Here is a 288,358-nt window from a genome sequence, read left to right as displayed (position 1 = left end):
TTTGCGTATACCCACTTCTAAATCCCCTCTGATGTGCATCATTTAGTAGCTAATCCAATCTCATGTGAATAAAAAACACCCAGTAAAGACAGTGATGCAGTGATCCCTTGATTCGCATGCACGCTATTGGGCTAGGTGGGTACCGTCAATCTGACAATGCCCAACACCACATGGGATCAGAGCACTGTTAATCACTGCCTGATTCGCTGCCTGGCATTTTGGCAATGCTCAACGCCATTTTTAAATATGGCCTTTAGAACATTTAATTAAAGAATTAATTAGAAAGATGAAGCGAACTACTCAAACAAAAAATTTGTTTTCCGAGTAACAAACGACCTCGCAACGCTACATCGGTGCTGTTAGCCAGCAGCTCAGCTAACGACAGCCAGTTGTTCTAAGAGATAGTGCACAAAAGAAATTACTGGCACAGACTACTTGCCAGGTGAGAGAATAGTTGTCCAATTTTCATGTGTGGATGGACTAAGAAATAGTCACTCAAAATTCATAATTATTTAGTTGTCTCTTCCTATAGTCTGTGGGCCCGTATTAATTGCAAAAACTGGACCTTTTCTGTGGCTAATATTAATTTTATAATGATCCTTTCTCCGTGAAGTCAAGCAGCAAAAGTTAAGTGATAATGTGCAAATACTACTGGCCGATTTTGGGGAGAACTAATATGCAAGACTAGTCTTAAATGTCACTTTTTATAACACAGAGCGTATATATACATACACACACTTAGTCCTCATGTGTGTGTGTGTGTGTTTTGTGTAATAAAAACAGGATTGAATGGCAATGTCTGACTTTATGAAAAACCTATAGATGTTTCACCTAATAAAGAGATGCTGTTTTAAAGCAATGATTTTCATGACACCTTAGAGAGAAGGCACACAGTGTGTCTACTTGAAATCAGAGAGTGACGTTCCATTTAATACACCTTGCCACATTCTCTGCATTACTAAAAGGTAGATGTGAATTTCACTGTTTGGCAGTGGCATACTAATGAACAGCAGAAAATCAAACAGCCGCAATACAGGAAATTGGTCCTTAATTAAGAAGCAGCTTCAACTGATACATAAATATGCATTTCAGATTCACATATTAAACTGCTATACAGCTTTATATCAGCCAGTTATTATGTGAATAATAGAGATTTTAATGAGGCACTGAGCGAAAAATGAGAACCAAGCTTCACAGTTATGTTGTGTGTGGAGAATAATATTGGCCTTTAATAAAATTATCTCAGTTTTCAAGCAGTACTCACAAATTGAAGGCACTCAAATCAAATACATCACACTAGTCTTTGATACAATCATCTCTTGTTTAATGAAGTACTACTTTGAGACAAATCTTTATTCAGTCCCCTACATATTCACCATGTAGTGTTAAGTAGTGTCAGCTTCTGTGAAGCCACAGGGCTTTGGCATCTCATGCACATCCAAAAAGTCACACAAACTCAACAAACTGCAGCCACGCTCCACACACAGGGCATGAAACTCACATCATGGTGACATTAATGGATACTGTGGGGACATCTTTAAAGTGTGCACCGTCACAGTCCAGCTCCAGGTCCCTGCACTGGCACTCAGCTGGGACGGTCCCAAGCACTGCGTGACAGAAAGGGAGAGAGAAAGAGAGAGAGTTTTAGATACACCACTTAGCATTTAAAAGCATAACAGCTTGATCTGCCATTTAAGCAGTAATACATAATATGCGAACCGTCATGCTGAACTAATAAGCACTAAATTATTGGTCTGTGTCAGCTAGTGTTAAGGATAAATATCAAAGAATCCCCAATTAGATTCATTTGAGCTCTCAAGAGAAATTTTATCTTTAAAGGTCAAGTGTATAATTCAATGTTAAAATCGCAGCTTAAGTAAACCATTGGTTTGGTGATGAATAAATGAATGAATGAATGAGGCATTTATATAGCGTTATACTAAATACTTGTGAACAACTGAAATGTTATAAACAATTGTACAATATTGGGGAAAGAAAAGAAATGGAAAAGAAAGAAATGGCAAAATCCCCAAATTCCCCAAATTAATTTAGTTAGTTAGAACTAGAAAATTTGTTAGAAAATTGTACTCAAAATAATGTTCCATTTATTTTTTTAAGGATATAAGCAGGGGGTTTCGCAGGAAAATTTATATTTGTGTATATTAAATTTTTCATTTGTAAAAGAATTAATTTATCATATGACTTCATCATTTTTATGTACAGTAATTTGATTTAGTGCCAAAGAAATTACATACTGCACCTTTAAGTTTTTCATCATTGATCAGTTGACTTAACTTAAAAAAAGTGAGGAAACGTGTTGCCTCAAAATCATTAAGTAAATAAACTTTGTATGTAATTGAAAAAAATAAGTTATGTGGAATTGTCAAGTTCACATAACTTAATTTTTTCAATTACGCTTGGTTTACTTAATTTTAAGGCCACGGGTTTCCTCACTTTTTTAAGTTGTCAACGGATCACTTTTTACACTGGTTAAAGATAGTTTAAAATAAAGGACGTCAAGTAATAAAAGTCTATTTTATGTGAAGACTGAAAACAAACGTGTAATCTGATGGTGTCAGCAGTTGGACAGTTCAATACAGTCAGCCAGACAGAATTAAGCACACAGAACACACAAAGTCTTCATCGCAGCTCAACAGAGCAAACAGTCGCCCTGAAATCCGGGGAATGGAAATGCCTCGCCAGGCCATCTGTGGCCCAACACATTGTTTCAATAGAGTCTTATCAGTGTTGAACATTGGAGAAGGAAGTAAAAGCACAAAGACAGAACAAAAGATGCAGGGAGGCGACAGTGAGAAAAAGAAATCAAATTCTGACATACACCAGGATGGCCCACAGTGACTAATTTGGAGAGAAAGGGGGAGTGACTAAGTCAATATTAGTTTGGAAAACTATAATTATGACATAAAAAGGTCAAAATTATGATACAGTAAGTCATAATCATGAGATAAAAAGTTGAAATTACCACATACTAAGTCATTATTATGAGATAAAAGTCATAATTACTATAATTGGTAACACTTTAGATTAGGTACAAATATTCACTAATAACTTTGCGTATTAGCATGCATATTACTTGCATATTGGCTGTTTATTAGTACTTATAAAGCACATATTAATGCCTTATTCTGCATGACCATATTCTAGATCCCTTAACCCTACCTTAGCAGTAATAAGGAGTTTGAGGAAAAACTCCTAGTTAACAGTAAATGATGTGTACCCCAATCTAAAGTGTGACTCTATATTTATCTTATTATTTCACATCATAATCTCTTTATGACTTAGTTTGTCATAATTTTGACTTTTAAAGCTTATCATTTTGACTTTATTTCGACTTTTTATGTCATAATTATAATTTACTGAGGGATGATATTTTTCTTATGTGGCAGAAATGGGCTTCCATATACGTTCATGCTGAAAACAGAAATGCATAAACTTCTAAATAACTTCCATTGATTATATTGCACAACATTTTTACATTACATATAAAACCCTGATATATCATTAGTTCATGTAAATTCATATGAAAACATCATTCAATTTCGATTCTCATATTTTTATATAAACAGTGGTGGTCAAACAATTATCTGGATATTAAGTCGTGTATAAATGTCATTGTATTAAATAGTAAAATTACAATTATTTAAAAGAACAATAGCATAGGCACACTTTTAAAGCAACACTAAAAAAAGGTAACACTTTATTTTACAGTGTCCTTGTTACATACGTTAAATGTAGTTACTATAATAATTACTTTTGTGCATAATTACGTGCAACTAAACCTAAACCACACCCTAATCCCAACCCTAACTCTATGTAGTTAATTTTTATTACTCAGTATAAATGTATAATTACACTGTAATATGGACACCTTAAAATAAAGTGTAACCAAAAATTATTAAATCATACAAGAATACACATATGGTTCCTAATTAAGACAAAATCAGTGCTTTGACACTTTCTGGTTGTTGAATGTGAGTGAACATGTCCATCGGGTCCATAATGTGATGATAATGTCTCCACCTGTGGTTCCTTTGCCTGCGTGTCTGTGTGAACTTGAGAGGAACTGACTTATGTCCACTAAAAATCCCCTTGAGACTAGCTGGTTAAAAATCACTGCAAAAATGGCTGGACACATATTGTATTGTCCAGTGTCATGTTTGTTTATTTGAGCTTTGCAGTGACACTGCAATATCACAGATTTTTTAGACACCCAAGCTCCATATGAACATGAATCTGTGATCAATACTGCCTATCACCTCCAACCATAAACCTATGAGCCTCAAGATATGAGCTGTCTAGGAGTTATGAGAGGTTGTCCTAATCTTCTTTCATTTCCTGCCCAAGTCTCAGAGTAATAAAACTTTGAAACGATCAAACAGCCTTTTATAACTCATACAAAAAATGCATTTTAACATTTTTCTTAAATGAGAGAGAACACTTTTTTTTTTGCACATAGGAGAAAAGTGAGTGATGTCCCAGCAATATACAGGCCGCGGCTGTCCATTCTAAGCTGTTAATCTTTCTGTCCAATCATGTTTTGGCATCAACAGAGCATTACAAATGAAATGACTCCAAACATCAAGCCTTAAAATCTCCAAACAGAGTAAATATTGATGACTGGAAAGGCTGTAATCACATAAAAGCACAACAGGGATTCATAATGTGATGTTTGGGAATGAGCAGGTGGTTTTGTTTGCTCTGAAGTAAATACAGCTAAAGTGACAGCATCTGACAGGAAAATGTTGTTTGACAGCAAGTCAGCCAGATAACAGAATATCAAAGTGGGACATGAATCGACTCCTAAAAGAAGAAAGAAGTGTTCAATTTAAGATTTATTTAACAGTTAGCATGAAAATCAACTATAGGTTGTTTGTTTTGAATCATAAAATTTGAGCCAATTCAGTGAGCATGCAAGCATTCCAGCATTCCAGCTATAATATTATGTATTCAGTGTACCCTTTAATTTCAAGACAATTGGCTGTTTATTAAATCTGGTGTTCAAGTGCTTGGATTTGCTAGAAAAAAAATATTTTATAGCTCTTGCAAACTATAGACTAATAAAGCTCTGGTCTAACTAACCAGTTACAGCTTATGAATACTAATTAAGCAATTTTATTCCCAGCAGTGCCTATTCGGGCAGTTGTGGCCTAATAGTTAGAGAGTTGGACTTGTAACCCGAAGGTCGCGGTTCGAGTCTCAGTCCCAGCAGGAAATGAAGGTGGGTGGAATGAATGAACAGCTTCCACTCTCAAGGCACCTAACCCCCAAAACACTCCCGGGCACCGCAGCAAAAATGGTGTGTGTGTTCAAAACTCACTGCTGTGTGTGTGCACTTGGATGGGTGAAATGCAGAGCACAAATTCTGAGTATGGGACAACATCATGTCATGTCATGTCTACTTAAAAAGTTTGGGGTCAGTAAGATTTTTTTAAATGCTTAATCCTTTCTATGCATTTATCTGATCAAAAATAGAGTAAAACAGCAATACTGTGAAATATAACTACATTTTAAAATAACTATTTTCTGATTTCAAAAGAACCGCTTTTTGTTTTTTATAGATTTGTGTAACGATGTAAAACTCTTCACTGTCACTTTTGATAAATTCAAAGAATTCTTGCTGAATAAAAGTAGTCATTTCTTTTCAAAAGACCCCCAAACTTTTGAACAGTAGTGTAAACAGTTTATAAATCAAAAAGATATCTCAGACAATCTTTTTTTACAACAAAATGGCTACACGTGCACTCGAGGGACTCTCTTAAACACCTTTAGAATGCTTATTTTAATAATGTGAATGGCAATATACATGTCAGACTGAATTTTGTTTTGAAAAGTGCGTGTATTATTCTAACAGTCCATCTCTCACTGTTGTTTTAACATGTGGAAGAACAAAATACAGCTGCCTAATGTGTTAAAACAGATTGTACATGCAATTGTACAAGTATTTCTAAAAGAAACATTCTCTACAAATTCTCTACAATGTTCAAATTCTCTGAACTGTTGCAGAGATTAAACCTCTGAAATATAAAAATGAGAGAATACTCACAGCAGGCGTTTGACTTAGTCCCAAGGTTATTACTGGGGATGCCAAAATAGTTATCAAAGAGATGTGGCCAACCATTATTGTCCCCTAGAAGAAAAAACAGGAAGTAAAGGGTTACTCAATGAAACACACGCTGCTTGTCATTGCAAGCAAAGCCATTTGCTGTGGCATAGGTGTTCACATGTGTGACAGAGTAATGGCACATTGATGGCACAGCAAAGACCACAATAGAAAATTCTAATTGCTAAGGACCATTTTACAGGGGCTTCGGTTTAACAAATGTGCCTCCACTCCTTCACTCTTTCACTCAGGGGAAGTTGCATAATACATAACAACACATTTGGGTTTGTTCTTTTTTATGAATCACGTTAACCTACTCAGCAACCCCTGTCAATCATCTTGACACTGGTTGGCAACTACAAAAGTTGTGGAGGAAATGAAGCAGGTGGCATGCAAAATAGGTGTGCTTTTCGTGGCGTTTCCTGTCTCCCGATGCCTCACACTTAACATCTCAAACAACCTTCCACCTTTCTCAATCCGCCTTCATCATTCATTGTCAGGGAGATCTCATTTGTATTCGTATTCAAACGCTGTGTACATATACACTATTGTTCAAGAGTTTGGGGTCAGTGAGATTTTTTTAAAATAGTTTTTCAAGAAATCACTACTTATTTTCAGCAAGGATGCATTCAGTTGATCAAAAGTGACAGTTAAGATTAAGGGCCCTACTTTTAATATCTAAGCGCATGGTCTAAAGTGCACGGCATAAGTGAACTTAGGGCGTGTTCGAATCCACTTTTGCTGGTTTAACGACGGTAAAAATGGCCTGCACGCCCGGCACATGGTCTAAAAGGGTTGTCCCTATTCTCTTAATGAGTAATGAGTGTGTTTTGGGTGTAACGTACAATTAACCAATCAGTCTTATCTCCCATTCCCTTTAAAAGCCAGTTGTGCTTGTGCCATGGATTTGCTATTTACATGGCGGAATTTGTAAGCGAAAAAACTGAACGCTTCATGACCACGAGCAGACCATCTACGGGACAAAGTGCACGCGCGTTGTGGACCCGCCTATAGGCGCACATTACTAATGCGCTCTTTAAATAACAAAAACAATATTGCGCCATTGACTTTAGACCAGGTTTTAGTTGGTCAATGGCACAGTCTATTTCAGTTGCCTCAAAATGGCACAGTCTATTTCAGTTGCCTCAAAATAGCAATGCGCCAACAATGCGCCTGAACACACCTCGTTTTCAGACCAGCTGCCCATGGGTGCACAAATGGGCGCAAATGCATGTGCTATTTAAAGGGATAGTTCACCCAAAAATGAAAATTCTATCATTGTTTACTCACCCTCAAGTTGTTCCAAACCTGTATGAGTTTCTTTGTTCTGCTGAACACAAAGGAAGATATTTGGAAGAATGTTTGTAACCAAACAGATCTCGGTCCCCATTGACTACCATAGTATATTTTTTTCCTACTATGGAAGTCAATGGGGACCGAGATCTGTTGATTACAAACGTTCTTCCAAATATCTTCCTTTGTGTTCAGCAGAACAAAGAAACTCATACAGGTTTGGAACAACTTGAGGGTGAGTAAACAATGATAGAATTTTCATTTTTGGGTGAACTATCCCTTTAAACAACTTGGCATAGGATGTGAAAATGATAACTGCGTCGGGCTGAAACTAGCAAAAAAAAACACTTGCTTCGCGCCTGGCACTGCATTGCGCTAGGTGTATGATAGGGCCCTAAGACTTCTACACTGTTAGAAATAAATGCTGCTCTTTTGAAATTTCTATTCATCAAAGAATCCTGAAAAAATATCAAGGTGCACAACTGTTTTCAACATTGATAATAAGAAATGTTTCTTGATCACCAAATCAGCAGATTAGAAATGATATTTGATGGATCATGTGACACTGAAGACTGGAGTAATGATGCTGAAAATTCAGCTTTGCCATCACAGGAATAAATTACATTTGAAAATATATTAAAATAGAAAGCAGTTATTTTAAATTGTACTAATATTTCCACAATATTACTGTTTTTACTGTATTTTTGAGCAAATAAATCCAGCCTTGGTGAGCACATTCAAATAATCAGGGATGGGTTTCCCGAAATGAACGATGGGTCGTTCTTAAGTTACACCTTAAGCTGTACCGTGTAGTTAATACGTGTTTCCCGAAACGTTCTTAGTTAAGTATACCTTCTGTAAGTCATACGATCGGAAGGTTGGTCTGGACCACTCTTAGCTTTACCTTATCACTGTTGCAGGGCTATACGAATATAATTCTGAAGTTTTAATATACCCAGACAGTGTTCAATTAGGCTAATTCAAGTGTTTTCATGCAAAGAATAAAATTGTCATTATACGGATTGTTGTTAGATTTTTAATTATATTATCCAAAGGTACATCAGCTGCCGAACCATTAAAGGCTTAATAGTCTATTTAAAGGGAATGATTGTGTTGGGGAGTTTGCTCAAACTATGGCAGCGATACAGCGAATAGTTGTTCTAAAAGACGGCGCGCTGCGGAGCGCTTTCAAAAACCAGTGAAAGCAGACTGTCAGTTAAGTCCTATTCGGACGCTAATTGTTGTAATTGTAAGAATGTATATCTTAAGCAGCTTTCTAAGGTATAGTTCGGGGAACACGCCTAGTAATGGTATACCTTTAGTTAAGTTATAACTTAAGAGTCTTCGTAGTGCGCTAAGAGACAATGTTATCGGGAAACCCATCCCAGTTTTATACATACATTGCAGACAGTAATGCATAACGCATACACTACCTGTAATAAAGAATGTAATGATGTTAAAGGTACAGAAGACTCAAGCTGGGTTCTTAACGTAAAATTTGTACAAAAAATTACAATTGATTTGTTGTGAAATTTCAGCCTGACCATCTTATTAATAATCCAGCTGCCTCATTGAGCATTGACATCTCAGCTCAAGTATTAGTACAGGAGGATACTGACCTACCAAAGGCTAGTGGAGCCACACTGTCCCTCTGCATTTAATTAAACACTTTCTGGGATGTATGAGGTGGGATTGTATGGATGGGATAGATGGGATGGCTAGATGGATGGATGGATGGACTGCATTTATATCCAGAGTTGTGCATTATTTGAAGACAAATTGAATAAACTAGTGACCAGTGTGATTTAACTGAGCATCGACCACTCAGCCCAAATGGTCAGCACAGGGGGATACTGACCTTCCAAAGGCTGGGGGAGCCACACTGTCCCTCTGCATTTAATTAAACACATTCTGGGGATGGATCGGTGGATGGATGGATGGATGGATTTATATCCACAGTTGAGCATTTTAAGAAGATAAATTTAATAAACTAGAGTGACCAGTGTGATTTAAAGGGACTTCAGTTCTTCAAGGTCCACAGGACCAAAGGTGCCCATATGGTGAATTTGAAAACAAATAAAAGTGGACTCTTTCAGATGTATAAAGGATAATTCTGTTCTGTTTGAATATTATAACTTCAGCCAAATTAGACATGGTTAAATGCAAGCAAACTGCCCAAGATAATGTCTTCTGGGGTCATTACCAATTAACATATTTAATTTTAACTATAGCGTTTAAGGATAAAGGAAATGTGATGCTGAAACATCAACACTTTGCTTGAGGAGCTCATTATCCATCAATTTTCTATGGCATTCCTTTCGTGTCATGCAGGTAATTGATTAAGCATGGGTAAAAATGCAAATGTTAATTAAACATCTAAGCTGTGGTACAAACATCTCAAACAGTCTTTGAGGTAAATACATTTTCCAAGAAAGTGAAAAATGTCGGGCAGACGATTTTAGATGACCCTATTTTAGATTACTTTTTATATTGTATATACTACAATATATAAAATATCATATAATCTTAATATTTCATCAACAGAAAAAAAAGTGTGTGTTTGTTTTGTTTACGTCATACCACAAGGGGTACCACATCTAGGGGTGTTCATAGTAAGTCAATCTCTCATTTTAAACTGAAATGCCAAAATGGCAGGCCTGATGACTTTCATAAACTGTAATGGAAAAAAATGGATCCATCTCAAACATTCATGAAAATAACGAGCAACCTGTCACCTTATAGAAATGCATTACTGCACTTTAAAACAATTTACAGGAAAAACAGAAAAAAACCTACAGAAATATTCAAATATCGCAGGACAAAAAGTATGCCATATTCAAATTGCATAAATGAATGATTTAGCATAATAACTCTTATCTGGTATCTCAATTAATATTCTCCCTTAATTATTACAGGTGTCTTACAAACAGGGTACAAAAGGATATTATTTGAAAAGATATGGAATGATTTGAAGCAATATGAGGGTGAATAAATACTGACAGAATCAAACCATTCGAATTAAACCATTCATTTGAGAGAAAATTTCTGTCCCTTTAATTTAGGGGTGGGGTATTATTAAAAAAACCTAGTAAACCCTTACATCTTACAATCTTTTCCTCTACTCTACCACTCAAAAAAAAAGCATATCTTTTAACATATCTTTTAACACTATACTGCACACAACATGAGTGAACAGCATTGCAATAAATGTAAATCCACCATTGACAGGAAATTTGTGTCCCAGCAAGGCTCTGCAAGGTGATTTCTTCCCCATCCAGCCTCATGTCACAATTACAGCAGCTCACACTGTTGATTATATTGAGCAGCCATTAGTAAAGACACCATAATCTTTCCTTACATGAAAAGAGGGGAAACCCGTCTGTAACTTTTGACCTCTTCATTGATTTTAAATGCACAGGGACTGTACACTTCTATTACTTCTAGTTTACCCCATTAAAAATAATGATACCCAATTGAGGGTATTTCCAAAGAAAGGCTCCCCACCACTAATATACTTCACTTTAATAATGTCTCTTAACACAACATGATTGATCTGCGATACTGTCATCCTTAAAAAGTGGATGCACATCAGTTTTTTTATAACTGGGTAATATCGATTTAGTGGCTTTGTGATGATAACATGTTACGTTAAAAACTGTAATGAAGATGCTTAAGAGTTTGCAAAACATGAACGCTATGGAGCTGTTACGTTTTTAAAATCTAAGCATCACCACACTGCATCCTCTGTGCGTCATTGCTGGTCTTTTCAGGTTTGGTAAAGAAAATGTAAAATGACAAGGAAGATTAAGTGCTGAGGTAATATCTCCTCCCTGTGTAAAATTTAGATGAATGGCCTTGTTTACACAGCTGGTCCATGGCAAATTGAACAAAATTATTACAAAAACTATAAAGATGACCACTGCATTCTAGGCATTCTACAAATAAACAGCAATCTAAAGAAATTAATGTCTACTTAATTGCTGCTATATATGGGAAGTAAATAAAATGAACGAAATAGGCTATATTTATTTATTTATAAATAATATAAATAAGTATAATAAGTATATACTGTATCTATATACAGTTTATACACACACACTCACCAGCCACTTTATTAGGTACACCTTGCTAGTACCGGGTTGGAATCTTGGGGTTTTTCAGAGGGAGCTTGCTGAGGAGGTTGAGAGAGTTGTTAATCTCTCACGCCCTTCTCAACTTCCTTTCGTTTTGCATTTACTTGATTTTCTGCTGATCGATTTTCCATCTTCTCAATCTTCTATTCTCGACATACTTAAACAGGTTTTTAGCGATGTAGGCGTTCCCCTCTCTGCAGAAAAAACACTCAGCCCTTCCACTTCGCTCGAATTTCTAGGCATTTCCCTCGATTCGGTAAAAATGCAAGCTTCTCTCCCTCACGAAAAGCTTTTAAGGATCAGATCTTTTCTGGAAACATTTTCCTCCCTATGTATCGTTTTGAAACGCGACATGCTCTCTCTGCTTGGTCACCTAAATTTCGCTATGAGTATAATCCCGCAAGGAAGGGCTTTTATTTCTCGATTGTTAACTCTAGCCCATTCTGTGCAAGATTTAAGTGATTTGCTCCAGCTAGATGAAGGATGTCTTTCTGACATTAAATTCTGGACTCGCTTGTTAAACGATTGGAACGGCATTTCTTTTTTTTACAACGATGCTTTCGAATCATCAGCAGATCTTCATCTATTCACCTATGCTGCCCCATCTATCGGATTCGGGGGGTTCTTTCAAGGGCAATGGTTCGCAGAAAAATGGGCAATCGAATTTCCCGAGTTTAATTCTGGCTCAGTTTCTTCCGCACTCTACGAGCTCTATCCTTTAGTTTTAGCCAGCGTAATTTGGGGTCCAGCGTGGTCAAGGAAACGCATTATGATGTTCTGCGATAACGAAGCCGTCGTTGCCATCATTAATAAAGGCAGATCATCCTGCAAGACGATTATGCCTTTCGTAAGACGTTTAATCAGTCTTCAATCAGTCGTTTTCAATTTCATCATTAAGGCTGCTCATATACCCGGGCACTCAAATGTTATTGCTGATGCGCTCTCTCGTTTTCGTTTTCAGACTTTCAGACGGCTTTTCCAATTTTGCTTTCGACCGTCTGCTCTTTTCTCGTTTTCAATTTCAAAAAACGCAATCTCAAACCTTCATCTATTCGTAGATTACTTGCAGGTATTCAATTTTATGCAAGATATTTTAATCCTGATTTTCCAAGTCTTTTCACTGCTCCTTCCATTCGCTTATTGCTTAAAGGCATAAGTAAATCCCTCTAGCAATTCTCCTGATAAACGGCTGCCTCTTACGTTGTCTTTATTGCAAAGATTAATCACTTCCATCCATAGTGGTCTCTTTTCCACATACTCTAATATTTTGCTAGAAGACGTGTTTTTAACTGCTTTCTATGGATTCATGCGTCCAGGTGAATTTACTTCAGCAACCAACCAATTTGTTTCCACCCACGGCCTTTCCTTCTCTGATTTACGCTTCTCACCTAATTTCTTTACACTATTTCTTAAGCACTCTAAGAACGATTCTGAAGGTTTTGGCGTCACACTAACCATTTCCAAAATTAACAACAATTTCTGTCCCTTCACATCTATGCTTAAATTCCTTAAAATTCGGCAGAGATCCTCAGATCATTCCCCTTTATTTATCCTTCCTAATGGAGCACCCCTCTCTAAAGCCTGGTTTAGGACTTATTTAGTTTCTGTCCTCAAAAGCTGCAGCTTATCTCGCTCCCGGTATACCGGTCATTCATTCAGGATTGGGGCAGCTACTACAGCAGCTGAACGCGGCATTTCTACTTCAGCTATCAAGATCCTGGGCAGATGGATTCGAGTCTTATATAAGACCCGATTCAAAAACAATCCTTGAAGCTCAGCAAGCTCTCCAGTAACTTCAGGTAAATTTCTAAGCAACTGGTGGTGGTGGTGCTATGCTCTATCTATCTGTAGATAGTCTTGGGTGTTACTTGTCTGTATGGCCAACATGTCATTGTCTCTATGTGGCTTAGTTGCCATCGTCTCTGCGTATTTCGTCTCTGTGTGGCTTCTAGTGGCCTCGTGGTATATTGTTACCTTGTCTTTGTGCTATACGGCAGTATGGTCCTCCGGGGCCTAGGTTTTATGTGGTCTCAACGGCCTTGTGGCATACTGTTGCCTTGTCCTTTGTGCCTATTGCTGGCGGTATGGTCCTTCTGGGATTAGGTTTTGTGTGGTCTAGTGGCCTTGTCTATAAGTGTTTCGTTTATGTGTGGCATTAGTGGGCCTTGTCTTTGTGTGGGTCTTCGAGGCCTTGTGGCATATCATTGCCTTGTCCTGTATGTAAAAAATGACCAGTGGTCTCGTGGCTCGTTCAGTGTGGCATAGTGGCCGTCGTCTCTGTTCAACTCGTCTCAGTGTGGCTCTAGTGGCCTTGTGGCATATTGTTGCCTTGTCCTTTGTGCCTTGCGGCAATGTGGCCCTCCGGGGCATAGGTTTTGTGTGGTCTCCATGGCCTTGTGGCATATTGTTGCCTTGTCCTTTGTGCCTATCGCTGGCAGCATGGTCCTTCGGGGCTTAGGTTTCATGTAGCCTAGTGGCCTTGTCTATGAGTGTTTTTCGTTTCTGTGTGGCATTAGCAGCCTTGTGGCTCAGCAGGCCTTGGTTTTGTGTGGGTCTTCGTGGCCTTGAGGCATACTGTTGCCTCGTCCTGTATGTAAAAAAGACCAGTGATCTAGTGGCCCTTAGTGGCATCGGTTCTATGTGGCCTAGTGGCCGTCGTTCTGTGTGGTTTGTTCTATGTGGCCGTTAGCGGCTTTGTGGCATATCATTGCATTGTCCTGTATGTAAAAAAGACCAGTGGTCTAGTGGCCCTTAGCGGCATCGGTTTCATGTAGCCTAAGTGGCTGGTGTATGTGTGGCTAAGCAGCCTCAAGGTATAGTTGCCTTGTCAAAAAATGGCCATGGTGGTCTTGTGGTCTTGCGGGATCATTTCTGTGTGGCCTCGCAGCCTTGTCCAGTCTACTTCGTCTTCCATGTGGCATTAGAAGCCGTTGTGGCTGATCGCCAGCCTTGTCTCTGTGGTCTAGTAGGCCGTGTGGCTGTACAGCCTCGTCTCTGTGGTCTAGCAAGGCCATGTGGCCGGGCACTGTGTGGCCAAGGTGGCCGTTTTATGTGGCCCAAGGTGGCCTGTTTTATGTGGCCAAGGTGGCCTGTTCAGTGTGCTCCATAGCGGCCTTGTCTCTGTATGATCCGTCACGGCCGGTCCATGTGTTCCATAGTGGCCTTACACAGTATGGGCTAACAGGTCATGTTCCTACTGGCTAATCCATGTACTAGTTAGCTTCATTATTCAACGTTCTCTTTTTCTCTGCGCTACTTCCATTAACCCTTTCCCTTTAGCTCATTTAGTAGAGCATTGGTTTTGTAGCTAAGGTAATAGGTTCCTTCTACTAGGAACTTGTAACGATAAGACTTAGCGTGTTTTGAAATATAGTTAAAGTCGCTTGGCCGGAAGCGTCAGCATCAGATAAACATTATATATTCAGCAGCATACTAAATGCATATGCATATTACACATCTCCGCATTATACCTTTCAGGTTCTCTGTCTAATTATGATGGAGCGGCTCATGTCATAGCCGATAGCTAATTAATAAATCACGTTCCATGTCTGGCTTATTATGTTAACTTTTTTCTCTTTCTTGTTTTAGGAACTTCAGGATACTCAACCGGTGGGTATACTTTATTTACTATTCTTTGGGGGTGGGCTCCGTCTCGGTGGGATTATCTCCCACCTATTTTTGGGGGTTGGCTGCGCCCCTGCCTTCGTCTTCAGGCAGGATATGCAGATCCGGACCCTCGGATTGCAAGCTACGGACGGGGCCTACGCCAAAGAACTTGATTGCTTGTTGGGCTGTTAATAAATGTTTAATTGTTACAGTATTTATTCTCCCGAGTCTTTCTGGTAGAACTGGATTTCTGGAACGCCGCCGCCTGCTTTTTTACTTCTTGAAACCTATCAACTCACCGAATAGGCCAGCAGGGGAAAGCGGGGCGTTCAGAAGGAAAGTTTTTTCTCTTTCTTTCATTCCTGAGAGGCTCAGCCAAAGATGTCTCTCCGTAGCCACCAGGGCTGCCATCAGGGGACACGTCCCCCGCACTTTTAGAAACAGGTGATTCTGTCTCCCGCATTTTTTTTTTTTACCCAGCGCCAATATTTCCGCCCGTGTTCTCTGATTTGTTACTTAGACTTGAGTGAACTAACATTCAGCCAATCACAGCGTGAATCATCTCTTGGGCGTGTCTGCCATGAGCTTCAAATCTCTTGTTGATTTTCGTTCGTCACTTTGCTGTTTGGCCGTCTGGGGTAAAATGCACCCCAGAAAAAAGCAGAGGACGATTACATCCTTTTTTCAAACACACACTGTAAGTATAAAGTGTTACAGTATGTCGCGATGACATGAATCACGTGTAAAGTTTCCTTGTTATGATTTAACCAACTGTAACGCAGTAAGACGTGTAAGACAACAGAACCCGTATGGACCTCGTCACGTCGCGCCGGTAGGGATGGGACGATTACCGGTTTCACTATAAACCACGATAAAATGTACTGACGGTTAGTATTATTGTTTAAAATTTAATTATCATTAAAACCGTATTTGATTATCGCGTTATAATGTTTTTTTTGTTTTTTATTCGGGAGGGAATGGCGGAAGGCAGTGACCGTGCTCAGAAGATTTTTCAGCCTTTTAAGAGGACCAAATCTGAGGTGTGGTCATATTTTGGCTTTTACAAAAGTCCTGAGTGAAACTTAATCGAGGATGGTCACTACAATAAACACTTCAAATCTGCCGAGTCGTCTTGTGTGACCATCACCCACTGTTCATAGCGACCGCAAGGCAAGTTAACTTTGACCTTAATACCAAAACTACGTCTGGGAAATAACTTAATTGGGCACAAAATGTTGTTTTGAGTTGAAATATTTTATCTCACTCACTTGAAATAAACGTGAAGCTTCCGCGAAGAAAAGTTCGCAACAAGTGGCTTTCAGCCAAAGACAAACGATCAAGTTCAAACAAGACTATTAAGAGTGACATTTAAGGGATAATAATGTATATCATTGTACACTTATTACACCGATTTTTATTTTTATTTTTTACCACATAATTACGGGATTACTGAATGAAATGGCAGCGGGCAGCTCAGACACGGCTAACAGGGCAAATGGACTACATGACAGATTCCAGCAGGGAAATGTAGTTCTTGGTCTTCTGCTTGCCTTAGAGGCTATAGAAGAATTGGAGAATCTCAACACATCTCTCCAAAGTCGAACACAGACCATCAATGGTATGCTTTCTGCTGTTGCTTATGTGAAGGATGCTGTTGCAAATAAAAGAAATTCAGAGAGGTTTCTAATTTTCTACACCAAAGCATCAGAAATGTGCCAAATCCTTGATCTCTCTCCAATTGCACTGCCCCGTACTCGTAATCCTCCTAAACGTCTAACTGGTCAGGCTTGTGCACATGTGCATTCATCTCCATCTGAATTTTACAAAACAGAGTTTTACAAAGTGCTTGATGTTGTGGATATGCAGTTCAGAGAACGTTTTGAGCAGGAAGGGTTGCTGATGCTAAGGAATCTGGAAAACATCCTCTTAACAGGGGTGGTTGATGATAATGTGGTACAAATGTACCCAGAACTGGAAAAAATATCCCTTAACACACAAAATGCAGCAAGCATCCTTCAGGGGATGTGTCCAGAAATCCGTTGCGAAACCCGAAGCTGAGAGAAGTTTCAGTGGTCTCAGGAGGCTAAAAACATGGCTTCGTAGTACCATGACACAAACACGGCTGAATAGTGTTGCTGTGTGTCATATACACAAGGAAAAACTTGATCAATTAGCGAGAAAAAAGATTGCTCAACAATTTGTGGCCTGCAAGGAAAGCTGAAAAACTCAGTTTGGAAGTTTTGATTAAAATCTCACTTAAATTTTGATAATATTAAAACCTTGTAAATACATTGATTTAGGTTTTATTGATATATTTTTATAAAATGTACAGTTATAAAATTACTGTAGATGTAATCTGTATACTCATTGAACACTTTTTTTTTTGGCCAACTGTTAAGAAGTATGATAAAAGTTATTGTTCAAGTGTAGTGTAACTGAAATATTGTAAATATCATAAAATATCTTTATTTCATAAAAATAAAGTATAGATGTCCACAGTGGTCTGAAAGTCCCAAGTCCTGCAGTATTTTTTTTTATTTTGAGTATGATTTCACAAAAATAGGTTGCTGTAAGCTATCATGGCATGTTCCCAAAATTGCCACTAGGGTGCTGTAAAATGCCAATTGCTATTCTATCTAGAATTTATGAACATCACCTTTGGGTCACATCACCATACAGCTTTTGTCCCCCCCACTTTTATAATGGCTGTTACGCCCCTGGCTGCCATAGAACGGCCTACTGACTTGGCCGTCTCCTTGATGGCACGGAGAGATAAATCTGCTGCCTACCCCCCTTCTCAAAGAGCGATCGGCGGGAGCGCAGCGTTCTTAATGGTAAACGCTCACAATGCTCACAATCACAGAGAGCTGACTGGGCATGCTGCACTCCCAAACAAACAACACATAGTTGTTGTTTCATCACCACATTTTCTTATTTAGTTCATAATCTGTCAATTGCCCCTATTATAATTTGCTTGATTACTTTATTTTGCCAGTTATGACAGTATGACCTAATGACAAATTCTGTCAATTATGAGTCTAGTACTTTGGGATAAAAATAGTAGGGCTACTGAAAATATGAAAGATACATCTTTTCCATAAATCTTGGTGGCTACTCAGCTTTGAGGGACTGAAACAAAAATCTATTTGACCATGTTATTACTTGCTTCGAGTGCTATGACTTCATTGCAATGGACAAAACGTTAGTCCTGTATAAAGAGTGCCAGCGGAACATTTCCAGTGCTACCAATCTACCAAACCTTTAATTCCATACCCTTGCTTACTATTAAATGATGAGTGAATGATGGGACCATTAGACAGCAGAGAGAAAATTAGGGGCCCTCCCTCAATCAGGGCCGATTTCAAACAAGGACATCTACTTTCTCTCCATTTCATGGGTTTCTAAGTTTGACAGATTTTTCATAGGGTCAACAAAAACAAACGGAGAACCATGAAATGGCAGATTTGAAAAAGATGAGATGAGAAAGATAACTATAATTAATATGCCAAGGAAAAGCCTCGACACGTATACGGTTCCACATAGTGAGGTTCAGACAAATTATGACAGTGTAAGTGAATGTTCACGTACGTGAGAAATGCCCCTGCCACTTTCCATAACTTATTTATTAAGCTACAGATCTGCGATATGGTGCCGCAAGACAGTGCCAAAGGCCATCAAAACCTATATCCTGTTATTATAGTTTTATGAGGAATATATCAAAAATGTATTATTTGACAAACTTCATAATAAACTCAAGTGAATACTAAAATTAAATTACTTTTTTTTTCTCTTCCTCACTCAAAACTGCATGATTTTGAAATGTATAGCGCACAAGTCATATGAACTACTTTATGACATTTTTATGTTCATTTTGGAGCTTGACGTTGTCAGTATTCAACCTTAAAATTATGATAAAATGTCCTAACATGTATTACTCTAGAGGTACCATACCATTCAAAAGTTTGGGGTTGGTAATTTTTTTTAAACATTTTTTAAAGATGTCTCTTACGCTCAGTGCTCACCAAGACTGCATTATCTGATCAAGAATACAATAACAACAGAAATATTGTGAATTATTACTACAAATTTAAATAGCTGTTTTATAATTGAATAGTTAATCATTTAAAAAAAGTAATTCATTCCTTTGATGGCAAAGCTGAATTTTCAGCATCATTACTCCAGTATTCAGTGTCACATATCATTCTCTTATTTGCTGCTCAAGAAACATTTCCTATTATCTTCAATGCTGAAATTAGTTGTGCTGCTTAATATTTTTGTGGAAACCGTGATTGGTTTCAGATTCTTTGATGAATACAAAGTTCAAAAGAACAACAATCATTTTGAAAAAGAAATCTTTTGTAATATTATAAATGTCTTTAGAGTTACTTTTGATCAATTTAAACAGTATTAATTTCTTTAAAAAAAAAATTATACTGACTCAAAACATCATGAACAGTAGTGTAAATTAAGTGCTATGAATTCTGAGAAATTTTTTTTTATGCTAGAACTGTGTCAACTTTCATTGTGCTAAATTTAACACATTAGCCTCATTCACGTATCATAGCAGACTTTTTTTCTCTCTTGCGATAAATATCAAAAGTCAAAGGCAACATCGCTGCCTGCTGCAGTTGCTATTCTGCGACCTCAGAACTTTTTCACAGCTGTTCCTTTAAAGTCACCATGAAATCAAAATTCTAAATTCTTTTTTTTTTTATGAAATATTGCATTATTTATTATAAATGATTTATCTGTGCACATCTTTTTTTTATGTATGTGCTCTCATAACCTTTAATCAAAATAACTTTCCCTCCCTCTTGCAGCAACATCTCTTCTCTGATGACGTTTTTCTTGGTGCGACATCGAGACATGCTTGCAATTCGATTATTTGTTGTTGTTGTTTTTTTACTTGACTGTTTGTCTGTCTTTAATAATATTTAAAATTATATATTAGTTAGGCTAGTAGTTTTAGTTGTGGCATTGAAATTGGAATGAAGAATTTTCACTGATATCTAAAATGTTTGTCATTACAGCCTGTTTTCACAGTGTGTGTTTGTGTGATTGGTGTTAATATTAGAATTAATAGAATTAAATATTATATACAGGATACAAAATCATTTGTACATCTCAAGTAAAAGTGTTTATGCTTTAGAAGCCTTTCATACATTTATATGTAACGTCACAGTATTAAGATGTATGTGTGCTATAAAGTTGTATGGCAAACTAATGAATACTAATGAGATCATGCAGGCTGCACACTATTATCAAGGATTTTAATTGTTAGAAACCTCTTCTTTTTTGTTTGCTGCAGAAGCACAAACTGCTTAAAACATTCATGGTATCATGTCTAGACATAGAAAGAAAAAAAGCTGTTTAGGTACAAAAACAATCATCATCATTACCGCCCATTAATCTCTCACAGATCTTTACATGTTTATTAAACACTTTCATCTTGATATGAACAAAATGGCCTTCCTTTACATCTAAGATACAGTCTTTGATACATATTTCATTAAAAATATCAAAAATTCCTAAACAAAGCTCTGGATGATAGGGTCAGCCACTTGTAGAGCCAAAAACAGCGGGGTTGGTGTGGCGCAATGGATAAGACACATGCCTTTGGTGTGAGAGACCCGGGTTCGAATCCACTGTGAGACACCAATGTGTCCCTGAGCAAGACACTTAACCCCTAGTTGCTCCAGAGGCGTGCGACCTCTGACATATAGCAATTGTAAGTCGCTTTGGATAAAAGCGTCAGCTAAATGAATAAATGTAAAATGTAAAAACACTGAGCGTTTGTGAACATGAAAAGATTTCCAGTGTTCCAGGTCTTACTATTGTAAGACTTTATGGCTCTATTAATGCCCACATAGCTGAAGTCATCATTTATTCATTAAATGCTAAATTACTACATTCACCAATTTTAGATAACAAATTTTACCCTGTGATCCTTAACCAAAGCCCCAAAAAAGTACTCTTTTTCTCAAAAGATTTCACTTTCTATGAAGAGCTGTGATGTCTTTGCAATGGCCCTTTGATCATTGCCATCTAACTCCCCAATCAACAAACGGCTCATTAATTTGACTGTGTTACATACCCCATTTGAGTTCATTTATGTCTGGTTTAATAAAAACAATAAGTTAAAGGGGTGGTTGAATATGATTTCACTTTTCTAACTTTAGTTAGTGTGTAATGTTGCTGTTTGAGCATAAACGAAATCTGCAAAGTTACGACGCTCAAAGTTCAAAGCAAACGAAGATATTTGCTTTTAAAGAAATAATTTTTTTAAGGACTACAACAAACGGCTGGTAGGGACTACACGACATTCCTCCCGGGTTAGTGACATCACTAACCCTAAAATGGATAGTTTATCATGACAGAATATGCTAATCAATGACTAGAAGATAACACATAAGCTACCTAAATTCATCAACTAACCATTCAGAAATGTCCTGTTGCATTCTACATGTTTGTCTGACTTCGGTTTGAACATAAAAGGCTAAAAGTTTTTGAAATTTTCAGTGCATGTCTGTGTGAGGTAAAAGGGCACAAGCTGTTGAAACTCCACCCTTTCGCATTTAAAGGGACAGACACAAAAACGGTGCGTTTTTGATCACCCTCAAAAAGTGACAATTTTAATATATAAAAATATCTGTGGGGTATTTTGAGCTAAAACTTCACATACACAATCTGGGGACATCAAAGACTTAATTTACATCTTGTGAAAAGGGCATTATCCCACCCCTTTAAATACTTGCAAAATGTATAATTATGCTGCTTCAACAAACTTTTAATACTGCTTCAAGGGTACGTGAGTGAGACATCTTTTTTGTAGCTTCCTGGTTGTTTCTTTAAGAGGATCTATTTTGAAGTATATTGCACTATTCACCTACTACTCTATATGAAGTACTGAATACTCAAGCACATCTAAATAATAATGTGTTTAGTTTTGTAAATGTTTAAGCACTGTATATGCATAACCTAATTATATAATTTATGTGATGTATTTTTTATCCATGTTGGATTATGAATATCCAAAACATGCAAACTGCATGAAGATATAACTACACATTTATATGTAAAAAGACACATACTTCAAAATGATATAGCTAGATAGACTCTTCTATCCGTGTGTGTTGTTGTGTTCTGTGTAGCACACGGTTTGTGTTATATCGGCCGTGTGCTTTCTTTTTGTCTTGTACTGTGTAGCACATGGCTTGTGCTTTCATGTTGTCATGTCTTGTGTGCCTTTGAGTGCTCTCATTGGCTGTGTGTTGGTGTCTTGTTTGAGCACATGGCTTGTGACTGTGTTCACTGGCCATGTGCTCTTGTTTTTGTTTGGTGTGAGCACATGGCTTGACATGTTTGTTTCTATGTGCCATGTGCTCTACTGTCTATTGTCTTAACCCGCCCTTCTTGTTACCTGAGTATTGGTTTATTGCTCCACCTGCTCTCCCTTGTTACCCTCCTGATTTCCTTCCATGTTCATTCTCCCTGTGTGCTCAGTCCTGTACCAGATCGGCATCTTATGTATGTCGTCTTTACTTGCTTCCTGCCAAGTCTAGCTGCTGGTTCTGTTTTCCCCCACAGGGTAGTTTTTGTTTGTTTTATTATTATTATTATTTAATTAATTAATAAACCCCATCAACTCCTCGGTCTCAGGAGTCCTCGACTCATCCCTTCCTCAAACCTGACAGTGCAAGGGCAAATGCCGCCAACCTTGTTTTACTAGTTTTATTTAATGGACCCTTTGCTGAAAAATCCTTTAGTTATACATTTCGATAATGGAATTGTAAATAAGTTATAAATAATGACTCTTCGATTGGGATGTGATGAATGGACGTTGAATCAATACACAGTGTGGCACCTTATTAACATTAGGCACCTTATTAACCTTATTGCATTTTAAGCCACGCAAACAAAATTGATGGGATTTACTTCTCGTGTCTTCCTAAAACAAAATGACATGTTAAGCATATGAGAATTAATTATAATGTGTGTTTTGAATCCTTTAACCAATCCATCAGAGATTACAGCATTTTCAGCAATTGCCTGGAGTCACATATCCAACTGTGCATCATGACCTTGTTGATAGGCTGTTCTTTTAAACTAGAAGGCCATTAATAAAATACTGAGATGGCTAATAGTGGTGGGGGAAAAAAATCATACAGCACATCTCTTTAAAGGTCCCATATTGTACACCTTTCTGGAGTTTTATTTTAGGTTTTGATGTCCTTAAGAATATATATTTGCGGTATAAGTACCAAAAACCATCTCAATATATTTTTACAGCTCCTTTCTCAGAAGCTCTGCTAAGAACAGGTCTATTTTGGCCTGCCTAATTAATATTCAAGAGTCTCTCTTCTGATTGGCCTGTTGTTTTCTGAGTGGCGCACGGCCAGGCCAACCACAGGTAACTAGGGTCATGTATGCTCTATGGCTGTAGCCTGCTGTGGCTTGGTGATGCTCACTCACAAGTAAGGTAAATAAAACACCTGTAATGATGGACATTGCTGAGGGAAAAGTTATCCAGCCTTATATGTTCGAGCCGGACACAGACCCCGAATCGGCGACAACAGGAGACAACCAACCACCTCCTCAAACGCGTGTACAAAAGGATTTTTCAGAATGGTTATTAAAGGGATATTTCACTTTGAAATTAATTTTTGATATGTTTTAGCTTACCTCAAGGGCATCCAAGATGTAGGTGTCTTTGTTTCCGCAGTAGTTTCAATTTTGATATTTTTAGGTCAAACCGTTCTTGTCTGTCAGTCATATAATGCAGGTCTATGGTCACTGGATCAAAACACAAGCACAGAGTCCAAATTAAAACAATTCCCCATCTTCCAAATGAAACAATTCCCCATCATAAGTACACATTGATGGCCTAAGACACGAAACGAGCGGTTTGTGTGAGAAAACGAACAGTATTTATATCGTTGTTATCTCTTGAAAACAGCACACGTCCAAATGATCTGACGGCGCGGGCGGGTATAGATATATACATAGATGTCGCCTTGGCTACTGCAGTTCATTGGAACGAAACCGTAGCCAAGCGACATCTAGTGTATATATATCTATACCCGCCCGCTGGCGGGTATAGATGTATACACTAGATGTCGCCTTCGCTACTGCAGTTCATTGGAACGAAACCGTAGCCAAGGCGACATCTATGTATATGTCTATACCCGCCCGCGCCGTCAGATCATTTGGACATGTGCTGTTTTCAAGAGATAACAACGATATAAATACTGTTCGTTTTCTCACACAAACCGCTCGTTTCGTGTCTTAGGCCATCAATGTGTACTTATGATGGGGAATTGTTTCATTTGGACGTGGGGAATTGTTTTAATTTGGACTCTGTGCTTGTGTTTTGATCCAGTGACCATAGACCTGCATTATATGACTGACAGACAAGAACGGTTTGACCTAAAAATATCAAAATTGAAACTACTGCGGAAACAAAGACACCTACATCTTGGATGCCCTTGAGGTAAGCTAAAACATATCAAAAAATAATTTCAAAGTGAACTATCCCTTTAAATTTGTTTTAATTTATTGTAAGAGTATTACAATTACCATTACATCAATGCTGCACGCAGATTTAATGTTAACGCTAATTTAAACTGTCTGTAAACAAACTCAGACTTTTGAAATAGCGTTAAGGTTACCCATGCAAGTACGTTAAGTTAGTAAACGTTAGTTTCTGTTAGCAAAACAAAAGGCACAGAGACTGAGTGAACTCAATCGCACCGTCTTTAACTCAATAAAAACAACAGGGCCGGTGTCTGTAACTTAAAAATATCTGTTGGAAACAAGACAAAATACTTTGTTCGTTTTCCTATCAAAGCTTGTGGCAACCATAGACTACAAAACAACACGCCACCATCAACTTAGCAACAAGTTAGTGTCGCATATCCGTTTGCAAACTTTCAGATTATGCTGGCTCCATAATGTAACATAAAATGTGTTAGAAGTTTATTTACGGGTTGCGAATTTGACGTCGGACCCAACAATATAGGGACTGCAGCATCTTTGATGAGTAACGTTAGCTTCTTTGAAAAACCGGTATTGAACTGTGACTGATTGATGGAGCAGTCACTTGTGAAATGTGCAGAACAGACGGTTAAGGTCGAACTAAATTGCTGTGGTATTTCTGAATAAATAAATATTAGCCACTGTTCTCTTATATTAATGTTGTTCGGAAGCCTGTGCAATGATGCTGGGCAGTGCTCGGGGTGGTGACTGAGTAGTTCTGACGTAACATTTTTACGGAAGTCACAACGGCTCGTGAAAAGGCACAGCTACTTTATGCAGGCTGTGTGCATTTGTCTGTGGATGGACTGTTTTGTAACTTATATGGTAGTTACATAGCCCCTAGACCTCTGTTATCATGAAAAAAGTTGTTCAGTTGTGACAATATGGGACCTTTAATATATCAATTGTTTCTTGTAATAAGAAAGCTCTTCTGGGAAAAAGACTCACAGCAATGTCTCAAACTGTGCTCAGATTTCCCAATCTGAAATGAAAAGTCAGGAATTTCAATATGAGCTCAAACTTTTATCATCAAATCTTTCCAAGACCAAATAACATGAGCTTTACCATAATTTGGACTGCCAAGTGTCTGAGACAAAGCTGACACTTAAATTAAACATATACAACTAAGAACTACATTAACTACATTATTTCTCATACTGTATGAAAGCGAAATTTTTGAGCATTAAAATTGTTCTCTGAGATAGTATTAAACTAGTATTGCTAAACTCATAAGCAAATACGTTACAAGTATAAAATACACCATATCTTGCTGAAGGTACTTTTGGCCTAATAAACAGGTGGGATGACATAGCAATTTGTTGGTTGACCAGATTAATGTAATGTTTTCTAGAAGAAGAAAATCCACAAAGTAGGAAAAAAGCTGACGCGGAGACAAAATATTATGTTGAATAGACTAAACCACAGCCATAGTGGATGATTGTCTGTGGTGCAGCAATTTATCTTCAGTTTCTAAGATTAACCCGATGCTAAATCAAAGCTACACACCATTAGTGATGACAAAATGTATATGAGCCCACAGATGAATACTGTTCTCCTGAGGGACTTGAATTTTGCAATCTGACAAAGCTCTTGAGGTTCAAAGCGTTCATGGCAAAAATGACAAATGGCTTTCTATGTGGCGTCACCCAGTCAAAATGTGTCTTTCATCCTCATGAGAGAGCAGATGAGAGAGAGACAGAATGAGATTGACTGCGGGTGGGCCCGCATCCCGCTTTCGTTTTATATTCAATTGTTTATACAAAACTTCATATCTATAAGATCTAAAAGGTACTATTTCTTCTCTTTCTCTTTCTCTTTCTTGACTATTTGAGCTCAAGTACAGCTTATCACTTCATCGATACCCAACTTTTCGAAGAACAGCGGGATAAAGCATCTCTATGCACGCCAGGTGCTAAGTCTGGATAATTCATTCCAACAGTTTACAGAGATATCCGTCAGTGACCTTTCTGGCCCTGAAAAAGCTTTGATAACTCAGTTACGACAATGTGAATGTGATAAGAAAGGTGGGAGTGGAATCTCAAACACTCGGAATACCAATCTCAGGGATTTGGAAAAGCATTAGAGGATTTCTCACTTCCTGTCTATCCTGTTCTGCTCGACTCAACACACAGGGCTAAGTAAATGTCTTAAGATATTATGTACAATGTGACATTTCCCTTCGCCCTGACCTTTTACAGTCTGGTGCCGATGCGAGGCCTTTTAATCTCCCCCTGTTCTCCATCGTACAAAGGCCGCGAAAGCGAGTAAGACAAGGTTAAACATGGTGCCCACTGCTGTAGGGGCCAAATGTTGACACTTAAGATTGAGTTTGATACAGTCGCTGTGACAGATGCTGTGATGCTTTGACAGTTGCCAAACAGCTGGGCATGCTCTGTTTCTGGCAAGTATGACATTATCAAAACTGCCTAGATAACATCTAGGGCCATTATAACATGTTGTGACATTGCTGAAGCAAATGATCACAGAGGAATCAATGGGAAATTACTACCCATTTACAGTGTCTCTTCACATGAAAAACAGCACTGTGCGTTTTCTCTTGTAAAAAATAAATGATCAGCAGGTAATTGTTAACAAGTCAAGCAATGCTATTTGATTTTAAGGTGGGAGGACAATTACAACTTAGTCGTTTCTTCATCAGTACTTTCTCAACAGATAACTTTGAGGACTATTAGAGGATAAACCTGCAGGGAAAAAAAATTAATTAGGGCTTGATAAACCATGATTTGTTTAACTGATAGGCTTGCCATTATTCAGGGAGATGGATGAGATAATAAATGAAATATGACAATTTGTGCAGATGTAAATTTCAGAAATCTTTGTTTTAATTTGACTGATTGTGTATTATAGTCAGCATCCAGCAATGAAAGCAAACTCAACTGGCACATGGTTGCACCTGACATAGAATGAAGAACAGAGAGAGGGGAGGAGAAATAGTCAGAATAGCACAAGAATCAAAGACAAGAAGCAAAAAAGAAGGATAGAAGATTAAAAAATCAACCTATATACTAGGAAGACCTCACACCTCATCTCTACTGCTGAAATACTAATACAAATATATATTTTTTCCCTTTCTCAATGCGTTTCATTCACTTGTTTCATTCATGAATGAATCAACATTTTTGAACGACTTGCTTGCAATGATTCAATGACTCATCAGTGTTTTTGAAAGAAACCACCAGCTGGAGTAACGATGTGTGGTAATAAAAATCTGTACAATGTAGCGTAAATATTGGTGTTGTAAGCTCAATACCACTGGCTTATAGCACAATGTAAAATAAATAAAAAAAGGTGAAGAATAGCACACAAAGTAAATGACAAGAGACAGACAGTAAGGAATCTGAACTAACCACAGTTCTCCTCGTCTGCCTGATTTCCACAGTCATCCACACCATTGCAGTGTAGTAGCTGAGGAAGACAGGTACTGAGGTTTCCACAGGGGAAGTAGCCAAGCGGGCAGTGAGCCGGATCCTCCGATACATTAAACATGGTCAGCACCACTTCAGAGGAGACAAATACAAAGGGGAAGAGAGAAATTGAGCATATTCAGTCTCAGGTTACACTTTTGAATTTGTGTTTCTTACGCTATGAGGTGTAATGTCTTTTTTACAAATATTAAAATATTTCTAATTTGAATTTGAACTATTAGTAATTAATTACTAATTTCAATTTTAATTTCAAATATGTTCAAACGTGTCAACTTAAAATGTCCCCTTTTCCTGCTTTAACATGATATAACATGTTTTCAAAGATAAATAATGGCAGTAATATGTAATAAAAATTAAAGATTTAATTGAAAGGCTCTGTAGGTTAAACACAATTTTGACAACTAGTACAAGTACAAGTACAACTAGTCACCTCTGTATAAAAACAGTCAATGACAAGATTGTTAAAGAAAGTTACAACAAAAGCTAAATTGCACATACATTAATATATGTACTGTACATCAAACAGTAGGATACTTCAATATTAAAATACACCCACTTTAAAGAATTAACATCACAAAGCTTCAGCACTACTTTTCTCATGATTGACAAAAATCTAAGAAAGGTTTTATTCTTATTCTTCACTCAGTGTTTCAACCTTTATGTATGACTCAGATTACTGCAAGTCATTCTCAAAGCAACCTATAGATATATGAATAAACATCCCAACAGAAGAAATAGATGTGTATCAACGTGAAGAATTGCTGTAGCGTAGCAGAAGCTTGGAGGCAGACCGTGCAGGGTTATTTATCATGCAGTAGCTTTTTTTCTTTCTTTCTTTCGTTTTGAATGTGAGTAAAGCAGCGTCTAGGCTGAATTTATTCAACAGAGAGAATTTATATATACTTCAAAGCATCTTATTGATAAAGACTGTGAAAAGTTTATAGAAAATACTCAACACTTTCAGCATAATGGATGATTCTCCACAGCATGTAATTCCTATCCACTAAAATACAAAATGTATTGCATTAATATTGTAAAAATTATTAAGAACTATTATACTTTTGAATGGATGCCTATGTATATCCAAGATTGTTTGTGAAGAGCTCTGTAAATGTTTCAGAGCTGAGGTAAGTGTGAAACTAAATGTTACTACAAATAACATAAATAATAACAATTAAAATGATCTTAATCAAATCCTAATTAAGATACTTTCAAAAAATAACATCGTTTTGAAAGGTAAAACCCTTTTTTGTTTGAGTGGCCTGATATCATGAAATTTTCCATTGAGATATTCTGTGTTGTGTTTAGTTAAACCAATAAATCAATACTGCCATAATGCACTGCTTCTCATAACATCAGTTCTATTTGCAAACCACACAAACGCACGTCCTGCTCCAGTTTTATATTAACTTTTCTTTTTTAGGCAGTAAAAATCCATGAATACATTTCTTTGAGGACCTGACTTTCGTTGCAGCTGTATTGTTGTGCTTGTATCAAGAAAATGGAGTTTATCTGTTTTTGAGTGCTTTTAAAGGGATACTCCACTTTTTTTTGGAAATAGGCTCATTTTACAACTCCCCCAGAGTTAAACAGTTGAGTTTTACTGTTTTCGAATCCATTCAGCCGATTTCCGGGTCTGGCGGTACCACTTTTAGCATAGCTTAGCATAGATCATTGAATCGGACAAGACCATTAGCATCTCTCTCAAAAAAAATGACCAAAGAGTTTCGATATTTTTCCTATTTAAAACTTGACTCCACTGTAGTTACATCGTGTACTAAGACCGACAGAAAATGTAAAGTTGCGATTTTCTAGGCTGATATGGCTAGGAACTAATGATATGACGCAGCGCCTGAAAATAGGTCTAATAGGTTAGACAAATTTAGTCCCGGTCACGTACGTTGGAAGTCACCGAGCTGGAGACTATTTTCAGGCGCTGCGTCATATCATTACGCCTGCTGCACTCATGGTACGGCAGCAAAGTTTCTTGGTTATTACGCAGGAATGAGAGTATAGTTCCTAGCCATATCAGCATATCAGTATCCCTTTAAATGTCACATCATAAATACAAATTGGCAAACATAAGACAAAAAAATTATAATTATTATTATTATACAAATAATAGATCACGAATAGGTATTCAAATACACATATACACATTTTATTTTACTTTCTACCACAATGGGACTTTCTATTGACTTCTATTGTTTATACTAAATTCATGATATTTCCCCTAACCCTTAAACTTAACTTTTTTTGCATTTTTAGATTTTAATTAAAACATTGTTTAGTATGTTTATTCAGCTGATTTCCTTGTGGTGACCGTTGGCTGGTCCCCTCAATGAAGGCAACATCTGACCTACTCACAGACTATACTCACACACAAAAAATGCATAACATTTGTGCAAACAAGGGTGTACATGAAAGGAAAACATGGGGTGTGTTTCAAAACCCATTAAGCTGCCTAACTAGACAGAATTTTGGGACATCACAGGTGCATACAATTAATTTGCAGAATTTTGTCACATGCAGCCAAATAAGATGTAGCCTACAGTAAGTAACCTGTAGGCAGGATTTGACATACCCTGTTCCTTATAATGCATTTTTAATATACGAGTGTAGGCGATAGAAATATTATAGCAATAGCAATATTATAGCGTACCTCGTTCATCCTCCTTCATAAACTTATTTTAATAACTGAATACTGGAAAGTATGTGCGAATTAAGACAATTAATTCAATTATAACGATATCAAATAAAGGTTTGGTGGATGCATAAAAAATGACTAATTTAAACGATTCTTTGACAACACAAAAGTCAGATTACAAGTCAAGTTAGACACGCGCTAAATATATATTCGCAAATCCCCTTTGCTTGAGGAGGTAACCATAGCAACAGCGACTTGATTAGGCTATATTGCCCGTATCGGAGGGTAGATTGACAAAACAAGTCCTCTTCTAATCACGTAATTATTAGGGATTTACATATCACAAATTTTGTTCAATATGTCTTCAAGATAAAACGTACAAAACGTCTCTAAGGCTCCAAGAAGAACCTCAAACGAATGCACGAAGAAAATAACTACATTGTCACGGAGTTATTCGCACGTGGCCGAAAGGGTAACAGTCAAATAAAATTAATCAATTTACCGGCAATGTACCAAAAGCAACGGAATAATCCATCAGTTTCCACAAGGGGCAAAAAAAAAAAAACTTGTTTTAAAACTATTTTTGAAATTGAAAGCAACGTTAAATGATAAACTGTTAATAGTGAAAGTTGATTTGAGTGTTAAACATCATGCTGCTTTCTCTATTAGAATGAATGAGGTGAAGCACAATAACTCACCCGACACTCCACACATCAAGAGGCTGGCGATGTGAACTTGCATGGCAACGGTGACTGACGATGTGATATGATATCCGACAACAGTTAAAACCCTCTATGTTCCCCTGACTGATACAAAAAAAGAGAGTTGTGCACTTCCTTGTTTCCAGCCTCCTCTAACTAAGAAAAAGAAAGTTGTGTGCGAATTGCACGATTTGGACAGGTCCGACTGTTCCGGCGAGATGCTCAGTGCACTCTTGTGCGCGCGCGGTCTGAGTACGGAGTGCAGAGAGCGCGCGCACATGCACAACGAACAGACACCTGGGGGAGGGACTTTGCAATGAACTATCGCTTTACTTCAAATTGAAAAACTCATGTAGGGGGTGATGCTAAATAGATCTGTGTTCTATGTGTTCTAAAATGTTCTATGTTCAATGTTCAAATTCTTTTTAAAAGTAGACACTGTCAGTAAACAAAAAAAATATATATATTGGGGGTGTAAAAAGGGGGGTGTAAAAACGACAGGATTTGTGCCCCTCCTTCATGTTGCTCTCAAAATGCTGTCTAGACGACCTTTCAGCAGGACAATCTTCATGACTCACCACTGCCATGTAAGCACTGCCCAGTTCACCCACATCTACATGACTTTCTATTCTATCATGAATGGCAGAATGGCATTACACCCTGTCTGAAGAAACATTGTGGCAGCTTGTCCTTGTGCAACAGCCAGAATTTGACCTTCACACAGTCAGGCCCAGTTTTGGGTCACCAGCTCAGTGAGAAAACTTTCCCATGTTCATGCCAGACATGGTGATCAAAGAGGACTGCATTAAAGCCACAGTGGAAAGCCTTTAAAAGAAAAACTGCAGGGTTTCAAGTAATGTGGAACATAATATAATAATGCTAATTAATGCTATGAAAAAGAAAGTTACCGAGAAGATAAAACTTGGGGTTCCCTGGGTCTGTAAAATCTTGACAAATCAGAAGAATATTAAATAAAATTAAAATTAAAATATCCAAGTGAGCCCTAAGTCCATGTTCTAGAGGTATTTAGGGTTGTGAACTACCCGCAGGCACTATTTTTTGTGTGTGTTGACCTGGCAACCCTGATCTCTTGCTCCATTTCCCCAGAGTTTTGCTACACACACCTAGGGCTGCAAGCAGAGAAAATTTTTTAATCAATAGCTAATTTACTGTCAACAGCCTGAATAAGTTTACAGGGAGCTCTCTATAACTTCCCTCTCCCTCATGACCCAGATACTCTGAGTGACACAGCCTTCTCATTATAGCAGCTCATATCTCTTGTGTACACAGTCAAGAATTAAAATATCATTTTTGCTTACATTTGTGTTTATCATTTTGCAAACAGCTGCTTGGGAACTAATGTACACAAAAAAAATATGGTTCTTTAAAGGTATAGTAACAGTTCTTTTTAGAACCATATAATTTTGAGAAACATAGGTTCTTCGTGTTGTGGAGGCACAAAACATTCTTTCGAAACCACCTCATTACAGATAGCTCAACCATCCAACTACACAAACGCACTCTCAACAGGTTCTTAATATCATTCTTAACAACACAAAAAGTGACGCCAAGGGGTCCTGGCCAAGCGTCCATATGTGACGAGTTGGGAGTGAGAATGTGTTGTTCTTAAAGTGTCTATAATTTTTAACTTTTCAAATTGTTTTCCTATCATGACTTTTTTCAGTTTTTTAACAGATAACAAGTGTGAGCTGCTCTATTCTCAACTAAAAAATAGAGATGATGAATTTGTGATCCATATTGTTAGAGTTTTCGATTATTACTGTCAAACACACACACACAAAAATTAAACACACATTAAAGCTATAGCATCATGACTTTTTTAGCACTTTTTCCTTTCAACATTGTGAAGGGCTCACATACTGCCCATTCACAATTGGCTTTAGCCTTCAATAAACTTAATTGCTTTTACTTAAATGGAAAAGACACCCTGTGACTAAACTCAAAAGTGCAACCAAAAGACCGAACTACTCTCCGCCTAATCTGACCTGAGTAAACATTATAGGAAGTGCTCTGGCCAGACGGGATTTAAACTTTGTCGGCTGAGGAAGACACCCATACACAAAAGAAATATATTTGAAATATATTTTCAGGATATATTTTGGAATATATGCATATATTTGAAATTGGCCCAATAAATATATTTCATACTTATATTTAATATATTTTTGTTATATTTCAGAATATATTTCAATGTATTTGGAATATATGCCACATATATTTTTGACACTTTTGGGGACCCATACAGAAAAAAATACATTGAAATATATTCTGAAATATAACAAAAATATATGAAATATAAGTATGAAATATATTTATTGGGCCAATTTCAAATATTTGCATATATTCCAAAATATATCCTGAAAATATATTTCTTTTGTGTATGGGCAGGTTTGGTGTGAAGATGAAAAACATACTTAGCACAATGTTCTCTCACCATTCCTGATTTCTAACATGCACTTCGGCTATGCTTAGACTTAGAGGCACGTGGTTGTCATTGGCATGTGCCAGTGGATAGTGGAAAAGTCTTTGATAGTGGCATGTGCCACTGAAACTTTTTTCTGTTTGCATTGACAGTTCAGTTGTGTCGTTTGGAATATTAAAAGATATTTTACATTAAAAAATGTAAACGTTCTAATTAAAGCAGCATAAGCATAAGTATAACCATCAGGGGTATATGCCAATCAGGTATTTCATATAGCCTAAATCTAAATAAAATATAGCATTAGAGAAAATGCCACAAACCATTATAAAGTGACACCTACCATTCCAAAATGCATTATGAAAACTGGTAAAAACCATTCAGAAGTGTGCTGGACCTTGACATTGGCTCTTCACAATGAAGAGTAATGTAGGTCTGTAGATACATATATTAAACTGTCTATAATGTGCCTACAGAAAGTCAAATACTTTAACAAAACATGCGGGCATCTCCAGAAAGACTGCATGTTCACACTTAACAAAACAAAACAAAAAGTTTTATTTCTCAATACATAATTACATAAAATGAATTGTGAAATATTAAAGCCTTATAAATGAAAACAACTAACCACATATTTATATGCCTATCTACATTAGATCAATGTCAGACTCTGATTACTTTTTAGGTAGTTTTTGTTACCGTCTACATCACACACAAATACACCACCTGTGGATCTTCCTCAACTGTTGTAAGTTTTGGTTTATCTTGCGCTGGCCAATGTTACACTTACTTATACACCTACCGGCATGCACGTATCATCATGCAAAAATAAAGGTTTACAGTGATGGATGCAACTGTTAATGCGGTATTCATAGTGAGCCATGATATATTTAATCTGTGTGTATTTTGGAATGGGCAATTTGCATGATCAACAACATACAGTAGCACTTGTATTACATAACATTCAGTGGCACGATCATGCAACACAAATACAGATGTGCCACAAACTGACTAAAATAAATTTTATTTATTTATTAAATTAGGCTATTTATTTAGATTTTTTTTGTTGTCACAATTACGTCAGTATAGCTGCTCAACTCATCTGTCAGTCACTACTGTAGGTGCCACAACATACGGCGGCATGTTCTGCAACATTGTCAGTGACACATGATGCAATCCATCACACAATGTGTCACAAATTTTAGTGACACATGCCACTATCCACTGGAACATGTCACAACTTCCCACTATCCGCTGGCACAAAACCGGACATGCCACTGGATATGCCACTAAGCAGCGGCATGTGGCTTCTGCCTAAGATGCCATGCCACTTCATGTTAATAGGCCTACTGGAGAAATGTCTCCCTCGTCTACTTGTGATCCAATCGGCCTTCATTACATTTATTTCCCTATGTAGCTTATTTAATCGTGTTCAGAGACAATCATCATTTCTTAATGAATTCAGCTAATAACTGTTAACCTGCTTGAAATGACTTTGTCAAAAAACAACAACAAAAAACTAACCCATAAAAGAGGTAAAAAGCACAATATTAATACATAATATATATAAAAAAACACTTTATTTTAAGGTGTCCGTGTTACAGTGTAATTATATATTTAAGTGCAGAGTAATAATAATTAACTACATGTACTTACTATAGGGTTGGGGTAGGGTGTTGTTTGGGGTTAGTTGCATGTAATTATGAAAAAAGGGTTCTGATATTGTTACACTCTCAGAAAAAAAGCAAATATTGTACCTTTTTTGCACTGGGCAGTACCCTTAAAGGGACATCTTTGAATTTCATAGTAGCACCCATAGATATCATATATAAAGGCTAGATGTCTCGTGCGCGCTGCTGGCCAATGGAGGTCGACGTCCGCACGTGGCGGCCATCTTGCCACAGTGCGCTCGCTCACTGTTTAATGGTGCAAATACTTTAAAATAACCATAACTTGCTCAATTTTCTACCGATTTTCAAACGGTTTGGTTTGTTATAAACGTCAGAGATGTAGTTATGAGACTACATTCATACACTGCATACATATGAAAAATTATAACATACATGTTCAAGCATTCGGAATTATAGCCACGTTAATAACGTTTGTAAGAAACCAAACCGTTTGTAAATCCGTCAATATTTCAGCGAGATAAGAGGATTTGTGTGCATGTTGATCATTCACCTTAATGCACAGAGCACTGACACAAGATGGCCGAACGGTGATGCCGGAAGTGACTGCGCCATAAGACATCTAGCGTTTATATATGATATCTATAGTAGCACCTACATTATTACTCTAAGGTACTAAAATGCACCTTTTAGCGGTAGATACGTTTTTTTTTTAAAAGCCTCAGTGACAGGCTGTTACACCCCTAAAGGTATACGATTTTTGCACTTTTTTTTCCTGACAGTGCTCAAGCCGAAGCACCCTATTCTGATAATGTTTAAAACCATTTTTCTTAAGAGTGCGATTGACACTCTTAAGTGGATCAAGAGGTGCCATTCTGGCAACCTGACACCTCGTTTATTTTGTCTCTCAATTGCTCTTTTCCAGGTAAACCAAAAAAAGAACAAGAAATAAAGAAACCCCCTCCTCCCGCTGATTGCGGTTTGACACTGACCCTATTTAAACTCTCACAAATGCAAACCAGAGAGCTGATTTTCCAGGGCAGCTAATCTCGGGGAGGGATGCATATTTCTAAAGGAGCTTCATCACTGCTGTGGTTTCTGGGCATGCAGAAGAAATTAAAATCTGTTTAAGGCAATTGCTTTTAGACACATCAATGAAAACTCAATTATGAGGAAGCAAATCATTGCTTTTTTGTGTGAGAATGATCATTTCAGTTTCTTTTCTATTAGCTGTGGTTGTTTAGCAATAGAGGATGCTCAAGCTGTGACACTAACACATCCTCCTTGTACCAACCTGTCCCGACATTTCCACCAGCAGACGCGATTTCCCAGCATGCCCTGCGCCTGACTGCACCTTCTCTCTGTTTTCCCTTCTCACTAGTTTTTTTTTATCAGATCCATTAGTCTTCATTAGACCAAAAGGTGAATAATGCTCGTTTAGTGTAATTGAAAGAGGCTTTATTACCGTTTTCAATAAATCCACGGTCAGATCCAGGTCTATGCAGTAGCTTTCGATAAAAGCACCAGCTAAATAAATGCAAATGCCGATTCATGAAACCAAGCATGAATACACACTATGTTCAACATCTAGAACTGAACTGACAATTTCTGCTTTTAAACTATAATTAACTATAAACTATAAGGAAACAGAATAAAAATTCTGTAGGTATAATTTTTAAATACATTTTCAGACTTAAGATATTTCTATCAAAAACATAAAAAAATTCTAGAGATCCCAATCTTTTGAATGGTAATGTACACAAATACACACAATATGTCTTCTCATAAATCAGATGCTGGAATGTCCTGCAGTTGTCACAATCACTTTTCTAAGCAGAGTGCCACGACTCATTTAGAACTAGAGTCAATTAATGTTTAACGTTAGCCTTTAATTTATGTGAAACACAGTGCGACACCTGAGTGTGTGTCCAAGTATGCCAGTATTAAGTAGTTTCAATGCAATTCTAAAATTGAAATAAGTCAAGACAAGCAAGACAATCTTCTGTTCTACTCTTAATACGCAAAAACATTCTTAACTCAGAAGTGCGACTGTTGAAACATTACTGTCTTGCAAGGACTTGCTCTTCTGTCCCATTGTCCCACTGTGAAAATAGCCTTTTGAGAAAGATTATACAATCATCCCACTGCAGCGCACCCTTAAGGTCATCTTCAATCAAAATGAACTTTTTTCCCTTCGTTTTTAAATGAATATCCGCTCAACATTGCAGAGGTAAATCAGGAAACCTAGCAGGAAAGAAAAGAGGGGAAAAAAGCTTTAAAGTACAATCAACATGAAGACCTTGGCTGAGTGACTTTCATTCTGCTAGGATCAAACTTTATGTGTCCATCAAAAGGCTTGGATAGAAATAGATGTACTTTAAGTTCTGATACACACATACAGGTGTTGAGGATTCTACATCCTCGATCAAGTAGAAATCTCACCCATTATCCAGAATGACACCGCTGTCATTGGCAGGTCAAAGAGAAATGTGACGATGATATGTGTCAATGAGTGCTGAGGGAGAATGAAAACAGACCTGTACTGTATCTCCACTGTCTCAATGCTTCACACTGACTCACTTTAAAGACACAGGACTGGACGGGAACATGTGAGAGAAAGAATTAAGAAGAACTGATTGGTTTGCTATTTACACACACTCACTCGCTACAATTCAGCTGCTTGCATTTCTCTTTTAGCATATATGATACAAATTAGAATTTATTTAAAGCAAATATTACTCATCATATATCACTAGCAATGTGCAAGTTTAATCAGATGAATATACACCATGCTCTCTTAAATAGCAGATAACAACTTCCTTAACAAGAGCTGATATATTAAGAGTGGCTTTGAATTTGTCTGGAGCTCATCAAACTGAGAACTATAGTGAAATTAGTACTCTCAAAAATCTATATCAGATGAGCAAACGGCAGGTTTGTTATCTTTTCCTATCACACTCAAAACACAATACATCTAAAAAAAAAAGACATAAAAAAATTTACTTTTCAATATATTTTCCCATGTGTGTTTCTTTGAACAGGCAAGAGAGACCGTGAGAGGAGTTTGATCAAGGGGGTCTCAACAATAACGTAAAAAATTGCCTGTCAAAATTACTCACCCAGCCTTGGACTTCTTCGTAATTTATTGAGTTACAGCACTGATGCATTTAACTGAGGCTTTTTGATAAATGTTGACTAATGGATCCATATCATGTCAATGTGAAACATTTCTATATTAAAACATAAAAAAGAAAGGAAGAAAATGATCAAATTTGCCTTTTCGTTTTGAGAGAACAAATAGCAGGTGCACAGCAGAACCCAAAATATATCATATGGCACAACAATCAATATTAAGTTGATGACGCACATTGAAAACAATGAAGACTCGCATGCTACCTCATCCAGAAATGAAGGAGGGGAAATGTCAGGAAAAACAAACAACATTAAAATAATAATAATAATAATAATAATAATAATTTTTTTCTATTTTATGGTTCTTGCACTTGTCTATTTGCAATCTTGTACATCTTGTCAACCTTGCACAGGCTGTCATTACAATTTTTTCTTGCCAATCTAATGAATGAAAATTATTTTGAAAAACCAATGGTAAATAATAACACTTGATTTTGTGGACAAAGAACATTACCTAAAAAATGGAAATAAATAAATAATGGTTAATTAAGATTTTAAAAAAAGGCAGCTGTGGTTGACAAATCACTGTAAAAATACATTAAAAATGATGCAATAAGCATTAAATAAACAGCATGAATGCAACTTCTGCTAAAATGCACATAACTGCTGATAAAGTCATATTTAAATAAAATGTCACAATAGTCTATTTTGCAATAATTTCAACAATAAGCTTTTGCTTTTATATAATGAATACACAAAGATTAGATAGATCACATTTCACTTAAAAATAGGCGCAACTGAAGAACACACATCCCACAGCTGTAAACCACGCTTTGCCACAAAGAACCAAAGACGACACCAGGAGAAAACTGACACTTACTTTCAACTTGTTCCCTTGCATCAGTCAAAGAAAGAGAGTAGCCTACTTAAAAATCCACTCTTGCAGGCACTTGTTGACAGGATGACATTGTGTTCGAATGTGAAGAAACTCTGCGCACCCTCCTGTCTTGCACATTTGACCTCACAATGTCTGATCTGCTGCCACGTCCAATCTAACACAAAATCTATGTCCACCTCATCAATGAAGCAGAGACAAACCTCAAAGCTAGCAATTAAGACACTTAATTGTTAAGTTTAAGTTAAAATGATGTCCAGATTGTTTAATCAAAGAAGAACTGGCTCCTAAAGTGTCTCTGAATTCTCCTGGTTTTTTGTCTCTTGATAACAGCAAAATGGAGCTTTTGGTTCCCTGCCACAGTCTACTCTCCTATGGCTTGTTCACTAGGTGATTAAATCCTTACGACTCTCTAACAGCCCCTGATTGAACTACTTAGCTCTAAAACTGCTTAATGTTACTTACGGCATTACAGACATTAACAGACTTTCTGTAAAGCTGTTTTGAAACGACGTTTAGTGAAAAGCGCTATCCAAATAAATGTGTTATGATAAAAGGACAGTGATGCCAGTGACTTAGATTTCATCTATGTCGATACAACCACATAAAATGCTTTGTTTTAAGAGCTACCAGATCATATTAATATGCACAAAACGATCACTTGCTATGATGGCTCCAGAATGTAAATAACTCAAAAGCATTTAAGAGTCATGACATGTTTCAGCTTAAAACGGGTTGTGATCCATGAGAACACTTTTATTTTTATACAGGACATTTGGGGAGTAGCAGCACTTGTCTTTTTGGTATGAAAGTGCAAAAGCGAGAAAGCATGGGTTGGATTCAAGCTCCAGAAACGGGATAAAACCAAAGAGGAAACCAAACAAAACTGTTCATGCATGACAACTTTTTTTTTTAAATAAAGCTACTTTTCCAATATAAATATAAATATAAATACAAATATAAATATTTCCCAAATAATATCACTACACATTCTGCTTAGATGATCACTGCATTTATCATTTCATTAAGTCTAATGTCACATGCCACCATTTCCAGGTCCAACCGTTCTATTGGATCCCAAAAGCCAACAACAAAGGCTGCTAATATACACTCACAGCATTATGATCCCAGTGCTGGGTAGTAACTGATTACATGTAAGGATTACGTAATCAGATTCCAAAAGTGAAGTACTTGTAATTAGATTATGTTACATTTTAAAATACTCGTAATTAGACTACAGTTACTTTTCTATTGATGACATGATTACATGTTATTCTCACAATGGCAGTGTGAGTTTCATACTTTGTTATATTTTTTGTTACTTGTAATTTTCCTTTCTGTTAAACCATACTGCTTATATGCGTTCAGAAGGTCTTCCAGGTTTGTGCATTTGCACATATAAACCATCCACTAGTCATGAGTCTATCACTGAAAACTGAGACCCACACAGCATTTGATCACTGGATTTACAGAAAATATTTCACTTTTAAGAAGTGTTTTCTCAACATTGCATAACAGCTCCTGACGTACTCCTACAATTTGTAATCTGCCCAGCACTGTATGATCCTAACCTAATGATGATCCTGACTTTATCTCGATAGTGGAATCTCATTTGGCCAATGATTAATTTTTTATGAATCATTAAAATATTGGTGTCTGGGTGGGATGCTGTGAGTCATGAGTTTTAATAAGCTTATCTTAAATGTGTGCTAGAAATAAATAGTGCTCTTATAAATGGCTTTCTTTAGCTACATCACTTATCACGTATATGGGGGTCTAGTAGGCTACTATATTGCATGCCACTGAAGGACTTTAAAATACTTATTACATCAAAAATAAAGTGTCTTTCTCAGGAGAAAACACATAAGATTACATTTATTCACATAGCTGACTCTTTTCTCCAAAGCATTTGCGGATCATATAATATAGTGCCATAGGCCTATATAATAAAATACATATTTTCTGAAGTATAAAAGTAAAAAAAAAAAAACAGAACATTGCATATATACATTTTCCTAATTTTTGACATATCACTAATACAGCAGGTGGCTGAGGATACAAATTAAGCTTCAAGCATCACCATCTCCCTATTGACATTTTTCCATTTCTTCTGCAAAATGACCATTAAAGACGAACCCCTGCAAAGACAAAATTACTATTTGATGAGCCATCCTTGAGAAATAAAGGGAAAAGACAATAATTGCAAGGCAGGAGGAAGAGAAGCCTTTTACATCAAACAAAGCAAGTCTGCTATGACAGCATATCACTTATCCAGTCCTTAGAAGCAGAATGTGAGGGAATGGGAAGTGGAAAGAAATAGAGATAAAAATAGCCAGAGAAGCTGCTTTAATAAAACATATCAGACATTCCCTTGCAATTAAAGCCTGGAAAATCAGAGAGGCAAATGATAAACAACTGGGTTTAACAGCCATCAGATATCTGATAAGCTGACTTCTGAGAAAAATGAAGGGAAGTAAATGAGCCAGATTATGTAAAGCAGTTTGGTATGTCTATATTGGTACATTGTATTAAGCTGGTCAATTAAGGGGAAAAATATGACCGATGATAGAGTTTGTTGCCAAGGATGCATTTAGCTCAAGTGCCCTAGTTAACAACAGCATTCATAAAACATTTTACTTCTGTAATCTGATGCATTAACAAGTGTTTTGCAAAATCACTTTATGCACTTTAGAATAGGCTACTGTCATACAAATTTGCCTCCTCTGGGAATTAGTTATTTCAACTGTTCATTTTTTGACTGCTTTATTGGCTGCAGTTCCCTTTGGGATTTAGAGCTGGTTTGGCTTTTAATCCCACGTTAACAACTCTGTCTCGAATGGAAATTTCCTTGTGCTCAAATAAACAGTGTAGACTAGCTTAAAAGACACAAAAAGGCTTGAGGAGTACACCTTTATATCCTTATAAAAAGAGAAAAAGCATTAAAAAAATCACAAGACATATCCATTGAATTAAATGATCAAAAGACCCGTCCATTGCAAACCACGCAAAGGTAAAAAAGATTCAGGAGCTTTTGTCAAATCCATTAGTTAAGCTAAATTATTCATCTGAGCTCCAAAATGAAATCTGCCTGCTTGTTAATGGAGAAAATCATATTACTGCATGCTTGATATAATTTTCACATTCTCAGCCATTTCCATTTTTGGTGTAAAACAGTGTAAATCTGATCAGTTGCATAAAACAGCAGTGCTTCAAAGTCCCTGCTCTTACTGGTTCACACACTGAAAACAGACCGTTTTGACCTTGTTCTGTTCACACTGATGGAATTTTAAAAGGGTTCACCTGCTGCACTGACAGGAAGACGAAAATTACACCAATGGAAAACTTATACATGCACACAAGCACATAGGGGAAAATATAGAGATGACACCATCTTCATTATTGAAGTGGACCAATCTTCATTATTAAAACATTATAAATAATTAGGCCTAAACCATAAATAAAACATTATAATAATAATATATATATGATATTGTACAATAATTGATATTATACATAAATTCATACATTTTTTGCATTTTAAAATAAAACTAAATAGTAAAATACAATTCTGCAACCGATGTTAGAGCTTTATTTATTTTGTCACAGCCTAAAATAATAATACCAAACGTATCTTATACTGTATATATGAATTAGTGTGAGTACTCTCAGGCTATCAGCTTGCTAGCTAGTCAACTAAATTAGCTAGCTAACTTGAGAGCTTGAGACATGACAATAACACTGGAGAAATATAACATTTAACTTCTTTTCGGACAGGACAGGTAATGGACAGGATGTGAGGATCACTGTACCTCTATCAAGCACTCGCACTACAAGTGAAATACTTCTGGAGATGCAATTTATGTGTCAAAATGTTGAATGTCTTTATTTTATAACTTTTATTTGATCAAGAGATCCTTTCACAAACAATGTGATCTGCACAAACTAACATATAGACATGCTGTTTCTTCTATAATGCAGCATATGTCAAAACATTCTGGATTGGATACACTGATAGCAAACCACCAGACTGAAGTGCATCAGCTTTGTCACCAGTTTAATTTTTAATGATGAACAGTGTTCATGAGCAGGTGATGTTCATTGCCAGTAATTGGATTCATGGCGCCTAAACAAACATGGACATTTGAATATGTAAATGTCACCAGCTATATAGACGGAAAGAGAATTTCTGTTTGTTTTGGGCGTGGAGAACAAACATGTCATTAGGTGAAAACAGGAGACGCCCCACTGCAGCTCAGTTAATATTCAGTCAGATGTATCTTTGATTACACAGATGTAAGAGCTCTCTGAACTCCTCTAAGCTCACCACCGCAGGAGAGAGATCATTTCATTACTCAAGCGTGTTTTGCAATTCCATTGCGTTCAATTCCAAGTGAAGGACCCTTGGCTAGGCTAAACAGGAACACCATCTTCTCAGATGATGAAATAACATAGTCTAGATTCCACAGAGCAAAGATTTGGTAACTCTGGTACTTTGAAAGTAAACTTTAAGCTGTCGGATTACTGCACAGCACCAATGAAAGTTATAAATGCTGATCTTGTGAGAAAATAAATAAGCTGGGAACCTTACGTGTTATATAAATGGCTCAGTGTAGCTTGTATATCACTGTACCTCAAGAAATGGATAGAGTGAAGAACTTCTCCTTGTCACACATCACATTTTTCCTGTAAAGGTAAACGACAGTTTATGATTTCCCCCTTAAATGGTATAAACAGAACATTTTGGTTTCCCCCACAGTTTTTGGAGATTCACTCAACCGCAGTACCTTTTTGAGTCACCCCATATTTCAAATTGTGTGTGCACTTTAAAAATGACATAAAAAAATAAATACAATACCATTCCAGAGTTTGGGGTCATTATGATTTTTTGTTTGTTTGTTTGTTGTTAAAAAAACTACTTTTATTTAGCAAGGATGCATTCAATTTGATCAAAGGGGACAGTACATACTTTTACATGGTTACAAAAATGTATATATTTCTAATAAGCTCCGTTCTTTTGAACTTTCTATTCATCAAATTACCCTGAAAAAAATATAGTTTTAAAATGTTCTTTTACGTTGTAATAATATTTCACAAAATTACTGTTATAACTATATTTTTGATTACATAAATGACTATCGACTATTATTATCATTTTTAATGCTTCATATGAATGCCTTTAAACCATTTCTGATATGTTAAACAGATTAACATATATCAGAACTGGAATTTCTAGAGACAACATAATTTTGATGAACATGTGATTAAAAAAACAACAAAAAACATGCCAAATAGGAACATGATAATCAAAAATTAGGAAACAATTTTTACTGAATGTGATAATCCAAAAATGCAAAAAGGTCTGCACTCTAAAAATATTTTATTGTAAACAGGAGATAAAGATAACAAACATTTCGTCTCTGACACTGACGAAGGCAAAGGTACATAGGTCTTAGCACCTATAATTAGCTGTGGTGAGTGTTTTGATACTGAATGTAGATACTGATAGACCAGTTCACACAGATAATCCTCACTGATTTACCTCTATTTTCCCATTTTATATGAGCTTCTCTTGAACAGCATGTGGTTTAGGCAGCTGCTTTTGTTGTCTTTTAAAAGCTTTGAGAGGAATAAAACCTTATTCTCTTTCATAGCCTTTCTTCTTTCATCCCATACATCCCGATTCCCAAATCCCATGCAGCCCCACTGTTCTAACTTGATGAGAGAAAGAAGAGGGCAACACCTCTGTTTCACAAGATTTGATTTAATCCACACGCTTTACTTACATAACACAACACGTTGTGGCATGTCTGCTGTGCCACTACTAACTGCTGCCTCACAGATAAGCAATTACGGCACTCTATCATTTGAGAAGTGTCTGCAGTGTAATTCCCCTCCCTTCTTTTCCAACCTTGAATGCACAAGCATTGGAGGTGTGCTCCCATCACACATCTGATGGCAGGAAAATTGATGTCAGGCATCATCCTGCCAGTCAGAATGGCAAACACTGAACAATAGTCTGTGCCCTCAGAATGAGTTTGCTGGAGAGTTTAATGACAGGACTTCCACAGCAGAACAGACTTGATAAAAAAGACTTTTTGCTCTTAACAGCGCAACTGGGATCCTACTTATAATCTTCTTTCCGTACTCTTTCAGTTTCTAAGCCAGTGCTATGGACCTTGTCTGACTTAAGTTGAAGATATAAATACTGAGCCGTGTGCAATCAAGTCCTGCTTCGACTAGTGATAGTCTCCTTTCAAAATGTATAAGCTCAGAGTCTTGCACCAAAGAGCTCTGAATGCTGAGTGCTTAAATGAATGTGATGGTTCGACTGAAATCTCACCATCATACTACAAAGGATGAAGATGCCAACAGCTTCTAAAGACATGCCATAGTGACTTAACTCTGATTCTTCTTGAGGAATGTGAGTTAAGGGTGACTGATGGGCCCACAGTGACTTGTTAGCTTTTGCCACGCAGACAGAGAAGAAGCCCTTGAGCTGCCCGACACCATCATTCCATCATTCCCTTTCTGTAATGGACAAGCTGTAATGCGACCTCTGTATAAGTTGAGGATAGGAAATTTTAGGGTGGTTGGGGAAGAGATCACGATGCTTGTCAAGGCAGTTGGATGGAAAAAAATTGTCAGTGGAAGTAAAATATTCACATCCATTCCCGGAGGGATAATGAACGAAGGGCTAAGCAGTATGGGAGGAAGCGGCATGCAAATCCCACTTTTGAATAATTCTGACAAACATCCTTCCACTGCTTTTTAAAGCAGATATTTTTTTCAAGTACTGTTTAATATCTACTATGTTTGCATTTTACCATGGCCTCAAATGGCTGCAGCACTTTAACTTTTTATTAACCAATTGATTAGGGATGCACGATATATCGGCCACCATATCGGTATCGGCCAATATATGACAATTTTTAATGTTATCGTTATCGGCCTGATGAGAAAATTCATCCGGTAATTTTTATTCAGATTTATCGGCCGATATATCGGTTATCCACTTTCAAATACAAAGAATCATCGGTTATCGGTCTCAACCAAAATATTTAGGGTTGGTAACATTTTTAAATGCTTTTGAAATAAGTCTCTTATGCCCACTAATGCTGCATTTATTTCATTAAAACAAAAAAACAAACAGTAAACACAGTAATTTGGTGCAATAAAATTCCAATGTAATTTATTTTAAAATGTAATTTATTGCTGTGATAGCAAAGCTGTATTTTTAGCATCATTACTCCAGTCTTCAGTGTCACATGATCCTTCCAAGATACTTTGATCAATAGAAAGTTCAAAAGAACAGCATTTATTTGAAAGTGAAATCTTCATAACATTATAAATGTAATATTAACTCGTTTTGATCAATGTAATGCATTTTTGCTGAATAAAAGTATTAATTTATTTTAAACGAACAAACTTTTGATAGGTAGGCCTAATACATGCCAAAAACTTAATTAAAATATTCCACATTTAATTGTTTTTCTGTATTAAAAGTAAATGTTAAAAAGAATGTCAGCTTTGCTCCTCCATTCAAGATGGGTTTTCTATTATTATAAAAAACTTGGATTAGATCAAAAGAGTGTTTGCAGTGAGTTTATGAAACTGTAGAAGCAAAAAGTATGATATTTTCCCCCGGAAATGTAATTAAGTGAACAAAATTCAATAGTACTTGATCAGATTATGTCTTCCCCAAAAATAATACTTAAGTATAGTAATGAAGTACATTCTATACTTTAAGAACTCCTAGACGTTATTTCTTATCACTGCATAAATCATCAAAAATGAGAGGTAAGCAGACAGGAGGAAGCAGCTATGTAGCACAATTACAGTTTTTTAAATCTGATTCCTATTTTTTTTTTTTTTTTTGGCTTTACAGTAGAAGCAGTGAACTAAATGTCTTCTACTGTTTCTGTGAATAGATAAACATAAAACATTTAACAACATAACATTTTCCTTGATCTTTTGACATGCAAGAGGTCATTGTACAATAGAAATATCCTGTAAGTTTCAGAACCCAAAACTTCCTTGTTATTCCAAAATCAGCTTTTATTGAAACGAAGCTCAGAAAATGACTAGTTTTGGATTGTCACAGTACATTAGTGCGACAAAAGACTTCCGCCTCTGCAGAAAAAACAAAAACAAAACAAAAACTATGCCTTCTAAATCACTGCCTCTTTAGCCCACCCAGGCGCCAACCGATTCACGCATGTCATGTAGTAGTAAATACGAAAGAGATGCAAAGACAGGATTACTGAGCAACAAAACCATGAAGATGCCTCTGAGGATTACAATACATTAAGTGCCAAGTTGTGGAAAAAAAAACAAGGTGCGTCCCAGCTGCTTCCTGTTCTTAAACTTTTCCAACTCATCTTAAGAAAACCAAAGGTAACATAAAATGGTACATTTTGGTGTATGTTAGTTCAACATCAATAAGGGAGGAGTTGTTTTGCAAAATCCAATCATTTGCTTGACTGCGGGTGTATATTTCTAGACACCTGTCAAAAATGAGATGTGATTATTTCACACCACACACATTTTCCTCAGTTACTTACACACCAAAATTGTGATTTGACATATTAAAAATTTAAAACGGCTTTTCTGAAATTTTTCTGACACATGAAAATGTCTGTCATTCATTATGAGGCATCATATTTATATCTACATCTGCCATGGTCACACATCCAGGTATAAGTGACACTACATTTCAAATTCGATCTGCAAGAGTCTTTTAAATGATGTTTGACTTCAATTAAAATAGATTTTTCAAGTTAAGGTGTTCCATATGTAAATGTTCTCTAGCATTCATAATGAGGCTGCTTTGGCAGGGTCCCTTAATGCACAGTTATGACAACTGGATATTAATGCACATATAGCCTACTTACAATTCTGTTGGCACACACACACAGAACGTTGAGATGCATGACGTTTTTTCCAAACCTCTGATTGGGATTCATTCAGTGGTAGCCTACAGTCTGTGGGGAGATGATGGCAATTGTGATATTATACTGTTACGTCCTTAGGGTCGTTTGGAGTGTTTTGGGGTGTTTTTCGTGTGTGTTTCAGGTTCCTTCTGTCTCTTTCTTGTACTTTCACACTTTAACAGGCGACGTGCTGAATACTTTCAACATAAACAACATAAAGAGAGAGAGAGAGAGAGAGAAGTGTGTGTGTGTGTGTGTGTGTGTGTGTGTGTGTGACAGTGTATGCGCACGCTGTTTGGTTGCTGTCTCTAAGCTATAGCCTCATTGATCTAGCCTGTGACGTGGTTGTGTATGATTTGGCAATGGGGGACATCCTATTCACCTTATTTTTAACGGAAATACGGACGCAGCCAGTTGACGGTATTTTGTGCGAGACTTCCGGTAAGGCACTTCCGGTCACTGGCGAGCGTTGTTCGTAACAACAAACTCATCGTTATGGCTTCGAGGAAGACCGGGATTGTTTGTGCAGTTAGAGGTTGTCATAATAACTGGCACAAAAGAAAGATTTACTTGGAGCAGGAGTGTTTTAATCATCGAATTATTGACATTTTAATAATCAGGCGCCCTATACGACCGGCGACACACTGGCTGCGTGGCGTTTCTGTTGCGTGGTTTTTTCTATGTCTTTGCACACCAGAAACGTCTCTGACGAGGCGTTGCTGCTGCTAGGTGACATGATAAGCCTCATTGGTAATATATTCGACATATGGGGAGAGAGTTGTGGAAGGCACTTAATGTTAAACATAAATATATAGCAGCAAAGACAACGTCGGCAGTATTGACGGCAAAATAGGCTACAGAATATTTCGTTCTGTATTGACAGGTGCAATATTTGAAAATCGATAATATATATATATTTTTACATTTAGGCTATATCTGCATTTATGTCAAAACCTAAATTCAAACATCAAAATGTCATTAATATGTATTCATATCAAAATGACATACAAACATATTTTCCTATTCTATTTTGCCTGGAAACGCTTCCGAAACGCTTGCGTGTCGCGTGAAAAATAGGCATCGATTCTATTTCTAGCATGCACGCGTTTTCCCTGAGACGCGCGTGTCACGCAGGCAGTGTGCAAGCTCTAAATAACCGGTTAACATGGGAGCCGAAATAACGGACACGCCACGCAGCCCATTTGAAGAAACGACCGTATGTTTGTTCTTTTCATTTCGTGAACACAAGACCTACAGAAGACCACCCGATACCAGAAAAGTGGCTGGGCTACGAAGTCTGAATAAAAACTCCAAGGAGAAACAAAATCATTATAGTAACCCCTGTATAAAATCTAGTCATCATGGCATGATCATCATGGCATTTATTTTGTATGATTTATAATTATTTATAGCCATCTATGATCTACTTATTGCTATCATGTGCTTTGGTTGCATTCTGATGACATTATTAATAAATTTGACATGACAAAATAGCCTACCTCCATAGATATATTAACTTAGTCCAGCGTTGGCTCGACCGTGTTTAGGGCGGTGCTGAAGGCGCCGGCGAAGTTTTGGCAATCTGCCAGCTAGATGCATGAGTGTTTTCAACCAGGTCCAGAACCCGACCTGGGTGAGGCGGGGCTTTAGTTCTTTGTTGTATTCATCTGCTACGGCATGTGTAACATTTTTCTGTCAACTCTGCATAATCCTTCGCAATCGATATCGTTAGTTAGCCCAGAGAATCGAGGAAACGGAAGTGCCGCACAAAAACCGGAAACTGGACCCATATTTACTTCCGCGTTCGAAAATAAGGTGAATACACTGGTGAAAATCGGCAGACTCCCCGAATTTTTTTAACATGTTTAAAAATGGTCGGGAGGTGCTTGTAACGTGCTCAGCTCGGCTCGTAATTCCTCCGATGGCAATCTTCAAAAACGCGATGCGTATTACCTGTTTAGTCTATAGGTATGTGCGTTTGAATATATGTGTGACCATAATACAGAATACATGTGAATACAGAATTTTTTGTCGCTTCCGCGTATCCATGTGAACTGGAATAATTTTGACCATGTTTTATCTGTGGTAAAAGGAATGGAAGGAGGCCTTCACAGGGGAGAGACTAGTTGACACTTCAGGACGGCTTTGTCGTCATGTCTAGGCGCAGGTCCTTCATCAGGTCTGGATATGGCCTGGATCCGCAGGACTGTGGTAAACCTCAGGATAAACAGAGAGACTAATATTAGCATAGACTCCATTCTTCTTATGATCTAACGAGTACATCAGGATTTATAGGAAGTGTTCCCGGTTGACCTAATCAATGCAGCCTAAAATTGAATTATAAAAATTGATAATGTGTGTGTATGCTAGGTCAAAGAGATGTGTTTTTAGTCTAGATTTAAACTGACAGAGTGTGTCTGCTTCCCGGACAATGTTGGGAAGACTGTTCCAAAGTTTAGGCGCTAAATAGAAAAAGGATCTACCATCAGCAGTCGATTGTGATATTCTAGGTATTATCAACTGGCCGGAATTTTGAGATCGCAATAATAATAATAATAATAACTCATTATTTATATAGTGCTTTTCTCTGCACTCAAAGCGCTTTACATTGAAGGGGGAATCTCCTCAACCACCACCAATGGGCAGCATCCACCTGGATGATGCGACGGCAGCCATATTGCACCAGAACGCCCACCACACACCAGCTTACTGGTGGAGAGGAGACAGAGTATATATATATACTAATATTAGCATAGACGCCATTCTTCAATTAGCCGAGATCCGCCCACAAAGTTTCTTGCGTTTCAGATCGTTAAAATAGGGCCCATAATGTTAAATTTCCATAAAGGTAAAAGTAGTAGTAAAGCTAGTTTCTTTTATAGATAGTTTCTTTCAAATGACTCACTTAGATCAGCAAGAGTCAGATTATCACTCTTACAATAATTATTTTTATTTATTTATATAGCACTATGTATACAAAAAGTGTTGACCAAAGTGCTTACTTTGCTATATTAAACAATAACACAAACATAAAATGACAAAAATTAACAACAAAAAAAGGGTTACTCACATAAAAATGGTAGCAATCGATAACCCTTCATGAAAGTCCCATATTATTTACAAGATCTGTTTTTAGCATGCCTTTCTAGGGACTCGTCAGATCTAACCAAAATTGACCAATTGGCCTATTTTGTTTAAGTTTCTAATAAAGTACAAGCCCATTTTCACATACATTTGAACTAGCTGTGAAATAATCTCACAAGGACATGCCACTGACATGCCCTTTCCCACCTAGCTTTATCGTCACATATTAGCACAACAGTGAGCAAGTGTGTTTTGATGGCAGACTTCAAAAACCATAGAAGCTGTTATCTCCTGTTGCAGACATTAGGATGGGAGCACCTCCTCAAGTCCATTCTTCCATTCTACCAACCTGGAGCCAATACCAAACCACTACACACCACAGGGTTAATTCCTCACACAAACCACCCTCTATCCATCGGCATGCGTCAGTAGCCTCTCCACTACTGTACATCATTTGACTGGGCTTGAATTCTGTCCTAGTATGTACACTAACAGAACCTGACATGTCTACATATTTGTTATTTGTTTGGGACTGTCAGTTTGGCAGTCAAGCTGTACTAGTCACAATATTTCCAAAACAGAACTAGGGAGACCGGGAGATTGTCATAGCCAATTTTGTTCCCCAGTTTGCATTCACAGTTTGCCTTTGTGAAAGAGTCCGTCTCCACATGTATAAAACTGCCAGTGCTGCATGAGACAAGTTTTCACAGGAGCCACATTGTTTTCCAGTTCCTGATAGCCTATTAGTTTAATGATTCCTTCCCTGAAGCCCATCTGTGAGGTTTTTCTGTAATATCTATGCAAGCAGTGTAAAGCTCGGTGTACGGTGTGTGAAGTTCTTGTCCTTTACGATTTCTTTTTATTTTTATTTTCTGGTCAGATAAGAGCCAGGTGAAAAGAAGTCAGACAAGTCAGCTTTAATAAATTAAATGCTTGTAAACATGCTCTACATCTATGGATATTCCTGCAGTATATGTAATCTAGTGTTGTCAAAAATATTGATTTATCCATACTGAAATATCTGAAATGGTTCCAATACTTTTTTCTGCAGAATCGATACACCGATAGCTGCACGTTCTTGCTCTCTTCTCTCGGATGGTGAATTGACACACATCCTCCAGTCACTCACTCGTTTCATTTGCTCCGGTTAAATAGTGCTTGTATTACGCATAATTTTACTCATTTCTGCAGTTTTTTTGCTCACAACACCGATCTATATAAGTGGCGCTCACATAAAGCCACCTCTCAAACAGCTCGCAAGTACCAAATTGACTTATTTTTCGTGGCTTGTTAAACGGTCAAATACATACAAAATTATGTCAAAAAGCCCGTCTTGCTGTCCGTCATCTTAATCAAAGAACAAAAGAAAAATCACTTGCTGCTCTTGACTGAATAACTTTTATAACTTTAATTGTAAGCATTAATCTGTATTTCATTTTTTTCAATGAAGACTATCAAGTGTTATTTTACATTTGATTACTATAATTTCTGTAGTATTTCTTGAATACTACTGTTAGACTCACCTGAAAAACTTAAAGCCATATTTTTTTCAAGTAAAGCCTCCCTGTCATGTGTGTAAGCTATTGCTGTCAGAGTTATGGTCTGTTTTGGTCATGTTTCTTTATGTTTTGATTCTGCCTTCCATGTCTGTTGACCCGTTTTCTCAGTTCGTTTGATTAGTCATTTAGTTCACTTGTCGTCTCATTAATTAGCTCATTTGTTCCCTTTGTTTGCTCCATGTATTTATACTCTGTGCTCACATTAATTCTCTGTCCGTTCTCATCAGTACTATGATGTGTTAGATTGGTGTTATTTCCCTTATCTCCAGAGCTTTTGTCATTAAAGACTATTTACTTTATTCACATTTGTTGTGCGATTCACACCAACAACCAACCCCTGACAATTGCAACCAAATTACCCAAATTATGAAAAAATCATGATATAACAAATGATCTGTTCGGTGGTATGGCGGTTTCCCCATGGTATTGAAAATATATATTTTCAAGGTATTTTATCGAAGTTGTAAGTTACAGTATCATGACAACTCTAATGTAATCAGCTTAAACCAAGACCTGTTTTCTTTTCCAGCCATTCTCTTCTGGAATTGCTTACTCTTGTCATTTATTATGCTGCTTTTCTGCAATTTTCTAATAATTCTCACATGTTCTCGACCCTCACAAATGCAGTCCGTGATGTTCTCTTTCATGTAAACAAAATGTGTTTAAAAAAATTACGATGAACACAAAACAAAACAAAAACTCAATGTTTTTGAGTGAAACATTTATACTGTACATCCAAGCCTCTCTTATGGAATAAAAGCAAAGAAAATCGGCTTTTGTTTGTCTGCTTTGCTCCCGTCAACCCTCAATCACAGATTTTTCCTGAAATGTAGCCAAACTTAAAATGATGTCAAATCTATTTTCCAAAGCACTTTAGTGTTCAGCATGTCATGGCTCTCTTAAAACAAGAAGAGATGTGGTTTAGTGGATCATGCTGATGGTCTTGTCAAAAACTAAGACAACAACAAAAAAAAAAATCCTTTTATATTTAAAGACAGCTGGTGTACAGTAATTTCCTTAAATTAAATTGAGGACAAAAAGCCTACCTCATTCCATGTGCTATTTCAAGGTCTTTGTGTTCCACCCACTTCTATCAAAGTTATTTTGCAAGCTTAAATTTGACAGTACCTTAAGGGAGAAGGGTAAAAACATAGAGATGTGATGTATTTATTGTGTCATTAGCCACACAGTGTCATATAATTTGGAAATGCTTGAAACTCAGGCTTATTCAACAGACTTGACAATTATATCTGAAGTCTTTTGCAATAAAATCCATTAAAAGGAATGTACATTGAATGTCAGATTTCCCACATTTGAAAGATCTTAATGGGATAATTTAACCAATGCATTAAAAAAAAAAAAAAAAAAAAAAACACACTGGTTACACTTTATTGCGATGGTCCACTTTAAACATTCTACTTTGCAACTGCATGTCAGCTAATGGTAATTTGAGTATTAGTAGACTGTTAGTAGACTGTTAAAGGACACCTATTATTTTTTTATTTTTTTTTATTTATCCTTTATTTTACCAGGATAGTCCCATTGAGATATAAAATCTCTTCTTCCAGGGAGTCCTGGCCAAAATGGCAGCACAGAAAGTTTCACATAAACAACATACAAACATAAAACTCAGAATCTTTCATAAAATTTTGTCCAGCACTCAAAATAACAACACAAGCTACTTAACCAAACATACACACGTTTCCCTTAAATTGGTCACTAAGAGATTTTTAAAAACTTTTAAAGAGGGGAGTGCTTCTATCATTATTATACTCTGCAGCTCATTCCATAACCAGGGAGCATAGGAAGAGAAGGCAGTTTTACCAAGCTCTGAACGTACTCTAGGAACCTTTAAAAGCAATTTAGCACTAGATCTAGTGCTATAAGTACAGGTGTAATACGATAAAAGACGACAGATATAAATTGGTAGTTTTCCTAACAATGCCTTAGCAATAAACATCAACATGTGTATTTTTCTCCTTTGAAACAAAGAAGTCCAACCCACCAATTCGTACAAGGTACAATGATGAGTGCGTGAAGAGGCACTCGTCACAAAGCGCAAGGCAGCATGGTATACACAATCTAACTTTTTTATAGAAGATGAACTTGCATGCATATAAATCACATCACCATAATCTAATACGGAGAGGAAACAACTCTGAATAATTCTCTTTCTTGCTTCAAAAGGAAAACATTTCTTTAAACGAAAGAGGAAACCCAGTTTTGGTCTAAGCTTTTTCAAAAGATTTTCAATATGTACATTAAAACCTAATTTTTCATCTAACCATATGCCTAAGTATTTATAACAATTTACTCTTTCTATACAGTCCCCTTCTAAAGTTAAAATCGGGCAATCTGTTTTAATGGAACCACGGGTGAAAAGCATATAATTGGTTTTTTTTGTGTTTAAAACCAATTTCAAATTTGACAAGGACAGTTGCAAAGACCGAAAAGAATCTTGCAGCAACTCTATGGCTTGGTTCAAAGAATGTGCTACTGTGTAAATGATTGTGTCATCAGCATATAGATGAATTCTAGCTGGGGTTATCCCACAACCTATGTCATTAATATAAATAGAAAATAAAATTGGTGCTAAAACAGAACCCTGTGGGACACCTTTTTTAATTGTTTGTTCTGCTGATATAAAATTTTCAACTGAGACACATTGAGTTCTTTCAAATAAGTAATTATTAAACCAGTTTAGAGCTGTTTCACTAAAACCCACACAACTAAGTCTCTGCAACAGTAGTTTATGATCTACAGAATCAAATGCTTTGGAGAGATCTACAAATAAAGCTGCACAATGCTGTTTACTATCCAAACTTTCAATAATATCATTAGTGACCAGCATGGCTGCAGTTATAGTACTGTGACCTGATCTAAAGCCTGATTGAAATTCATTTAAAATTTTATTTTCAGTTAAAAACTGTTTTACTTGATCATTTATAAAAGATTCAAATACTTTTGCCATCACTGACAACCTTGAAATCGGACGGTAATTATTCATCTCAGATGGATCACCACCTTTTAACAAAGGTAGAATCATAGCTGATTTCCATGCACGAGGAATAACATTTGATTTTAAACTTAAATTTAAAATTGAAGTGATGGGCTCTGTTATAAGATCTGCAGCAATTTTTAAAAAGTAAGGCTCTATTTTATCAGATCCCGCTGATTTTTTACAATCCAAATTTGATAAGGCTTTATAAACTTGTGTAGCTAAGATAGGAGTAAAAGTGAACAGCTGAGGACAACACGAAGCGTTTGCCACATTGCCTTCTACATTATGCTCCTTTAAATTACTGTAATCTGTAGTTAAGTCAGCATTGATAAAATGGTTGTTAAAAGCTTTTACAATATTATCTTTGTCCCGTATTACGCTCTCATTTATTTTTAAACAGTCCGGCAGACTGGTGGAGGTTTTTTTACCACCAATTGATTGGGTCAACTTGCAGAAATTAGTTGGATTGTTCAAATTTTCATTCATCATATTTATATAATAGTCACATTTAGATTTTTTTACCAATTTTGTACAATTATTTCTTATTGTCCTATAATTTACCCAATCCATATTATTATTTGTTTTCTTTGCTTTAGCCCATGCATTATCTCTATTTTTTATAAGAGAAGATATTGACTCATTAAACCAGGGATTATCTCTACTTCTTACTCTAAACCTTTTAAAAGGTGCATGTTTGTCACATATAGTCAAAAAAGTACATTTAAAATACTCCCATGCCATATCAACATCGGGTATCTGTGAAACAACATATAAATCACTATTATAAATATCTTGCAGAAAAGCTTGATCATTAAAATGTTTAAATTGTCGTTTTAAAATAAAACGTGGTTTACTCCTTGGAATCCTGCAATTCCTTACACATACTATTGCACAGTGATCACTTACATCATTACAAAAAACTCCAACCGCAGAGAATCTATGAGGAGCATTAGTTAAAATAACATCAAGTAGCGTGGATTTAACTAGATCTTTATGATTTAACCGGGTGGGTAAATTTATCAATTGATCCAAACAAAGAGAGTCGCAAATACCCTTGAGTGGGTCAGACATTTGTGATAACCAATCCCAGTTTAAATCTCCGAGTAAAATAAGCTCTGATTTAGTCCAGTTATGGAGAAGGTCCGTAAGTGAAGTAATAGCTTCACTTGAAGCCGAAGGGGGACGATAACATCCAACAACGATGATATCTGGACCATTAACAAAAACTAATTTAATTGCCAAAAGTTCAAAACAGTTTGGTTTGCTGATGGATAATATACAAGTGCAGTTTAGCTTAGACTTAATATAAACTGCAACTCCACCACCTTTTTTTGTTCGATCCGATCTAAAAACATTATATCCCTCAATATGTATCATAGAATTAGGAATTGACTTATTTAACCATGTCTCTGATAAAACAATAATGTCAGAGTTCGTTGAATCAGCCCATATTCTTATTAAGTCTATTTTGTTTACCAGACTGCGTACATTGAGGTGAAAAAGACGCAAACCATTACTAGACTTGAACTCAGCAGGAGTTTGAAGCTGCGCAAGTTCTGGGCCTGGATTAGGATGGATATTGCCCGATATTAAGAGCAAAAGAAAGACCAACCAGCTCTTCCGTGCTGCGCCGGCTGTCGAACTGTCCCTATAGATGAACGTCGCATAGGGAGACAGCTTTCCATTTCCACGCGCCCACAAACATCGCAGACCTCTCGATTCATCCCTCAGAATAAAAGGCGCCCGACCAAAAAGGCACCTCTCAACCCAAGGCCTCATGACAGGATCTCCACCAACCGGCTCCAGGGAGGTCACAGTGTTCGGAATAATCCACGAATACGGTGCAGGTGTATCTCTCCCCTCATTAGCATTTAGCACGCCGTCCATAGGGATCCACAGCATCAGGCAGCCGAGCAGATAAACAAGTGTAAAATATGCCCTCATTTTGGCAATGAATTAGTGATGGTAATAATACTAATGCAGATAGGAATCCAACGTAAACCTTAAAACAGTCTTTGATGTCCTTTTAAATTGGAAAGAAGCAGAGATCAACAACACACACACTACATACAGGCAGCCATTTGGATTTGGATTATGCCCCTTTTCACAAGATGTAAAATAAGTCTCTGATGTCCCCAGAGTGTGTATGTGAAGTTTTAGCTCAAAATACCCAACAGATAATTTTTTACAGCATGTTTCAATTGTCATTTTTTAAGGCTCAGAAAAACGCACCGTTTTAGTGTGTATCCCTTTAAATGCAAATTAACTGCTGCTGCCGGCCCAGGGGGCGGAGCCTCACGAGCTCACGCTAAGACCCAGGACAATCTCATCTGATAATATCAAAACAGAAACTCTCAGTAGTGGTGTTCATTTCGACTCGGAGTCGGACAATAATACCCACAGAGCCAGAGAATATATGCTGTATGGAGATAGAACAGGAATAATTTAGTTTAATTACGGTTATTTGTCATCTGCTTTTATCCACAATTAATACAAGCCTGCTGTAGCAGACCCCATCCGAATGATGACCAAAATATACTGATGAGTTCAATTAAGCTTATTGTTCCTCACACAAAAGATGAAGCCTTAGTTTTACTCCAGAAAATCACTGTAAGAGCGGAATAAACACAGTATATAAGTGCGCATTAAAGGGTTAGTTCACGCAAAAAAAAAAAAAAAAAAAACTTTATTCCACTATTCATTCATTTCATTTCCTTCACTATTCTTTTCTTCAGTTTTTTCACGTAGTATAACTGCGCAGCGCTTCTGTGTTGTACGTCACACGCATCACACACATGACCAGCGTCGGCCAATAGTGAGCCTACGTGTGACGTACAACACAGAAGCGCTGCGCTTAAACACTACGTGAAAAGACTCGAGGCCCAGAGAGAAGGAAATGAATAGTGGAATAAAGTCGTTATTTTTGTTTTTTTTTGCGCACAAAAAGTATTCTCGTCGCTTTATAAACTTAAGATTGAGCCACTGTGGTCACTTGGACTATATTAACGATATCTTTAATACATTTTCTGGGCCAGCAAGTTATAATGCCTTAGAAGCCTATGGAGGAGTGATCCAGCTCTCAGATTTAATAAAAAATATCTTAATTTGTGTTCCGAAGATGAACGAAGGTCTTACGGGGTTGGAACAACATGAGGGTGAGTAATTACTGACAGAATTTTCATTTTTGGGTGAACTAACCCTTTAAAGTCTTATCCATAAACTCTCTCTCCCTTTCATTATCATTGAACATACACAGCGAAATACACAAAACACTCGTTAGAACTAACAGTAAACAAATATATACACACCTTTTCAGTGGGTGCTTAATCAACTGGTAAACTGTATATCCACGACTGGATGAGCTGTCATAAAGTGCGCTCTCTCTTTCATTTTTGCCGTGATCAGTAACGTTAGGCCTGTCGCTCTGGAGACTGTAAGCTGGATCACCAACAGTACAGATCCATCCTCGAGTAACAACCAGAGTAAATGAAGACTGCTAAGTTCATTCTTACATCCAACAACAAAACACCTCAATTGCTTAGGAAACATTCTTGTCTACAGTTGCTCCAGCGTGGAAACAATGGCGGACTGTGTCCAGCTCACTCAGGGCGGGTCTAGGCTCAAACTGCAGTGTCAATCAACAGTCGTGGGAGGGGCCTGTGCAAAGTGACGTCACATTGCCCCGAATCTGAGAACAGCTCGTTCTGAGACAGCGCTTATGATTTATGGGGATTTAAAAAAAAGCACTTGGGTGGTTGTGTACACACACTGCCAACACACATTTATGTTCAAACACCATGTAAAAGTGAATTTTGCATAATAGGTGCCCTTTAAGTTAGGGCAGTGGTTCACAAACTTTTTTGGTTAAAAAATCCGGTGCCACATACCCAACACTCACGACACAAATCGCCCATGCTCTTTCAGCTATATTCTTAAGCACTAAAGAAAGCCCCAGGGGTCTCTGGATACAATTCTGTAATACAACTTACAGCATTAGAACAGCAGTGTGTTTTTCTGCTCAAGTCTGTTGTTGGTTGGCAATCCCATCAGCAGTTCTCGCCCTGGGGCAGCCTGTAGAGATTTCTAACATCATTGACTTATCTGATTCCTTTCACCTACTAGCAGATCATTCTATTAACCTTTACTACATCTCTAGCCACCATGAACAATGTTTTTCTGTATATTGTATTTGCAGTGAACAATGTGCCGTCAATGTCAAATATACACCAACTTTGTTTGCTGGTCTGCTTCATACTGTGTATAATTAGTTATCACTGTCCTTTTGCAAGATTAATGAAATAATGGGTATGTTCCCAAGACGCATGTTGATATTTATTAATCTTGGAAAATAAGTTGTGTGTGATATAATGGAACTCACTAGGGAGTTCTTATTTCTGAAATTGGTTTTTGGAATTGCTGTTAATTTCGGTTCAATAATCTGTCCATTATTATGGTAATCTGTTCATTTCAATGCATTCTTATGATAAATTACTTGTCACCTTTTAAGCTTTCTGTAGTTAGAGCCTTTTGTACTCCATCCTATATTCTCTCTCTGCCCTTTTCTTCTGCTTTCTCTTAACAATTTGCTTGGTAATTTTAAATGAGATTTCCAAACACATCTATGTTATCAGCAGGGGCTTTCTTCTCATAGCAGCTGACAAGAAAGAGTATGTATTATGCTGTGACGATCAGAATCAGGTCTTCAAAACACACCTACACCTGCAATTATGCTCAAAGTGTTACAAATTAAATTTCAAGGGTTTCAGTACTGTCTCATCAGTAACAGCAGTGTGGCTGTCTGTGCTGACTCTGGTAGATTCTGGCACGCCAAAGAGTGATTGCCTCTTGTGGCTTTAATGAATCTGTTTTAGTGGACACCACAGAATGAATGTCACAAGATCCTTTATAGCTCTGAAGATGTATGTTTTTAGTTCTTGTGTCTGGCAGGCAACATCATTGCCCAAAGATATGCATGTCTGTTTAGCAGAACATTTAAAAATGGGTAGAATGAGCTGTTGTCATTGAGCATCCATCATAATAAAAAAAAAATTAGTTGATAATTTAAAAAACTTCTGCTGCTGGTTTAATAATTGCTAAGTTGGAAACTCATGATTTGTTTATGACCTGTTCTTTCTATTGTTTTGCAAATGTAACCCACTCCTGGGTAAGTACTCTTCAAAAGGGTTCAGAGTCAGACTCCAGCAATGCACCATGAATGATTTCATTAGGCACTAAATGCATGAGTTGCATAAAATGCAAGGGAATAAGTAGTATATAAACAGTGCACACACATTAGGTTCATTTATCGAGTGAATAAATAATCCAGTTAAATACATTAATTTCAAGTCCTGTTTACTTACTTACTGCACAGAACATTTTACCAGGGAGTATCATTAGCAAAGCTGCTTACTGCTTACTTTTTCCTTCATCTCGCTATATTTGACAAGTTACTCATACTGGATAAGTTTTGTCCGATTAATGACGGTATGACAGGTAAATTAACATCTATTCTTCATTTTCCTAAAATACAACACAATGTTTAACAACTCAACTCAAATATTACAAATATAAAACGTTTCACCGATCATAACTCGTTCTCATCAGTGGCGTTTCATTCGTCAACAAATTTCCTTTCAAAGAGCATGACTGACACCTTTCTTTTAATTAATTTACTATAATGTGAGCCAATCGAAAGCGGGATGTAAAGGAGTATTCATTGGTGGACCTACTGAACAATTACGCCCCCTTCATTAACGGGACTCTGAGCACTAATGAGTTTCTTGGCATTCATTCAGTTCACTTTGAGATAGATTTCTATGCTAAATATCTGCTTTATTGTCATTTAAACGCATTTTCTCAAAATCGATTGAGTGAATGATTCAGTGACTCACAGTTAACACAAGACTCAATTAACATAACAATAAAACTTGAAGAAAGGTTCACTGAATTCATTGAGTTATGAAGCATATGTGAAATGTCCGCCTGTTGTATTATGTTCTTGTTCTTGTACATGCTATTTGCTGACAATACGTTCAGGTTCACTGAACAAATCTGTAAGGTAAATGGATTAAAAAAGATTCGAGCCACTGAAATCAATTAATCAAAATCTCTAACACTAGTTCATGGTGCTGCCTCATGCCACACATAGACAAGATGATAGACCCTTTCCACAATGGCATCAATTAACTTCCTTTCCGCAAAGCAATGTATCGGTCCTTCCCTTTTACCTTTGCACCGGAGACTTCTGTGGAAAATGCAGGATCAACTCGAACTTGAAACAATGTTTACATATTTACAATCAGGTTATTTTGGTAATGTTAAAGATTATTTCCATTTACATTCTGTAACTGCCTTAGATGGTTGGGGAAGTAAAGCTAACAGCAATGTTATCAATGGTCTTGTGTCACTAAATTGTCAGAGTTGTTTCACAATGATTACGTGTCCACACATATGCTATTTGGAATAACAAGAATATTGTATTTAAAAACAAATCTTTATTTAATTTTTTTTAGAAACTTAATCTGCAATAAAGACAGCAAACACTGTGTGAGAATCACTACAGAAATTAAAGACTGTCTGATTTGAGTGCTCCTGTGGCAAGCAGAGCAGGGTCGAGAGTGCCGCATCGGTCACGGAGGAGCTCCGGAAGGATAAAAGGAGGAGTGACAACAGTGAAGAACGAGAGAGGACCAGGCCTGGACTTTATGTTGTGTTTTATAATGTGCGGCAGTCATCCGTGTGGGGTTTTGTTGTTTCAAAGGTTTGCTGGTTCCCGCTTCCTCCTTCCTTGAACACAAACCTCATTAAAGCTCCATTTTTAACTTCTCTCCTGACTTCAAGCTGGAAATCTCGCCGATCGGAGAGTTTGTTTGAGATGCTAAACACCTCGCCTTGAAAGTAATCCTTTAGCAGTGTTTGTGGCGGATGTACAAGAGACTGGGTGAGCTTCATGCCGGTGGCACTAGTATTCCACTATGCTCGCGGAAGTAAACATACACCGCTTCAAGTCAGAACAGAAGTTATGTGACGTCATTTGAAAAGGGTCTATTGTCAAGTGGCTGGATGTTTACTTCGATTCTTTCCCAATAGGGGACATACCTTTATAAATATATTAAATTAATTTACATATTTTCAGCCGCATCTGGTCCGTATATCCAGATCAGACGCACAGACCCTATGGCCAGCTTCGGCTCCATATCGGCGCGATCAATTGATCTTCAAGCAAAAGGAACTGGATGAATATTTGAATGCTACTGATCCCGATCTGACCTCTGACTTGTGATGCAGCCTGAATCATAATGACACCATGTTCGTTCGTTGGCCAGAGGAGCAATGAGCCTGGTTTCTCCCAAGGTTTTTCCATTCTGTCACCTGATGGATTTTGGGTAGCCTCTGGCTTGCTTAGTTGGGGACACTTAATATTTAACAATATTATTGATCTGACTGTACTGACGCTGCTGTATGAGAACTGAACTGAGCTGGATTATGACATCATTTTTTGCAGAACTACTTCATAGATGAAATGAACTAATTTAATAATTGATGATCTTTACAATGGAGCTGAATCAACACTGAACAGACTTTAGCTGAACAACAGCCGAAATGCATCATTTTCCTATTATCACTGTAAAGCTGCTTTGAAGCAATCTGTATTGCATAAAGCACTATTATTGACTTGACTTATTTTTCCAATCCATAATAATTTTGTGTAGTAGATGGCTATCGTGGCTTTTAGTAAAAGTATAAAGTACAAAATAAGGAGAAGACAGATTATACCCAAAATGAGTTATTTCATTTTGTAAAAAAAAAAAAAGAAAGAAAGAAAGAAAGAAAAAAGTTGTAAGTGGAAAGAGTTTACTTTCTGTAATATATATATAAAAAAAAAAAATCTGGTATGGTCTTGCATTTACTCTTATCAGTACCGCCACAGCTGTGTGAGATGTTCCACTCTATTACTGTACATCAGAACCAACCACTCCACCTGGTGTAATTGCTACTCCAATTATTACCGGGCATGACCCATATAGGCCTAGATGTGGCTGTGTCCCTCAGCTGGGTTCAGACTAGGCAAGATTAAGATCTGTTTGAAATCATTTGAGATATTAATGCACTCCAGGGTGCTTGTCCTAAGAAAACAAGGCCACTGACAAGACATCAGTGCTTATACGCTGCAGAAGATGAAGTCTTGCCTCAGCACTGCAGTCCAAAGACATATGACAGATCCTCAATCCTTTATTCCTCTTGAGCAGGCGACAAGGAGCATATGTGTGGAATCATCTGACAGCCCACACAGGGGCCTCTAAGGTCTGTGAGTGGGAGGAGTTTAAAAGAGAGAAAAATCCTCTTCTCTCTTTCTCTCCCTCATCAGCGCCTGCTTCCTCCCAAGGAGCCGGTTTGGGAATGTAAGTGTTCACCAGGCACCCAGTTCTCCTGCTTTTTGCATTCTCCATTTTCATCAGTGCAGACATTCATGCCGACCTTGAACGCAGCGGGGAATTTCACAGTAGTTCTTTAATGATAGATAAATTAATTGGTCACACAGCCAAGGACGAGAGATGCAAGTACGGTGTCATACTGCTGGAACAAACTAAGACAGCAAGTCACACTCCTGCGGGCCAGCAAGGGGTACGTGCAGGAGCCACATGACTGCTGGGATGACTTTGATTACATCCAGACTTAGTGTCGAAAAAGGGTTAGAACAGCTAATGGACTTGCATTTGAAATTTCATCTATGTCATCTTAATATGAAAATAAACAAAATTTATATTAGGCTATAAGAAATGGTCCAGATATTTAACTTATTTGGAAAAGGGGCAGTAATAATTTTGTGAGAAACATGTTCACAGTCGAGAGTGTAATTGCGATGTGTTATAAAGTTTTTTATTTATTTATTTTGATTAATAAAAAATAAAAAAATGATCAGGGTAAAAATGTTCCTTCTGTACAGATGTGTTGTGTTGTATTCTGAAAAGTGTCGGAGAATCAATGAAAACTGTTAATCTGTTCATTTCATTGCACTCTAAGAAAGGGTCGTAAAAAAAATCCCGCCAATAATGTCTTGTCATAAAACACACAAGAACAATGATCTTTTATGTTACTAACATGCAGTCTGCCATGTAATGAATAAATATAATTAACAAAGCCCAATTAATCAAATAGACAACTTTGATGGTGCTTTAAGTGTTTAAAGAATCACGACATCAGGGTCTTGTGATTGGATCTAAATCATTCTGATTGCAGTTCTTTTTACAGATGCATAAGTGATATTTTCTCGCCAGCTGTGGGCTTCAAATGACCCATTTAGATATAGGCAGCCTATACATTCCAGGCAGACATTTAAGACATCTACTGCAGTGGGCACAGAAACATCTCTAAAGTATACAACACACTCCTGCTAACTATGCCTTTTGATGTGCTTCTGGAAGTATTTCCATCAGCCTCCACCTGGCTTCCCACCAATTCATGAATAAATTAATAAAATAAATAAAATATCTAAGGATCCTGTAAATCATAATGTGGTGATCTCAGCCTAAATCAGTATACATGTGTTTACATTGAACCAGGTTCTCATTTATCCCCATTGCCTGAACTCACAATGCTTTAACATTAAGACTGGTGATTTTAAAGCATAAGGAGTATATTAGCCATAGAAAAATATGTTAATATACAGTTAGCTACTTATTGACCTTGAGCCACATATCATTGTGAAGTTAGAAAAAACTTTTTTTTAAATCCCTTCCTTTATAAAATCAGCCACTTTCAGCATCTTAGTGCTTTATAGCTGTCAGCAAGATCATTCTCTGACTGTTAGGCATTAAAATATAGCCAACTTTTATGAAATACTATACAAGATTTAGAATGATGCAAAAGCGGTTTGGCTTAAGAGATGAGGAGGTAACACTTTACTTGAAGGGGTGTGCATAAGACTGACATGACACCTTCATAATCATGACATGGCAGATGTCATAAATATGAAGGAGGTCTTATGCATGTTTATGGCAAATGTCATTAAGTGTCATTCGCTCAATTATGACATTTTTAACGCAAATATGACATTGTTTGAGATGTCTTTGTTATGACAACTTGACATAAACCAATACATCATAACCTGTCAGTGTCTTTGTCATGACATCTTGACATTACCAAGACAACATAAATTGTCATAAATATGTCATAAACATGACATAGCAGATTAATTATCAAACTTAAGAAACCACTTAGCTTTATGGGTTAACATTTCATTAAACTGTCATGTGGTTGCTTTTGACATTGGCTGTCATGAGGCCATTATAACTGTCATGAATATATTTCTTGACCTCAACTACAGTGGTACAAATTTAATTTGTCATTAAAATGTTATAATGGCTTCATGACAGCCAATGTCAAAACCAACCACATGACAGTTTAATGAAATGTTAACCCATAAAGCTATAGTGGTTTCTTAAGTTTGATAATTAATCTGCTATGTCATGTTTATGACATATTTATGACAGGTTGTGTTGTCTTAGTAATGTCAAGTTGCCATAACAAAGAAATCTCACACAATGTCATATTTGCATTAAAAATGTCATAATTGAGCGAATGACACTTAATGACAGTTGTCATAAACATGCATAAGACCTCCTTCATATTCATGACATGTGTCATGTCATGATTATGACGGTGTCATGTCAGTCTTATGCACACCCCTTCAAGTAAAGTGTTACCAAGTTTTCCTTTGCTAAATGATCCCCGTTCACATGGATCCGTAAAAAAAGACAAAAAGCGCTGTATGCATGTCAGACCAGTAGTTGGCGTTGTCACTTGACAGACTGAACACGTGATACGCATGCTTATTTTTTTGCAGTTTACACGGTATCGTTTTCAAAAATTTGCACTTTGAATCCCATTGACGTGTAATGCAGAAAATGCCGTTGTCCTGTAAATGAACGTCCAAAACTGTTAGTGTAACATTTAGTGTAAATGGCCCCTTAATGACCTGTGTGAGTAGTAATTCAGCACTTGCGGGTAGTTCGGTATAATTAAATGTCCTCATTCCTTTATATCCGCGGGACTCGCGTGTGGCGCTGATATCTGTCTCTCATTAGCATTCGCGCCCTTCTTCATACCACAGTCATGTTAAAAAACATGAATGTTTTCACTCATCCATAAACATTATTAGATCATCAGCATGACGACAAGTTCCATGATTCTGCTTATCACTGCGTCATCAACCTACGCCTTTGTTATTGTAAGAGGCTAGCGATTCCTAGCAGCGAAAACAAATTACATAAAGCTATGTAGCTTTAAATGTTGATGTTAAATTCACAAAAAAAAAATTCATATTAAAAGCCCTTTTTTTAACCTTTTAAAAACCTTTAAAAACCTTTAACTCAAGTTTCTTGAATCCTTTTGAAATTACAAACAAATCTTCAAACCATTTCTTAGAACCAGACAGAAACATTTTCAGGAAGCTATTAGAAAATATCTGATGACATCTCCAAAGAAGAAATGCCATCAACACACTGTCACGCTGAGGCAAGGATGAAGCAGAGAGAGAATCCAAGTGCAAGCATACATTTAATAAAACAAACAGGTAATCCAGGCGGAACACGGAACTCAGGACAAGAACAGGTAACAGTACATTAAACAACGACCGACAACCAACAACTGAAGCACAGAGGTTTAAATACACCGACAAACAAGCTAAACAAGATAACAAGGGGGTGTGGCTAATTAGAAACACCTGGGAGAACTAATAAGCAAGAAAAACTACAAAGGACTACAAAAACATGACACAGAACAGGAAATAACAAAAGTGCACACAAGACAAGGGATACACAGGACAGGAAACATTACATAGCCCCCCACCTAAGGAGTGGATTCCAGACACTCCTCAGAAAATAAAAGTCCAGGAGGGTGGTGGGTCTGAGGCGGATCCGGGGGCGGGACGGGGGGCCAGGCCCGTGGAGCGGAAGAGGGCCTGAAGACTCCGGCAGGGCAGAAGGCCAGGGCGGAGCAGGCTGTGCAGGTGACCAGGGCGGAGCAGGCTGTGCAGGCGGCCAGGGCGGAGCAGGCTGTGCAGGCGGCCAGGGCGGAGGCGACCGTGCAGGCGGCCAGGGAGGAGACGATCCTTCAGGCGACCATGGCACAGGAACAGACACGGGCTCAGAGGAGACCATCTTGTCCGAAGACACAGGCGTGGTTTCGGCCATCTTGTCCGAAGACACAGGCGTGGAGTCGGCCATCTTGTCCAAAGACACAGGCGTGGAGTCGGCCATCTTGTCCGAAAACACAGGCGTGGAGTCGGCCATCTTGTCCGAAGACCTCTCGGGCGGCCACGGCGGTGAAGACCCTTCAGGCGACCACGGCGGTGAAGACCCCTCGGGCGGCCACGGCGGTGAAGACCCCTCGGGCGGCCACGGCGGTGAAGACCCTTCGGGCGGCCACGGCGGTGAAGACCCCTTGGGCGACCACGGCGGTGAAGACCCCTCGGGCGGCCACGGCGGTGAAGACCCTTCGGGTGGCCACGGCGGAGAAGACCCTTCGGGTGGCCACGGCGGAGAAGACCCTTCGGGCGACCACGGCGGAGAAGACCCTTCGGGCGGCCACGAACCTTCAGGCGGCCAGGGCGGATCGGACTGGTCCGGAGGTGTTTTGCCCCCCCCAAAAATTTTCTTGGGGAGGCTCCCCGGTAAAGAGTCCTGGACCAGCGATGAAGAGGGCTTTGAACTGGGCAGGACCAACGGTGAAGAAGGTTTTGAGCTGGGCAGATCCAGCGGTGAGGGCTCTGTGCTGGGCAGATCCAGCGGTGAGGGCTCTGTGCTGGGCAGATCCAGCGGTGAGGGCTCTGTGCTGGGCAGATCCAGCGGTGAGGGCTCTGTGCTGGGCAGATCCAGCGGTGAGGGCTCTGTGCTGGGCAGATCCAGCGGTGAGGGCTCTGTGCTGGGCAGATCCAGCGGTGAGGGCTCTGTGCTGGGCAGATCCAGCGGTGAGGGCTCTGTGCTGGGCAGATCCAGCGGTGAGGGCTCTGTGCTGGGCAGATCCAGCGGTGAGGGCTCTGTGCTGGGCAGATCCAGCGGCGAAGAAGGCTCTGAGCTGGGCGGAACCAGCGGCGAAGAGGGCTCTGAGCTGGGCGGAACCAGCGGCGAAGAGGGCTCTGAGCTGGGCGGAACCAGCGGCGAAGAGGGCTCTGAGCTGGGCGGAACCAGCGGCGAAGAGGGCTCTGAGCTGGGCGGAACCAGCGATGAAGAGGACTCTGAGCTGGGCGGGACCAGCGGCGAAGGAGACTCTGGGCTGGCGTGAAGTGCAGGCTTAGCTGGACTGGCGTGAAGCTCTGGATCAGCAGAAGCGACGTGAACCGTCTCTGGATCAGCAGAAGCGACGTGAACCGTCTCTGGATCAGCAGAAGCGACGTGAACCGTCTCTGGATCAGCAGAAGCGACGTGAACCGTCTCTGGATCAGCAGAAGCGACGTGAACCGTCTCTGGATCAGCAGAAGCGACGTGAACCGTCTCTGGATCAGCAGAAGTGACGTGAACAGTCTCTGGATCAGCAGAAGCGACGTGAACCGTCTCTGGATCAGCAGAAGCGACGTGAACCGTCTCTGGATCAGCAGAAGTGACGTGAACAGTCTCTGGATCAGCAGAAGCGACGTGAACAGTCTCTGGATCAGCAGAAGTGACGTGAACAGTCTCTGGAGCAGCAGAAGCAACGTGAACAGTCTCTGGATCAGCAGAAGTGCGCTCTGAGCTTGACGGAACCAGTGGCGGCGAAGATGCGGCTGAACTGGACGGGACGTGAAGATCAGGTGTTGACCTTGTGTGCCACGGGAGGAAGCTCTTCAGACATCTGGAGAGTGCCTCTCTCCAATCCAGACCGGAGAGATTGGGAAGCTCCCTTGGGTCAACCTCCCTAGCCCCCAGCCGGTAACACACTTTAATTGCCTCGTCACCCAGAGAGCAAGAGGCAGCTAGAGGAATAAATCCCCAGGTGTACTGGATCAGATCGAGGCTATCCAGGGCCAAGGCCGCGATCTGTCCAGCAAACTCCCGGGTCAGGCTGTGAAAATCAGGCATGACGTGAAGAGACTCAGGCTTTGCAGGCATGACACGAAGAGACTCATTTAATGCTGCTGGATTCATCGTTTGGTCGGTCGTTCTGTCACGCTGAGGCAAGGATGAAGCAGAGAGAGAATCCAAGTGCAAGCATACATTTAATAAAACAAACAGGTAATCCAGGCGGAACACGGAACTCAGGACAAGAACAGGTAACAGTACATTAAACAACGACCGACAACCAACAACTGAAGCACAGAGGTTTAAATACACCGACAAACAAGCTAAACAAGATAACAAGGGGGTGTGGCTAATTAGAAACACCTGGGAGAACTAATAAGCAAGAAAAACTACAAAGGACTACAAAAACATGACACAGAACAGGAAATAACAAAAGTGCACACAAGACAAGGGATACACAGGACAGGAAACATTACACACACAGTCTATATGTGTGCTCCTAAATGTCTCATCTTGCTATGTAACCTGATTTCTCAGAAAGACAGAGGTCTCCCTGGAAAGATCAGCTTGATTTTATGGAAGCGGAAATGGAAGAATTTGCAAAGTAACAAAAAAACGTAAAAAATTCTAGTGTAGACCTTGTTAGCAGAACACACTTCCACTGTCAGGAACGACATTTTATTTCCTGTATTAAAATAAATAAATAAAAAACCCGCAGGGCCCTGAAATAGGCTGTGAGGAAGTAGCTGCCACCACTATTAATCAGCATGAGCGAGCAGCCCTGATATCAAAGACCTCCGCTACATTATTACTAGTGCATCAAAGAAACCCACACTCTTATCAGCGGCGAACATCTGTAGTGGTTTGTTTGTTTATTCATTATTTTTCTAACTGTAAAGTCTCAAATCATTACACTATGCAAAACAGCTCGATAGGCTTCTGAAAAACCAATGTGCCACTGTTGAAAAACATGACTTCCATCAGAACCGAAAAAGACAGCATTCCCATAATCATTGTCTCAGGCATCTGTTGACCTAAAGGACTGGAGGTTCTTCGAGCAGTGCAGTGTCTGTGTTTGAGGAGAGGAGAGTGAGAAACTGTCCGTTCAGGAACAGACGCTGGCCAGCCTTCAGAACCAATTCTTTCAACACTGTCTGTTTATAGTAGATAACGTGTTCGCCTCAACATCAGAACCTCAGCAGCAGCCTCCTCTTTCTTCACAAATTTCAAAAGATTCTTCAAAAGGAGGTATCTTTTCCTTCTTTTTTAACAATTGGTTATGTGCATCGCACAATACTGAATGCACGGTTTCCAGACTCTTCACACAGTTGTCATTTCCATCTTGCAACTTGACATCTTTCTGCCAAAATGCACTATAATCAACAAAACAATTGAATATGGAATTATCTCTAAGCCACATTTTCTTATTAGTATACATTTAACAGTTACAAAACATGTAAATGTGGACAAAATATGTGTGCTTTTGTGGCAAGTGAGCAAAGAATTCATGAATTTTGTAAGATGAGGTCATGTAATGCATTTGGTATCAAAACAAAGATATATAAATATATAAACAGTTTTATTTGTCATAAAGTCATTTCAGAGAACTGAAAATAAAAAAAGGTGCGAGATCTGGCTAGATTTAGATTTATTGCAAGTCAAACAGATTGTCGGCTTTATATATGTTGGTATAAAGAGCTTTTGGGTTTTTACTTTATATGATTTACTTAGTGTAGCAATATTTGTCATAGCTGAGTGACTTGCAAAATCTCAATAAGCTGGAATAATGGGATATTATGATATTTGTTGTTTCTGGACATCTGTAAATTCCGACATTTATAAATATGTTAAGCTTATGATGTGCACAGCTGCATGGCCAAAAAAGGAAGGTACTTTTAGTTTGTGTTTCAGCAGTGTCTTTGTCTTTGTGTCTTCATCTTCAGATTCCTTTTATTAGATTTAATCAGCATCTAAATATGAATTCTGGCAGCTGTAACATCTCTTTTTCATCAAGCTGGCACCTGATTAGCTCCACTCATCACTGCAGGAAATGGATGTTGTTGTCTAAAAGACACATTCTTTCCAGGTGTCTTTTAAGGTATATTTCGATGGTGACACTTTAAAACTATAAATATAAAAAGGTATGAATATAATACAAAGTCTAAAACTATAACTAAATTGTAATACAACATGAAATAAACTAGTATTATTTTAAATGTAAAAACACACACTGAAAATTACTGAAAAATAATAATCAATACTCTCAAGATGGCCAGTGCATAGACATGTTACATTTAGATAGATGAAGCATCCAGAACTGGTCATTAACAGTCAGATCCAATTTACTCAAACCTTTCTCTTTTCTCATTCTAACGCCACTAAAGCAAATGGCAGAACGCCCTTGGCCATTCTCACCACAGCGTTTCACATGAAGACTCTCATTGTTTAAAGGAGGAACTGAATGAGTTCTTTTTGACCACCTAAATATTAAATAAGACTCTAAAGAATATTAAGCAATTATCACTGTGTTAAATACATTTATTTGTGTGCATGCATCCAAAATGTAGTAATAGTTTCTGAGAGGGATTTATACATTTCTTGTGAACAAATGGGACAGCGCTGCCTTTGTGGCTCATGGATTAAAGGTCAGTTTATGATGTATTACAAATAATATCCAAAATATGCTTTTTCAGACTGTTTCCATCATCGTGGCGTATTGTATTTAAAGGCATGTGACAGCAAGCCTCCTTAAATTGGAATGTTGTGGGTGGGAGAACTGAATATGGTGCATTTAATGGAATATCTCTCCCAATTACATGCCTTGCACCCATGGAGGAACCATAAAATCAGGTCTGAATGAAGATACAAACATGTGCGTGGATTGTGGGGAGCTTTTCTTCGCACATCCAGACATTGCAATAGAATCTGCCACAGGAACAGCCCACCTTTTGTCCACCACACACACACACCCATGGCAGGGGGTGTTTGTTATACAGATGGCTGTCCTGATCTATGAACAAACACAATTAGTCACAAACAGTTGCGCTCCTTTTGGCCTCTGGACAGTGAGAGAGAGCGTCTGTAATCCTACAGTATATTCATCAGCCAGGTCTAATCTGGTCAATTATAAATTCAATGTCTGAAAACGGGTCACGGATTTATGCTTCCGGTTGTGAGATCCAATTAATCCTCTTGTTTTCATTTTAGCCTGCAAAATGATGCGGCATTTCTCAACCATACTTTAAATAAAAACTCCCAAAACATCTTAATCTTCTGTACTAAACTTGTTCCTTTTGTGTTCCTTTCCAATCCTTTCTTTTTATTTTTTGTTTAGTATCTTTTGTTCCATTTTGTTTAGATTCTTTCCATTCCTTCCCTTTTTGTATGTTTTGTTAATTAAATTTCATTTTTTCCTTTCCCTTCCAGTTCTTGTCTCATGTTTTAAGAGAGTATTTCCTTTTAAACTCACTACCATAATACACAATAAAACAATTTTGAAAGCAACAGGAAAAAAATTTTTCATTGAGATCAAACTTTGAATAATGCTACTAGTGGTGTTTAAACTAGCTACTCCTCACATAATCATATAGCTAACTTTCAAAAAGTCGGTTGCTTGCCATATAATGCAAGGTTATTCTATAACCTAATAAGTCCAGTCCTGCCGAAAGTCTCATCAAAATGCAGGCCTGTAGCAGTAAAACACTTAAAGGGATAGTTCACTTTGAAATTAATTTTTGGTATGTTTTAGCTTACCTCAAAGGCATCCAAGATGTAGGTGTCTTTTTTTCCGGAGTAGTTTCAATTTTGATATTTTTAGGTCAAACCGTTCTTGTCTGTCAGTCATATAATGCAGGTCTATGGTCACTGTCTCAAAACAGCATGCACAAAGTCCAAATTAAACAATTCCCCATCGTCCAAATTAAACAATTCTCCATCGTAAGTACACATTGATGGCTTAAGACACGAAACGAGCGGTTTGTGTGAGAAAACGAACAGTATTTATATAGTTTTTGTCCTCTTGTAAACACACACACCCAAATGATCAGAGGACGCGGGGGCTTCGGTCTGCGCAAGCGCCGGAAAGCGACGGAAAAGGTCAGAGGGCGCGGGCGTTTCGATCTGCGCAAGCGCCAGAAATTATCTCTCGCGCGTGTACGTCACTCATTGTTTACACAGAGATTTAAACATCTTTTAGTCCGATGTATGCACCAAGGCACTCTGTTGTTTTCTCTTCATCTGACTCATGTTCTGTTGCCTGTTATGGTTCCTGTACGCTTTCCTAAAAAAATATTGCTTGTCATTACAAAGTCAACACTAAGTAGAGCTACACGAACATGAATCCACACTGTCTATTACTATTATTATTATTATTATTAGGCTAGTAGTAGTAGTAGTATCATTGACTGCACCCTTATGAGTAGTACACATAGTTTCACATTGGTTTGACTAGCAGCTGCTTAGTATAGGCTACACATATCTTCTCTTCTTATAACATATCTTATAACTCTCTCATGTAAAACCATTCTTACCAAATATATGGTGCAGAAATACATTGTATTGCTCATTTCATGTAATGCCAGCTTTACAAATACAAAGACGTTGTTCACATACCTCCGTTGGATGAGAAAACACCATAGGCACAGCTGATGATGTCAGTACTATGCGATCCTCTCCTTGGTTTATAAAATCATCAGGGGAAAAATGATCGCTGCAGACCCTCCTCAACTTTAGTACGTTTATGGGTGTGTTGATATCCAGCCGAAGAGCGATCAACCAGAACTTCAATAGGGAAGGATTATAAATTGGGAATTCGTGAAAACTCACCACTCCCGGATGAGTTCGCGCGAGCATACGAAATTGTTTTCTTTTACGTCGGTTTAAACATCCTGGATAAGCGCAAATTAGAACCATTTCGATTAGCCGTCTTACCTACAATCTCTGTTCTGTGTAAACAATGAGTGACGTACACGCGCGAGAGATAATTTCTGGCGCCCGCGCCCTCTGACCTTTTCCGTCGCTTGCGCAGACCGAAGCACCCGCGTCCTCTGATCATTTGGGTGTGTGTGTTTACAAGAGGACAAAAACTATATAAATACTGTTCGTTTTCTCACACAAACCGCTCGTTTCGTGTCTTAAGCCATCAATGTGTACTTACGATGGGGAATTGTTTAATTTGGACGATGGGGAATTGTTTAATTTGGACTTTGTGCATGCTGTTTTGAGACAGTGACCATAGACCTGCATTATATGACTGACAGACAAGAACGATTTGACCTAAAAATATCAAAATTGAAACTACTCCGGAAAAAAAGACACCTACATCTTGGATGCCTTTGAGGTAAGCTAAAACATACCAAAAATTAATTTCAAAGTGAACTATCCCTTTAAGAATTCAACAGCTTGTTAAAACACTAAATAGCCTATTAAAACTGACAGGACATTGTGTAGAACAGCTTTCTGTGCTTCTAAAAATGTAATTTAAATAGTAACAGGACACTTATGAGACATCATTATTCATAACCTGCTCGTGAAATAGGCTACCTGTCCTGTACAGAGCCAGATGCTGATGATGTTTGCTATTTTGTAAAATAGAGCCATCTGCTGGACTGTTGATGTCATAGTTGGCTAAAAAGGCCAATGAGGAATGATGTCTTGGAATCACTTAAAGGCCCCATTCACACCAAGGACGATAAATGTGCCGTGAAGTCAGACATACATCTTTTGTGACGTGATGTATAGTAGGGAAATATGCGATTTTAGAACATCAATGATCCCTGGTTTTCACTGTGCATTGTGGGTCTTTCTAGTGAGTTTCACTGGAAAGATTTTGCGACTTGCAATTGGGACATCACTTAAAATGGCTGACTTGATCTGGTTCTGGTTCTGGTTCTAGATCTGTGCCCTGACTGACTACTGAACTAGGGAGCTGATTGAGTCGCACACATTGACAGCCAATCAGAATCCACTAGCCTATTGGACAATCGTTTAAAACGACAGACGACATAACTGCAGCGCACACTTCCAGAACGATATTGTAAGTTAGTATGGACCCTAAAATAGTTATCGTTATAGTCAACTTTAAAAATCTCGGCCCTTAAAGGGACAGTTCACCCAAAAATGAAAATTCTGTCATCATTTATTCCACCTTAAGTTGTTCCAAAGCTTATGAGATTCTTTCTTCTGTTGAACACAACATAAGTTATTTTGATGAATGCTGGGTAACAGTTGATGGTAGCCATTGACTTCCATAGAAAAAAAAAAATACATATATACTATGAAAGTCAATGGCTACCGTCAACTGTCTGGTAACCAATTCTTCAAAATATCTTCTTTTGTGTTCAACAGAGGAAAAGAAATGTTTGGAACATGTGTTGGGAGTAAATGATCACAGACTTTTCATTTTTGGGTGAACTAACCCTTTAAATCTTTGAGGAAAAAAAAAACGTGTTACAGTTTAAGTGTGTACCTTTTGGGGTTTAAAAACTTTCTCTTTGGTTAATAGGCTATGCAAAGAAAACTAAGATTATTCAAAGATTATTCTTCTTTTCGTTTGGAGCGACCAGTCTAGTCCTACATAACAACGCTGACTTGACCAATGGCGAGAGTTGGGGGCGGGGCTAACTAGTTGATTGTTTGTTCTGACGGGTGGCAGATTCACGCTCAAGGAGCTCCACCAGTAGTGACCTGTTAACCAATGCATTTCTGCTCTGATAGTGGCGAAGATATTGCACCAGCTTTAAACTCAACAACCTACCTCAGAATGCAAGATCTTCTGCAGAGAAGAGAGAGGAAATTGTTCAGAGGTTGAACTTTCATAGCTCAGGAGTTTTAGTTGTATATCAACCTTGACTTCGGTGTTTCTCCTATAATTCCTTATACAATTTAGAAGAGATACAAATGAGACAATTGTCAACATATACTAAGAATATAGATCAATCGCTACAATTCATGTGGAAAACATAGCTCAGAATTAAAAGTGAAATATTCATATTAAAATATATGAATTTTGTGGATGTTGGTAGGCCTACCATGGCAAAGTTTTGAATTGTTCTCTTATGAAAAATATCTTATGAAACTCTAGGGGAAACACTAGTGTCTTTTTCTCAGCAGGAGACTTTAGCAAAGATTTGACCTCCATCTCTTTTTATTTGTGATTCTTAATTCATATGGGTCCTGTTTCTCACTGTTCTTAGTTCCTGAGTCTGTATGGAATGGATGTGGTGATTGGTCCATCCAGACTTTCACCTGTGGTGAGGACTAAAGCTAATGAAGTGAGGCGAAGCGCCCTTGCAGAGGTACATCGCTAATCTATTCTGTTCTAATTATCCCAGTTCTTTCTCAAGAAATCCTTCATGCAAAGATGTAAAATAATGAGAAGAGTGTGTGAGCTTTTTAAAAAAAGTATTTTTAAAGAATTTGTATAGTTAACTAACTTAATTAAACAGTTGTAAAAGTTTGTCCTAATTATTTAACGTGAGTTATATAAAACTTTTTAAGAGCAAAATCTGCAAAGAATAATAAATTGATAGATAAAATAAAAAAATGAAGGTGATACTGTATGTACGAATTCTAATGAAAAAGATATACACTTTAAATTGAAGTAACTATAAACATCTAAAAAGGTCTGTAAAAGCACAAGAAAATGTATAAGAAGAATGTGAAACTCTGAAACTCTTGCAATATAGAACATTTATTTCTGTTTTTGACATTTTCTTCTGCTTTTTACATAATGGAGTCTTTATGGCACACTCATAATCATCAATATCTCACAAAAAATATTTATCTTCTTGATCTGATTTGATAAAGTTTCAGCATAAGCTTGCATACTGGTGAAAGGAAATATAATTCACAAGCATAAAATAAAAATCTGTAAGTATTCACTATGGAGCATCCCTGAATTGTTCTTGTCAAATCACTCGCCAGTGAAAACAACTGCGTAATTTTTCTCATCACAGATACATGTAAGCCAAAACATTAGCCTTATAGCATAATTGCCTAAGTCCTTTTTTTTTTAAATAGGACGTAGGCAATTATGCTATGAGGCTAACGATATGAGACAGTGATATATTGAGTAATGGAAATGTCTTGACTGCATGTTGTCTGGCTAAATACGCACTTAACTCTGATTCACTTCTCTGGGGTAAATTAGTGCTATTCATTTTACATACTGAAAGAGCATTTACTGTACATTAAGTGGCTGCTGATTCACTTGTTGACCCTCATTTTTTCAGTATAATCACAATGTACTGGACTGCCATATTATCACCATGGGTTCCATATTTTCGACCCTGTGTAAAAAAATATATTTTTAATGATAAAATCTGCAGCTGAAACCAACATGTACAGTACATTTCAGACTGGTGCCAACTCAATAAAATAGTACACTATTTATATGCTACTGTAATTGACAGATAATACAGTATGTGCCTATTGTCTGTATCTGTCATTCAGCATATTTGGGCAAACGATAATTAATTTAATTTATTGTCATTTCGGGGCTTGATAGCTCCTCATTACCATTACCTCAGTTATCTGGTATGGAAAACGTTCTACATCAGGAAGAAAGTCATACAGGTTTGGAATGACATAAGGTTGAATAAATGATGACAGAATTAAAAATGTTGGCTGAACTAATTCTTTAAAATGATAAATCACTTTGAATGAGAATATCCTTCAGTTCAAAGACACTGTGCAAACACATGCTAGTGGTTTTGTTCTACAAAGATCAGTTTGCCATGTCATTAAAAGAGGGAAAAGCATCAGTTAATTCAATATTTTGGCCATTTTTCAGTTCTTGATCCAAGCACCAAAATAAAGTCTGGATTCAGAAGTAGCATTTGGCAGCTGTATCTCTATAAGAGAAACTGGACAGGGTTCAAACCCCCTGTGCTCTTTTCATCCGTCTCAAGAAGTTTCGCTTCTCCTCAAGCAGTTCCTGGATGCGCTTATTCCGTGTTTTCTCACGCAGAAACACGCGCCCTCTCCTGGGGATGATGTTATTTGGAGGAAACTCGATGTCCAACAGGATTACTCGATACGGCATATCAATAGCGTTGCTCTCGGTCGTCTCTTCCACGTTCTTCGGTCGTCTGCTTATCTTCTCTGTGCCGGATGCTGTTGTACTTGACTGTGGTGTACTGGAAGTTGTAGATATAGAGGTTGTTGCCATTGGAGCAGGTTCTTCAGTGGTTGTTGGCACCTCTGCTATAGATGTCACTGGGATGCCAAGGACCATCTTGCCTGAGGTTGTTAAATTATTTTCATTCACACCATACTCTGTTGTTGACTGCAGTACCGCACCGTTGTCCCCATTTGGAGCACCACTACTCCCATCAAACTCTTCAAACTGGACGGTGGTGCTGGAAATGAGGGTGGCGTCACTCACATCACTGAAAATGATGGGGAAAACAGTGCTAACAAGTAATTTGGTGCCCGAGGTTGTTAATTCATTTTCATTCACACCATATTCTGTTGTTGACTGCAGTACCGCACCGTTGTCCACATTTGGTGCACCACTGCTCCCATCAAACTCTTCAAACTGGATGGTGGTGCTGGGAATGAGGGTGGCGTCATTCGTATCACTGAAAATTATGGGGATAACAGTACTAGCAGGTAATTTGGTGCCTGAGGTTGTTAATTCACCATATTCTGTTGTTGACTGCAGTACCGCACCGTTGTCCACATTTGGTGCACCACTGCTCCCATTAAACTCTTCAAACTTGACGGTGGTGCTGGGAATTAGGGTGGCATCATTCACATCACTGAAAATGATGGGGACAATAGTACTAGCAGGTAATTCTGTGCTATTTACCATGTCATTTTCAGGTGCAGATGTTTTCTTAGTTGCTGTAGTAATGGCAAAAGATGTGCTCTGTTCTGGAAGGAAATCTGGAGTAGTGTGCTTAAAGACAGGAGTTGTAGTATACGGATAAATGGGCATTTTCGTGTATCCGTGAGTATCAGATGACGTTGCTAAGGCCGTATATAACCAAGGTGTGCTCACAGAAGTGCCACTTTTCCCATCTGTAGATGGCAGCATGGCTGCTGTGGTGGACTCTGTGCGTGTGGGACTTATGGTGGATCGTCCTTTAGAGGTTATTTCTGATTTGGATGGTGGCCTACTTTTGATCACAGTGATCTTTGTGGGATTGTCAACCTTGCAAGACTTGCAGCACATGCGCTGGAAGCCTGGAAGGGAACAATATTGCTGCAGCGCCTCCATGCGACATAATGCAGAACGGTCACCGTGACAACGCAGTCCTGCAAAACAGGAGAGGGACATAAGACATATGTATGTACACTGAAATCATACTGTAGCAACTAAAATACAAATAGGTTACATATAGAAGATCTTAATGACTATGTGTAAAGCTAAGCTAGATAAAACATGCCTTCTAAGCTTGTTCCGTGCTTTTGACAAGTGTGTTTGAGCAAGAAAAAAGCAGAAATGGGGAAATCTTCAGAGAAAAGCATGTTAAGGCAAAGGCAGAAAAGAAGTTATGAACTGACCATAAAGCAAATCTGTGAAGATAGGGATGTACACTCCTGGGCAAAAAAATGGGCCAAGCCAAAAATGGCAAAATATTTAGTGGTCTTTTAATGGTCTTAACCATTTTAATCACAAATCACTGGTCATGAAATGAGCAAGAATTGCACAAATACTGTAGATAACAGCACTTCCCCAACTTGCAGACAGCTGATTGTTCCACTTGAGGGTTTCAGACAGCTGTGAGAAGTTGAAAAATGCTTCCTAGTTTGTTTGTGTTTAATGTGAGACCAAATATTCACTATAGGGTTCAAATCTGGACTCTGATCAGGCCAAAACATGAGCCTGATGGACTTGTTCTCAAGCCACTTCTTGCTGTCTTTGAAATAATTTGTGGTTCAGACAATTAAAAGCTTAGTGTTTAGCCATTTTTTTTTGTGCCCAGGAGTGAAGCTAAGCAGATAAAATGTCTTCTAAGCTTGTTTCGTGCTTTTGACAAATGTGTTTGAGCAAGAAATAAGCAGAAATGGGGAAATCATGAGAGAATCACAAGTTTAAGCAAATGCAGGAAAGAAGTTATGGACTGACCATTAAGCAAATCTGGATGTAGATGCATACTAGAGGACTAAACAAGTTAGGATGAATGATTAGTTAACAAGCAGTTTTTCTTCCCTTGTGAATGTGATTATTTATGGACTATAAATGTGGTTGTCTATCCTTCTGAAAACGGATTCGATTTATTTATATATCCCTTATATCCTATCCGAAAATTGGTGGTCGTCAGTGATTTTCAGTTGATATCCACAGAGTCAATATGATGCAGATATATACATAATTCAACTTATGACATCTAAAGTGCAAAACAAAAGGTTTTCAGGGTAAAATTGAGCAAAATTGCGTATTGTGCAATTACGTCACAAAAATAAGTGTTATTGCCTTACCCAATGTACCATGGCAAGCCTACAATTATGATTTATATTTGCAGCACAACTGACATAAAGAAGAAAGCAAATTAACCCCACAAATTGGATTCATCCAACCACAAATAGCGATCGAGACTCCAATGTTCTGTAGTGTACCTTTAAAGTAAAAGGAAAAAATGCCACTTTCAGAGAAATAGAAAGCAGAGCACCAACACAGACAGGGAAAAGCCAGAAGAGAAGATTTCTGTTTTTATAACACTTTTTTTTTTTATTCCTACTTTTGCAGTTGATCATGACAGAAACTGAAACAATGAAATGCACTCCCACCCCCCTTTAAACATACAGATAGAGTTATCTTCTTCAGAAAAATAAATCAACTGTGTTGAAAGGTACAATGTCACAGTAACTTTGGTTAAACACTTGATTACTTTGAGAACAATTAATCCATTGGTAATTCAGATGAACAGGTAAATAAATAAATAAATAAATAGGTCATTAGATAAATAAAATACAGGATTTCCATGATGATGTAAAAACTGGCATGGCACATACAAGTGTCATATATTAAACATTTACAAAACATTAATAAAGTTTCCCTGATAAATCAAAGTGCATATAGACGCAGTGCACGTAAGTCCATCTGAATGTTCCCCAGACATTTCCCCCACAACAGCCAGCCAAGACGCAGTTAGGCCAGTGAAGTAACATGACAGTTACTCATAGTATATATAATATTAGCATTTTTTTCTTATAAGTAAGGAGATAACAGTCATAAATGTTATTATAAATACAGTAAACACCTATGTTTATTTACAGTATCTCACTGCAAGGTCTGGCTTTTCCTAGGGTTTTCTTCACGGCTTTGAGCATGAAATTTCGGATAGCTCGCTACATAGTCACAACAGAAATGTGTTTCACGATACAATGACACGTCTGAAGTGATAAAGAGATGCTGAGTGTAGGTTTCCATTAAAACGCTCTCCATATCCAATGGGTTAGCCACTGTTTTCGGATGTGTGTGACGATTGGTTGATCAGTTGGTTCTATTTCAGGTTTTGTTTGAAGCTGCCTCTGGTTTCTGTGCGCTAAGCCATCACTTTCACAGATAAATGCCGATACATTCAATTGTAGTGTAAGGCATTGTTCTTACGCTCTGTGTCTACCCTTTCCCGGCCCCGAAAAGAATGAGCTCAGATGTGGATGAAAGTTCATGAGGTATATTTATGTGTCGTTTGTCTTTTGTATGGCCACTGGTTAAAACACATGCTGGCAGACGTACGCGCACAAACACTCGCGTCGGAAACACTGAAACAAACGCCGCTCTCATCACCACATGGAGATATTTAATGCGCATGAATCCCTCTAGTTCAGGATGAATCTGTTTAAATGAAACCACTTCTCTCTGAAAAAACAACCACAAAAAAAAAAAAACAAGAGGCAACTGGCTGAGCGAGTCCTGCATAATATAGGTCTTCCCATTTCCCCCGAAACACTTAACTTCTGTTATTAAATAGCAATAGTTCTGTATTTATGTAAAATCAATAAAAAAATACACGTAACAGTCAAGAATTAAAGCGATCAATAGCAGTCAAAATGTTAGGCTAATAAGCTACAGCTTATTCATGGTAAAACAAATTATTAATATTTCATATTATTGGTACCCATATAGATTTATATATAAATACAAATATATTTATATGTTTGTTTAAAGTCTGCAAGCACAAATAAGCTGCATTTATTGAATTTGTTAACAGTCAAAGAGAGGATGGAGGATGAGGTGGTTATGGCATTCAAACGTGTGTAGTAAAGCGACCCTGTTTAGCAAGTTCCACCTCATGTTCACCATCAGCCACCAACACGTATATTGGCGGTTCAACAGTACATCCCATGTTAACATCGTAACTTGTTTGAGTGTTTGTTTTTGTCCCATCGGTTTTCGAGAATGAACTAGGATGTGGAATGAGCACTTAGCAAAGATTTCCTCATTGTGACAAGTTCACATTCACAATAAAGCTTTATTTTTTTTTTGTCTTTTGTTTTCCTTTTTTTAATCTTTTAGCCACTTTTCATGTTTATTTTTTTTCCCCTTCACACCTGCAGCTCAGGCGGGGCCTCTGTAAAACAGCGTCCGCCTCGAGAGCGTGAGCCATATAGAAACAGCTTGCAGAGGGCAGTGAATTCAAACAAACGCGTCGCCCCTGCGGAAACCTCAGCGCAATCATTAGCTCCGCAAGCTGCCCGTCCAACCACAAAGCCCCTCCTTTATCAAACATCCCCCAAATTTTGTACATGTTTTGTTTTGTCAACAATTTCTTACTGGCCAGCGTTCACAACACAGAGCTCCACAAAGGAGAGAGAGATAGAGCGAGAGACAGAGAGAGAGAGAAACAGAGAAACCTCCCCCTATCGGAAACGCCCCGTAAAAGAGGACCACCACCCAGGAAAAAGAGAAGCGTGCAAGCCTCGGAAGAGGGAGGCAGTCAGGGGAGTTTGCCTTGTAAAGCCAGGCAGAGTGACAGAGGGAAGGTCCAGCTCAGAGAGGTGAGACAGCGCAGCGCGACAACGTGGCTGGTGAGAGACGCTTTACTTGACATCCTCTGCACGGGGTATTTGGGGTCGTGACGCGACAACCACTGTATCAGGAAGTTGCCGTGCTTGTTGAAGTCGGAAGTGCTCCCTGTAGCAAGTGGGAAGAGGAGGGAGTGGGATCGGGAAGGAGAAAGCCCGGGAGACGGTGAGAGAGAAAGCAAGAGAAAACTCATCAGCTATATTAGAGCATTTGTTAATGTCATGAATTACCAGTACAGAAAATACAACTTTTATTAATAACATTAATAAGCAAGCATTAACTTTTATTAATAAGCAACTCGGAAGATGACACAAGGATAAAAACTGTACTGATAAATGAAGATGTTTCGTCACAACCAAACTGTGAACGATATGCAATGCTATTATTTTGAAAGTGTAATATTTTACAAGCTTTTCTTTTTTTGTTTTATGAGTTATGTAACTCAATTATGCATTCTTTTTTTTTGCTTAAAACATGTGATAACACATTACAATAAGGTTTACATTTGTTAACATTAGTTAATGCATTAGGTATAATTAACTAAAAATGAACCATTTTTACAGGATTTAATAATCTAGGTTTATGTTAGCAATTTAGAAATACACTATTGTTCATTGTTTGGGTCAGTAAGATTTTTGATCATAAGTGATGATAAAAAAACATTTAGAATGTTACGAAAGATTTCTATTTCAAATTAAATCTGTTCATTTTAACTTTATATTCACCAAAAAATCCTACACAAATTGTATCATGGTTTCCACCAAAATGTTAAGTAGCACAACAATTGATAATTAATAAGAAATATATTAGAATGATTTGTGAAGGATCATGTGACACTGAAGACTGGTGTCAGCTTTGCCATCACAGGAATAAATTACATTTTAAAATATATTCAAACAGAAAATATTTTGAATATAATGAAATATAATAATATTTCACAATATTACTGTTTTTACTGTATGTTTTTTTTTTATTAATGCAGCCTTGGTGAGCATACAGTAAGAACCTTCATAAAGTCAAAAACATAAAAAAAAAAAGAAAAAAAGATCTTACTGATTCCAAACTTTTGAACAGCAGTATATAATAATACATGTTATAAAAATATCATTATGTCATGTTAGATCATGTAAATAATTTTATTGTAAAATGTAACCAGTTATATACTATATGTGGCATGCATTTTCAAGTTGTAAGGATTACTTTTAACCGCTCCCACCAACCATCTGGATTCAATCTGGTGTGTTACGCCCACTTTAACCAATTCAGTCAATTCCCAAAGTATATTAAGTCTACATGTTTTTCAACTCTAATATCTTGTTTCAGTACATCAATTTACAATTACTTGTGAATTATGAGTGTACTGATCTGTTTGGGTTGTTATTTCAAAAAGTGTGATCACAAAATTGAATACGCACTTGGGCAGGGATCCATTCTGCAGGGTCTTAATGCAGCTGGCTTGGAGTCCAGACAGAGCCCAATGGTGTTGTCACGGGTGTGGCAAAGCACCTGCCTCTCCTGCGTGCCATTACCACACGTCACTGAGCACTACAACAGCACGCACACAAACAGAATGTCAAACTAATCCAGCGCTTGGATCTATACTGATAAAAAAACAAAAAAAACATGTTCATGTCTGTACCTGTGACCAGGGGCCAAGCCTCCACTCAGCAGGGCACAGGTTGCGATTGCAGTCTCTGCGGGATTCTGGGCGCTCATCGCTGCAGTAACGACTGCGGATGGATTTGTACTTGTCGTCGCCCAGAGGTTGGACGCAGCGTACAGAGCGTGTCTGAGTGCCCGTCTTCCCACAAGACTTACTGCATTCACCCCACTCTCCAGCCACCCAGCTAAATACATCAAATCAAGCACACAGTCACAGTTTATTCAGAAAAACATGGTGCAAAATTGTCATGTGTGATGCAAGATACAACAGTATTACAATGACATCTACTGGACATAGACTATAGTTGCAGAAAACTAGACCACAACATATGTCAATATGTGTAGTGCAAGGGAATGCTGGTTATAAAAGTAATGTGTTAGTTCTTGTGGTTTTATAGGATAAGGACTTAAAGGTGCCAACTGTGATGATAACAGCAGTTAGAATAATAGCAATAACAAGTAAAGATAAAATAATACTTTTTTTACTTCAGAAACATATTCTGATCTTTTTATTCACATTTTCATTTTTGGGAGTGACACAAGTTGTGTCACTCCCAAAAATGAAAATGTGAATAAAAAATAATAATAACTAGAACATCCTTGTAACTCATATACTGTAACAAATGTTTATTGTATGACTTTTAAAATGGGAGATGTGACTAAATGATGACTAAATGTGTCTATTGTATACCCTGAGGAAGGCTCTTAAGCCGTATTTTTTAGTTACTATTAAAGTTCCCCTTTCCACAAGTGTTGCTGGATTCCCTTTTGAACTCATACAACAATACACATCTCTGATTTGGAAATGAAAGCTATTTTGGTGCACAAACTCACATAGGCTGAGCACACTCTCTCAGGTAACAGTCTCTAAATAGGGGTGGAGGCGACTTGATTTTCTCACAGAATTTGCGATGGACCATCCTCATCTCTGTGTTTTTGCGGCAGCCATAACGCGTCACTTGAATGCCTGTCCATAAGAATGAAGTCAATGAAACATTCATGAACATGAAAAATAAAATTATTAAAATAATGTATGCTAACATTCTATTGGACTAAATTTTTAATAGTGGGTCAGGTTACATTTTCTGGAAAAACAATAAAAACAATAAAAAGGAAGTGAATTAAATTCTCATGAACATTAAAAGAAAAATATAAAAAAAAAACGAATGTAAGCTTACATTCTACTGGACCAAATATTGTCAAAATTGTTTTTACAGAAAGTTTTGTAAAAAAATAACAGGACAACATGAATAGAGTGTTCACTCTGAAACTCTAAACCCAGAATTAGCATTTTAGCACTTCCGGTTCCATTGTCCAGAAGTCAGTATGTTTTTAAATGTTATTTTAGAGTTAAATGCCTGAAGAAAAGGTCTGTGGATAACAGAAGCTCAAGACAGTTTCACTTTTTTCTATGACATAAAATACATCAGTAATACCCCCTTGTGACTTTTTTTAAGCTTTTACTTTTACTTGTCTTGAAAAACACGGTTGCTAACTAGTGGCTAAATGAGACTACAGAGGTTGTCAGGGGAATTAAACGTCATCATGCTGAACAGGTAAACTCATCTACTCACTAGTCCGCTTTCACAGCATCATTGTGTTTATTATCGCGCTACTGCAACTCAAACTATCAGAGACAATATTTTTTAAATAAAGAATGAAGGAGTTACTTATTGATGGTGATGTTGAAGTTGTGTGAGCGTGGTGTAGTTTGTTTATAGCCTTCGTTAAGCTATTTACTTTTTTTGTGATTGTATTTAGGCTTTAAAAATCATTTGTTCATTTCTTCAAATGTTCATGTGTGAAGATTTTCACAGTGAGCAAAAGAACTTTTGTTGGTCACAGAACTTATTTTATGCAATAATCCAAAAGCCAATGGAAAAATCCTATTGGGTTTTTGTCGAGGGATCCAGGGTGATGCTAACTTCCGGGTTGGCCTACAAAAATACATCATCACAGCAGCACTCTATAGACTTTCAGCTCTGCCTCCTGTTAGTTACTGTTGCAAGCTTGATAATATGGTGGACAGCAACAGTTGCTAAGGTAGGATTGGTCAGTTACGTTTTAAGGAGGGACTTAGCAAAGGGTCAGTTATAGTAGAAACTGATTAGAGATGTAGGGGAAACTCATCTGCCTGTATCTACATAAAAGTGAACTACCTTCTCCACAGGTCTTGGAACAAGGTGCCCATCTCTTCATCACCCAGGAATATGGCACTCCATAATCAGGGACCATGTTATTCTCATTGGCACTGTCACTCGGTCTGTCATTGTCAGTGATATATTTGATTGACACCTTCACTTTGGTCGATCCATGCATTCGGATCTAGAGCACAAATAAAGACAATCAGTTAAAACAAGTTAAAAGAGTGTGTGTCCATTCATGTGTGTGTGAATTCCCATGAGAGATTACCATGACAACCACATCGTTTTTTAGGGGGCCATTAGTTTGAATGGTGTCCTTGTTGTTTTTATTCTCATACTCCCATTCCAGACCTTTTTCAATAACTGAGCGCGTCTCTGGGTAGTCTCCATGTGCGTTGAGAAAGAAATCACTTGACGCTTTATTCCTGACAGCTATTCAGCGAAAAAAATCAAGAGAGAGCAGCAATTAAGCAAAAATAGTGACCACTTCAGTGCTTACTGTATGAGAAACTACAGGGTGAGATCAGGCTTTACCTAAAATGTGAGTAGTCCCATTAAGTTCCTGGATAAAGAGATGTCTCGCCCCTCTGGGAACTTCAAGCACCTTAATGACACCTAAACCAAATGCAAAACGTTTTCAAATCAATATTACTGCCACTATTACTATCCAACAATACTCTAATACACATAACAAAAGTGCTGAAATGAAAGTGAACCAAAAAAAAAAAAAAAAGTGCACAATGGTTTTATTTAGACCACAAACTATTTTTATTTCTCTTTTCAGTATTAAATGAAGTTTGAAACCAACATTTGTTTCTTGGATTTTTTCCACTAAGCTTGCATTTTTTTCTAAGCTGAACCCCTTAGATGTAAAATATTTTCTTAAAGTACTCTAAAATTTTTATGACACATTTGCATGATCACGGTTCTCTGGTGTCACTTAATGGTCACATGACATACTTTCATTACTGAAAGTAAACAGACAAAATATCTTTTTTTCATGTTTTTAATTTTGAAAATTATTTATATATAGTGTTGCAAGGAATTATATTGTGATTATTTATATATTTTCAACTGACATGAGATTTAATTTCATATGGAAATGTCTTATATTGCTACTGCTGAGGTATCAAATTATTAAGGGGACCTATTATATTGTTTTTCAAAGTTTTGATTTTGTTTTTGGGGTCAACTAGAATAGGTTTTTATGCTTGAATGTAAAAAAATAAATAATAATCTTTCTATAAAGCCCCTCCTTCCGAAAAGCTCAATGTGCTCTGACTGGTCGGCTGGACCACTGTGTTTTAACTGGTCAACCTCTTCTGGTGTGTTTCAGAAATATCACGTCCCTTATCATAACCGCGAGGAATATGTTTTGGTCGGGAATTATTTAAATGATATAAATTGTGACGTGTTCATTCCCGTAAGAAAACTCAAGACTACAATCGAGGCGTTTCAGGGAGTTCAGAAACAGTGTTTACTTATATAGAGAATATAGACTTTGTGCTTTGTTACATTTAATTCATTATTAGCTTTCCATCAACTCACAAACCCCCTGCATTTCACTCACAAACCCCCAGGGGTTAGAGAAACCTGTGTTTGGGAAACCCTGCGATATAGTATTGAATTTTGTAAATTTCTCTTGAATGTAAGATTTAAAAAAATAATGTAAAAATGCTTACCTCATCTAATCAAAGGTATCCAAGCCCATTTTATGGTATGAGACATAGACTCAGTGAATTAATCTGTGTTCAGTCATAACTGACATGACAGTAATAAAAGGCTCATAAACCCCCAGGGGTTTAAGTACCCTGCGTTTGGGAAACACTGCACTATGGTATTGCGAAGAATTTGGCCAAAAAGTATCTTGGGAGGCAGCATAATTATGTCTACGTTTGGAAGAGCCATTATATCTTGACTATAAGCCTGTGATGCCTTAAACTGTGGCCTCCGCAAGGTTTTGGGACTGAGCTTATATGTGTGCTGAGGAGACGTACCTTTCTTCTCTACAAAGGTGAAGTTAAATTTGTGAGTCTTGCACTTGGTTCCGTCTCCCCCACAGATGCCGCACTTATCTTCCTGCAGAGTTGATCCAACCACACTATCACAGCCCACTTTCTGAAGGGAGAGAGACACCATAAGTAAAAGGGAACTAAGCACACACATTTACAAGAGGTACACGCAGTTATTTACCTGACAGTCTCCGTACACACACACACTGTAGGGATCTTTGTAAGAGCATCGTGTTCCATCTTCCACCTGAGTCTGCATGTTGACTACAGCTCGCGTCTCTTTGGATTGACAGAACAATTTGCAGCGTTGCTTAGCTAAGGAAAACAAGACAAGAGAGATCCTTGAGAGATGGACTGAGATACAACAAAAAGATCAAGTGCATATTAACAAGGATTGAGAAGAGCTTGAATTCTTAAAAGGAAAACAGCTTCCATGTTTAGAAAAAAATTGCAATAAATTAAATCACATTAAATACCAATTTATTTTGATATTTTGAATTAAATTACAAAATATAAAAAATCCTTAGAAAATCTTTCCCACAACTGGTACATCTTGGTCCAACAGAGGATAGACTTAGATAATGGTTTATACAAAAAGAAAAAGAAAAAACCTTGATTAAATGTGAATGGTCTCCAGGTAGTCTTTACGTGGTCTATAAATGCATTGTACATTATATCATCCCAGACGGATTCCCAGCATCAGTGTGTACAATCCCAAAACTTGACACTTCTGTTCCAGAAGTACATTCTAAGTCCAGCTCAATTTCCCATAAAGACCAAAAGTAATCCATTAACAATGTGATGACTGTTGGATATCCTAGCAATTTAAAAGCATTTACTTGCACTTTGTGTGGAAAAAACAAGTACATTTTCCTGATCAAAAAGCAAGACAACTCAACAAATCAAGGCCAAAAGAGTACAATACTCATGAGTGCAAGATGTAAAAAACATCATGTAAAAATGATTACCTCATCTTTTTAAAGGTATCCAAGCCCATTTTACGGTATGAGACATAAACCACAAACATTCTTTCAGTCATAATTTACCGGACAGTAATAAAAGGCTCAAAAAGTCCCTCTTTGCATAAGCATTATTTTGGATGTACTTGTGTTGATCATAAAACTAAGGCAGATCTCCATAGCGCTAATGACTCAGGAGGGATTTCATATTTTCAGTAATATCATGAATGGTGTAGAAGTACACATGGAAAAAAGAGAGGGGTTTGAATGAAATCATATTTTCATGTGTGCCCACCGTGTAAGTGAGAGCAGCTGTGTGGAGAGATGGATTACATCAGCCTTGTTTGCAAACTGATCTTGATTGTGTAGAACAGGAGTGAGGAACTATTTGAATAAAATTTACAATTTAAAGGATTTAAGATATTCAAATTAAATTACAGTATATTATATAAAAAATACATATCATTTTCTTTTTTTATTCCAATAGTGTTCATTTTTTTTCTATTTGGCCTTCGCTTATTGTACAGAAATATACTTTCAGAAAGAAAAAGCTTGACACTAGGCCTCAAAAATACATATTTGTACCTCACCCATCCATAAAGGGTTAGTATTAGTACATTAAAATGATATATTTAGTACCTTAAGGTTTCAAGGTGGGTATTGTGGCTTAGTTGTCTAAATACATTTTTGGTGAATTGTACTGTTTTAGGGTACTCTTTTATTAAAATTTTCTATCAGTAGAGTGGCTGTTTGATGTAGTATTTGTGGCCAATGCTGTCTAGTTGTTTTGTAGCTCAGTATCTGTTGTCAACTCAGTCTGTGAAATCTGCCATATTACTTACAGTCAGGGTGTTCATAAGGCAGCCAGTGGTGCCAGGTGTTCTGGTACTCAAACTTGTTGTCCATCATGCTACATTGCTCGGCTCTGTAGTCATGGTACAGGTCCTTACACTCATGTGTATTACACATCTGGAACTGAAAGCTTGGGCCGGCGCAAGAACGTCCACCATTAACTGGACTGGAGGAGGTTAAAGGAATTGGAAAAAATAATTAGTTATATGTTAGATAGATAGATAGATAGATAGATAGACAGACAGACAGATACACACTATGGATTGTCACAAGCTCGGGTGCGAAACTGTAGTCCTCTTCCACAGGAGCGAGAGCAGGAGCCAAACTCACTCCATATCCCCCAGCCTCCATCCTTTTTTATGATGTCTGGAGTCAAACTCATACAGTGGCCTTTAAAACAGTGCTGAGAGAGGAAGAGAACAAAGCAAACACATAAACACAGAGGAAGCAAGTGAGTCTAATGCATCAGGACATATCTGCATTAAAAGCTGAGTGGCGGTACCTTCCCTCCTCCGCATGTGGTACCATCGATGGGTGGTCCTTTTTTGGTCTTGCAAAAGAAGGGGTTGTCTGGGTGAGCACACCAAAGCTGCTTACAGGGGTCAAAGGAGCGATACTGAGAAATAGAGGAACAGAGAGAAGAAAATTAATTCTCAACCTCTCACACACACTCTGAATGAGAGAAATTTTACAACAAGACGCAGCTGGTCAGATAGTCACAAGGCTAGGATCAATCTCAAGGATGGCAGATTGGGTAAATATAGTAAACTGTGCTTTCCAAAGACGAGATGAGTAAATATCCAATAATCAAAAAAAGATCCATTAAAGTGTGTCTCTATAATATATATATTTTTAATATATATACGTATATATTGTTCAGATAACCTGTTTGTTTTTATGAATTGTGAATTGTTTTTCTTTGTTTCTACAATATATACAGTGTATTTGTGTTACGCAAATGTGTTACACTTTGTTTCTACAATATATACATTGTATTTTATTCAATAATATAATATAATATAATATAATAGCAATGTCATGTCACAATTATTTAGGCAAGATGAAACACTATGATACATTTTCAATAATGGGCAGGTTACATTTATGTAACAAAGCAATCTCATGCAGGCAAAACAAAACAATGAAGAACAACTGTTTTAGTTATGATACAGCTTCTGACCAAGAGCACAGTTAGACAACAGAATGCTAGGCAGTGATGTGATATGGCCTCAAATGCTAAGCAAAATCTCTCTTTTTTCCCCTCCCTTGGAGAAGTGTAGTAGACAGGACCAGAATCTCTGGCTGTGGTACTAATGATGACACTCCATTTAGCAGGATCCTAAACCCAACAAGCGTTTCAAACACATCAAGACACTAAGTGCAAAATAATGGCTCGCAGTTTTCAGCAGTAGCCAGCTGGCTGCTCGTGTTATCTCAGTTTGAAGATTGTTTAGAGTTTGCCAAGCTAAATAGCGAAAACATTGCTGCACCTGAAGAGATTTTTAGATGTTTCAGGGAACTGTATTGTGGTTAAACTTGCTCCATTCAGCAATCTATTGATGGATATCTTTTCTGATGAATGTACTGTAGAAAACTCACTGACAAGTCACCAGATTGCAATGACCTGGTTAACTTATCATTAAACGGATGTTCAAAAAAAGTTTGAGCTCCGTTGAGCGAATCTGTAGCATGATTTCAATTACCACAGCAAACAGTTTTGTCCCTCAGAAATTGTGTTCAAATGAGTGTTTTTACAACTGAAGTCTAGGGCAAGGCATTCCAGAGAGTTTATAAGCAGAAATGTGTCACTTGTGTTTTTGCTGAAGCTCTAATATAACATTTTCCACGCAAACATGTGTAAATTTGTCTAAATCACCCTTTTAGCAGTGAGACAACTGTTCTGGGTGGATGACCTCCAGTTATGCATTATACTAATGTAATTCCTGTTTGCTGAGTTTGCTCATTGTACACATGCAGTATATAGACATCAATTTGTGCATTTATATAAACATTTATTTTTATTTTTGAGAAACTGAAGGACAAGTCAAACATATTTAAATGATTACATTTGTATTAATCTCAATACACTTCACGTCACACAGACTGTTAAAAAAACTGTGCCAATAAATTCCACAATAAGGTAAAGACGACTGTGGGTTTAGTATCCCGCTGTGTACATGACTGCAAAATGACAATGAGTTCAACACCAACCAATAACATGTAATGATTAACAATAAGACCATCTAAATTGAACCAAGTTCAAACGAAAGAGGCCACGTTGCGACTGAGGAGAACACCTTACCTGGGCTCCTGACGGACCCACCTTTTGCAGCTAAGGGAATGGTTTAACAAGACAGTGAAGTACAGTCCAAGCAGTGCTGTTCAGCTGGAATTTCATTTTTCTGAGCAGAAATGATTCTTGAAATCATTTTAATCCAGTTTTGTGAAAGCAACATCAAGTGATTTCAAACTCATGCCATCTGGTTTTGATTATCTGATCATTTTTTATTAATATAATACCTTGTTTCCTCAAAAAAGAATTGCAAACAATATAATTAGCCTCACATTTTCTCTCAGATAGATGTTTGACATCATTTTGAAATTTGGTGTTTATAAAACGTGTTTTGTTTTGAATCTGGATTTTTTTCTCTATAAAATAAAACCAGCTGATGTGCTATGAAAGATTTTAAAACCTGGTCCTTCTTCTTCAATAAAAGATTTGTTCACCCAATAATAAAGTAAGCTTTTTCCCTTCAGCATGTACAGACATCAAAACTCAGTCACTTAACACAACATACTGTGGTACATTCATAATGCATTATTAGCATGTATAACACATAATACTGGGTCACGGCGATCTATGGTGAACCCAATGACCACAAATGGTGATTGTTATGGCAAGCTGATGGTCAATTATACATGCTCGTAGTGATTTTACAATCTCATAAAAAATAATGCATTATTTGAATGAAAAGGCCGGTGAGGGAGTTCATTCAGGACTCACCGCTGTGCACATCATATATCCGGCCCCGAAGTCAAAGCGACACTGTTGGTCCATAGTGTAATGCAGCCCGGGCAGCTGTGGAAGCTCCTCCCACGTGTGCTCGTACGGGTCATCACGGAGACAATCATATGAACTACACAAGCAGAATGAGGTAGTATATAATCCACAGTTGTACTAGTAGAGTTTTGGTTGACTGGGTGTGAATGTACATCTAGTACTCACTGCAGGTAGCGGCCCAGTTCCTGTTGACTGCAGCGGGACCAGAGGAACCGGTGGAAAGCGGCCTGCACCAGTGGGGCCATTATGCTCCCCATTTGCACCTCATCTCCACAACGATTCCCCTGCCCATCATGCTCCATTCCCAACCTATAACACACACATACAGTACATATATTGTATATACAAACAATTAACATTTTTTGAGGACAATTTATTTTGGCATTTTTAGATTTTAATAATGCTACGAACAGATTTTAGTCAGGGAAGATACCATATTTATGGAAGTGCATAAATAAGTTCCTGAAATAATATTTTTTTAAATGAATTGTTTGAGTGAAGGAATCAACAAGTCAGTTTTATAGGCTTTGCTTTGTTCCTGAATGAATTTGTTTTTTTGAACAAATCGTTTGAGCAAATAACTCAATGACTCACTCATAAGACAGTGGCTGCATCTGAAATTGTATACTATATTAGTAAGTACTTTCTTTGAATAAGTAATTACTTCACGACTGTTAAAAAAGTATGTTCTGTATAGTATGAATGTAATTTGGATGCCCTGCATCCGTCATGTTGTCATTGTCATGTGACCAACCAGCATCAGTTGAATCACTTCACTGCCATTCACAAATACTCTCCCATGGCCTCGTGGGACAGTAAAATGAACATCGGATACACATTTCAGAATCACGGAGGACGTAGTAAGTAATCCGGGAACTTTTTCGCCAACTGTATGAAAACTGAATTTGGATATACTAATCTTTTCACCTACAATATAGTTGGGAAGTATGCAGTTTCGGATGAAGCCAGTCACTTGTTTAATTTCTAAATTAATCAGTGTTTTAAACTAATCGGTAGTGAACAATCCAATGATTTGCTGTTTCACTCACAGACAGTCACTTTTTACCTACAGGCATTTTAGTGTAACTTGCAGAAAGAGTCACTATAAAATCCCCACTACTAATACACTAATTAGCAATACAAAAAGTGGAAAGTCATTTGTTCGAATGCTGCTCAACTAATAAGATTCAAAGACCTGGGGCCGGTTGCATAAACCGCTAAGACTAGTCTTCCAAGTTAGACATTCATCTTTTTTCTTTAAGACCGTTAATAACTTTTTTAAATCAGTTACATAAAAATGTAGATTGGCCTAATCGGATACCAAAAAGTAAGACTGATTACCCCTTGACTAACTGTTAGTGGGTCATACTAAATAGATCTTAAGACACTGTCTTAACACAATGGCTATGTTTATGCAACTGGCCCCAGAATTACATTTTGTATAAATTAAAACATATGATAATATGTATGCTTTTGACATACTGATATTAGGTAAGCAGGGGTGCAGCAGGTACTCACACATGGCCGGTTTCATGTGCCACCACAAAAGCCGACGAGAAACCATCCTCATGGTTGAGAGTGCAGCTCCGTACGGGATGACACATGCCTGTGACAGGAGCGTAACCTAGCAACACATAAGAATACCTTACTGAGTTTGTCCTCCTCACATCTTCATCACCATACACATATTTTTAGTGCTTATTTTCCACTGATCTGAGGCCTGAGGTCATGATCATTTCAAGATCATTGTGGCATGTTCTTGTAGACATCCATTTTTCAAAGTGAATGTGTGTGTTCATGTTTGAATAATCATCTGCTTTTATTAGCAACATGTTTCAATCTCTGGAGGTAGATGATGCTGTGCTGGTGAGTGTGTCTGTGGATTTTACCCTGCATCCCCGTGGGTCCAAACTCTTGACGAGTGAGAAAGATGGCGTGATCGTGGTAATCTTTATCATTTGTGTCCTTCCTCTGCTGTTCGAAAGCCCATCTACACACATTCTCCAGACTCTGAGAAGGGTTGCCCAGCTCAATGAGACTCGCGGACTGAAAGCATACATGAGAAGGATGTTACGCTCAAAGCTTAATTTTGATTTTGCTATTGGCATCTGGTGGTGGTGTGAATCAATTTCAAACATCTAAATTAAGTTGTGGGTTTCAATACAAACTATTTACGGAACAGTTAATCAAAAATGTACATTCTATCACAATTTCTGACACAATCCATTGTAAAAATGTTGTGTTGCTTGCATAAACCTATGACTCCAGAAGGCCTGGAATACAGCACATGGGTTATATGGATGATTTTTATGATGCTTTGCCATCATTGGAAAAAAAGCAACTAGTATTGCAAAGCTTTCCATTTGTATTCCATCTTGTCATTAGGGTTTGGAAGGACATGAGGGTGAGAAACATTTGAAGGTAACTATATGAATACTGATGGATGTTACCACCAGACCAATAGAAGTATGTATAAAAGTTAAAAAATGTTCAAAAGTTTGATGTCGGTAAGATTTTTAAATGTTTCTGAAAAAAGTGCATTTCTTTGATCAAAAAGATACAAAGTATTTTCAACTTTAATATATTTTAAAATGTAATTTATTCCTGTGATGCAAAGCTGAATTTTCAGCATCATTACTCCAGTGTTCATTGTCACATGATCCTTCAGAAATCCCTCTAATATGCTGATTTGTTGCTCAAGAAATGAAAAAGTTATTTTCAATGTTTAAAACAATAATGTTTTCACAATTCTTGGGTGAATAGAAAGTTCAAAAGAAAAGTTTTATTTGTAATATTCTAAAGGTCATTACTGTCACTTTTGATCAATTGAATGCATCCTTGCTGAAAAATAAAGTATAATTATAATTCATTTAATTTTTGTAATTATATAATTATAAAAAAAACAACTTGTACTGTCCCCAAACTTTGAATAGTAGCAAATAACCACAAGACTTAACATTAATTGTGTTAACTTGAGAGTAGTGTGATAGAATTGTATAATAGCATTGCCCATTTTAATTCATATTAAATAACTCCCCATTAAATCACCATTTAACCTAGTAAATTTCATATAAATTGCACCTCACACTTGCCCATTAGACATCCATCAATTACTGAACAAGTGCTATTTGTTATTACACTGAGGGATGAATCTAAACAATTTTTTTGCAGTCAAATCACAGATGCTGAACCCAAGCTGTTCCTTTAATCAGAGGACAGACTCCTAAACAATTACATCAACACAAACTTCAAAAGCACGACACAATTGTTCATCAATCATTTAGTATCATTAACGTCCTTTGATGTTGAACAATCCAATCGATATAATTTGTGGTGAAACTGAACACGTTGACATGAAATGTTTATACAATAACAAAAGAAAAAAGTTGAAACCACGGCAGCCTTGACGCTGTTATTATTGCTTCATTTAACACTTGTGTGAACACAGACGTAAACATTGCTCTGTTTTTTCGCCGCATTCTGTGCAGGAAGATAAATGTGTGCAGAGAAACATCCAGACAGGAATGCGCGGCTGTGTTTTGATGACGTGGCCACGAGAGCCATTGGAAGTAGGAGATCCTTTCCAGATGTGTGTCCTGAAACTGCCTTATTCTCTCCCTCTGCCTTGCTCTCGTGCTTTTTACGTTGTAACAAGGTCATGAACTCTGAGAACTACGCTGCAATGTCTTCGTCAACCAGTAGAGGGAAGCTTCACCATTCCAATGCCTTGCTGTGCACCATGGAAAAGAAAGAGGGTGGTGGGAAATAACTCAACTCAGCATCACTCTCAGCACAAGTGCATCCAGCGCTTTATTCTCGCATTACACTTCATTTATTTGTGACTGATGATTTTTAAGCGGTAGGTTTGTGCGCAGGCAGCAAACTAATGTAAACTAGTTACTAAACACATGATTTATCTTCACTTATCTTCATTCCATCACTGAGATGTTTGTTGATAATGTCACAAAGGGTGTTTCTCGGGATTCTGTACACAGGAGACTTTATCTTGTTCTTGTTAACGGAATACATGACAGACGTTCAAGCATGCTCATTAAAAGAACGTCTGGGCATCTTTATCGTCTCTGTGATCCGCCGAACACACACACTCTTAGACACAAGCGCGCTCTGTGGATTGATGCTGGGTGTGTCGTGTCAGGGTCTCTTTATCTTTTTCGGCGCTAGGTGAGGGGAAGAGAGGAACAGATGTGCGGAAGAGACTGTGATGTTGAAACCTTGTTGGAGGTGCGCGGGGTCACTCGGTTGATCGTGCGTGCCGCTGCCGGCAGCAACGGTTGCCACAGTAATTGGGAATGATGGACAACCTGCTGGCAAGACGGGCGAGGCTGCATGCTGATTGGGGCTGAGGCGGCAGGGGAGAGGAGTGGGTGTGGAAGAACCAGGCGTTTGTGTATGAGCGAGAATAAGAGGGAGGGAGAGGTGGAAAGGAAAAGATACAGATGGAGAAAGATGTATATCTGTAGCAGAGCTATTGAAATAAGTGGGTGATCCTGGGAGATTTGAGAATGCGAGTGAGTGTGAATAAGAAAAGGCAGTTGAAAGGTTTACACACTGAAAGGTGAGTGAAGTTAGTGAAGTCAGGTTAACAAATCTGCAATGAAATTGCTAAAATGGAACAACTGCATTAATGTGCCTCTATTAAAAGGCACCTATTATGCAAAATTCACTTTTACATGGTGTTTGAACATAAATGTGTGTACACATTACAACCACCCTATAATGATAAAAATCCACCCAGTGCCTTTTCTTTTAAATCCCCATAAATCATAAGCACTGTCTCAGAACAAGCCGTTCTCAGATTTGGGGCAATGTGATGTACTTTTGCACAAGCCCCGTCCATGACTGTTGACTGACATTGCTGCTTTTAGCGTACACCCACCCTGACTGACCTGTACACAGTCCGCCATTGTTTTGACACCGGAGCAGCTGTAGACAAGAATGTCTCCTAAGCGATTGAGGTGTTTTGTTGTTGGATGTAAGAATGAACAGTCTTCATTTACTCTCGTAACTCGAGGATGGATCTGTACCAACTGTTCATGATCCAGCTTAGTCTCCAGAGCGATAGGCCTAATCTATCTATCTATCTATCTATCTATCTATCTATCTATCTATCTATCTATCTATCTATCTATCTATCTATCTATCTATCTATCTATCTATCTATCTATCTATCTATCTATCTATCTATCTATCTTTCTGTCTGTCTGTGTGTGTGTGTGTGTGTGTGTGTCTGTTATTCGCATATCTCTCGAACCGGTAGTCCGATGGATTTCAAACTTGACAGGTGTCTTGCTACGGGCAAGAGTAAGTGCAGTTTGGCGTTGTTTGAATTAGAAATGCAAAAGATATTGGTAAATATATCGGTAAAAGAAGCACACATTGGCTTTTGCCGCTCTAGCCGCTGGCCACTCCCCCTCTCACACTGCACACTGAGTGAGCACAGCGAAGGACCGGAGACAGAGAGGGTCGAAGAAAGCAGCGGAGCTTAAGTAGCGTTTTCTTGGAGTTCACTGTGTGTAGCCTGCTCCCTGAATCATTGCGCTTATTAATTTGTGGATGTTAACTGAATCTGTAAGTCAGCTACACTGTTTATTTCTGAATATTATATTTTATTCTGGTGCGCTTAACGTTATTGCTACTGTGTAATAGTATCCTATGCTATTCACCAACTAAACAAATCCTATTCAATGCGTTCACAGTCTCTTTCACAGCCATTGTAGAAGCCTAATCACAAACTGTTTGCTCAAGCAGAGTGTTTTCTCGGAGTTCACTGTGTGTAGCCTGCTCCATCAACCATGTAATTCAATTTTCCATATTTATTTTATGTCATTATGTCAGTATCAGTATTTGCTTTCTACCATGCACAAATAAAAATGTCACTGAACTTTTGCTCTATAATTGTAACAATGAGCACTCAAACACACCGAACCAACAATTACTTAAAACACACACAAAAACTGATTTTGCACGGACACTTTGCAGTGTTACTGATGATCAGTGATCACGGCAGAAATGAAAGTAAGCGCGCGCACTTTATTACAGTTCATCTGAGTCGTTTTATGGATATATTTAAGTTTACCAGTTTATTAAGCACCCCCTGAAAAGGTGTGTATATATTTGTTTACTGTTAGTTGTAATGAGTGTTTTGTGTAATTCGCTGTGTATGTTGATGATAATGAAAGAGAGAGAGAGAGAGTTTAAGTATAAGACTTTAATGCGCACTTCTTATACTGTATTTATTCACCTCTTACAGTGATTCTCTGGAGTAAAACTAACGCTTCATCTTTTGTGTGATGTACAATAAACTTCATTAAACTCATCGGACGCGGTCTGCCACAACAGGTTTGTACTAATAGTGGATAAAAGCAAGATGTAAAATAAGTTATAACGGTAATTAGTAATAGTAATAGACTGTACCTGTTCTATATAAAGTGACAATTTAAACATGCTGTAAAAAATTATCTATTGGGTATTTTGAGCTAAAGCTTCACATACACACTCTGGGGACATCAGAGACTTAATTTACATCTTGTGAAAAGGGGCATAATATGTGCCCTTTAAAAAGGAAGTAAAAAGATAATCTTGTACACATGCAAAAAAAGAAAAAGAAAAAAAAGTGAATGACAGTTTTATCATCCTAGGAAATCCCCACCCTAACCGTACATTGAGTTATGAAGCCATGAATTGAGTTCTCTGAGTGTGTGTATTTGCTTTAATTAAATAATATGTTTGGACAACTAGTTTAATAGGCTATTATTCAATTATGTTTAAAGCACTTATTTAGAAATTGCTGTCATGATAATCCTGTAAGAATGTGTTCATTTTGAAAAATATGCATATTCACTCAGATACATTCTTGAAATGTACTCGTACAGTATGAACATATCTAAAAAAAGGACTATGCCGGCCTAATAGAAATTAATGCTTGCTCTATTATTTAGTTTTTAAAAAATTAGAGAAAATAAATGGGATCTTGCATTAAAAAAGCTGGATGGATACCAACATGTGAATAACTTTTTTTTCATTCAGTAAAAAGACAAATAAACTACACCGGAAAATATGCATAAAAAAAGTCATGTGACTTAACATGCATTGCAGCGAAGAAAAAGAAAACATTTTTGCACAAATCCCCATGATAGTTTTGTTCTCTTGAACACATGGCATGGAAATGCTGGTGTATTTGTGAAATCGGATGGAAACCAGGGTTATAATCGTTAACTAAATCGATTAAAAACAAAAATATATAAACTAAAACAAAAACTGAAAATAAAAGTAAGACCTAATTCAAAATGTTAATAGAAACTTTAATAGTATGTAAATAATACTAAAATAACAGCGATGGAAACATTTTTGTAGCGACCTGAGTTTAAATCCTGCATGCAAATTTTCCATAAACTAGGTATCAGGAATACATTCAATAGCATTTAATTTGTGTCTATGTCATATATGCCAGAATCTGCTACTTGGGCTTGGTGTCAGAACATTTTTTCTCTTTAAAATCATTGTATATTTACTTTGTATCTAAATTGGGTTTCGACAGACAGCCCACAGGTCAACCGACCCACTGGGAATGTCCCTGTGCTCCCTGAGGCCACCACATCCCTGAATGGAGTTAAACAACATTTTAAGTCACAGTGAGAGGCAGACGAAGCGTGACCACCAACAGACTGAAGGAAAAAGACAGAATGGAAAGGAAACCAGAGGATGTATGAGCATAGAGACAGAGATGAAAAGAGAACTGACAAAGAGATAAACAGAGAGAGAGAGAGAGAGAGACCTGTGTGCTAACCGCCTGATGAGTTCATGTGGGACAGTTTGCATTTTAAGAACTTAATCCTGGAAAGACAAGGCCGGAGGGACAATCACCACAAATCAGCGTAGGAAACGCCATCTGCCTGACCCGCTGCAGACCTCTGTCTCTCCATCTCACCTGAAACTGCACGTAATCAGCATGTAACCCCACACACTATCTGTCACTGAGGAAAAATCACCATTTATCATAATGGCTGGGGGTGGTATAGTGTCTCAGTAAGAAGAGCAAAATTTGAGGGCACCATAGCGTTGTGAGCTATTCCTCCCGCTGGGTGAACTGACATTTGTGGTAATGGTAAGCTCCGTCGCAGAGATAGAGAGGTGATGGATTATCATGTTTAAGTGGCTTAAAAATATCTTCCTTATGGGTTACACATCCAGATAGCACTCCTGGAGAAAAGATCCTTTCTTCCTGAACCTGATACTGATTGAATAAATGGCATAGGTGTGCGAGCAGGAAGGTGACGTGATTGCTGATGAGCGACACCTGCGTGACGCACCGCGTCTCGTATCTCTCAAGGAGGAGCGGAAGCATAAAAGGAGGAGCGATGACAGTGAAGATCGAGAGAGGACCAGGCTTGGATTTATGTTGTGTTTCTGTTTTATTGTATGTGGCAGCAGTCGTCCGTGAGGGACTGCTGCCTTTACTTTCGTTTTGTTATTTGTTTATTTACTTATTATATAAGTTTGTGAACGTTCGCCGGTTCCCGTCTCCTTCTTCCCATAACTACAAACATTGCTACAGTGTTAACTTCACAATTGATTAAGATGCATTTTTCCAGACATCATATTATTCAGATTTTCCCAGAGGAAAATTGCTCTTTCAAATCTCAGCTGTGTTTGTCTCAGCATTGTTTCATATAAAGGTGAAGTATGAAACTAGTGGCACCAAACAGAATTAATGTCACAAAAACAATAATAACAAACATTCTTATCATCTGCCATTGTCAAAAAAAAAAAAAAAAAATGCTTTGCAGCTAACTCACATTATTAGTTGTCAATGTTGCTGTGTTGGGTAGGTGAAACAAAGAATGTTGAAAGGTTTTAACCAATGGGAATCTAACCTATGAAAGGCTTAATTAAATGTTAAACTGGTAAGAGAGAAAGTATTTAACAACGGCAACAATAAAATACACACTTGACCTAAAGTAGAGCTTTTGTACCTCCTAAAAATCCTTAGGAGAAATAAACCTAGAAACAAAAAAGACAGTTAAGCAATATCACATTAGCAAAAGTAAATATCTTTCAGCTAGATTGCAAGTGTGATATTGATTTTATTCAACAGTTCAATGAACTTAGTTAATATTGAGTAACTTACATTTTAGACAAAATGTTGCCAATTACTGTTCAAAAGGTACAAAACAACAGCAAAATTAACCATTTTGTCTCTGAGAAATGCACAATAGTGGCTTCCCTGAAAGAATTCGTGTTTTTGAACAACTTTGATGAATAAATGATTCAATGAATCGCCTCAGTTGCGTATGCAACCCTCGTTCCCTGAAGGAGGGAACGGAGACGTAGTCCACGTCAACTGATTGGGATCATGCCAGGGAGCCTGTCATCTTCGAGTACTATTGAACGGGCCAATGCAATTGCCGTGCGTGATTTGCATCACACACTCCGCCCCCGCGGGTGGGTATAAATACGGAAGTGGATGCACGCACTAGTTGCTTTTCGCTGAGGAGCCGAGACTAACTCGCCTGGACTAACACCTGGTCCCGTAGGAGAGGTAGGAACCTTTGGCACATATCCGGGCCAGGGTCTCAGGTGTCATGAGAATTAGCCGGCCCGAACTCCAGGCACAATTCGTTGATCGAAAATGTGGGCAAGTCCCTACCCTCTAGATAGAGACCAAACAAGCAGGAGAACTGTTTCTTTAAAAACAGAATTTTTAACTCACTGCCTGTAGGGCTCAAGTGAGGTCTCTGCAGTGCAGTAGCACCAGAGATAAGTCCCAAGAGGGTAAAGAGGAGATGCAAGGCGGTTATTCAGTCTCCTTGCTCCCTTCAGGAACCTGACGATCAAGTCGCACTTCCCACGGATTTGTTTCCACTGCATCATGATGTGCGTCAATACAGAGGCCACAACATTTTGAGGTGGAGGAGACAGCCCTCACTCCAACCGTTAGCAGGAAGGAAGCACTAAAGTGATCGAACACCTTCGGGATCTCCTCAGAGAGAGAAGACTCAATTCAACGAATAGGTTCCCCTTCTAAGGGGGAGCAAACCTTTTTTTGAGAGGGTGCTCTCACAGAAGTGATGGTCTCTACTGCATAAAAATGATTGCAGTAATAACCAGAACCTCCGCATCCCATTCTTTTAAGAACCAGACCTGGATCTCTCCAAGATCTAGACGCGGGTGCCATCATGCCCAATCCCTGAGAATGTACTCAGAGGAAGGAGTCAGAAAGGCTGTCAAGAGGAGAGGTTGGTTGGGCCAATAAGGGGCAACTAGCAAGACCTGCTCCATCTCTTCCTGATTTTAGCACCATAGTGCAAGAAGGCTCACTGGGGAACGCATTTCTGCGGGGGCCCCAGGGAAGAAACAACTGGCGGAGGGACGAGTCCGGAGGGGCAACAGATGTAACTGTGCGGCCCCGAAGTGGTCCCAAACAGCTGGCCAGCTGGGGACGGAGTCTTCACTCTCTCTGGGCCAGAGGCTGTCGTGAGGCTTGTCAGCGGCACGATTGAGCAGGCCAGCAATAATAAGTGGAATGAAGCGACCTTAGAAGCTTCTGACTCCAAGGAGGAGGTGGCGGGCAAGTTGCAACATGCGAGGGGAGCGTAGCTCAACGGTCACAACGTTGTCTTTTCAGACCGGTACATGCTCGCTGAGCAGCGGTGTCTCAAAGCGAGGAAATTGTAAGCAACTCGAGGCAATAAATGCCACTGCAGTCGGAGGGTGCCCAGACCTCTGTTACTGCATGCCCTTTATACGTGGCCCCTCAGCCGGTATTAGTGGACACTCGTTCTAGGAGCCATTGGCCCGGGGAAATGAAAGGTCTGTTTACAGGCTGAGGGTTTGGCGACAGGCAAGGGTGTTTATCACACGGAGTGTGTCGCTCTGCCACGGCCACCTCAGGACTCGGCCGTGAAGCCAGTGCTGAAGCGGTCTTCATATGGAGGAAGCCGTGTGGCTGCGTCTGCCATATGCCCCAGGAGCCTCTGAAAAAGTTTTAGTAGGACCCTTTCTCACTTCTGGAATAGCACTGAGCTGACACAACTCTATCTGAGAGATGCGCTGGACTGAGACCATCTCCATACTAGAAAAGAGATCCTCAACCCTTGGGCGAGTTTACTCTATCCCAGTTGACCTGAAGACCCAACTGGCTATGGAGCACTCGAAGGGTAGGACCATGCACTGATACTTTGTACCTTCAAACGCAAGAACACAGGAGGCCTGTGGAGCGGAAGGATAGAGATCTGAAGTACATGTCTTTCAGGTCGAACGCTGCAGACCAAGCTTGGGGACGGGGCATTTTTGAAAATGCATCTCTGTGTTTAGAAAGTGAACGGAGGTTTTGAAAAAGGGCCCATTTCAGCTGACACAGATCCAAGATGGTCGTAACCCACCACACATTTAGGGTACAATGAAGTACGGGCTCATGGATGCCAGACTTCATATCGGCTGGAGGGAACGGCTAGCTCGCGTCCTTCACCAGTAGGACTGCAACGTACACACACAGAACAGGAGCACTGCTCAACACCTAGGTGTGATGAATCTCACTAATTTTTAGGAGCATCTCTGCTCAACACCTAGGTATGATGAATATCACTGAGCCTGGGCGGAAGCTGAGCAAAATGAATCTGAAGATACTGTTTGGGGCCAGGCTGGACCGGTTGGAAGCATTTTAGGCTTCCATAAAACCAGGCCAGGGGCCAGGGAACCACAGACGTACCCAAGGTGGGCAGCGAGGTGGAGGACAGGGACCCGGCTCGAGAGGCCCGAAGGCGGGGTCTGCGTGTGCAGTGCAACACTTACCTGTCTCCACGAGACGGCCAGGGATGCGTGAGAAGGCGGATGACCGGGTCCTCGAACCGCACCCAGCTGCCGTGCTGGCGAACAAGAGGGGGCTGAGGGGTGCAAGGCTTTAAAGGGTCACACACCGCCAGACTTGCCCTCTTGGGACCCAGGAACAAAGGAATTTGCTCTTTCTTTGAAGTGTGGGTACCGCTTGCTCTGCCTTTTTTGGGAGCCAGCGGTGGAACAGACACACACACAAACAAAGACTCCACCTGGCCCTCATCCGGGGGGAGGGAGTGGATCGGTGACCAACTCCAAAAGCACCCTCCTCTATCCCTGATCGGCCCGCTCAGGAATGCTTTCGCTGTCACTTGCCTCCTGGCTTGGCAGCGCCTAGAGCGGGCTGGGCGTGCCTACTGCAGCCGGCTCTATGCTGAGGCCTGGCTAGAGGCTGCTGCGGAGGCCCAGCGGGAGAGGCGGCAGGGGAACACCCTCGGCGACGAGCAGGCGGAGGAACTGCCACCGGCGGCGGGGTGGAGGCAGCAGCGGGCCGCCGGGGCAGGATGTGCCGAATGGCCTCCGTCTGCGCTTGGGCGGCAGAAAACTGCTGGGCGCAGTTCTCCGCCGCATTGCCGGCCAGCCCAACCTGGGAAATTGGGGAGACCAGGAACCGAACCTTGTCCGCATCCGCCGTAACAACCAAGCTGAGCCAACGATGGCGCTCCTGGACCACTAACGTGGACATCACCAGACTGATCACGCACGCCACAACACTCGTGCCCCAGAGGGCAAGGTCGGATGTGGTGCGGAGCTCACCTATGAGCGCACGGTCTGGGCTACCCTCGTGCATGTCCACGAGTGCCCTGGCCTGATAGACCTGTAGCAACGCCATGGCATGCAAGAGGAGGCGGCTTGCCCACAGGCCTTTTAAGCTCTCACAGAGCTTAAAGAACTCACCAAGAACTCACAGGCTTTAGGGGGGAGACGAGGGGCCCCATCCAAAAAGCAGCGGCCGCCGGACGCAGGTGCACCTGACCACTCTATTGGAGGGACAGCTGAGTGGCCAGACCACTCTATTAGAGGGACAGCTTCGCAACCCTTCACCACTCCACCGTCAAGGGTAGTGAGGGGGGAAAAGCTTATTCGGGCAGTTTCTGGCAGAGAAAGGTGCCGTTTACAACCTGGTAAGCTCTCCATGCACATCGGGAAGGAAAGGCACTGGGGCGGCGAGCTGAGAACCAACGCGGCCTGTCCCGAGATACCAATCATCCAACCGAGACTGTTCAGGATACGATGGAGGATTCCACTCGAGCCCGACAGGCTCGGTGGCCCGATTCAGCATAGCTGATGTTTCTGGATCTGGCTTGGGCAACGCAGCCGAGTCATCATTTCCAGAGGTCAGCTCACCCTCCGATGCTGCAATCGGCATCCTGTCCTCTGGAGAGGCCCCAAATGAAATGAATAGTCGGTCCATTACAGAGGGACCAGCGAGCTCAATAGGGGGCTCCACCGGCTGCGATGTGATAGAGGAGTGAGGGGCCCACAGGGATTGGTTACCGGGCGGGGAAGCCTCACTATGATCCTCTGATCACCCATCCCACACGGCGCCGTAGCGGGGCATGGTAATGGGGACTCCACCTTCACGCATGAAGGCAAGTCTCGATCTCAACTCCACGATAGTCATATCCTCACAATGAGAACACAAACTATCCACAAAAGCTGCTTCAACGTGCTGCATATATACACATGCATTATATACACATATACAGTATATTATACATATACATACACATATATATATATATATATATACACATTCTACAAACACGTGATACAACTATTGTGACCGTCCATTTGGTGGGACAGGGAACGATCGCATCCAGAAACGCAAGGCTGGAATGGCATCTTGAAAAAGACGCAAACGCACCCGTGCTGCTCTTTCAGGAAATGGGACCCATCACCAGTGCCAGAGCATACAGGGGAATGACCGCGGCAACACTGAACAGTGAACTGAAACAGTGAAGCACTCATTTTTCCGTTCTCTAACCAGCCGTCAACAAACACAGAAATTTGATGCTGTTAAAACAGCAGTTGAGACCTCAAAGCTCACGATCACCGCTGCACTCGCGCTGTAGAACCACCAGCAACTGGGAGAGTCTTCATAGAAGAACACCGACACACTCGCTCATTGTATACAACAATACTCTTCATCAAAAACGATCGACTCCAAAGCAAAAAGCAACTAGTGCGTGCATCCACTTCCGTATTTATACCCGCACCGCGGGGGTGGAGTGTGTGATGCGAATCACGCACACCAATTGCATTGGCTCGTTCAATAGTTCTCGAAGATGACAGGCTCCCTAGCGTGATCCTATTCAGTCGACGTCGAACATGAACGACTGAAAGGGAACTCTCATAAATGATTGAATAAATCACTCACTCATTGATTCATGTTAATGAAACAACAATTTAATGATTTTGTTCCTGAATGTATCAGAATGTAAATAATTCAATGGCTCTCTCATAAAGGCAGTCACTTGTTTGTTCCTGAATGAATAAGTGTTTTGAGCAAATCGCTTGAATGAATGATTTGAATGATAGGAATAATGGGAAATAAGTCCATACATAGCCTTTTCATCTCCGTGCGTGCAGTAACTCTGTCTGACGCACCCACCACTAGCCTAGGTTAGCACAAAGACTGGAGGTAAACGGCTCCAGCTAGCATACTGCTCCCAATACGTGACAAAATAACGCCAACATTTTCCTATTTACATGTTGTGATTTGTATAGTCACAGCGTGTAGAAATAACAAGGTCACATAAGACACAACAATCTTAACCGTATACATACTGGGAACTATATTCTCAGAAGGCGAAGCACTGCTACTTCTGCGGAGTGATTTACTCCAACTCTGAGCGAACTCTCTGCTCCTCACCACGGGGCTTCTCAGGTGCTGTGAGCAAATCACTCTGCCCAAGTAGCAGCGCTTCTATACCAATATGTATACGGTTAGAAGATGTCTGTGTCTCATGTGACCTTGTTATTTGTACACGCTGTGACTATACAAATCACAATATGTAAATAGGAAAATGTTAGCGTTATTTTGTCACTTATTGGGAGCAGTCGGGCCTTTTTTTTTTTTTTTTTTTTTACAGATCAGGCTCGGGTCGGACTCGGGCTCATTTAGCTTCTCTCCTTTCATCGTGCCCATAATATACGTGCAGAGCGCAGGCTACTGTATGAAATATTTTATATTGATAATATTATAATGCAACGCAATATGCGATTACGCGAGTAACGCGACACGCGTGCAATTCATTAGGTGACAGTTGACCATGCAGACAGGGAGAAGTTGGAGCGTGGGGAGTTACTAAAAGTTCCCAATACTTCAGGAAAAGCTGCATTTTGAAAGTTTTGATTTGATTACCACAACAAACAATGAGCCTTCAACAGTGGATGTTATTCTTTTTCTTCACAACACTCGCGAATAAACAGTGAATGATGACCAACGTAGCCTACATGTAGCCTACTCAGTTCAATGGATTTTTATCATTTATTATATTTTTATTATTATTTAACGTTAGCCAGTTGGTGAAGAGTTCTTTCAAACGTTGTTCTTCAGTAAAGTTACTTAACATCAAAAAAAGGTAGGCCGTAAATCTTTATTTACTGCTGGATCACATTTGGCTATATAATATTCTCTACTGCATGCTTATGCTTCTCTACTAATGGACAGTCTGTATTAATATTTGTGGGCATAATTGTCAGTGGTGGTAGTTATGTTTGAGGCCTATAATAAAATGTTACCTCTTAGTAGCATGTGTTTGTATGTGTGTGTGTAGCAGAGACAGTGCGCATCAGAGAGCACGCGTCAGAGACAGCTTACAAACATGCCAAATATTTAAAAGAAAAGGATTACAATGTAAAAGATTATTATTGTGTACATAAAGATATGGTGGAATCCGGCTTGTCTCATAGATGGTCTGCTTGCGCACTTTTACCTCGCACACGTGCAGTTCCGTTTGCGCTCTGGAGACGCGTTCGGTCTTTCCACTATCAAATTCCGTCATGTAAATAGCGAATTTGCCATGGCGCGAGCACAACTGGCATTTAAAGGGAATGGGAGATGAGACTCTGATTGGTTTAACGCATGTAAATCCCAAAACACACCCATTACTCATTATGAGAATAGGGACAACCCTTTTAGACTATGCGCCTGGTGCGCCGACCATTTTCCCCGTCGTTAAACTAGCAAAAGTGGATTCGGACACGTCCTAAGTGAACTTGTGCCGTGCGGTTTAGACCATGCGCTTAGATCGTTAAAATAGGGCCCAATGACTCAGTCATAAGGCAGTCACTTGTTTTGTTCCTGATGAATTAGTGTTTTGAACGAATCACTTGAATTAATGATTCAATGTCACTCATAAAGATAGTCACCCATCACCACCAACTGGCATAAGGATGTAAAATATGGAAACAGTCACTGAAAAATCTCCTCCACTAATGCATATGTAATGCACACTATTGCTATTCATTTAATTAAATTTCTGTCTATGTGAGATACTGAAGAGAAATGGGATTTTCTAATTGAGGAACTGTGTCAGATGAAAGCTGAGCCTAGAACTGTGGTCACTATCAGGTCAACCACATCTGAGACGGTCTCTCTGATCTGAGATCAGCCTCTCCCTGATCTCCAGTTACAGGAAGAGCAGCATTTTATGGAGCTGTGTTTATGAATGAGGCAGGGTCATCATTGATTGTTTATCTGGCATTCTTGATTCTTCTTCCCAGAATCCTTTGCTCAGTCCCATAGGGGAGGTGCTGGTGTGTGTGTGTTTATGTGTTTTGGGGGGGGGTATTAGGAAGGCAATTGCATAACATCAGCACTCTGTGTGCTTTGGTGTTGAACTGTGAAGGCGTGTGACTTTGAAAAGACTCCCATGGGAAAGCTATGCTTTTAGTTCCCGTTTGCTCAGTCCGGTGGAATAACAGGCCCTAGGCCATGGTGAGCACCCAGCAGAAGGGGGTGGGAAAAGATGTGCATGTAAGCTAAGCTAGCAGTGTGTTTATGTGTTTGTGTTGGTGTAAGTGTAAGTGTGAGACAGAGGGTGGAAGAGAGAGAGATAGATACATGGAGTGTGTGTCTATACATGTTTGCTGTTGGTGCAATATGTCAACCTGTCATGATATAGAACTGCAAAGGTGCTAAATGGCTACAGACAGTGAAACTGATCATTTTGGAATTTTTGTACAAAGAAAAAACAATGTTTTGGGTTATATTAGTGCTCTATCAAGATGAAAACTAGAGTCTGAACATGAAATTAGTCTCAGATGAAACACCAACTATTAAAGAGAAGTGTGTCATTTCTCCACTTCTACTGGCTACACCAAACTGAATTGAAAATAAAGTTTCTCAATCAATACAATTGATTAAAAAAAAAAGATCATGCCATTGGTTGATCCACAGCTTAATGTGTGGGGCTCCTCAAGCAATGTTGAAGCTGTCACAAAACCACAGTTTACACTTTGGGAAGTCAGTCTACAAATTGTTTGCTAATATTTGTCTCTGAAGCATTAGCCTAACTAAAGGAAAGATTACACTAAATATGACTACAAAGATTTGTGATGTCAATTGAACAAGTTTTTTTTAATGTAAATAAAAGATGTACTGATTATGATAAAGATGTATAAAATTATGATAATGTATAATAAAACCAGAAGTGTGCAATAAAATAGCAAATAGGGCAATAATAATAATAATTTCATGCTGACTTAAATTTTTCATCTGATATTTGATGCATGATGTCATTAGTCATGATTCACACACAATGGTTCTTACTTTTTTGGCATCCACCAAAACAATCCGAACTAGCACCACGTTTATTCGTGCCCCGAGAGATTGGTCATGATAGATCTCGTTAACCTGTGAAGAGAGAAAAGCAGTGTTAGGTCCAACATTAAGAGCTTCATATTGAGACTGATATTGATATTGTGAGCGTAAAAAGTCTCACTATACAAAACACCTATTAAAGCAAATTATGTTCAATTTCATACTGAATATCTTTTCGATTCATGTTTAGATTAATACCTTTTAGACATGTTTATGTTAGAAAAAAAAAAGTGTGATGGAAAATGGCTAGCATCACTTAAAGCATTTTAAAACTAAACTGATTAAAAATATTAACCCTAACCCCAATTTTTTTTCTATTTGTACACTAATGTTCAAATGTTTGGGGTCAGTCAAATATATATATTTTTTTACTTTAATAGTTATGTTCAGCAAGGATGCATTAAATTTAAACATTAATAGTGTTACAAAAGATTTCTATTTTAAATAAGTGCTGCTTTTGAACTTTCTATTAATCAAAAAAAAAAAAAAAAAAACTTTAAGAAATATTAAGCGGCACAACTGTATCAACATTGCTGCTCTAGAAAAAGTTCTGATTATTATCAAAACAGTTTTCTGAAGGATCATGTGACACTGAAGACTGGAGTAATGGCTGCTGAAAATTCAGCTGTGCCATCATCACAGGAATAAATTCTAAATTTTCACAAAATTACTGATTTTACAGTATTTTTTGTGCCTTGGTGACCATTAGAGACTTCTTTCAAAAACATTGCAGGCATTCAAAGAGAAGTAAAAACACAAACTTTTGAATGGTAGTGTACATAAAATACATTTAGTCCCTATGAAGCTAATATACGTTTCAGCTTAAAACATAACTCTAGACTAGTCTGATTTGCTGGTTTTAGAGGGGTTTCGAGAAGAACATCTAACATATCACGCCAACTAAGACGAGAAAACCATCATTTTCATTGATGGTTTTTCAGGTTTTACCAAATTTTGGGGGTCATTTGGTCCCCACAGACACATGTAGAAACACACAGACAAACTGCAGAGCTGGACCCAATGATGGTCAAGAGAGCCTTTTTCATTTCCCATGATTCTGCAGTTTGACTTCTCACCCCGCGCCTCGGCCATCTTTACTTGTTCAGTTTGCTGAAGGATAGGCCTAATGCACTGTGGGAAACGCGGTTCCCAGACAGAGAGGGAGACAGAGGCAGACAAATTGGTACAGAAGTTCAGACATTGTGTCCTCTGCCGCTCTGGAAGCCTGCTAATGAGACACTGAGATGTATACACAGCCAACAATAATGAGATTTCTGATGGACAGACTGCGGGAGGGGGAGCGTGAATAAGAGACAAAGACAGACAAGAAGAAAGGGGCTTAAAAGAGGGCAGCAAGGAAGAAGGAAAATGTGGAAAAGGATTATACAACATGCTTTCCAAACCCGATGTGTCGCTGCAACGACTCACCTGCTCTTTTACATTGCCAAGCAACCGGCAAACTTCAGAATGGGGTGGAGCCCTGTCTCTCTAACTCTCTCTCTCTGTGTATTCCTGGCATTCCCTCTTCGTTTGCTGTCATTCTTTTTGACTGTCAGAATATGTTTTGGTTGTGCTGTCTGTCAGTGTTTCATTATGTTTCTGCAGACTTTGTCTTTACGATTCACAACTTTTCTGAATTCATCATCTCTTCCCCTTCAGTTTCAAATAGTATGTGTGTCTACAGCGGCCAAAAGCTTATCTTTCAAACTAGTGGATAGGCCTTTACCGTAGAGTTTGCCAAGATTTCTTCAGAAATTCTAAAGAGCACAGCTCTTAGGCTTGGTTGCCTTAGTAACCAAGTTAATACAGATGCCAGGTGACCATGACTCCAGTGTTCCGAACTTTAATGATTGTTAAATTGAGGCACGACTTTCATACGGCACACACTGTGCAACACCTCAGAACTCTGCATTAGGAGAAGCAGTGCATGATGGGATATGGCTACTGCCTTGTTTCCCGACTTCACTTCAAAGAAAAATAAATACATGGCTGGCAGTGAAAGTTTATTTCTCTCATATTATTACAGTATACGCTAGGGCTGAAAGGTATGATATATACTATAGTATGTATTGTACTATTATGTGAGAGTAGCAGTGTATAAATTGGCATTCTGCTGTCATTTGCATTTGTGCATTTTGGCAATCCAAAAAAAGTAACTTACGATGCAACCAAATGGTTTTAAAGGGCCCCTATTATGGATTTTTGAAAATGATCTTTCATGTAGTGTGTAACATAGCTCTAAGTGAATGAAAACATCCTGCAAAGTTTTAAATCTGAAAGTGCACCGTATATAAAGTTATTGTCTTTCAAAAGTAAGAGTCGACTCTTAAGTCAATGAAATGGAATTGTTTTTCAAACGAGTCATAAGCCGTTTCGTTGTGACATCAAGACGAAACATTAGGATATTGCCCGCCCACTTATTGCACGCGCAGACTAATCCTAAACTTTTGACGACTGCTTCTCAAATCTCGGAGTTCAATGCAGGACTCGTGAACTGCTTGCTCTTGAAAGATGATGTTTAAAATACTTAGTTTTGAGTTTTATATTGTGTAGGTCTCCTGCTAACTGGCTAACTCACGTTATCACTGTCTTACTTAAATACTTCTGCTAATCAGTTTGTGGGCCACTATTACCTATAACTGTGTCTATTAATGCAGATTGTCTGTCATTCTCACTACTTTGAGGAAAGATTAAGCATGGAGCAAGATTTGTTTTACCAGCGTTTATGTTACATCAGTCATTCATGCTAGAGCTTGGCTAATGTATACATTGCATACATGCACTGTTATTGATACAGTTTCCACGTGTTTACCGCAATATATTACAAAAATACTCAGTAAATAAATTAGTACAGGTAAATTAATTGGTTTGTTGATGGACATGCACGGTTTGGGTTGAGTAACTAGTTATTCCAGTATTTCATCATCGGACTCGCGCTCGCATTGATATGGTAAAATCAACGTCATTGTTTGTTACTGTCTTTAGTTTACGGTGTAGGAAGCCTCAGGACAGCTGACATTGTTATGGCAATGGGAATTTAGGTTTTCAACGCGCACGCTGTACGCGGTAAACCAATCACAACAGACTGAGCTGCAAAAAAATCCAAACATTGAGAAAATCGTCTTTAAAGTTGTCCATTTATGTCACAATTGTGCTGGATTCAGTCACAAAAATAAATGTTTTATATATTTACGATAGGAAACTTACAAAATATCTTTATGGAACATGATCTTTACTTAATATCCTCATGAATTTTGGCATAAAAGAAAAATCGATAATTTTGACCCATACAATGTAGTGTTGGCTATTGCCACAAATATACCCGTGCGACATGTGACTGGTTTTGTGATCCAGGGTCACATATATATATATCTCAAATTTGGATTTCATACATTCGTTTCTTATTCAAACAAAATCCTGTCATCCAGCAGTTTCCTCACTTCCTCATTTATTCTCTTCCTTTTCACCAAAAATATGTACAGATCAATACAGTACAAAGAACATGTAGGATGTTGTTGGAAAATAACAATGTCTTTTCTGTTAACCAATTGCTTTTTAATCTTCGCTATTGCTTCAATGCAAATGAACAAGCGCGCCATTATTTGTTGCGTAGTGACGCATGTTCAAGAAAGCCAGATATGCACAGATTTTGCGCAATATGCAATATTTAATAATCACAATGACTCACAAGTTGAGTATTTGTGCTAAATCCGCGCAGATTTGGCTTACACGAACTTCCCCAGCAAAGTGAGTAAACATAGTAACACGCCAAATTGGCTAGTGATTTGACAGCGTTACCCGCCACTGTTGGTTTTTAATGCGGGTGTTCATTTCAAATCCTGTATATATATACATTCTACTAACTATAAGTAACTTTGCGACTAATAACAACTAACTCTCATTCATTTGCAACTACAGATCAACTAACTCTCAATATAGTATTATTAGACTGTTAGGTTTGAGTTAGGGTTAGTAGAATAAGTTGACATGTACTTGCAAAGTTGCTTATAGTCAGTAGAATGACTATAAGTATTTGATGTGGAGCATCAAAATAAAGTGTTAGTAGATATTAAGCAGACAGTCTACTAATGCTGTAATGAATGATAGTTGACATGTTGGAAAGTTAGTTAGTAGAATGTCTAAAGTGGACTATTGAAATAAAGTGTTGATTCAAGTAATAACATTTAAAAAATATATTGATAACATTATTCAAATGTTGGTAACATTACTCAAAATTATGAGAATAAAGGACATTATTCTCGCAAAAGCTGTATTATCAAAATCTTAGATGTTTAAAAATTTGGTAACACTTTACAATAAGGTTCATTAGTTAACATTACTTAACTACATTAGTTAGCATGAACTAATAATGAACTGCAAGTATTTACAGTGTCCTTGTTATATACGTTACATGTACTTACCATAGTAATAACAGTAAATTATGCATAATTACATGCAACTAACCCTCAACCAAACCCTAATCCTACCCTAACCCTATAGTAGTTAATTAATATTACTCAGTACTTAAATATATAATTACACTGTAACAATGACACCTTAAAATAAAGTGTAACTGAACTACAGCATTTATTCATCTTTGTTAATGTTAATTTCAACATTTACTAATACTTTATTAAAATCTTGTTAACATTAGTTAATGCACTGTGAACTAACATGAACAAACAATGAACAGCTGTATTTTTTATTAACTAACGTTAACAAAGATGAAAAAATACAGTATAACAAACGTATTGCTCATGGTTAGTTAATGTTAACTAATGAACCTTATTGTAAAGTGTTACCAAAATTTTTAACATGCTACTAAAATGCTGTTGTGCTCAGCCCTACTACGCAAATGCTCACATTGTTGGAAAGCTTAATATTAATTAGAGTCACAAATCTTTATCAGCACCAATAGTGTTCTTCCTCAACCTCCTACAAAATAAAAACCCTATAGATTCCCCCCTCCCACCCATCTCTCTCTATGTTAATGAACGTGAGAGTGTAGGTCTCATTAGTACAGCCCTGGTTGCTGGCCTTGTTCAGGAGCACTGGGTTTCATCAGCATACAGGTAACTAATGGAGACCTAGAGGTCGGCAAGTCAGAAAATCATTAATATCCCATTAATAATGCAGCAGGGGCTAGCATTGTGGCTTCACCGCTTTAGAGGAAGGAGGGGATAGTGAAGAAAATAGCAGAGGGTGCAGATATAGGAAGATAGAATTAGAGGAGAGAGGGGGTTTTAACAATACACTGTCAAAGGAATAGTTCGCTCAAAAACCTTCAATCATAATAAACACCATTGTTTCTGGTATCTCAAGAAGCAAACATGACTGATGTCTATCTTGTGAAAATTTTCAGTGAAAACCTAAATTTCTGTATTTCTCACATGGAGTTATCATAAAGCTTCTCTTTTTTTGTATTTTTATGGTGCTTTCATGATAATTTTTTGTCTTTTTGGGAGCAGCACAGCATCTATCCTCATTCACTTTGATTACATTAAAAAGAGTGACCAGGAAATCCTTCAATAATAATATTTTTTGTTTAACTTACATAACTTTCATTTATATTTTCATTAATATAATGAGTTTTCATTTTGAGTTAAACTACTTCATTAAAGTTACCATGAAATCAAAATAGATTTTTTTTTTATGGAATATTGCAGTATTAATTATAAATGATTTATTCATGCACATTATTATTATTATTTAAGTCATTTGCCCTCCTAATCTTTAATCAAAATAACTTCTCCCTCTTGCAACAACACCTCTTCTCTGATGACGTGTTTACTGGTGTGAAGGCGGGACGACCTGTCACTCACATGAGATCATAGCAATAACAAACCACAACAATCCAATGATCCAATCAATTCGCGATGGATCGTCCTAAAAAAAACGTCTTGATCGAGAAGCCGTTTTACTCAGAAATACGTCAAAATGGGGAAGAAAATATTTTTCAACTTCCATTTCATGCCAACTATAAGAAGTAAATATAATACAAAAATTAATGAATATAATTAAAATAATGTAGAGTAATAATAATAATAATAATAATAATAATAATAATATATCCACTTTTGGGCTAATTGTCAACCTGTACTCATATTTTAAATGCCACAAAATGAACTACATAAAAAAAATTGGTGTAGGATTTACTTTTTTCACTCAGAAATTGCAGGAGTGGTAAATTGAATCGGTCTACTGTATATTCTATCGTAATTGTACAATATTACGCATAATCTACATGCGTCTTACGGTTTTATTGAAAATACATATGCTGCATCTAAAAAAAAATGTACTACAGACTTCTTGCCAGTGCAAACAAATTTTGACAAATCACTCCCAAACAAATCTTTCAATCCCCATACAACACTGATTTCACCTTGCATCCCACATATATATTATGCTGAATCATCATCATCCTGTTTTAGTCCAGGAGAGGAAAGTGAATGAGCACAGAAATCCCATTAGGCTCTTGGCTGGCGGTCCTCCCAATCTCCCTTTCATTCTTCTGTGATGTACAGGAATGCTCAGAGATATGAGGGTACGCATTGGTGGACAGTATTTGCTCAGACTCATTACTGAATCTCTGCCATTTTCACTTGACATTTTGGACCATTATTACCTGTCTGACATTTGAGGGCCAGAACAACATGTCCATGAAGTGCTGATTACATAATGGTCCGTCTGCCCACGTCTTGTTTACTCCTGAGGAGCGACTAATATAGAGGGAAGCAATTAATATTGTCGACTTTCAATTCACACAATTAATGCTACACCCAAAGGTCTCAGCTCCATTACACAGACTGGCTTCGCAGTGGGCACCGTCGAGAGGCTGTGATGGCGTGTTCCTGGATCTAATGTGGTACTTTCAGCTCTGTGCTAAAGGCAATCTTAGATCAGCATGTTCTGAGATTTCCCAAGATTGAAAACTAGAAAGAAGCATCAACAACAACAAACACTCCCATAAAGAGCTTCTGCATCAAATACTGGTCCATTATCTTGACTGCAACACTAAATCTGAAAGTCCCAGACTTAAAGGGGTGGAATAAAGGTGAAGAATTGCTGATTGGTGGATTGGAAGTGTGGGCGTAAGTCAAAAGGCCTCCAGATCTTTTGATCCCTGTCTGACGCATCGATTCCTCATCATTTCCCATGGACCTATGAAGTGAAGCCAATCAATCTTAGTGCATTTTAAAGAATTGTTTCACTCAGTTCTATAAATTGAGGGCAGACCATTTCTTCGGAACAAACAAAAATCCCATTCACAAATACATCAACTCCCACACAGAGATTAACGTATCGAATTAATTCAGGAAATCGCAAAACATTCACAAACACTTTAGGCCAGAATCAGAAATGAAGCAGGACAAAATGCAACATAATAAACAAACAGAAAGCTATATATTTAAAAGGTGTCAACTATCCATCCATCCATCCATCCATCGGCTCCTTTTACATCCATGAGCTGGAATTTGAATTGATAGGGCCTCATTTCTTAAATATAATGAAACATAACTATTAAATGTAAATATAACCTACATTTAATATGCATTTCTATAGGTGGCTTGTCAAACATAGATTATTATTCATTCATACTGAAACCTACAAATCTTCCAAACTACACTTGCAGCAGTTGCAGCAGACATGAATGTCTTTGAATTTTAAAAAAAATACTTTTAAAAAAAATTTTTTTTTAGTTCAAATCCAAATCAAATCCAAGAATTTAAAAAGCTTCGAAATTCTAAAGGCATTCTAAATTCATTTGTGAATGGCGCTCAAGCAAGCCTGCCGCCTACATACAGTCCCGTAGACAGATCCCTTTTCAAGCAGACAGACAGACGGCTCCCACTCTCTCCTCCTGCTGGATCATTCAGAAAGACCAGCCACTGACCAGGGGATCGTGAATGAAAGACTGCAGAGGATTTTTCTCTCTGAGCAAACACAGCAAGTGACATTTACGCACACACGCTCAACACACACACACACAAATCCAACACAACATAACAACAAACTCCGGTGCTACGCGTAAAACATCATCACACACAGCCCTTATGTGCAACAAACAGTAAAAGAGTAGCAGCAAAGTGGGGAAGTCAGGGAAAATAGTTGGAGGAAAAAAGGGCAAAAACCTGCTTTATGTCTCTCTCTTTTCTCTCCTTGACTCTCGGAGAGCGAGGGAGACATGCCTTCCAAAAGTGAGCAAAGTAAACTTTCAAGAAGAAAGCAGCAAGAACTCAACGCGTGGGAGAGAAAGACTCAATGTTATTTATATATTTCTGTTTATCTGTTTTCCTGTCATTTATTCAGAATGCAGCGTTTGAAACACCCCCTAGGATGAGAACGAAAGGAGAGGAAAGGAGATGGCAGCGGCACAGCTGCAGAAATTGTTCGGGGACTCATGATAACTGGAGAAAATATGCAATATAGAGAAAAATGGTGAGGTTATAATACATTTTTCTGTAGCCTTTTTCATCCCATCACATTTGATCTTAGATGGAGTGATCCATGATGTAGAAAAATGACTGCAGAACTCATCTAATATGTGTCTGATTTTACCTCACATCATTGACTTTTACTGATGATATAATATCTGGCCATCTTGAGTTTTTTTTTTTTTTTTGACTTTTGGCTAGCTCTCTCTCTCTCTCTCTCTCTCTCTCTCTCTCTCTCTCTCTCTGCGTAGGTTTAATTTGTGGAGATTAAAGGACACATAGCAAGGAGCAGATGAGATCTGTTTTGTCCTGAAGCATATTTTCTCCCCTGGCTTACCGCCACCCCAGAACACATGACATAAAACCACTGATTTACTGCATCCAGCATTACCTGAGCTTGGCATCCTTCTCATCACAAAAAAAAACAAAAAAAAAAACACACCCTGACAATTACAGAGACAAATCGCACAAAATGAAATCAGCATAAAGTCAGCCAGACATCTACTCTAGAGACAAACGTCAGTGAGAGCTGACAGTACATGAAATATTTGCGAATGTATGATTTTAACTACTGCATGTATTCCTTTACTTCAGTATCAGAAAACTGCTCCAAAATAGTCCAAAGTGGAGTTTATAAACATTTAAAGCTAAAGCAAACAATTTAATTGCAATTAATCTCAAAATGTAACAGCTTCTGATCCTTTTTAAGGAATGAAAACTAAAAATATATGCCAAATAAAAACAGTTCTGTGGATTATATGCCCATATAATTATACTAGAAAGCGGTATATTTATACAACAATGATCTTTGCTCATCACAATTACATAAAAATGAATGATGCAAGTTTTCAAACTGCATCCAAATGCACAAGTGTATATCTGAAAAGCCCCATATTTTTTTTGTAATTTAAATTGGAGTTTAACTGAGAATACCTTCGCAAAAGTTTGCGAAACTTTGCGAAAGTGCAATTAAAATCAACTGAAATTAATATAACTAATTTTGAACTGGAAAACCAAAGTTGGTCAAAACCAAATAGATAGATAGATACAGACAGACAGACAAAGTAACCAATAACCACAGTAATTGAACAAGGTTTTAATAGACAGTAGGCTTTGATTTATCAAATGTGGAATATTTAGTTTTTAGTGTTCCATAATCTTTATAGCTGACTGTCCTCAAAGTCAGACATGTACAAGTAACAGCAAAGCACCATGGCAGAAATGCTAGATAGATAGATAGATAGATAGATAGATAGATAGATAGATAGATAGATAGATAGATAGATAGATAGATAGATAGATAGATAGATAGATAGATAGATAGATAGATAGATAGATAGATAGATAGATAGATAGATCTAGTCTTAAATTAATGTAGAGAGTTGTGAGAAAATGGGATGCGTGTCAGATCCGCGTTATGTGCGGCAGGTCTTAAAGTGACAGTAGCCCAATAAACCCGAAAATCTGATGAAAAGCTGAAGTGCAGAGTGATGTCAATTAAATCACTGATCCAAACTGGTGGAAGTGAGAGGCTGTTTTGAATGCTTATATCTTCTAAATGCAAATTTTGTCATTGTTTTGGAGCACTAGTTATAGATAACAGTAAGGCTAACATACACATACTAAAAGCCAAAAAAACTTCATTTTTGATTTCATGGTGACTTTAAGGATAACCAAAGAACAAATGAAAAAGAGAAATAACTTTTGTAGGTTTAATAAGGATTTATCAATATTTAATTAATAATTGACGCAGTGAAGACTGTGAAGTGTTTGATAACTTTATTCAGATTCTGTATATATATACTACCTGTTAGTTAGGTGCGATTAATCGTGATTAATTACAGAAAAATGTGTGATTAATTAATTATTCATTTTTAATTGATTGACAGCACTAAGACAGACTTTGAAAGCTCAACTTTGAAAGCAAGTTTTGAAAACACTGCAGGACTGGATATAAATGCTATAAACAGTAGTACCTCAGGTGTCAACACCGTGTCTCTAATGCTTCACCACCAGTCGGCTTCATCTCAGCTGTTTATTGTAATGCTGTCTTATGCCTGTAGAATTGATGCATTGTTGACAGAATAGTTTCTATCGTTCTTTGATTTTTCTCAAGGGTAACCCAAACACAACAGGCAGCGTGGGTGGCTCGAGCACACTTACGATGTTCATAAGAGTGAGGAGGTACTTCTCCACATGCTGCTGTCCATGAAACTGCACCACAGAGTCGTCCACCCCCAGCAAAACCTCAATGTTGTAGACTCGTTCGGGGGACTGTCTGCGGGCTCGTCGGCTCTGGTTAATACTGCGTTCCACGCCCTGATACAGAGTCTCAAGTTCCAACAGTCCGCCCAGATCAGCACCTATAAAAAAAGATATATATTTTTTTCAATTTTAAGTGTAAACTGATACATCTTTACAGCAATGCACAGACTTCTTTTCCTTTTAAGTGACATTGTTGAAGACATGAAAGGAAAAGCTGTTTTGTGCCATAAGAAAGCTATCAAACCACTAGCTACTATATGTGAGGTCATTTCCTCGCCAGGCGGAGAGATGGAACATGGAGGAGAGAACATATTGAGGAAGATCTATCACCTTGTCTCCATCACCCAATCAGCTGGGGGCATCTTCTATGCTCCAATTATGTAACGTTTCCTAGGCAACCTGCTCATGGGTAAACCAACGCTCGATGCAGACTAATATTAGCTCACCAGTCACTTTCTTATTGGATGATAATCCGAGAGTAAGAACAATATTCATCATCTTAATGCTGAGAGTCAGTAACATATTATTACAGGGCAACAGAGGCAAGAAGACAAGCACAGAAAATTCCCAATAAAGCAAATGGAGAGGTGTTTGAGTGTTTTCTTATCTTTTTCTCTTTTTTTTTGCTGTTTATTATGAAGGATTTTGTAGGGTTGTAAACTTCCTCTAACCAGCAGGTGTTCATTATATCACAGCCTGTGTCAGCAGATTTTCACCCAAAATTAGAAGAAAGCTTCTACATACAACAAAAGCAATTAACATGCTCTTGGAGGCTCATGTCTTTTAATATGCAAAGAATATGAAAATTACCAAAAAAATCTGAAGTGATCCTTTTTTTTTTTTTTTTTTCTTATAAAATTATATTTAATTAACAGTATCTATTTTGTAGAAGTATCTGCACCAGGCTGATGTTATAGCATAGTCTGCTCAAAGCTGTGATGAACTGAAGGTGGGGGAGAAAAAGCCACCATGTTGCAGCAGTGCCTTGTTCAGCAGAAGTGAGAAGAAGAACAGATCCCTTCAGTATCAATCTCAGGACCTGTTAATACTAATTGAGAAGCGAATTAAAAAGTATTAAATATTTGCAAAAAGTATTATTATTATTATTATTTTTACCAAACCTACTTACACTGAGTCCACACATCATTCTTCAAAAGTTTGGGGTCAGTCTTTTTTTTTTTTTAAAGAAATTAATAAATTTATTGATTAATTATTTTTATTATAAATGCCTTCTAAATTAATGCTGTTCATTTGACGTTCTATTAATCATGAAAAAACGTAACATGGTTTCCACAAAAATATTATGCATCACAGCTGTTTTCAACATTGATAATAATAAGAAATGTTTCTTGAGCACAAAATCAGCATATTGGAATGATTTCTGAAGGATCATGTGATCTAGTCTCATGTTGTTGTGCACCATAAAAGCCACACTGTTTTAGTATGAAAGCTTCTGCTAAGTACATAAATGGAACATAATGCAATATTCGATAAATATATATATATATATTATTTTTTTTTTTTACTTTCATCATTATGGAAAAAAATCTGTTTCTTTGGGAACAGAAGGAAAAACGTTTTCCTTAAGGGGTATTCAACCTACTGGTGACGACTATCCTCCATCTATGACATCTGTCTTTTTCTGCTGTTCAGTTTCATTCCGTGATCCTCCAAAACTTGACCCATCACCCTGTCTGTCAAATACACACAGCTCCGTTCTGATCTCATGAGAGAACATTCACATTCAGGCTGAGGAGTCCTCGCCCTTATCAGGACACAAAGCTACTTTGTCTTTCAACCTTTGAAAATGTCAAGAGAACCTATAAGGGAGAGAAAGATGGAAGAAACGCAAGAAGGAGAGAGGGAAAGGGTGCTCAGACTGGTAGGACATTTGAAAAGATTGATATCATGTGCAGTTGTGGTTCTGTTTGGCGATGTTAGGGAAAGTTTGACTGATTTGTGAGCAGTGAGTGTGTTTTAGTCACAGATGTACGTTCACAGAACATTGCTCCAGAATCACAGTGTCATCTTATGAACCTAAAGTACTGAACTCACAGTAGCTCGTTTCACTTCAACTCAAAGCATCACATGCTCATCTCTATGAGTGACAGATTTATGGGTCGTCGGGCCGCCAAACTGCAAAAGCACTGAGACAGAACGAGAGTTTGGTACATCTAGACGTGCCCGCTGACACATGCACCTATAAATGTACACAAATATGAATACACTTCCAAGCACAAACATTTGCAATTTTGTTTTGTATGGAGGTAAAAGTGTTGCAAAACTTGAGAGCTTGGAGATTTGAATCTGAGCACATGTACAATAAATATTGATCTTAAATAAACATCTTAAAGGTCCCATTGCATGGATTATGTTATTCTTTTAGAATGTTTCCTGGGGTGCCCTTATAATGTTAGTATGTTTTTCAGATCAAAAGTTGTTATAATTTAGAAATAAAAGGCATATTTCCTAGCCTGATTTTAGCCTCTGATTTGAACGCTCTGTTTGAAGGGGTGTGTCTGCTGTGAGACTTCAGTGTAAACGCCCACTGATGTGACTGGCTGACATGCTTGCAAATGAAATATCTAGCATTACATGTGGAACTCTCTCGAAAACTTTTACTATTACAGCTATTATACGTTTTTACTATTACAGCTATCGGGATTAACGAATCGTGAGAAGTTTAAGTATTTAGATCTATTCCCATCACATAAAAGGTTGCAGTGATGAGCATTGAGCAGATGACAGCCTGTTGATCGCGTGAATGAAGATCTTATCATTGCAACGCAGTTTCTGCACTCTCACTAATGATTTCACCAATGCAAACATGAGCTTCGTTGTGCAGCGTAACAGCGTCATTGATTTCATAACGAGCTTTGGCAAGTGTCCAGATAAACTCGCGCTGCGTGATTGACAGCTTGGGCGATTGGAAAGGGATTGTTCTTTGATCGCGTTCTGTATATATATTAATCACAGTTTAAGTACGATTATTTTCATCCTAATAAGACAAATGACGTAAAGTTGATCGTTTAGTCACTGGCTTGATTTACTGATGCATAAACAGTATTGAATGACTTTGAGAGAAAGATTAAACTTGAACAATTACACATCAGAAATTCACATAACCCACTGGGTCTTCAGAGGCTCGGATGAAGGAACTAAATTTGTGTTCATTTGTACATCCAAACACTGAGCAACTGCCATACTTCGCTCATTTGCAAGCCATGATGTCTCTCGAGGAAAAACCAATATCGCGCTCACGCAGCTCATTTTCTCATGGGCAGGCCAAATTCTTTTTGCGGGCAAAGAAGAGAAAGGGGAGGTAACCTTTCCCCTTATGACGACATATGGGGACGATTTCTAGATTCGCCCGTCTGAGCTTTCATTTTCTCAAAAATACCCAGGGCTTGGTATACACCCATCAAAACGTCTAGGCACTGGGGGACCATAGGCAGGCTAGGGAAACTCATATTAAGGTTAAAAAAAACTCATAAAGTGAAATTTTCATGTAATGGGACCTTTAAATCTGGCACAGCAGATTTCAATATTTCTAATTCAAAGCAACTTTTGTAATAATATAAATAATATAGAATTCATAGACAATTGGAAAAGTTTTTGGGGAAGACCTGACCTGTTGAAAAGAGATGGTATTCATCCCTCCTGGGATGGTGCTGCTCTTCTCTCTAGTAATATGGCACAGTCTTAGAGCTCAAACATGAACTGGGGCTCAGGTCAGGAAGCATACAGACTGACTAAACCGACCTTCTGCTAGTTGTCTCACGTCACCAAGGTCAGATAAATCCCATCACATACAGCCTCTTTCACCTAGATATCATCATATAGAGACTGTGTCTGTTCCCCGAATTAGGAAATACAAAAAACTTCCAAACCCATCTAAGGGTAAAAATTTAACAGATATAATACAAATGAGCAAATGATAAAGCTTGGGTTGCTGAATATTTGATCCCTTACATCAAAAGCACTTATTGTTAATGACATAATTACAAACTGTCTGTGATGTGCTGTGTTTGACAGAAACCTGGCTAAAACCAAACGATTACATGACTTTAAATGAGTCCACCCCACAAGATTACGGTTACAAATATGAACCTCGTCTGAAAGGCAAAGGGGGAGGTGTTGCTGTAATTTTTTATAATATTTTCAGAATTACCAAGAAGTCTAGTTTCAAATATAATTCTTTTGAAGTGTTGGTGCTTAATGTAACAATATATAGTGTAAATGATAAATCACGTTTGAGATTTGTGCTGGCTACTGTATGCAGGCCACCAGGGCACCATACAGACTTTATCAAAGAATTTGCTGAACTTCTATCAGAGTTAGTACTGGCTGCAGATAAAGTCCTAATTGTTGGTGATTTTAATATACATATAGATAACGAAAAAGATGCATTGGAATTGGCATTTAAAGACATTCTTAACACTTTTAGAGTTAGACAACATGTGTCAGGACCTACCAGTAGCGCGGGAAGGGGGGTGCTGCGGGTGCTGCAGCCCCCCTCGTCATAGCATCAGAACCCCCTGGTGGGGGGCTGTGGACTAACATAATATTGTACTTAAAAACATGAACTAATGGCATCAATGGACAGCATTAACTAACGCTCTTATGCCTAATGTAGTGAGTGTTCAAGCTACGGAGAAAATGAAATAAAGTTTGAATTTGTCATGCTTTGTTCCGATCAGAGCACGTGAGCGGAGAGCGGATTTCTGAATATTCCGCTCCGCTCGCTCATTCCGCTCAGGGTCGCTCGCTCAACCCAGAATGGCCTGCTGGTACCAAAATATGTGGAATAAGGGCTGCCTCCAACTAAAGTTTTTTTCTAGTCGACTAATAGTTGTTCAGTTAAGCCATTAGTGAAAAAAATAGCCCCTTTATATTAATTTAATTACTTAAATAGGCTATACACAGTATAATGAGCATTTACGTAATATAACCTTACTCAAGCGCACGACCGCACGCATAAAGCTTGCCACAAAGAACCGGCAAAAGTAATGATTATGAATATGTAAAAAATAGCAAGGAGACATTTAATTGTTTATTAATAAACTGGTGTTTTCTGTGTCACTGCAAAGATGAAGTTGACGATGTTGACTCGCCATGAACGCCAGAGAGAAATGCACATTTCATATGGATTACATAATCAGAGAGTAGCCTATTTCTTTTCGTTTTGAATAGTTTTGTTAAAAAGTAGACATTTCAAGCTTTCTATAATAGATAGCCTATATTCTATTACTCGGAACAAGCTGAGTTTCGGCGCCCTCCAGTTCACATGCAATGCAAGTGATCGTGCCGGCACCTTATTACATTGTCTGCTATATGTTTGCTTCTTATTTAATAAATACAGGCAATTGGTTGATAAAACATTGATCAAAATTAAGATACAATTTATACAAAACGAAAATCTTTTAAAAAGAGTCTTTCTACAAAACTAAACTCAATGAAGTGGTCAAAATCATGTCTTACCCACTCCATATCTCCAGACATATTGTGCATCTCATGATGTAGGCTATCATATCTTTCTCATGCTGCATGCTCACTTTCATAATCAACATTGATTAAATAAAAAAATAACATTAGCCTATAATATTTAAACATAAATATGAAACTAAATATGTTTTCTTTAAAGCTACACCCCATCTAGCGGTGAAATTGTATATGACTACCCAGTGAATATTAGTTTCTGTTCCTTTCAATTTCGAGGGCGTTTTAACTCCTACGGTGGCCGTATTATTCCAAGAATAACAAGCTTCCTGTTCGACTTCGTCCATGAGTGTTCCTTCAAGTGATGAGGTTACTTTAGAAAACTATTACAAAGTGCATTTAGTTATTTAGTCAGTTAACATGTAGGTTATGACCTCTATGTAAAATGAATAATAGTTTTATGTTTTCGTTATTTTGGTACCATTTTATTGCTAATATCAGCTATCCCAAACGAATGCAAGCTAATGTTAGTAAAGTATCAGTGCTATCGTTATTCTGTATATTGAACGAGATTAATAGTGTAAGGCACTGTTTACAGCGTCGGTTACATAATTTTCTTCGTGAGCAGAGTCAGAGATCAGTTGATGCGACGGATGTGCAAGGGAAAGCTGTGTACAAAGTAAAAGCAATTCAAAATAACTCAAATTTACATTGTCCTTTTTTTATATAGCTTAAAAATTAAGCTATTTTAAAATTGCGCCTTTAAAACTATTCATCACCTGTGATCCGTCGCAGCACAGATTTATGTTACAAGGTAAACAATACTTTTTCACCATTGACGCGAGGAAAAGTAACGCAATTTATACTAGAGGTCGTTCTGGCGTTATGCACAACCATGCTATGGTTAGACAAGCAACTATAAAACTTCGAATTTACACAAATAGGCTGAATTACCTGTCGAGAAGAAAGCAGGCAACTTCAGCGTCCGTTTTAAAATCTTTGCACCTCATGAGCTCTTTCCATCTGGGAAAGGTTACTCCAATATTGACTTTGGTCTTGCTGATTTGCCTGTCGCGTTGACGTTTTAATTCTCTCTTTCGCTTCCTTGGCGACTCTGCTACATGTCCTCGAAAATAGGCGTGATCCTCCATCTTCAGCAATCTTTCAAATCTGCCGGGCAATCGCGAGTAATCTCCCCCTCGCATTCGTCACGGTGTCACTGAGTGTAAAACGCGAAAGGCGAAGCTTGAATTTCCAGGTATGTCCCTCTTTGGCAAATGTATTTTCAAGATGGAGGCGCAACATGGCTGACGCCATTCAAGCGACTCGCTCGTATGTATTATAAATGGCAGATTTTACGCTTTCGAGAATACTTTGTTAGTTGGTGGAAGTAATTACACATGAATGAGCACATATACTTTTGATAGAACAAAGTGTTTTTTGCTAAGAATCAACTTAAAAAGTTACACAGTGTAGCTTTAATGGCTACAACACGTATAAAGTACAGAGAAATTTCATGTCTTGTCGTCAGCCACAACATAATGACGTTACATATTTTCCAAAACAGCACTCAGCCCCCCTCGCATGAAACAGCTTCCAGCGCGCCTGGGACCTACTCTTTGTCGTAATCATACTCTAGATCAAATATTATCAAATGGAATCAATGTTGATGCCGCTGAAATTCTGCAGCAGAGCGATGACATCTCAGATCATTATCTAGTCTTGTGTAAACTTCATTTAGCCAAGGCTGCAAAGCCAACTCCGTGTTACAAATATGTTAGACCTATCACTTCTGCCACTAAAGATTGCTTTATTAATAATCTTCCTGATCAGTTTCATCATCTCAGCATCCCAGATAGCTTAGAGGAACTCAATATTGCAACAGAAACTTTTAACTCTCTCTTTTACAGCACTTTAGACACAGTTGCTCCGTTGCGCTTAAAGAAGATTAAAGAAAATAGTCCAACACCGTGGTACAACGAGCACACTCAGGCCCTAAAGAGAGCAGCCAGAAAAATGGAGCGCAACTGGAGCAAAACTAGAGGTATTTCGCATTTCATGGAAAGAGAGCACGATTGCATTCAGAGAGGCCTTAAAAGCTGCTAGATCGGCTTATTTTTCAACCCTATTAGAAGAAAATAAACGAAACCCTAGGTATTTATTTGAAACAGTGGCTAAACTAACGAAAAATAAAGCTTCAAGCCCAGAAGTTTCCAAGCAGCACAGCAGTAATGACTTTTTGAACTTCTTCACTTATAAGATTGATAATATCAGGGAGAAAATTATAACTATAAAACCGTCTACTACAGTATCGCATCAAGGAGTGCATTGTAGTCTCCCTAAGGAAAATTTTGATTCATTTATTGCTATAGGAGAGGAAGAATTTTCTAAACTCGTTAAATCATCTAAATCGACAACATGTATGTTAGACCCTACACTGACTAAGCTACTGAAAGAGATGCTTCCAGAGGTCATAGATCCTCTTCTTAATATCATTAATTCATCTTTGTCATTAGGATACGTACCAAAAACTTTTAAGCTGGCTATGATTAAACCGCTTGTTAAAACCAAAACTTGATCCTACAGAATTAGTCAATTACAGGCCGATCTCGAATCTACCTTTTCTGTCAAAGATACTAGAAAAGGCCGTATCTTCACAACTATGTTCCTTTTTAGAAAGAAATGATCCTGAAATGATCAAGATTTAGACTGTACCATAGTACTGAGACAGCTTTCATTAGAGTCACAAATGATTTGCTCTTATCATCCGATCGTGGTTGTATCTCTCTATTAGTGTTACTTGATCTTAGTGCTGCATTTGACACTATCGACCACAACATTCTTTTAAATAGACTCGAAAATTATGTTGGCATTAGTGGAATTGCATTAGCATGGTTTAAATCATACTTATCTGACCATTATCAGTTTGTAGCAGTAAATGAAGAGATGTCTTATCGATCAAAACTTCAGTATGGTGTACCACAAGGCTCAGTACTAGGACCGTTGCTGTTCACTCTGTACATGCTACCCTTGGGAGATATCATTAGGAAGCATGGCATTAGTTTTCACTGTTATGCTGATGATACGCAGCTCTATATTTCTTCACACCCTGACGAAACGCACCAATTCACAAAATTAACGGAATGCATAGCTGATATAAAAACTGGATGACTAGCAATTTCCTACTACTTCATTCTGAAAAAACAGAGATTCTAATTATTGGACAAAAGTACTTCCTCACATAATAACCTAGAATACTGTCTAACACTTGATGGCTGCTCTGTAAAATCCTCGTCGTCAGTTAGAAACCTGGGTGTGCTCTTTGATACCAATCTTTCATTTGAAAGTCACGTGTCTAGTATCTGTAAAACCGCATTTTTTCATCTTAAAAATATATCTAAATGACGTCATATGCTCTCAATGAAAAATGCAGAACAATTAGTTCATGTGTTCTTGACATCAAGGCTAGATTATTGTAACGCTATTATGGGTGGTTGCCCTGCACGCTTAATAAACAAACTATAGCTGGTCCAAAATGCAGCAGCTAAAAGCCCTGTCCCAAATGGCACCCTAAGCACTCGTGGTCTTCCTACGAGTCCGCACTTTCATGACGTAATGCCGCTTTGACTGTTGGGAAGAAGTCTGCTGCGGAGCCTGCATCAGTGCGGGCTCGGCAAAAGTGCGCATCGAGGGCGCATATCGACCGCAAAGGGGGCGCTTGCGAGCACCCCTCTGAGGCCTAAAATGACAAATGGGACACCCTATGGTCTCACGGACTTAACAGACACGCACACGCGGCAACCATTGTTAGTCCACCAGACCGAAAGTGCATATGAAGTGTGCCATTTGGGACAGAGCCAGAGTTCTTACCAGAACCAGGAAGTATGACCATATTAGCCAGGTTCTGTCAACACTGCATTGGCTCCCTATTAAACATCATATACATTTTAAATATTGCTGATTACTTACAAAGCACTAAATGGTTTAGCTCCCCAGTACTTGAGTGAGCTCTTAACGCATTATAGTCCTTCACGTCTATTGCGATCTCAAAATTTAGAATACTTAGAATATCAAGATCGACTGCTGCCGTTAGATCCTTTTCCTATTTAGCACCACAAATCTGGAACAATCTTCCTAACATTGTCCGGGAAGCAGACACACTCTGTCAGTTCAAATCTAGACTAAAAAACACATCTCTTTGGCCTAGCATACACATAACACATTATAGACTTCTATAATTCAATGTTAAGCTGCATAGATTAGGTCAGCCGGAACCGGAAACACTCCCCATAAATCCTGATGTACTTGTTACATCATAAGAAGGATGGCGTCTACGCTAATATTAGTCTCTCTGTTTATCTGAGGTTTACCGCAGTCCGCCGGATCCAGGCCGTATCCAGATCTGATGAAGGACCTGAATTTCTGTATTATATTTTTTATTGAGTTTATTGAGGGTTGATTTGTATAGAAGGACTACATGCCTGCGCACATATATATTCAAACGCACTTACCTTTGGACTGAACACGTAATGCGCATGTGCGCAAAGTCTGCGTTTTCACGGGTTTGGGTTTTTAAGGTTTGCGCAGAGATAACGGATAATCGTTTGCACCTTCAAACCTATTTCAGGGAGTGCGTTCTCGAGATACCAGGCACTATTTTGTGTGGATGGGCGTCCGGAGCGCATTAAGGATTTTGCTGGTAGAACGGTGTTGTGTTAGGGGCTAATTATCTTCGCAACGTAAGTGAATCAATCAATCAAAACTAACTTTAGCTGGACAATAACTTTATCCTAGAGCTGTTGTAAAGCCTAAACAATCTGTTACGGTAATTTTCTATTATCTCTGTAAAGCTGCTTTGAAACAATCCATATTGTTAAAAGCGCTATACAAATGGAGGTGACATGACTTGACTAATAAGACTGTGACAAAACTTGTTAACATTATTTCAGTAATAACTATAGATGCATAATTGCATGCAACTAGCCCTAAATGTAACCTAATATTAACTCTAACCCTATAGTAAGTACATGTAGTTAATTGATATTACTCAGTACTTAGATGTATAATCACACTGTAACAAGGACACTTTAAAATAAAGTGTAACCCAAAACCCACTTGTGCACTTTAAGTCCAAAAGCAAGTGAGCAGCACCAGGTTTGGATGAGTGACAATGAAGCCTCGCCCATTCATAAGAGCAAGAACAATCGATTCCTGACCAATCAAATCAGACAATTCTGGAATATGTGTCGAGGGAGAATCGAGACATGAAAGTACGCGTCCTTCAGGTCGATCGCTGCAAAGCAATCTTGGGGGCAGATGCATTCGAAAATGCGTTTCTGCGTGAGCATTTTGAACGGTAGCTTGTGGAGGCTCTGAATCAAAACTCCCAGGTCCAAGATCGGTTGTAACCCACCACCTTTCTTGGGTACAATGAAGTAGGGACTGTAGTGCCCTGACCTCATATCGTCTGGAGGGACCAGCTCTATCGCGTCTTTCGCCAGTAGGACTGCGATCTCCGCCTGCAAGACATGGTCATCGGCTGCTCTCACTGTAGTGGAGTGGATGGCCCGAATCTTGGGGGGACGCAAGGCGAACTAAATCGCATAGCCGAGCCTGATGGTCCGATTGAGCCAGCGAGATGGACTGGGGAGCGCTAACCAGGCTCGCAGAGACCGTACAAGCGGGACCAAAGGGACTGTAGGCGTACCCGGAGTGGGGCAGCGAGGTGGAAAAGCCTTTGAGCGCTCAAACCAGCGCACCTACCAGCTGTGAAAACAGCTTTTGTTCGCTCTTAGACAAAACAAAAAACAGAAAACAAAGAGAGAGAAAAAAGACTGCTCGCGCTGCTGTGCTGTAACGCCAGCACCAAAGTGGAGAGGTCCTGAAGAGGCTTGAAGTTTCACAAAGCTGATTTGTCAGGTTTGAAGAGAGCATCGAAGTGCTTGGCTCCAAAGCAAAAAGCTGAAGTGCAATCGCACTTTCTGCTCATTATATACCTGCGCTGCAAGGCTGAACAGCTGATGCAAATGACTGCACGGCAATGTGTACTGGCTTGTTTTAGTTTCACTCGAAGTAGATTGGCCTCTCTAGCGAGATTCCTAGTCGTCGGTCTCGACGTGGCGTTGACTGACCGACTAAAGAGGAACATTAATGTGGCCTCTCTAAATGACCTCTAAGTCACTTCACATTTGACCTATGACATCACGTAAAAAACATTCAGTAGTGCATTCCACTGTGTGTGTATGACAGTTTTCCAGCACATAATATTGTCCCTTATGTAGCAAAAGCACAATAACGTTCTGTGTGCAAACAGCTTGCGCATTGGCGGTGCGCCGGTGATGTCAGACAATGTTTTTAATTAGAGTGTGAGAAAGTGTGTACATGCAGCAGATGTACAAGCGAGCCTTTCTGTGTTCTTGAGGAAGGGTATCGCAACCTTAGGGAAATCTGATCCAGCCACACACACTTTCTAACAGCCAGTGCACAACTAATGCTCTTTCTGCCTTTTAATCTTTAATGGTGTGTTGTAAAAGCCGAGATCAAATTAAACCTTTAGAACCAGGCCATTTAGAGCTGGTAATGATATCAGTAACTAAATCATCTCCAGCGGTAATAAAGTATGCCATTTGATTAAGCTCTATATTAATGGCAACAATGCACTAATGTTTACTATGTGGTAAGTAAACCGGCAATGTTACTGTAGAGCAGAAGTCAGCAACCTTTTTGATATGAAGTGCCATTTTTAATCTATTATAGTAATCACATTGTCATATCACCTTCCCCATGTAATATAATACAATATACTATTTATAAGTATCTACTTTTTATTTAAGTAATATCTAAACATGCCCATTTATTACTATATTATGATGATCTTGAAGACTGCACTTAAAGGGTCATGAAACTATAAACCAAATTTTATGAGATTTTAACAGAGGTATGTGTGTTGAACACCATTGAAGACAATGTTAGCATCTGTTAGATTTAATAGTAGGGGGAAAATGGTTCAATTTTAGTTTTTTTTCGCTATTTTCGTCTTCCGGGTTTAAAATCTTCATTGTGTTCACGTCACAGGCTGTGAAGTGGCAGAGCACTGTAGTACTTTGATGACTCTCGGGTTTTCTCATCCAATGAGAAGGACTTTTCTATCCCTTCAGAGGTGTGTGTGTCTAAAATGTAGACCATTGTCCAGGTAGACCCTGACCATTTTACTTGCCTTTTGTTAAATAAGCACTTGTTATTAAAATTTAGATACTTCGATAATACCTCAATTGTACGGAATGTATGCTTAATTCGTGCAAATTTCTATGTCACTGTCCATCTTTATTATGGGGGTTCAGGGGGCGCGTAGATCTAGGCTATGTACGGAACTTTTTTTTTTTTAAGCGGAAAATTAATTATTTACAAATATATGCACTTAAAGTGTGTATATAAACAAATACATGTTTTATAATGACATGTGCATTAATATGTTTTAAATACAATTACAATTACTGTAGGCTAATATATGTAGCAGGGCATTCAGTTACTTTTGAAAGGACAAAAATAAGGTGTCATTGTATTTCATTAAACTTTAACTTTGCCAGCTATAAAAAATCTAGCATTTCCTCACGTTTTACCACCGATTTTTAGTGACAGTCGATATGCATGGGCCACTGGCCAATGACAGTTATTCCCAGCCGTGCCATACCACACCCACTCCCCTCCCTTCTTCTCACAGCCATCCACGCCCAATTAAGTTGCATTTTTCAAAAAGATTGTGAGCTAGACTTGAGCTGAAAGAGGGGAGTTTCATGACCCTTTAAGACCGGAGAGTCATCTTGTGTATGATGTTGCGAGTGATAGATAGATGGATGGATAGATAGATAGATAGATAGATAGATAGATAGATAGATAGATAGATAGATAGATAGATAGATAGATAGATAGATAGATAGATAGATAGATAGATAGATAGATAGATAGATAGATGGACGGACGGATGCACAGACATACAGACAGACAAAGTAACCAATAACCACAGTAATTGAACAAGGTTTTAATAGACAGTAGGCTTTGATTTATCAAATGTGGAATATTTCGTTTTTAGTGTTCCATAATCTTTATAGCTGACTGTCCTCAAAGTCAGACATGTACAAGCAACAGCAAAGCACCATGGGAGAAATGCTCCACTGGGTTAAATCAAGCCATCCAGCAATTCACACATTAAACTCTGTATATCTACACAGGGGAACGGTTTTCATAAGAGTGCCATAAGAGATCCTCTTATAAAATAGAGGAAAGAGGGAAAAAGACGGTTTTCAGCCTTTTTTGTCACTGCCAGATCTTAAAGATAAACAGAGAAATTCACCCACTCATGCCAAGATGGGAGGGGTCCTCCTCCACCACCTCCTCCTCCTCCTCCTCCTCCTCCTCAGCGTCTCTGCACCAGACGCCTGCTCTCTCTCAGGTCAGTCTTACATTCTTCATTTCCCCCACCCTCTGTGTCTATCAGTGGCAAGATATGTTTTCAGTTGAATGCTGGGAGATTGAGTTTGAGGCTGTTGTTTAAACACACAGAACACAAAATGTGTGCAAGACTGTGATTGGCTGGGTGTATGACGAAAAAAAGGACACATTTGAAATACCTACATGAATATGGTAACAAGGAATCTGAGTAGGCCTACTTTGGTTTTACAATAATAGAATCACTTTATCTTGATAGCTTTTTCACTCATATTATTTCTCTTTCATTCTCATTAATATTTTCTTAAAGTATACTTTCTCTCAGATCTGTCTCATAAAATTCATTTAAAAAATGTAAAAAGACACACAAATAAGACAGTTGATAACAAGCACTAAGTCTATGGCACTGTACATTTAAATAGCATACTTGAATTGAACGAGAAACGTTAGAGGTCTATTCTCAATAATGGAGAAAAATCTGAGAAGCAGGAGACTTTCATCAAGCAAAAATCTCAATTTAATATCACTGCAATGTAGGAGAAACAATTGAGACAAGAGATTTCAAGTGATTTGTAAGTGCACACATTCATTGTAATCAGAGTATTGCTAGAGAATCAATACTGCTTACAGTAATATGAGGCTAAGCATATAGTAAGTGATCATATTTCATACTACAACTAAATTTGATACAATACTACAATTTCTAATTTAATATCTCTAAAGCACTCACACATGGCATCTGCTTAATAAAACAGCCATTTAAAGGGATAGTTCACAAAAATGAAATCTCTGTTTTCATTTATTCACCCTCATGATGTTCTAACCCTTTTGACTTTATTCTATTGAACATAAAAGACGATATTTTGAAGAATGTTGGTAACCGAACATTTTTTTTTTTTTACTTAACTGTCAGAAGAAAGAAAGTCATACAGGTTTGGACTGACATCATGGTGAATAAATGTTCTTTCTATTTGTTTTGTTTTTTGTACATCTACATGTACATCTTGAACACAACTACATCTATAAGCTCAAAAGTAAAAACTGACCTGGCTGTGTCACTGTTCATGAATGTGGGCCACAGAGGTCAGTAGATGAACCCCAGAAAAGTGACAGATGAGTAGAAGCAACAGACAAGGCCACACTGACCTCCAAAGCTGTTGACATGGAAATAGTCTCACTCTCCTCACAGATACAACAGGAGGTTACAGGAATAGACAGCGCTGGGACTGTACAGGTGTCTCTTACAAACTTATTCTGGCTCACAGAGATCCTGGAAGTCAGCTGATCCTGTTATCAGTTGGAAATATGGCCAACATCAACAACTGCTCTAAGAAACCTTTGCCTCGGAAACAAAATATTTTATTCTAGCAACCCATTTGCTCAAATCTTTGAGGTTTCATTATTGCAGTGTTAAAAGTGTCATCTTATTTTGACACTAAGTGTTATCACCAATTTTAACTGGAATCTGTGTGTGTCTTTTGTCCGTGAACTTTATCTCTATGGAAATAAAAACATTTCTCAAAGCTCTCTGCATTACAGCAAATATGTGCCATTAAAAGGGAAACAAGATCAATGTCAGTGAAGAGAAGGTGAAAAATGGCACCAGTCATTAGCTACGTTTCCATTGTCAGACCAAAAGCGGGCGTGCAAGTGCCTGCCAGGGCCAGTCGCGTTTCCACTGTCACTTCCGGGGCTTGATTGGGCCTCGTCGGGTCTTGCACTGGTTCAACAGGCAAGGCCAGCTCGGGCTTGAGGATTGGTTAGAAACAAATGCAGAGTTTATCTAAGTCTGGAGAGGGCAGCGGCGAAACATTTTATTCACCCAAAAATTTTATTCACCCAAAAATTTAAATCATCCCATGATTTACTCACCCTCAAGCCATCCTAGCTGTATATGACTATCTTCTTTCAGACTAACACAATCGGAGATATATTTAAAAATATCCTGGCTCTTCCAAGCTTTATAATGGGAATGAATGGGAGGTGAGATTTTGAAGCCCCAAAAAATGCACCCATCCATCATAAAAGTAATCCATACGGCTCCAGGGGGTTAATAAAGGCCTTCTGAAGCGAAGCGATGGGTTTGTGTAAGAAAAAAAATCCATATTTAAGACTTTTATTAGCTATAATAACTATAGCTTCCGGCAGTCCTACAATGTCCTACCTGCCTGTCAACGTATGTATTTCCATACCTCCGTGCACCCTACTTGTGCAGACATCACATCATCAAAACGTTTCACAGACGTCAGTCACAGAGATCCGCAAAGCAGCCACCTTTTACAATTGACCTATGGCTAAGCCACGCCCCCTCCACTCACTCGGATAAAGAGTCAACATTCGGTAACAGGCGCTAGCTGTCACAGTAGGAGACAATTGATGATTTTTGGAGACAGAAAGATTATATATCATCTCGGGGGCCTTAACTATGCATTGGAGGGTTATATTAATAATTTTATTGTTGAGAAGGTTGATAAGCTTCAGCTCCAGACAAAGATTTACAGTTCACAGTGTAAACTTTATAGTTTGGTGCTATTTCGCTTCAAATGCTCGCTTTATACGTGCGTCCTATTCGCTTTTGGCGCACGAATGGATTCAAAATGTTCAAGCGTCGAACTAGACGCGATACGCGCGAATTTGACGCTCTACTCGCGTTTGGTGTGAACGCAGCATAATGAACAGGCTGCGATGTCAAGATTGGCGCGATCGAACAGTGGAAACATAAAAACATACTCTCTTTCTTCATACAGGACATCATTAAAACTGCAAAGTGTTTAGCCTACTTATATTTGTGTAAAACACAACATTGTGCTTTTGTCAAACTGTAAACTCTTGTCAAACTGTAACCTACAACTGTCACCAAACCAAAATCACACATGCTGTTTAAAAGCAAAAATGACAAGAAAAAATATATAAAAAACGAATGAAAACTGACTAACTGCAATGCATTTCAATGGACGTGGAAGCAGAGAATGTCCGAGTGTATTGGGTTAGCTATGCGCACTGTGATTGGCTCATCGCGTTTGGGGGCGTGGCTTAGCCATTGGTCAATTCCTCCTGAACCAAAACAACAAGCTTATGCTGCGTTCACATCATAACTAATGTAATTTGGAAGAGATAGAAACACATGACGTTAGACATGGAGCAGTTCATGACTCGAATTTATGTGTTTCAATGGCAACACTATCATTGGCGAAATGAATCTGCAGCAGTCAGCCGGTACAGGTCAGTGCTTTTTAAGTTGTTTATTTTCATTATTATTGTAATGTTATGTGCTTTGAGACACGAGGTAGTTTAACGTCATCTCTCGTGACACTTTAGTTTGATCCCTGCTGCACGCATTCATGTGTTTTTAAGGAGGCGTGGCTTTCGAGAGCGCTATGAAGGGAGGGTGTTGTGCTTTCAAAGCTACCTCGCTATTGTTAACCTCGCCGAAAATTGCCTTTCCTACCTTTAACATGTCCAAGCATCTTTACATGCTCTTTCAATAAAATCAGATACTGATTGATACACTTTTTTTTCACACACACTCTTTTCCACTTCATTTCACTTTTTTTTTCAGCGTTTTGATTCCAAGATGAGATTATTTCAGTTAGCTGCCACATACAGCAGATGACTGCAAAAATATTGTACAAAAAGATCTTGAGTAGAGAGGGGGTGGAGAAAAACAAAAGGTGTGAGACAATATGTATGCAAATGATCCCGGGTAGAAGTTCCCACAGGGAACGTGGATATATATCAGTTATGATTTATGGAAATTCATCAGGGAGTTATATACTTTAATTGAGGAAACCTATAGAAAAATTACAGGTCCTTTTCAAATAAGGATTTACATTTGTTTGCGTAAAATCTGCCTCTCCAATAAACACAGAGTATTTCGGCATAAATTAGAGACACTAAAAAAAAATTATGAACACATATCTACAGCCAGAATTATGAAGTATAATTCGTCATAATAAATCATTCCACTGGCAGACACATTTATGAATCAAAATCTACTCTACACAAAGAAAAACAGTTACTGTATGGTTTACCTGTTGATTGCATAATATTACTATTTTAACAATCATTTTGGAGTAAATTTGCACCGTTCTATGCACATTTACAAATGGGTCACCATGCAATACAACCATGCAATATTGTCCCTTCATGGTATCTGTGTTCTCTCTTGGTACCCATTGGCAAGCTCCATCATTAATCAATACACTCCGTCTGTAACACTATATTCCTCCAGAAGCAAAGTAACCCTTATTGTGTTTTCCAATTTTAATAAACTGCAATTTTAATGGGATTATCTGTGGCGGATTGCCGCACCAGAGCAGATGTCCAGTGCATGTCATTCCCAAGGCACCGACTGAATAAATCTGGACTGCCATTTCTCAGAATCCTTGGAGAGAATTGGATTTTCAGGCACACTGTTTACTCTCATCTCTGATAATTGTGCCTTTTCGTGCATGCAACTGCAATGCAACTTACAGTATATGAATGCGACCTGAAACACAAAAGGGCCCTAAACAGCTTGAGCAACTTTATTCTTATTCGCTAACCACACATAATTCAGTTTAACCTGCTGCTAAAAGCTTTAAAATAGTGCTGCGTTGTATTTAAATTAATTTTAGCACAAACACAGCACCTTTTTATGTAAATATGGCTTGTTATATTGTGCCTTATTACTATCTGATTAGCAAAATTTCTATAGATAATTGGTAACTAATACAGCATAGACAACATGTTCATTCTCAATAAATTCGAATAAAAAAAGTGTGCATTAACAGCTGTCATAACTGATGATTATTAAAGATTATATGCAGAGAACATTTTAAGCAATAAAATCCATAATAATCAGAAACAATATGCTAAAATGTGCATAGGGTACAACAAGGAACTGGATTTACCTTGAGGGTGTGCATTAGTGAAAGAACGCAGCACAGAGGGATATGCTATACAATAGAGACCGGACAGTAATATTGTTTGGACAGAGTCAGCACTGAACATGTAACAAGGGGAAACAGACAGGAGAAATGTTAGGGCTTATCTTTCTCTGATGAAATTCAATAACAGCCTTCAAAGAGGGTTATTTTTTCCGTTTCCAATTTGAACACGACACTGAGTGTTATTTAATTCTCCTCATTTCACTGCACAGGTAATGTCCACTAATCCAACGGTACACAGATCAGTGAGAGACAGAGAGAGAGAGAGAGAGAGAGAGTTTCACTTAAGACCTGTGATAAATTAATGATCAAGCCGTAACAGCATTAGACAATAAACAAATCAAATTTGTCAAGAAAACTACCGGGCTGGTTCCTGACTGTCCCATGTCACTATAATACTGAGGATCTTGTGACATTGAAGACTGGAGTAATGATGCTGAAATTTCAGCATTGCAATCACAAAATAGTTATTTATTTTAAATAGTAGTAACATTTTCCAAATATTACTGTTTTTACTCTATTTTTGATCAAATAAATGCAGCCTTGGTGAGGATAAGAATCTTCTTTTAAAAAGATTTTTAAAAATCTTACCAACTCCTTTAACACACACACACACACACACACACACACACACACACACACACACACACACACTCTGAGTTTTCATGTTTTATGGGGACTTTCCATAATGATTTTTATACTGAACAAACAGTATATTCTATCCCCTAACCCTAAAGGCCGGGACACACCAAGCCGACGTCAAAGAACTAGCACCGACGAAAGCCGACTGTGTTGTTTCCTCTCTGTGTTGCCCTAAATGATAACAACCTTCTATCAGTACCGTCTTGATTTCTTTGCTCACTTTCATCACTTTCGCTTTTATTCTTGTGCACTGACCTGAGCTGAACAGCCAATCATAGTTCTCTCTCACTGATGACCAGACGCCGATTCAACATGCCAAATTGGCCCAAAAAACCCAGACGGCATCCAACTAGAGCCAACGGTGTGGAACACACCAAAAAAACTAAGTCGACTGAGGCTCAAAATCGGACCGACATTGCTTGACGGCCAACTTTCAGCTTGGTGTGTCCCGGCTTTAACACTACTCCTAAACTTAGCCATCACAGGAAACTTTCCGCATTTTTACATTTTTTAAAAAATATCACTTAGTCTGATTTATAAGCTGTTTTCATCATGGGGACAAAAAAATTTGCAAACAAAGATGGCAATATCCAAAATCCTTGTTTGTCCCCATGAGGAAAACAGCTTATAAATCAGGCTAAGTGATGTTTTTGAAAATGTAAAAATGCAGAAAATGTTGTCCCCATATTGTAGGGTTTACCAGGAACAAACACACACACACACACACACACGCACACACACGCACGCACACACACGCACACACACACACACAAATACATAATATGCACATAACACAATACGGTTTTGTAACTACATTCGGGTGAGTAAACAATGAATTTTTTTATGAGTAAACAAACACACTATTACATAACCTCTCCATTTCCATTTCTACTTCAGGTATTAAGATCTCATTATATGTACTTCAAACACAGTTCTCTATTATGAGAGAATAATCTTACAGTCCCCATGCCAATAGAATTAGGAACCTTTAAATGGCACTTTCCCTCGTCTCACAGAGCACAGTCAGGTCAAGCACTACAGCAGTTTTCTAAGGTCTACATGAAGTGTATGCCCCAAATGAGTTCATTAGACACAGCACAACAAAAGCAGCAATGCAGCAAAGTGCAGCAGACAGTGACAGCAAACACACGGCCCTGCGCGTTTGTTCTGACAATACAGAGTGTTTCCTCTCTTGCCACACAAACTATGCAATTAAACCAGCCACGTAGCGAGCATGTGCTAATTCAAGCTCTAAAGCTCCAACCCAGAAGCCAAAGCGCATAGCCCTAGGAACGTCAAGTAATGAGATAGCTTCCTTTTCCCCTGCTATTCTTGACAGAATGGTACGGACAGCAAGGGAAGGGTGTAAAGAAAGAGGAGGCTGGGGGAAAAAAAGATTCTGCTCTCTCTTCTCCTTTTCCCTCACCCTCTCGCTCCTCTTGTTCTGAAGGCACTGGTCCGCCATTCTCTATCCAATTTTAATGAAGTGGGTCTCACTACGATGCTGGTGAAAATTGCCTTTTGGTCTCTGCATGTGAACGTGTGTGTGTGTGTGTGTGTGTGTGTGTGTGTGTGTGTGTGTGTGTGTGTGTGTGTGTGTGTGTGTGAGAGAGTGAGAGTGAGAGTGAGAGAGTGAGTGAGTGAGTGAGTGAGTGAGTGAGTGAGTGAGTGAGAGAGAGAGAGAGAGAGAGAGAGAGAGAGAGAGAGAGAGGGGGGGGGGGGGGACTACATGCTCATGGCATCATCAAGAAATACAAACGCTCACATGACATTCCTGACAGCAGACACTGAACCCATAATGTTTGCATTACCCCTATGTGGGTTTGAGCAAAAACACGCCATTTTGTGTCTATCCCTTTAAATGCAAATTAACTGCTGCTCCTGGCCCCCTTTCCAGAAGAGGGTGGAGCCTTTACAACTTTACAGCAGTGGGTGGATTTTTCCATTATAGGCTGGTTGTTTACATACACTTGACACACATCTGTGTTCAAACACCTAATAAAAAAGAATTTTGCGTAATAGGTCCCCTTTAAATGACTTTAGTTACTGACTGGTTGGTCATATAACAATGTGTAGTTTAAGATATATATTATATATATTATTAATATTTTATAAAATATATTAATATTTGTTTGATTAAAAAAAATGTTTGCATTAAAAAAAAGTAAAAAGTTTTATAAAAATCATTTTTTTACAGGTGAAATTATATATATATATATACTACCTATACTATACAACCGAGGTATGCAGCAAAGCATTTGTGAAGCCACAACACGCACAACCTTGAGGCGGATGAGCTACAACAGCAGAAGACCCCACCGGGTACCACTCATCTCCACTACAATAGGAAAAAGAGGCTACAATTTGCACGAGCTCACCAAAATTGGACAGTTGAAGACTGGAAAAATGTTGCCTGGTCTGATGAGTCTCGATTTCTGTTGAGACATTCAGATGGTAGAGTCAGAATTTGGCGTAAACAGAATGAGAACATGGATCCATCATGCCTTGTTACCACTGTGCAGGCTGGTGGTGGTGGTGTAATGGTGTGGGGGATGTTTTCTTGGCACACTTTAGGCCCCTTAGTGCCAATTGGGCATCGTTTAAATGCCACGGCCTACCTGAGCATTGTTTCTGACCATGTCCATCCCTTTATGACCACCATGTACCCATCCTCTGATGGCTACTTCCAGCAGGATAATGCACCATGTCACAAAGCTCGAATCATTTCAAATTGGTTTCTTGAACATGACAATGAGTTCACTGTACTAAAATGGCCCCCACAGTCACCAGATCTCAACCCAATAGAGCATCTTTGGGATGTGGTGGAACGGGAGCTTCATGCCCTGGATGTGCATCCCACAAATCTCCATCAACTGCAAGATGCTATCCTATCAATATGGGCCAACATTTCTAAAGAATGCTTTCAGCACCTTGTTGAATCAATGCCACGTAGAATTAAGGCAGTTCTGAAGGCGAAAGGGGGTCAAACACAGTATTAGTATGGTGTTCCTAATAATCCTTTAGGTGAGTGTATATATAAATATATATATATATATATTTTTTTTACAAATATTTATTTATAAAAGTACTCGAAGAATCATTAATGGAACCACTAAGAAGGAATCGGAACCGCAATTCTTATTTCTAGTCATGATATCTGAAAATTTTGGAAATCCATACAATACATGTAAAATATAGGCCTATGTTGTATAAATAATTATTCCCAAAACCACAGTAAAGACAACTGAACACAAAGTTATAAATTACATTTTGAACACCTTTAAACAAGCACAGAGACACACACGTATAGAAGAGGACATTGTGACCATCTCGCTGGTGATACTGCTTAAAAATTGATGCCATAATTTTTTCTCATTAATAATGACAGGGTTTACTGATTGGTCTGCAAACAGCTGCAGTGTGTGCGTGTGTGATGAGAGAGGATCTGTAGGCCAAATGCACATCATTCAACAGGAATAACGATGCACTGGGTCACTGTGAAGAAAAGGTGACACTGACTGAAAGAGCAAGAGAAATGGTGAGGTAGTGGGTGAGGAAAAACAGAGCAAGGAAAACACACGTTTGTGTTGACTGTGAGCTAGTCTTTTACATTGATTTACAGCGGCTGTAACTCTAGCTTTGTGTTAGGAAGGTTTACTCAACATAGCCACCAGTGTGAAAGCCAAAACAAGTCACACAAACACCATTCAACACTGTCAACATCCACACCTAGCAGTTGTAACCGATGTTAATAGATTCGACACCATGCCTTGGGTGAAACTGTGCTGTGATTACAGACATGAAAACTAGACCTCTTAAAATAACACTGTGACTTGCACTGAAGAGTTGATGGCTCTCAGATTTTCACAGCTGGTAATCTCATATGTTCATTAAAAATAACCTGTGCTGTGCACTGAAAAAACCACAAGCAACTCTGACAGCTACATGGGACGACTGATTTGATGTATAAAGGGGCAAAAAAGCATCTTGAGCAAAACACGTATCTTGTGCTGTCTTAATGAATACATCACTTATCTCTTAAGCACCTTGCTTTGTAAAGGCCTTTATTGCATAAATTATGGTAATGAAAAACCGTAAATACACTGTCCATACGCTCAATCTGAATATACTCGAAATTCCAGGTGTAAATTATACTTTTAACTGAGCTGATTTACAATAATAAAAAAAAAACAGAAGGCCACTAGTTCATCCACTTAAAACGCACATCTACTGTACAGTAAGAAACAAACAATGTCCAGTCAGATGTGGTGGATGCCTCATGTTTAAAAATCTTGGCTCCTAACACAAAGCTTCCATATTTGAGCCTAGTTGATCCTAACCCCGCTTATATTTCAGAGATAGTTGGATTTTCTAGTTATTTCTATATTTATATTCTAAAAATGTCACCTAATCAAAATACCACAATATGAAAATAGTAGTGCTGGGAAAAATTTTATCGCGATTAATCGCATCCAAAATAAAAGTTTGTGTTTGCATAATATATGTGTGTGTATTGTGTATAATTATTTTGTATATATAAATACACACATATGCATGTATATATTTAAGATTTTTATTTATTTATATATAAATAAATTATTTATATTTTATATATAATATAAATTATGTATAAATGTATATACAATATATACATGCAAATATTTCTTAAATAAATACATGCATATGTGTGTATTTATATATACAAAAATAATTATACACAGTACCCACACATATATTATGCAAACACAAACTTTTATTTTGGATGCGATTAATCGCGATTAATTTTCCCCCAGCACTAGAAAATAGTCATTTTACTACCTTTAGGTACTTTTAGAGGACACCAGGGTAGGGCAAAATTCAGAACTAAAGAATGGGCTTCAGTTTAATTAATGAGTTAGAATTTTTATTGGAATGACAGGAGGAGAAATAAAAAAATTAAAGAAATTCAACACAGGCAGTGAAAATAAATCTTCCACTCTGGTCCATAAAAGTTAATTTATTAAATAAAATGCACATTATAAAGTAATAAAGCTTTCAAACTAAATTTTGAGAAACTTTTAAATTACATTTTATTTCTACTTCCTTCTTAAAACTGGAATTGCAATTCTGCATTATCTTTGTAACCTCAGTTCAAACTCAGGAATTGATTGAGGGGCAGTTTACACGACACCGTTTTCAACTAAAAACGTAAAAATGTATATGCGTTTTGGCCGTTAATTTACATGACAATGGCATTTTGGGGGCCTGAAACCATGCACGTTTTTGAAAATGATAACGTTATCCGTGTAATGCAAATTTGTTAAAAAAAAAACAGTGACGTCATGCACATGCTTATTACGTGTTTAGTCTATAGGCGCATAGTGTTTCTTTACAAAGTGACATCGCCAACTACTGGCCTGGCATAAAACAGCATAATACAGCGTTTTTTGTCATTTTTTTGTGGATCTGTGTGAACAAGATCGTTTTGACAATGTCTGTACGCGAAAAAAGCAAAGAAAATGTTTCGTTTGTTTTTTAGAGGCTCTTAAATGCAGTAAATGGACAAACCATTTTGCATGTATACTTACTTTCAAAAAGTAAAAAGCAAAGCTGCAAGCATGTCCACTTGGCTAACTAGAAATCATCTAGCTAACTGTGTTAACAAGCCAATGGTTTCACTCGACAAGCCACAGCCAAACATTTGGGTGGCATGTAGTGAATGCAGTAGAAGTGCTTCAATTACCATTGGGCTAATATTGCTGTAGCAGACAGAGCCCAGGCGGCTCTGAGCTAGCTTGGCTGCTGAGGGGGGTGATTTATTGTTGCTTGCGTGTTTGAGACAGCAAGGAAGGGAGGTAATCAGCATGGAGCTGCAGTTTAATGCTGTTTCAGGGTCATGGTGCACTTTGCACTCAACTCTTGCATTAAATATGCTCTTGTTCCTCCATCACGTACTGTCTCTTTGTCCTCCATTAGAGTTGTTAACACTAAAATGTGTTGGAAGTTACAAAGTAAAGACCATTTGCAAAGATCACACTAATCATAACCATGGCAGTGGAGTGGTGCCTGAAAGCACTGACACCAAAAGGTTATGACGGGGGGGGGCAAAAAGTTTGTGGGTTTGTTTCGAAAGTTTGCGAGTCCCTGGACGAAACATTGCAATGCCATCTTACATCTTACACACCTGCTAATACCCTATGTGCAAAGAAGACTCTCAAATTGTGGCACGAGAACTGCCCTTGTTACCCCTGTCTATGATCCATTCACAAGAGACCGGAACTGCCTTTTTTCTTTTGAGTGACGGCGTTAAATGGAAATGATCTTATTAGCAACACTGTAATGTGTTCCCAAGATCCCCGATGGTGAATATGAATTGACTGTTGGCATCAATATTTCATTTATTCAAATGTTTCTCCAAGTCACCTTTCACATGCACAGGCACCTCTCTTATCTGTCTGTTTGCTGACACTCACAGGACATGAGCAGGTGATTCTTGCACACAAACTAATTGCACTTATAGACCAAGTGAGACCGTACAGCTTAATCAATCTACCTTAATTTTAAGTTGACCTACAACTCTTAAATTTGAGAAGGGTTCAGCATTGATGCCAGGGTGTTCAGCTAACACTAAAGACCCAATATGACTGTAACGTTAAACATGTTGTTATTATTTTATACATGTTAACATTATTATTTTAAACTGAAAAGCACTTCCTAAGTGGAATGATCCATACCTAATTTTGTTTACACCCTCCACCTGTGTCCTTGTTTACAGTGTTCCAGACCAAAGTATAAGAGTGTTGCAGGATTTTCTTTGTCCATGCCCTTTTATATGCAACATCAAAACCTCATCCAAATAGCCTAAAGGAAATGTCTGTTGACATCCCCCACATTATGTTCACAAGCACAGACACAAACACATAGCTGAGGTAATTTCTACTCCTCTCAGAACATCAGGTAAACTGCACTTGGCAGTGTTAAGCCAACACGTGGTTGAGAAAGAGGCCGTGTGAGTGAGTCTTTTATTTATTTGCCAAATCGTTGTTTTTTATAAAAGATATGCCTTGGTTAGGCATATCTGACACAAATCTTCCAATATAAACATGGACAAAGACCATCTATTTTATGGCCAATGTCAGGGAGAACTGTGCAGACACTAAACAGTGTGTGTGTGTGTGTGTGTGTGTGTGTGTGTGTGTGTGTGTGTGCGTGTGTGTGTGTGTGTGTGTGTGTGTGTGTGTACACAACTATCTTTGTGAGGACCAGTTTGAGTTTTGGACCATTGGAGTGAGGACAAAGAGAGTAAAGTGAGGACATTTTGGCCGGTCCTCACTTTCTGAGACCCCTTTAAAGGCCTGTTTGAGGGTCAAGACTTGGTTTTAGGGATAAGGTTATAATTAGGTTAAGGGTAGGTTTAGGGTAAGGGTTCGGGTTAGGCACTTAGTTGTGATGGGTAAGGTTAGGGTAAGCGGCTAGAGATTGCATTGTGTCAATGAATGTCCTCATAAAGATAGATGTACAAGAGAGTGTGTGTGTGTGTGTGTGTGTGTGTGTGTGTGTGTGTGTGTGTGTGTGTGTGTGTTAAATACTTTTATCAGCAAATAAAATGCTGGTCTTTGGAGAGCTAATTTAACTCTAAGGTGGGCATTATCCATTATTAACTGACTTTGGCACAGACTGAAAAGCATTGTAGAAGCCTGATCACTGAGTGGATTTGTTTAAAAGCAGATTCATCTTCACTAAGAGTACAGGTCTAATGGTTGGGTTTCTCCAAATAATCATTACAATTGTGTGCAACCAATGTCTTTTAAACCCACACAATAGTAATTCTGATTGGATTCAGTTTAGATGGATGGATGGATGGATGTACAGAATGATCTGCAGTGAGCAGAAATTACTGCAAATTCCTGGAAGTCACATCTCGCCCATATCTGATGCCAGGCACAGCGGTCTATTGCCCAGCAGGTTCAAAGTCACTGGGCAGAGGTTTGGAGCATGAGCAGCACTACAAGGGCAGGGCTCCTCAGGAGTGCATACATATGCCAAAAAAAGATGCCAAAACTGCAATTTTTGAAGGAGTCACCATGACAAACCATCTGCACAAACTGTATATTTATATAAAATTATTACCAAGTCATCACTGTTGTTCAAAACAACATGTATAATCATCTAGACTTAAAATTCTGGACAGTCACTTGTTATTCCTAAAAAGCTGTATTTAAAAAAGCAGCATTTAGTCAGTATTCAAAGTAACATTTACTTGCCTTTACCACACACAACTTCACCCAAAAGACTAGATACATTCTAATTCCTCTTCTGCACAAGCAAAAACAGCAAGATGGAGAAGAAAAGCAGAGCTGTTGCTGTCAGCCATGCCTGAGATTGGGATTTCCTCAGCTCAAGAGAGCGACATCAGCGGTGCACACTCCATCTTCAGTGACCTCTTGACAGTTTTCAAGGGTTTAGAATCAGTTCAGAAGATGTGACACCTATATAATGTAAGCTACAAGCGTGAGATGGTTAGAGGTACAGTGAACATCTGAATGAACCTGTTCTCTGTGGGGTTGTTACAACTTTTTTTTTCTAATAATACTGCTGAAAACACCATGATGAAACTTCACGCCAGCCAAGCCTGCCAGGATGTTCTCAAGCAAAATGTAACCACTTAAGCCAGTTTAAAAGCCAGCAGGGCACCAGAAGAATGTGAAGAAATGTTTTTCAGAAGGGAAAAGTTTAAATGCTAACTTCTAATATATTTACAATAATAAATACATATTTCTATTGATATAATAAATGTATACTATTTGTAATGTAAACGCAGACATTGTTATTTTTCGAATGTAAAAAATATTAAAGTATAAAAATAAATTCAAATAAATATAATTATATTCTTTAATTATTACATTTATTCGTTTAAATTATAAAATTATTGTATAATTTAAATGACAAAATACTTCTTTATTTCATTTCCACATTGCCCAAATGCACGCATACTCGCATAGTCCAGGGATTGGCTGTGTAAAATGTCTAATTTTTAAGAGATTCCGCCACTGACATCACATGCATCTATAACTGTTTTCCACCATTCCCTTAAGAAACATCAGCTTACTAGGCTACAGATACAATACAACAAGCTTGTGTTCCCTTTCAAGGCGGTCACTTCGACATTACGTCATACTGACGTATATGGGAACTCCTTCCTTCTCCATTTTCACTGAAATCTTATAGGCTAACGCCAGCTGGAGACAGCTGGCCAATTGACGCGAAACATGCAAATGCTGACCAGTCCGCGGGCAGTATAAATAGCATGGGCGCGACAATTACGTCAGAATATCTTTCTTCACGCTAGAAGTCTTATCTGAAGTCATTGTGGAAGTTGCAATAGAGGTTACTCACCATGTTTCCTCCCCGCATCCGATGGCTGCTACATGCCAGATATGTGCGGGTCCTATTGACTCGCTCTACCCTAAAAAGGATCAACCGAGGCCGCACTCATGGACGACAGGCATGTGCCGGTCTGCTAGTGCGCGCCCTCAGGGGAATAAACCCGGGCATCAGCGGGGATGCTGGTGGGCCGGTGGGCCCTCTCCCACCCAAAGACGAGTTGATGCTGCCCGTCGCCACTCCAGTCCTTTTCGCGGGCTCGCTAGAAGGACTCGATGCGATAGGCTCCGTTGAAAAGGATACTTTAGCCCGGTATCTCAGCCAGGCTACTTCAAGAAAGACTCCATCTTCCACGACGTCCTATGGTAAGTTGTGCGCAAAACGCGCGTCTAGAGAGACGAGGCAAAGGCCATGGCTCCGTGTCTAAAAGGTGCGGAAGTGCGGATGCTATGAGTCTCTATTACGGTCCAGTCTTCCTCGATGTCTCTCTTCGTCGGTACCTCGCCCCGCCTAAATTCGGCTAAGTCCAGCCCGCCAAATCGGCTCCGAACCCGTATGAACCGGATCTTCACCGTTGGCAGAGGGCGGGACCGGGAATGTGGCGACACGGGCCACGGAGAGCGCCACGCCAGACGTGGGTCCTTCCCTGGCTTGCCTCTAGACGCCCCGCTCTGACAATGGAAGTGCACAGCCGCAATTCGGTGAGCGTTTTTACCCCCCTTCTAGTCAGTTTTGACTACGGGGTTGCGCAGTCGTAACCGCTTATGCTGGTGATGCTGGGCCTACGTCAGAGGCGGACAGAGTACACAGCTTCATTACTTGAGTAAAAGTACAGATACCCCTTGCTAAATTTTACTCAAGTACAAGTAAAAGTACTACAGTCAGATGTCTACTTAAGTAAAAGTACTAAAGTACTTGTTTTTAAAAGTACTTGAGTATCAAGAGTACAAGAGTAAATTTTTTAAATATTGCATTACTACTGCCACAGTGCTTACATTGGTAAACACAGCAAACACTTGAAGCGAAAACTATCATTAACTTGTTCAGAAAATTGAAATAGTCTGGCGAGGTGGGGCCACTGGTTGGCACATTTCCGGGATGGACCTGCTGCGTCTTCATCCATTGTTTCGTCCATGGTTTCGTCTCTTATCTAAATCTGACAATGGAGTTGACTTTGGTGGAAAGCTGAGGTGATTGCTGATAGGCTGTCCCAATCAGTGGCGCCTGCACAATCCAATCACGTTTGAGAGGAAACCAACAAATTGAGGGTTTCCGAGATTTTTTTTTTAGAAGAAGTAACGGGTACTCACGGTTATGGATATAAATGTAGTGGAGTAAAGAGTACAATATTTGCCTCTCAAATGTACTCGAGTAAAGTCATGAGTACTCCCCAAAAATGATACTTGAGTAAAGTACAGATCCCTCAAAATTGTACTTAAGTACTGTACTCAAGTAAATGTACTCCGTTACTGTCCGGCTCTGGCCTACGTAACATTACTGATGTGCTTACAGTTTATGTTGTCAGGCTGCCCTGTATCCTTCAGTGCAACTGGCCATTCTGATTTAACTACGTATTCACAGTTGTTGTCGCTACGCCACTGACGCTGTGTTTATGTACACACTGCACACTGATATGTGCTATGATTTGTGCCGTTATACAGCGGGGGAAATGAGTATTGAACACGTCATCATTTTTCTCAGTAAATATATTTCCAAAGGTGCTATTGACATGAAATTTTCACCAGATGTTGGTAACAACCCAAGTAAGCCATACATACAAAGAAACAAACAAAAATAAGATCAGAAATTAAGTTATGTGTAATAATGTGAAATGACACAGGGAAAAAGTATTGAACACATGAAGAAAGGGAGGCGCAAAAAGGCATGGAAAGCCAAGACAACTGCTGAAAACTTACAGTAATTAAAAAGCAATCCAGCCCCCTGTCAGTGGAAATTAATAACAGCTGGTTCAGTCCCAAATGATGGCCTACAAAAAGGTCTCATTGCCAAGGTGTCACACAAGACACATCTCATGATGGGTAAAAGCGAAGAGCTGTCTCAAGACCTTCGCAACCTAATTGTTGCAAAACATAATGATGGCATTGGTTATAGGCGCCATTCTAAGCTTCTGAATGGTCCAGTGAGCACTTTTGGGGCCATAATACGGAAGTGGAAAGACAATAATTTCACCATAAATTTGCCTCGACCAGCGCTCCTCGCAAGATTTCTGATAGAGGACTGAAAAGAATAATCAGAAGAATTTACTGATATGTGTTATGATTACGCCGCTAAATATTGTCCTGTGCCTCTGTAACAGGGTTAAAAAGAACATTTGATTTAAAGAGTATTGTGTGAATTTCATAAAATAAGGTTGCATTTGGTTGTATTTATTGGTGTTAGAAGGCTCCCCTCCTGTGGCTATTAATGGTACTGCAGATATTGGATTTTGTCGCTCTTCTCTTGCCGTACCGCAGCAGATTCAAGTGTCGACGCTGTGGGTATGTATGGTTTTTCATGCTCTGACGGATTAACAAATTAATTGTGAAAATGATACGTTTCAAGTGAATCTTTTCGAAGCAATATATTTCATACATATATGTGAACATATAGATAATGCATTTAGCACTTTAGCACGGTTGTTGAGAGTATTATAAGATGTATTGAATTTCCACGTGCGTCACACGTGCGAGCACGGATTCATTTCTCGTGACGATTGCGTCTGTCTTAACTATCTGACGATTATTTGTATTATGAGTTGAGTGTAATTTCTATCTTTCTAGTCCATATGAATGTCTGCAGTCTGTCATCAGCCAATGTAAATTGTCTTTCTTCTTGTTGTTTCCAAAAAAAAGATCCGTTACACCTCTGACGCTGTGTTTTTGTACACACTAATGTAACTATGCTATCACGTTGCCCTGTACCCTTCAGTGCACCTAGCTATCCTATCTAACTGTGCATAGTCACAGTTTGTCGCTACGGTGACTTGCGCTGCATCTGTGTACACACTGAAGCGTTATGCTGTTATGTTGCCCTTCAACGTAACTGACCATTGTGTTTGAACTGCGCATATTCATGCAGTTTCGGTCGCTTCTGCGACTTGCGCTGCATTATACACACAGGTGTTTAAAATGTGCACACTGATGTGTTATGCTGTTATGTTGCCCTCTATCCTTCAGTGCAACAACCAGCTATCCTATCTAACTGTGCATGTTCACAGTTCTGTCGCTATGGCGACTACACTGCACTTAGGTACGTACAAGGACGTGTTTTTGCTATTTTGTTGCCCTGTTTCCTTCAGTGCAAAACTAGCTATCCTAATCTATCCGTGCATATTCACAGTTTCTGGATGTATGTACGTACACGGATGTGTTATGCTGTAATGCTGCCCCGTTTCCTTCAGTGCAGCTAGCCATCCTAATCTAACTGTGCATCTCAGTTTCTGTCTCTACACAGTTTCTGTCGCTACGGCGACTTACGCTGCGTTTATGTACATACATGGATGCGCTATTCTTTACGCACTTGTGTTATGCTGTCATGTTGCCCTGTATCTTTCAGTGCAACTAGCTATCCCAGTCGAACTGTGCATATTCACAGTCTCTGTCAATACGGCGACCTGCGCTGCATTTATTTACACATTGATGTGTTCATGCTGCGGTGTTGCCCCGTATCCTTCAGTGCCTATACTGAGCTAACTGCGTATATTAAGGTGGCGCTACAGCGACCTATGCTGTTACGTGCATGTGCTACGCTGTTATGTTGCCCCGTTTCCTTCAGTGCAACTGGCTATTCTGTGCTAACTCGTATATTCACAGTTGTAGCTACGGCTACGACTGTGTTTGTTTACTTACTGAGGTGCTGTGCTATTATGGGGCTATTATCTAACTGTGTATATTCACAGTTGTTGTCGCTACGGCCACTGGCACTGTGTTTATGTACATTCAGTTATGTGTTGATTTAGGCACTTCTGTACATCGGCTATAGAACATCGGCTATGTTCTACAAGGGAGTGTCAGTTTCCTCGTGACCCCCTTACTGGCCTATCATCCCCTGTTCACGGACCTGAGAGAGTTATGGGGCTCCCCCATGACAATCCCCCTCAGGAAGGTCCTGCTTCTACAGGCAATCAGCACGATTGGCACCCCAGCCCCAAGCTGTGGAACCTTCTTGTGTGTCCGCTGCTGGGTCCATAGTTGAGCAAGACATTTCACACTAACAAGTGTTGAGAAAAGCTCTCCCTAAGAGATGGCCTTACCACCTGCTCTCGCCCCAGCGAAGCACTTTGGAGACCTACGCTCATTCTAAGTGAATGATGTTGCATTGTCTTGGACCTGGTGACTGCAGCGTCACTCTCCGTCCGATACCAAGCTACGTTCTGAAGTTGCTTACACCGTTCAGAGCACAGGTTGATCCCTGCCCACCTTATCTGCTGAGCCGTCAGCCTCGCATGATGCCGATGCTCAGAGTGCTGTTGGCCCTGTAAGGGCTTTGCGGATGTACGTGGATCACTAGGCAGCAGTCTGACCAGCTGTTTGTGTGCTTGGTGGATGGTACTAGGGACGTGCTGTTTTATACAGAGACTTTCTCACTGAATTCGACGCTTTTCAATGTTGGCTTAATGCCTACGGGATTTAAGTATGCTGGCTGTCTTCTCAGAACACGTTCGCCAGGGTTTCAAGTTTGATGCACCGCCTATAGCGTCGTGGGTTCGGTGAGTTTTATTAATGTACTCATGAAACTGTTACCACCAGCTGTGCAGTAGTCTGCATTATGCAGAGTTACCATCGCTGTTAACTCTGTGTTATGACTATAATGTTACATAGCTGTTTCCGCATTACGCAGTAGTTTCCAATGTACTGTTAACTCTGTGTATGGCTATAAGGTTATGCAGCTGTCACCGCTAATGCCGTCGACACTGTGTTAACTCTTGTGCTCGAGTGCTTATGGTGTTGTGCTGCCCTGTCCAGTGCAGCCGTCGCTTCATTGCATTGGATATGCAACTTTGGTAAGGTCGGAGCAGACGTTTTGGAGATCAGTTTTGAGTGCTCCTAGCGGCGCTGCTGGCTTAGAACTGTTGTCTCTTGTGGGAGTGTAGCTTGACCCCGTTCAGGGCTTATCTTCACTGCGCTCACGGCGGGATTCTATACAGTTCCCATATACGTCAGTATGACATAATGTCGAAGTGACCGCCTTGAAAGGGAACGTCTCCGGTTACTATCGTAACCTCGGTTCCCTGAGAGGCGGGAACGAGACATTACGTCAGCCGCCGTGCTCGCCGTTTGATCAGCTGTGCTAGCGTTCAGTCTTGATTCTGACGTAATTGTCGCGCCCATGCTATTTATACTGCCCGCGGACCGGTCAGCATTTGCAGGTTTCGCGTCAGTTGGCCAGCTGTCTCCAGCTGGCATTAGCCTATAAGATTTCAGTGAAAATGGAGAAGGAAGGAGTTCCCATATACGTCAGTATGACGTAATGTCTCGTTCCCGCCTCTCAGGGAACCGAGGTTACGATAGTAACCGGAGACGTTTTCCACTAAGTTATTATCATGTCAAAGTTTGGCTTCTTTCCCTCACACAGACATCCTTAGATGGGAATTATGTCATTCACACAAGTATAGTATACAGTACAGTACAGAATCGAGTTTCAGTCTGTGCTTCTTCTTTTTTTATTCCTTTCAGAGGCCCACTAAGTAATAGTGACAGTTATTATGGCTGGCTGTTATGTTTCATTACTATCAGTTAAGCTGCCAAAAACACTTAAAGAAGACAGCCGTCTCTCTTTTCTCTTCATAACACTGATATAGTGAGGTGAGGTGTCTATTATGCCCCATTATTCTCTTCTAGCAGATGACAACTTCAGTGTGTCTTTGTGTTTTGAAAAGCTGCTATAGTGAATAAAAACTTCCAAACGGAATTTTTGTATTGTATGTAACGGAATATACTGTACTTTGTTTGGTCAAGCAAATGGTCTCAGAAAATTGTATTAACTGGTTTTGATTACATTTTAAAGTGTACATTCAACACATTTAAAAGAAAAGTCAAAAATGAAAATTACAAAGTACTAACATCAAACTCTAGATGGCGCAGGCTAATAGGTCCTTAACTCAACCTGCTTGCAATCACATCATTTTATATAGGGCACAGCTGATTGGTTCCTGCTGTATCAGTAGCCAATGAGCTCGCTGCTCAACCTTCAGACACTTGCATTAACATTTGCCTTAGCAGTGCAGCACACTTTCAGAAACCCTCCACCTTCCCCAGCCTCACCTGTATGGATCTGCTACAGGTAATTCATGTATGCTATATTGTACAGCAGCAGCATGTCTTACATGATCACAGCAGAGAGTGTCGTGTATGTATTGGCAGTAGCAAGCCCCGTACTTTCTCTGCAGCAGCAGCAGCAATAACCAACAGCAGCAGCATAGCATATCTATTCCGCCAAGACCAAATATATCAACATTGTCATACCCATTACTATGCTAAACACTCAGAGTTGTCATGACGGAACAATTTTTTCCAAATGATTTTGATCACAACTGACAATTCAGAGATTCTGCAGAAGGGAAGATTATAATTGAATAAGGTCTGGAATATCAGTATACTCCTCACATTAGCTTATATTGTATGGTTTTTAGAAGACTTGAAACACAATCCACAAATGTTTGAGTACAAATATACAGGGTGGGCCATTTATATGGATACACCGTAATAACATGGGAATGGTTGGTGATATTAAAGTCCTGTTTGTGGCACATTAGTATATGTGAGGGGGCAAACTCCTCAAGATGGGTGGTGACCATGGTGGCCATTTAGAAGTCGGCCATCTTGGATACAACTTTTGTTTTTTCAATAGAAAGAGGGCCATGTGACACATCAAACTTATTGGTAATGTCACAAGAAAAACAATGGTGTGCTTGGTTTCAACGTAACTTTATTCGTTCATGAGTTATTTACAAGTTTCTGACCACTTATAAAATGTGTTCAATGTGCTGCCCATTGTGTTGGATTGTCAATGCAACCCTGTTCTCCCACTCTTCACACACTGATAGCAACACCGCAGGAGAAATGCCAGCACAGGCATCCAGTATCCGTAGATTCAGGTGCTGCACATCTCGTATCTTCACACCATAGACAATTGCCTTCAGATGACCCCAAAGATAAAAGTCTAAGGGGGTCAGATCGGGAGACCTTGGGGGCCATTCAACTGGCCCACGACGACCAATCCACTTTCCAGGAAACTGTTCATCTAGGAATGCTCGGACCTGGCACCCATAATGTGGTGGTGCACCATCTTGCTGGAAAAAAACTCAGGGAACGTGCCAGCTTCAGTGCATAAAGAGGGAAACACATCATCATGTAGCAATTTCAAATATCCAGTGGCCTTGAGGTTTCCATTGATGAAGAATGGACCCACTATTGTTGTACCCCATATACCACACCAAACCATCACTTTTGTTGTTCCAACAGTCTTGGAGGGATCCATCCAATGTGGGTTAGTGTCAGACCAATAGCGGTGGTTTTGTTTGTTAACTTCACCATTCACATAAAAGTTTGCCTCATCACTGAACAAAATCTTTGGGGTCATCTGAAGGCAATTGTCTATGGTGTGAAGATACGAGATGTGCAGCACCTGAAACTACGGATACTGGATGCCTGTGCTGGCATTTCTCCTGCGGTGTTGCTATCAGTGTGTGAAGAGTGGGAGAACAGGGTTGCATTGACAATCCAACACAATGGGCAGCACATTGAACACATTTTATAAGTGGTCAGAAACTTGTAAATAACTCATGAACGAATAAAGTTACGTTGAAACCAAGCACACCATTGTTTTTCTTGTGACATTACCAATAAGTTTGATGTGTCACATGGCCCTCTTCCTATTGAAAAAACAAAAGTTGTATCCAAGATGGCCGACTTCTAAATGGCCACCATGGTCACCACCCATCTTGAGGAGTTTGCCCCCTCACATATACTAATGTGCCACAAACAGGACTTTAATATCACCAACCATTCCCATGTTATTACGGTGTATCCATATAAATGGCCCACCCTGTATACACATAGACAAGACAACAGAGAGAAATCCACAGAATCACGACATGAGTAGAGCAAGGTTGGCTAGTATTGTTTTTGTGGCAATCACCAATCAGTACATCACACCACAATAAACTGATAAAATGTGAAGTTTGTGTCCTTGTTCTGTATGAAACTCAAAAAGCAAACACACTCAGCTGTGTCTGACTAACAATGATGCTAGTCATAAAAGCAGCACAAGGTTTAGAATAAAAAGAAATTCTGTGAACTCAGTGCTGATAGAGTAATGGCTCAATCTCTTTGAGCAATAACATTTTTGGCTAACTATAATGGATAAGACTGCTTTCAGACTTCTTATTTTAACTCTATTAGATAAGATCTACTCAACTTTAATAAGATTTTTTAAAGAAATTTATACTTTTATTCAGCAAGGACATTACACTGTTGTTAAGATGTTTTTATTTCAAGAGATTTCAAGACAGCAAAGACTTTCTTTTCATCAAAGAATCCATTAAAAAACAATTACGCAGTTTCCACAAAGATATTAAGTGGTACAACTGTTTTCAACATTGATAATAATAAGAAATGTTTATGAGCACCAAATCAGCATATAAGAAGGATTTCTTAAGGATCATGTGACACTGAAGACTGGAGTCATTATGCTGAAATTTCAGCTTTTTTATTTGATTTAACAAATATAGTATTTGATATAACAAATTTGAAGTATAGTAAAAAAGAAAACAGTAATTTTAAATAGTATTTTTGAGAAAATAAATGCAGTCTTGCTGAGCATAAGAGACTTATTTTAAAAACATTTTTAAAAACGTACCGACCCCAAACCTTTGAACAATAGTGTATATGTAGAATTTTGTATATGTAGTATATGTCAATTTCATTAACCAGTAGAATATTACCTAAAAGCATGAAAGACGAAGGTAAAAATTCCATGTAATTTGATTATTTCTTCCTGGAAAGGTGTGCAATAATGAAACCTAAAGAATGTCAATACAGCGAGGAGCTCAGACTGGTGGAAATAAATCATGTCCATCGCATGGGGTAAAATTGATTTGGGTACTGCAGTCGCAAGATTCGCTTCAGTAAAAGTGGACGGCTGTATTAGGTAGTCCTATGGTTTCCCAGCACACAATTACTCTGTAAGTCAGTGGAGGTGTCAGTTCATTGCCTTAACATTTGGTGTCTGGCCACCCTGGGCTGCTTTTATTTCGCTTCACTCCCTCTGGATTAACCTAATGGTACAAAGACACATAATCCATTGGAGAGAGCAGAGGAAGGCTATGCACCTGTGCAAATGGAAGATTACTCACATACATATTTTCTGGGAAATTTGCATTCCAATAAATGCAGTGCAAATCCAAAATTTAACTGAAATGTTTTCACATTCTTTTTTATTCTTCACGCAATGTCTTACGCTACATGATTAGCACGGTTTCCCATGGGTCAGCAGGCCCACAGGCTATTGTGTGTGGTGAAACCAGGAAAAAAGAAGGGGGAAACAATCAGACAAGTGTCCATTGAATTAGCCATGCCTCAAGGAAAGTAAAGTAAGTAAAGATACATAAAGTGTCAGCTCCCTCAAATTACTGGAGATCGTGCTTATACACATTTGCCCACTCTTCTAAGTGAAAGCTATGTATACAGTGAATAAAAGCAGTGATATATGAATACGCACATCACCTCTGTAATTTTTTCTCTCTTGCACTCACGTCTACTCTTCGCTGCACTGCAGAATCGCTAACCAGTTTGACCGCTTGTCTGAGATCAGGGTGGATATTGAGCAGCATACCGTATGAAATAATCAACAGCCCAGAGGAAAAGCAGGTCTCTGAAGCTCTGAGAGAATGAATCGAGCAGATACTTTGTACACATCGCATGTTCAGCACGTCTACAAAAGCCGTTGTGTGATTAGAAAATGTTACATAAACACATGGTTAGCTTTAGAATAAATAATTTTGTCATCATTTACTCACCTTGTTGTTCCAAAACTATGACATTTTTATCTTCTGTGGAACACCGAATGGTCTACTTTTTTCAATGCTTAAAATGAAAGGAAAGAAATGATTTTAGAATAACACATGGTGAGTAAATAATGGCAGATTCTTTTATTTTTTTTAACCATTCATTTAAGCTTAAGAATAGCCTACAAACATTTAATTTACACAAATGCTGGTAAGATCAGACTTGACTTGGCAGTACTATTTGATCTCTGATGCTGCAATGATTTTGTGATTATATTGCTTTCCCTAATGAGCATAATTGTTTGTGTCAAAACTCTAATTAGACCATCATCAGTACTCTCTGCAGAAATCAATCAGTCTTGTTCTTTAAAGAGACTCTTTTCTTTATCCAAACACTTGAAATAGTGCAAAACATTTTTAAAGAACAAAACTATCAAAAGGATGATATATTTTTGCCTGAGAAAACACTAGCAAATATTAAAGGGATAGCTTACCGAACATTTACATTTCCTTCATTATTTACTCATCCTCATGTTCTTCCAAAACCCTTTGGTTACCAACATTATTCAAAATACCTTTGTTAATGTTCCATGAAGAAAGCAAGTCATTTTCAACATTTTGCTTTACTTTTAAAAGCCAAAGTTCTAAAGCTCACCTCTCTATGGAACACTTGAATTTGACTAGACAATTGCTGCATTCTTTGACCACTTTTTGTGTGCAAAATTCCCCATAGCCTAATTGACAATTATACATCTACATTGTTCCAAGCAACTTATTTCCTGTGCCAGTTTCATGTACTGTGCTATATCATTCCAAAGTCTCTTTATTCTCACATCATTTTAAATCATTATTTCATGTCCATTCATTCATTTATTTGGTAAGTGTTATGAGCTGTATAATGTACAGCTAGTTATTGCTAAATAAATGTTTGGTGCCTGTCAGTATTTCTTTAAATCTGTTTATTAATACGTTTATAAATAAATCACCATCACTTATAGTCAAAATGGATTCTCCCTTCTGCTCTGCTAAGTGTTCACATTTGTACCCTCTTCAACCAGACCTGCTTACAATGATTGTTCCCATATTGTTATTCTAATTATAAATTATACTCCATTACACTGTAAATTAATGAAAAATGCTTGCATATGAGTGTAAGATGCAGGGCACTTATAGTAGATTGATGGGTGCACACGAATGTGCTAAATTTGTCCAAATTGAAGAGTGACACGCCAGAAGCCCCATGAATCAAAGCCAGCAGAATGTTATTGGGCGTTTTAGCTGCCAGCTACACATTTAAAGCCATTTAGATACTTTTCATGAGCTACTATCAACATCAAACCTTTCTTCTCTGCCAAATAAACATATCACCCATGCTCAAAACTAACATGCTTCATCACCAGACAAAGTAAACCATCTGGAACAGAACTACTCTTAACCACCCTATAGTTCAAAGTATCATCTGAAAATGTAATCTCCAATATAATTATACAGTGTTAGGAGATCATAAACATTACAACCGCTTTAAAAATGCACTGGTTATCAGGGTTCAAAGAGGTTTTGCACGAGTAAGTCGTGCAGTTTTGACATTCATATTCAAGACTTTGCAGTTGCATCATTGAAACGTGTGATCCAGACCTCCTACTTCAAAATGATCACTCCTTAAATGCCTCCGCAGAGCGCTGTGAATGCTAATCGCAACACATTAATGAATTCTAATAGGCCAGAGGTGTCATTTGGGCATTCAATTACCCCCGGGGTATCTCTAATTAAGGGCATGTGAACATCTATTAAAATAGCCATGTTCCCAGCAACTCTGGAGTGGAACTTTAATGAAAAACATGACATATGTATCACATAATGAAATGCAGAGGTGCGGACAGCTAAACACGAAAAAAAAAAAAAAAAAAAAAACACGTCAAAACATACTCCAGATCAAATTAGCATGGTTTTGAATCAGACTGGTGGGAAAAATCATCCACAATAAACACACAACACCATGGCTACACCAAAAGTGAAGTGATAACAAGCAAATGGGTTAATAAATGATAATTTAAACGTAAAATAGTGGCTTCTGCACTAGGGCTGTCAGTCAAATCATTTTTTAAACAAATTAATTACATGATAAACTACATAAACAATCAAATAGGCTAATTCACAAATATCACATATAATCAATTCTCGCAGTTTTTATTTTGTCGTTATACAAGACAAACACAATGAAAGATATTAATTTTTTCTACAATAAAACAAGAAAATTTAAGTTATAATTCATTCAAAAATGAAAATTCCCTTTCGAGCGAACTCGCACCACATCGAGAATTGACGCTGTGGGAACGCTCTGCGTGATTGCGTTGTGAAGCATGTGTAAAATCATTCCAATGGTGTGACAAGACGTCAGAGGCTGGTGACGTCACAAACCAGGAAACTATAAAGCATACCCAAACAGTGTAATGCTAGCTTTTGTGCCTTCAGCAAGCGCTATATGTGAAATTGTGTGTCTTATTTGGTGCTGTCTGTCTACCATCTATCTATCTATCTATCTATCTATCTATCTATCTATCTATCTATCTATCTATCTATCTATATCTATATATATACAGTATATATACAGTATATATATATATATATATATATATATACAGTACCAGTCAAAAGTTTGGAAACACTACTATTTTTAATGTTTTTGAAAGAAGTCTCTTATGCTCATCAAGCCTGCAGTTAAAAAAAAACAAAAAAAACAAAAAAAACAATAATATTATGAAATATTATTACAATTTAAAATAATGGTTCTCTTTTTAAATATACTTTAAAATGTAATTTATTTTTGTGATGCAAAGCTGAATTTTCATCAGCAAGTACTCCAGTCTTTGGTGTCTTATGATCTAATGATTTCCTTCAGAAATCATTCTAATATGCTGATTTATGATCAATGTTGGAAACAGTTGTGCTGCTTAATATTTTTTTATAACCTGAGATACTTTTTTCAGGATTATTTGATGAATAAAAAGTTAAAAAGAACTGTATTTATTTAGAATAGAAATCTTTTGTAACAATATACACTACTGTTCAAAAGTTTGGGAACAATAACTTTTTTTTTTTTAAGAAATTAGTACTTTAATTCAACAAGAATGTGTTAAATTGATAAAAGGTGATGGTAACGATTTATATTGTTAGAAATGTTTTTATTTTGAATAAATGCTGTTTTTATGAATAAATGCTGTTAACGTTTTACTCATCAATGAATCCTGAAAAAAGTATTCCAAAAAAATATATTAAAGCAGCACTAGGTAACTTTTCAACCTTCATAATATATTTCCAAGACTCTTGTGATGGTACATCGACTTACAATAGGTTGAATGACATGTCTGCCATAGCCTGACGGGGTCTGTATCGTTTTTAATCGTACTTTTAAACTTCGGGGTTCGGGTAGTAACCTAGGCATAGGTGCCCGCGACTCAGGTCGAGGAACTGCAGTGCGCCGAGGGTTTGAAGCAGGGCCGGCGATTGCTATAGGCGAACTAGGCGGTTGCCTAGGGCGACAAATGTGTTGGGAGCGCGGACGCACTCTTGTCGCCCTATCTACTTCCCATATTAATCATAAAATTAGAACGAAACGTGAAATAAAACATGTTTATTAAACATGATCAAAGGGCAAAGGGCGCCCCCTCAACCACACGTTTAATTACTTGTCAACCTGATTATTAGATTGAATTTATGATTTTTGTCGACCATTTCTGGATTGGCGGGGGGCGGGAGGGTTGCGTTACGTTACGTTAGGGAAGTGCTCAGCTGCTGGCGCGTTGATCGAAAATGAAGCGGTCTAAACCTCTGGTGCACAGGGATGAAAACGGAGAAAGGAAGAAGATAAAAAATAAAGCTCAGTAGTCTTCTCATCTTAGCTTTTAAGGTGTCCAATGAAATAAATTTACTTAGTATTGTAGCCTACATCACCTAATATTGGACGTTTCATTGCTGTCACTAAGCTATAGTTTGCTAGCTATAGTTACTTTGAAGATGAATAGAAATGGCAGAAACAACTGTTAATATTTTATTATTTGAGAGAGAACTAAAAGAACTTAAATATTTTAATTTTGTAGTGGTATACATTATCCATAATAGCACATTTGTTTGTAGAAGGTATAGTTAAACCAGTTTAATGGTCATCATTTGCTTAAATTAATCCAATTTGGTAAATATCCTTGAACATTCTTTGTAGAATTTGTGTATAAACAATTTACAGTTGATTCTTCAAGTCATAATTTGCTTGTTGAAATGTTGGAGTGACTATTAGAGCATTTTTGTTTGTTCATCAATGAACACTTTGTAGCATTTTTGTATGTGCAATTTATTAGAGTGTATCATTAATCAGTAATATTTTGCTTGTTGAAGTGTTGGAGTGACTACAGGTGAAACTCACTACAGGGCGCAAAAACTCAATCTTGCCTAGGGCAACCAAAGGGCTAGAGCCGGCCCTGGTTTGAAGTATGCTGGTCAGGCTGGTTGTTTCCACTAATGCTGCGGCAGCTTCCCGCAAAAGCTCACTAACAGATTTCGCCATATCTTGTCGTCTCGATTACAATATAATCACATTTAAATAATTTCGTTTCACACATTCAACTCATGCAACAGGGACGTCGGCGACTTCGCTTTACAGAAGGCGTGCCTCTTGCGCCGTTACAAGCCACACCCACTCATTAACATAGAATTTGCATGCAGGTTGTCTTTGAAAATGAAAACGAAAATGAAAACTGTGAAATAAAAGAGGAATTAAAATGAAAACGAAAATTTACATTTGAATTTGAATTGTGTCACTATTATTGCGTGAGCATTAATAAAGAGCTTTGTAAAAACTGTATTTGTAGTTTCTTTTTCACGTTTGGCTTTTCATTTTAATATTGGCAGTCTTGCCTCGAGACTGCAGTGAAAATGAAATGTGAAATCACCAATTGCATTTTAGTTTTCAGGGATGATGCACTGTGACCGTGAAAATGAAATCATTTAATTTCATTCTCAATTTTGTCACATATTTTGCGTACAGTTTTCTGTAATGAAATCGTTAATCTGGTTTTAATTTTCATTTTAATCATTTAATTTATTTATTTAAATTTGGCAGAAAATGCCTTCCATAGTCCACAGCATTACTTGATAGACAAAAATAGGACAAGAATGAGCATCAAATAGAAACAACCCGCTTACGGGGTGTTCGAGGCACACATACAATACAGACTGCCAACAGTTAAACAGGGCGCGCGCAGCTCTTAAAGGGGCCACACCTTATTTCCACTCGTTACAGCTTCCATCCGACTGAACAGGGACCGGTATACAGGGGGGAGGGGATCAGGCCGTGAGTGAAGAGACTGCTCTGCGTGAGTAGTATTTACGACAGTAACGTTAAATACAAGTAGTCCACAGCGACTCTAGGGGTCGTTGTTTGACCAAAACGGAAATCTTACCTAGTGGGGCTTTAAACAGCACAACTGTTTCCATCATTGATAATAACTGAGTATCAAATCATCATATTAGAATGATTTCTGAAGGATCATAAGACACCAAAGACTGGAGTACTTGCTGATGAAAATTCAGCTTTGCATCACAAAAATAAATTACATTTTAAAGTATATTAAAAAAGAGAACCATTATTTTAAATTGTAATAATATTTCATAATATTACTGTTTTTTTTTTGTTTTGTTTTTTGTTTTTAACTGCAGGCTTGATGAGCATAAGAGACTTCTTGCAAAAGCATTAAAAATAGTAGTGTTTCCAAACTTTTGACTGGTACTGTATATATATATATATATATATATATATATATATTGTTTTATATAATGAATTAACCAAATTAGCATTTAATTAAATTGATAGCTTTAGTGTTTACATGTGCGTTCATGTACTTTCTGACATCGTGGTTGGAGTTTTTTAATGTGTATCCCAGATGCTCAGGCGGATACACACCCTGCTATTTCCCATACTGCCCCCCCCCCCCTCCCAGTAATGATAGTGGTGTGGCACTAAGAGTGATGGCTCAATAACAGACCTACAGAGAACGGCACTCTGAGGTGAATCACTCTCACATGAAACAGTCTCAAGAATTATCTCAAGCATCTGACAGCACATGGCTCCCGAGCAACAGTTATTTTGAGTGCAGTGGAGGTTATTCTGGTTTATACGGTGATAAAACAGCCAAGAATATGCTTTGTTGTAGCTTACACAGTGAGGATGTGAATACTAAATTGTAATATTGTGTGGGGTAAGAAGGACAGAGAGTGGAATGAGCTCAGTACACTCACGTTATGTCACATACAATCTGAAAAACGCATATCAAAACGTGACGGGAAACTTAATAAAAACATGTCATTGTACAATACTGACTAATTTCAAAACAAAAACCCTCTTTTAAAACCTGCCATTAACATGCCTTTTGGTATCCAGACAGTATCTAATATGATCAGATGGATAGTGCCTATACTGTATATTTACTAAATATGTTCTTTTATACAGGATTTTAGCAGCACATACTCTAGTACATACTGCAAAAGCTCTGAGAACATGCTGCAAGGAATTAAACACTTTGTTCTGATCCTCAATATTTCCCCTTTCCAGGTGTTGCAAATTATGAAAAGTAAGAAAGTAAGAAAGAGGCAGAAAGACAAAAAATAGAGACACAGAGAGTATGTGTGAGGAAATTATAGAGTTTCAGTAAAGGAAGTGTCCCTACAAGCAGCTGCTTCCTCCAGTGCTCAATTCCATTGGGTCTATCTCTGGGAATACTGGGTGTGTTATTATTTTGTAATATTAGGCCTTTCAGAACAGATGTTCTGGAGTCAAGATCCCATAAAAAGACCACTAAAAATGGCTTTGGTGCTGCCCTGTAATCTGTCCAGTTCAAACATATTCAGTGAACTACTTACAGAACATACAGATGGAAATGGCAGGACTGAAATAATTGTACACCGTAGGTGTAGCTATGAATACCACATGACCACCTGTGGAGAACGGGAGAAAACCAACTGGATGGTACATTAAAGGAATAAGAATAAACCCCCCATTCCAAATCATGGAACACAATAGGAATTATCAATCCTTAGAACAACATATATAGAGTCTTAAAAATAAATGTTCTTTATTGGCATCAACAGTTCCATCAACAGAGAGAGTGAGTGAGTGTGTGTGTGTGTGTGTGTGTGCGTGTGTGTGTGTGTGAGGCACGTGCTAAATTCATGTTTATTTATACGTTTCTGTCAGTCTGAGGTGTTGTTGCCATAACGCATTGCTATGGGTTGCGTCACTATGCGTGTGACTGTCTTGCTTCGGACTTGATTGAAGAGGTCAGTCTCCGTTTTCGAGGGTCTAAAACTCTGGAGTAGTGTGTGTGGAGATCAGGTTCAACCGTAGCGAAGGTTATGCGTTTTAAAACAAAAATGCACTGGTGTAAACGTATATCCACAGTCTGCTCAGGAACTGATGCTCTCGAGCCAAATATGGTTCTTTCAGTGAGTAGGCCTATATGGTTCGACGGCAATTTTTAAACTTTTTTTTCAATAATAAAAGGTAGTGTGTCGATTCAATTAAAAATCAACATAACACATATTTTAAAATAATACATAATTCATTGAAGCCTGTTTGTCATGTATAATACACTGACCAATTGTCATCTGGCACAACAAGTTCAAATAATGTGAAGTGGAGCGGTAAATTTCCGGTCATTTATAAATCGTTTGAAAATTACATGGAAAGACAAATTTACATTTATGAAGCGATCTGAATCTCGTTGAAACAATGGATGTTAATTGACTACAAAGCACAGCACAAAACCAGCACCAAAAGTAGCATTAATGGTAAGTACGTAGTATTCAAGTCACTTGTATTTTGACTATATATATTGATACACCGTTTACTATGCAGTAAACATAATAGGCAATCGCTTCCGCGTTTTGTCTCAGCCCGCCCAGTTACATCCGGTGCTGCGTCGGAACCCGTTTTTGCATTCGGTGGAGATAATGGTAAATTACACTCACTGTTTACAAGAACTTCCAGCGGTTAACGTGAATGATGTTAACAATATTGTGAGGCAGTTAGCTGTCACACCTAAGAGTAAGAAAGAGAAGGGCTTTAAATGATATATTTCAAGCTACATTGACAACTTTGAGGGTGAGTATTCTCTCATATCATGTGAAATCCGACTAGCGAATCGGTTTCTAAAATCGTTGTCTCCGTTTCTGAGAAAATGAATTTTATGAAAGTTTTGCCGCTAGTACACTTCGCTATAGAACGCGATATGCAGAAGTAAAGACGCTGGCTGAGATTCTACCGGAAATATGTCAGCAACGTTCGTACATAGAGCGTATTATACTAGCATAGATAATTACGGAGCAATAGTATAATAGTACAGTACTACTGGTCAACAATTTGGACACTACTATTTTAATGGTTTTGTTTTTTTAAAGAAGTCTCTTATGTGCATCAAGCCTGCATTTATTTGATCAAAAATACAGATTTTTTTTTACAATTTAAAATAATAGTTTTCTATTTTAGAAATATTAGATATTTCTTATTTTAATATACTTTAATATCTTTTATTTCTGTGATGCAAAGCTGGATTTTCAACAGCCATAACTCCAGTCTTTAGTGTCACATGATTCTTCAGGAATCATTCTAATATGTTGATTTATTATCAATGTTGGAAACAGTTTTTTTATTGAACCTGTGATACTTTTTTCAGGATTCATTGATGAATAAAAGGTTAAATAGAACTCTTTACTGTCACTTTTTCTTTTATCAATTTAGCAAATCCTTGCTGAATAAAAGTATTAATTTCAAAAAAAAAAAGAAAAAAAAAAAGAAGACTGGCCCCAAACATTTGAATGGTAGTTTTATATTGGTACAAAATATTTCTATTTTAAATAGATGCTGTTCTTTTTTTAACTAGGAATCCTGAAAAAAGTATCAAAGGTTATAAGTATATTATAATAGAAAACAATTATTTCAAAATGTAGTAATATTTCACAATATTACTGTTTTTTCTGTATTTTAGATCAAATAAATGCAGCCTTGATGAGGATAAAAGGCTTCTTTCAAAAACATTCATGGCCGGTAGGCTATATACTATTATACTTATACTTATAATACTACTACTATATATATTATATATATTATATATATATATATATATATATTCCGATAGAAATATCAGAAATCCGTGTCCTTGATGTCCTGTGTGTCGCTATGAAGCATTCAAGTTAAACAGTCTCTTCTCAAATGTCCAACCCAAATATTTTGTTTTATATGGACGCAGTTTAAAGGCCATATGTGTGTCCTCACAGTTCATGTTCATGACCAAAGAAAACCAACAGCTCTGCTGGGCTACATTTTTATGTTTTTGAGTCCCTACAGACAGGCAGATCAAAGCATGGGTTGCTAAGGGAGACAGGGACAAACTCAGAATGAAGACCAGATCGACAATTGGATGAGGTTTAACAACAGGTGCAAGAGAGCTGATGTTTAAAATTACCTTTTGTCCATCTGTGGTACAGCTTGGTAAGAACATCTGGATATAAAACTCAAAATTCTGTCATCATTTACATATTGTTCCATCACTAAAAGAGAAATTTTTACGAATCTTACAGAGACCAAAATCTGTCAAGACGGGATAGAAAAGCACATAAAAGCAAGTTTTAAAGCAAAAGCTTTGTGAAAGAACAGGCCTGGCCAAAAAAAGCCATATACATAATCACAAGTAGTATCATTCTACTTATTGTGGAACTGCTTTCTCACTAACTTACTGTTAGTTTTGCAGGATGCCATCTGTGCATGTGTGCAACCGTCTACAACTATTATTTGAGTGAGAAAGATAACATTTATACTGGAGTGTGAGTATGCGACCATTCCACCCTAAGCATTTCCACCAGATTCATTAATGCTTAATACAGCAAACTCCTCCACAACACGTTTAAAATAATCGAGGAGTAGAGTAAAAGTAATGAACAGTACTAACCTCTCATTGAACCATCAGGTAAAACACTAAGGCTCAAACCAAAAAAAGCAATAGAAAACAGGATTCCTTTCCCGTTTTCTTTTCTCACTTCTGTCCATTTACGTGTGCAGTTCTCCCAAGACATGATGTAATAGGCCTGGACAGTCATTGTGTAGGAGGCTGCTCTGTAGAACTGGGATTAAATTGCTGCTTATTTTACCTGCAGGTTTGCTTGAGAAAAAAAAGTCACAATGGGGGAAATGCCAGTTAAATTGATTCAGCAGGGGATTTGGTGTAGTGGTTTAGACTCAGGACTGGTAATCGAAAGGTTTCCGGTTTAGTTCCTGCAAGACACTTAAGTTATTCAGGAGGGATCATTCCAGTAATAATATAACGGTGTCGCTGTAAGGTGACATCACCTGAAGAACTGGACCTGTTTGCATGGCAATAAATAAAGATTAATGAAATAAAAATAAGATGATATTAATCAATATTGCACTAGCAGTGGGTAGCTAAATAGATGTTGGAAAACAGTTATGAAGAGTACCATCTTATTAAAATCCTGTGTGACAGATTAAAAGTGTTTTTTATTCTTCCATTTTTTGCAATGGAAATAGTTATATTTAATATTAGTGATATTGCTTTTATATAATAAAACAGCATATGAAACAATAAACACAACTCGCCAAATATGACACATGAGATTTAGTGAGTCACTCATTTATCCTGTTTATGTGGGTGGTGCACACCATCTCAGAAGGGATTTGCCAATATGGACAGAATAACAATGTGACAATTAAGTGCTACTACACTCATTTGTTGGATGCTTCACTTGCAACCTACTTTCTCCAGACAAAATCGACAAAACAGGCCAGAAAAACAGACACGGTGTAAAATTAAACCCTCTCGACAGCTGTCTACTTCTGGTCTACCAAATGAACCATCAAACGGTGACCCAAACAGAGTTCAACTTCACTGCAAAACAAGAAGAAAAAAAAAAGATGCACAACCATTAAAAACAAAGAACAGAGTTATCCAGACAAACTGTGTTTGCTTGGAGAACATCCTGAGGGTGAGGCAGCAGTCGAAGCAGGTGATGCATTGTGGGATACGCCTCATGGGGGTCCATCTGTCTGTGCATGCCTCAATCCTCTGACCAAAAGAATATTCTCTTGATAAAGAGAATGAAGGGGACATGAAATTCACACAGACTTGGAAAGAGACAAAGTCCTACAATTATTGCTGGGTGATATAGCTAAAAATGAAATTATAGGACTTAAAATTAGGTAAATACAACCTCAGATGAACGACACATTACACCGTGTCATTATTTATCTACCAAACACTAGGCCAAAATGGAAAAGCCACGGGTAACAAACTAAGTACATTCTTACTGCTTCTATAGGAATTAAGAGGGTAAGTAGCAGTCAGGCACTGCTAATCAAATGTATTTGATTAATTGATCATCAGCAAGTGTGATCACCACTATAAAAGCAGAAGTTTTGGCAGTTTGCTGGTCAGGAGCATTCAGGTGTATGTTAACACAACGCCAAAAAGGAAAGCCATCAGCAATGATCTTAGAGAAGAAATTGTTGCTGCCATCAATCTGGGAAGGTTTATATGGCCATTTCCAAATCATTTAAAGTCCATTATTCTACAGTAAGGAAGATTATTCACAAGTGGAAAACATTCAAGACAGTTGCCAATCTTCCAAGGAGTGGACGTCCCAGCAGATTTTCCCCAAGGTCAGACAGTGCAATGCTCTGAGAAACTGCAAAAAAAAAAAAAACTACACCTCAGACTCTACAGGCCTCAGTTAACATGTTAAATGTTAAAGTTCATGACAGTACAATTAGAAAAAGACTGGAGAAGTATGGCATGTTTGGAAGGGTTGCCAGGAGAAAGCTTCTTGTCTCTAATAAGAAAATGGCAGCAGGACTTAAGACCCGTACACACCGGGACAATTATCGCACGACAACGTTTAACGCCTCGTGACTAAACAAAGGGCGCCAATGTGAGTATGCACACTGACACGCAAAACGATAGGCGTAAAAGCGTAACCTAAAAAAAAAACGCCTCGGGTTAGTTTTTTTTTTTTTTTTGAGGCGTCACTTTAAAAACTGGCCGGCCAGTGAGATTGCCGTTTTTGTTCACGTGTCTGGAGCTGCTGAAGTTAGTACATGGTGGCGCTCAAGCACAAAACGGTCTTGCCGAGCACACATTGATAGAAGAAGACGACGAAAAGGAAGTAGACGAAGAAAAAAGATGCAATGAGGCAAGATGAACGTAGAGCTGCTGGTCTCTTTGGTGTCTGAACACTGCTGCTGCTTGAAATATCCATGCCAGCTGCCAGTTGGCAAAAAGTGTGTGAATGGTTTTGGCAAGCACGTAAATACTGGCTCTCTTCTTCTTCTGTGTGACAAGCGAGTGTCAGAAGTGTAAAGTTGCAGAGCGCCACCTTGTGTACCGGGGTATTTCTGTTTTTCAATAAGCACCATCTACTGTCAGGGATTGAATTTGCACGTTCACTCGGCGCATCACCAGTGAAAATTGCTTGGGTATAAACACAAAAGATGCATCGAAGAACACCTTGAAAAACACTGGCGATAAGCGCGTGCAATAATCGTCCCGGTGTGCATGAGGCTTTAAGTTTGCAAAGTTGTATCTGAACAAACCACAAGTCTTCTGGAACAATGTTCTTTTGTACAGACAAGACCAAAGTGGAGATGTTTGGCCATAATGCACAGCGCCAAGATAGCGAAAAATAAACACAGCATTTCAGCACAAACACCTAATACCAACTGTCCATCACACGGATGATTTTTGGCTTGTTTTGCAACCACAAGACCTGGATACCTTGCAGTCATTGAGTCGACCATGAACTCCTCTGTAGACCAAATTAGAGTCAAATGTGAGACCATCTGTCCAACAGCTAAAGCATGGCCGAAATTGGGTCATGCAACAGGACAGTGATCACAAGCACACCAGCATATCTACAACAGAATAGCTGAAAAAGAAAAAAATCAAGGTGTTGCAGTGGCCCAGTCAAAGCCCAGACCTCAACCCGATAGAAAGGTTGCAGCGGGACATTAAGAGAACTGTGCATAAACATATACCTGCAAACCTCAATGAACTGAAGCAACGTTGCAAAGAAGAGCGGGCCAAAGATTCCTCCAGAACGATGTGAGAGACTGATACTGTCATAGAGAAAACGATTCTTTCAACTTATTGCTGCAAAAAGTGGCTCTACAAGAAATTTTCGGCAGATAGCGGATTATGATTGGTCAGATCGCCTGTCACTCAAACATCCGGCGAAGGGTGAATTGAATCACTTAGTTAGTCACTTAGTTTTTTTTTTTTCAATTTTGGCTTTATTTTTGCTCAATAAATAATGACAATTGTAATATGTCATTTCTTGTTCATCTGAGGCTGTATTTACCTAATTTTAAGACCTGCTAACGACCAGATGATTTTTATTATGTTCTGATATGTAAAATCATAAAATTCTAGAGGGTGTCCTTTCTTTTTCACATGACTATAGAATAATTAATAATGTTCATTTATATAGACCCAAATAACAACACATAGTTTAAAAATCTATTTTAGAGTAATATTTTTTTAGTATTTTTAGTCATCTTATTAAATTATTACTAAACAAATACTAAGTTAAATAAATAAATGTATGTTTCCTGTAGTAACATCCAAATGAATGAATGCATGAATGAATGAATGAATTAATTAATTAATTGTTTATATAAAAAAACTATTTTATTGTTTTAGAGAATAAAAGAGGGATTCGTCACTATTTGAATCTGTCACATAGGATTTTAATAACATCTATGAAATTATGGCTACTATGTCTCCTATTCTCTTTTTAAAAACAATAACATGCTAAACTAATCTAATGACTTTTGAAAACATAATCTCAATGTTGCTTAAAATCCTTGTGAACATAATTCCTTGTAAACATATAGTGACTTTTCAATACGTCACCCAGTCTTTGTTGCTATAAATCACCATAACGTTAACTTACATACATGTTCAGTAAATAATACCACTGTAAACATTCAACCCTAAAGAACGATTCAGCTTCCTAGTTCACCTCAAGAACAACCATTAATCTGCTCCAACAGTGATGTTGTTAATCGATGGTGCTACAGTACTTGGTATTAATTCTGAGAAGGTGAAATGCAGCATAGCAGGAACATAACTCAGTTATGTTGTCTTTGCGTCACATGACCGTCTGGCCATGAAAAACTCAGCTTTTTCACAGCAGAGTGCAGCACGACCACCTCCCAAGTGTCGCTTCCCACGCCATCCAGACTCACCCCAGCACTTCATAGGCGCACACTTCAGCTCACCAAGCAACAGGGAGACTACTTTGTGCATGTGTACAGAGATGAATGTATGCATGTAAATGCATATACAATTGAGTTTGTCAATATGGATAATATTATTATTACGGGGTGTTACACAGAAAGAGAAGCATGCACACATACACATCACAAAAACATTACCAGAGAAATCAGCTGAGAAGCAGGTGTCACTGACAAAGCATCAACACCAAACTACGCTTTGCTAAGATCTGTCGCTTTCCAGATCCTTCTGCCACGCACTCTTAAGGAAACTCATTTTTCCTCTCCACAGCTGCTTTAATTCCTTTATTATTGGCGGCTGTGGTGTCAGACGTGCAGCGCTCAGAATAGACCTTCATAATCCCCCATATTCACAGCACACTCCAGGACCCGTTCAATGCACAGCTACACAATGCAACACAGACTGAAAGTTATGATGCCTCTCATACCAGAGCACTTTTGCGTCAACACCTCTAGTGCTAAAGGTCACATTTGATTGAACTTTAGGTGATCAATTGGACATTAAAAGTGAAGTGACAAGGTTTGGTCCCAAAAATATCACAAAAGCAGAGCGTTTCTGTACTTCGAATCATCAGATCTGGCTCAAAATGTATTTATTTTTTTGCACAATGCTACTCTTGCTCTACAATTGGGAAAGTTTGCAACTTTTGGTTGCATGACAGAACATCACTTTTGCAAACTCTTGCATTTTTTTTATCTTACGGCATAGCATCCCCCTTTGAAATCAACGGACTTGCAGTGTCTGTTTGGTACTTCAGTATGTAAAGTAGGCAAACTAAAACATGCTTTAGTCTTACAGTGTGAACCTGGCTTGACATGGGAAGATCATATTATCCTCCTCTGATTGCAGAGACACTATTTCCATAATTACTGTCAATTGCTAAAAAAGATGATCACTAATATCACTTTCAAATAGAGAAACACACAGCACAGTACACACAGAAAGATTTTGCGTTTTGTCGTCTGCATAAATCTAAGCAACAGTCAAACAAATTAAGTCAATACAAAGGCAAACTATTCATTGAGTGAGTCTGTTCACATATTCAAGGCCATTAAACAATTATGAAAGACTATGAGACTATGAGCTCCTAGATACAGAGATCTGTGAATATTTGAATTGTATGTGTTTCTTTTGAGGGAATTCATACATTGATGTGCATTAGTTACTGTAGTTTATCAGAATGGTAATGGTAGTCAAGGATCCACAGTACTGTAAAAAAAAGTTTACATTTTTAAGTACAATGAACTTGGATGTTTAAGTCATTTCAACTTAAATTACATTAAAAGGACTTTAAAAATGGGTTGAATCTTGTATAACATAAAAAAGCAGAAAATTGCTTAACTTGTTTTGATGAGTTAAAACAATGTAAAACATATGCTGTCATAACTTATTTTCATTGCCCATTTAAATGTAAAATGTGACTATTGTTTATATGATAAAATCAATTTTATATAATCAATTATATGATTATCAATTCTGACACAAATATAAACATTTATATGATATACTTTATCAGATATCTATGACGGCAAATAAGGTGGCAAAATCAAAGTTGAAAATAGGTTGAAAATGATCAATTTAAATGGTAAAAGTTTTACAGTTTATTATTTTTCATTTTTTTATTAAAAAACGTATATTACATACATATATAAAGTATTACATATTTAAATATTGTATATTTATATTAGTGCTGTCAATCAATTAAAAAAATTTCACACATTTCTTCAGTGATTAATCGCAGTTAGTTTTTATAAGTTTTTATAAGTTTTAATATTTTATAATGTAATAATTTCACAGTTAATCTCCAAATTAATTTAGAAACAACATTTAAAAAAAAAAGATTTTGTGTTTAAATGGCACTTATTATTGTTTAATATTTATTGTTAATTATTGTTTATTATTATTTAATGGCATTTATTGTTTAATGTTTTTTATGAATGAAGGCCAGTATCAGATACTAATACAGCTATTGATGTCTCAATGAAATAGATTGTTTTAACATTTATTAGGCTTCAAAAAAAAATAAAAAAATAACAACTTTAAATATAAGTGAACTTAATACTCACATAAACCCATAATAAATGTCATATTTACCTGTGCCCTGTGAAATACAGGAATTGAATACAGTTATCGAACAGACTGCATACAGCCTGTAACAGCACATAAAAATAGTGCTAAAAATATTTATTTTTATTTTTTGTACAAATATTAAATCTCAACAGTGCAACACGCAATGCAATTAATAATTGCACTAATGAATTCATACTATACATTCTGTAAAAAGAAAAGGTAAAACATTTTTCCCGTAATCAAACAGGAAGTATGGGCTAGACCATTTCTTTTTTTTTCCATTTAAATTAAAATCTGCTTCAGTATTCATTTCATAATCAAATATTATTTATCTGTCCTTTTTAATTTGAATGTTAGCAAGCAGCTACTGTAAATCCTATATTTAAAGGCTGTATTTGAAGGTGCAAAGTGTCAAAAAAAATCATATGAATGCATTAAAGGGCCAATAGTCGCTAACTGCAGAGGACTTTAGACAACAGATGTACTGACATGGGTTGAAAGCGTGCAATAGCTTAGCCATAAACACATTTTAAAAGGAGGAAAATACAGCTGAAACTTAACTAAGCCTTGTGCACGCAGAGAGCAATTGAAGAAATGCTTGGAATCGATTTTCTATCTCCTGAATAGGTACATGACCAAATGGTGCTAATAACATCTCCTCTAGAAGAACTGCTTGGCAGAGCTGCAAAATGTCACTTGTAAGCATTCAATTCATTTTTTGCAGTGAGAGGCGCCTTTTTTCAATTGTTTTCCTATGGCAGTGAGCGTTCTGTGCGCTGTTTGTGCGCCCCAGGCGCCTCGCGTTTTACCGCCTGCTGTGCCTCACGTTTTTGCAGTTGAAAAAAAACAACAACTCCGTCCAACAGCATCGCGTTTTTTTCCACTGTCCAATCGAATGAATGGAGAGGCGGGCCTTCCGTTGTAGTGATGAAAACTACAGTTGCTTTTAACGCCCGGAGAGTGCAATGATGGAGGTTAAACTTGTGGTGCTCTCAAGGGTTACCATGAGCTTAACGACTTCACGAACCGTAACTACCACAATGTTAACAGAAAGTAAAGAAAGTAAATACAAGGCTGATTTGACATTTACTTGACTGACAGGACAGCTGTTTCAGTGGTTGCCTAGCAACATAAAAAATGCAGCGCACTGCTCGTTCTGTGTGATCGGGTCAGTGCTGTACGCCTCACGCTTTCGAACCTGAAAAGCGTGTTTGGTGTGATCGGGGCCTAAATCTCAAAGTTGCCTTTAAAGGAACACACCAACTTTTGGGACTTAGAGTTAGATAAGTCCACACATACCATTTTCATCTCCGTGCGTGCCGTAACTCTGTCTGACGCATCCACCGCTAGCCTAGCTTAGCACAAAGACTTGAGGTAAACGGCTCCAGCTAGCATCCTGCTCCCAATAAGTGACAAAATAACGCCAACATTTTCCTATTTACATGTTGTGATTTACATAGTCACAGCGTGTACAAATAACAAGGTCACATGAGAAACAGTCATCTTCTAACCGTATACATGCTGGGAACTATATTCTCAGAAGGTGAAGCACTGCTACTTCTGCGAAGTGATTTACTCCAACTCTGAGCGAACGCTCTACTCCTCACCACGGCTTCTCAGGTGCTGCAAGCAAATCACTCCGCCGAAGTAGCAGTGCTTCGCCTTCTGAGAATATAGTTCCCAGTATGTATACGTTTTTTACGAAGTACACCTTGGTGGTCCAGGAGCACCACCTTTGGCTCAATTTAATTTAATTCACACATGTTCTGGGGGACAATGCCCTTGTGCGATCGAGCCGGTCCCTCCAGCCGATATGTCTCCCTCGACACAGACTGTTTCTTCGCTTTGCATTCGAGGGGCGGGCATATCAGTACAAAGTCTTACCCTCCGGGCTCGCCCTGTCGCCCCGTGTCTTCACCCAAGTCGCGGAGGCGGCCATTGCTCCCATGTGCGAGCGTGGTGTTCACATTCTCAACTACCCCGATGACTGGCTCATTCTGGCTCAGTTGAGGGAGCAGTTGTGCGAACACAGGGACATGGTGCTCAGTCACCTCAGCCACCTAGGGCAGACAAATGCCTAGAATTCGGCCCGTTCATAACTCTCACGTGATCCTGAGACCCCGGCCCGGATACGTGCCCAAGGTTCCTACCACTCCCTTTCGGGACCAGGTGGTGAACCTGCAAGTGCTGCCTTTGGAGGAGGCAGACCCATCCCTGGCTTTTCTCTGTCTCGTTCGCACTTTACGCCTATACATGGACAGAACGCAAAGCCTCAAGACCTCAGACCAGCTCTACGTCTGTTACGGAGGCCAGCAGAAGGGAAAGACTGTCTCCAAGCAGAGGATAGCCCACTGGATAGTGGATGCCATCGCCTTGGCTTACGAAGCCCAAGGCGTGCCTTGCCAGCTCGGGATTAGAGCCCACTCCACTAGGAGTGTCGCTTCTTCCTGGGCGCTGGCACACGGCGCCTTGCTGACAGATATCTGTAGAGCTGCGGGCTGGGCGACACCTAACACATTGTACTACCCCTAACCGGCCAGTCCATATGTGTATTCTCCACATGTTACCTCTCTTCGGGCAGGATGTGGCTTCCGCAGCGTCCCTCTCCTCTGGAAAGGCATGCTTTCCCAGTGTTATCCAAGAGTTCCACTGTGTGGGTTATAACGGAACAGCAGTTCGAATATGGGGTGAGATTTCGGTCACAATTCTGCGCGCGCAAGATCACATTTTGAGCGTGCAAAAGGGCATTTCGCACGCGCGTGAACTGAGTTTTGCGGAGAAATGTTCGTCTCGCAGATAAGAAAATATTGCGAGCGAACGAAAATCAATTTTGCATTTAAAATAAATATTTGGATGTGCGCGGACGTTCTCTTTCGCGTGTGCAAAGTTTCACTTTCTTGCTCCTTTCATACCAGCCGTGAGCGCTCTCTAAGCGCAGACAGCTCGCTTGCTCAACACAACCCAGCGTTACAATATGCCATAATTCCAGCCAATCAGAGATAAGACTGCTAAATTCTGATTGGCTGGCTTGAAAACCAATCACAAGACTCCCTGCATCACCGACTGCGGAAGAGAACTAGTGCAGTTGAGTTCATTATTTATGAAAAATATTCAAAAACTTCACTGTAATTCACTGTATTGTTGGCAAATTCAGTTCACACATCACTGATGTCCTGATGGTTATACTACAACACTTATTTTGGGAAAAATGTATATTTTACATTATATATACAATTGTAAATGTATAATTTTTATGATTCTTATGAAAAATATTCAATAACATAACTGTAATTCACTGTATTGTTGCCAAATTCAGCTCACACATCACTGCTGTCCTGATGGTTATACTACAACACTTATTTTGGGGAAAATATATTTTAAGTTGTATATTGTACATTTATGATTTTTTATGATTTTTATGAAAAATATTCTAATTTACTGTATTGTTGCCAAATTCAGTTCACATATCACTGCTGTCCTGATGGTTATACTACAACACTTATTTAGGCAAAATATATATTTTAAATTGTATATACAATTGTAAATGTAGAATTTTTATGATTTTTATGAAACATATTCAATAACTTCACTGTAATTTGCTGTATTGTTGCCAAATTCAGTTCACACATCGCTGCTGTCCTGATGGTTATACTACAACACTTATTTTAGGGAAAAATATATATTTTAATTTGTATACAATTGTAAATGTATAATTATTATGATTTTTATGAAAAATATTCAATAACATAACTGTAATTCACTGTATTGTTGCCAAATTAAGTTCACACATCACTGATGTCCAAAGTTATTGAATATTTTCATAAAAATCATTAAAAAAATCATAAATTTACAATTGTATATACAACTTTAAAAAAAAAAATCCAAAATAAGTGTTGTAGTATAACCTTCAGGACAGCAGTGATGTGTGAGCTGAATTTGGCAACAATACAGTGAATTACAGTAAAGTTATTGAATATTTTTCATAAAAATCATAAAAATTATACATTTACAGTAATTGTATATACAATTTAAAATATATATTTTACCAAAATAAGTGTTGTTGTATAACCTTCAGGACAGCAGTGATGTGTGAACTGAATTTGGCAACAATACAGTAAATTACAGTGAAGTTATTGAATATTTTTCATAAAAATCATAAAACTTCTACATTTACAATAGTATATACAATTTAAAATCTATATTTTTCCCAAAATAAGCGTTGTTGTATAACCATCAGGACAGCAGTGATGTGTCAACTGAATTTGCCAACAATACAGTGAATTACAGTGAAGTTATTGAATATGTTTCATAAAAATCATAAAAATTCTACATTTACAATTGTATATACAATTTAAAATATATATTTTGCCTAAATAAGTGTTGTAGTATAACCATCAGGACAGCAGTGATATGTGAACTGAATTTGCCAACAATACAGTGAATTACAGTGAAGTTTTTTGAATATTTTTCATAAATAATAATCGTAAAAAATAAGCAAAACGATATTTATACAAAATAAGTCTTGTAGTATAACCATCAGGACAGCAGTGATGTGTGAACTGAATTTGCCAACAATACAGTGAATTACAGTGAAGTTTTTGAATATTTTTCATAAATAATAAACTCAACTGCACTAGTTCTCTTCCGCAGTCGGTGATGCAGGGAGTCTTGTGATTGGTTTTCAAGCCAGCCAATCAGAATTTAGCAGTTTCATCTCTGATTGGCTGGAATTATGGCATATTGTAACGTTGGGTTGTGTTGAGCAAGCGAGCTGTCTGCGCTTAGAGAGCGCTCACGGCTGGTATGAAAGGAGCAAGAAAGTGAAACTCTGCACACGCGAAAGAGAACGTCCGCGCACTTCCAAATACTTATTTTAAATGCAATATTTTCTTATCTGCGAGACAAACATTTCTGCGCAAAACTCAGTTCACGCGCGTGCGAAATGCCCTTTTGCACGCTCAAAATGTGATCTTGCGCGCGCAGAATTGTGACCGAAATCTCACCCCATATTCGAACTCCCTCTACACAGGCCTTCCGCCCCAGTCAGTTGGGGGTCTGAGAGTCTTGCGTAGGGCCCTGGATGTGGCAACAACCGTGGCATTTTCCATAGGGATCCCAATTATATCGTCACTTCAACGTAACGGCGAACGTGAGCGACTGAAAGGGAACGTCTCGGTTACATACGTAACCCTCATTCCCTCCCGTCGCCACAGTTGCTGACCATCGCTGCACAGCCGTCACGATCTCGGCTCCTCAGCGAAAAACAAAGGTACGTGCACCCGCTTCCAATGTTCATTGGCTCATTCTGTAGACACTCCCTGAAGTGATAGTACTCCCTGAAGTGATCCCAATTAAGTCGTCACGTCAGTGTAATGTCTCCTGTTGCCCCCTCCCGTTACTAATATAACACAGCTGTAACATATAGTAACTTGGGCTTGGAACTATAATCCAATTACTATTTTGGAAATTGTAACACGTTACATTACTCCCTTACTAAAAAAGCAATCAAATTACAGTAACACATTACTAAGTAATGCGTTACTGCCCAACACTGAATAAGTTATGTCGGACTCAGCTGGGCAGCCTGTGGACGATTATCCAAACAGTGAAACCCAAGCTGACCAGAGCCCTCTGAGTCTTTGGGTTAACTAAGCATGTCTACCACATGAACCACTAGTTGTAATTACACTAAAAACTGCTAGAATTGGAATGAAATGCTTTAGAGACTAAAGGCTTTAGAAATGCTGACATATTAGACAGTGTTGGGGCAATGGTACAACTACATAACACAAAAGGGACTGCAAAATTTACAGGTTAACATAAACACTAGCATGAAAAAGTGCTGATCAGGACTTACCTCTTGAGTGAAAGTCTGCAGCTAGTGAGCTAACAGGAGGCTTCTTCAAGGCGGCAGAACGGTACACAATGTGAGAACGGCCACCCTTCTCTTCCTCCTGCTCCATCACATGATGTCCCGTTTCCACTGGCTCAATGAAAAACTCCTCCTGCTCAGTTCTGATCATCCCTGCCTGTGAGAAGAAGAAAAAAAAACAGATACATACAGTGTGCCAAACTTATATTATCATTACAATACCATAATATTTGATATGTTCTAGACATCTTTTGATAAATTGAGTGACTCAGAGAATAAAGGACTCATGCCAGATGTTTGCTGGGTTGAATTCCTTGCTGATGAGAGGAAGACATTTCCAGTCATTCTTTGTAGCCTTGAGAAAGTACTTAACTTGTCTACGCTAATTCTTTCCTTCATGCAAATAAGGGGCAATAAAACAGGCATTAACCCTATATATGCATATATATGTTTCATCCAAAAAAGCTAGTATAGAGTAGAGCTCAACCAAATAATATATTCATCTGATTGACAAGGTTTGGTAACAAGCTTTTGATCAAAGGGCAGCATGCATTTGATCAAAAAATATAGTAAAAACAGTAAATCTTTGAAATATTATTACCATTCAAAATAACTGTTTTCTATTTTAATACATTTTAAAAGGTAATATATTCCTGTGGTGACAAAGCTAAATTTTCAACAAATTACTCCAGTCCTCAGTGTCACATCATCCTTCAGAAAGCAAACTAATATGCTGCTTTTGTGCTCAAAAAACATTTCTTATTTTTATATTGATAAATAATCTATTATAAACAGTTGTTCTGCTTAATATTTTGTGGAAACCATGATACATTTTTTTCAGGTTTCTTTCTTAAATAATTAGGCTACTCTATTCTTCTATGTGTGTTATATCTTGATTCTTTGCAGTTTTACACCACCATTTCCATTTTAGCACCTTCTTATTCCTAATAGCCTACTGCCCCACTGCACAATCCAGAACCCTCCTCCAGGCAAACTATAACACATATCGCTGAAAACCTCTTTTCTGCTTTCAGACTCTAAAAGGTTTAGTGTACCCTTAGGCCCCGTTTCACCTGCTTTGAGACACATTACTCCCACCGATATCCACCCTAAGTCAGTCAAATCTCAATTTTACTTCCACACCTGATTTAGGATCATTTCTTCTAACACCAGCTGCATCTTAAACACAAGGACATTTATAACAGGAGTGGCTCTGAATCAGCTGTGGCAGATATTAGGTAGAAACTGGATTTCAGGAGCACCCCAGAGAGTGATACGCTACAATGATTCCCAGAGGAGACGGATCGTCTGTCTCTTCTTATGGCTGGAGTACTGTTGCAGATGTGCATGGTGTGAACCACGCCATGGATTCGGCTGACGCTTGCAGCCACCTGCCATTAAAGCCCAGACTTTTCCCACAAATGTTTTAGACCTTTTGCCTCTTTCATGCTTTTTCAAGTGTATTTTCACATCTAGATGATATCAGGATTATACATTTTTTAAATAAAGACGACAACTTTAGTGACCACTGCAGGGCACATATCTCATAGAAACCTTAGCAAAGATTGAGATACTAAGAAGTTTCTTTCCAATAGTTACTTAAGGTTGTCTAAAGCTCCTAAAGTTGTCTACTTGTGTGCCATTTGATTTTAAAACAATACAGTCAATAAAAATCATGTTCAGTACTATATAAAAATAAATAGCCAGCAATAACTGATTAAATTGATAGCCGATCATGAAAAATAACTGACAATGAATTTCATTATCGATTAGTCGGGTCTTTGCACTGTGCGCGAAAAACCGACGCCAGTGTTTCATATAAAGTGCACTTTAAAGTATTGAAAATGGACAAAATGCATATGAATAATGGAGGAGGTAACAAAGTGAGATGCTGCAGGAAAAGTACATGACCCGACACGACCTCTCTCGACATAAGAATGTTTCATATAAAGTGCTTCAAACAAACGAACTCATATAGTTCAATAAGTTTGTTTAATGCATTTAAAACATGTTTTCTCCAGTACATCATTTTCATTTTACGGCCACGTCCTTATCTGTAAATGTTATAAATTCATGCAACTGTTGCTATGTTTTGCTAGAGAAATAAGCAACCGGACTGAAAAAACAAGCCCAAACTAAGTGACCCCTGATTTTGGGTGGAAGGGCATACGCACATTCCTGCATTGGGCACCCCTATGCATCCATTTGAAAGAGATTTTGATATAGTTTTCTATTATGCTCTGCCAAAAACATAGTTCCTTTTTGTTCCTTTTTCAAAAAAGTCCTCCAACTCTCCTGGCATGTTATTCAAGGACCAAATAACCATCTCAACACATCATAAATTAACTTAAAAACATTAATTTTATTGTCCACAAATCTCATAAATCAGGTAAACTCATGCCACTTTATAATCTAAATTAGATTATACAAATGTGTGTGTATTGATGGCTATGATTTTTTTTTTTTTTGTCTTACCATTACATCAAAGCAGCTTGTAATGGCAAAAAGATGCTGAATCAATTTGAGATCAGATGAGATGACAGCAACATAAGTTACATTATTTCGCCATTAGATGGAGGCAAATACTGTCTTTATGAACGAGTCAGTCAGTAGAGAAGACTTTTATATTGAAAGGACTGAAACTTGTGAACACGGATAAGCAAGACGCAACTGACAAATGACTAACATTTCAGGGCACGAGAAAACCCCTTGAGTCTTAAAAGGACAAGATATCGCTGCGGACATTCAAACAAATTTTTTATTACGAATATAGGACTGACCTGAAGGAAAATGCTATATCCACAAATGCAGGTACACTTGCTTACTCGATCTCTCACAATACTCCACTCTATAAGCTTAAATGAACAATGAGTGATTACTATGGGTGTTGTGTAGTGATACATAGAACCGTTGGGTGAAGCGGTCATAACCGTGTTTTATCGTGAATAAAACGCAGCTATTGACCAATCAGAATCAAGGACTGGAACTAACTGTTTTATAAAATAAAATAAATATATTTGATATAATATATATTGAATTTCAATTTATATATTTAATATTATAGATTACATTTTATATAAAATTCCTATTTTATTTTTTGAGTGTACTACTGTATATCTCAGACATTTCAGATTATGTGACAGTTTGATAGTAATTAATTCTGATAATCATTGATTCAGTTCTCATTTATGGCTGGATTTAGCCTGTTACTCACTGCAATCAGATGTTGTGAGACAATTCTCCCAACTGTCACACAACACAGGTCGTAATCCTTTGGTAGCTAATTGGCCAGTGTGCGTGGTTTGTGGATCAGTGGCTTAGGATAAGTGCATGTCAGCTGTAGCTTTTACATGGGCCACTGCAAATGACGGTTTCTTGACATGATTCACACCGAAAGGAGACTGAGGAGGGAGCCGTCACCGCCCAAGCTGAGCACAGTTGGAGTTTACTGTGCAAAAACATACTAAAAGATCCATATGTCAGCCTGAGTTATGTAAGCCATCTCAGAAGGGCATCTACCCTGGATGACCTTCTCTTCGGTGAGAGGGAGAAGAGGAGAAGGAAAGAGACAGAGAGCGTAAAAGGAAGGGAGAGGAAGGAAAGGTAGAAAGTAGAAGCAGGAAGGCCAGAGGGCAAGATGTATCTTGTCAGAAGGGTGAAAGAGTAGCACCTGATGCTAGTGACAGGAGAGTGAAAGATAAAAATGTCAAGCGGAGGTGCTAACACGCAGTGTCAGGTAATCTTTCTTTCTCTCGCTCGCTCCATACGCTCTCTAGCTCCTTGCTCCAAAACAAGCATTCGTAAAATTGCCAGTCACTCTCTTTAATTCCATCTGTCTGTTTAGACAACTGGTAATTGCCAGTCCTGCTGACTGCATCTATGCAGCATCCATAAGGGAAATCTCACATCACACACACGAGCATAAATTCATGCCCCAGGCATGCTCCGAATGCACGCTGTCATTGTTTGTCCTCTCACCTTGACATCTTAGACAGGAATGGCTGAATGATCTTGTGGTGAGCATGCACTGAGAATAACATGATCATATTAGTGTTGCATGAGTTTTTGTGCATAAATCTGTTGCATACATTTTGCTGTGATAAGTGTGTGGTTACCATAAAAAAAAAGTGTAATATTTTATATTTAAAATGAAACAACATTTATATTACATTATAAAATGTTAAATATTATACATTTATTATATTAACATTTATTAAATAAATAGGTTGAACATAATCATTTTGAATACACACTAACAGTCAAAAGTTATAACAAAATAATTATATTTTTTTATGTATTTGAAAGAAGTGTCCTATGCTCACCAAGGCTACATTTGTTTGAGCAAAATGACTGTAAAAACAGTAATATTGTGAATTTGTCGGTTCCCACCTCCTTCTTCACTGAGCCTTGAGCATTGTTACATTGGTGCTGAAACCCAGAAGGAAGGAGGGACACGCTGTCATAGAGCCCTCGCTGCTGTGGGGAAGTTGCTGTGACATCGAGTTGGATTGAGCAGAATCTGTCGCCAAGGACGCTCGAGGCAGTGGCACTGAATGCTCTGCAAGGGGAAGGATATACTCGCCTCCGTCCACCAAAGCATGGAGGGACAGCTGCCGTAGGGTTGAAGGAGGTGTCGCCCGTTTGCAGACTTCAGGGCCTGCATCCAGCCAACAGCATGGGGAGGAGCAGGTGCCGTGGGAACGGGGCATCGCTGCCGGACGCCGACGAGGATGAGCCATCATCGGCCATCAAGGGACAATAAGTCTGTCCACCTGGAGAATCCAGTGCCACCGCCAGGCATGGAGAAGAAGCTCTCCCAGCTGGTTGAGAAAGAGCAACAGTGCATTTTGGGAACCGGATCAAGAAAAAAAATTCTCGCTCCATTCTCTCGTCTCTGTCTCTCCTCATCAGGAGGACGTAGAGCAAAGTCTCAAGGGTACCCCCCGGCCTGCAAAGGGCGATGGGGATATGTGGCAAGCGGGGTGGGGCCGAGACAGTGGAAACAGAGTGAGGCCGGTGGCACGAGTGCTAATAAGCGCGCCACACACTGGTCTCGAGACCCACGGAGAAGCTCTGGAAGGATAAGAGGAGGAGTGACGACAGTGCAAGACGAGAGAGGACCAGGCCGGGACTTTATGCAGTTGTTTTGTTTTAGTTTAACCCTCTGAGGTCGGCAAACACGCCCCCGCGTTTTGCTGGATTTTCTTCGCATAGTAGCACAATAAACTTAAATTACTCCATCATTTATGGTCATACAGGAAAAAGAAATATGAAAAAAGAATCTGTGATATTTCTACTTTTGTGTCCACTTACAATCAAATCAAAACATTGTGCTTTTGTAAAATAAAGAAAATAAACAGGGTGTGCTTTGTGCCTCTCCGTCGCGGTGAACTTTTTTTTCTTGAGCACGTCTGTAAACTGAAACAAAACTCAGCGAATACTTGTCACACATTTATGAGCCATATATCTTTATAAACATTTAAGTGTGTACTTTTAAATGATCGGATTCAAACTGAAAACAAATATTCTCTGTTTAAGTAATATGTATAAAACCAACAAGATGTCCAGTATCTCAAACCCTTGCTCATTATTTTTAATTCGACCACGCCCACGCGCGAAAAAGAGATTGACATGCAAATCTCCACATGGAACGCGAACGCGCTCGTCACCTCAAAAACAAAGCACCAAAAAACTTCTCTGCTTTTCGTCGAGTTTGGAAGACACGCCATGAGCTTACATTGGATTTACCTCAGAAGAAGAAGAACGCGATTTGAAGACAAGAAAGATGTAAGGTAAGAAATTCTTAATTATTAGTTTATGTTATTGTTGCATAAACTTCACATTGCAGTTGAACTGTTGCTAGATATAAGGTGAATATTATAATATTTAGACCCGTGTTTACTATACTGTGTTTGTGCATATCTGCTCAAACGTAGATATGTATAATATGGTAACCATATTGTTTCATATTTTGGAGCGCGCCGTGCGTTTCATGCATCATGTTTTGGAGCGCGCTCTGCGTTTGAATGTATCATATTTTGGAGCGCGCTCTGCGTTTGAATGTATCATATTTTGGAGCACGCACTGCATTTGAATGTATCATATTTTGGAGCGCGCTCTGCGTTTGAAAAGCAAAACGCAGCAAACAAAGGCTTCATGTTTTTTTACTCTAATCTCATTTCATATCATCATAACGAATGGAAACATTTGAAGTAACATATGATAATCAATATATTTTTCTCTAACGTACCTGTAGTTGTTACTGAAATCTTTTGGAAGATTTATAGGCTGTTATAGGCTATTGTTATTATTATTTTATGCAGCATCATTATACATTGTTGGAAACATTTGTGTGTGTATTCTGTGAATTTTAAAAAGCAATTTTAACCAGAAAAATCTAAAATCTATTCCCAAAATCATGCAGCCCTATAGTTTCTCTTGATATCAGTATGTTCACTATTTTTTTTTTTTTTTTTTTTTACAGGGCCCAGATGCCCCACGGATGAGTCCTGCTGACTTCAACATTCACATGAGTCTCTGTACATGAACATGGTAAAGTGAAAATCAAACACCTTGGAAATGAAAGGTATGTATAATGTTTTTATGAATGGCACAAAGGTTTCTGTCTTTGGATCATTGTTTTCAATAATGTGCTTTTTTGTCATTTGTTGTGTATCTTTGGATTATGTTGTGTTGTAAATAAATCCAGCCATTCTTTTTTAAATCTCCTCATTCTTTGTGCAAGGTTGCTCAGAATGATAGGGCCTGATAGCTCCTAATAGGGCCATTAGGGGTGGGTCTTTGTCTTTCTCAGGTGTGAAAGCCATACATATTAATGATGTGATCACACCTCTTCGCATAAAGCTTTCTTACAGAAAACACGTCTTACAAATTTTAAATCAATATATTTTCTTATCTGAATGAGCAGTCAGGATGATTTTCACATAGTTTTGTAGCAAATATTCTAGGCTACGTGATACAATTTTCAAAAGTCTTGTGAATAAATAATCAGTATGGGTTTCATGGCCTTATTTCAGTGACAATTTTTTTTTTGTATTTTCACAAACCACGCATAAATGTCATTATCTCAAAACTACAAACTTTTACATACATGCTACTGATATATTATTGTAGCAGAGTTTGTGCTAAATACAGTGTAATCAGACTTAAGCCATGAAAATGTCACAAGTAACAGAAATAAGCACAAATGTCAGAGCATGTCAGAACACCTCCAGGGCCAGAAAACAGCTCAGACCCCAGAGGGTTAAGCGGCAGTTGTCCATAAGGGGCTGCCGCTTTACTTTCATTTTGTTGTTTATGTTTATTACTATTAAAGTTACGTTAATTGTTTGCCGGTTCATGTCTTCTCCTTCCCTTGGCCTTGAGCATCATTACAATGATAATAAGAAATGTTTATTGAGGATCATGTGATCTAAATGGGTCTTTGTGCATGAAAATAGTTTCTTGAAAAAATGTGAATGGAAATTGTCCTAATCTTTAAAACATATGAGACTTGAAACAATGTACACAAAAACAAATTAAATATGGCTAGGGCAACATACACAAACAATTATGGTCCTGCACTGTCAGTGCTGTGAGTTATGACTGAGGCTTCTGTGCCAGGTATAATGAAGGCCTACGGATGAACTGACTGTGATGTACTGTACTTATATTATAAATCAAGTTTTGATCTGCCCATTTAGAAACTCAGGTGATGCAGCTCAAAGAACCTGTCAAAGTTCAGAGATACAAACTATTGATCAAAAAGAGATCCAAAGAGATGCCGGTTTTATGGAACAGAGTCTGGAATTCAGCTGCATTTCTGAGAAACTCTGAGAGAAGGCGTATTGTCTCTGTTTGTGTCTCACTCTCGGTTCATCCCTTCATCTCTAGGCCTTGCTGATGGATCTGCACTGTGGCTCCTGCTCTGGAATACCAAACAGAGGAAGTGCAGCGCGCACTGTGAGGGAGGAAAGATGACGCGAGGGACTCTGAGACACGGACGAATCGATCGTTGAAGGGAGAGGCCAAGGAAGGGATGGGGACTGGACAAGTCTGTGCTGTCCCTTCAGCTCTCAGAGGAGATGCTGAATAAAACATCAGAGGCCTGCTGGAGTCGAAAGAACACTGTGTTCACTTCCAAGACGGGATTTAGGAGACGAAGACAGAGCGGGCAGGTAGAAACAGACCAAGGGCTAAAATGGCTGCTCATCTTGGGTCTTCTCTGTTTGCTCACTTATTCAAGTTCAGTGGATGAGTGCACAGCAATTTAGAAGAAAGCCAAGAGGTCTGTCAGGATGGATAGAGAGCCAAACCCTAGAAGTGGAAGACAGTCTTTTAGCTTGGTTCATGACTTTTGATACGAGAAAAAAAAGCCTTCACGCTCACATCACAAGGCCAATGATCAGCTGTTTTGTTCAAGGACAAATTATTTCCCTGCTCAGAATCGGGCACCAGCCCTTTCCTGCTGCAATTGTGAGATCCAAATAATGTACAAATAGAAAGAAACTACTTTAGTATAATTAAGTCATGATGCAACAGTATTGTGATTTTTTCAGTTTTTCAGGATTTTTTGCTTTGTATATAGTTATTCAAAACTATATACTGTATAAAGTAATATATATTCACATGTTTGGGGTTGACAAGATGTTTAAATGTTTTGACAGATGTCACTTATGCTCAGGGTTCGAAATGACTTAAGACTCTTGGGGGGTCCCCTAAAATTTATTTATTAAATTATTAAAAATTCTGAAGACTACCTTGCTACACCATATACTGTAGGCAAAATTATATGGAGCAATGTTTAAGTGTTGAAGGTGGGATAATGGTCTTGGGATGTTTTTCATGGTTTGGGCTAGGCCCATGTATTGTAGTGGTGTCTGGAGAAGTGGCTATAATCTAACAGGTAACCCTCTAACTCTGAATAAAACATTTTAAAAGATAATTGCGACTTTTTATCTCACAATTGCGAGTTTACATCTCGCAATTCTGACTTTATAACATGCAATTGCGACTTTATTTCATGCAAATCTGACTTTATATCTCGCAATTCTGAGAAATAAATTCAGAATTGAGAGATATAAAGTCAGAGTTGCGTGAAATAAAGTCGCAATTGCGTGATATAAAGTCAGAATTCTGACTTTTTTTCTCGAAATTGCGACTTTATATCACGCAATTCTGACTTTATAACACATAATTGCGAGTTTATTTCTCGCAATTCTGACATCTTTTATCAGAATTGTGAGATATAAACTAACAATTGTGAGATATTTAAGTCCAATTCTAAGGGGAAAAAAAGTTTTTTTTGTTTTTTTTTACCTCAGAATTATATCTCACAATTCTGATTTTATAACACGCAATTGCGACTTTATATCATGCAATTCTGACTTTATATCTCGCAATTGCGTATTATAAAGTCAGAATTGCGAGATATAAACATGCAATTCTGAGAAAAAAAGTCCGAATTTCAAGTATATTTCTCGCAATTGCGAGTTTATATCTCATAATTCTGACTTTATAACACGCAATTGCGACTTTATATCACGCAATTTTGACTTAATAACACACAATTGCGACTTTATATCACGCAATTCTGACTTTATAACCTGCAATTGCGACTTTATATCACGTAATTCTGAGATAAAAAGTCAGAATTACCTTTTTTATTTTTCACTCTGTGGCGGAAACAAGCTTCCATAGTCTGCTGTTAGCTGGCAGATCATTTGGCTTCATACACATACTTAGCTAACAAGAAACGTTGACAAACGTACTCTTCTACTGGGTATCTAATGCAACTTTTGATAAAGGAACTCGAACTCCTAATATTTTACTATAAGCAATTATAGAGATATAAATATAATCGAAGCACTTACAGGATTTCACTCTTTGTGAGGTTTGGTTTTGTCGCGTTCAGCTACGTGTCTGCGGGAGCACCACAACAACAATCTGTGACTGTGACGCTGTATAGGAACTCACTCGGCTAATAGCTGCCCTGATTGCTGCCTCGCGCTAGGAAATAAATGAATTACTGTTATAAATATAAAACGTCACTAAAGACCTATAATTTTCACAATTATTTTTAATGTTAAAATATATTTGTCGGGGACCCCCCAAAATCCAAAAATAAATTCTTATGGGGGTCCTTAATGACTTATGGAGGGTCCGGGAACCCCCCAGACCCCCCTCATTTCGAACCCTGCTTATGCTCACTAAGGCTATGTTCACACTTAGCGTCTTTTTTGACAAGAAAAAGTTGACAACGGCGTTTTTTTAGCAAAAAAAAAACGCTGGCAGCGTTCGGTTACAAATAGCAGCCGAGCGCGTCTTTTGTTGCTATAACAACAGCTGCAACAGTAGCCTAGTGCTGTGTGATGCAAAAAATGTTGAGAAAGAGAAAGTTGGCTCTTGCGTTGGCTTTTGAAGTTACCGGGGAGGAGAATGTCGGTTCACAAAGACGTTTGTGGGTGCACGACATTATACGGGGAAGGAAACTGTATGGTGCTCCATTTTTTCTTGTTGTTTTTGTTGTTATGGAAACGACAGGTCTCGCTACTCGCTTGTCATTGGTCAGCTGTCAAAAAGGCGCTTGACGTAGGGCGTTCTTTTCAGAAAAGTTTAACTTTTTTCAACTTAAAAAGACGCTCTGAGCTGCAGAAAAAGACGCCGGCGGTGGCGTCTAAAAAAGCGCTCAGGACTTTTTTGAAAAAACGGTTTACTCCATAGGGTTATAATGTAGAACAGACGCTGGCAGTTTGAAAAAAGACGCTAAGGGCCCTATCTTGCACCCAGCGCAATTGACTTTGTACACCGACGCATGTTTCATTCCTATTTTGCACCCGCGCAAAGCGCGCTTTTCCCTCCACAGAAGCACGTCGCTAAACTAGGGAATGAACTTGCGCTCCCTGGGCGGTTCAGCGCAAAAAAGGAGGCGTGTTCCGGCGCAAACGTTCCCTGGTGCTATTTTACTGTTCCATAAAACAATTGCGCCACTGGCCAGAAAAAACCTAGTCTAAAGTCAGTGGCGCGTTGCGCGTTGTTCATTATGCTATTTTAAGGGCGCATGCTTGACCATAATGTATAGAGTGCACAACGCTCATACACTGTGATTCTCTAATCTACACAGAAGCAGCAGTTTTCATTTTTGCAAATCATATTATTACAAACGATAGATAGATAGATAGATAGATTGATAGATAGATAGATAGATAGATAGATAGATAGATAGATAGATAGATAGATAGATAGATAGATAGATAGATAGATAGATAGATAGATAGATAGATAGATAGATAGATAGATAGATAGATAGATAGATAGACAATTTATTATAAATATAATAATTTATTATAAAAGCATACATCTAGCTTACACATTTACCCACATTATTATATGCCTGTTTAACCGAAGCTAATTTGGGTGTGTTTCTCCCATCCCCAATGTCACTTCTCTCTCTTTTACGGCCGTGACGAGAACGTTGGTCTCCTCGGCTGTGAACCCTTCTTGACGCGTGCCTGGCAAATTCGCCGTTATAATAGCAATACGCCAAGGAAAAAGTGCGTCTGCTCTTAAAGGGAATGTGAGATGATGCTCTGATTGGTTTATTTCACGTTACGCCCAAACCACACCTATGAATAATGAAGCTACTTCAGACCAACCCCTTTTAGATTTGCGCCCGGCGCAAGAGTCATTTATCCCGCCGGGAAAATAGCAACAGCGCCGAGACCCGCCCACAAAGTTACTTGCGCTTTGCGCTTTGACACTTGCGTTTCAGATCGTTAAAATAGGGCCCTAAGTGTGAACATAGCCTAAGGCTGCCATTATTTGATTAAAAATACAGTAAAAACAGTACAGTAATAGTGTGAAAAATCATTACAATATAAAATAACAGTGTTTATGTCAAAATGTAGGCTAATATATTCCTTTAATGGCAAAGCAAAATTTTCAGCAGCCAGCAGTCTTCAGTGTTACATGATCCTTCAGAGATCATTCTAATATGCTGATTTGGTGCTTAAGAAACATTTATTATTATTATATTACATATATTCCTGCAGGAAAGTCCATTAATCATCAAACTTCAGTCTCCGCACAGAGGGCATCACCAACTTTGCCAAAATGGCTTGATACAAAAAATTCATGATGTCCTTCATACAGTCAAGATTTCCACTTCCTGCAACAGCAAAGCACCCCATAACACCTTTATTAAAGGTGCAGTCTGTAAGAATGACTAGTGATCGAAATAGGTACTGCAGTTCAAATTCAAAATATCGGAGATCGTTGTTTCCCCCACCCCCTCCTCCTCAGACTTGATGCTCACGCGGGTTGCCAGTTTGAGGACACGCCACAGAAACGGGCGTAATTGACAATGAAAGCCTCGGAGACTTACGACTTACTTATGAATTATCATGTAAGTTGATGAGTTGATTTATCCGCGTTTTAATATGCTCTCGTTCATAGAGATTTTTAGATGGATACAGAGGCTTTTTAGGTTGGGTAGAATCTGCAATCTCTGACCCAGTTTGTTTGCTAGCAGCAATGGCTGCAATATGCTGTGCTTCCTGCCAACTGGCATCCCAGGGTGTCGAAATACTATTGGGTGAAATGGCAGTGGGCAAGATCACACAGACCAAAACAAAAACAGACATTCCAACACGGAACGCACATTTCAAAGTAGAATAACTGGCTGTAGAAGAGTTTTTCAGAGAAACGAGTATGTGAACTCGCCAGACGCCAAAGAACTTTATATCATAATATTTGCTTGCTAGGCTGTTAATAAATGTATACTTGTTACGGTATTTTGCCTCCCGAGTCTTTCTGGTAGAACTGTTATAGAAGCAATTTTTACAGGGGAGTTGAATTGTTTGATTTATATATACACTCCAAACTTTCTTAATATATCAGTATAATGGTATAACTATAGATCTATAGGGGCACTTACCCTATCATCCTGTCCTTGGTGTTATTAAATAAATGTTTTGTTATTAAATACATGTTGAGTGTGTGTTATTCATTATGTTCTTTATATCAAGACATATAACTGCTTATAATGTTATACAAGTAGTGTTATACAATCTTTAATACAAGTAGCCTATTGTACTCTTACAGCTGTCATACAATGACATTTCGCAGAAAGAAAAGTGAAAATGTCTTTATATCACCAAATCTAATGCTGCAGACAGACTGTGAAAAAAAAATGTCAAGAGCAATTTGTGCAAATATAGTACAGTGCAGTAAGAAAACTAGCTTTGTGACATAAACTGTTATTAGATAAATATCTGTGGTCTGCAGCATACAAGCTGCTCACTTGATGCCTTATTTGATAGAAATGTGTTTCTTCTTAATGAAATAGGCAGTTAGCATTTGCACAAGGTGTAAAATATTTTTTGAAAGATGTAACAGGATGGTTTCCATGGCACCGCCTGTGTATTTCAAGGTGAGCAGGACCTAAAAAAAGACTAACCGTGACTTTGAGCAGTGGGGAGGCTGCCAGTTAGTGGCACATCACTATGACACATTAGATAAGACAACTTTCTGTATCACAATGAAAAATACTGAAAAAATTAAAGGGGATACAATCCAGAACATATTGCAACTTTTACACTGATCTTAGAAGTGTATATTACTAAAACCTACTATGCCATGATATATGCCACATGAGACCTTGCATTGTTGCAGGCATTTTACCACGGTTCATTTGAAAAGCGAATCCCCTTTTAACCCCGGTAAAATCACTGTAATGTAAGGTCTTGCAGGGCCAAACATTGACCCCTGATGGGTCAATGAACTATGAACTATCCATTTTATAATACGTTTTAATTTTAACTTTGTAACTTATCCTTATGATGTACCTAAGGTCTAATAGTCCACAAATCATCCCTGCCCTTAAATCCCATCTCATGCATTTTGTAAGAGCTTATAGAGGCTTTATACTAAATGTTGTTAAGAAACCGTGACCTGGGATTCAATAGCAATCAATTGGAAAAATGTTGTGTTCAGCTTTAAGGTCTAATCCTGTTCTATCATATCTCTCTCAGCCTGTCAGAGACCATCTGATTTAAGACTGTCCCTGACCTTATGGCGACAGCATAAGGGGAGAGAAGGCAGCACTGTGGAAGACTGAGAATTAATTTAGAGGTTTGAATACAGTTAGCTGTATGACTGCAGTAATTATCTAGTGTGAGAGAACGATGCTTTGTGCATTCACACATACACACGGGAATGAAATAATTCAGTAGGTGCACACTGATGCACCTTGATTTTCAGACACAATAACAAACAATGAGGTTGAATAACAGATGAGCTGCAATTTGAAAAACGCTTTAAATTCTTCAGGGAATTGAAGGACCAAATTCCTTCTGAGCTTAAAATAAAACTGTAAAAATGTAATCAAATTGCAATGTTTATTTTTGTTTTCCAGTACACTATCTGAACAAGACAAATTAATTTGAAAAGCAAAACTGCAAGTTGAAACTTTAAGGGGATATGTATTGTTTTATTTTGTAAATTATTTATAATCGTTATTTTTTAATATTTGTATACCTTATTGAGAAATTATTTTCTAGTGTGTACATGAAGTTTTAGCTCAAAATACCCCACAGATATTTTTATATAGCACGTTAAAATTGTCACTTTTTGAGGGTGAGCAGAAACGCACTGTTTTTTGTGTCTGTCCCTTTAAATGCAAATGAGCTGCTGCTCCCGGCACAGAGGGCGGAGCATCAAGAGCTTGTGTCCTTTTTTACCTCACACAGACATGCACTGAAATGTAAAAAAAAAAAGTAGCCTTTTCTGTTCAAACCGGAGTCAGACAATGATGGAGAGATTTAAGAAGTAGTAGTAACAACATGTAGAATGCAACAGAACATATCTGAATGGTTAGTAGACGAATTTATGTAGCTTATGTGTAGTTATCTTCTAGTCAATGATTAGCATATTCTGTCTTGATAATCTATAAATCGTGTTCCGGGGGCGGGGTTTATGTAAATATTGGAGTTGGTGATGTCACTAACCCCTCCCGGGAATGTTGTGTAGTCCCTACCAGCCGTTTGTTGAAGTCCTTAAAAAGCGATTTCTTTAAAAGAAAATATCTCCCTTTGCTTTTAACTTTGAGCGTTGTAACTTTGCAAATGTTGTTTATGCTCAAACAGCAAAATTACACACTAACTAAAGTTAGAAAAGTGAAATCATAATCAACCACCCCTTTAAGTAACTTGACCAGTTACTGGTGTCCCTTGTCTAAGCTGGTATTTTCTGCTGCTGTCCTAAAGTAACTCCGTACGCAGTGTAATCACGTGAATTTAGGAAGTTGTATCCATATCTGTCTTAGGTTAGTAAGTGTATATGTGTGTGTGTGTGTGTGTGTGTGTGTGTGTGTGTGTGCGTGTGTGTGTGTGTGTGTGTGTGTGTGAGAGTGTGAGAGTGTGAGAGTGTGTGTGTGAGAGTGTGTGTGTGTGTGTGTGTGTGTGTGTGTGTGTGTGTGTGTGTGTGTGTGTGTGCCCTAGTTTTGCCAACACAATCACACATTCTCCCGGTCCTTTTATTCAAACAAACTCATAAATTCTCACACGGGGTGGCAGATGTCAGGCCGATTTACACTGTAAGAGACTTAGTGATGCAACCTCGTGCCTATCCCAGCATCCCTCTCATTACACTGAGTGTTCACTGAGAGACGCACATTCCACTGTGTATGTTGCAGACTAGATGCATGTGTGTTACTCTGACAGTGCTGTTTCTGCTTATGTTGCCTTTAAAATTTGATTGGAATTTTGATCCTTTACCACCTCTGTGTGACAACAGCTCATTTGAATCACATTCAATTACCATCACTAGCCCTATTAAAATCCGTTTTGTAGTTGTATATCGTCCCCCAAGTCAGCTTGGCAGTTTCTTGGAGGAGCTTGATGTGCTACTCTCATCCTTCACTGAGGATGGTACTTCTCTCATAGTTCTTGGAGACTTCAACATACACCTAGAAAAACCTCAGGCTGCTGATTTCCACACTCTGCTTGCCTCATTCGACCTCAAACGACTATACTGCGGCTACTCACAAATCAGGTAACAAATTGGACCTTATTTACATGCGCTACTGCTCCACTGACCATACACTGGTCACTCCACTGCACACCTCAGATCACTTCCTCCTCACTCTCAACCTCAACCTGCCTCAGAACACAACACACACTCCTCCACAGGTCACCTTTCGGTGAAACCTACGCTCACTCTCACCCTCTCGCCTATCCTCTTTGGTCTCATCCACACTTCCTCCACCTGATCAGCTCCCAACACTAGATACTAACAGTGCAACTGAAATTCTTTTCTCCACTTTAACATCCTGCTTGGACAACTTCTGCCCCCCTTCTTCCAGCCCGCGCCACACCCTCTGCCCCCCGGTTATCTAATGTTCTCTGTGAACATCGTTCTAAACTCAGGGGTGCAGAGAGGAAGTGGCGCAAATCAAAAGATCCTACTGACCTTTGTCTTTATCAATCCCTCCTCTCTTCCTTCTCTGCTAATATCTCTACTGCTAAAATGACTTATTATCACAACAAAATTAACAATTCTTCTGACTCTCGCATGCTTTTCAAAACCTCCTCCTCCTTCATCAACCCTAACAGCTGACGATTTTGCCACATTCTTCATAAATAAAACAACCACCATCAGCGGCCAATTTACCAATCCACAAACTGACACACACATTTTACCAGCTAACACACACATTCTATCCTTCTTCTCTCTACTTTCAGAGGCAGAAGTCTCCAAACTCCTCCTTTCCATTCGCCCTACTACCTGTCCGCTTGATCCTTTTCCCACTAACCTACTTCAAGCCATTTCATCCTCAGTTGTACCCGCACTCACGCACATCATAAACACCTCTCTTCACACTGGTACCTTTCCCACGGCATTTAAGCAGGCTTGGGTAACCCCACTGCTTAAGAAACCCACTCTAAATCCAGCACTTCTGGAAAATTACAGACCGGTATCTCTTCTTCCATTCGTCACGAAAACACTTGAACGAGTTGTTTTCAACCAGATCTCTTCCTTCCTTTCACAGAACAACCTCTTGGACAACAATCAGTCTGGTTTCAAAAGCGGACACTCAACTGAGACTGCCCTGCTCTCAGTAATTGAAGCTCTGAGACTGGCAAGAGCAGCTTCCAAATCCTCAGTTCTCATCCTGTTGGATCTGTCTGCTGCCTTTGACACAGTTAACCACCAGATCCTCCTGTCGATCCAAAGATGAAGGGCATCTCAGGAACCGCACTCCAATGATTCAAGTCTTACCTCTCAGGAAGGTCCTTTAGGGTGTCGTGGAGGGGTATGGTGTCTAAGACCCAAGATCTAGCACCACTTCTCTTCTCCATCTACATGACATCACTAGGATCTGTGATTCATAAACATGGTTTTTCCTATCACTGCTACGCTGATGACACACAACTCTACCTCTCATTCCAGCCTGACGATCCGACGGTAGCTGATCGTATCTCAGCCTGCCTGACAGAGCTACTTGTGGTCCCGGTCAACCCAACACTTCATCACAACTTCACCATTCAGCTAGGCTCGTCATCCATAACTCCATCAAGGTCAGCCAGGAACCTTGGAGTTGTAATTGATGATCAATTGAACTTCACAGACCACATTGCTAGAACTGCCCGGTCATGTAGATTTGCCTTGTACAACATTAGGAGGATCAGGCCCTTCCTATCAGAGCATGCTACACAACTCCTTGTCCAAGCGCTTGTTCTATCCAGACTGAACTATTGTAATGCTCTCCTGGCTGGTCTTCCAGCTTGCACTGTCAAACCTCTGCAATTGATCCAGAATGCTGCAGCCAGAGTGGTCTTTAACGAGCCGAAGAGAGCACGTCACTCCTCTCCTCACAAAATTGCACTGGTTGCCAGTTGCTGCTCGCATCAAATTCAAGTCACTGACGTTTGCCTACAGAACAACCACTGGCTCTGCTTCCTTTTACCTAAACTCATGTGCCATCCAGAAACATGCGCTCTGCAAGTGAAAGACGTCTTGTGGTACTATCTCAAAGAGGCACAAAATCTCTTTCTCTGACCTTTACCATGACTGTTCCCTGCTGGTGGAATGATCTGCCTAACTCAACCAGAGCTGCTGAGTCCGTAGCCACTTTCAAGAAACGGCTGAAGACGCATCTTTTTCGACAGCACTTGATCCAGTAACACTAACACTAACACTAACACTAACACTTTCTCTTCTCTTCTCTTCTCTTATATTATATATAAAAAAAAAAAGTACATATACTGCGTTAAACTGAGAAGGGTCATAGCACTTGCATATTGTTGTGCTACTGGTAGTTTAACTGCTTCTATTGTTATCATTTGTAAGTCGCTTTTGGATAAAAGTGCCTGCTAAATGAATAAATGTAAATGTAAATGTTAAAAGCCAGGCAAGCCTGAACTTTATTTCTGGCTGTGTGTACATAAAAGAAATTCCCCCTGAAAGCTTCCATTGCACATAGTTGAATGATCTGCTTAGATGAATGATTCAAATGGCTAAACACATACATACAAACACACACACACACACACACAATAACAGTTCTGCCCCGTGGCAGAATTCCCTGGCATTGAGCAAGGACCTCAGCTACAAGAAACAATTCTTCTTGCGCCAGGAAACCATGTCCCTTGGATGAGTTCAGTAGGCTTTGAAAGGTGAAAGTGTAAAAGAAAGCAACAAAGAGACTGTGCATAACCGATTGACAGTTTCGTGAGGGCTGGATAACTTTTCGACAGGCTCAGAAGGTGCTGACAGAGATGTACTGTATGTGTGAGACACTGAGATCATAAGAAAAGAGAATAAAGGTAAGGACAGTCAGAATGTACAAAGACATTCACAAAAGTGTCATCAAGAATTCACAAGAGGAAAAAATGGCCCGGGTCATGTCACTGAGAAATATATGTGCAAATTTAAAGAAATACACAACTATTCAAAAGTTTGGGGTCAGGTTTTAATGTTTTTAATGTAAGTCTCTTATACTCAACAAGGCTGCATTTATTTGATAAAAATACAGTAACTAATAAAATATTATAAAAAAAAAAACAAGAAAATTTTAAAAGAACCATTTTCTATAATAAATGTTTAAATCTAATTTACTGTATTCCTGCGCTGGCAAAGCTGAATTTTCAGCTTCATTACAGTCGTCAGTGTCACATGATCCTATAGAAATAATTCTAATATGCTGAATTTCTTTTTATTATCAATGTTAAAAACAGATGTGATGCTTACATTTTTGTGCTGTGATAAGTTCAAAATAACAGCATTATTTGAAAAAGAATTTCAAATAATACAAATTTTAAAATATATATTTTTTGAAAACAACCAAACAAATGAAAATAGTGCTATAATTTACTCACACACTCACGCTCATATCATTCCAAACCGATTTGCAATCTTTTTTTACATAATGATAGTTCATAGTAACCAACCAATCACGATATGATTCATGCACTATATTCCAAGTCATATGACTTGAAATATAGTATGTGAGTGTAGTGTCATCAATTATCCAGCATGCTTTGCAGCTGACTTATAACTGACAGGGTTTGGAAAGGATAACACAGCCATTCATGTGTACACCAGAATTTGCTGTTATGTTGCATGATTTTTATGTCTGTTGTCATCGTGGAATTTTGTATTCCAAAGAAGATAGAGGCTGATTACCAGCCATGCTTCACTATAGCTTGTTTGACAATGTTACCTTACAATATATTGGTCTATAAGTTCACACTTACATATAATCAGATATAATACAATATATGTGTATTTGGTGTGCTGTCCGAGAAGAGGGCTCCGAGCTCGGAGTTTGGCCCGCACTTTGGAAAAACTTTTTTTTAAACATAATTTTCTTCAAGGTGTTGTCTGATGTTGTCAAGTCTCATTCTCCATTCAATATATTCAAACCTCCATGTCGTAATCTGTCATAAAACGTTTCTATTGCATAAAGAAAATAGCAGCAGACAGGTTTAGAATGACACGAAGGTGAGTAAATATGACTATTCCTTTAAATGGGACTAAACAGTGAAAAAGCACAATGACTTCTGCTTAAAGGCACAGTAAGTAAGTTTCACCGCTAGAGGCAAAACAATAACAAAGTCGTAGCTTGATGGCGCTGTAAATGAGGGAGGAATCATGGAAGTTGACGTATTCACCCTCACTTGCCGATGGAAAGCAATTCAAGGACTCAGGCAGAAATCATGTTCATGGGTGAGCTTACGTATTAAAGTTTTATTAACGTTACTGTGGTATGAAGCAGGGCGGGGCTGAGAGCCTGGGACATTTTAAGTTGCTGTTTTTATTATGCTTATATACCACAGTCGGCCGCTGCTGCTTCTTTCGCTTTGTTGTTCATTTTATTTATTTGTTGCATATTTTATGATTAAAGTTACGATTAAAGTTACATTTAACGGTCGCCTCCTTCTTCCCTGAACTTTGTTACAGTTACGTTTGATCACCTAAATTCACATTATTTTATTTCATTCTAATAAAACAGTTGCAAGTGCAAGTACAGTTGAAAATTTTTAATTGTGGGGTAACGCATCACTGTTTTACTTGGTCAAAACAATCATACTAAAATACGTTTGAGTGTGTTGAAACATGTTGTACGTTACTCTGTATGTTCGCTCGGTGGCAGGTATGAGACACTTGCTGCACATTACAGTAAGCTAGATTGCTAAACGGCATGAAATTAATTTTAAAACATATTACATGGTTAAGAAAATTCTGTATTACTGTTATAAATAAATCTCTTTCTGATTATGCTATGTAGCCACTTAGTGTTGTCTCTGAGGCATGGTACAAACATGTTACTCGTGGTAAATAAAAAAAACGAGAGATTAAAACAATAAAACTAACCGTGTTTAATTATATAACAATGATTTGTTTTCTGTCGATAAAAGTATTCAAACAGTTGCTCACCTGTCTAATAAAATCAAGGGTAGGGCAGATATGGCATCATTGACAGGCGACGCAATGACACAAGCTATTACACTGGTTAAAATAGCTGATTTCTCTGGATTTAAACATTGTTGGAAACGTTTGGGATAATGTAAGTAGACAAGTCAAAAAAATATATATAACATTGTTTTAGTGGTTTTGGATATTTTAAAAAAAATTGCATTTAAAAAGATGCATTTATTGACAGATAGGCAAGTCAGATTTGAAATCAAATTACATGTATTTGCAGCATGGCCCAACATGCCAAAATACCTGCAATAAACAGACTACATCTTAAAAAGTGTTGAGTCAAATGCCAGCTCACTCATTGTTCCCATATGTTCATCAATGTTTGTGTGCACACTCACGAGTTAGAAAAGCATTGGTGTTTAAACAATTTTGTTAAAGCTGTTCAGCTGAATCCTTAGCCTAGTCGCTACCTCCCTATCCCCCTTTAGCCCATTAAGACTCCACACATACTGAACTTGTGGTTGTTCCTCTGGGACTGATTCTCGCTGAGTTGAAGCTCAGTTGTAGCTCAGCTATCCCTCCGTCAACACACACCTCACTCCTACACATGCATTTCAACTAGGGGTTTATACTGTCCCTGGTCTTATTAATGTTGCTTTGAGAAAAAAAATCGATCATAAACACTGGGAAACTCTGCAGGTTCAGAACATTATGACACAATGGTACAGTTCCAAATCCTAGTGAGCTTCCTATATAGGCTGCATATTAAAGCATTATAGATGTGCTTTTTATGCAAAGGTTTTTTTTCTTTTGGTCAAAATTGTAAGGTAGCGTCACATGCATCCTTCACAGAAAAGACATTCCCATAACGCATTGTGAAGGGGCTTACAGAAAAAAAAGAAAAATCCAAGAGTAAATTCATTATAAAAATAATGAATACACTTAACAAAATATTAACAGAAAATTGGTACATATTACACAATATGTAAGTGTGCTATGTATGTTTATGCTTATCAGCATATCATGCTGTTAACCAAACTCAACTAAAATCAATTGTAAGCTCTATTTGATGCAAAAACAAATCTTAAAGGCGACATATCATGAAAATCTGACTTTTTCGTGTTTAAGTGCTATAATCAGGTCTCCAGTGCATCTACCAACCCAGAAAACGTGAAAAGTAACAACCCAGTAACTTTGTTATGGTAAGCCTTTCTTTGCAAGCATGTCAAAAAATAAATCGATCAGATTTCGCTCCCCTTCTGACGTAGGAAGGGGATCTTATTACTTATCACGTTTCCACCCACAGCGCCGCCATTGGTTTTCACAAGCAACAACAGTTTAACCAGTTCTAACGCAATGGCAAAAGTTCGAGCAAAGCATGTAAACTGTTCTGTCGTTGGCTGCACAAACCAGCACAGAACACTATTTGACCAAAAAGACCTCAGGGAACTGTCAACTTGTGTAAAAGTAAAACATGATGGTACACGCAAGTGGATGAGATTAATTAATGTAACTCCACAACAACTACATAAATGCATTCACTAACCATTCAGAAACATCCAGGTGCGTCTAAAAGTTGCAACATCTTCCTGAGTCTCTCCGTAAGGCTGCACTCCGCTACTGGTTATTTCTGAGATTTTGGATGAGTGAGATTATTTGCGTGTTTTGTTATTGTATCCGAAGCTCATGTAAAAGGATCGACCGCCTTCTGAACGGAGGTCGGGGAGCAGCAGCTCATTTGCATTTAAAGGGACACACACAAAAACTGCGCATTTTTGCTCACACCCAAAATGGGGCAAATTTGACAAGATATAATAAATTATTTGGGGGGTACTTTGAGCTGAAATTTCACATACACATTCTGGGGACACCATAGATTTATATTACATCTTGTGAAAAGGGGCATTTTATGTAACCTTTAATGAACATTTTTGTCTAATTTCCAGTTAAATATCTAAAAGTCCTCGAAACAAGATACATTTACTAGAGAAGAAAACAGCATAATATTAAGACTTGTTTTCAGAGAAATTTGTTTTCAGTCCAATTTGTCTTGCACTGGCAGAACTTGTTTCAAGTATAAACACATTTAAAACAAAGGAAAAATCTGCCAGTATAGTAAAACAAAACACACTTTTATTCAAAACAGTATTGTAATGTACATTTGAGTGAAACAAATCAAAAATGTATGCCAGGGAGTGGAGAAATTCAGCATTCATCACCTGAACGAAGCCGTTTCACTGAAAGATTGAGTTATGACATGTTGAATAAAAATTCAAAGGTAAAAAAAAAAATAATTAAACAGATGAATTGTTCACAATAAGATCAATAACATGCATTTAGAAAATAGATAGTGAATTTCCATTTCATGCTCACTTAAAGGTAAATTCATTATGTTTTATGTCTCAAATCTTGCATTAGAGTCTTAGATCTTTTTAATGAGAAACAAGCCAAAGAGAGACTCATTAACAGTATTTTTTGCATGTTTCATGCTATCTTAGATAGCAAGTTAGAAGGCAAGAAATTAAACCTTGCCACAGCTAGCAATACAACAAAAAGAAGTGGTAGGACAGTTTGAAATATGGGTATTCACATCAGCAGGGTGAAAGTAAAACAGACATGCTTAAATGACAGCATGAACAAACTAACTGTCACATGTAACTTACTGTGGATGAAAGATTATTGTGCTACTGTAATTTTAATAAAATAGTGTACAAGTCACATCAATATACAAACTTATAACCCTTATTAACGTATAACCCATTTCATTATATTCCTTTGAGAGATAATTGCATAAGAATAAGATACATATTAGGAACAAGGGCATAATGTGTATGCATGTGTGTATGTGTGAGTGTCAGTGTAGAGAAAGAAAGAAGGTTGAGCTGTGTGCTCCAGTATGAAGTAATTGGTGTCATCTCAGTGCCTAGCTGCACGAGGGGGTGACGAGAAGTGAATAACTAGGGGGTGCGTGAGAGAGAGAGAGAGAGAGAGAGAGAGAGAGAGAGAGAGAGAGAGAGAGAGAGAGAGAGAGAGAGAGAGAGAGAGAGAGAGAGAGAGAGAGAGAGAGAGAGAAAGAGAGAGAGAGAGAAGAGAATGGGGTGGATGTTTTGAGAGTTTGAGAGGGTGCTGGAGGGGGGTGGTTTGATCCAGCCAAACAGAGAGCAGAGAAATGCTATGACTGTTACATTCCCACTGAGAAAATTGAGGACAAAGTTTTCAAAAGTAAAAAATTATTCTTCAGAAAGAAAGTAATGATTCTTCCTTGTCTCTTTATCTTATTCAGACTCTACAGAGCAAGAATAATGAGTCATTTTGGATTTATGGGTCTAACTGAGTATATCAACAACAAATCAAAATTGGCTACTTATCTTCTTAAGCCGGGTTCACACTATGAATTTGGCCACTATTTGGCCATCTGAGACAAATTTTGTGAATCCTAAAAGATTCTTCAGATGCTAGGCCTTTTGGTCGTTAGTTTGACATGTTTGTCAACAGCCGATTAATGATGATTGTGATCAAATTTGACTACAGACGAAATTCTGGCAATGTCGAAAGATTTGACACACAGTCCTGTAGTGTGACCTCCTACGACAAACATCAAATCAAAAACCATTAGGAGCACAGAACCTGATGATGCAATTATTGAGACAACAACAAACAACCACTTACTCCACACACATTGCCTTTGTTTTTTTCCAGGGTTTTTTTTTCAAGATAAGCCATGATCAAAACTAATGCTAAAGATTGTTTTTGTTTGCTAGCCACCATTTCTATCCCTCATCATGTAAATGCAGCTCATGCCACTGAACGCGTCAATGATGATGTAAAACTGACATTAATGACAACTGAGATCCTACAGTGTGACATGGCTTACAGCGGGGATCATGTTCGTACAGTCTGACAAGCAACAGTCGTAAAGGACTATTATAAATCGTACAGTGTGCACCCGGCTTTAATTTATGTTCCTGATTGCACTGCGACTGATTCATCGAGTGCATGTTATTATAAAGAAAAATGTTTGTCTCTGTAATCAAAATAAAAACTTCCCTTTATCACTGATGTCACTTGGGTTGTACAGACTATTGGATTATGTTAACCAAACAGCCAAATAGCTTTTTAGACACAAAACACCATCAAACCACCACATTTCATTATCTAATTAATACCAGATGGATAAAATGAATCCCGTTTTACATTTTTCCTCATTGAATATCCTGTTTCACTCTGAAATTACAGAAGTAATTCACGCTGACTTTAAACATCTTGCTTAAATTATTCATTCACATGATATATGTTCTATTATATTGCTAAAATCTTAGTCAGCTGCAGATCGCAATGAAGCTAGCTAATTAGCAGGCAACATTATGATCAGATTTTCTGCACTTGGTTGCCTGGGTTCCGGCCTCTCTGGCTTCTAACCCATTCTAATTCAATTACATTCAATTGAACCCAGTTCAGTTGAGTCACGGCACTATAAACTGCTTTAAAGACAGCTGTACTCATATAAGAAACGAGCTGATTAATTGCCAAATCCTGTGCACAAATATAAATCTCTTTCCTAAAGGTCAACTTGGCTATTAAGCTATACATTACATATAATTACATAACTATGGAACTGCTTATATAACTGCTTCACGACAGCAGGATGAACACAAACTGAAAGAGGAAAAGAGGAGGAAAGAGAGTAGCCAACATTTTTTGTGCATTAAACATGTCTAGGGATTAGACTACAACAATTGGATGCACACAAATGCTGCAAAGCTTTGTAGTAGGCTACTATGAAAAGGAAAAATGTTTTAATCTACAACAGATTAGATCTTGCATTAGAACAGCATTAGATTTTGGGTAAAAAAAAAAACACACAAAAAAAAAAGATAACAAATTGTGTGTGTGTACCTGCGTATGGCAGGTCAGATGATGCAAGTTTGATTCGGTTCTTTTTTGTTTGCTAATAATACTACCTTAATATTTTTTTTATATATTATTAGAATATTTTTAAATAACATTAAAAAGTTATTATTAATGAAATTATTAATAATAGCATTATTTTGTTTATGATAACATTATTGTAATGTATTATTGTATTGTAACAATGTAATAAATAAATAAATACAATTTGGTTTTAAAGACTTTTTTGTGTGTGTGCTATACAATTCTGGTACTGTGCTGGGTCGCCACTAGAGGTCCAATCTGTGTTGTGAAGCAAACCAGTTGAGAACCCCTGTCATAGACTACTGTATCAAACTCTTCTTCTCATTTCCCTTCTCTTCCACTTTCTCATGTCATAACTGTGTAGCATTTCTTAGGCAGCACTAACAGCATGTTCCTGCAGAGCCCTTGCCAAGGCTGACAGGAGCGTATTGATTGGTGTGTGTTGGGGAGCTCAACTCGTTGGCAGTCTTGGCAGTTCTAAACGGACTCTTGTTAGTGATTCAGATTACTGATACGGCACTGTCCCGCACTTCCGATCTTGCTGCCCCGACTCGTCGCCTGCGTTATTTTCAACAGCGAAACATGAGCACGGCATGCCGGCTATTCATCACTTCCTCTTCACTTCAGAGTGGGGGATGCTGATAGATTACCTCAATTAGGCCAGACGGACTGGTTCGGAGCAGTAATCTATGAGAAGAGAGGAACGAAAACCTTGGCGGTGGCTATATTTATACAGTGCCGTGATAAATGCTTAAGCATTCGCTAATTCCTGTACAAGCAGATTGTGTTCAGGTCATAGAACAACCTCCAGCCAATATTCAATTAATAAGTGACACAATGGGGATTTGTGGAGCACCTGAGTTCAAAAATGACGAATAATACTGTCTGCACTCAGACCTTGTTGAAATGATAGCTAATGGCATTAATCATCAGATAAATGCACACATTTGGAATGATGGCAAAACTTTACAAAAGCCAAAAGCTCTGGCCCTGAGAACGCCGCAAAAGACGCACTAACTGGTTGAAAGTTTCTGGAATGCCAATCGCTCCATTTCGCACTTCTCTTTCCTGTTATCTTTTCATCTCCATCTCTATTTCTATCTCGACTATTAGGTATACCTGTAACCTAGCAACAGTGGAAGACATTGTCCCGCCCTCCACCTTCTCGCACAGTGACAGCTTCGGCTTGTCCGCCAATACAGCACAAAGGACTGCATCTCCCAGGGGGCCCAACAGACCAATCAGAGAGTTTTATAGGACCTGTTGAGATGCATACCTACCTCACACACAGACACTGTGCCCCACCCTAGGAACAGGAGGAAAAATCAAAGGATGAACACAAGATCAGCCACTATGTGGCATACAAATAAACACAAACACTCACCTGCCAATCAAATAAGAAGCAGCATCGTTTGCACTATCGAATCCATCAAATCACACCACCACACCCTTATCAGACTGCCATGTAAATCCTCCAAAGCCAAACACATGGAAACATGTTATTTCTCCATCAATTTAACAGGCATTTAACTCAAAAGGCACAAGCGGTTAGCTCATTGTACAACACAACATTGTGCATATCTTGCCCCGCTGAGGTCTCATAATCACACCAATATTATTGTCAGTCATGTCTCCTCCTGCTGGTTCATTATCGTGCAATCCCTCTGTCTCTACTTCTCCCTTCCAGGCTCAGTCAAAGCCAAATTAACCCCTGCAGTGCCGGCTTAAGACAAGCTATTCCTCTTTAATAAGCTTGGAAAGCCATTCATATATAAACATGACTAGCGTGCTGCACTATAAAACAAGCGTTTGACCTCCTACCCTGAGATGAAGGACTGCAAGGGATGGTCATAAACTACAAAGTTTTAGAAAAAACATTCACCCAAAAATTTTAATCATACCTTGTGACATTCCAAACCAGTAGTTATTTTCTTTATTCTGTGGAAAATGTATATTATATATACATTTATTACATTATATGGACAAAAAAATGTATCCATAATATCTTCATTTGTGTTTTGTAGAAGAAAGACAGACATTCAGAGTGAGTAAATTATGACAGAATCTTCATTCCCCTCTAAGTGAGCATGTGAGCGTCAGTATATTCGGGTATACACAGATATTAAGGTCTGTCAAAGTGCAAAAAAAGTCACGTTAATTAACATTGAACTGATTCGCTACATAACACCAATTAGATGGTATTCTGTTCACATTGCTAAAGGTTATTTTGCAGGACATTAATGACAGATATAAGTGTTGGCCAGAAGGAAGAAAAATCAGAAGAAAACTAAGAACAAATACAAAAAGATATGCTGACTGTGATATCTAGAGTAGGGTCATCAGTTTAATGATAGCAAAGATGTGCACAAAATGAACACTTATTTTGTATAATATTTACTTAAAATGCACACTTCGCATTGACAAGACTGGTTGATTTTGGAATTGACATCAGGCGGAATGACCAAATTCTGTAAAACAGCCAAGTGGGCACAGTTATTGGCAAAAGCTGTCAGCCGATTAATTAGTAATCATTCCAAAAAAAAAAGTACAAATACTGTAGCATGCTACAGAGTTGTATACTACATACACTATTCTGCATTCACACACTCACACAAGAGTAAAGGGGGTTTCGCATACAGGAATGCCATCGATAAACCACTTGAGTTCCCCAAATAACCTTTCAGTGAACTGTTCTTAAAAGAACCCTTTTTTATTTAGTGTCAAGAACATTTGAATTATCTGTAGATTCTATTTCCACTATAAAGAACCATTTTGTCTATTGGAAAGGTTCTACGGATGTTAAAGGTTCTTCATGGAACCATAGATGCCAATGAAAACCCTTTATTTTTAAGAGAGAACTTCTCTTATACACAGTTTTAGTAGAATGTATTTATGACACAGTAAGCATACAATATGACATATTGTTGAGATACTGAAGTGTGCAACCATGGGAGCTGAAGAGCCGTCAAGTTCAAAAAGTTTTAAACAAAGATGACAGAGAACTATGAGCTAGACAGTGAAATGACGTTTACATTAATCCGGATACATTTGAAAACGGCATTTTTATTTATAAACGCTCTCCGTCCACACTAGCGTTTTCAGGCGTTTTCGGACGTTTCAGTGTGGATGAGAAACTTTTGAAAAATGCCTGAAACCGCTAAATTCACCTTACTGCGCATGCGTAAAACCCCACAAAAGATCACTGATATGATTCAGATGGAAAAATAAATAATTAAGTTATCGCGCAATTCTTCTGACAGGATCATTTTATTTAGTAAAATATCTCACCATTCACTGATGCGGTCCAGGTCGCACGCAGTCACCATATGTTTGGTCTAAAACGCAACTGCTCTCATAATTGCCACAGGACAGCAAAGGTGAGTAAATTCTGTCATCTTTGCAGGACTGTGATATGAAGAGTGTGCAATGTAGAATATTTTTAGCAACAGTGTGAAAGTGAATAGCACATAACAGGCACAATACTGGTATAAACATGAATATCTATTAGTACAATATGCATCACATGACTAAATTTACGTCATCGTTTTTAAATAACACCGGTTTCACAGTCCACACTACAACGTGAAAACGGCGTTTTCAAATGTATCCACTTTGGAGTGCGTTTTCAAAAAAGCTTTGTTTTCATTAATAAAAACGCAGTCTCAGTGTGGACGGAAGGCCAAAACGGAGAGAAAAATATACGTTTTCAAACGAAAACGTATTAGTGTGGACATGGCCTAAGGCTGAAGGAAATGCAAATTCACACCTGTGCCGCTCAAACAAACCTTTCAGCTGTGCTGCAGTTCTCAAGAAAAAAGTTCAACACACTTACTTAAACAATAATATATAATAATAATAATAATAAAAAATGAAACAAATGTGATGTTTAACTTAAGTTATTTTTCAAGATTAAATACAGTACAGTAAATACAGTGTTTTTAAAGTGTTTTTAACATTTCATTATTGCATATAATAATAACATATTTAATTATATTATTATTACTTGAAAAAAGTCTGATTACATAACTCACGTTACTTGTAATGCATTACTCCCAACACTGCGTACTATAAAAACATATATACTCAAACACAATCTGTATATTTACTCTCAAAGAATATCCCTGCGTATTTGCTCTCCTTTCCCTCCTTTATTCTCTCAAATCTGTCAAAATACTATAGAATAGAAGTGATCAGATCAAATAGAGAAGTACACCCCATATACCTTTGAATGTTAGGAGGATTCTTTTATTTCTTGCTTCTCAGTTTTCAGAGTTTCTAATAGGACAGATCAAAGCGATAATATTAAACGAATAAATTAGCTGGTTGTCAGGCAGAAAAAAAGATACCACAACTGTTGAAAAAGAAGCTGGGTAATGGATAACATCTACTCTCTCCATTCTGATTTTGGTGCTTGCTATTACACCAAAGAGAGCTTGATCCTCTGGTGTCAAATGCTGTCTATGTTTTAAAATTCCTCCTCTCTGTTCAGTTCAGTTTTGTTTCTAATTCTACTTGACTCTGGCTCAGTTGCTTTAACAGTACTTAGTGCACAGTGCATCAGATCAGTCGTACCATTTTTCTCTAGAACTATAATCTAATGTTGGCATTACTTCTGGAATTCAAGAAATGTAGACAGAAAAAGTGTCCGAATATACCATTAAGAACCCCCAAAAAATGCAAAAATCATTACAGAGATCATTACAAAAAGTAATTATTATTTTACAGTTTAGTAGTTATTTAAATCTAAAGTGTAAGACGTGTTTGTCTGTCAGTGCTGAGTTGAACCATTTAAAAATGAACCATTTAAAACAGATACTCTTTTTCAAGTTACGTTAGTAGGTGGCGACAAGTGACTTTCTTTAGGAGTAAGTAGTTGAACCATTCATTCATCCGATTCGTTCAAAAAGCTGAATCATTCAGGAACAAAACAAGTATCTAAAATAAAAGTTACTCAAAACTACTTGTTTATTGAACTGTTGTATTACTTCCATATACACCACTGTTCAAAAGTTTAGGGTTAGTAAGTAATCGGTCAGCAAGGATGCATTAAATTGATAAAAAGTGTCAAGACATTTATAGTGTACAAAATATTTATAGTGTTTATAGTTACAAGACATTTATAGTATTTCTATTTCAAATTAATGTTGTTGTTTTGATTTTTGTTTTTTAATGAAAGGATCCTGATTCGTTGTCAACATTGATAATATCAAGAAATGTTTCTTGAGCAGCAAATCAGCATATTAGAATGATTTCTAAAGGATGGATTTACTGCATTGATCTGTATAGCATATCAAAACAATAAGTATGCAGCGAATCAGTGACAACATTTTGGTGGGAATCTGTAATGGAGATTTAATCTGTAGATGTGGGCCACAGAACAAGAAATATTTATCATTACCCAGCTAAACAAGATACCTGCTGCTTCCCACATCTCTAATGAGCCAACTCACCAAAACACAGGTAATCAAGGTCAACTTACACAGCATATAGCAAACTACATGGACACATACACCAGAGATGGGAAGTAACGAAGTACAAATACTTCGTTATAGTACTCAAGTAGATTTTTCAGATATTTTTACTTTACTATTTACTTTTTGTGCCGACTTTTTACTTTTACTCCTTACATTTTAACACGAATATTGGTACTTTCTACTCCTTTTTACAAAATTGGCTTGTTACTTTAGTTTCAAATAATTTCAGTGGAGTTACGGTTATTATTTTTCGCGTCATCAACCCTTTGCAAGGGAGTTTGATCGACAGGCGATCTGACCAATCATAATCCGCCAATTTGTCCGACAAAGCAGTCAGGAGAGTTAGTAGATTAAAGCGGGGCTCAGTAGTTTCGGGATTTCTTCGCTGTATTCTCGCTTTTTGCTCGCAGGTTTCTCTCTAGAGCTCCCCCCACAGCTTCGGAATAGATATTTGACAACACTGTTGTAAAAAATTCGTTGGCGATTCTCAGACACCAGAGGCTAATAGATCAACGACATCAAAGGAGATGGGACATTCTTTAAAACGTCTTCTTCATTCAGGGTCGAACAGCGTGAGGGAGCGCAATAATGACAGCATTTCAGCAGATTTCTTTTGGCCATAAAGCAATTGTTTACATCGCGAGACCTGATATCACGCGATACTTCCTGACGCGGCGGCCGGCGGCGCGGCGGTCCAAAGTTGCAAGTGCAGATTTTCCGCTCACGGGCACCAGGGGGGTGCGAAACGACCACCATTCAACCCCAACTAAGTAATATAACCATTCTGACTCTGAAGCCGTTCAGTTAAGGTAAAAAAGTTACTTAGATCACCTTTAACATTTAAACTTGAAAAACGAAGTGTACCGATGTCTTTTCGCGTAAAAACAACATTCCTTCTGATGTTCATTCATGTTTATTTGATGCTATAAATGAACTAGAAGGAAGAGATGATCGGTTCACGAGCAGCTTTAACTGAGCCACAAAACGGTAAATGAATTTAAAAAAAAATTTAAATGACTAAATTTGAAATTTGTTTCATATAAAAAATAACCTGGTCTGTCATGTCTGTCAGCGCCTTGCCACTGTCTTCTCTGCTCCGCAATGTATTTTTCACTGCGTGAGAACATGGTGTGGCGTGAGAGTGGCGTCGCTTGTCGGACATAGCAACAGTAACTAAAGCGAACGGAAGGGAATGGTTTGGTCAATTGGATGGGAATACACGTTGCACTTGACGCACCACTACAAGACGACTTGACAGATTCGGCGTCATTCATTCGCGAAAAAATCATTACATAGCCTACATGTAGATTCCTTTAAATGTTAAGGGGAAGATTAAAAAAGAGAAACTGGATCTGTGAATTCTCACAGAATCAGAATTTAATTCACAATTTAATTCATATCTTGCTATTCAGTCAGTATCTCATTAACCTGGATGAGTCTCTGTCACAATAATCGTATAGGCTATGTGATGTTTTAGGCCTATTGGCAGGCCAGACATCCATTTAAAAATGTAGGCAATGGCTTATAAAGAACCTTTTTTCCATATCCACTTAAGTTTCTCAGCTTGCACTCTAGTAGCATTTGTGGTCCAGGTAGCTTTGCATAAAAAATGGTTGTCATTCGCAAAGGCTACTTTTACTTTTATACTTTAAGTAAATTTCCAAGCCTGTACTTTGTTACTTTTACTTGAATAAAGAAGTTAAATCAGTACTTCTACTTTTACCAGAGTATTTTTTAACACAAGTATCTGTACTTCTACTTGAGTACGGGAAGTAGGTACTTTTGCCATCTCTGACATACACACATTCAGCACTGTTGAAAAATACACAGCGCAAGGAGTGGCAGTGAATTGTTTTTACCTGTGCATACTGTGTATTTCAACATAAGTAAATATCGATAAGTATTTATAGGTTTTTTTCCATTTAAAGATATTATGTATTCAAGCACTGCTTGTTGATACAAACCACTTTTAAAAATGGTTTTTCCCTTAAGATGACCTTAAATTCAGGTCAGAGTAGCCTAGTCTCAGACGACACAACCACAGACCACCCACAGTCCGTTCACTGACCGTCTGATGCATATTTCTCACAAAACACTTTCTCAGTCTGGTGTGTTACTGATTAGCTGGCTTTACATAACTTTTGGGGAGTTTGTTTGTTTTGGGCATATTGTTGTACAGAACATTTTACACACACTTTATGCTATTGTACGGTGTTTTCTGCACAGCAATTCACAGAGACTCCATCAGCATTATTACATTTGTTTCAATTGCAGTATATTATTGGGACACAATCTATTTCAGATAAACTCACTCCTAAAAGGCATGTAAAAACAAAATGATTTGTGCTTGTCTGTAGAAATTGTGGTCACTTTACATGGCCATCACAAGTAAGTGGTTCTTGTCCAAAACAAGCTGCATTGTGACTTTAGCTATTTGCTGTTTATCAGACTAAGAATGCCAAATTAATTAACCATTTTTGCATGGCATCTATCCCACTCCAGGTCAGTGGTGGTGTGACAGTTATGGTAGAGATTTGGAAAACAGCATTTGGAGCCAGAGAGAAAACAACAGACAGACAATTAAAGACAACATGGTGAACAAAAAAACAAAAAGAAGCTTTTTTCATTACAAGGGCACTAAACCTTTAACACCATGCTTATCATTGGGCTATCTTTTATTATTAGTTCTGAATAATTAAATGATCTATCAATAATGCAGCTTTAATTAAATGTAGTTACACAGACTGCATTTACTGTAGGAATTTGCATTAGAATCTGGCCAGCAGGAACACAAAACAAACCAGACATTGCAGATCACACTGGAAAAGCTAAACCCACGGCTCTTTTTACATAGTATTTTGTGTAAAAATTATGATTCATTGTGATGAAATGTCTCCAGAAATCTTTAACTGTAAATTCAAAAGTTAATTCAAAGCCAAAATCACTGATAACAATATTAATGCATATAACCAGAGGAAAAAGGGGGTAATTAGTATGCTCATTTAACATTGTACTTTTTTTAAAACTAATTTTAAAATTGAACTGCAAAGTATTTGAATTTAGATTTTTCTTTTTTTAAATTAACAACAATTATAGAACATCATGAATCTTTTAACTTTTAATTTAAATAAATGTAACTCATACCCGATAAAATAAATGTGACATTTATCGGTCTCATTATTTAGTGTGAAATAACTGCAGATGATGTTGAGTGAGAGTTTACTGTGACAGCTTACGTCTTTCCACATTAACTTCATGTGTTCAGATGAGCGTAAGGAGTTAACAGGATGTGTACGATAGGAAACAGGTCCGATCCTTCACAATTATTTGCTAACAGTTTATTTATTTTTCACTTCAAAGCTTATTAAATGTATAATGACCTTATTATATATAATTACAGTACATGTAAAATTAAATAATAAAAAATCAATTAAATATTAAATTAAATACAATAAAATCATCATATTAAAAATCCACTATGTATACAGTGTGTGTGTGTGTGTGTGTGTGTGTGTGTGTGTGTGTGTGTGTGTGTGTGTGTGTGTGTGTGTGTGTGTGTGTGTGTGTGTGTGTGTGTGTGTTACAAAAATAGAAATTCAAAGAATTCCCCAACACCCAGAAACTTACAAATTCTGGTCACCCTAAATATTTTCTGTCTGTGGTGGAATATAACAAGTACACACATAAACTGAAAAAGCACACCGCATTGGGTTGAATCTAAGGACATGTGTAACATAAAATTGAGCACTGTGGCCACCTGTCTCTACAACCTCCAGTACCCAACACCTTCAGTCACTGTGATTCTCTCTTTCTCTGTCTCTCTCAGCAGTGAGATTAGATAAGGGGATCAGTTGTACAGAGTTTGACCCTGTCCCTTAAGGCTAGTGTGAAGATGCAGTGTGCAAGCTGTAAATCTGAGCGAACTCAGATAAGATCAGTTGTGAAAGTAGCTCTTTCAGACTAGGAGAGGGAGACGAGGCATAAAAGAAAATGACAGAAGCTTCTCATCCACATTTTTTGAACACCACTCAACATCTTTTGGAATCTTCACAAAAGTTCAATGTCTAGTTTTAGCTTGATAATAAGAAAAACATAGTGTGGTTTGCCTCAAGTGAGAGGCTGAAATATGAAGAGAGCACATTAAGGGTGCTGGAAATGGAAATAGATATAGCGAAGACATGAACAGGAAAAGGATGAAGTGTGACAAAGCAGCTCATGTTAATGGTCAGTGGAACTGCAGGCGCTTCATTCAGGATGCGCTTGAAAAATTAAGCAACACTCCCACTGCTGAATAATTCCTAGCTTTAATGCTAGAGAGGCTGAGGGGGGAAATGAGCCTGCACTTAGCCTATTTTTCCCTACTTAAAAGGGCAAAAATACACTCAAATAATATAGAGTATGTCAGCTAGAAACGTAAACACAGAAAAAAACACACAAAAAAAGTGTGTTTATTCTGGCCAAGAACCAACAACTTAGACAGAAAGAACATCCGAAATATCAATATAATAGATTGCTATGGAAAAAGACTCCTTAAAAATAATTGCACTATACATAAGTTCTTTCCATCCAAAAGATTTTACTGCACCCTGGCTCCTGGAAGGTGGGACAAGCCGGCCAATCAGGTAGATCTTCCCATGTTAGTGTGCAGCATGCATCAGATGGACAGTGAGTGGACTGAGGACGGTCCATGATATGCTGTCATCCATCTGACTTGCTTGGAGGGCTGATATTTCATTTTTGACATTTTTACTATATGTATATAATTTTGGTTTAAGTTAGTTATTTGATGATATAAATCCGGGGGGGTGTGACATCATGATTGACAGCTGTGATTGACAGATTCTCTGAGCGAAGTAGTCACTGAGGCACCAGCTGACTTTTGGGGGGATTTTCGGGAGGAGATTGGAGCTTTAACTTTAATTTCTACATTTCCATAACTGTTTATTTCACACTGACATAATGAGTTGTTCTGCAGTAAACTGTACTAACCGTTTCTTGCGGAAGTGTGGGCGAGGCCTTGATACCGTGGCTCCACATCACACACACTACTGTGCAGACTCGGGTCCCGAATCAGCGCAAGATGTCAGCGCCATATTGGGACATAGCGGCTACAATGGAAGTGAAGGTGTGTCACCCATCTTTTTTCCCAGTTTATGATTTAAACCATGGGTGTCAAACTCAGTTCCTGGAGTTTAGCTTCAACCCTAATTAAACACACCTGATCCAGCTAATCAAGTCATTCAGGCTTATTTAAAAACTGCAGGTGTTGAAGCAGGGTTGGAATTTAATTCTGTAGAGCAACGGCCCTCCAGGAACTGAGTTTGACACCTGTGATTTAGACACACAGGTTTGCAATGAAATGATGGCGATGAAATGATGACATAATTTACATTTTTTTATTTTCTATTCCTTTAAAAGACCGTCACTGACGATCAAACAATTTTTCAGAGCATTTCAAGCTAATGTACAGACAGCAAATGTACCTCATCTGTACATTGTGCATCTGGACAATCAAACATACGGAAGAGCGCAATCTAACACAAATGTAAATATAACATAAGAGTAAGAAAAACATGTCTACTTGATTTTTGTTATTGGGTAAGGGTAGTGTATAGTTTAAAACATAGCTTTGACTTCCAACAAGTCTTGTCAAATATTATTTCCAGAACAAATGAGATTTCCAGTTGAAAACATTACCAAGTGAGAGGGTCATAACCCACAGTTTTCATAATAGTGGAGGATGAACTTCTGAACTGAAAGTGCCACTTCAACAATCCAGAATGAAACCAAGCTGCACAGACAAATACAAAGCCAAACCCGATAATCATGTTGGCTTGACATTGGGTTTCAGTTCCGTTAGCAACCACAAACAAAAACATAATGAACTTATATCATCCTAAAACTTGATTTGTTTTTCAGTCACAGCAGGACTGTGGGAAGATCTTTGTTCCTGAGAGCAGAAAGGGAAAATGGACAGATTGACAAAGGACATTCGTCTGACTCCTCTTTTTCTCTGTATTTGATTTTATGCTCCTGTAGATAAACTTGAAGAGCATGACGCTAGCAACACAAAGTTCACAGGTTTGATTCAAGTCCAGGTATTCATCTTGTCCTCGTCTATCTTTGTCTCATTTCCCACAATTCTTATCCATTTATTCATATTCCCTTTCTGTCTCTCTCCCACTCGCTGTTCTCTTTTCCTGCGGCAAATGTGCCTATAAAAGCCAAGTCCTTCCTGAGCCAGGCTGACAGATAGACCTAAATATTTAAATGCTGGATGGACACTTCACTGCAAGCATACCAGCACACATATGCCCTCAATCTCTCCCTTACAGACACAGACACACTCACACACACCAAACTGTAAACATAAAACAAATACTTGTAAATACTACAAATATAAGGGTATAAGTTAACAAATATAAGTTTGTTTTGTTGGTTTGAAAGATTTCAGAACTCTGGTTTAGACCAAAAAATCCAACACACACACACACACATAGACACACAGACAGACACACACACACACACACACACACAAAGAATTATAATTTGTTTGACCAAAAATGAAAATGTTTTCATCATTTACTCACCTTCATGTTGTTCTATATATAACCCTGTATAAGTTCCTGTATAAAATACATGCTATACAATGAAAGTTGATCATGATTTATACAGCAAAAGTAAAAAAAAAATACAATATCAAACAGATTTGGAGTGACATGAGAGTAGGTGAATAATTACAGAAATAGCGGTTTTAGGGGAGTTTTGAGCAGTTTTTTTAGGAATATTTTAAATAATGTCAATGTCAATCATGTCCAAAACGACATTGAATCCCATTTACTGTAGGGACAAAAGAAAATCTTTTGCATTCCAAGGAAGAAATAAAGTGAAACAGGTTGGTAACAGGATTGAGATTAAACTATTCCTTCAACACACATACACTATATTGCCAAAAGTATTGGGACACCCCCCCAAATCATTGAATTCAGGTGTTCCAATCACTTCCATGGCCACAGTTGTCTAAAATCGAGCACCTAGGCATGCAGACTGCTTCTACAAATATTTGTGAAAGAATGGGTCGCTCTCAGGAGCTCAGTAAATTCAAGCGCGGTACCGTGACAGGTTGCCGCCAGTGCTATAAGTCCATTCATAAAATTTCCTCACTACTAAATATTCCACGGTGAACTGTTAGTGGTATTATAACAAAGTGGAAGCAATTGGGAACAACAGCAACTCAGCCACGAAGTGGTAGGCCACGTAAAATCACAGAGCGGGGTCAGCGCATGCTGAGGTGCACAGTGCGCAGAAGTCTCCAACTTTCTGCCAAGTCAATAGCTACAGACCTCCAAACTTTGTGTGGCCTTCAGATTAGCTCAAGAACAGTGCGTAGAGAGCGTCATGGAATGGGTTTCCATGGCCAAGCAGCTGCATCCAAGACTTATATCACCAAGTGCAATGCAAAGCATCGGATGCAGTGGTGTAAAGTACGCCACTACTGGACTCTAGAGCAGTAGAGACATGTTCTCTGGAGTGAAGAATCACGTTTCTCTGTCTGGCAATCCGATGGACGAGTCTGGGTTTGGCGGTTGCCAGGAGAACGGTACTTGCCTGACTGCACTTGTGCCAAGTGTAAAGTTTGGTGGAGGGGGGATTATGGTGTGGGGTTGTTTATCAGGGGTTGGGCTTGGCCCCTTAGTTCCAGTGAAAGGAACTCTTAATGCTTCAGCATACCAAGACATTTTGGACAATTTCATGCTCCCAACTTTGTGGGAACAGTTTGGGGATGTTCCTGTTCAAACATGACTGTGCACCAGTGCACAAAGCAAGGTCCATAAAGACATGGATGAGCGAGTTTGGTGTGGAATTAGAGCGCAGACTGCGAGCCAGGCCTTCTCATCCAACATCAGTGCCTGACCTCACAAATGCGCTTCTAGAAGAATGGTCAAAAATTCCCTTTAAACACACTCCTAAACCTTGTGAAAAGCCTTCCCAGGAGAGTTGAAGCAGTTGTACCTGCAAAGGCTGGGCCAACTCCATATTAAACCCTATGGATTGAAATTCCTATACACATAGCTGTCACCAACTTATATAAAGTACACATAAGAATGCCTTTGTTAGCTTCCAGCTCACTTTCTTCTTCTTTTCTCTGTTAACTTCCTTTCCCTCTTTTCCACCCTCATTCTTTTAAGTATATTTGATAACTGGCCATTTAATGTGATCTTTGGCTGACAGGAACTCAATGATAGCATCAGAAATGCCACTACAGAGAATTCTCCAGACGCAGAGGAGAAAACATAGCCACCCAAAGGGCACACAGAGAGAACAAAACAAGCCGAGCGTTAGCGATGGAATATAAAACATCATTTTCTGTGATGAGCCTCAATATTGATTAGCTCTCAAATCACCCTCCCTCCCTATGTCTTCCCTTCTCGACCTCTGCTTTTTCCTGAATAGATCATTCTGCTGTAGCCATATTCCTATTATAAATAAGGTTTCCACCAGGGCTGTTTCCACCACTGCTTGATGGTTTTTCTCCATTCTTTTTTCTTTCTCTCCACAATAGGGTTTGGATTATAGCGTTTTTGTGACAGAAATTAGTCACATGACATTTAGGTTCTGGTAATAACAACAAGATTTCAAATCACATACATTTACATTTGTGCACTAGCTGACTAACTGCCAATGAAATGAATAAAGGTGTGTTTGACTTGAAAGCGCCAATGCGCAGACCAATTGGTGTATGACATAAAAGTACCGCAAGAGTGATTCGAAAGCATATGGAGACATCTGCTCTCTAATCGCTTTTGCGGTACTTTGATGTCATACATGGATCTTTAAAGGTGATGAAACATACTTTGAATTTAAGTCATTTTAGATAAAAGTGTCTGTAAATGTAAACCTCTATAAATGCATACATTTATAAATGTCCTTGGGAAAAAAATTACAGCTTGACCTGTGTACTCTATAAGCCAAATAAATGACTGAGTCGCTTCTTGTTAGTGATTAAGAAAAACTTCAAAATCAGCCAGGGCTGCGTTTCCCAAAAGCATCGTAAGCCTAAATTGATCGTAGTACAATTGCCACCAATGGTTAAATAAAAAATAAAATAAAAAGTGATATACTCTACAGTTCAAAAGTTTGGGGTCAGCAATATTTTTTACGTTTCTTATGTGCACCAAGGCTGCATTATTTGCTTATTTGATTAAAATACAGTGTACACCATAATATTGTGAAATGTTATTACAACTAAATAACAGTTTTCCATTTTTATATATTAAAATGTAATTTGTTCATGTGATGATGAAGATGAATTTTCAGCAGCCATTACTCTAGTCTTGTAGAGTTTTGTAGAAACTGTAATTGTCACTTTTTATTCGATATTCGAATATGCATTTGAACATGACGTGAAATATCCGTAATCGAACTATAAATAAACTTGGTTTTTAAAGTGCCATGTGTAGCGCATTTTTTACAGTCTATGATTAGACCGTTTGTTTTTTATTTAATTGTTTGCCATCTCATCCAGTAGCGGGTGCACTAAACGTATTGTAGAGTAGGCCCATGACCAAATCAAGCGAATAATAGCCAAAAGCCACCCTGTTTTGAAAATGGAAGATAACGCACAGAGCGGCCAGCCTGATCGGACAATTCTACCCCAACTCATCTAAAAAGTAGTGTCTGGAAATATTTTGGGTTCTACACCGTAGATGGTAAAGTACCGTATTTTCCGGATTATATATTATACAATTTACTGAAAACAACTGAAAAACTGTTAACTGAAACATTAACCTAAAGACAACTGAGAAAGCCTGAACACAAACAAAATGCCCCCAAAAAGAAAAAAAATGCGGTAGTTCATGTAAGGGTGACGCTGCCAATATAGCACCTAAAAGCTGTCACAAAGAACCGGCAAAAGTAATGGCTATGAATATGTCAAATATAGCAAGGAGACATTATAATTTTTTACTAATAAACAAGTGTTTTCTGTGTCAGTGTCGGCTAAGATGAAGTTGACGATGCTTACTCGCGATCTTAGCAGTAGTGAACGCGCCAGAGAGGAATGCACATTTCTACATAAAAGTAGACATTTCAAGCTTTCTATATATGTCTCAGGTATGTGAGGCAAGTAGGCTACCTTATACGCTGAGTTTTTGTTCATTTATGAGACGAGCTCCAGGTTCACGCGCCGGCGCCTCCGTGTCCTGATTATCTATTTTCTACTATATTTACTTCTTATTCATTAAATCCAGGCAATTGGTTGATGAAACATTGATTAAAATTAAGATACAATTAATACAAAACGAAATTAAATTTAAAGACAGGCTTTGTGCTTTCTGTTTGAGGTCTCTGTGAAAGTTTTAAGATACATTTTTTGACTGATGCGAATTATACTCCAGAGCGACTTATAGTCCGGAAAATACGGTAACCGTTAAAGATAAGGTAGTTTGCCGAATTTGCAAAAAACGGTTTACTTACGCATCCTCGACATCCAGTCTTCGCGCTCACCTGTCAAGTTACCATCCAAATGAGGCAGCGGAGTCAGAGACACAGCAGATGGCCAGGCGTCCAACATCGTATGCCTGCATACTTTCCTGCACAACCGGTCGGCCCCTTTTTTTCCATGTAACGTTAGCTCGTAGATATTCGAATGCATTGCTTGATATTTGATACCCGTTCGAATTTGATTTTTCTCAAAAGTGACAGCCCCAAACTGTAATAATTTATAAATATTTGTCAACATTATAAATGCCTTTACTGTCACTTTTGATCAAAACAATGCTTCCTTGCTAAATAAAAGTTTTTAAAAGATTTCTTTCTTTTTTTTAAACGTACTGACCCAAAACCTTTGAATGAAATTTCTAAAATCTCATCATACATTTCTGAGGGCAAGAAGAATTGCATTTCTTTTTTTTTCAAAATATTTCTTACTCAAAAGTACTAAAATCATTAATTGGGAAGAATCAGAACTTAGTTAAGAATCTGTATCTGCTGAGGGGTGGTGGTGGCGCAATGGATAAGACACATGCCTTTGGTGTGAGAGACCCGGGTTCGAATCCACTGTGAGACACCAATGTGTCCCTGAGCAAGACACTTAACCCCTAGTTGCTCCAGAGGCGTGCGACCTCTGACATATATAGCAATTGTAAGTCGCTTTGGATAAAAGCGTCAGCTAAATGAATAAAAATGTAAAAATGTAAATGCTGCATGTCTGTCTGTATCCTCCAAAATACATTTTCAGTCTTATAACCCAGTTTTAATAAATCATTAAGTTGTCAATTTGTATGAAAATTACCAATATATATTGATTCAAAGGCCATTTTTTGTAATATCTTTTCATATATATAACATCTGCCATAACAACTTAATGCAATGTGTTAAATATAAATTTTTAGGCTTTTTTAAAAATATATGTGATTAATTCCAAGTAATCAGATTGATTATTAATTAATAAGCATGTCATGCTAATTTTAGACTAAATCCTTTTATCTACCAAAAATCCATAACCAAAACAATTATGGATACATGATGGGTGAAAAATAGTTGAAGAGGATCTAATAGACCATTGGACTCATCCTTTCCAATTGTTTCTCTTCCATGCTGTCTAAACACAACCCCCTCTCCACCCTGGTTAAAAGCCCAGAACATCCATCTGCGGCAGGCTGCGAGAATAGCTTACCACCCGATACATCAAAAGCTCAAGCCTGGCCAAGAGCTCCACCAACAATGTGTGTCTGAGCAAAAGCGAACAAGAGGAACCACAGTTAGCCAAGTGTGCTTCTGCTTGGGTCCTTGTTTGGCTTTTGATGCCTCATGTTGCCATCAATGGCATCACAGGCCTTACTGAATGGCAGAGGGCAACTTCCTAGAGCTGGGTGTTTGACATATGAAAGCACTTCATTGACAAACTTGCGGCAGACATGATGTTGCTCTTTAATCCTGCTGTAAAACATAAACCGATAATGTACTGACACTGCAAAAATCATTTTCTTAAATCAATAACATTCGTAAAACACAATATAAGCAAAATATGTAAGAGAAAATATTTATTATAAAAAAAATCACTGATTAAGATGGCCGTAAACAAATCTTTTCCAGTGATATAAGAGTACTGTTTAGCGTTTCAAAACATTCTCTGTGAGTGTGCGTGATGGCAGTGACTACAAGGACGGTTCATCTCAAGTCTGCTGTGTGCATCTCCTCAGATTCCAATAAAACAATGTTGCCCTGGTAACTTAGCATCAACAGGTCATAAGGGCTCTCGCTCATATTACTCAAGAACACATCACTTCTCTTACACTCCAGAGAGGCACTTTTGCCACTTTCTCTATCTACTTCAATTAACCCTCTGGGGCCTAAGGTGTTTTTGGGGTCCTTGATATGTTTTGACATGCCCTGACATTTGTGCTTTTTTCAGTTGCTTATAAACATATTAATGGCAAAGGTATAATTACACTCTATTTAGCACAAACAGGGCTACCATAATATGTGAGCAACATGTATGTACATGTTTGTATTTTTGAGAGAATAATTTTTATGCATGGTTATTGAAAAAACTAAAAATGAAAGTTTCTGAAATAAGGCCACAAAACACATACTAAACATGTGTCCACAAGACTTCTGAATAATGCATTTTGTCACCTAGAGTTTTTTCTTCAAAATGATCTGAAAATCATCCTGCCTAATCATTCACATAAAACAATACATTGATTTAAATTTTGTAAGACACTTTTTGTTTGGAAAGGCAATATGCGTGTGGGCGTGAATGATCCTACACCATCATGAATAATAAGTGGTTCACACCTGAGAAGACAATGGCCCGCATAATGACGACTGCCCATAACGGCTGCATACATAATGAGCCTTTCATTCAGGTGTGTGACTGAGCCACAATAAAGAATGCAAGGACAATATATATATATATATATATATATATATAAAATTGGTTCACAGTTGGAAACACAGTTGTTGTTGTTGTTGTTGTTTTTTCACAAATTGTGCTTGCAAATTTTATAATATCCAAGGTAAACATTTCTAGTAATTGTGCAGTTAATTGTTCTCATACTGTATTTTCAGATTTGGAATATATTCTCTACCCAAATGTGTCACTAATAAAACACAATAAAAATAATTTAAAGAGAAGGCTTATATTGACCTTTTAAGATTTTGTTTACATCTATCCATATATATATATATATATATATATATATATATATATATATATATATATATTTTGCTATTTTATTAAAAAGGTTATACAATTACAACAACAATTAAAATTGTAACAATATTTCCAGTGTAATCTTTCTTTGTAAAAACTAAAGGATACATTTTATCATACGTATTTCAAAGTTAAGGATTCATTTGAATATAGCCTACATTGGAACAAACACTATAATAACATCTTAGTTGATGACTTTATTTTTGACAAAACATAGTATATATATATTTAACATATGAGCAGAAATTGGCAACATTATAAGCTTATTTGATGTGGCAGTATTTTACAGTAAAAACGTTATAATCTATCCGATTTTTGTAGTCGATTTTTACTCATCTCAGTATAGCAATAGAGTTTGGTAAAAGCTGTTCATACATTCACACACAAAAACGCGATTCATATTTAAACAGTCTTTTTGCAATCTGTGCGTTCACAGCGCGCATCTGTGCGTTCATTCATTCACACACAGAAACGCGATTCATAAAGTCTTTTTGCGTGTACAGACACTATTGCGATTAGAACAAAGCAAATATAGAACTGACCTATTCCTCAGCTGGATCCGTTGCTCCTCGAAATGAAACTTCCAGCACTTCTGAGGTAAATTTTCCAGGATTATTATTAAGATAGTATTATTCCTTACATGACTCTGATAACTAGCAGTGTGTGTTATCCAGCTGATTGTGGGGGCGTTCACAAGTTTGCATGGATGCCTCAGATCATTTGCGTTTGAATAGCACGCGCTCTCCGTGGGCGGGGTCACATTAAAACATAATGAGCTGAGATGAGAACGACTGACATCTCTCTCTTTTCATACATATTACATAAACTGAGAATATTTGACTGAGTATTCGCTGAGTTATAGTTAATTTTCGGACGCGTTTCAGAATGGACTTCACTGACAGAGGGAAGGCAGAACTCACATCGTTTATTTTTCTTTATTTGGCAAAAAGCACAACACTTTGTTTTTATTGTGAGTATACACAAAAAACAGGATCGATTGATGTATGAAACTTGTATGCAAGATCAAAGTCAACAGAGTATTTTGAGTCTCTTTGGCACTGATAAAAAAAAAGCGAGCCTATCGCGCCGGCGCGATAGTTGACCCCAGGGGGTTAAAACAAGCTAATACAACAATAATTTGTGTCAGAACTGGTTGATTTTAGCTCTGGGCGATCATGAGTGGTCGCTCAGCGAAAGGTCTGAGACAGGACCATCTACTTTCTTGACACATAAATCGGCTAGAAATGATGGCGGTGTTTCAAGCTCTCAAACACTTCCTCCCAGACCTGAGGGGCCATCATGTGCATGTAGTCTCTTACATCAACCATCAGGGGGGTCTGAGGTCACGTCACCTATGCAAACTGGCTCATCAGATCCTCCTATGGGCCCAAGGGTCTCTCAGGGCAGTATACAGTGGGTACGGAAAGTATTCATACCCCCGGTAAATATGATCAAAAATGGCTGTAAAAAATAAATCTTTCATTCAAAATTTTTTATCTTTCATTCAAAAAAATTGGCAAAAATCTAACCTTTCATTGAAGTAAAATAATTTAAATTGGGGAGAAAATCACATCATGAAATAAAAAAAATTCTCCAAAACACGTTGGCCACAATTATTCATACCCCTAGAATGTTTTATGAATAAAATATCTCTGAAGTATATTCCCATTAATATTGACCCTTTTTTAGCACACCAGGTGGACTAGGAACATGAAATTGCCCAGCCATGACTTCTTGTTTCACAGGATTTTAAATATGACGAAACACAAAGGCCAAATTCCCTGAATCATCCATCACAATGTGTAAAACCAAATAATACAGTTCTGATTTGCAGCAAAAGATTGTTGAGCGTCACAAAATAGAAAGTGGCTGTAAGAAAATAGCTAAATAATTGAAAATACCCATTTTGACCATCAGGGCAATAATTAAGAAGTTATAATCAAGTAAAAATGTTACAAATCTGCCAGGAAAAGGACGTGTGTCTATATTATCTTAATGCACGTGAGGAGGATGGTTTGAGTGGCCAAAGACTCTTCAAGGATCAAAGATGGAGAATTGCAGAGATTAGTTGAGTCTTGGGGTCAGAAAAAAAAAAAAAAAAAACCCTACATCCCCTCATGTTGTTTGGGAGGGTTTCAAGAAAAATGCTCCTCGCTCATCCAAAAACAAACTCCAGCATATTCAGTGGTCAGACACGACTGGAACTTCAAAAAACACAGGGTTCTGTGGTCAGATGAAACAAAAAAAAATGTTTTTTGGCAGCAAACACGCTAGATGGGTTTGGTGCACACAAGGATAAAAAGTACCCCATGTGTACAATTTAATATACCACTGGATCTTTAATGTTGTGAGCCTATTTTTCTGCTGGAGGTCCTGGACTTCTTATTCAGATACATGGCATCGTGGATTCTATCAAATATCAACGGATAAAAAAATCCAAACCGGGCGGCTTCTGCTAGAAATCTTATAATGGGCCGTGGTTGGATCTTCCATCAGGACAACGATCCAAAACAAACATCAAAATCAACACAAAAATGTGTTTCGGAGCACAAAAAGCATTTGCCATGAGCGTCCCAGTTCCCTGACCTGATGAGTGGAGTGAACTGAAGAGAAGAAGCACCAACATGGATCTGGGAATCTGAAGGATCTGGAGAGATTCTGTATGAAGGAATGATCGCTGATCTCTTGTCAGGTGTTCTCCAAACTCATCAGGCATAATAGGAGAAGACTCAGAGCTGTTATCTTGGCAAAAGGAGATTGCAAAAAGGTATTTACTAAAAGGGTATGAATAATTGTGGCCAACGTGTTTTGGAGAAAAACATTTATTTCATAATGTGATTTCCCCCCCAATTTGAATTCTTTTACTTCAATGAAAGGTTAGAATTTTGCCAATTTTTTTAACGAAAGATTCAACCATTTTTGATCATATTTACCGGGGGTATGAATACTTTCCGTACCCACTGTATATTCCGGGACATCAAAACCAGGGAGCAGATATCCTGTCGATACAAGGGCTGAAGCCCGGGGAATGGAGACTTCACCCCGAGGTGGTAAAGCTCCTATGGGAGAAATTTTGTCAAGCACAAGTCGACCTATTTGCATCTTCAAAGACAACTCACTATCCTATGTGGTTCTCCCTCATGCATCCAGCTCCCCTGGCATCCAGCTCCCCTGGTCTTTTATTAGTAGCCCCGTACTGGCCGGCCCGAGTTTGGTGTACCTTCTAGACGGCTCTCCGATGGAGATTCTGATCAGGAGGGACCTATTGTTCCAAGCAGGGGGCATAATTTATCACCCTTGCCCGGAGTTGTGGATACTGTGGGCCTGGCCCCTGAGGGGGCCCAGCTCATAGAATCGGGTCTCTCGACCGAGGTCGTAGAGTTCCAGTCCAGAGCTCCCTCCACAAGAAGACTGTATGCACTGAAGTGGAGACTGTTCTCTTCTTGGGGTGGAGAACGCCAATTGAATCCAGTTAACTGCCCTGTTGGTTTAGTACTTGATTATTTGCAAGAACGTTTCTCTGCGGGTTTATCTCCTTCCACCTTAAAGGTGTATGTGGCGGTAATATCTGCTTACCACACTCCTTTGGGTGGTGCATCATTGGGGAGAGATCCTCTCATTACTTGTTTTCTTCATGGCACTGTGAGGCTGAGGCCTGCACTGCGCACTAGAGCACAGGCTTGGGATTTGGCTGTTGTACTTGAAGGCCTGGCTTTGGCTCCCTTTGAGCCTATTGAAGAGGTTTCAAAAAAGTTCCTTACACTAAAAACTTTATTTCTCCTTGATATTTCTTCCATCAAGAGAATTGGAGACCTTGTCGGTTGCTCCTTCTTGTCTGGAATTTGCACCTAGTATGGTGAAAGCCTTCCTTCTACCCTAGGACGGGTTATGTCCCTAAGGTCCCTACTAATGTTGCAGGTCCCATTATGCTGCAGGCCTTCTGTCCTCCACCTTTCTTATCATCAGATCAGGAGAAACTTAATCTGATATGCCCTGTAAGGGCTTTGGATGCCTATGTCCACAGAGCTGCCCTGTGGCAAAAAAGGATCAACTCTTTGTCTGTTTCGGATTACCTAGAAAAGGTTACCCTGCATCTAAACAGAGGATGAGCAAGTGTGTGGTCGAGACTATCTCACTTGCTTATAAAGGCGGCTGCTTAGCCTTCACCTATGGCTGTCCAAGCCCATTCTACCAGGAGTATGGCTGCCTCAAAAGCTTTATTGTCGGGTGTCTCCCTTCATGACAGTTGTGATACGGCAGGCTGGTCCTCACCGCACACATTTGTAAGGTTTTATAACTTGGATCTAGGCTCCACTCTAGGGTCTAGGATGCTTGTATCTTAGTGTGTGCAATGATTTCACACAGACAGGCATTGGTTATTATGGCGTCGTAGGTATAGTGTTCCCACAGCGTCTGACGCAGCTTGAGTTCCCTTGAAAGGGAACATCTCAGGTTGCGCATGTAACCCTGGTTCCCTGAAGAGGGAACAAGATGCTGCGTCGCCCTGCCATACTCCCTGCATGCCTGTGATAGACTTGCTTCAACCTATCAGAAGCTAGCGCAGTCTGTTTCTGGGTATGCTTTATAGTTTCCTGGTCTGTGACGTCACCTGCCTATGACGTCTCATCACACCACTGGACTGATTTCACACGTGCTTCATGACGCAATCACGCAGGGGTGTTCCCACACCGTCTCGACGCAGCGTCTCGTTCCCTCTTCAGGGAACCAGGGTTACATACGTAACCTGAGACATTCTGTGTGAACGACACCTTATGCAATAATTTAAGACATTACTCCTTATATAGAACCTTTTTGGCATAAGGCTTTAAAATTGAGTCAAGAACCCTCGAGCTCTATTAAAAAGAGTGTGTGTTGAAATTAAGTATTGTTTTATGTGTTTTTTTTTAACAAGATGAGTAACACTAATATACACTATTGCAAGATTAAGTGTTATTTTGACATGCCTAATTTTATTTTTTGTTACTCAACCAATTTCCAATTCCAATGTGTGGAACTAATGCACACAACTGAATTAAGTTCAGCAATGAATTGTTTTCACTCTAACATAATTGATAGCAAACACATCTAACAAATGTTAACCCTGTTACCACTCAAACTACAATGTCTAAAAGTAGTAAGAACACACCAGCATCACATGATGGTATTGTCCATTTCATCTTGCTTGCTTTATCTCTCTCAATTGCTCACCATCTCCCTCAGACAGATCTAACATTATGAAAGCCCTCATTACCTCCTATTACTGTGTTTAAGCTAGATATATCCAATGATCTCTCCACTCCGCCATTTAAATTATACAGAGATCATTGACATTTGGTGGGCTTCTTAATGCCCCGGGCTCCGCCACTCCCACCCCAATCTGTGACGGACACTTAAGGTAAAGCGAAAACCTCTAGTTAGCCTTTTCAATTTATGTCTCCTTCTGTCATCACTCCACAATTTTAATGAGCAAAAACGACACTCATTTTCCTGTCCTACTCCATTCAGGCAGGTGCCATGCTTTTCCTTTCTTTTTTTTTCTTCCTACTTTCATCTAAGAACAGAATTTTATCTCCACACATGCGGGGTAAAAAAGACAGGAAACTTGCGAGGATGCCATGGCGTGTCTCAGAGGATGTGTGTTTGTGGAATACAGACAGAGCAGAGCTGCGAGTCTCCTTCCAAGCTCCTAAATTCAAGAAGAACACTGTTCCTGTATCCTCACAGAAAACTTTTATCATTATTATTGGGCCCACTGTACTTGCAACATTTATTTGAGGCCTGTAAATTTATGAAGTATGATTATTCAAAAGAAAGTGTAAATGTATGCAAGTGAGAAGATCAAATAAATTACAAAATATATTTTTATATCATATGAGCCGAAGATAATTTAAACAGAATACGTGTGAAAATTATAAAAGTAAAAACAAGCAAAAAATGCAAGAAATTAGCTGTTGCATAACAACACCTCATAATAAATTGTATGCAAATAAGCAGTATAAACTTATTCTAAAATATCACCTAAAAGTCATTCTTTAAAAGAATATGTCAATGTAAGCAACCAGTGTCAAATGCAGAGTGTCTTTGACTACGCTGCACAAGCCCATCTTTATGCATTCAGTTTCCACCAAGGTCATGTCTGTAAAGTTAAGGCTCAGTTGCTGTAAAGGACTTCAGGAACATCTCTAACAAACCCACAAAAATACAGGTACCCTGGGAAATTGCAGAAAGCAGGCTGTTTGTATAATGATATGTTTGAGCACAGACTTTTCACATTTCACACATTTGAAACATGGAGGACGGCCCTTATTAGGTCTGTCTGGTGTCTGGTGCTAATTTATTCAGACACTGAACAGTAAAATCTCACACTGAGTCCAATGCGACCAGTGTTGCAAAATGAGAATCCAAAACAAAAGCAACAGACAGACAGACAGATGGATGGATGGATGGATGGATGGATGGATGGATGGATGGATGGATGGATGGATGGATGGATGGATGGATGGATGGATGGATGGATGGATGGATGGATGGATGGATGGATGGATGGATGGATGGATGGATGGATGGATGGATGGATGGATGGATGGATGGATGGATGGATGGATGGATGGATGGATGGATGGATGGATGGATGGATGGATGGATGGATGGATGGATGGATGGATGGATGGATGGATGGATGGATGGATGGATGGATGGATGGATGGATGGATGGATGGATGGATGGATGGATGGATGGATGGATGGATGGATGGATGGATGGATGGATGGATGGATGGATGGATGGATGGATGGATGGATGGATGGATGGATGGATGGATGGATGGATGGATAGATAGATAGATAGATAGACAGATAGATAGATAGATAGATAATCTTGAATAGAATATCTTGTCCATAAACAGTCAATCTATTCTGCCCAACAGTACCATAGCCAGCTTCACACAGCCTAAATGCACCATGGGAAGTATCCATAACCGCCTGTCAACTGTATGACAAATGGCTCTGGAAATGAATGAGAGGATCAGCATGCCGATACTGCAGGCAGGGAAGAGTAATTAAAAAGCCTCATTACGTCAAATATTTGATTATGTGCAACTCAGCCTCGAGTTTTGTAATGATGCAGGGGCCTCAAGGGAGTCTAGCCAAGAAAAACGAGAGAGAGAGAGAGAGAGAGAGAGAGGACAAAGAGAGAAAATTGAAATTATATTCTCCTGAACATTCGGAATCAGATAATATCATTATTCATGAACTCGTTAACGGGTTTAAATGTAATATAGAGCCCTGTTTATTCACAAACACACGTATCTGATGAAAATAAAACCTATGGCTTGATAAATGTGCAGTTTGAGTGTGGTTGGGTGAAGTGAGATCTCTTGATTGGGATGTCTCTACTCTGTTTCGCTGTCCTCGCCCCAGCCAGCCTGCCATGCTGTACATATAAATCCTGACAAGGGTGTCAATATGTCAATGCAAATGGCCTGCGTAGCACCTCGCCTGCTGTACTGGGCCCTTCTCCAGCAATAACACGGGAGACAAGAGAGACAACCAGTGTGTGTATACTTGTACAACTGGAAACTGTTTATATTTCATCTATACTGCTACAGCTTCTATTAGGTAGGCTATGTTACCTAAAAAGGTAGTGAAGGTCATATAACCCTAAATTAATGTAGGTTATTGATACTACATTATGGTAGAATGGTGAGTAGAGACATCAAGTGTGGGAAATTTCCTTCCAGTTGGCAAGGCAACGCCTTTAGTCCTCCTTAATATATTCCTTGCTCTGTCTCAGGCTTCATCAGAGATGAAGGGGCAGGGTGGACGTGTCACATGACTGCGTTGTCTGTAATACTTCAGGCTGAAAACATGAGCCTTTTGCCCACAGGCTTCACAACATCCAGAACAATTAGCTAACTATGAAGAAATAACAAGGAGGTCTAAGTTAATGACGGTTCTGTAGATTAGAGTTGCATGATTAATCGTTAAAAGATTGCGATCTCGCAATGTCACTCTAAATGACAATGATTCGCCTGTGTCTGATAAACCTTTGACAAAATCATACTGGAACATTTGCACTGCCGCTGACCCAGAGAGAGTCATGTATAGGTATGAAACAGCTTCACAAACAGTCTTTTCAATCACAGTTTCATTATTTCTGTGTTACAAATATTCATATTATCACATATGTGTAATAATATTCTATTGTTTACTAAAAACTGAAAATGTAAGAGATGGTTAAGGTCATTAAGTTTTTTTTGTACATAATGAGAACATTTCATGACTGTAAAATCAGATTATTTACTATTACTGCATGAATATATTCATAAAAATTCTGTTTCACAGCAAAAAGAACAGCACATTATTTTATGGCTGCATTAAATAATGACTGAATTATTTCTTTGGGTGTATTATAACAACCTTTGTATTGTCACGGTCACCAACCTAGTCACCACCTCCTTCACTACATTCCCCAGCATCCTCCTTGGCCCTTGGTCTTTACCTGTGTGATCTCCAGTGATTCCTCCAGTGTTCACCCCCAGCATATTCCTCTCCAGCGTCTGTGTCCTGTGCTATCCTATACCTTGTGTTTGCCATTTACCTGTTTGTCTGCCCACTGCTGTTAAATAAACTCTTTCACCTGCTCTTCTTTCTCCGGGTCCCTGTTACGTAAGAGAAGACTGGACCAAGACAGATTGCAGTACGGTGGGCATCCTCCTCGACCCTCAAGATCCCACTGACCTACTCCTCACCATCACCTAGGATCACCGCCCGAAGGAGGACTATATTGAGGAGTTCCTCGATTTTGCGTTCGGGTGCCATGAAACGACGGGACCCTTAAGACCATCTTTTGGAGCGGTTTGGACGATCCACTCTTCCAGCAATTACCAGCTGCTGCAACCACATGTTCCTTAAAAAGGTACATAGATTACACTCTGTGGTTGAGTGGATCCTCCTACACCGTCGAGGAAGAAATTCCAGATCTCCCTCCCGTCCCTGTCTCCCCACTGTGTCCTGAGCCTGAGTCCGTTCCTGAGTCTCCGGCCAAGATGGCCACCGCCTCGCCGCCTGATCCCTCGGCAAAGATGGCTGCCGCCTCGCTGCCCGAGCCCTCAACCAGGATGGTCGCCGCCACGTCAAGAGTCAGTTCCCGAGCCTGTGTCTGTTCCTGACCCTGTATCAGTCCCTGAGTGTAAGCCTATAAGCCTATAGCTCCACCCAAGAATTGTATCTTTGGGCTATAGGTCCACGGCCAGAATGGCCAAACCTGGACCAGCCCTGCACAGCCTGCTCCGCCCAAGCTGCCGGCATCGCCCTGGAGTCTGCATGCCCTGCTCACCCTCCGGATCTACGGTGTGAGGACATGCCTACCGGGAGGGTAGGCCACCTTCTTCACTACATTTCCCAGCATCCTCCTTGGCCCATACCTGCACCTCCTTCACAATCACCTGTCAGCGATCTCTCTCTCTCATTAACTTCACCATAAAACCACTCACCTTGTGTTCCCTCATCGTCCAGTCTTGTTTATCCCGAGTGTGTGGAACATTTGGACCCATACCTCCCGTGTCTTTGCTGTGTGATCTCCTGTGTCCTCTCCAGCGATTCCTCCAGTGTTCATCCCCAACATTCCTCTCCAGCGTCTGTGTCCTGTGCTCTCCTCTACCTTGTTTGCCATTTACCTGTTTGTCTGCCCACTGCTGTTGAATAAACTCTTTCACCTGCTCTTCTGTCTCCGGGTCCCTGTTACGTAACATGTATCTTGTCTACTCATAATTAAGGTGTGAATAATTCTTTATGGGTAGATGAGGTAACAGGGTTAAACACTAAGATACACCACCCCAACAGATCAAATCTCCAGTATGAATTTATTCATTATAATTTTATTCATTGTTCTCTGAGACATCAAAATGCTAAGTAATTATATATTAATATATTTTTAATTTAAATATATTTTTATTTATTTGTAATTATGAATGGGCAATGCAGAAGGTTTGCAAGAAGGTTTAAGTATGATATATGTGTGCACACGTGTTTTTTTCACACTCCAGCGTACAGCAGAAAAAGCTGAGTACAGCACTTACAGATAGATGCCACATCAAACAATTAAACGGTAAAGAATAACTGTCATCCTTCCATTCAAGTCATAATTAGGCATAAACGTTATAGACTGTTATACATGATAAGCTCTGATTGAAATTAAACGGCTCATTTTCAGAGAAGGAGAGGCTGAGGTGCTTTCCAGTATTCGCTATCGACTGTTCATTGATTAGTCGCATGCTGGGAGTTTATAAGGGAAATGCTGATGCACTGATTCTGCTCTATATTAATGTTGATGAAGCAAAATCATTGTAATAAATCAACCAGAGTCAACTTACCACTGACTCCAACCTCACAGGATCCCATGGGGCTGATTTCCACCCCACATACACACACACCACATACACTCTTTTTGCACCTGCATTCAGGTCTACCTACCTCATACACCATATCCTAACCAGCAATTTTCCATGTCAATCCTAGTTTTTTTGTCTAAACTACCCACCAACAATGCTGAAACCTTTCACTAGCAACTACACTTTCAAGAGGCCACCAACAAACACATTGGATGCTAAAAAATATCTACAATATAATGATATTTGCAATTTATATTTAATTTATAGTTTTGAAAAAGAAAAAAACTTCTTAATGACCATCAGTAGAGATTTTATTTGCATCCAGATGGTGTAGTTACCACATCAACCAGCAGGGGATAAGATTATGGTTAGGACAGGACACTTCAGTGCATTGCTACATCATGGCCAACTAGTCAAACCAACAGAGCCACCACATCCCACATCCCACAAGTTTGGCCTGGATGCTGAGAGAAAGAAAATTGCATGTTTACATGTTGAAGATCCACACATACAGTCCAGCACTTAGAATAGAGAATGACTCAAGTTATACGATTTTCAGAAACACAGATCTAAATGTTTAAATGCTACAAATTGTCAAAATGGTTTGTTAGCAGATTTATGTCCGAAATAGTGAAACAAACTTTAGATATAAGCCCCACATTTTTTGAATTTGTTTAAAATAAATATTTTGTTATCTTTTATCCACCCTCATGTAAAAGAAGCTATTTTGAAAAAAAAGTATTTTTTAGTTCTCAACATTCAAAAGAATTCAAAATCTACAATGACATAAGAGTGAGTAAACTGAATTTTCCTTTTTGGGTGAACTATCCCTTTAAGAGAGCTCTATAGAGTCTCTGGTGATAAAGGTGGGGAAAACGTGCACATTGTACTTGCTCTGTCTGGAAATTACTAAAGTAAGTTGATGATATGTTTTCAAAAGGTAGAAAAAGAAAAAATACATTTGATGGATCTGACCAGAGTGATTGATGACTTCTGTGGGCTATATTGCTAATATCATACAGTGTGATAGAAAGGTAATTACATCCTGTGGGTGTAAAATAGCACTTCAACTTTTTTAGTAGTCTTATGATAGACACAGAATATCACTATTATTGGGATTCAGACATTTTGCAAATACATACCAGCCTCTATGAGCGAAAAGGAGAACAGTCAATGTTAAATATATTACACAATTTAACCTACCTCAAAATTGGATTTCAATTGTAAGAAAATGACATACCATACTAAGCTAAAATACATGTGAGAGATAATAATGGTTATTTCGCCAGTAAACCAGTACATTGCTCAGTAATTCAATAGGATTTTTCGGATCTCTCAATATTGTTTATGTGGCTCCAGCGAAAGGCAGACACAATTTGTGCCCATCTGTGGTTTACCGCTCACTGGAGAGGCCATACTTAAGTGATTTATCTTACAAAATAACACAGTAGTGTGGTATTACCTCAGATGAAGAAAAAAGGTAATGGTGTTTTATCTAGAAGAAAATACCAGAGTTCTCCACCATACCGAATTACCGTGACAAAAGACTCCAGCAGGCGGCCTCAGTTTTCCACAATATGCGAGTCTCAAAATGAAATAATCTATGTTAGTGTAAAAAAAAAAAACAGACAAGTGCTTTGATAAAAGGCATGTTATCAATCATTTCACTAAGGGTGATGGTACTCCAAGTGCCATTTCTCTAAGATAAACACTTTTAGGTCTGATTTCTGCGTTTAGAGTGTTGGGTGGGGGCGTTGTTGTTGCATTGAGAGGAATTGTCACTTTGCCCATTATTCCCATAGATATGGATGCCCTGCCTCTAACAGAGCCCCGCTGATGGTAATGTGCTGCCTCTGAAACACTGAATTACCGCAATACATCAAATCTGCAGCTGCAAAGAGGAAAAAGTGTCAAAACAGTGCACACAAGCCTGGTCATTTTTTATAGTTAACCTCCTTAACTAGATTACCCCTCACCACTTCTACAGCAGCCCTCGCACACGGTCTTCAGATTCGGCCTCCAAAACAGGGTCAAATACACAAACGACCTTGATGCTGAGGCTCTGCAGCAGCAGATACTACAGTCTAAATATCCCGGAGCACACAGAATGTGCTTTCGGATGCAATACGATGAGTTTTTGTCTCAGGAAATGTGACCACATCAATGAAGGTTCAAAAGCAAAGGGGGTTGGCAGCTTGCAATTAATGTGTATTGACTTTCTTCTCAACCTCCAGTTTACTGTTTGCACTTACGTCCAACATTCCAATCAGCTGTCCTTGATATTGGCCATCAATAGCCTGATATGGCCAGGTCCAGAGGTCTTTCTTTAGGGTATCAACTAAGGTAAGGCATAGCGATGCTCATATCATTTTAGACTGCCAGGTTTGATTGGAAACTGATGCGAAACCCGGCAGGATGACAACATCTGATGATAGAGCACTCTGTTACTTTGGAATTGAGTCTGAGAGCAGATTGTCAACCAAATAAATGACATCTTAATGTGAGCATCAGTGCTTTTGGCAAATTAAATCCTTAATGTTTTGAGCTCATCTTGGTTTATGATGCTGGGGCCTGTATTGTATTCTAAACATATATTTTTGGTGCACTCAAGAGCTGTGTTTTTGCTATAACAGAGCATATATTCACTACTACCATTCAGAAGTTTAGGGTCAGTACGATTTAGTTTTTTTAAGGAAATTAATACTTTTTATGTTTCTTGAGCACCAAATCATCCTATTAGAATGATTTTGAGGATCATGTGCCAATAAAGCCTGGAGTAATGACTGCTTAAATTCAGCTTTGCCATCACAAGAATAAATTACATTTTAAAATGTTAAAATAGAAAACTGTAATTTTACATTTTAATAATATATCATAATATTATTTTCTATAAGATGGTTACATTAAAACTCCCTTGGACACTTTTTTACCATGCATTCATCATTTACTCTTGCTCCTTTTCAAATTACTTCTGTATCAATTTTATTGTTTTATGCTTGTCCCATACTTTCAATTTGAAACTATGAAAATCCATTACAATAATCTTAATTATTATATACTGTACATAAAACGTTGATAATCTAAATAAAGAGTAAAAAAAAAAAAAAAACATTTTAATATTTATTGTGTATATTATTTCATATACATTTTAATTTATATTCATTTTAATTTTAATACAAATTATTATTTCCACCACAATACATTTAACAAAACATCAGTAGACAGCCAAGTATACAACAGTGTCAGTTAAGAGTTATGTGTCAACCAAAAAATGAGACTTTATATGAATATGTGTATATAAGTGTAATTAAAATACAGTTAAAGGAGAACTCCGGTCAATTTTAACATTGAGCTAATTTTTTTGTACATTTGGAGTGCTGTCAGTACAGAGAACAACGACAAAAATCGGTGTTGCCTACACCGAGTTATCCTCTTTTTAAAATTTGCACCGTTGACTTCAATGGGGCAAGTTTTAAACCTGCTTTTAGCTTCTTAACATCCTTAATGTGTCATTACAAGTGCACAGACAATGTGAGTGATTCCTTCAGAGTGAACGTGGGTGAATCTGACTGCAGTAGATGTGAAAGATATTAATAAAAATGATGTTTATTCAGCCAGCGCACATACCTGTATTTACATCCTGTTTTCGGTCGAAGTCCACAGTAGTCGATTGTCGAGTTCACGCGCATGATCATAGGTACTAAACCTAGGCGCGTGAACTCGACAATCGATTACTGTGGACTTCGACCGAAAACAGGATGTAAATACAGGTATGTGCGCTGGCTGAATAAACATCATTTTTTATATATTTCTTTCACATCTACTGCAGTCAGATTCACCCGCGTTCACTCAGAAGGAATCACTCACATGACCTGTGCACTTGTAATGACACATCAAGGATGTTAAGAGGCTAAAAGCAGGTTTAAAACTTGCCCCATTGAAGTCAACAGGGTGCAAATTTTAAAACGAGGATAACAAGTGTAGGCAGCACCAATTTCTGTCGTTGTTCTCTGTACTGACAGCACTCCAAATGTTTAACCGCAATGACGCTATCAGATGAGGGAAAAAAAACGAACTGACTTGAGCTGAATTATGACACTATTGTACTGTAGAAATTATATATAATTCTATATTGCTTATGGCTGAATTGAATTTGTTTCATAATTGAAGGATTTTACAACATGAGAAAGAGATATGTCAACAGGGTAAAAAGTGCCCATAGTTGAAGAAACACCCATAAAAAATGGTCTCCTGTAATTTCCCACACAGGAAGGTAACCAGCAGCAACAGCTTGTGACTCAGCTGGATTTTTGACCTCTTTGCTGATGCACTGCATTCCAAGTTTCTCAGATCATTCCCATTCCAGCATGGCATTCCCATGACAAGACATCTGAGCATGTTTTAAAGCAGCTCAAATGAATTCTGGCCAAGCAAAACAGATGACCCACAACTCACAGGTGCTCTGGCTCAAAGGTTAAGTGCTTTATTTGGACGATAAGGGCTAATTCTTGCAATCCTCCTTATAGAATTCAGCTTTATGTGGAGGAGCTTTGATCTTATTACGCTTATTAGGACAGTAGTGCTGTAAATCTATCTGTTAAATGCCGCTTACAAGCTGTGCATATGCCATCCGCCTCACCCCAGGCACAAATTACACAGCGTCTGTATGAATCCAACACCTCCTCACCCTATCAAATTCATTTAAAACAGACTGTGCTGTAACAATTTACTAAACATATTTCTTGCAAATATGCGGATCTTCCCATTGGCGGCACATTAGAGCCTCAGATGGCCAAAGAAACTCAGTGAGTCTTAAAGCGGGGATGGATAGACGCGATCATAGAATGACTTGAGACGGCATCAGTCATCTGATGTTACAGCCTACAGCCCGAGCCCCCGAGCGGGGAGGAGGTGAGGTTACCAGAGGGATAAAGTGAACAAGAAACAGGCTGAAAATATAATACTGAGGAAAGAAAGAGCTTTTCTTTGGGAGTCGAGGTGAATGCAGGCAACGTGCTGTTACACATGAGGAAATAGACAATCAGAAAGGCCATGTCACATCTCATTTCTATCAAAGACTCAAGCCTAGGTCTCCAAGACACATAAAATCCAGCCAGACCACACATGGCTAACAAAGTAGTGTTTCCTTAGAGCACCTGTAGGATATTAGCTTACATAAAACGGGTCAAAATCATGCTTTGAGTCCTTGACATTCAGACCAAATCAATTAAATGTCAATAAACTCAATACTAATCTCCATTCTCACATGCAAATATACATGTATTTACATTTCCATGTAATTTTTATTGTTAATTAACACACCTGACCAAAATGGCACACTTTTGTGTACTAGCAGTGTTGCGATTCCTATCTTTTTTAGGCGCCTTGACTTGAAAGGTGATTTTGCAAGTATCTGTGAAGATTTTAAGATTCAGAAGGGTGCTCATTGTGCTCATGCCACTACAGCTGACTACTACCCAACAATCTATGTGGCATTACTTCAAAGTGTGGAGTTGGAGGTATGAACTGGAAAGATATTTGGGAAGCTGTATCATCACTGTGCCCTTGAACAAGGCACTTAACCTCAAATTGCTCTTGGGTGGCTGGGCATGTGTTGTATCGTCTAGCTTTTTATTCTGTAACCTGCTTCTATCTTAAGAAGCAAATAAAATAGTGGTGAAGTAGAATGCATGAGAGAGTGACATTCAGAGAATGAATAACTGGATTACAGACAAGTGAAGCCATCTTTTTAGCAGAGAGATTGTGAAAAAATAGCACAGGAACATGAGAGGAAACAGATCTCAACATAGCAGGATCCCATGGAGTGAGATTCTTCAGTCACAGTGAAAGAGGAACATAAAGCATCAAGCATGATGATTAGCACTTAACCAGAGCAAATGAGCATGGAAGATACACACATTCTTAAATAATCATGTTTTAATGTGGAGAGGCTTTGTTTTTACTGAAGAAAATCCAATAACCCTGCTGAACAACCAGCATATGTTGTGTTTTGCATGCTGGTCCCTAGCAGACTTTTAACTAGCTTATTCAACAATATTGCTTTGGCAATTAGCTTCTCTATAAAACTTTTTTTTTTTTAAACAGACTACTATATTTTGCTATTGAATAGCATGTAAATGCTGGTTCACCAGCTAGCTAGACCAATGTTTAGTTACTGTAGTTAATATTTCCCAGTTAGTTATTTTTCAGACCTCCATGAGCTAAACCGACACCAAACCAGTGCTAACCGTCATAAGCTAGCTTGGACAACTATGCAAATTCAAGTTAGTCTAATGTCGTTTTTGCAGCAAGAAAGTGCTTTCATTACACTAGAATTCAATTCATTGCTTTGAAAAACTCTGCTTGGAGACTCATGGGAGGATCTGAACTGGAAATGAACTAAGGCATGAGAAATTGCTTGAGTAAGATTAAACCAATTTCTAATGCTTCTGTAAACAATTGTTTGATGCACAGTATGTTACAGGAATTATGACTTAAAATATTTTAGTGAGGTGCCTTTGGCAGATTGGAAATCTTTGTTTTACATCATAGGCATGGGCATGCTTTTGGGACAATGATCTGCAGCTCAACTTTTGGGCAAATTAATTTCATTACAGAAAATGAACATACATTCAACTTCTACATATTTGTGATATAAAATATGCTTTGCAAGTTTCTGTACTTCTTTATTCAACACTGTTTGGCAGTTAACATATATTGTATGGTATGGAAATGGAAATGCAATGATTACAAATTTTAATCAATTATCATTACTATAATATTGAGTAAACAAGATGAGATGATGGATGGATGGATGATGGATGGATGGATGGATGGATCACTTTTAAACAGACTGATTTTACTGTGCATTATTAAGAGAGTCAAGTGTAAATCTAAAGCGTTTCAATCATAATCTACATCAAAACAACACTATTTTGTGCTGCATCAATAACAAAAACAAATGAAACACAGCATCTGGAAGCCTGAAGGTGTGAATACGTACAAAACAGTGTGATATCGTCCTGTTTTGCTGCTTATGGAACTGCACCAACCCCACCTCCCCACAAATAAATGAAGGGAGGGAGATGGAGAGAGACAGAGTGGGAGACTCTCAGGGAGGCTCCTGGTAAACAGGCTGCTAAATGTTTTGTGCTGAGCATCAAGACCCATGGATATTAGGTGAGACACAATGGTCGACCGAACCAGAAAGGCTAAATCAGGTCAAACGTCTCAAAACGTGGGTTTTGATACCTTTGTTTTTTTAGTTTTGTCAGTTACATTTAGTTTCTAACACCCTTATGACACATTTTTGTGACTATCTAGCTTGTTAATCCCCAGTTTGTGAGAAAAAAAGGAAGCTTTATATTTGTTAAACTAGCACACACTCAATAACAACAACCATTTGCAACTTCTTGACAATTGTATTGTTGGAACAGTGTCATTGCCTGTGTGATGTTGCTTTATTATAATGAAAGAATAAAAACTCTCAATATAGACTTTAAAGGAACACGCCGACTTTTTGGGACTTTAGCTTATTCACCTTATCCCCCAGAGTTAGATAAGTCCATACATACCTTTTTCATCTCTGTGTAACTCTGTCTGACGCACCCACCGCTAGCCTAGCTTAGCACAAAGACTGGAGGTAAACGGCTCCAGCTAGCATACTGCTCCCAATAAGTGACAAAATAACACCAACATTTTTGTTTCACCACCTATTTACATGTTGTGATTTGTATAGTCACAGCGTGTACGAATAACATGGTCATATGAGACATAGACATCTTCTAACCGTATACATACTGGGAACTATATTCTCAGAAGACGAAGCACTGCTACTTCTGCGGAGTGATTTACTCCAACTCTGAGCGAACTCTGCTCCTCACCACGGGGCTTCTCAGGCGCTGCGAGCAAATCACTCAGCCCAAGTAGCAGTGCTTCGCCTTCTGAGAATATGTGACCATGTTATTTGTACACGCTGTGACTATACAAATCACAACATGTAAATAGGAAAATGTTGGCGTTATTTTGTCACTTATTGGAAGCAGTCGGGTCAATTGTAATTTTTTTTTTTTTTTTACAGATTGGGCTTTGGTCGGACTCTGGCTCATTTAGCTTTTCTCCTTTCATCGTGCCCAAAATATACGTGCAGAGCGCAGGTATGAAATATTGTTATATTGATAATATTATAAATATGCAACGCAATATGCGATCACGCGAGTAACGCGACGCGCGTGCAATGCATTAGGTGGCAGTTGACCATGCAGAGCATAAGGGAGAAGTTGGAGCGTGGGGAGTTACTAAAAGTTCCCAACACTTCAGGAAAAGCTGCATTTTGAAAGAGTTTTGATTTGATTACCGAGCCTGAAGCCTTCAACAGTGGATACTATTCTTTTTCTTCACAACGATCGCGAATAAACAGTGAATGAACCTACTCAGTTCAACTGATTTTTTTTTTTCTTTATTATATTTTTATTATTATTTAACGTTAGCCAGTTGGCGAAGAGTTCTTTGAAACGTTGTTCTTCAGTAAAGTTACTTGACATCAAAAAAAGGTAGGCCGTAAATCTTTATTTACTGCTGGATCACATTTGGCTATATAATATTCTCTACTGCATGTTTATGCTTCTCTGTAATGGACAGTCTGTATTAATATTTGTGGGCATAATTGTCGGTGGTGGTAGTTATGTTTGAGGCCTATAATAAAATGTTACCTAGTAGCGTGTGTGTGTACGTGTGTGCGTCTTGTGTGTGCGTCTAGCAGAGACAGCGCGCATCAGAGAGCACGCGTCAGAGAGAGCTCAAAGTGATATTGATGTTGGTCTCGGGTCGGTTCGGGCTGAAAAATTGCAGACGTTTTCGGGCTGGGGCCGGATTAGGGCTTGAACACCACGGGCCAGGTCTCGGTTAGGGCTGGATGTTTTGCCCCGTGCAGGGCTCTAGGCAGTATGCTAGCTGGAGCCGTTTACCTCCAGTCTTTGTGCTAAGCTAGGCTAGCGGTGGGTGCGTCAGACAGAGTTACGGCACGCACGGAGATGAAGATGGTATGTATGGACTTATCTAACTCTGGGGGATATGGTGAATAAGCTAAAGTCCCAAAAAGTCGGCGTGTTCCTTTAAGGGCGTTTTCACACCTGAAAGTCCGCACCAAGGTCCGAACCAAAGTTCATGTTTTGATACACTGAATACATTCGGTTAGTTTTGGTTTGGTTTCACATTGCAATTATGGGAGCGCACTAAAGAACTTTACATGACGTACTTGCGTCCTGTCGTCATCATCTATATGGGCTGCATCTTGACATTGATTGGTTTGTAAACGGACGTGCGTCTGACGTCAGCATGTTGTCAATTCGGCGGGTAACTTTGACAAGAATGAATGAATAGACGCATATCGTTGCCACTATACTTTTATTATTACTCCCTGCAGCACCAACTACACTCGAGGGTAGTTCAAATTCGCCAAATGAACGTCCTCGTTGTGCGAACATTTTATCGTCGCCGGCAGGATGCAGGACAAGTGTGTGTGTGTGTGTGTGTGTGTGTGTGTGTGCGCGTGTGAATCAGCTGGACATCTGCACATAAATATTCTTCTTCAGTTGTTTAGGTTAGCTAAATGGTCTCAATTGTTTAGCTTCCTGTAAATGGTCTGAAAGTCCGAACCATACAGAAAATGCTTTCACACTAGAAACGAACCAAACCTTTGCTCAGTTTGATCCGGACCGAGACTACCTCTTTTCGTTGGACCAAATTTCGTCTGTTTGGTCCGGACCGTGGTCCGGGGGAGGTTTCACACCTGTAATTTTCGGACCAAACTGAAAAGTCCGAAAATCTGGACCAAACAAGGTAGGTGTGAAAGGGCCCTAAAGCAGAAGCTGGACAATTTGAGAACTTGGACAACTGGTATATTTTAATACGCAGTGCTGTGCAAAAACCTTTTGTGTTTTTCTAAGACATTTTTTTCTTGTCATTCTAACAATTTCGGTTCTCTGTCTGTGCACTTTGCTAAAGATTTTATAGAAAATAAATTTTACATGGTACAATCTTAAAAATAAAGTTATTTATTGGCATTGATGGTTTCACGAAGAACCATTAACATCCATGGACCCTTTCCATTGCACAACAGGTTTTAGTGAAAAGGGTTCTTTAGATTAATACATTTTCTTTACTCTAAGAAAAAATTGTTCTTTTAACTGTTCACTGAAATGGTTCTTCTATGACTTCGCTACAAAAAAAAAAATCTCTTTTGGAATATTGATTTTTAAGAATGCACCACAAGTAACTGAATTAACAAAAGTGACTTACATTACAAAGTTACTAACATTTTTTAATCAGTTCATGTGTTCCAGAGGAATCGAACCCACAACCTTGCTGTTGTTAGCGCTAATGTTACAGATGTTACTGCTATTAAAATTTCACCTACTGTACATAATGTTGCTCATGTGGATTTTCCTCATTTACAATTTCCTCACGTACTACCAAAGGGAAATCCCTCGTCTTTTTTTATGCGTTCAGTGCATAAACTGTGAAATGGCTGCTGAATTGCAGTCAGTAGGAATTGGTAATTATAGGTTATGAGAAACATTCCTGCCCTCGCGCTGAGCCACTGACTGGCTGATAAAAGCCTCTTGATTGAGTAATTGTGCGTTTGAGAGCCACATTGCAGGGCGGAGTCTGTAATCATAGCGTAATCTCTTGTTCGTTCAAGCCCAACACCAGCCAATTCACACAAATTTGAACAAAAGGGGTCAATAACAGCTGCTCAGCAGAAAAATGATATAATGATTATACTCAGAAATAAATGGCACTTGAACTCCGCTAGCTCAGCTAATATCACGATTATATCCACGGTGATGCTAGTGCTTTTTGCTCGAGAAATTAAGTCTCTCGGCCTACAGTGTTTTCACCTAAACCACCTGTGTTATTACTGGATCATCAACTCCTAAAATGACCAACTGTCTCTGCTGACTTGTTAAAAGTGTTATTTGATGACTCATGGGCCCTAATGGGACTTGAAATCCCCTTAAACTACAGGAATGAGATTAGCTGGGTGAGATCAAGTAATGCTCATGAACTTCAAGCAAACCGCAAGTAAAATTGAGGCAAGTGAAACAGATGTTCCAAAACATGTAAGGCAAATAGAGTGCTAATGTTCCTCGTGGGACTCTACACACTATTCATCACCTCATCAAAATTAGACACACTGGCACTGCCGTACTTGTCTTTGGAAGTGTTAAGGAAAAAATTATCTCTTCCAACAGGTACTAAGTTATCTAAGGGAGCTTCATGTGATAAATGCCAGTAACCATATCTAAAGGGGAGTTCACAAATTAACTGGAATATCTTTATTTATCTTTATTCTTTATTTATAATAAAATTTTAATTTAGGTTTGATTCTGAAATGCAATTTAGATGGATGGATGGATGGATGGATGGTCAATGACTGAAGCTACTGTAGTGAACAGCTTTGCCTTTTGGTGCTGATGCAATGCACATGGTATGATGATGGACAAAGTGTCTGATAGATGGTTGCAGATTCGCCCCAAGAGAAGAAAAAAGATGCAAGAGTATAATTGCGTCGGGCACTGAAGTGTGTGACAGGATTAAGCTTTGGCCAGTCTTCAGCATACACGTATAAAAGCCTGTCCCCCCGGGGAGGAGTGCGCTGGCCTGCTTGTGTACTGAAACCAATGTGCCGACAGAACCATTCGTCTTCGATACGGCTCTCCTCCCCTGCCTGTTTGCTATCTCAGCCTTGGCCTTGTCTTTCATCAACCATGGCGTGTCCTCTCCGATCCTGCTCAGCTGCTCAACACTGTCTCTGTATTCATTAGTCTGGCAATATTACGAGCGCAAGCTTCCCTCAAGATGTGTGCTGGTGCTGTTACTTTTCTTTGTATGGTTCTATAAACACTGTCCATGAAAGTTTAGTTGTGCGTTTAGTTGTGGTTAAAAGATGCCAACTGGCTCACCACCAACACTATGGACAACATTTTTTGAAAGAATTGAATATCAAAGGAACAGTTCTGCCAGAAATTAAATTTCTGTCATCATTTACTCACCCTCATTTTGTTATAAACCTGTATGGCTTTATTTCTTCTGTGAAGTAAACAATTCAATCTTCAAACAATTCATAGTGACCACAGCATTTAAGCTTCAAAAATGACCCAAAAAGCACCAAAAAGAGCCTTCATTAAAACATGTCTGGCTCAAAAGAATGAGTCCTTCACTGGTTGAGTTCTTGAGCTCAACTCAGTTCACTATCAGTGAATGAAGGTGCAGTCACAATAGCGATATTTCAGCAAAATACACTGCTCATACATAAGTCACTTACAAGTTTTCTGTTGGTGGTCAGTATGGCGAATTCACGTGACCAACTTGAACATTAGCAAAATATGCGTTGGGAACTTTTTCACCCTTATGCGAAACTCCCAAGAATCTGAAAGGCCAGATTCTTATTGAAATTACTAAATTCGGCCTAAAACTAAAACTTATTTCAGTCTATTGCAAGGCAACATTTATAATTTTCGTTAATTTTTTCAACTAATATTATAGGCCCATTTTATTTAGCCTAATTTTAGCTTTCTTTCATTTAACTTAAATGCTTTTAATAGTTTTAGTTACGAATTATTTAGGCTAATGCCGGTCCGGGACACCATTAGGCCAGAGTCGCACACTCAGACAGGCCACCTCATAAAAATAAAGTTTGATTTGCTTTTTGGGTGTTTTTTTCCTGCCTATAGCTATAGCCATGCCATGATAATAGCGACTGACATTTCAGCACTTCGTGAAGACAGCGACATTAAAGGGGCATTTCACCCATTTGAACATTGTTTTTTATTTAAAGTGGGTCATATATGCAGTCGAAATGTAAAAGAAATTTTGAATTTGGTGCCTTTGTGACCGAGAAAAGACAAAAAATAACTTCAGGACGCATTTGTATGAAAGACAACAACTCCCACAATGCACCACATTGCACAGCTCCGAAAGCCACTCCCACTAATCCAGAAAGCGCATATCTGCCTATAAGAGAAATCACTCTTCCGTCTACAAGTCTAGCTACCACCAGAGCTTGAAATTAATTTCACATTCACACAAAATGTCTAGTTAGTTGGCGAACTCATTAGTGCATTACTCCTCGTTTGTATTTCTTTCGAAAAAGTGAATTATTGCATGGTACCTGGATGTTCAGTCAGAACATATGCGGTGCGAAACTACACTGTAAAAAATAATTCTGTGGCTTAGTAAATATTAAAGAAATTTTTAACTTTATTAACTTAATAAAATCTCTGAATATCGTTTATTTGATTGTTTGAGTTAAACATACCAAAATAATTGAGTAAAAATCCAACAGTTAATTTTATCTCAAATTTACAGATATATTTAAGTTTTTTTCAATAAAATGATTTAGTATTTGACTAACCAATTATTTCTTTATAATATACTTAATATATTTGTGAAATTTCTATCAAAATATTCGAGAATGTTGAATTAAACTGATCTGTTTCAAGAAACAAAAAAATTACTTAATTCAAATCAATATTATTAATATATTTAACACACTCTTAAAATTGAGTAAGTTTACTCAATTAAAACAACGCACCCCTCCCCCACCCTCTGACGTGACGACAGCTCAGCGGTTGGTTGAGTGAGCGCGGGCTGTTTGAACTCTCCAGTCTCCAGACAACAGCTCTCTTCTCAGCGTCGCAGATTTGGTGCATTTCCTCTGTGAAATTCAGGTTGGTGTATGTTTTATTTTATCTATAAAATCTTTACTGTGCTTTAAATCATATTTAATGCAAAACAACATACAGAGGCGTAATTTGACACCTAAACGAGAGTCGCGCCTGTCTTTTTGCGTGATTGAAACGCTTTGCATAAACACACGACTTCATTCCTAATGATGATGAATATAATTATTATCATTTTGATGATAAAATGTCCTCAGAACTGTCACTGTTTGTTTATTGGCAGGTTGTGTCAGTCGCTCGCAGTATCTTTCGGCTGTGACTGAGTGAAACGCAGGACGGCGGTATGAAGTTCGAAGTTCACCCGCAGAGGCGAGTCCGTCTCCGGCGCGAGGACCAGCGCAGATTCGGTGGATATTGGATAACAGACTGGTTGATTACACTTGAATTAGGCTACCTGAATGTTTAAATATTTCATTTTTACTTGTTAAATAAGTTTAAATGCAGGCAATATTGTATACATGTTAAAAACAGTCTAAAATGTGCTGTATTGCTGTACTCATTGAAAATAAAGGCCAATGTCATGTATACTGGTGGTTGTCTGGAGTACTATTTTACAAAGGTTTAGAGAAAATAAAAAAATTAATATTACTCATTAATAAAAACAGTTAATATTACTCATAAATATTGTTTTTTAAATGTTTAAATGTTAAATTATTTCTACTCAATTTTATTTGTTAATGTACCAGATCCAGTTACTCAGATTTACTTAATTTTTGTACTTGCATTTACTCAATTCATACAGTATATTTCATTGATTTCACAGCTTTAAAATTTACTCAATTTTTTTGAGTGTAAAAATGTTTCACCAATAAAATTGAGTAAATAATAGTTAAACTTTTTACAGTGTAGGAAACTAGTTCACAACACAAACGTCCGTGTCCTCGTCTGATTCAGAGATTTCGTCCAGGAGAAATTGTCATCGTTGAAAATCTTTGCCACAGACGGACTCTATCTCTGTGTTCGTAGCGGTTCGTAGTTGCATAGTGAGATCACCGGCGCCACCAGTCCGCCCTAACCCGAGCCAGTCCGGGCTCCTCGTCCGCGGAAGACTCGGCGGCTCTTCGCTATAATGCGGCTTGTAAAGGTAGCCACAAACACCTGATTCAAGCATCAGACTTCCGAAATCCTCTTCCTCTAGTCTATATCATATTGAGCACTCTCCTCCGCTATTGTCATAACTTTACATCTGTCTCCACAGCGCCTGTTAGCTTAGCTTCAAACAAGATGGAGGATATTGCTTTCAGTTTCAGAGAGTAAAGTCCCACCCACTGATCTGTAATAGGTCTGTAGCGTGAGCGGGTCCCGCCCCCTGGGAAAGATGAGGAACGAGTGCTTGTAGTCTCAACAGAAATCCCCCCCTCTTACACTTCCTCCTACAATGACGCAAAATGACGATTTTTGCGTCATTGTAGGAGGAAGTGTAAGAGGTAAATAACGGATTTCTCCCGTCTCAGGGGAAAATGAGAGAGTGTTGCACAACCATTCAATAGTATGACTGGGTTTCTAACAATGCAAAGCTTAATGCAAATGGGTGAAGTGTCCCTTTAATAGTTCTAAGCACTTACTCGCTTAAAGCCCGTGTGAATTTCACGTAGAAAAGGAAGTTCAGGAACAACCTCGATCCATCAGGAAATGCCACATAGGTCGCTGCATTAGGTAGGCTAATAGATAGCGTTGCAGTCAGACTAAATTCAGTTATAGACTTTATTCACGAGTTCACACTTAGGCCAATAATCAGATAGAGTAGGCTAAAGGTTTGCGTACGGAAGCGCTACGAGCTTGGAATCCTATATCGAACTCATTGAGTTGATTAACTAGTGCCAAACTAATGCTAATTTGGTTGATTATCTGAACATGCTCCTCCGGAACTTTGTCAATAAAATATAATTTGAATGAAAAATAAATTTAATGAAAGTTATATCAATGTGTAAAATGAAATTTAGTTATCCAAAACTGGGGGTGCGCAAATTCTTAGGCCACCCCGTAGTGCCGGGCCTGGATAAACCGTACAAAAAATTCTCAGTTCTGCCTTACTAAACTTGACCCTCTAATTACCACATCTTACCTCTAACACCTGTATACCACATACCTCTGATCTGCTCAGTTTTTGGAGAAGACAATGGCATTTTTCTTCAGCCTGCGTAACCTCTTGCTCGATGAGCAGATGTTTTGATTTTTCTGCAGTTCCAGTTATTTGGATGGAATGGAACAATGAGTTTCTATGAAATTCTTGAACAAGTGGTTACTGCTAATTCCATCTGGCTGTTTACCCTTTATGGTCTCCTTTAAGGCAGTGTAGGCGATTTGTTCCAGAAAAAATATTTTGTTATGCTGGCTCAAAGTCTCCTCACATTCTGATAGCAATCCCTAAGTTAAGTGGTCTAAATGTATTTATATAACATCTGTGGAAGGCATAGGACCATAAAATGTTCGTCCAATCATTGCATTCGGTCCGAATGTTGAATGTTAATTTTTATTGTAATGTTATGTGCTTTGAGAGAGACACAAGGTAGTTTAACGCCATCTCTCGTGACACTTTTGTTTGCTTTTGTTTTTGAACACCCGTTCATGTGTTTTGAAAAAGGCGTGGCTTTCGAGAGCGCTATGAAAGGGAGGGTGGGATCTTATGCTTTAAAGCTAGCTCGCTATTGCTAGCCTCTCCAACAATTGCCTACCCTAACTTTAAAAAACAATTTAGAAGTTATAACCAGAACTTTTTGAAGTGTAAGATTGAGCATTGTTAAAAATGTTCAAGGAAATATTTGCATAAAAGCTAAATAAAATAAAATAAATCATTTCTAATGGTTATAATATATATATATATACTGTATATATATATATATATATATATATATATATATATTTTTTTTTTTTTTTTTATGTGTTCATAATTTCTTTGTATGACAGTTTGGCCAAATATTATGTACGTACAATTTGTCACGTTTCATAGTATTATCATAAAAAAAACGAAATTGAGCACTTGCCACTACGAAAGCCTGAGCACTTGCCTGTTTGATTGAAAAATGACAACAAGCTTCCGGTATAAATCAGGGGAAGCTTCAGGAAAAGAAGAGGATAAAATCAAATGCTCTCCTGATCTGTCACTCTGAATGCCCTGACTATTCAAAATACACTTAATACTGTTGTTAGCATGGCCACTATTCATTCTGCAACATAATCACGTACAAACAAACCTGGGTCTGAAATACCAAGAGCTGTGAAGCTAAGGTTGCATTTATTCTCTCTGTTGAGGAGTATTGCCCTCTGAGGAAATGGAGTTACTGAGGCTGCTGTTCTATATGCAAGATGCCCACGGCTATTGCCCCTGATGACCCTGAGTGTTTGAAGCTGAAGGACAGCATGGAGACTGGGTTTAATCCTGTAGGCACCATGCCCACTGAAGCGTGCACTCACATACATGCATACACACACACAAACTGGCACAGGTGTGGACATACCTGTGCACAAGCACACAAACACACAGAGTATGCCTGTAAGCATGACTTCATATGGGGCATTCATACAGGTTATGATTTAACGAGTACATGGAGTGCTAAAAACAAGCTATTACACACACAATCATACAAACTAAGACATACTGTAAATAAATAAAAACACACTGACTGGTACACTACATTCTTTAAAGTTTTTAAGCTATATATATATATATATATATATATATATATATATATATTCTGATCCTCTAACTAACTCAAACTACTTTGAAATCCTGTTGTCGTTTCATCAAAAGCATTTTTTTTGTCCACCTCCCTTGTGAAACAAGTGCACTTCAATGTACTTTTTAAGAAAAAGAGTTATGAATATAATACACTTTCAGAGCTAATATTTCAGTGAATTAAGAACTTATTTCACAATTTCATTGTATTTAAGTGCAATTCACATGGTCAAGAAGTGTTTTGTTTTTTTAAGTACACACTAAAGCATGTTATGAAATCATCAATGTTGGGTGTAATGCATTACGAAGTAATTAATTGTTATTAACTGTAATTTAATTACTTTTCCCTTGAAAAAGTAAAGTAAGAGATTACTCTTAATTTTTCTGTAATGTAATTACAGTTACTTCTGATGCATTTAATACTGTATGGACTATAGAACAATTCTATAAAAAACAATAGTCGATTTAACATCCAAATTCAATGTCTAATTTAAAATTTTATGTTTTTAATGTAACCTCCACCCTTTAAATACTTTGGTCAGTTAGACTAAGAATAATTTATGCAATTTTATATTATTTATTTGAAAGAATTAAAAGAGAAGTTTCATGTCTATATTGTTCAACTGGTCGAGGTTGATATGGGATTTAGAAATAAGTAATTAAATACTTTTTAGTGAGAGTAATTAGTACAGAAATCTAATCTTAACACTGTTGAAGATGTAATTAGTAGCTACTAGCTAGTAAGTAATGTATGTTTTACATTTTTTAAGTAACTTACCCAATACTGGAAATAATGTCCACGAGTACATTTCTTAAAAGGACTGTAAAAAATATATTTCACAGATTTTAAATGTTATTTCTAGTAACACACTACAGAAAAAAAGTACAATAAAAATTAAACGTAGGCCTACTTTAAATATAAAATTGACAAATAACCACTGTAAAAATGATTTAAATTATTAAACGTTAAAATTATTTTCATAATGTTAATCACAACTTTTTATCTTTTGTCAAATCAACTTAGATAATTAATGTGGTTCAGATAACAGTGTTTTGAGTTTCTACTTATTCTCCTTCATTGTATTAACTACATTTTTTATTTAATGAACAACCAGGTACCTTAAGTTAAACCAAAAAATATATATAAATACGGTGCACTTTTAACCCTCTGGGGTCTGAGCTGTTTTCTGGGCCCTGGAGGTGTTTTGACATGCTCTGACATTTGTGATTATTTCTGTTACTTGTGACATTTTCATGGCTAAAGTCTGATTACACTGTATTCAGCACAAACTCTGCCACAATAATATGTCAGCAGCATGTATGTAAAAGTTTGTAGTTTTGAGACAATGACGTTTATGCGTGGTTTGTTCAAAGATTGTCACTGAAATAAGGTCATAAAACCCATACTGATTATTTCTTCACAAGACTTTTGAAAATTGTATCACGTAGCCTAGAATATTTGCTTCAAAACTATGTGAAAATCATCCTGCGTACTCATTCAGATAAAACAATATACTGATTTAAAATTTGTAAGACATGTTTTGTGTAAGAAAGCTTTATGCGAGGAGGAATGAATATATTGATGTGTTTCACACCTGAGAAAGACAAAGACCCTCCCATAACGGCCCTATCAGGTGCTATCAGGCCCTATCATTATGAGGAACCTTGCACAAAGAATGAGTAGAAATTTTAAAAAGAATGGCTTTTTGATTATTTGTATTTATTAACAACATAACATAAACCAAAGATACACAACAAAGGACAAAAAAGCACATAATTGAACTCACAGATCTAAAGACAGAGACTTGAACAGTCATACACATTTGTGCCATTCCTGAAACATAGTACATACCTGTAATTTCCAAGGTATTTTATATTCCATTTTACCATGTTCATGTACAGAGACTCATGTGAATGTCAGCAGGACTCATCCAGTGGCATCTGGTCCCTGTAAAAAAAATAAACACCTGTGAACATGCTGATATTAAGAGAAACTATAGGGCTGCACGATTTTGTGAATACATTTTAGATTTTTCTGGTTAAAATTGCGATTTAAAATTTACAAAATACATATATATATATATTATATATATATATATATATATATATATATATAATGAACACCAAGTTTGTTGTGCCTTGTAGGCATATATGTGTAGGGCTGCATAAAATAATAACAATAGCCTAGATAGCAGGCAGCCTATAAATCGTTAAAAAGGAACACTTCAGTAACACTACACTAGAGAAAAATATATTATCAGATGTTACTTCAAATGTTTCCATTCATTATGACGTTATGAAATGAGATTGGAGTAAGAACATGACGCCTAATGTTTGGCGCGTTTTGCTTTTCAAACGCACAGCGCGAGTGACTCAAACTCACAGCACATGCAGAGAACATTCACTGAAGCGAGCCGCTCCAAACTATGAAACATTATTGTTACCACATTATAAATATCTACACTTGAGCAGATATCCACAAACACAGTATTTAACAGTAAACACGGGTCTAAACATTATAATATTCACCATATTAGAATAAACACTCATACTAGCCTACTTTTATATCATGCTGTGTTTTATTATCGAACATAAAAACATCCTTGTGTTGTACATGTATATACATTTAGCATTAGGCTTCATGTGTTTACTCCAATCTCATTTCATAACGTACATTTTAGTCTGGCACCAGTTTAACTAGTAGCTACAATGTAAAGTTTATGCAACAATAACATGCTTACTATTATGAGTGTCTTACCTTAAAAATCTTTCTCATAATCAAATCGTGTTCTTCTAATTCTTCTGAGGTAAATCCAAGATAAACAGCACAGCAGATGAAAAGCAGAGGAGAACTGAAGTCTCTGATTCTTTGTTTTTGAGGTAATGAGGGCGTTTACAGGTCTGCGTTCCTCCACGTGGACCTGTCAATTACTCATGCGCGCGTGGGTGTGGTCACATTAGAGCTCATGAGCTCGGACTGGAGAAACTGTACATGTCGTTCCTTTCAAACGGATTACTTAAACAGAGAATATTTGTTTTTGATATGATTTAGATCATTTAAAAATGGAGACTTCAAGCTTTGTAAAGACATATGTTTCATGTCACAGTGACAAGCATTCGCTGAGTTACAGATAAATGAAGTTTTATGTAACAAAGTTCGGGAGGAGCACGTTCAGGTAATCAACCAATCAACTCAAGAGGAAGCCAGTATAAATAAAGCTTTTCTTCACCTTCTGTCTCACGACAAGTTTCTCAGCATCCCTCCACCACCCCATCACCTCACACTCGGCTGGGTCTACCCCAGTATAGGGGGAGTACTCTGGGTTCGGGCAAAATTCCGAGCTCGGAGCCCTCCCCTGGACAGCAAGCCAAATACACATAATGCTATTAGATTTCATGTACGTGTGAACTCGTGAATTTTCTGTCGCGTTTCAGAATGAACTTCACATTGAGAGAGATGGCAGAATGCGCATCATGTTTATTTTCTTTATTTTACGAAAAACACAACATTTTGTTTTGATTATTAGTATACACAAATAAAAGAAGACATTTAACAGTTTTGAATGATGTATAACACTTGCCTGTGTGACAAAAATCAACGGAGTTATTTGAGTCTCTTTTGCATAAGAAAAAAAGTGAGACAATCGCACCGGTGCGACGGCCGACCCCAGGGGGTTAAAGTGTGTTTATATGTAATCAAAGTCTATAGTATTCTCTTACAGTATACAGTAGGTCACGTTTTAAGTACTTTTTAATTTGTGTCAATTACATTAACTGAAATTTTTTGGGGGGGATTTTAAGTATACAATCAATAAATATAAGTGCACTTTTTTCCACAAGGGCTATAGGCTAATGCCTCTACGAGCACTGATCACACTGAAACCAACAGATCAGACAGCACAGCCCTGCACTGGAACTCTGTAGTTAATGTCTACATATTTTAGTCAACCTCAGATTTATCTGCATGTAAAGTTTATTCACTCTGTTTATTTTGTGTCTCTCTTTCTTGCAGCTGTATAAAGATGTCAGCCACAGGGGGCGTATGGATCTCATGATCTCTGGCAGACTCTCTGAGCTAGCTTCTCATCTGGGCCCATTTAGAATTATAGTTTTATTTGAGTAAAGAAAAACACCTCCAGTAATTAACAAGAGACCTCTGTTCCAATCCTCACATCTGTCGCTGCCATAAACACAGATCTCAGTGCACACAACAAGTCACAAAGCACACTCTACCACTCAACTATTTATTTGCCTTTCAGCTTGTATTAGAAATATCCCAGGATACTCACAAAATCTGTGACTACTGCATGCACGGATAGTAGTAAATATTGTCCTAACCATATCCCTTCCCCTAAACCTAACCCTACCCATAACCTACCCCTAAAATCAGAGTGAAATGATAGGTGAACAACACTGATGTAGAAGCACCTAACCCTGGTTGTAAGCCTAAACTTGACATAAACTGTGAACTTGTCTATCAAATCTGATTTGGAATGTTGTTCCAGGATCAACAAAGATGTTGATTCAGGAATATGTTGCACTTGATGAAATCAGGTTCAGCCCCCTTACCGTCACCCCTGGTATTCGGATACATGAAGTAAACAACTTGATAGGACCAGAAATGAAAAAAACTACAAATATACCTACGCAACATAAACACCAAATTTTTCATGCTGATTGAATATAGGAAAGATAAAAACACTCCTTTTTCACTAATGTTTCTTTTCAATGATTGCAATTTTTATCGAACAGATTAGCTTCATGAAGGAATTGTGTAAATTTACTGGACATACTGGACATCACACACAAATGAAGGCCAATGTGGTCACTTACCAGGCCGTCGCAGTTACTAATGGCTACTGAGGCTCCCTGTATGTCCGTAATGTCACCCACATACATGCAGTCACTCTTCAAAGGCTCGGAGTGCATGCCGCCAGATTCCTGCCACTCCATCTTGGCTCCGGGAGCCACCAGGTGTGTGTTGCGGCGCAGACGCAGGTGAAACTCCCGGCCGAAGACGGTGACGTTGTAGTAGAGCTGCTCGAGCGCGTCTCCTCCGGACTCATGGTTGGCGTGGTCGGCCGATGCCGCCTCTCTTCTCCAGCGCCTACGGAACTGCCCATCTGCTGGACCAACCGATACCGCATGGGACAGGAAGCGGCCTTCTGCATCAGTAAGAACGGGCTTCACCAGTCCATAGTCCCCCAGAACATGCTGCAGGGAATCTGCATTACACACAAAGAAAGTCAGTCAGACAGCACACTTTGGTTGTAGTGCATCTATAATGAATGTCACTACGCTGGCAACTTTCATGTGATGGTTTGCAAAAACAATGCTTTTTCTCACAAAGTGAGTTCAATTTAGATGTGTTTATGTTGACACTTTAAATGCACATTCTTTCCCATGCAGCGAGTTAATGCACGTGAGAAGCAATGGGTTAGACAGGTCCGGGTGAAGGAACACATTAACATTTGTTTGACACCATCATTTTCATATTTAACGCCTGTTTGTGCACATACTGTATGAACAGTGTGTTTTGTTATTCTGTGTTTGTAATTGTATATCTGCCTCCCATCAAAAAATACCAAGATAAATTAAATGTATAATTGTCAATATGCCATATTGTTTTCAATGACAGCTGGATGCTTGATAGACATTTACAATACAGAAATATGTCAAGAAGAAACACAACAACAGACTCACATAAGGAAGAAAAAGATCACTCATCCTAAATGAGTGTCACAAAACCTATTGAGCATCCTACAAAGACAGCATTTTGGGCATCACATGTGCATTCCGTGTCAGCTCAATTCAAATTCAGCTCAGCTGATTCCAAACAAGCCTATGATAACCAAAAAAGCTGCATGTGCCTATAATGCCCAAAAATGCTTCACTCAACTATAATTCTCTAAATAAAAGTGTCACATGCACCGAAAACTGTCAATAATATTTCATGCACCTGATACACAAAAATGCTGCACACAACTATGATACCCAAATGTGCCACAAGCACCTATGATACACAATAAGACTTGCACCTGATGCACATTCATGTTGTACACACAAAATGATGCTCGGGCCTATTATACATAAATATTATGCTCAAAAATGCTTCACTTACATATGATGTTCAAAATATGTTACACACACATATGATACCCAATAATACTTTATGCAACTCAAAAAAAAAAAATGCTGCACACACCTATGATACCCAAAAGTGCAACATGCACCTATAACACCAGTAATATTATATTCACCTCATGCACAAAATACTCCACATATCTATGCCCAAAAATGCTGTCTAGGTAGGTAGGTTTTGAGACACAGCCGATATGGCAGTTCAAAGTGATGCTGAGCTCATAATGTGCATCTCTGAAGAGACCACTTCCTCTAGCACATTTATTACATGGTTTAATTTACCAATAACCATTTCAAATTACCAACAAACCAAAAGTTGCAGTATGAAAACATTCTAGTCTTTCTCTTCCAAAACGAAAAGTTCCATTTTAAAGCTTTGGGTTTGTTTTTTGTTTTTTAAGTTTTTTATATGCAAAACGCACATTTTGTTTAAATGCTCTCAAAGGAGGAGAACAGAACTGGAACATTTTTATTATTATTGTTTGAAATCAATATCCTGCAATACTTCCGCTCTCAGACATATCAATATCACCAGAGCTTCTGTCAAAAATCGCAAACGCGAGAAGAAGAGAAAAAAAAACACCCAAAACATTTCCACTACACCGCCAGAGCTGCGCTGAGAATTAATTTCAGCAGCATGTGAAACAAACACACAACAAACATTAATGATGCAGCACACGAGGATGCCGCGTCTGTTTATATTTCCTAAAGCTCCAGAGAATAATTAACAAGATCAGAAATAGCCTATGCCACAAGTTTCTCACACACGGGGATGGAGACAGTGCGCAAACATCCAGGTCTGATGCGCACTGGGGTGGTACCGGGCAGGACATCTTGCGATGGGATAGAACTGAAAGTGTAAATAGGTAAAGGCAGCCGCACGTACCTATGCTACTGGAGATATAAAGGCCATTCGTCTGCAGAAAGATCGGCAGTGTGATTAGGATAGTAAATCCGGCCGCGAAATCCATGGCAGCTCCGAACTGCGCAGGTGAGGGAGACGGACTTTGGGATCCAGCGTGTTAAAGTTCCCTGCGCGACCAGCAACCGCCACGCCAGCAACAGCCGCCCGCAACTTACTGCAAAGTGCACTAGGAGAGAGCGCGTGCCTCCCTCTCTCTCTCTCTCTCTCTCTCTCTCTCTCTCTCTCACACACACACACACACACACACACCCTCTCCCTCCTCCTCGACTCTTACTAGGTTTCTCTGTCAACACCTGAATGCGCGCACGAGTGCGGAACGACAGACGGATGCGGAATTATTTATTTCAGACAGCGCGGTAATATAAACATTGATATTTCGCATCCTTCCATGTAAATAAAATGTTAAGGACTTCAAACCTAACGTGTGAGTCGCTGCTGCTTTAAAAATAAAATAAAAAGTTGCTGCTCAAGTCTGAAACTTTTACAGATGAAATGCTGCTTGTGTGAGGTTGTGTTCTTCATGACCTGCTCAAACTTTTCGCAGCGTCTCATCACATTCAAGTACAGGATCATCAGCTAGAGCAATAGCGCCCCCTTGAACACACACACAGACTGTCACTTCTTCAACAACAGTCACTCACAGGTATAGGCTACCACTTAATAAACACCAAACCAGAAATATTAACAAAAGTATGTGAGTGTCATCCACACAAATGTATAATATGTTACACACAACACTGTAATTATTATATTTTTTTGTGAGCCTAGTAATGGCTAAATATTTCTCTTTTAATGAAATAGGTGATGGGTTAATTTGCCAACCAGGTAAATCTATGTGGGAGGAGTTTCTCACCTGTGATATAAGTGGTGCATCTGTATAATGGTACAAAAGCAAAATAATAATAATAACAACTCCCTCTCTCTAGCAGCAGCGACATGTTTCCTTTCATTTATGTTCCAAGCATTTAGCAGAAGTAATTTCACACTTGCTCTGCACCACAGCAGCAGCGTAGCAGATCTGGTCCGTCAAGACCAAACCTACATTTCTATGTTCATTAATATAATTATTATTAATATGTTTATTTTTTTGTTACAAATTATCCCTAGAGTTGTCATGACTGAAATCAATTTTACTTTTAGAGTACCTTTTTATATATATCTTATTTCAGTAGTTGCATTAATATATAGCCTATTCAGGTCTGAAGCCCTACTTGATATAATGAAATATCTGAGCACTAAAATTTATAAATGTTGTATGCAGAAGAGAATTCAGTGTAATTTCAGTAAGAGTTCTTACAGTAATTGCACTTGAGTTTGCGTTTATATCAGGAATAGAATTGTTTTGAAAAGGCAGGTGAGCAGATAGCCTTTCTGAGATGCGGACAGAGAATGTCCTTGGTAGGGTCAAACACATGGCATCCATTCGTTTGCATGTATTAACATACCTAATGAGTGATGGGACGGATTTTAATTTTGCTCTTGAAAGGTTAGACTCCTGAGCATCAGGTTTTGAGAGTGTCAGAATTAATCTGACATACTCATTAAAAAGCTGCCAGACCCTATGAAAGCATGATACAGTATTGATGAAAGTGCTTGGAAACATCCATATTTGCAGTGAAATATATACTGTGTATATTTACCTATAACTTCACCTTGGGCAACATGCACATTCACAAAGCAATTGGATAAAATCAGGGTTACAGTATTTATTATATTGGTTTCATGCAACTACACTACACTCTGGTTTGGAATAACACGATTATGTGTTCCTATTATCATGTAAACTACTTGTCATATTAGCTAGATTAAAAGCAAACGGCCTCCACTTTGCAAATTTTGTCATCTAAAAAAATATAACAACAAGCAAGATATGCGTTACATTCATAAAGAGGTCCGAAGGCCAAATGAGAAACAATAGTATTTTCTGACCCTGAGCAAAGTTAAAAGGATCCAGTCAAAAGGATCTCACGCTTACTACTAACACAAATAGTGAAATATGTCTTGTGTATCTGAAACATAAGATACCAGGCCAATTCTAAAAAAAATTCTTGTCAATAATATATTGTCTCATTTCAGTCAAAAAATGCAAAGGCAACTGATTCTAAAGGCCTTGCTGATGTGAAAACCCTGCTCATTCCACAGATATACAGAGAGGTCAGCACAGTGTAACTATCAAGCACATTTTGGCAGAGAAATTCCCTTAATACTGCACATTTTTATCAAGCCCTGTTGGGAAGAGTATTTCCCAGAGATTTTCTTGTGTGCGTGTGCATGTGTGTGTGTGTGTGTGTGTGTGTGCGTGTGTGGCCCTGGTTAACCTTAACTTGTGAAGACAAAATGTTCCCAGAAGGTCAAAGATTTCTGATTTTTGTCCCCACAACGTAAGGTTTACCAGGACCACACACACCACATATTTTTTGGTCACAAATGTGTATAATGGCATGGGTACCCAAGTGCGGGAAAAAATATACTAAAATGTATTTAAAATACATTTATTTCATACTAAGTATACTACAAATTCATAACATATTTACTGACATATGCTTAAGACTTACTGATATAAATAATATCAGTAATAATACATAATATTTGGAGTTCTTCTTTATTCTTTACTTAATATTAAGCCTAAAATGTGTTTTAATATCAGTAAGGATAGTATGATCACTGTATAATATCAGTCTTTAAATGCAAGATATTTAAAGTGTACCTAAAGTATACTTGTAATAGTTCCACTTTAGCACAATCAAATACACTTAAGTATGTCTTTGGTTGAACTTCAGCACTATGCCCACTTCTGGATAACTAAAGTATATTACAGTTTTTCTCGATTGTTTACACACATTTTCTGGTACTTGAGACACAATAAACACAACATGTAACTCATTCACCAACCCCCTGAGCCAATTCTGCTAAACTACAAGCACAATTCCTGCTTTACACTCAAATTGCAGTTCTAAAACACACTTTTTTCAAAACAGTACACACAATTCTCTGCTTTTGGCACAATTTTCATGCAGAAAATCTCTTGTTTTCACAAGGAACACACTGCCATTTAAATATGCACACTGACTCTTTACATGGGCAAACACCCGTCACACAGTTTTACAATTAGCAATCAGAGCTTTAGCATAAAAGGGCAACAGGTGAGCTCTTCAATGGGGCAATGGATGCCAACATTGGATTTTTTTTTTACAGTTTTTCTCGATTGTTTACACACATTTTCTGGTACTTGAGACACAATTACCACAACATGTAACTCATTCACCAACCCCCTGAACCAATTCTGCTAAACTACAAGCACAATTCCTGCTTTACACTCAAATTGCAGTTCTAAAACACACTTTTTTCAAAACACTACACACAATTCTCTGCTTTTGGCACAATTTTCATGCAGAAAATCTCTTGTTTTCACAAGGAACACACTGCCATTCAGATATGCACACTGACTCATCACATGGGCAAACACCTGTCACACAGGTTTACAATTAGCAATCAGAGCTTTAGCATAAAAGGGCAAAAGGTCAGCTCTTCAATGGAGCAATGGAGGCCAACATTGGATTTTTCTTTTTTTAATGTAACTGTATACAGTAAATTCTTCTGTTGTTTTGTATGTAGACCACTGTATGTCCTACTTTGTGTTGGTTGGGATGTACATTGTTTTTGTGGGAAAAATAAAATATATTCGTTACCGTGTATTTGTGTGTTCTGAGTATAAAAACAATATTCTCAGATATTTTACAACACACTTATGTATGTACTGTCTCTAGAAAGTGTAACACTGAACAAAAAAAGGCCTAAATCGTTATGATGAATGGAGAAGAAGTGTTTTCCATTCATCATAGTGTTTTACATTGAGCACATCAGTGTTCAACTGGTTCTTATAAATGTCTATTCATTTGATGGTTTGTGTGTGTCATTTGAAAACAAAATACCATTTTGAGAAGAAATAACATTGTTTTGAATGTGAAGTTTCATTTTGCAGTAGCATTGAGGGGTTTTGCCCATTGTGTGTGTTTTTTTGGATTTGTGTGTAGAGTTCTGAGAATATGAGGCATGCTTTCAGAAAATGTGTGTAAACAATCGAGAAAAACTGTATTACTGTAACTGTATACAGTAAATTCTTCTGTTGTTTTGTATGTAGACCACTGTATGTCCTACTTTGTGTTGGTAACTTGGGATGTACACTGTGTACAATGTTTTTGTGGGAAAAATAAAATATATTCGTTACCGTGTATTTGTGTGTTCTGAGTATAAAAACAATATTCTCAGATATTTTACAACACACTTATGTATGTACTGTCTGTAGAAAGTGTAACACTGAACAAAAAAAGGCCTAAATCATTATGATGAATGGAGAAGAAGTGTTTTCCATTAATAGTGTTTTACATTGAGCACATCAGTGTTCAACTGGTTCTTATAAATGTCTATTCATATGATGGTTTGTGTGTGTCATTTGAAAACAAAATACCATTTTGAGAAGAAATAACATTGTTTTGAATGTAAAGTTTCATTTTGCAGGAGAATTGAGGGGTTTTGCCCATTGTGTGTGTGTTTTTGGATTTGTGTGTAGAGTTCTGAGAATATGAGGCATGCTTTCAGAAAATGTGTGTAAACAATCGAGAAAAACTGTAAGTACAAAATTAGGGTTAGGGTTAGTATACCAAAAATACAATTGCAGGGTATTTATATTATGTATAATATGTAAATGTATTTGTAGTACACTTAGCATAAAATAAATGTATTTCAAATACATTTTGGTATATTTATTTTTCTCTAGGGTATTACAGCGTAAACATGGTGTATGAGGACAATTCCTGAAAAACATACTAAACGTGCCAAAAGTTTTCTGTGATGGGTAGATTTAGGGGTAGGGTTAGTGTGGGAGAATAAAATATACAGTTTGTACAATATAAAAAAACATTACGCCTAATGGGAGAGTCCCCATAAACCACATTTACAAGAGTGTGTGTGTGTGTGTGTGTGTGTGTGTGTGTGTGTGTGTGTGTGTGTGTGTGTGTGTGTGTGTGTGTGTGTGTGTGTGTGTGTGTGTGTGTGTGTGTGTGTGTGTGTGTGTGTGTGTGTGTGTGTGTGTGTGTGTGTGTGTGTGTGTGTGTGTGTGTGTGTGTGTGTGTGTGTGTGTGTGTGCGTGTGTGTGCGTGTGTGTGTGTGTGTGTGTGTGTGTGTTCACTTTGTGGCACGGGATGTGGGGGAATTCTATCAGTGTGTATCATGTTTCCCCATAAAGAGACGTCTGATGGTTTGATGGTCAATACGTTTGATCTTTTCCTTCTCACTTTTCCTCCTTCTTCCTCTGTCATTTAAACACCACAAAAAAATCTCTTACATAAACCCCACTCTGTGAGAGCATGTTAGTAAAAAGCAGGAATGGTTATTCAAAATTGCAAATGATTCACCTCTTTGTCTAGAGGTACCAAATAAGCACTTAAAACCCGTGAATCTGCGCATATATATTGTCAATTATTGCATTAAATAGGAAATTAAATTAAATAGGAAGCTGATCATCTCTGCAATCTGCAAGAACAAAGACAGTATCTTCAGAATTTATTAGATCAGAGAAAATCTAGACAATTCTTAGCAGGAGATAAATAATGCATTTCTTTATCTTATCAAGAAAAGCTAATACCATGCATACAAATAACCATAGCACATACAAGTAAATCAGTAATATCTCAAAATCAGAACCTTGAGGAATGCCAGAGTTAAGCCATGTACATTCAAAAAGTTTCTAAACTAACTGTTAAGGTTATTTTAGCTTGGAAATGATTTTCAAGACAGAGTTAGGACAATGTTTTAAACACTGCACTGAGATCTAGTGAATCTTAAAGAGATCCATCAGGACAATAATGAGTCATTGACTATAACTAGTGCTGTCTCAGTACTACGATTAGGCATAAATCCTGTCTGAAAGAAGCCACCTTTGTCGTTCCTGTAGAATAGGTGCAGTTGCTGAGCAACAACCTTCTACAATACCTTAGAGATAGAAAAAAAAGTTTTTCATATTGGGCGATAATGTGACAGATCATATGTGAGATTTTGTTTCTAAATTATGGTTTAGTCTTTAAGGATTCCACTCCTGCCAGATACCAATTAGTCTTTAATAATACCTTTGTTGCTGGAAAAAGACTGAGTAGACAAGTAGACAAACATGTACAGTAATTAGTCCATTTCAATACACCTGGTTAATTGGACTAAATGGGAAGAAAAATCTAAATGGTCAATGGTTTTATGACATTTTTGTTGTTTTGAAAATACTGAAAATTACTTTATATAAATGAATTTCATGAATGCAATTTGGTCACAGTTTTTCGTTTTGTTTTTGTTTTGTTTTGTTCAAGGAAAAAATGTGCTCTAAGCCAAGATCTAAATTAGATCAAGATTACAAACCTTCTATATAAAATGGAGCCATGATTCGAGTGTGTTATAGGATGAAGTAGGTTTCAAATGGTTTCAAATGATCTCATCTGCTAATCTGAGAATGTCTAGTTAAATGTCTAGTGCATTATGATAACAGAAGTTCATCTGAGTTCATGAGGAAAACAGCTTATAAATCAGTACATTTTTGCACAAAAAGTTCTCTGTGATGGGTAGGTTTGGGTTAGTCTAAGGGGATATAATATACAGTTTGTACAGTATAAAAATCATTATGTCTATGGAAAGTCCCAGTAAAACATGAAAACACAACGTGCGTGTGTGTGTGTGTGTGTGTGTGTGTGTGTGTGTGTGTGTGTGTGTGTTGTATTTGCAAGTATATATTCCTCTATTTGTACCAGGTGAACAACAGAAGAGCAAACATTTTACAACAAAAGTAGTCAGTACCATGGAATGTTAATAATAGCCTTTTAAAAACAGTTAACATATAGCATCTGTTCTATCTTCTTTATACATGCCTTGGTTAATCCAAGAACAATATTGGAGTAATTGCACAATGCACACCTCATGCCATTAGTATTTTTAGACGTGAACATTTCAATAACAGTTACATTTCTGCAACATGGGAACGATCCTGACTGCTGCATCCCTGTGAAGGAGAAGCATGAGACTTTAATTAGTGAGCTCACCATTCCTTAGAATAGCACAGAGTCAAGCCGAGCTGAAGACCCTGACTGCATTTCCTGGCTTTGAACAACACCGAAGATGATCTGATCTTGTTTAGTCAAAATAATAGGCTTTCAGCACAGACCATCTCTTACACATGTTTGGTGACAGGCAGGGTGGGAATTATGTAATTTTAGGGGCAAGGCCATTTGGCCTCCACCTTTTTTTTTTTTTTAGGGGCACCAAGGCCATATGACAGGGCACAAAGGCCATCGTACAATTCGATGGTTTTCCCATTCAGATTGATACCATAACATCCTAATTTGGAATAAGACATGGATTATGACTTTAATTAAAAAAAACAACATTTTTTAATGAGAGAGAGAGAGAGAATTCCATCCAGAAGTTATACACCCTCACACAACAATAGAAACAACACAAATGCCAATAAAAACATTCAGAAACAACACAAATGCCAATAAATTAATAATTTCCTGCATTGTCGAACGCTCTTCTTCATGTGTTTCAAATATGGACTATAATGTTCAGTAGAGCGCCCTCAGGCTGCTGGTATGAATTGAAAACACAGCACATCAGTATACAGCGCTCATAATGATTACATCGACGCATTTGGCTATAAATTCAATAAAATATTATTCCTGTCAATAGAAATCTGATGTAAACTGAGAATATATCAACATTTCTCCAAATCTGCACACTTTTGAGCTAAAAGCCGTGAGGGACGTTGTTTTGTGAATCGCTTTCATGACGACAGCACAGGAGTTTTTTATGAATGGGAGCGTCTGACGCTCATAATTCATATTAAAGGTATCGACTCATTTTTGCATTTCATAACTCCTGACACAAATTAAGACATAACTGTCAATATAAATTTCTCAGAATACAATAGTGTTCAAATACTGAAACGTGAGTCTTATATATTTTTAATGATGTAAGTTATAGTTTGTCAAGGTAATAACATTAAATCTTATAGTAACTTTGAACTATTAAAAAAAAAAAAAAAAACGCTTCAGTGCGCCGACGCCGTTACCTCTGGAACCTTGCATAGGGCCCTTTTCTGAAAAGGGCACTTATCTACTAGCAAATAGATTTTGATATTTTTAGGTCAAACCGTTCTTGTCTGTTAGTCATATAATGCAGGTCTATGGTCACGGTCTCAAAGAGCAGCCATCCACAGAGTCCAAATTAAAACAATTCCCCATCGTAAGTACACATTGATGGCCTAAGACACGAAACGAGAGGTTTGTGTGAGAAAACGAACAGTATTTATATCGTTTTTACCTCTTGTTGTAACACAGCGACGTCCAAGTGATCTGAGGGCGCCCGCGCTTCCTGCTGTGTGACGTCTGCGCAGACTGGTGCATAGATAGACATATAGATTTCGCCTTGGCTACGGCAGTTCATGAACGAATGCCGTAGCCAAGGCGAAATCTAGTGTATATATCTATGCCCCAGTTTCGACAACAGAGTGTCGTTCTTCTGTTGGTGCTGACGTTACACGCTTCTTGCACTGCTGCTGTTTTGATGCGTGAGATCATCGATGTGATTATGACACTGCACCTGCGCGAATCCACAAACTAATTTAAGTTCAGAGACTACTTGGGTGGAACTTGGACAGGGCCAGGGCACACAGGCCACTGTGGCCGTACAACGATTTTTTTTTCACGGGGCATGAAGGCCAAAGTGTAGGGCAACGGCGGCCATGGCCGTGTGGCCGCGGTATAATTCCCACCCTGGTGACAGTATATAAATACGGGTCATTAACGGAAAGTAAAACTCAGTTGTTGGAAATGAGGTCAAATCTAAGATAAGATTAAATTTGTAATTACAATTTCTGTGTTTAGAAAATCAAAAAATGCAGAAAGTTTGGGTAGATGGGTAGGTTTAGGGGCAGGGCTAGTGTAGGGAGATAGAACATACAGTTTGTACAGTATAAATATCATTTCGCCTGTGTGTCTGTCTGTCTGTGTGTGTGTGTGTGTGTGTGTGTGTGTGTGTGTGTGTGTGTGTGTGTGTGCGTGCGCATATGCTCTTAAACGTATCCACATCATTTCTGAGGTGGTGTTACATAATAAGGGATGGAGAAGAAATGTCATCTAACTGAAAATGTCAGTCACTAACTCTGATGTCAATGAAAGCCTTCAAAAACCTTATAGGACTATTACGCAATATTATACAAAAAGCATTTATGAATACTTAATGACTGACTAAAAATACTCACCTAAAGTCTTTTACTGAGTGGGAAGACACCCACTGAATTCCCGCTATGCAATAGGGATCTATGGACGTTTCAGGGTCTCTGAAGACCACAGCTCTGCTCCATAGCACATGAGTGGTTTTGCGCCACCGCATTTTAATTTTATTCTAATCTTCTCTGTTCCACAGGGAGCATACCATGTAATTAAACTTTATGGAATTGCGTTGCATCTCATGCAAGATAACATTACGTTATACAAAAAAAATCCCCCTCAAAGACTCGCACAATAAAAAAAAAAAACACCAACAAAGTCCTATACATGCACATACCACATGTACTGTACCTCACAAATGTGTATGCTATTGTACATTTAAAACCAAAGATTTCAATTTTAAGGAGTTGTCTACTTTGAAATTCCTTTGTAAATATAAGTGATTCAAAAGATCTTCGTCTGCAGCAGCATTTTTATGCAATGTCCAGCTGTGATGTCCCCTATGTGTAATGTTCAATCAATAATAATAACCAATCACCAATGTAGCCTAATTATCATCTGTTTGCCTATATTAAAAGCATTTTATTTGAAATCGCCTTCTCTAATGATGCCTAAGGTTGGCCACGAGCATAATTGTACTGCAGGTACAATCACAGTTGCCACGGAAACTGGTTCTTAAAGCATTAACAAAATTTTACAACATGGAAGAAATCACTAAAAGTGGAGTAGAATATTATTACTGCCACCAAAGGCTTATATCTTGAACAAATTTATTGTTCATCACTTAAGCATTTTCTTTCTTATTGTACTGTAAATAAATGTCTGATTCCTTCCATAATCTCAAGTAGAAATGCAGTTCAGTTTGTAATACATAGCAATGCAGTTTAATCTGTGCTGGTATAGTACTGTGTCATGCAATAATTCTGAACTAGGCGCTTAAACAAGATCGATGCAAATGTGTTCAAATAAACAAAGATACAGTATCTGTAGATGTAATTATTTGCATTACTTTAAATTACGCAACAAAAATGTATGAATATGCTCTCTCTGTCTATGTCTCTCACTCTTTTTGGTGATTTAGTTTAGTGCCATTAGCACAAAAAATACACACCTCACTTTATATTGTTACGCAAATTTGTGGTTATGGCCTTGCATTTACCAGCTATACTGGTGAAGACGTAATTTTTCCACAATCCTGCATAATTCAGCTCTCAGCTTGTTTACAAATCTCCAAGTTGACAAATCAACCCAGCACAAACAAGTTTTGCCAAATATTTTGTCAAATAGCTGCCGTTCCCTCCGACATCATAAAGTGATGGAGACTCACTCACAAGCAAAACAACAGGAAGGAAGGAATAAAGAAAATCAATCAAGGAAAAATAGGTCAGGACAGATGAATGGTCTCAAAGGACTTCCTCTGCTCCAGAATGCACAGGAGAGTATTGATAGATGTCTACTGACTTGAACCTGCTGTGAAGAGGCAACATGTGGAGATGGTTTGAAATGGTGAACCTGAAAAGGAGATTCAGGGTTTATTCTTTGTCAGCTAAATTGGCAATGTTGAACGCATATCGTTTGTATGTTCTTGCATAGTGCTATGCCACTGTGACCAGAAGTTTATGTGAGGGCAGGTCACTGAGAACATACTGATAAGAGTTCTCTAAAAAGGGGGCTTTTTGAGAAATTTTCAATAAACTATTTCATGCTAAAAAATGCTGCTGAATTATCAAGGGTTTGTGATGTCACAGAAGTCCACTGAAGGCGAGTTGAATTGAGAGCCCATGTGCAGCTTTTATACACAAAATTTGACCAAAATATGAAATAAACAATGACTTGACCGAACATGAACATCAGTAACAAAACATCAAAGCTAGACAGGGAACAACAGGAACATGAGGGCTATTTATACAGAGAGACTAATGACTAACAATAAAACTATGAACCAATGAGAACACAGGACATGTGACTAAAACAACCAATCAGACCATGACATATTGACAAGGAAATGAAATGACAAACCAGGAAACATGACCATGACTAAACTTTAAAACAAAAAACCTGAAAACAAAAACATGAACAAAACGTCTTGGTTACGTATGGTAACCCTCGTTCCCTGAAGGAGGGAACGGAGACGCCACGCCGGGACAGACGAATGGGAATCTTGCTAGAGGGCCAATCAATTTAGAGTGGGATGCGCATGTACCCCTTAGCCAGCCCGCCATCAAGGGTGGTGAGGGAGGAGGAGCCACTGGGATGCTTTCTTGCAGTGAAAGGTGTCGTCCATGACCCAGTGAGATCCTCATGAACATCAGGGAAGAAAGGAACCGGGGTGGGTTGCTGAGAACCAGCACGTGCCACCCTGAGAAACCAATCGTCCAGCCTCAAGGGTTTGGGACACGATGGAGGGTTCCACACGAGCCCGATCCTGTTGGTGGTCCGGGAAAGCATGGCCATCATCTCCGGGTCCGACTCGGGCACTGCTGTCACACCCGTGGAGGCAGCGCTGCCTAATCATCATCCCTGGAGAAGTCTGACCCACCCTCCGATGCAGCGATCGACATCCGATCATCTTGGGGAGCGCCCTTTGGTACACACCTCGTGGATGAACCAGCAAGTTCCGTCGGCGGCTCTACTGTCTGCGGAGCATGGGAAGGATGAGGGTTCCTAGGAGGTTGGTACCCCGAAGGAAGCACACTCACAATGACCTTCAGGTCACCTGCTCTACTGCCTGAAGTAACCCTCTGAGGAGGGTTAGATCGCGGCAGAGGCGCAGGGACTCCGCCCCTTTGAAGGAACGAGAGTCTCGACCGTAGCTCCGAGATGGTCATCTTCCCACTATGGGTACATGACTCATCCACGAATGCTGCCTTAGCGTGTTCAATACCCAGACACGCGATGCAGTGCTCGTGGCCATCCCACGATCTCAGGTAACGACCGCATCTAGAAACACACAGGTAGAGTGACATCTTTAAAAAGGTGCGCTTCGCCCGTGTAAGCTGCTCTCCTTGGTACTGAAGCACGCAGGGGAACGGTCGCACCGAACACAGACAGGGAAATGTGCAGCCTGTCGTGCGCTGTCTCTCTCATAGCGGTCTTACCAGCCGTAAGGATGGCTTTTCAGGGCTCTTGGTGCACCGTACCAGTGATCCCTTGTAAATGATTATGCTGCATTTACATGATTGTAGGAAGACCCTAATATATATATATATATATATATATATATATATATATATATATATATATATATATGTGTGTGTGTGTGTGTGTGTGTATGTATACAGTATATAGTGTATATAGAAGGATATTATAATATGTAATATATTATATATACATATATTATAATATAGAAAATTGTAGTTTAAAATATGAATGTATAAGGTAAGCATATATTTTAGATGCTATGGTCACCTCTTTAATTACATTTTTTTAATTGTTTTTAATCACAAGTTCGCTTTCACTTAAATGGTCTAGTAATATGAAAACTACAGTATTTACAGTGGGGAGAACAAGTATTTGATACACTGCCGATTTTGCAGGTTTTCCTACTTACAAAGCATGTAGAGGTCTGTAATTTTTATCATAGGTACACTTCAACTGTGAGAGATGGAATCTAAAACAAAAATCTAGAAAATCACATTGTATGATTTTTAAATAATGAATTTGCATTTTATTGCATGACATAAGTATTTGATCGCCTACCAACCAGTAAGAATTCCGGCTCTCACAGACCTGTTAGTTTTTCTTTAAGAAGCCCTCCTGTTCTCCACTCATTACCTGTATTAACTGCACCTGTCTGAACTTGTTACCTGTATAAAAGACACCTGTCCACTAGGACTGTCAACGAATATTCTAAATTCGAATATATATTCGAATAGTTTTAAAAAACAGAATTTAGAATGTGAAAATTAATATTCGAATGTGGAAAAACGCCCGCGGTAGCAGAGGCGCGGCTGTCTGCTTTGCGAGTCGGCGCACTGCCTGAGGGGTCAGGGACAGGTCACAGGAAGAAGCGGTAACGTTAAACAGAAACATTACTAAAGTGTAGAATACTGTACTGACTGAATAGATATTGCATGAATAAGGTAGTTTAGATACAGCAGTTTCATGCACTGCAGGCTTCCACTGGTTTGATTATTTACCGTTTCATGTCAAGGAAAAGTTCCATGTTTACCACAGCACAGCTCGCTCGGAGCGAATCAATGTCGGATTCGCGTCTACCGCGTCTAGTTGGACTCTTGAACATTTTGAATCCATTTGCGCGTCACAAGCAAAAGTTTGAAGCGAAATTGACGCGCGGAGAGCGTGACGCCTCATTTACATTGACTTAAAGGAGTCATAACCTAGTATTACATTGGATACCTACTGCTGGATTATAGTCTTTCAGGCCCTTCTAAAAAAGAAAAGTGGAAAAAAAAATAAACACAGACCTACTTTTACCCTTATTTCTGAAGGCATTATTGTCTCGCGAGATCAATGCGATGTTTTGGCTGTCGTGGACGCTCTATATGGCTCTGCACGCCAGTTGAAAGGGTTGTTGGGACAGCGTCATTAAAAATGAATTTCATCCACTGGTCCCTGATAGTTTCGTCCGATTTTGGGAGATAAAACACATTTACATGTTATTTATGGCAATCAACCACAGAGCAAGTCCGGTGTGCACTCGGTTTCTCCATCTTTCTCGACTGAACTGAATATGAGGGGGAGAGGGGAAGGGGGGCTTCCTGCTGCGGTGTCCATATATGGTATATCCTACTACCTCATGACGTCAAGAGGGAGCTGAAATCAAAATCTCGTATTTGAGTGCGTGTGCACGCGCGCTGGTTTATTTACCCTGAGGTAAAAAAACGCTTCACTTTTAAATATCGGCTTCCCGGCCAGTGTATAATCGTTAGTCGATCATAACATACATTGATTCTCGTGGAAAAGTGAAAATTGCAGGTTATGACTCCTTTAACATTGAAATCACTCGCACCAGACGCTCTATTCGCGTTTGGTGTGAACTCAGCATGAGGGTGAGGGCGAGAGAGAGAAAGAGTGCCTGCGAGTGCGAGTGAGCGAGCGAGCGAGCGAGAGTGAGGTCTGTGGTCTTGGCCATTAGGTGCTTTACTTGTTTTTGTGTAGGTAATACGTTGTCAAATATGTATAAACTTAAATAAACTACCTATACAAGTAGTTATGTCTCTTTGTATTAATTTGTCCTTTTATTGACATAATGTGCGTCATTGACAAAATGCGCAACCAGATGTTCGAATAGTTCGAATATATGTGTTTTTTTTAGAGGGAATATTCGAACTTCATTTTTGAGCAATTTTGACAGCCCTACTGTCCACACACTCAATCAAACAGACTCCAACCTCTCCACAATGGCCAAGACCAGAGAGCTGCTGGAGACCTGCACAAGACTGGGATGGTCTACAGGACAATAGGCAAGCAGCTTGGTGAGAAGGTAACAACTGTTGGCGCAATTATTAGAAAATGGAAGAAGTTCAAGATGACGGTCAATCTCCCTCAGTCTGGGGCACCATGCAAGATCTCATCTCGTGGGGCATCAATGATCATGAGGAAGGTGAGGGATCAGCCCAGAACTACACGGCAGGACCTGGTCAATGACCTGAAGAGAGCTGGGACCACAGTCTCAAAGAAAACCATTAGTAACACACTACGCCGTCATGGATTAAAATCCTGCAACGCACGCAAGGTACCCCTGCTCAAGCCAGCGCATGTCCACCCAGTTAACACAGAACGTTCCCCTAATGTTATTTTTTGGTTATTTTTTTGGGAACCAAATACTTACGTTAGGGGAACGTTCTTTTTTGGTTTTATTTTTATGTAACAATAAAATAACGTTCCCAGAACGTTGCTGGGTGGTTACCATAAAAAATAACGTTCTGGGAACCATAAACTAACATTCTGAGAATGTTCTGGGTACCAAAAACTAACGTTATGGGAACCAAAAATTGTTAGCTGGGCAGGCCCGTCTGAAGTTTGCCAATGACCATCTGGATGATCCAGAGGAGGAATGGGAGAAGGTCATGTGGTCTGATGAGACAAAAATAAGAGCTTTTTGGTCTAAACTCCACTCGCCGTGTTTGGAGGAAGAAGAAGGATGAGTAAAACCCCAAGAACACCATCCCAACATCCCAACCTAATTAAAAGCGAACCAAGGAAGAAACGTTTATAATCCCCTTCGGAAATGTGTGAGACGCGAGTGACAATATGGAAAAAGAAACAAGAGATTCCATGGAGGGATGAGTCACAATTTTTGAATATTCAATTAGTTGATTTAATTATAGAAAATCTTAAAGGGTTGTGCGATTATTCTCTAAAATAAAATCTCCATGTTCTGGTGCTGATGCGGTGGTGACGCGTTCATGTAACCAGATGGTGGCGCTGCCAATAATGCACATAACAACTGTCACAAAGAACTGGCAAAAGTAATGATTATGAATGTGTCAAATATAGCAAGGAGACATTTTAATTGTTTATTAATAAACTAGTGTTTTCTGTGTCAATGTCGGGCTGCAAAGATGAAGTTGACGATGCTGAGAGAGATGCACACTTCATACAGAATTCATAAGCAGAGTAGGCTTGTCGGTTTATTTTCGTTTTGAATTGATCGCAAACCAGAATTCAAAGCCGACAAATCTTAAATTTATGGGCTCACGCACAACTCTCTCATTCGTCATGAATCCAAACTTTTCCATGGCTGCGATGTAACAATTAATTGCTAAACTATTATTTATTTTGTAAACAAAGCTTTGTGCTTCACTCGTGTCATAATATTCATGTAAAACGTACTCGGTTACTCACGTAACCTCGGTTCTCTCTAGAAGAGGGAACGAGTATTGCGTAAGTTGCTTACGCTACGGGTAAAGTCATCTTTTCTCGAGATATTGAAGCCAAAAATTATCCTTAATTTTGTATTTATTGTCAACGCGTTGCAGCAGCTAGCAGACCTAGAGCGGGCTTACTAGTGCGCTCATTGGCTGCCCTGCGGCAACTGCAGCAGCCTATCGCTGAGCCCTGCGTGACGTCGCGCCCTCACGCGTCAAAGCCCGCCAGAATGGGTGTGGCTTAGCGTATATAAGGAAGGGCTCGGGGGCTGCTTACCTGGTTTTCATCGACTGAAGCGATACCAGCTCGAGGCGGGCACGGCAGGTTACGCAATACTCGTTCCCTCTTCTAGAGAGAACCGAGGTTACGTTTGTAACCGAGTACGTTCTCTTACGAGAGGTTCTCTCGTATTGCGTAAGTTGCTTACACTACGTGAACCCCTCGTCAACGGCGTGCGCGCCAGCATCAACCACATATAGTCCCAGGGCACACCCGGGGGACACAGATCAGTGGGAATAAGACGGCCAACCTGAGTGGGCCAGTACATGTACATAAGCACACCGTATCACAGTGTAGATCAGCCAGGGGAGCTAATATTAGCGTGAGAGCAGCCTGTGCGCGATCAAACCCGAGCAGAACATACTCGCCACTTAGGCTACGTTTACACGGAAACGATCTGAAGAGAAAACGCAAAAGTGATCACTTTTTATTCTGCGTTTAGACGAGCGTTATGGGGGGGAAATCTGCGTGCATATGGTGACGCAAAAGTGTGTGAAATTCAATGTAGTATGCACTCCAGGCGGCTAGGTGGCAATGTGAAGCACTGATCGGTGCCTTCACTGTCTAGCAGACTTTTGCGTTTTTACCGTTTAGACGGAAACGCGACGGTGGACCCACTCTGGAGGGTGGTTTCACTTTTTTGTGTTTTTAAGCCCCAAAAACGCCGTCGCCGTCTAAACGAAAGGCACATCTGATCAAATATTTTTACGTTTTCACCCGCGAGCGTTCTCGTGTAAACAGGGCCTTAGACTGACAGAAGTCTAGCCTGCAGGGCAGGAACTTCTAGGTTGTAGAACCTAACAAATGTAGAGGGGGAGGCCCAGCCCGCCGCTGTACAAATGTCGTGAATAGAAATCCCGCTGGACCAAGCCCACGAAGAGGCCATGCCTCTAGTGGAATGAGCCCTAATGCCCAAAGGGCATTGCAGGTCTTTAGCTATATGCTGCCGCGATACCGTCAACAATCCACCTGGACAGACTCTGTTTCGAGGTGGCGAGACCCTTAGTGCATCCACCGAACGAAACGAAGAACTGCTCCGAGCGCCTGAAGGCGGCGGAGCGCGTGATGTAAATCCTCAGCGCTCTGACAGGGCAGAGGAGGTTAACATCGACTTCGCTACCGGAGCCCGGCAGGGCTGATAACGTAATAACCTGCGCTCTGAAAGGAGTGCCGAGCACTTTGGGGACATAACCATGTCTCGGCTTGAGGATGACTTTAGAGTCATTAGGCCCAAACTCGAGACACGCGGCTTAACAGATAAGTCACCCACGCGCTTAACTGATGACAGGGCTATCAGAAAAGCGGTTTTGAGCGAGAGGTATTTCAGATCCACGGTCTGTAACGGTTCAAAGGGATGTGCTTTCATGGCCTCCAGGACCACAGAAAGATCCCAAATAGGAACCGATGGGGGTCGCGGGGGATTCATCCTCCTGGCTCCTGTAAGGAAGCGGATGATGAATTCATTCCTTCCTATTGCCTGGCCGCGCGTCGACTCGCAACGTAAACTTTGAGCGTGGAAGGGGACCTGCCCTTTTCCAGCAGCTCTTGAAGGAAAACAAGTACCTCAGAGACCCCACATGTATTATTTATTTACTATTTGCTATTTCCTCGTTCCAAAGAGGGAACTGACAGAGCGAGATGTTTTGATGGCGGTCCGGCCGCAGCGGGACTCAAACACCGTTTCCTCCTTGATGCTAGGAGGACTTCGCTGGCTCAGGTGTCAGCGCCTGCGGCGGCTTGACGAGCGCGATCTCTGGCGTGAGCCTTGGCGACGTTGCAGAGGAGGAGGCTGGGAGGACTGCTGAGTCGAACTAAGGGCAGGCGGCTGCTTCTGAGAGCGGCCCGCGGTGGAGCTCGAGCGTCGAGGTAAAAAGAGCTTCATGGCCTGAGTGGTCTTTTGTACCTCAGAGAAACGGTCCACAATCCCGCTCACGGCTGGGCCAAAGAGGCCGGTTGGAGAGAGCGGGGCGTTTAGAAACGCCGCCCGCTCAGCTTCCCTCATGTCCGTGAGTGTCAGCCATAGGTGCCTCTCTGTAACAGTGAGCGAGGCCATGCAACGTCCAATGGCCTGGGCCGCGGATTTCGTGGCGCGAAGAGAAAGGTCTGTCGCGCTCCTTAAATCCGTTGCGATGGACTGATCCATGCCTTTCTCGTCCCATTCACGGAGGAGATCGGCCTGAAGGATCTGTAGCACGGCCATCGAGTGCAGGGCGGAAGCAGCTTGTCCCGCGGCGGCGAAGGCGCGGCCAACCAAAAGCTGAAGTAGCCCGGCAGGATTTAGACGGGAGGGCAGCCGTAGCGCGCCATCCAGAGGACGGTGGACTGAGGTGCGCTGCTACCGCCTCTTCCACGGGGGGAATGGACTTGTACCCCTTCTCACTAGCGCCGTCCACTTGGGAGAGCGTCGAGGAGATAGAGGAGTGAAGTCTCGCGGAGAATGGAGCGTTCCACGATTTAGTGAGCTCGGCGTGAAGCTCCGGCAGGAAGGGTGCAGATCTGGACGCGGGCGCTTGGCGGCGGCCAGGCAGGAAACACCCGTCGAGTCTGTTGGGCGCGGGCTCTTGAGGCGGGGACCACTCGAGGCCGAGTTGACCGACTGCCTTGGTGAGGAGGCGAATAAGCTCAGCCTCCACGCTAGCCCAGGACCCAGCGGACTCCTGGAGCGAAGGGGAGGGGTCTGGGTTAGAACCAGACCAGTCCTCGCTTCCTGACGCCAAGAGAGAACAGCTGTCGTTAATGGTGTCCTCTTCCGCTTCATCCCCTGAGGCGTCAACAGTGCAGGCAGCCGCCGGCATCTGTGCATCTGAGAGAGAGTGCGGGGAAAGTGGCGGCGAGGCTCGCGGGGAAGGTTCCGGCGAGCGCTTGCAGGCCACATCAGGCTCCGGCAGCCTCTGGGAGCGATGCTTCTTGCAGCGTGGTCCGGCAGAGGCGGGCGGAGGTGCAGTTTCAGCGTCGAACATCTCAAGTCGAGCCCGCAGGGTCGACATGGTCAGTTCTTCGCAGTGGACGCAGCCGCCCGAGGAAAGGGCGAGGGCTGCGTGCTCACGGCCCAGGCAGAGAGCGCAGATGACATGGCGGTCTCCGTTACTGAGCGGGGCTCGGCAAGAGCCACAGGAAAAACGTAAAATGCTATAACGTAAAATGCCTCACGCTCTTTTAGAGAAGTGTGTGTGTCGCAGCGGCGAGCACACACAAGCAGTGAAGGATATAACGCCGGATAGCGTAGCAGGCACGGATGGCTGAAGGCGGCGAAGATCATCCGGCTTCCTCAGGCGCTGTCCTAGGCGTGCTTTGTCGCTTGAGTCAACGGCGTCGGCTTCTCTAGAGGATCCAGCGATGCGGAGAGCTTCGCTGAAGAGATGAAAATCAGGTAAGCAGCCCCCGAGCCCTTCCTTATATACGCTAAGCCACACCTGCAGTTGCCGCAGGGCAGCCAATGAGCGTGCTAGTAAGCCCGCTCTAGGTCTGCTAGCTGCTGCAACGCGTTGACAATAAATACAAAATGAAGGATAATTTTTGGCTTCAATATCTCGAGAAAAGATGACTTTACCCGTAGCGTAAGCAACTTACGCAATACGAGAGAACCTCTCGTAAGAGAACAGTATTCACATACAAATAAATTGTTTCGGCGAACCACCGGCGGTGCTACTCAGCCACCGCGGTGGTGCGGTTGCAAGTTTACCGGCACAGCCCTCGGGTTCAAACTGAAAAGGCTGAACGGCAGAACGGCAGACGTGTTCATCTCGCTACTGTCAAAACGGTACGTTGGAAAAACAATAAACGAAGCTGGTACAACGGCTAGGCTACAACCGGCTAGGCGGCTACAACCATACACAGTAAAAGAAAGGCTACAACCAATACACGTCACTACCCAGAATGCATTGAGACGTAAATAACTATGGCGGCCTACGAGTGAACGGATTTTCAGCTTTTTTTAATAAAAACAAAAACATTTGGAGTGTTTTTGTATCACCTTTTTATAGCTAGGGATGTCCCGATCCGATCCATGGCATCGGTATCGTGCCAATACTGGCCCAAAACGCTAGATCGGATATCGGAGGGGATCCGGTACCTATTAGGGGTGGAACGGTACATGTATTCGTACTGAACGTACGTTCGGTGCATGGATTTACACAGAGAATACACGGTATAAAAATAAATAAAATTCGCGTGCACATTAATTAATGTAATACTGTTAGATACGCGCATAGACATATGCGGGAATGCGCGTCTGTATCGCTTCAAACGCTCGCTTTATCATTATACGCGCGCGGCGCGTCCTATCCGCTTTGGACGCGCTAATGGATTCAAACTGTTCAAGCATCAGGCTGCGATGTCAAGATTGCAATGCTGGAATGTGTGTGTGTGTGTGTCAGAGAGAGAGAGGCACGGGCGCGATCGAACAGTGAAAACATACTCCGTCATTTTCATACAGGACATCATTAAAACTGCAAAAAGTGTTTAGCTTATATTTGTGTAAAACACAATGTGCTTTTGTCAAACTGTAAACTCTTGTCAAACTGTAACTGTAACCCAACCAAAATCTCACACACACGCGCACACACACACACGCTGTTTAAAAGCAAAAATTATCTCATCTTTTGGACATTCATCATATTGCATTGGTTTTCATTTCTTGTCCTAAAACAGAGCACTAATCTGTTTATTTTTAAGTTACACATTCTACATTGATTAAAAAAGAAAATCAAATGTGTTTTTAAAAGTAGTATTTTATACAGAAATAAATTATTTATAATTCAGATGAGAATAAAGTTAAAGTTAATTAAAATTTTAAGGAAACAAATATATTGATCTGAAATATAGCAAATTAATTTTAAATTCATTCAGGTACAATTACCAAACATATCTCAAGGTCTTTTGAATAAAGGGTGGCAGTCTTTCATTATCAGCTGTTGTTGTGGACTATATACTGGAGAAGTATTTGTTCTCCATTTGAGTGAGATGTTTTTATGTGGCTAATTGAGCAAAGTGCTTCCATATATTTTATTATTAGTAGTATTAGTTCAAGAATAAAATAAAAATATCGGATTGATATCGGTATCGGCAAATAGCCAAAGCTGCAGCATCGGTATCGTATCGGAAGTGAAAAAGTGGTATCGGGCCATCCCTATTTATAGCTGACGCCCACGTTAATCTTATAAGGCCAACATGCCGCACTAGCCGGGGTTCCTTTTAACACTTATTTACAGACCACTTTAGACATTGTACTAACTATAAGAAACTTTGCATCTACATGTCAACTATCAGTCATTAGAGTATTAGTAAGCTGTCTGCTTAATATCTACTAGGCCTAACACATTATGTTGATGGTCTTCCAACAGACATTCCACTGACTATAAGTATATTTGCAAGCACATGCCAACTTATTCTACTAACCCAAATCCTAACACTTAACCCTAACCTTACAGTCTACTATATTCTGATAGTTAGTTGACATGTAGTTGCAAATTAATGCGAGTTAGTTGAGATGTAGTTGCTTATTAGTTACTTAATACAGTACTACTATCCTAGTAGTACTATTATACAGACATTCTATGTAGTAGAATGTATAAAGTGGACTATCAAAATAAAGTGCAGGATTTTATGTCAACTTCCCTACATAAAATATTGCTGTTGTTTAATCTCCATACATTTCACAGCATGGCTACGCAGTTGTGCTGTGAGACTGAAGATGTGTTAATCCATTTTTTTAAATAACTTTTTCCCACATTTTGCAAACGCAGTCCATCTGTGTCCCTCACTCTCCCTTTACCACCCATGCTTGTTTTGCCAGAACTCCTCATACTCTCATATCCCTGTACACACATTCACACACATACATCCACCCACACTCGCTTGGACGGACTCGCTTTCACAACAATTCCTATTTGTGCTGGTCTCAAAGGTAAACATGGCAAAGTTATCAAATATTTACTTATAATGACCTTGTGTAACCCCATTAATAAAGTCATCTGTTCAAAGCATTACAAAAAAATCATAAAAAATTGCATGGCAATGCAATATAGAGATCAGCAATCACATGAGGATCAAAGTACTGCAAACACAATATTTAGGTATTGAAATGTATGTAACAACCTGTTTTAAGACATCAAATGAGGGAAAATTGTGGGGAGCATACATGAAAAGCACAGAGAGACTAAATACAATATCCTGAACATTTCCAAAAAACATGTGTGTTTTTTTTTTTTTTTTTTTTTCATGAATCTTGGAGTATCTTTAAAAAGCTGAGGTAATTTCATACGGTTAGCAGGACCTGTCAGGTTCTAGGTTTACTTCTCATCATGATTTAACATACAGTATAAAGAAGGTTGTGAAATCAACAAATAAATTAAAGCTTTAGCATAAAGTTCTGCCGGGAAGACTTAATTGTTACGTCACTTTACCTTTCATCTATCCAATCACATATAACACTCATGGTATAAAAGATCGGTACTTACTCATGTTGGAGTTCGCAGATGCTGACGCTCCAATTCACCACCATCCTCCCCACCACCTCCAAGTCGAATCCTTCCCTCCATCCTCCCCATCACCACCACCAGGATGGTCCCTTTCATACCTCACGGGGGTCGGCTGCGCCCCTGCCTCTATCTTCAGGCAGGATATGCAGAGTCCGGACCCTCAGATTGCGAGCTACGGACGGGGCCTACGCCAAAGAACTTTATTGCTTGCTGGGTTGTTAATAAATGGATAACTGTCATAGTATTTATTCTCCCGAGTCTTTCTGATAGAACTTGTTCTGTATCTAAAACTATTTCTTTTTCATCGTACATTACAAATACTTTCTGGCGGTACATAATGGTATTTTTCATTTTCCAATAATTTCCTGTATAATCTAGTCCTGTCCTACTTTTTTTCATTCAATATCCTAAATTAGATTATAGAAAGAAAACTTTTGACTAGTTTTGATTATTAACATTTGTACACCAATTCTTAACCAGTAAGCTATACCATTTAAAATCATCTAAGCAAACTAAAAAAACATTGCAGGTATATATTGGTCAAATTACTGGTTTCCAATCACTTTAAGTCTTAATAAAAGACAAGGTATTCACAAAACCATTTATGTGTTATACCTCAACAGCATCTTTTGCTTATGTTTTTGCTTTATTTTGTACACCTGTTTCGAACCAAATTTCTATTGGCAGAAAATATGATGATCATTATACTGTAAATCACTCAGTCCCTTTCTACAACGACATTTGCTTTCATTTAATTTAATTTCTTTGCCCTAGCTCCTAAACAAAGCACTGAATTGCTGAGCCAAGATTCTCTCATTGCTGGCAATAAATGAAAACATCTACAGGACAGCTTACATTGTTATTCACAGAAATGCTTTGTTTTTCTTCCCTTTAAAATATAAGATTAAATAGATGTTTTAAACAAAGTACCCTGTTGCACACACTCAATGGCACAAAGACAGCTGATCCATTAAAAAGGATTTCTCTATTGTAGAAACTGGCATGATGAATGTCAGGGTGACACTGACAAGCTGCAATTCCTGAATTAATTAATTAATATTTTGAATGTTGTGCAATTGGTAGTGTAGCAATAGAATATTTTCAAATGAAATCAGAAGAAACTGAATGCGTTTTTCAGTCTGAAGTCACTTTTTAGTGTCGCTTGAGAAGCAAAGCATCACCATTATTATTATTCATGTTTTTTCTTGTTCTAAAATTAAAAAGTGTACCATTTGTGTTACGGACATGAAAGCTCAAATCGTGGTTTGGTGCTTTTTTCGATTTGGACCAGGAAACCGCCCTAGCAAAATCTTAGGAAGTACATAGCAATGCATAGCAATACTATCAGAAATATGGTAGTGTGTTCATTTCAAACTTTCAAATTATAACAATCCTTAACTGCTCATAGTTTCTTGGGAAAACTCATTAATTAATTAATTACATTAGAATGTAAATATCAAGTGGATGAAACTGAGTTGGGAAACAAACAATGCAGTCTAAAAGTAATCTATTATGCAAATGAGGCTCTATAATACGGTTCTATATCTGGAACAAAAAAAGTATTAAATACCTAGATTCACCTCTTGACTACTTATCATTCCTGGAAACTTGTGGGAAAATTCTATTTGCTCTCATAAAGCTGTGAATGCAGTGCTAATTGTAAAGATTACATACTGTGCTTACTTATTCTTTTATTTGTTTTCCAAAACACAAGAAACTGCAAGGTGCAAGTGCCTTACCCTCCCACTCACCCTGGAGATG

At 38.6% G+C, this 288,358-nt stretch overlaps 2 protein-coding genes across 5 annotated transcripts in view; both read right to left on the bottom strand.

Annotated features, from left to right (window-relative positions):
* Positions 1 to 31,780, bottom strand: part of rxfp1 (relaxin family peptide receptor 1) — a 49,909-nt gene extending 18,129 nt beyond the window's left edge. The window contains exons 1-5 of one of the 3 annotated variants that reach the window (XM_084430291.1): positions 31,479 to 31,721; positions 29,090 to 29,136; positions 28,056 to 28,205; positions 6,065 to 6,148; positions 1,502 to 1,607 (exon numbers count right to left, since the gene is read on the bottom strand). In XM_084430291.1, the coding sequence (XP_084286417.1) occupies positions 1,502 to 1,607; positions 6,065 to 6,148; positions 28,056 to 28,194 (329 nt within the window). In that variant the 5' untranslated portion in view covers positions 28,195 to 28,205; positions 29,090 to 29,136; positions 31,479 to 31,721. Of the gene's footprint in view, positions 1 to 1,501; positions 1,608 to 6,064; positions 6,149 to 28,055; positions 28,206 to 29,089; positions 29,137 to 31,478 lie in introns of all 3 variants that reach the window. The other 2 variants (XM_084430290.1, XM_084430292.1) reach the window with 2 other exon arrangements.
* A 46,041-nt stretch (positions 31,781 to 77,821) lies between these two features.
* Positions 77,822 to 264,123, bottom strand: LOC311303234 (A disintegrin and metalloproteinase with thrombospondin motifs 2). 2 transcript variants are annotated; one of them, XM_084429572.1, is made up of 22 exons: positions 263,701 to 264,123; positions 261,507 to 261,898; positions 184,297 to 184,468; positions 123,097 to 123,296; positions 112,448 to 112,531; positions 96,705 to 96,861; positions 96,334 to 96,439; positions 94,981 to 95,124; positions 94,759 to 94,891; positions 92,257 to 92,370; positions 92,012 to 92,157; positions 91,745 to 91,920; positions 90,125 to 90,258; positions 89,929 to 90,049; positions 88,466 to 88,546; positions 88,200 to 88,363; positions 87,947 to 88,112; positions 86,622 to 86,754; positions 85,765 to 85,972; positions 85,541 to 85,670; positions 84,144 to 84,233; positions 77,822 to 80,407 (listed from the first exon to the last, which is right to left on the bottom strand). In XM_084429572.1, the coding sequence occupies exons 1-22, from the start codon at positions 263,783 to 263,785 to the stop codon at positions 79,023 to 79,025; spliced, it is 4,521 nt and encodes a 1,506-aa protein (XP_084285698.1). In that variant the 5' UTR covers positions 263,786 to 264,123; the 3' UTR covers positions 77,822 to 79,022. The 2 variants fall into 2 exon arrangements, with proteins under 2 accessions (XP_084285698.1, XP_084285699.1); XM_084429573.1 differs by lacking the exon at positions 84,144 to 84,233.
* Positions 264,124 to 288,358: the final 24,235 nt, after the last annotated feature.

This window comes from Rutilus rutilus (genome assembly GCF_951802725.1).
Source record: "Rutilus rutilus genome assembly, chromosome: 14".
Taxonomy (NCBI): domain Eukaryota; kingdom Metazoa; phylum Chordata; class Actinopteri; order Cypriniformes; family Leuciscidae; genus Rutilus; species Rutilus rutilus.
The sequence above is the reverse complement of the archived record's forward strand: the minus strand, read 5'-3'. Positions and strand labels throughout refer to the sequence as shown.

Coding starts and splice junctions, on each gene's coding strand:
- LOC311303234 (XM_084429572.1), bottom strand. CDS start 263,785: ATGGATTTCGCGGCCGGATTTACTATCCTAATCACACTGCCGATCTTT. Junction 184,469..261,506: donor TTAGTAACTGCGACGGCCTG/GTAAGTGACCAC, acceptor TTCTTCTCACAG/GCAGGGATGATCAGAACTGA. Junction 90,050..90,124: donor GTGTGTACGGAGACTGTCAG/GTAAATAACTGC, acceptor CTCTCCCTTCAG/AAAGTGGGCTGTGATAGTGT.